This window comes from Triturus cristatus, chromosome 7, assembly GCF_964204655.1.
Source record: "Triturus cristatus chromosome 7, aTriCri1.1, whole genome shotgun sequence".
Taxonomy (NCBI): Eukaryota; Metazoa; Chordata; class Amphibia; order Caudata; family Salamandridae; genus Triturus; species Triturus cristatus.
The window spans coordinates 1,429,586,553-1,429,874,910 of NC_140590.1; the positions used below are offsets into that span (position 1 = coordinate 1,429,586,553).

Here is a 288,358-nt window from a genome sequence, read left to right on the forward strand (position 1 = left end):
ATCTCTGAGTTTTGGTTTATGGAGTAATGGACAGCGCCAGGACACCTGTTGGTAATCGTGCGCTATATAAATTACGATAACATAACATAACCTGATGCTTAGAACGTGCCATAGGAGCAGCTGTCCCTGTGCTTTTCCCAGCTGTGTAAGAGGCTGACAGTTGCATCCACAGTGCTCAACAGGCTTCCTGGGTCACACTATCTGACCCACACCCGCAACTGAGGCTTTGAGTGTCAGTTACACATCCTCTCTTTGGTTTCTCTCCTACCCCTGCCTACATTACTATAAGCTGTCATATTGCTATAATGACGAGTCCTGTTTTTTCAGCTTGCATTCTGGTACCTATATTTCTACACCTATAATGTGATACCTATCAATATCAGAACGCAAAAGTAAAAATATAGGCTGTATAAGCTAGTCACTTGAACCCTCCAACTCAGCTGTTGTGACTCAATAATTACTATAATTTATTAGCAGGCAGCTGAGATCATCTGCGCTGAGGCCTCTTACAGTCTATTTGGTACAGTCGGGCCCCACACTGCCCTTCTATTTCTGGTGCTTTGCAGCAGTTTTATGATCTTCTTAGAATTTCTCATTGTTTAGATGGGTGTAATTTCTGATATTTAAATATTTGCCTTGTCTTAATTGCTTGATTTTGCTCACGAGAAAGTGTCACTCATAGTCATCGAATGTGAATCATAATTACACTGAAATTATGAAAATGTCACACATAAGCAATCTGAAACCTTAGCAGCTATGCGTTGGCACCTTTCAAATTCCCAAAGTGTTGGAAACAAGCATTTGCAACGGAATAGGTCTCACACTTTTTTAGTTAGATATATTGGCGTGGTAATGAAAATGTTTGTTACTTATGAACATGTTCGTTTTTGGCACTTTTAAGTACCCTTAAGTAATGTCTCATGGCTGCTGGATTGTCAGTGAACCATATATTTGTTTAGGCTTTGGTAGAAGTGAGCATCCGGTACTTGAGGGTTAATAGATAGCGGGGTGGAGAAGGTGTGAGTCCTGTTGCAGTTTGTGAATGTGACTTTAAAAGTGCAGCCCACTTGGGCCCCCGGCGCTAAGCAAGCACCGCATTCCTAGTGTCCGAATAAACACACAGCGCACAGGGGTAAGAGAGATGAAAAGGGGGAGGGTGGTATAGTGGCCTCGGAGCATAATTGTAAGGGCTAGAAGAAAGGGGGGGATGAGCTGACACAGAGAGAGAGAGGAAGAGACATGCAAGGGGAGCCTGAACATTTATAGTGATAATTAGAACGTGCAGAAGACTATGTGGCAGAAGAGAACCTTTAAAAGCAGTGATCTTGGAAGGGTGGTGGGGGCGGGCATGCAGTGTTGTGGGACAGGCGAGGGTGTAGTGGATACTGCACAGGGAGATTAAGTGACGGGACTGGAAACAAAGCTTCATTTAATTTTATTTAAACCAAATTAAAAAGAGACTGAGAGATTAGGTAGTAGTGTACCCAAAACTGGGAACGGACCGCACATCAATGGAACATGCAAACAGTAAGATAAAGGCAAAAAGTCAAAGTTCAAAAATGTCAATGGGTGCTGTTAGCCGTAAGCACTTACTACCAAGAAGTGCAATAAGCAGCGTGCAAGCACGTATGCCAAGAATTATCAAAGAGATTTGGCTTATACAGCACTCCCAATAGTGGTAGACGCAGTTGATTGTACTGTAAATCTAACACGAATCAGTAGCAGGAATATAGTGTCAAACAAATTTCATCAATTGAGAGAATTATTTCACATAATGTTCACACAAATACGGCGGGATTGAAATGATGATTCAACCAGATTCCAATATGTTCGATGAGGTTTAATATTCTCCAATGCATGTGGTGTACGAGGAAATTGCCAACACGTGTTTCGTCTGTACACAAATGAGTACAAAGACTTTTTCAAGGCTGTATGATGAAGACATGCAAAGAAAGGGAGACAAATTTCTATGAGCCAAGTTTAAATTAAATACAATTTCTAAAAGAGAGCTATACAGTCCATATTACACAATCCATATATAAAAAATAAACCATATATTAAAAAAACCTAAAGACAAATATATAGTATTTCAGGAAGCAATAATTAGTGGAAGTAAAAGATATCAAGTGTCGTAGAGAAATATACAATGAGAATAAAGAAGAAGGAGATCACCGAAAATGTGTAAATATGTAGAAAGAATAGGTTAAAAAGAAAAGCTTGAAAAAAACTAGAAAAGTACCAGAACCTAAACCTGTTGTAGTAATAGAAGGATGAAAGTGAAAGCGAACATGAACGACGCAAAGCTGTAAAAAATATAGAATAGAGTTGAATTAAAAAAATATTATTATAAATGTGGATAATGAAGAATGTATAAGGAAAGGTAGAACCAAGAACGTGAATATGAGAGGAAATTAATGAGGTAAAATAAAAAAGCGAGAGTCCCGAAGACCAATGTTTAATACTAATATCATGTGATAGGGTAGAGAAAGTTGAGAAGCAGAGCGTGCATTATTAATGTATATATGTAAAATTCGAAAATAAAATTATCTGATCAAAAAGAAGAAACTAGTCCAAAGTGATACCTCAATCTAGAAGGGCAGAGTCTAATTTCAGCTCACCCAAAAATGTGTATATCCAAGGATCACACTGACCACATGGGCTAATGATCCATACGCTGAACGTGTGGTCCAATATTCAGGGGCTGGGAAGCATAGAACGTCCCAGTTATGGCACAAGGAGATATACTAAAGCGAATCAAAAATAGTATGAATGTATGTAAAACGTAATATTAATAATAGAAGGATCGATAAACAAAGGAGTAAATAGTGACTTACACCCAGAAATGAGAGTAAAGTCCGGACAGTAATCGTAATATGTTCCCGAAGGGATTAGTATTATAATCCGGTACCATGTAAAAAATGGCTGAGTACATCAAAGTGTAGAACTGGACGAGTTTCTAGAATAGAATATGATAAAGCATACTATGTATAAATATGTAATCACGGTCAAGGACTGAGCATATGTATAGTCATTCATATTTGCATGAAAAAGAAGAGAGGTAGCAACTCACTACACATAGTAAATATTGGAATCAATTGTTAAAATGTACAAACGAGGATAGAAGAGTAATCCAATATTATATAGGCAATAGCTCGAAATATCCAAGTGTAAAGCTATAGGAGTTGTCAAAATTCTACGAAAAATAAAGCATGGGGAACAGAGTATTACGCATGTATACCAATGGAGGAGTGAGCATGTATTGAGTAACAAGATTAAATAAAATAGAATGACTACTCACCCCCCACGATGAATTACGAGATCAAAATATGTGCTGCAGTCATGGGGTAGTCACAATATAAGTAGCGGAATCTACAAGAAAGTGTAAAGTATAAGTATGAGGTATGATGGACAGGCAAAAAATGGTCAGAACCCTGTAAGAAAAACAGTCAGTGAGCAGGAGGACGGGATTGCGAAAATATGGAAACTTACCAGAACTCCTGAAAGTGGCCAAAAGAACAGTTGACAGCGCCTGATAACGCTGTGATGCAGAAAGTGTGCGAGGACGCCAAGTTGTTATATACGGAAGTCAGCAAGTACTTGCCGCCAAAGCGTACTTACGTGATGTGAGAAAAATAATGGAAATAGGACTACGCACAAGTATGGGCGCCATTTTGAAGTGTGTTATAGGATATAAAAGCATGAAGGTCTATGCTAAATAGTAAAGTAATAGTTTGAGTCCACTTGTTAACGTTATAATATAGAGCTGTATATGAATAATACAGCCAGGGAGATGTAATATAGGACGAGGGAGCTAACGATGGTCATTAAAAAATAAATAAAGAAAAATAAAGAAAGATAGCGACAAAGCCGGGGACTGGCAGACGACAATAATATACCGACTGAGCAACAGAGTGATAGCATAGATAGGACATGTGAGTATAATAAATGAAAGAACGAAGAATCATGTACTGAGATACATAAATTGTAAAATAGTAAGAGAAGATAAGATACAGATGTGTCAAGAGTGGTTGTAAAAGAGACCCAATCGTGCTGTATGGTAACTTGATCCATATCAAAAATAGAAATGGGTAAACATCAAACTGTCCGTAATAGATACAGGCATGTAATAAGACATTATGTACATTCAGTATTAGCAAAGGTCTGATGTAATATAAGTAATATGAGCATCATACTCTTCATTTTTCCAACAGTGTACGAGGTAGTAATAATTTGTGTCAGAGCAAGATCATAATGACATGAGCATTTCAAGTGCATTATTGTACAGTGTGGGTTGGAACATGTTATAGACATAGCGTCATCACAAAAATAGAACAGATTCAGTTAATGGAACAGATGAACAGAAGACAGCATTATATGTAATGTAGATCATTGATCCTTAAGAAATACATGTAAATCGCGATCAATATTAAGCCCCAGATCAACACATCTTAATTTAATTAGCCATTTTGACTCTAATTTCCTGAGAGCCAACGTGTTGTTGCCACCCCTTGGGTCTAAGGTGAGTTTATCTATGCCGTGAAATTTAATGTGTAATATTTCAGACATGCTGTGTTCGGTGTTATAATGCACAGCTAATGGGTAATTGATGTTGTTGTTCCTTATTGCCCTGATGTGTTCTTGGATCCGGTCTTTCAGAGGGCGTATTGTGCTTCCCACATAAATACGGTTGCACTGACATGTAATACAGTAAATTACATACTTGGTGTTACAATTAATGAAATGGTTGATTTTGTGGACTTGACATGTATTGTAACAAACTGGATATCTTATTGATTGTAAATTGACAAACATTGCACATGCCGCATTTGTAGAAACCCTTAGGTTTACTAGGTAGCCACACGCTAGTAGATTCGCTGGTAGTGTATGTCCCTTGTGGTTTGTTCAAAATACTGCACAGCGTCCTACCTCGTTTGTATGTAAACGTGGGCTTAGTTCTGAGGTAAGGATCAAGATCATGATCCAGCCTGAGTAGATGCCAATGCTTGTTAAAGGCATGAAAGATCTCTTTGCTGTGTGAGTTATACTGAGTAATGACTGGAATGTGCTGTCTAGCAGTACGTTTCTTGTTATTAGGTCTAAGTAGTTCAGTGCGTTTGGCTCTATTGATTCTGGTGTGAGCTTTCTTAAGAACGTCATTCTTGTAGCCTCTGTTTGTAAAGCGTGTTATGAGATTGTTAATCTCAGATTTAAACACCTCTTCGGTAATGCAGTTTCTTCTCAGACGAGTCATTTCTCCATATGGAATGGCTCTGATTTGCGAGGAAGGGTGTGCACTAGTGGCATGTAAGACAGAGTTACATGCCGTGCTTTTGCGAAAGAGTTTGGATTCCACAGTACCTTTGTCTGAGAATAGTGTCAGATCGAGAAAGTCGATTTGTTTTTTGCTGTAACTATGTGTAAAGCTCAAGTTGTAGTTATTGGCATTGAGATAACATATAAATTGATCAAGTAGTGAGATATCCCCGCCCCATATGAGAAGGATATCATCAATAAAACGACCCCAGTATATGATGTGATTAGTCAGGTCAGATGGGCAAGATCTCCAAATGTGTTCTTGTTCATAAAAGCCCATGTATATATTGGCAAATGAGGGAGAAATTGTATTTAATTTAAACTTGGCTCATAGAAATTTTTCTCCCTTTCTTTGCATGTCTTCATCATACAGCCTTGAAAAAGTCTTTGTACTCATTTGTGTACAGACGAAACACGTGTTGGCAATTTCCTCGTACACCACATGCATTGGAGAATATTAAACCTCATCGAACATATTGGAATCTGGTTGAATCATCATTTCAATCCCGCCGTATTTGTGTGAACATTATGTGAAATAATTCTCTCAATTGATGAAATTTGTTTGACACTATATTCCTGCTACTGATTCGTGTTACATTTACAGTACAATCAACTGCGTCTACCACTATTGGGAGTGCTGTATAAGCCAAATTAAAAAGAGCTTCTACCTCAGAGGAGTGGTGTGTGCGCGAATTATAACAAAGCTAATTCCTATACGTGTAAAAGTTTTTAATAAATTATTTTACATCAACAATTAAGTATTAACATCACGGTTGTTGCAGTGACTATTCGAAATGTAACCATTTCCTCCTTGACACCAGTAAATCCCAAAAAGAATGAGCGTGGAGCTGGCCCGGCACATACTTCCAGTACAAATAGACATTCCATGCTGTCTATGGCAGCCTGCAAGCGCATCTGGCGATTGACGCGTTTTGGGTTGTGTGGCAACTTCTTTCTGAAGCAGCAATGTCCCGCAAATGCAGCACAAAGCAAAATTAAATCTGCAAATATATTTTAAAAAATAACATTAAAAAAGAGAGTGAAAGATGACAAAAGATCACTTTGGAGATACTTTTAATAAGTATAAAGATATCCCGTTTTCTAGAGCCATACAAGTATACAGTAATATCTATTTCAAAGGTACGCATCCGTTTCTAAAGAAAGAATACATAATACATTTTTCTGTGATACAATGTGCGAGTCGTGAGTTAGCATGCGCTCATCTCTTTTCGCCAAGATGGCGGCGACATTTAACCGGTAAACCCTGTGGTCTTTATTTTGTTTCTATTGTAGTCTTAACACTTACGACATAATGGAAAGGCTATGTGGCCCTCAGTTGTTTCAGTAAAGTGAGCTTTCCACATTAACTAAAAACAAGAAAAAAAGAAGAGGAAAAATAAAATAATAAATAAAAGTAGGGAGAAGATCAATCGATAAGTATATTAGGAAGCAAGTAAATAATACTCATAAATGGCCACGAATGCTCAACAGATTACCCAACCCCCACCGTTTCTAAGCAAGCCAGGTATCCCTCCAATCAACTGGATTGAATGGTTTAGACTTTTTGAGAATCACCTTGTAGCTATAGATGCTGATAATTATCCTCCCGCACGCAAATTTGCTTTGGTCTTCGGTTGTCTGGGTCAAGCGGCACAAAGAATCTTCGATAGTATTGTCCCAATACCATCTCCACAGTCTGGGGATAATCGATGGAACGTCTACGTAGAGGCCGTTGCTCGACTTAAAAAACAATTTGACGAAGAGCCTAACATTAAGGTAGAACGTCACAACTTTTACACTCGGAAGCAGAAAGAAGAGGAAAAGGTGGAGGAATACATTTCCGCTCACAGGGTACTGGCTACTACCTGCGGTTTTGGCCCATTAACTGACAATTATATTAGGGACCAATTTGTGTTTAATTGCGCATCCCGTAAGATTAGAGAAAGAATTTTGAGTTGTAAAAACCCTCCATTATCGGAGGTTATTGAACTGGCTCTAAGCATCGAGCGATCAACTATTACAAGTAAAGTCATGCAAGCCGATACCAAAACTGGAATCAGCTCTATTAACTCTAATGAGTCGGAACAGGAGAATACATTAGCATCAGTCAATATTAAGACTAAAAGTTCAAAGTTCGTACAAAAGAAGCAAAATGTATTCTGTTATAGGTGTGGATCCAGAAACCACATTGGTAACTTTCCTGGGTGCCCAGCGGTTAACAAGCGTTGTGTGATTTGCAAAACAATTGGTCATTTCCAAGGGGTTTGCAGGAATATTAGGAAACCGATTAATATTCAATGTATTGAAACTGAAGTCGATGCGTGTACAAATTCTTTGAACAATGTTATTGTAACATTAGATTGTGGAAGTTATTGTATCAAGGGTCCTTTATGTGTTGCTTCAATTGATAACATTTTTTTACAGGTTATGGCCGATTCGGGGTCACCAATAACCATTTTAAGGGACACAGCATTTTATGAATTTTGGAAGGATAAAGAGTTACTTAAGTCTGACGTATATCCCAAAGCATTCGGGGAGAAAGACATAGATATGTTAGGATACTTTTCCGGAAGTGTACAATGCCTTGGGAGAGAGACAATAACTAAAATTTACGTGGCAGAAAAAGACAAAGACATAATTGGTTGGAAGGATTTAGCCCGCATGGGGTTATACTTAGTTCCGGGGGATGAGAACCCGATTAAGCTGGGGAAATTACCCATTTGCAACATCGATTCAATAGAAACAGAAGGAGTCAAGGATAGGTTGCATGATCTCTTGAATGAATTTAGACCCGATTTTAGCGAAATGGTTGGAAAAGTTAGAGGGGTGGAGCATCACATTGAACTGATACCGGAAGCACACCCAATTGCGCATAAGGTTCGTACGGTTCCCATGAGCGTTCAAGAGAACCTTAAACTCACCTTGAAGACTTTATGTGAACAAAGGATTATAATTCCTACGGATTCTTCGCAGTGGGTGGCCCCCATCGTGGTCACGCGGAAAAAATCCGGCGAGATCAGACTTTGTGCTGACTTGCGCACACTCAACAGAACATAGTTGTAGATTGCCACCCACTGCCACGAATCCATGACCTACTAGCAAACCTAGGGGGGGCGAAATGGTTCTCTTTGATTGACCTTAGGTCAGCGTACCACCAAGTTCCATTATCAAAGGAATCTCAAGATTTAACTACATTTGTGACTCCGTTTGGGGCGTATAAGTTCCTCCGCCTTCCATTTGGGTTAGCATCAGCAGGGAGCGTGTTCCAAAAATTAATGGATACTCTTTTTTTTATTTATTTTTTTATTTTAAAACAAAAAGTTGCAATACAGAATAAAATTTCACTTCCAGGCCAAAAGGAACCCCCCACCCCACGACTGGGAACCATGACAATATGTATTTGCAAGCAGTGAAATCAATGATCATATCAAATTAACCGAAAATCAATAGGGAACAAATAAATACATGAGAAGTAGCAATGTGGCAAATGGAAACTCAAGACCAAAAGGGAAAAAACAGAGCCAGACAAATGGAGGAGGGAGCGGGAGCAGGCAAAGGAGGGAGGGGCAAGAGACGGGCAAAAGAAAGAGCAGAAGGCAAAGACACAGATCCAGATAACCCGGCGTGGCTACGCCTCCTGTGAATTCAAATTACTGAGCCAGTTGGTGAGTGGTGCCCGAATCTCCAGACCCCTTTTTTTCCCGACCCTGCCTTGTCTAGCATATATAGCCATTTCAAGTTTATATGTAGAAAGCAATCTAGCCTGCCATTGAGCATAGGAGGGAGGGTTCAGGTCCTTCCAATAAGAGGCAATACAAATTCGGAGAATAGTCATAGCCAGAAACAGAAAGGCACCACCGGATTTTATATTGAGCATACTATTTAATCCTAACATTACGGTAGCAGGCAGCAGTTGTATATCTTGAAGAAGCACTCTACTAATAAATAATTGTACACTTTCGAATAGTGGGGCCAATTTTGAACATGTAGCAAACATATGTATAGAGTCGGCACTATACTCATCACATCTCTGGCAGGGTGTTCCACTACCAGTACCCCATTTGGCCACCCGGCTTGGTGTAATATATAAGAAGAAGCCAGTTTTAAAGAACTGAGCTTGCAACTTAGATGACAGTAGGTGTGTTTGAGCAAGACTTAGGGCGAAGCAAAAGGTGTTCGCAGGTACATTCAGTTTCTGCTGCCACTTTTCATCAATTTTGCTAATATCGTCGGGCCTACGCTCATTTAACATTTGATAAATGGTTCCAATCCGAGGTGTGCTGGGCTCCAGAATTTTATCTATAAGGTCCAGCTTAGCGAAACCAGCTGGGCCGCCAGTTTTATTAGCTAAATATATGGTAATTGCGTTATATTGAAATAGCTGGTTATTGTCTAAGTTATACCGTATTTTCAAGGTATTAAAAGGGAAAATGCCTTCTGAGGTAATCAGGTCCCCCAATTTATAGAGGCCCGCTGGGTACCACTGTGGAAGGTATGAGTTTTGAAAAATAAGTGGTAAATTACTGTTATTGCAAGTAGGAGTATAATAGTTTAATTTGGACAGTCCAAATAGTTTGCGTATTTTAGAGAATACGTTATAGGCATTCATAAGGGTCTTAAATCTGACCAGTTTAAAATAGCCATAATCCAATTGGCGCCAGAGACATCCTCTTACTCTTTCCCCTAGGGAGACGGAAGGCCAGTAGGGTTCACTATAGGGGAGTCTTGTAATAGCTCGGGACTATAATGCAGGATGGTGGCCCAGTAATAGAGTTTTAAGTTGGGGAGGGCCCACCCTCCTCTCTCTCTAGGTAATGAAAGAAGTTTGAGGGCTCTTCTTGGCTGTGCATATGCCCAAATAAACTGGGAAAATATTCGGTCAAAAGTCTGAAAGATTGTGTTGTTAAATTCAAGCGGAATAGTCCGAAAAAAATATAGAAGTTTAGGGAAAAAGGTCATCATTAAAACGTTGCACCTCCCCACTATTGTTAAATGCATATTATCAATTCTTTTGAGGGCTTTTTTCATGTCAACAGCAAGGGGAGTCAGATTTTCTTGAACGATTAGATCCAATTTCGCGGATATATTGACCCCAAGATATTTAGCCTTTTCTGTTACTCTGTCGTCCTGCCAAGTTATATAATCATTTAACACAATCTGAGTTTTAGTTTTATTGATGGCATAACCGGATATTTTCCCAAATTCCTGGGCCTCCTGCTCAAAAGCCCTGATGGCTCTTTCGGGTTCTGGGGTTACTAAAGCTAGATCGTCAGCATAAGCCATGATCTTCGTGTTAATTCCAAACCTGCTCATCGCTACTACTTCAGGATTACATTCAATTTTTTTAATCAATATATAAAGCAAATAGTAGCGGTGAGCAGGGACATCCTTGCCTCGTTCCACGGGTTATTCCTATCTGTCTTGTCAAATGTCCATTAATCACGATTCTAGCGGTCGGGTCCTGATATAACGCCTGTAGTGCCTGCAGAAACCTAGGACCGAAACCAATCCGCCTCATAACCTCCCACAAATATTGCCAGGAGACCCGATCAAATGCTTTTTCGGCATCTAAGAGTATTAATGAGATCGGGTCTCCTGCCACCTTGGCAGCGTCAAATAGGGTAATAGTCCGGCGGACGTGTTCGGTGGTGCCCTTTTTAGGTATAAATCAGTGTTGCCAATTTGAAACCAAAGAATCAATTTTTGAGGACAGTCTGGATGCGAGAATTTTAGAAAAAATCTTGGAGTCAGTATTAATGAGAGTTATTGGTCTGTATGAGGACATTTCCAGTGCGGGTTTACCTTTTTTGAGAAATATCACTATTTTTGCAGAGGACCAAGAGTGCGGTGGAGGTGAGCCGTTAAAGATAGAAGAAATTACATTAGTAAATAGGTCTTTTATTTGTAGCGAAAATATTTTATAAAATTCCACTGGAATATTGTCATCTCCCGTGGCCTTACCATCGGGAAGACTAGCCAAGGCAATTGCAATTTCCTCCCAGACAGGGGAGATTTCCATTTGACTGCTACTCTCTCTATCAAGTTCAGCCACCGAGATAGCATCTAAGTAGATATTAATCATGGATTCTCTAAATTTACTGAGCTTGGTGATTTCTTCGGTGTATAATTTTTCATAGAATGCTCTGAAAGACTCCTGTATTTTTACGGGATCATTAGTTATCCCTTCAGAGACAGTTTGAATAAAAGAGATTAAATTAGCGGTAACCTGTTGCGTGGTGGAAATGGCCAATTGATGTCCAATAAGTTCGCTGCATTCATAGAGCCTTTCACGGGCCGAGGCCCATTTTGCAGCAGTTCTTTCTGCTAGTATAGACCCTATTTCTGCTTTGGCGACTGCCACATTGGTCTGTGCTTCCTCAATTCTAAAGCCCAGCTGGACGGCCCTTATTAATTTTCTTTCAGCTTCGATCATTTGGTTAAGTAGGGAATCGGCCTGCATTTTTTCCCTTTTATTCTTTCTGATGGAAAATCTGAGCGTCTCTCCCCTTATACCTGCCTTTAGTGTGTCCCAGACAACCATTACCGGAGCAGATCCGAAATTAACCTCTAAAAATTCCTGTATCCATTTTTTCATATATTCTCGGTATTCGTTATCATATAGGCGGGATTTTTCAAAAGTCCAATTAGAGCTTGACCTGCTATTTACCAGTCCCGCTATGTTGATAATAAGAGGGTTATGATCTGATAAAAGGCGAGGAGCGGTATCAATAGCACAGTCATACGCCAGGGATGCAGAAACTAAAAAATAATCCAGCCGAGCAAATGACAAATGGGGAGCAGAAAAGAAGGTATACCCATCCTGGTTAGGTTTCATCTTGGCCCACACATCTTTCAGGCCATGAGTCTGGATCAAATTTAATACGGCCTGAAAAACCTTAGGTTTTCTCCCCCTATAGACCCAGGACTCATCCGAAAGCCAGGTGCTAGGGAGATTTAAATTCAAATCACCACACAATATAATTGGTAATGGCCAATGTGCCAGTTCCTCGTTCACCACATGAATTACCCCGGGTCATCGAAGTTGCTTCCATAGACAGAACAAATTGTAAAACCGGCATTATTCGACGGAGAAGAAATAAAACAACCTGCAATCACCCACCGCCCTAGTAAGTCAGATTTGACCTGATTAACAACTAGGGGCAATCTTTTTGATACCAAAATCCCGACTCCTTTAACCCTGGCCCCTTGAGTGGTCGCTCCAATAACCTTATAACCCAAAGTATTCAACAAGGATTTCTGGGCCCCCTCAATATGTGTCTCTTGTAAGCAAACCAAGTCTGCCCCCATTGTTCGAGAATTTGAGCAGTTTTATGCCTTTTTGAGGGGTCATTTAAACCGCAAATATTGAGCGAAACAATTCTAAGTTTATTTAACAAGTTAATTGTTAGTGAAAAAGGTTTAAATGCCTAATCACGGTAGCTACATCAGTAAGCATCATCAACATAATCCTACCAACATCTTTCCACATCCCGACATAAAAGTAGCCTCTTGCCGCCCGACCGACCACCCCCTCCCCCTCAACCTTCCCAGCCCCCCATCCCTGCACCCGCCATACAAACCCCCTAAGGTCTCCACCCCTCGTCATTCCGGAGTGTTTTCCTATGATCGTTCCACCTATTGCCAGCAAAGAAAAAATATAACCAGTCCAGCAACACCACTGCCACTACTTGCAAAATAGTCCCCCTACCCATGCCCCCACCCCAACCCAAAAAAAAGCAGTCAGGAAAGGCCTGAATGATGGTTAGCATGAGTGAACTCCTATCGCCAAGCCACACCAAAAAAAGAAGAATAGTTAAGCGACAACTTCGCCCCCCCCTTTTTTTTTCCCTTTTCCTCTTCCGACTCTCTTTTTTTTTTCTTTTTCTCTCTCTCCCATCACCTTTCTTCACTCGTCCCTCCCCACGATGTTCATGCCTCTCAGCCATGTGGGATAACCAGAAAAAAACAATCAATCGGAAGCCGTGATCCCGTAATCCCCACGAAGAAAGGAGGTATAATAGTGAAACATTTTGTGTAGAACACAGAATGTCTAAATCGGTAATGCGAGGGGAAGAGAGGGTTTCCCCCCCCCCTTTCCTCCTTGGTAAGTCCCAAACAAAGATAGTTCAGATAATATACATAGGTCCAAAAAAAAAAAAAAAAAAAAAAAGTTTAGTTCATTTTCTTTCTGCCCACGATGTCCTTCAGATATTCCCCAGCTTTAATCTCAGGTAAGAAAATCTGCGTGGTGTCTTCATATATCACTTTTAGCCTGGCCGGATTCATAAGGTACACTTGAGCACCTTGCTGTTGGAAGGGTGTAATTAGTTGGCGTAATCTCCACCTGCCTTCAACGGTAGCGTGGCCAAAATCAGGTTTAGCGAAAAAAATTATTCCGCTAACTTCCTTTTGAGAGTTTGGTCTAGCTTGGTCGTATACCAGCTGCCTCAGCAAGAAATTGCCAAAAAATAACAGGAACACCCTGGGTTTATCAGTTCCGGGACGGCTACCATCTCTTCGAGATTTTAGGTAAAACGGAAAGCGATGCGCCCTCTGGATCTCTTGATCCCAGTTCCAGGCAGTCTCTGATGGAAAAGCAGCACGAAGTAGATTAACAATGTAACCTCTGGGGTCTTCACCCTCAACCCCTTCCGGGATCCCCAAAAGCCTTAGGTTGTTTCTCCGCATTCTATTTTCTTGCTCCTCCAGCTTGGACATCAGGTCAATAAGGCATGCTGCGTTAGCCGAGCCTTGTTCCTTGACGTTAATCATGTCACATGACTCTGTCCGGGCCTCAACCATAGCAACTTGGTCGCCGATATCCGTGCAGATCTTATTTAATTTCCGGATCCCTCCCTGCAGTTTTTTTGAGGCCCCTTTAGCGGCAAGGCTATCTGATCTTTCTTCGTCTCGAAATTGCTTAATAGATTCTAGAATAGAGGCCAGGAAAGGTTCGGCCAGACTACCAGTGATAGAGTGAGGGGTCTCGTCAGCTTCCCTGGGCAGTGGGTAGGAGGAGTCCCCCAGAGGAAATGATCCGTGAGACTCTGAGTAATCCCATTTCAGCTGACTGCGTGTTCTGCTCCTAGCTTTCTTTTTTTGTTGGATAGTTCTGAGGGTTGGGTCAAGATCATTACCATCTTGTTTGCTGCTCTCAGAGGAGCTGGCCAAAACATCTTCATCTTCGTTCTCAGTGTCAGAGAGTGATCCATCTGAGACAGAAAAAAAAAAGAAAGTAGCTAGGTCAGGAGTTTGCGGACCAGGGCGGCTTTTTGTCTTAGGAGTAGGGATTCTTGCCGCGCCGGTAGCTGAGTCTGGGATAAGAGCATGATTTAATGTCTCTGTGCTGGCCAGGACATCTTCTGAGACCACAAGCATAGAAGTAGGCATTAACAAATTTTCCACCAACCCCGGGCCCCTGATGTCCCTGGTATTCCTATTATTATCAGATGCTTTATCGGGAACATTGACTGGGGTGCTTTGTTGAGTTTGTGGCACAGAGTCCAAATCCAGGGCCTCCGCGGTCATCGATTTAGCATTGTTTGAGTCGATATGCCCATTAGGTATAAGAGTATGAGGAGGTTTAGGTATGGCAGGTATTGCAAGAAAATGCTTGGAGATGGAAGGTAAAATCGCTGATCCTACTACTGAGCCATCTTTAAGATTGTTAAGTCCTGCTTTTCTGGCATTCTTTTTTACATTCCCCCCATCGCGTTTACCTTTATGGAGGGGATCCCCTCTCTCAGGGGGTCTGTCTGTCTTGTCTGTCTTGTCTGATTCAGCCCCGCCTTGGGACATGGTTGCTTTCATCTTGATGATTTTTTGACCCCTCGTGGTCATGCTACTCTTCCTCCAGTAGCAATGATGTGTAAAAAACGAGGTCCCAGCCCCCGGGCTGTAATTTCTTCCAGCACGAGCCCGGTTTGTGCCGCTGTTGACGCTGTTCACCAAACGCTCGTTAAGGATGAGTTTAAAATTGCACTGCAGGTATAGGCAGACCGAAGAACCAACCCGTACCGACTTGTGAAATGAGAGCGGGATTAAGCGGCCGAGCGGTTTGTTTCCGCGTACGGCATCCAGCTCAGATGCGGACATCGACCTCGGGTTCCAGCAAAAAGTTACAGGTCAGCAGGAGGATCGCCAAACGTGAATACCGGACATCAGCGAGTCATGGTGCGGCTGGCTGGTTCACGAGAAGTTCACTCTAGCGCCATCTGCTGCAGTTCACTAACTTAGATGCCTTGATCACCATGAATACTCTTTTCGAGGGGATTGTTGGGGTCCAGGCATATTTGGACGACATCTTAATTTATGCTAAATCTCTCGAGGAACACGATGAGATCTTAAAACGGGTCCTTACCATATTGAAGTCTAGAGAGATGGCGGTGAGGGCAGACAAGTGCAAGTTCGCAGTACAGGAACTTCAATACTTAGGACATACGGTGTCCGAGAATGGAATTAAACCAAAATTCTCGGTGATCAGAGCTATAGAAGAGGCAAAAGCTCCAACCGATAAGGACGCATTGCGTTCATTCCTCGGTTTGGCAGAATACTACGCCAGGTTCGTACCTAATTATGCACAGTTCGTTGAACCTCTGCGCGAGTTATTAAAAAAAGGACATAGTTTCAATTGGAATGACGAGCTAGAGTCGGCGTTCAAGAACGTCAAGAGGCTGATCATATCCGCTCAAGCCTTATGTGCATTTAGAGATGACTGCATGTCCCTTATAACTGTAGATGCAAGTATGTCCGGGTTGGGAGCAGTTCTGAGCCAAAGAGTGGATGGACGTGAACAGACTGTGGCATTTGCTTCCAGGTCCTTGAAACAATGTGAAAAACAGTACAGCACAATTGAAAGGGAAGCACTTGCGTGTGTATGGGCCATACATAAATTCAGGATGTACATTTGGGGTCGAAGATTCGAGTTAGTATCGGATCATAAACCACTTGTGTATATTTTTAACAATATTAATACCTCAAGTATGTCCGCTAGACTCATGCGGCTAGTTTCAAAAGTCCAAGAGTTTAATTTTTCTGTGAGGCACATCCCGGGAGGGAAGAATTTCAGGGCAGATTGCTTGTCTAGATTACTTATGGATAAGGACGATGAAGAAGATGCTATGATGGATGATATCGAATGTGTTGCAGTGGTGGATGCTGTTCAGGCGTATGATTCGGTATTGTCGAAAAACGTGTGGAGAGACGCATGTAGCAAGGATACTGTGTTAGGGAAGGTGATCGAGTATTCATCTAGCGTATGGCCAGAACCAAGGTGTTTAGATGGGGAGCTTAGAATCTTCGCTCAAGTGGCAAGTGAATTGTCAGTTGAGAATGGGGTTGTCCGCCCGGGAGACAGGTTTATTTCCCCGGTCGGTTTGCGTCCTGTAATTATAAACAACGCTCATTTAGGTCATTTTGGGTCCACCGAGACAGCAATGAAAATCAATCAACATTATTGGTGGCCAGCGAAAGAGTCACAGGTTAAGTCCACTATTGACAATTGCCCTGAATGTTTAGTGTCGGACAAACATTGACGTACCTTGAAGACCCCACTACATCCCACCGAATTTCCAAATACACCATGGTAGAAAATTGGCCTGGATTTTTCAGGTCCTTACTCTATATTTAACCATGACAAAAAGTTCATTATATTGGCTGTGGATTATTTTTCTAAGTGGATGTACCACAGTTTTGTTGAGTCTCCGGATACTGAGTCTACTTTAACCTTCTTAAGGAGTATTTTTTCAATCGGAGGTGCTCCGAAGGTTATCGTGACTGACAATGGTACACATTTTGTTTCAGAGAGAATGTGTACGTTTTTGAAACAGTTTGATGTGAAGCATCTTAAGGTAGCATTGTACTCCCCAACTTCCAACGGGTTGGTAGAAAGAGGTAATAAAATTGTGAAGGAGGGGATTCAGACTGCCCTGGCAGCTGGCCTGGATGTGAACACTTTCTTGGAAGAGAAATTGTGGAGCTATAATACTAGGGGTTTCCCCTTTCACTTTATTAAGAGGTAGGGAAGCCCACACATCCTTGTTTCCATCTTGGTTAAAATAGAGATCTAGTGAAATGAAGGTTAACATTAAAGATGTTTCTAATAGAGTGTGTTCTAAGCAATTACTAATGAAGGAAAATTTTGACAAGAAACGCCATCTTATGAAAGAAGATGTATTGGTGGGAGATTGGGTTTTGATTAAAAAGCCTGTTAAGGTAAGAAAAGGGGAATCAAAGTTTTTAATGCCAGAAAGGGTATGTAAAGTGAGCAAAGGGGCTGCTTTTGTTGGAAGTAGGGGATGGTGGAACAAAAGACAACTCGTTAGGGTTTCTGAGGTGCAAGCTAAAATTTTATTAGACAGCCAGGAAAAAAGGTGTGACGAACTTCACTGGGGTCATTGGTTGAAAATGAATGGGGCCGTTGATTCTTCAAGTCCACTCACTCAGGGTACTGTACCTATTGAGGAACCTCTACGTTCTAGTGTTAATAAATCTTCTTCACAGTTCTACGGGGGCAGAAGTAGTGTCCACACTTCCAGTGGTCGCACCTCTAAAACTCCAAAAAGATTTGAAGATTTTGTTAGGTATTAAATGTGCACTATTTAAATTACGAATCACAAATGTGTTTTTTTTTAAATGGCTTTATCAAATGTACATTGTATCTCATGTTTTGCTTTCTGTAAGGTGATGTAGTGAGGTTATTTGGTATCGCTCACCATGTTAGATTGTTAGGCGCGTGATGTCTTACATGTGTTTACTTTCTGTATACTTTCGAATTGGGGCTCGGGGCATGGCGCTCTGCTGGAAGGACGTTCGAATGGCATTGATCAGTTGCCGTTCGGACGTCTGACCAGGAGGACGCTACTTGCCACGGGTGGAGTGAATCCATTCATCTAATAAACGAGTATATCTTACCGTGGACATCTTCTGCTCATCATTTCAGATACACGCTTAAATAAAGCCAGAATGATTTTCTTTCCACATAAAAGTTCAATATTATAATTATACTCATTTGAATGAAATACGAACAATATTTTCAAATATTATTATTTATATGTTGCTGGACATGTACGTTTCGAAAACAAAGTCTGCCATTCTGTTACAAACAAGGGCTTTATTTAGATTGGACCGCATCTTTCCTAAAACTGTTAGCTGTAAACAAAGATGACGGAACATCGATACAGACAGTGTCTTGCCTTTTGAGCTATTGGACGAAATAATTAAAGAAGTACCATTTCATTACAAGGCCACTGGGATTACGTGATGTTGCGGCACATCGTTTTTTTGCACAACTACTAGCGGTTGATAGAGTTGGGCGAGCCCAGTAATTCACGAGACGAGCGGAGCCAGGGGTCAAGCTTTACTCTAAGAACCCAAGTAAAAAATAAAGCATTGGCAAAGCCAGTGAAGTCGGGTGATTGCTCTAGTTGGTAGAGCTGTCACGCCCAGGGAGGTTGGGAATATGTTTTTTGCGACAGAGATGCTTTTCTGAAATGGGGTGGGTACACAAACATAGCACACGTCCCCTAAGCCACTCAAATCCTAATTTCAGAATGCAAATGTGCAAGTCCATTTAGTATTCACATCATTTTCTCTGTAGCACCAGGCGGGGCTGCAATGCCTCATTCCTTCTTACAAACAAGACTTCAATAAATCCAATCCACCTCAAAAGGAAGCCCAAACGAATATCCTACCAAAGAAAGAACAACTGACAGTGGGCATCGAAAATTGCAAAAAGGTTAAAAAAAAAACATACAATCAACGGAGCAGGAGGTACAGCGCAGGAGGCAGCACTTACACATCTGTGCCATTAAGAGGAGGTACGAGGGGAGAATATTATATTTAAATGTAAACAGCTATGGCACCAAAGCTGAACGCGGGCAAATAGTAACAGACAAGGAAAACAAGAAAAAAATAGTACTCCAAAGAACAGATAAAGAACCATAACGGAACGAGACAGTATCCCTGCTGCGGAAGAACGCAAGAGAAAAGGAGGGACAAAGAGGCAGCACCAACCACTACAAGCAAAAATTTTTAAGGAACACTAAAACAAACAAATCAAAAGCAGGGGATGCCTTTAGGCCCACAAGAGAAGTATACAAGCGGTAGTATGCTTACGCTCAACCTCAAAATATACAAGAGGGTGTGCGTTTACGCTAAAAAAAAGAGGGAACACGTTTGGTGTTACACGCCTTGTGGGGAAAAAGTTATGAAGGTTTAAGCGTAATGTACCGTAAACATTAAAAAAAAAAAAACTTGAGGTGGGGGCGGTCAACAGCATCCAAGTAAAAGCAGGAAAAAGAATGCATAATGCGTTGTTCCCGTTTTAAAATCGTCAGTTCACAAAATTCATGTCATCACCTAACTCCAGCAGACATGCCAACTGTAGGAAATGGAAGTTCAAAGGAATGGCAAGTAGACGATGATGAAGTTAAACAGGAGATACTCTTTAATACATCCTCACAAGTTCAGTACCAGCATAGAATGCCGCTAACGGCATCACATAAACTCCCCCAAACTCCCTGTCCCTTTGAAAGATGCCACCCGCAACCCCGAGCGAAGCAGTCACGAGCCGTGATGGAAGATCACGCTCGCGCTCGCGACGGCCATGCTCCGAGCACCCAACACCAACCTTCCCGATTCAGGCGAGAGACTACCGATTTCAAGGCTAGTCTCCCGCCTCCCAATTCCTGCAAGCAAAAACCCGATTCCTCTGGGTTTCAGCAGACAGGGGGGCTTGGTATTGTGTAACGTGCTAATTCTTCCAGCAATAGTCAGAGTGGCGATGCAGAAGCTCTAGAAGGGGTGAAAAACCAACAAAGCCGCATTAACAAGCGAATGGTCTTTTAAAGACCTGTGAAGTCACACAGGTTGGGGGGGGAGGTGGTATATGCACTGCCAGCAACCTGCCAGGCCAGTGAGTGCAGAACACTTGCATCACCCTCTCTCTGCCTGCCATTGCGCTCCATGCTTCTGAAAGGTAAGAAAAAAACGTGCATTTGCGTTTCAAATGTCCGATCCTGCAGCAGCACACTCCCAAGGCACATACATGACCCGATTCAAGTCCCCATTCTCCCGATTGTTTTTTAAAGAATCTCCCACTTTGCTCTTTTGAAATGTTGGCATGTATGCTCCTGTAATAAAAACAATGAGGCTTTAATTTCGACTGAGACAAGTTCTTGTCCTGAAAAAGGGAGCTGATTTGCAAATGTGCGAAGTTCCGAGGAATGAACATGGGCATCTTCCTCTTCTCCGGCCACCAAGGTAGGGTTTGTGTACTTTACTTCAAGATGGCGGCCAACACGGCGCTAACTTTATAGGCGGGTGTCGGTGTAGCTTAGTGCTCCCAGATTGACACAGCAGCCACTAACGCGCTCTGTACGTGCTCGTTTGTGTTGTGACATCAGAAGCTCGCTCTCGCAGATCCCGGGGGCGAGCGTGCGTCTGCAGGCTGGTAGGTGACGTGGGTGGGAGGAGGAAGCCGCCGCATCCGGAGGAAAGCGACGCAAGATGGCGGCGACCACGGGCTTGGGTGAGCGACATACAGAGGGGCTGCTAATGTGTAACGGGGCACGGGCTAGACGGTGGGCTCTGGTCCAGATATCAGCCCCTCTCCTGCCAGGGGCCTCCGGGTACAACTCTAGTTAGTATGAAATGTTCCCAGTTAGGCCTGCGAATCGTAGGATCCTGCACTGTCAGCGCCCTGTAGTACTCCCACCTCTTCTCCACTGCATTCGGTAACAGATTGACTAGAGGCATGTCAACATTTATTGAACTGCTTTGAGTGTGTCCACAGGGATAGGTGAGCGTTCCTGTCAATACGACTCTTAGTGGTGAGCAGGGCACGCCCTCACAGGAAATGAGCCTCGTTAAGTCGCATTTAAGGTCCCCTTCTTTCAACTGTACACGTTCCTTGTTTACGGTAGCTGGCGGCTCCGGTCCTCAAAAAGAGTGTGTGCTTCACATGTTCGTTATGTTTAGGAGTCACCGAGAATAGGACAGGTATGTCGGAGACGCATTCGAGGAAAGGTGGTGACACGGGGGTAACTTCTAAACCTTAACTCTCACTTTTGAACCAGCTGGTAAATAAGCGGATGGGACGGGGCTCTCTACGCCCAAAATATCACTGGGACATGCACTCCTAGGTAACGGTTCTAAGCGGGGCTTCTCATCACAGAAAACCTGTGACACTGGGTTACACATCTTATAGCGACACTTAATCCTCTCACAGCTATCCAGTGTCTCTCACCAGGAAGTATCAGATCCACTGCTAGAGGTGCCTTTTTTCCTTCTGCCTGTTACACTATTCACCATGCAGAAACATCTTTGATTGAATGTGGCATAAGGTTCTTCCCATCCCTCCCCCAAGTAACAGATCGCTCTAGTTGCTATCAAATATACACACACTCACTATCGGCTGGTCTCCATTGGCGGCAGGGCCTTTGAGGAAGCATCTGTCATCCGAGAACATGTCCGTCCCAGGATCACATTTAATTTAAAGGTTGAGCACACTATCCAACGAACTAGGTTCGCCATAAAAGATATGAACACATCTTGCTAGCAGCCTAAACATGGGTGCCACCAGAGCATGGTACCCACCTCTTACCAAATCAAATTTAAGAGCAAGATGCACAGACGCACAGAAAATCAAAGTCCACACCCATGAAAAACCTGCCTCGCAAGAAAACATGACACGCCCCTGCGATTTAAATGCCTCATTTTGGAATTGCTGCCTTCTTCCAAGTAACCTGTTTTTATATGGAACACAGCTCACAGAGAAGAGGTGTGGTGCAGCGGCCAGGGCGGCTGACTCCGGAACACGGGGGCTCATGGTTCGATCGCTGGCGGCAGGTTAGCCCAGTACCTTGTGATTCTGGGCAGTAGCTCGCTTAATCTTCCCGACGGACCCCAGCGCTGGGACACCTCTCCAGAGCTGGCTGTGCACTTACATATTATGGTATTTCATTTCACTTCTCTTCTTATCAGTGAATAATCCTATGCCTCATACTAAGGGGCAATCATACACCTCTTTCCAAGGTCCAGGTAAAAACTGGAGCTCGGTTTTTCCTCAAACTAATCCCACCAAGGAACACAACAGACTTAAATCCACAAAATACTTTCTTAGGGCCATGGCACTTTCTCTCCCAAATTACCTATCGCAGCAATGAATTATGCTGCACCAAGACCACCCAATGACCCTCATATTAATTACTGTTGATGGTGAGCGTGTTTCTTCTCTACATGTCGGAAAGGGGACTTGTCAAAGAGCGTAGTGCTGATCTACACTGGAAACTTTTCATTGAGGTGCACACTCCGAGTAACACCTCACAGTCACATGATGCTCCCCTTTTCCAGGAAACCTCTTAAGTCCATCGTGTGCTAGTTTGACAACATTCTTATAGAAATCTACTATTGTTCAGCAGTGGGGACCTCGCATTAAATCTCATCTAACAATAGCTTCCTTAATTGGGAACTTGGTCCACCCCCAACCCCTGAAAACAGCTTTTATTGCGTGTGTGGATTATAATCTCAGAGGCAGCCATCTCCTCCAATAGAGTGGGATTCTTAATAAATTACTTTCTCTGGGAGGTGTAGCGTACTGCCTTCCTAAAAAATTCTCACCTAAGAGCTCTTGTCACCAAGTCAGTTTATCTAATGTACAGATTCTCACTCTCCCACTTGTTCAAAAATCTGGGTTTTACAAAGAATTCCAACATGCACTTGAGTCTGGTAAGAGAAAAGGACGTGTAATAGGCTCTTCCACAAAAATAGATACTTCAATTCCAGGATACCTTCCCTAGTGATGGTGTGCTCTACTGATCTTCATAACATACGTACATTGTATATTACATTTAAAGTTTTTGCCCCGATTTTAAAGTTTTGTGCACAAATGGATACTAATGCATGCAAATTGTTTGCTCCTGTTCTAAAGGTGTTTCCCTATAAATTATTCTTTTCTTCCCCCCCCATATTCACACTTCAATTTCCAGGTCTTTGTCAAGAATTTATAGATTACCATCTCACAATAGAACTTTGTTTTGTAGAAATCTGCCTTGTCGAGGTTTTCTTGCTTTCATGACTTTGAATAAGCAATGGTGTATGGTTATTTTAATTTTGTCTTATGCAGAGGTCCCCCTCAGTCCATGTTCAACTTTTTTTTCCCTCCAGTTGAACTTATTACATAAATTGTTTGCAGGATTTACAAAATCAATGGTGCTCCCTCCAGCCTTCCCCGTATAGAGCTTGTTACATTCTTTGGTATTGTTGGCATAATTGGGATATATATAATTGAATGAACTTAAAATGGCATGTTGGGTTTTATCGGCCACAGATATAGAAGCTGTTGATCTAGAAAAGTGCTTTCTTAGCGGGGTTTAACTATCACCCACAGTTCCCTTTTGCCTGTGCGCCTGAAAATAATTTTGTGTCGACTCCGATATACACTGGTCGTATTGCTTACGATTTGAAGAAGGGTTAAAATTAGTTGTGCTTGAGGAAAAACTCAAGGATTTCAAAGGTATTGGAGGGTAGTCTACAAAAACAACTTGTATTAAATTCTTCAGATAGTAATGTGTTTTTGAGATATTAAACAAAAGGGCAACCGCAGAAGATGGGGGCACAAGAAAAAAATTGAAGGCCAGCAGAGGGGATACAACTGGTGATCCAGTGACTTGAAAGCTACCAGTCCGCATGGAAGGGGATGTGGCATACCATAGGATTGTCAGGGTTGATAAGTAGCGCTATATATGTTTATCTACCTATATGTCTTGATAAATTAATTGAACAGGGAAGGTCACTTTCAGAACAAGAGTATAGAGAAAGGCTTGAGGTGGACTAGGAGTTGATACAATTAGTGCTGTAAATGCAAGGAGGCAAGTAAGTATTGACTCTCGATCTTAAATAGATCTATGAACAATATGTAAACAAAGACAAGATTGGACTTCACAAAGTCAGTACTTATATACAGTAATAAGACCAAGCAATATTCCATTGTGTTTGGTAACGGAGATTCAATCGTCTCGGCCAGACATACCATACATATATATGTACTGATATTGTGTAGTCCAGTTTTCTTTGTTTGAATATTTGTTTACATGCTTTTTAGGTCTCGCCTGAGCCAGCGCTTTAGCGCTGCTCTGGCGAGAGCTATAGAAAGCAGGATTTGGAAGTGCAAACTTGTGCTTTTCAGGCCGCCAACTACAGTGCATGTGCGCCGGGTGCACGCACCATTTGTCAGCCTGCTGATCACTTTCGCGTCCGCTTTGATGTTCTCAGTGAGCCGCGCGGCCACTGAGAACATCAAAGCGGACTGCGAAAGTGATCACCATATGCCAGCCTTCCCTGGCAGCTCTAAGGGTATTTTTTAGAGCATGCCACTCGCATGTCAGGCTTTGCTCCCCCTTTCGCGCCAGGACAGAAACAAGCAATATGACAATTATACATAAATGAACCATTAATGTTGTCTTGTATAAACCTGCAATTAGACGTTTTGCCAAATAAACCTGCAATTAGACATTTTTACAAAATAAATTAATGGGTTGTTTGCTAATTATGGTGCGACACGCTCGAAGCCACTTCTCCCCCTCCCTTACAGCGAAGCTACACAGAGCCATCCGGATTCATTAATGAGATTCAAGAAAACTAATAGATTTAGTTCATTTGCCTTGCAGCACTTCATACAGTGCTCGTGGGCACACAATTAACTTTATTTACTATTTCTTTGTCTTGGTGCACTTCATACACTGTTCGTCTTTTCTCGGACATGGGGGGAGGAAAGCATTAGTAAGTGCCACACACACCTTTATTAAGGAGGAGTTGTAGAAATTCTATTCACTACCTATACATTTAACGTCGGCAGGCACTGAAAGCGCAGGCTGTATTTCTTTTTAGACATCAGTTGAATTACATGATGTCATCCAAGCCACCACTTTGCTCAGATGGCCTGCTCTAAGGGTATTTTTTAGAGCACGCCACTCGCATGTCAGGCTTTGCTCCCCCTTTCTCACCCGCTCCTCCACCTCCCTTACTGCACGGGAGACTTCCGTGACAGAACAGACAACAGGCGCCACTGAGCTTGAAACCAGAAAGAGCCATCCATCTTGGTTAATGGGGGCATTCGCAAGTGTTACAAATACAGTAAACACGGGCGCCAGGACAGAAACAATACCAGACATCCTTACGAATTCAAGTTGCAACAAGCCTTGGCATAGCCAATAGGTCTCGCTTTTGGGACCTTATAAGTATTTAGTTATGCAGCAGAATATCCTTGGTGCAACAACATCAACTGTTGCATGGCTAAACACTTATAAGGTCCCAAAAGCGAGACCTATTGGCTATGCCAATGCTTGTTTCACATGATACACTGCAGGAGCACTCCCACGTTGCACTTACGAAGAAACTTATATGAATGCTGACCTATTTATTAAATTATGTATGTTTTTAACTTTTTATTGAACACTGCTTAAATATACCAAATGTTGGTAATCAGACCTGTGTGTCTTTTGTTATTTTGTTTGGTGTTTTTTGTCATTCAATGCTTTAATATATATTAGAATCATACAGTGTATATGCGGTTACTAAGAAACTGTCTAAGATTATACCCATCGGATTCCGGCAGAACCAATTGTCTTTTTACATTGCTGACACATCTCTGTACTGAGTTCATAGTCAGATCATTAAATATCTTCCACCATACCCCTAACCCACGCTAACAAAATCTCTCACCATTTCATTGCTTTTTATCTAACCTTTATTCTTGAAAGCTGCTGCTGTCATTCCAGTACTAAAATAAAATTGTCAGATTTATGAATCTGCAACTTTGTATACCTCTCGCATATTCCCTAACTCTTCCGGAGGCTGATCCTTTAAATGATCTATGAATTCACTCCACCTGAACTTTCCCCATACCGTTTCACCTTTACATTCACTTAATGCACCTCTTTGAGCCGAGTGACCCATTTAGCCAAATACGCAATTTATGCCAGACACAATCGTTGCCCCTCCATATTCATCTTCTAGTTATTGGTGACACTTTCTGTATAGTAGATAGTTATCTACTTTTGACAACAATGTCAAGCTTGCCATCACTGGTGTTGCCTTATCCTGGTTTTATTTTTACCCTGCAGGCTATTCCTTCTTGTCATTCTGGTGCTTCTTTAGCTTTGTGTTCTCTTCACTATCAGTGGCTGTCCCTCATTTTTCTGTATATCCCCTTCTTCTTTTGCACAACCTTTCTCGGCAGCATAATTTTAGATGAGCCCTTTTTAGGTCTCGCGCCTAGTGTTGCAGTGCGCAGCACTGCTCGTGCAGCGAGAGACCTCTTGTAGGGGGTTTAAAAACGGACCTAGGAATCGCGCGCACTCGTGCTTGTGCTTTTCCTTTTGGCCCACGCTATTGGCCTTTGTGTGCGTCTTTTTATAAAAGACAGCACGCAATTGGCCAAAGGCGGGTGCATTGCTCTGCCCATGGCCTATTGGTGTATATTACGCGCACCGCTGCCTTGTGGTTTCAATTATCGTGCACAAACACGGGCGCAATAATTGAAACCACATGGCTCGCTGTGGGGCGCGCATGCACCACTCGCGGGCTCACCGCCTGCTCCCCCTCTCGTTCTTTAAGGTATGGATTACCGACGACTGTAAAAGCGCACATTGTGTTCAGTTAATAAGTTTAGCCCGGAGATTATCACCTTGCTCCAAATAGCTAGCATTTAGCAGTCAAACACCAACACAACAGCGCCTCTTGGGCCCTTGCAGATTTTGCCGCACCTTTGTTTTAATACCAGAAAGCACACGATATGACACACCTAAATCAATGATGCAACAGCAGACCGTAGAAACACAGGAAAACAAGTCACCAAATTTACACTGACCGAAGGTTCTCCAAGATCACAATTTTCAAGTCAAACCATACATTCAGCGTCTTTTATATATAGCTACAAACGGCGCCAAATTCCTCTAACCTGTGAGAATTACAAGGCTGCGGTGATTTACTGCGTGAAGGTTTTCAAAGAACACACTGCAACACGTTCCATCCGTAAATGGGTCCTAATGCTCGCATTCCGGGCTTCAGTCGGGTAGTCAACCTGTAAAATTATCGTGGAACGAGCGAGGAAGTAATTTTTGAAACGATGCTTGTATTAGTCACCGGTAAAAACAAAATACAAGGAAAAGCATCCCCAATCCAAGGACAGTGGTGGTGGTAGAAGAAATGTCCTACCCTCTTCTGTACATACGCTAATTCATTTAAATCTAAATACAAAACCTTATTGTACCCGTCGTTAAAGCACGGCTGCAGTTTGCATCTAATTTCCCCAATAAATGCCCTCTCGAGGCTAATACAATTACTCCCGATATTGCTGTTTTTTTTTTTTTTTGCAGCAGAACGAGTTAAAAAAGTACTTTTGAACATAATTGTCAATTTCTCTAGGACATAGCTGCCAAGTTATCAACATGCCCATGTGTGAGGTTTCCATGTTTTCAGTGTGCCTGAGTTTGACATTTTAAGTAGGGAACAAGCATTTGCAATGCAATAGGTCTCGCATTTACGCAAGTTTGAGCTATTGACATTGCAAATAATGCCTTTTTATTTTTGTTTTTAAAACCAAAATAAAAGGCATTGTCATTTACAGTGCCAATAGCTCAAACTCGCATAAATGCGAGACCTATTGCATTGGAAATGCTTGTTTTCTGTTGATACTTACTTTTCTCTTGTAGATACTTACTTTTCTCTGTTAGATTCACACTAAGTTTGCATGACCAACTTTCTTATGGCATTTTTAAACTGGCTAGAGACTGGCTACTTCCCCAGTCCAAGACTGAGATTATCCATGTCCCACCCGCCCCAAACCATACTTGGAAAGAATTTCCTCTCTTTTTGCACCCAGCTGTTCTCCCTCACCCACTCACAAATTTGGGCTGATTGCCACATCTTCCTGCTACTACCCACTGAACATCAGGGAAGTACCCATGTCTCATTCATCTCCTGCAAATATCCGGTAGGTCGATGCTCCAGTCCTTACTTGACTGCTATTGTAGAAACCTACTTTATTTTCCCTCTATCAACGATCATCTCCATCCGTTTGAAAAAGCCATACATTTTCTTTACCCATACCTTATTCAGTTTCACAATATCTCACCCCCCTACCCCCAAATACCATGCAAGCAGGCTTAAGAATAATTTATACTTGTATACATAGCACAAAACAAAGTGGACCTGAGTACTTTACAGTGGGGAAAACAATACCTTTCAGTATAATTCAAACAACTGATGAACAAAAATTGTCAGACCTAAAAAAATTTAAGAACACTTATACCAAATCCACAAGAAAAGGATCGGGACTTGTTTTGTAAGATCTTGTAAAAAAAAAAAAAAACATTTGCAGAGCGAGAGATTTCCCAATAACCCCTCCACAAAAGTAGTGGATGGAAGTGCCTTTCCTAATTTTAGGAGCCTGCGGCTGCTAATAACCTCAACAAACGTTTATAATCACCACAGATTATTAATTTGGTTGCCATGTATGAGGGAGTACCAGCATGCACAGCCTGATAAGATAACTGTACATGAGCAGGTGAATGCAACCAATAAAGTCCCTTTAAAAAAAACCCCAAAAAAACAGTTGTGCCCTCAGAACATGATCTCCGGTGTAGTCCCTATTCCTGAAAGCTCCCTGTTACTCTTGCTAATCTTAAATTCATGTCCCTCTTGCAATCACTAACATTCACTGATGTCTAAAAGACAACCTCGAAACCCAAGGAAGTTAACCAGCACAGAATCCTGGTTCAAAAACTTGTTTCATTAGTGTGTGCACAAAATTATACATATCTCTGCAGCATGAAACAGCTCCTGATTTGAAAAAAACAAGCAGTACTAGCATGTTCCTCCTCGCTTTTTCCTAACTAAAAGAAACACTGTGGATGCAAGCAACCAACCAACTGCTACCCAGTGATTTTACGTACAATGCATGACCAAGATCATGGATAGTGAAGTTACTTAGAGTTGATATAAGCTTGAGTCCTAGAGGCATATGGATGTGTGGTAAATGAAGATGCAGGATAGCCAGTAATAAGGTGAAACAGGATAAGGTTTATTCTCAAAGTAGGAGTCTCGGGTTACAGGTAAAGATGGTAGTAAGAAAACCCCATCGGGAGCAGCATCCTTGCTGCTCAGCCCACGCATTCAGCTGACACACTCTCAAACCATGCACACCCCAATATTCTAATGACATCACAGTCACTCTGGCTGAACAGCAGATGACATAACACTAAGGGGAGTAAATATGGCATAGAAATGAAGACCCCACAGGATGCTAATTATATCCACATGTAGCTTGAGGCAGAATTTTAAAACCAGTTCAGAATAAATGTACAAGTCTGTTGTCCCTCTCGTCGTCCTTCACAATGTTTTTGAAATTGCCTGCGCTGGCACGAGAGTGACTTAAAGCTTTTCTAAAGGAGAAATGCTGTCTTTAAAAGAATTTTGGAAAACCCCATGCTTAAGCTCCACAGCATAGACATGCATCATAAAGTCGTGCACAACTCTTTGTCTTTTAACCTTGCATGCAGAATGAAGGAATTTGCTTCTCCGTTCACTCTTTCTTTAACTGTACCATTTAATTCTTTGTCTCCTGTACCTGGACGTGTTGTTTTATTTGGTTTTTAATTCCATTTGGTCCTAAAGAACGTAACTCCCTCTGCTACATATGCTGTATACAATGAGCTTCAAGTGGCACATCTGAAGCAATAAGTAGTTCTCTGTGGCTTATCAATACAAAACCTTTGCACTCTGTCTAAGGAGCTGACATCTTATTGTTTTTTGTTGTTGACTCCCTTGTAATTGGTCCAGAGTTGCTGAAAAACCTTCTGTTATCCAAGAAATGCTTGGGTACCAAATGAGACACCGTAATTGATTGATTATAGACATTGAGGGCGCAGCAACACCCGAGGGCTTCCTGACCAAAGGAAACGAGCACTAAATTATTGTAGTTTTAAAAAGCTGAATTTTTAGATATTTACAGAATTGTAAGTGATTTTTTGTTTTTTGCCGAAGGCAGGGCCTGCCAAATATTGGAGAGACAAAAAGGCAGGCTAGCTCTAGCATGGAGGATTTCAGGGGTCTTTCGTGTAATGAGCTGAGAAAACTGCTCTGAAGAAATTCAGATCTGTGATGTGCCATATGGCACACATAGTTAAATGCAGTTAGCTTACATGCTGACGGCTGTTGATACGTTTTTGGATGCAGAGAGACTGAATTGCAGCACCTCAGGCTTAAACTGACTCATCTTGCCATAACCATGAGTAATTCGTAATTTTCTCTGAATATTGTTGGGCATGCATGCATACACCTTTTTGGGACAGTCACCAAGTCCAGAAGATTGAATATTCTTTCTATGTGTTTGGATCCAAAAATTCACAAGGGTCATTTTTATTAATTTCTCTCTGTAAAGTCCATTTACTGTTTTAAATGAATTCTTAAGTTACTTACAAATTGTCACATTGACGCTTGCCCAGCTTAAGAGTCCCACCTTCTAGTTAATCAAATACTTTTTCTGCCTCCCACGATTGGCAATTAAATCTTGCTGGTAATGAATTGGGGAGCATTTGTTCCCCTTCAAATAGCCGCTTTAAGCATTTAATCATTGTGGGTTTATGTACCCTTATCCAGCTGGATGGTAAATGAAATTTTCCTAGCAAGAGTAACGGAAAGTTTCAATTCTATTAAAGACAATGGGGCGAGGATTAGGCTGTATCTTTCCTTACTTTTAATAATCAGCAGCCTTTTATATTAATTATTTTTTTCAAAACGTAAACTACATTTCCATGAGTCCTTGTGAAAATTAGACAAAAACAGTTCATCCAATTAGGGCGCTGCAGCTCTATGTAATGGTCCCTGCAAACTCGCTATCCCCCCCAGCATGTCCTTCCGAAACCTATTCTTGTTTGTTGGTCTCCATTCCTATTAGGGTAGGAAATGCATACTGTCTGTCATCCAGTTCAAAATCTATTTCCGAGCAACAGAGACTCGTTAACATATAATACATATATCGTCGCACTGAATCAACAGAATATGATTTTATTTTGCTGTCAAATTACACAACGATCATAGATAACATTTCACAACTTTCCAGGTGGGTACGTTACATATCGTATATATATCATGGGTGGGCTAATCCTAGCCTCTGTGTCCTTAATAGAATTGATATTTTCCGTTAGGATAGCTAGGACATTTTTCATACTATGTCAGGACCTGGAGGCAAGGATTAGACTAGTTTAAAGCTGTAGAGAGGAAACTGATTTGAAATAAAACTTTTTAAAAGTCGAATCATAGGACCAGTCAGCAATGTTAAGGATATCCTCCAGTCTAGCTCCCAAAGAGAAAGCTTTAGAGACCATGGCCCCAAAACGGAATGTATCAATACCTACTTCCTACATTACCCATCTGACCCAGCTGGCAATCATAGTGGAAGAAACTGCCTTATGAGGTTTAGTGAAAGCGGTCAACAATTGTCTTTCTCCGTGAGGACAAATGTCCTCTGTTAGTTTCACATGCTTTGTTTCTGCGAACAACACCTAATTTAGACACCTTTTGAGAATGTTGGATACAATACAATCCTAGAATTACACTTTGTTCGAGTGATATGAAAATTTACCCTTTCTGTGGTGAATACTCTACCTGTAATGTGTAAACATCAAACTTCTGAGACTCTATGACAGAAGATTAGGCACAACATTCTCGCTAGCTTTGCTGAATGCTTCTTCCTAGACAAGTATTTATTAGAAGGCCAAGATTTAAGGAGTGTAAGGACCTTGTTCACGTCCCATAAAACAGACTATCTGGGTTCAGGGTGTAGTGTCAATCTACCCCTCAAAAGTTACCATACTAATGGATATTCCCCAACTGGGTGACCATCCACCGGCCAATCGCCTGTTGAGATTGCCGACCGAACGGTATTTGACCGATAAGCTAGACCGTTATAGGCCAGGCTCGTCAGAAAATTCACTACATGGACAATATCTGCCCCCAAGGGATTCACCTGCTATTGGAGACACCAACCCATCCATTTAGACCAGGCTGATCGGTATCTCCTGTTCGTGCTGTCCACCCAGGCTCCGCTGAGTAGAGAGGAAGCTTCTTGTGAAATGCCTGGGACTTTCCACTGTTCCCAGTAATCTTCCAAGCCATGAGACGAAGAGAGCCGGTTAGCACCAGAGGATGTGGATTGTCCTTTGGATCTCAAAGGAGATCCTGAAATAGGGGTAGAGGGATTGGAAAGTTCCAAGAAAGTTCCATCATCGCTGGGAACCAAACTTGCGACCACCAGAGTTGGATATTCACCATCAGATTTGCCTGTTACCTGTGCGGCTAACCTCATTATCATCGTGAATTGAGGAAAGGCGTACATCTTTTTCTTGCTGCAGTCTTTGAGGAATGCGTCCATGGCTACTGTATTGGGGTCTGGTCTTCAACTGCAATATCTGTCCAGTTAGAAGTCCAAACGGGATGTAAAGAGGTCTATGGAAAACAGGCCCAACCTCTCCTGAATTTGTCGGAACATCCGAGGTTGCAGTCTTCAGAGACTGATATCCCTCCACTGACGGGAATGCCATTCTGCCACCTGGTTGGAGCGGCCTAGGAGGTGTTCTGCCGACACACAGATGTGATTGGCTAGGCAGTAATCCCATAGTATGTTGGCTAGGTCCGACCATGTCTTAGACCTCGTCCACCCCATATGGTTGACGTAACGGACCACTGTCACATTTTCCATCTTCAGGAGAAGTGACCCTGGGACCTTGTCTTTGGTCCAACATTTGAGAGCGAATGAGCCTGCCATCAACTTCAAACAGTTTCTATGCAGGTATTGTTCTGTGGAGGACCATCTTCCTCCTGTACTAAAAACCCCTCAACGAGCTCCCCATCCTGAGCTGCTGGCATCTGACTCTGTTACCAGATCGGGTTGGGAGCTGAAGATCGCTTGACCATTCCATGCCTCCATGTGGGAAACCCACCTCTGCATCTCCTCCCTTGGACATTGTTCTCCTGAGTTTGAGTATGATCTTCATCCATTTTCGGACAGGAAGACGAGACAGCCTTGACCAAATCTATATGGAAACCCTGACTCTGCAGTGATTAAGATGGGAATAGTGCTGGCTTTGCTGTATTGATCACAAAGCCCAGAGACTCCAGCAGATCGATGGTCATTTGTTAAGGCGCATCTGACATTGGTTCATAATCAAGATGTCGTTAAGGTAAACGATCAAACTCACTCATCAGGCCCGTAGGTTCTCGACTACCTATCTCTTCAGTTTGGTGAAACACCAAGGCACGGACGATAGACCAAAAGGAAGGGAAGTGAACTCGAATGCCTGAGATTTCCATCGAAATTGCAACAAAAACAAGCATTGGCATAGCCAATAGGTCTCGCTTTTGGGACCTTATAAGTGTTTAGCCATGCAACAGTTGATGTTGTTGCACCAAGGATATTGTGCTGCATAACTGAATACTTGAAAGGTCCCAAAAGTGAGACCTATTGGCTATGTCAATGCTTGTTTATTTTTTTTTGCTGTAACGCTGGGGTGCACTAGGTATGGCAGGGGCCTGCAGCTAGGGAGGTAGTGCTTATAATAACCCCGCCGCTTGGTGGCAGAACCACTCGGGGTTTATCACCTCACACAATTTGGATGTTTTGAGGAAGGCAGTAGTACACATTGCTATATTGTAATGTCTAGCACTTTTGAAAAAAAGTGGTGCAAACACACCTTGCAAAATGTGTTCTGTTTCTGTGCTAGCATATAAGCCTATAGAATTTGGACCACAAACATTTGCACTAGGGGAAGAACACAGCAAACCGAGTTGACCTATTACTGTATCGAAACGATAAAAAACAGGAAATACATTTTCTATATGTGTGTTGGGCCCAGGTTTGAGGCAAAATCAGCGTGCTCCTTTTCTGAGCAAACAAATATTCCATTCCCAGTGTAAAAATCGCTCACATGCAAAAGATGCATAAAATATTGTACAATGATTTCACAATCCATTACCTAAATTTCTGTTCCGATGCAGAAACAATGATGTAATATCGACGGAGCACACTGACCAGGAATTAAAACTTTCTGGTACATACTGCAGAAACAGCGGGCCCTGGATTAACATTAATGACAACCATTTGTGCAATATTTCAAAAGTGGCCATAGTGTCCAGAGAATAGCTGCACGCAATATTGTCTGTCGTTCATTACCGTAAAAATGGCTTTGGGAGCAAAAAGGTGCTAGAGAAGCCGGAAACACACACCGTGTATTTGTAAAGCGCACGTTCACCGCGCCGGGTATCTTGGCGCTGAATGACAGATGTTTATTCTAGAAATGAACGGAGTTGCGTACTACAGTGACTCGTCCTAGTAATTTACAGAAATGTTTGTAATGCTACAGAAGGAAAAAAATGCAATAAACTAATTACCTGATATTTAATCCTTTATGAAGCAATTCATTATGTTCTGTATACGGTCGTTAGCAGGGCACAAGTTATATTTAATAAAAACCAAGCGTCTATGTAGTTATTGGGGAACCCGAGTTAGGGACTGTTACGGCCCTTGGTTAATTTACTGGACACGGAGAAAAGCAAATTAGGAAAGGGGCTTACAAGATGCGGAAATGGTGGGTTGCTGCAGTGAAGTCCTGTAGTGGGGAGAACCTGCATAAAGGCGCTACAGTTGGCTCGTGGCCCCGCAGTGTGGAGGTGAGGCTCTGCGGTGTTATGGGTTGAGGGTTCCTGCATCTGGAAGGTGGAGAAGAGGGCTCGGGCAGCTGAGAGGTCGATGAGCGAGTGTTCCTGCAGCCGAGAGATCGATAAGAGGGTACTTGTACATGGGAGATGGAGACGGTCCGCCTGCGCATGGGAGGTGGAGAAGTTTTCTTCTCACGAGCGAGAAGAGGGCTCGTACACTTAAGAGGTCGAGGAGAGGGTTCCTGCAGCTGAGAGGTCGAGAAAAGGGTCCCTGCCCCTGGGAGGTGGAGGAGAGGGTCCCTGCCCCTGGGAGGTGGAGGAGAGGTTCCCTGCCCCTGGGAGGTGGAGGAGAGGTTCCCTGCCCCTGGGAGGTGGAGGAGAGGTTCCCTGCCCCTGGGAGGTGGAGGAGAGGTTCCCTGCCCCTGGGAGGTGGAGGAGAGGTTCCCTGCCCCTGGGAGGTGGAGGAGAGGTTCCCTGCCCCTGGGAGGTGGAGGAGAGGTTCCCTGCCCCTGGGAGGTGGAGGAGAGGTTCCCTGCCCCTGGGAGGTGGAGGAGACGGTCCCCGCCCCTGGGAGGTGGAGGAGACGGTCCCCGCCCTTGGGAGGTGGAGGAGACGGTCCCCGCCCTTGGGAGGTGGAGGAGACGGTCCCTGCGGCCGGGTGGTGGAGGAGACGGTCCCTGCGGCCGGGTGGTGGAGGAGACGGTCCCTGCGGCCGGGTGGTGGAGGAGACGGTCCCTGCGGCCGGGTGGTGGAGGAGACGGTCCCTGCGGCGGAGGAGACGGTCCCTGCGGCCGGGTGGTGGAGGAGACGGTCCCTGCGGCCGGGTGGTGGAGGAGACGGTCCCTGCGGCCGGGTGGTGGAGGAGACGGTCCCTGCGGCCGGGAGACGGTCCCTGCGGCCGGGAGACGGTCCCTGCGGCCGGGAGACGGTCCCTGCGGCCGGGAGACGGTCCCTGCGGCCGGGAGGCGGAGGAGACGGTCCCTGCGGCCGGGAGGCGGAGGAGACGGTCCCTGCGGCCGGGAGGCGGAGGAGACGGTCCCTGCGGCCGGGAGGCGGAGGAGACGGTCCCTGCGGCCGGGAGGCGGAGGAGAGGGCCCCTGCGCCTGGGAGGAGGAGGAGAGGGTCGCTGCGCCTGGGAGGTCTATGAGAGGGTCCCTGCCCCTGGGAGGTCTATGAGAGGGTTCCTGCAGCTGAGAGGGCGAGGGCTTTTGTAGCTGAGAGGTGAGGAGGCGGGTCCCTGCGCCTGGGAGGTGGAGGGGAGGGCTCCTGCAGCTGAGCGGTTCCTGCAGCTGAGCGTTTCCTGCAGTGCGCACAGGAGTCCTGCAGAAGTGTGTTCCTGCGATGCGCACAGGAGTCCTGCGGAAGTGGATCCCTGCAGTGCGACGCTGAGTCCTGCAGAGAACGGGGTTCTTTTAGTGGGACTGGGATGGGGCGAGGCTACTCCACCACAAGTCTGTGAGCCCTGTAAAATCTCTCCCGTCCCAGGTGTGCCACGAGATGCTCTCTCCGTGCAGGCACGTGACCAGGAGTACTGCCAGTGGTCAGACGCCCCATACGCACTAGTAAGTGGGCGCCAAATTGAAGGCAGGGCGCTCAAACGCACGCCGTTTACTCACGAATGCGGGTGTTGCTCTGGACAGAGCTCCTTCAGTCTCAACGTGGCACGAGATTCGCCATGCATGACCAGTACAGATCTGTGCGCGTTATATACTGAGACCTGTAGGGCTCTGCCCGGGAGCTTTTTTGACAATGGGGCTCCGGGATGTGAGAAAACATGATAAAACGTTGCATGCTAACTAAATGTTTAGCAACAATATTAAACAATACATACACTGGGGTAGGAGAACCTAAACAAGCATTGGCCGCGCGGTCGTGAAAGCGAAAGTAATCGCGATCAAAGCGAAAGTGATCACGAGGACGGGACGTGCTGTGTGGTAAGCACCCAAGTGCTGCGCGCGTGCACGCTCGCATGAACGCAAGCGTTAGACCAGCGAGGTCTGGTAGCACTCTGGAAATCCGTATGGTAAATGTCTCTCCGGGTTGCGCATGCGCTGGCTCAGGCGAGACCTAAAAACGCCTGTGAGGTGGAAAGATGGTGACTGTCAAGTAGGCGTCCTTCAGGTCCTAACGGACCATCCAATCTGATGCTTGCAGGAGGTCCAAGAGAAGATTGATACCTTCCATCTTGAAGTGTCGATAAAAGATCCACTCTTTGAATTCTCTTAAATTGGTGCCCGGACGGTGTCCACTGTCCCTCATCTTCTCCACTAGGTAAAGATTACTGGATACCCATTGGGGTGTAAAGTACTCTGGGCGAGAGCCCCTTTCTCTAAAAGACATTTCCTGCTCAACTAGCCTCTTTCTCCTAATAGAAAACTAGGGGTTTGAGTTTGTGAGATTGGGTTGGAGCGCCATAAAATTCTATTTGAAAACCTTTTACTGTTTGGAGAACACTCATATCTGTGGAAAGCCTCCCAGCTTGTTAAGAAATGTGCCAGACTGCCCCCAATTTGGAATCCTTCCATACTGTGTACTGTCACCTTGCGAGTTGTTGTAGATGCTGTTGCCCCTGGAAACGCCTCTGGCCCTTTGGCATGGATAGGGCCTCGTCTGGTAGAAATGTCCACACTTCGCAAAGTCTAGCCATTGGCTTTCACGAGGCCACCTCTGGAGGCTTGGTCGAAGGAGAGGACGGTCGAGTTCCCCCTACCTCGACTGGTTCCAGCAAAAATACGTGGAGTGAATATACATTTGATAGATATTTGTGTCTTATCTAAAGAGTTGTGTTACCAAATTTGCCCAGTTCCCTAATGAGAGTCCCAAATAGATTGCCTTGGGCCATCGTGCCAGCCTCCGATGTGGAGAGTTCCCCCAACTTAGGATCAATTTTGATCAACTGTGACCTGCGTCATTCAGTTGAAATTGCACAATTTTTGTTTCCAATGAATATGGTGGCTCGCTGAGCCCAGCCAGAGAGTACGTCTGGGAACACCAGGGAACCGGATGACTTAGCATCCTTCTCCATGTCTGCAATCTTTGCCAAAGGCCCCACCACATCCAGGTGCTTCTCCTGGCAAGAAACCCACGACTTGTTTGTTTTTCTTGGGATCCCAGACAAATTTAGCAAGAAAGTGGGCTATTTTAACGTCTATTTCGATTGTGAGGCCTACTTCCCCTCCAAAGATGCCCTGGGACATTGTCTTTCGACAATTCCCCACCTCTTTATCTATGGGCTGCCTTAGCCTGACTGCCATGTAGGCAGCCACATTGGGCGCTGGGCACCATTCCGCAGATGCAAAAGATCCTCTTGTTACAAAAGGTTAGCCTCAAGGGCCCTTGTTGTGTCCAGAGTGGAGTCATTATCGATAAGGGGATTGTTGGATGGGTGTCATGGTCTGTTATGAACCCTGTCCCCATCCGAAGTATTGATGGAGTCGTCCACAGGGTCAGTCTGAGTAGGGTTAACGAGGGCGTCCCCTGAAGTGCTATGTATTTAGGGGTCCTGTAAGGGCTGGGTGTCCATAAACTCCCCTTTTAGGTGTGCAAAGGAAACCAGATTGACCCCTGGGTCGTCTGCACGTTTGCGTTTGTCAGAGTCAGGTGTAACTGCCTGCCCTCCAAGTAAGTAGGCTAGATTCTCTGCAGTGTCTTCCGACTCATCAAGGGGTCCCTGGCATTGCACCTGTAGTGACGTCATTTTCTTCTCCAAAGGGGCACCACCTGTCAGACAGCTTTAAATCGGTTGCGTAACACACGCCCTGCAGTGCGGGGGCAGGCCCCTGAGCTGCAGAGGGGCCCACCTCAATACCGCACTCTGGCCTGAGAGCTCCAGATTAAATCTAAAGCGGGTGCTCCTCAATGTACCTTGCGGAGGGGGGGGCCCTCAAGTTTCGTGCTTTACATATCGAGACATCCATAACTTGACAAAAGTGATTGTCAATTGGGAGGTAGGTAACATCCTCCTCTTCCATCCAAACAGTTAATGGGGCGTAATTTTAAGGGGCCACTGAGATTGTCGACACATTACCTTGCAAAAAAGTAAGTTAAGAACGCGAAAGGCACCGATCTGTATGCTGCTGGAGCTGCGAAGAAAGAGGGGGAGATAGAGGCTGCGGGGATCATTTTATGGAGCTGCATTGCCCTGTTTGGATGATCTGCTTTGGTCTAATTTTCCTAAGGACTCATGGGAAGTGTAGTTTGTTTTGAAAAACATCATTAATGTAAAAGGTTGCAGGTTATTAAAAGTGAAGAAAGATGCAGCCTAAACCTATCCTCCGGGTGTTGATAGAGAATTGTGTATCCTCTGCATAACTTTTGACTGCAAACCAAGGGATTGCATCTATGCGACTAAGGGGCGACCATCGATATTTATGTTGGCCTCAGTCATTGACTTCTGAGTTACCCCACAGTTAATCTATTGCGCCTTCGAAGAGAACGGTTTGAGGGATAGAGCTACTTTATACCTGGATGGAGGAAGGAAATCAGTGTAAGGTCCTGCCTTCTTTCCTGCTTCACACAGGCTTTGAGGAATAATTGGATGAGAGACCATGTGGAAAGCAACAGAAATCTAAAAGCCTCACAGTAGCTGATATTTCCTTATCTAGTTTTTCTTCCATATTGGCAAATACTGCAGACTGCTCTCTTCAGATGCCCGAAACCTACTACAGGAAGATAAAAAAAAGTCTAGAGGGACACGTGTTGGCTGTATGGAGATGTACTAATGAAGATACCAACATCTGTTATATATGAACATATTATGTGGATTATTGGCTGTAAAAAGAATCTGAATTGACATTGATCCTGAACTGATGCTTTTGGATTAAAAGTGGACTAAAACAATATTTTGTTGCAATCTTGACATTTCATTTCTCTTTGAGTGCTCGGATAGGAATTTTGCTGCTCTGTGCTCTCTTCTTTAAAGAGACTATTGGGTTGAATTGGTAACCGACTCACCTCTCCTGGTAGCATCAACGTTACTATTACTATTTAATTTATCCCGAGACTTAATGCAGAGCCCCCTGTGTTTTCTTTTATTCCTGGTTACCACATCTATTCTATCACAGAAACATGCCCGGCTTGCCTAACCTCTGTCATTTAACCATCTACATTAAGTGTATAGCTTTGCTATTGAATTGTAAAACACTATTTTCACTGCTGCTTGACATAGACTAGAAAAGTAAAGAACGGACCCAATGACGGCAAAGTCTTTTAACGGCTATAAATTCAGCACACAGAAGCCAGTGCTCTTCAGAGTACTTGTAAACTTATGACGAATTCAGAACTGGACAGTTTCCAACAAGTAATGTGAAGTTCAATCAGAATCCAAGCAAACCGTTTCCACCACAGAACCCTACAAAAAGTCAGTCTGGCTCTTCAGGAATGGAAGCAGTTTTGTGAAACAACTTTAATCATGCAACCCGTATTGCTGATGAATTTCTATTTCTCTGAAATGGTGCATATCCATCGCTGAGAACGGGTATGGTTTCAACCTTCCATCAGACCCTCCTTTATTTCCTAGACCTTTGTAAAATCCTTCTTAATTTCTTGTAAAGTTTGAACATTGTACCTTTTTGTGGCAATTGAGCTACTTTCAAAGAAGAAAAGAGCCTTTCCAGTTTATGCCAAGATTGTTTTTGAGGTTCACAAGACGTGGTACAATTAATAGCTATTTTCTGTATCCCAATCTGATCACTTGTGGAGTCTTTCCATGTGGTTAGTTACTTTGGTTCGTAATATGATGGCTATGCTGCTCTGTCTCTGAATTACTGAAATGAAATGAAATGAAAATGTGATTTGTAGAGCGCTGCAGCTGCCCTGAGGCGTCCAGGCGCTAGAAACAGAGAAAGCCCTCATAAGGTTACTTTGTTAAGCATTAAACAGGTGAGTTTTTAACTGTTTGCGGAAGCTGGTCAGGTTAGAGTTGTTTCTCAGCTGCAGAGGGAGGGTGTTCCAAAGTTTGGAAACATTGTACGAAAAGGAGCGTCCTCCTGCTCTGGCTTTACAGATTCTGGGAATCTTGGCTAGAAATGCCGTTGAGGAGCGGAGGGTCTTGTTGGGCCTGTAGGGAGAAATCAGGGAACAGTTTATGTCTGGGCCCGTTTCCCAGAATGTCTGGTGGGCAATGCGGAGTGCTTTGAATTTTATTCTGTCCTTGACAGGTAACCAGTGTAAGGTCTTTAGGCCGGTTTTTATTGAGGTCCTCCGAGGGATTCCCAGCAGCGCCCTGGCAGCACAGTTCTGGGTGCGTTGAAGCTTTTGTACGGTGTAGTCTGGTGCTCCCAGGTAGAGGGCGTTGTTAAAATCCAGACGAGATTGGATGAGGCCCTGTATGATTATTTGTTTGGCCTCGAAACGGAGGAGGGGAAGGACTTTTTTGATCACCCTAAGGAGGCCAAAACAAGTGGCTGATATCTTGGTGGCCTGTGTATTGAGGCTCAGAGATTTGTCGAGCCAAACGCCTAGGCTTTTGATGTTGTCTCTGGGGGGTGGGGCCACTCCCATGCTTGGTGGCCAGATCAGCTCTATGGTGGCAGGGGAGGCCGGGCCCAGGAGCATGAGCTCAGTTTTATCATCATTGAGCTTTAGGCATGAGCTCATCATCCAGCTCTTTACGTCTTCCAGGCAGGCCGCTAGGTCTGGTGGTGACTGGAGGTCGCTCTTCTGTGCAAGGGAAACCACCAGCTGGGTGTCGTCCGCATAGGAGATGATATTGACACCATGCGGACGAACAATCCCAGCCAGTGGTCTCATGTATGCATTTAAGAGCGTAGGGCTTAGAGAGGAGCCCTGCGGGACTCCGCATCCCAGAGGACGACTGGATGAGCGGGATGTGCCGTTGAAGACCTGAAAGGTTCTGCCTGATAAAAAAGATTCAAACCATGTCAGGGCATCTCCGGTCACTCCCAAGTCGGCAAGGCGGGTCAGCAGGATTTTGTGGTGTACCGTATCAAATGCGGCACTTAGATCGAGGAGGATCACTGCCACTGACCCTCCTCGATCCAGGATCCGTCTTGCCTCCTCAGTTACCGCCAGTAGGGCGGTCTCTGTCCCATGTTTGGCTCGAAAGCCCGTTTGGGAAGAGTCGAGGAGGTGGTTTTCCTCGAAAAACGTTGTCAAGATGGTATTGACGTGTTTCTCCAAGATTTTTGACGCCCATGGGAGTAGCGAGATCGGGCGATAGTTACTGGGGTTGGCCGGGTCAAGGGAAGGTTTTTTTCAGTAGAGCGCGCACCATAGCGTGCTTCCATGTCGTGGGAACTGTCCTGCTTACTATGGAGGAGTTCAGTAGATCCAAAAGAATGGGAAAGATAGTTTTGCTGGCCAAGCTCCATGAGCCTGGAGGAGCAGGGTCGCATGGGGCCATCATGTTTGAGGCTAGTAAAGTCTTTTTCCAGTACCTTCCTCGGTTTCCAGATCTATTAGTCCAGCAGCTAGGACCGAGTCTTCAGTTCTCTCTAATTTTGGTGATCCTGAGGTCATTGCTTCTAAAAAATGGTTTATATGCATAATGAGAATAAAACTGGGCCATCATGTTTGAGGCTAGTAAAGATTGAACCATGAGGTAATATGATTACAGGAGTTGCCTTTGTTTTGGGGCATTTGAGGGAACCTTTATTATCTTATACACTTCTTTAAATGATGCTCTCTCCTTCCTGTCCGGGTGGATTGTGGTCCCATTCAGTAGTCATTGTAGCCTGCGTATGACGTCGCCTGAAGTATTTTCTTTGAAGTTCTTGGTGGTGCAAATTTAACTCTTATTATAAAGCTTCCTTCTATTAACGCTGTACTTTACTGGGGCTTGCATTTTATCTTGACCTTGCTCCTGATGTACCCATTAAACCTTTGGCCTTATATGGTTTAAATCTTTTTATTAAAAGTTTAGCAAATCCAACAATAGCTTCCACCTACATCCACAGGCCGGTAAGGAGGTCAATATGATGATAGTCGCTTGTGGATGAAGTGAGGCAAGGTAGGAGGAGAAAAGTAAGATTAGAGAGGAGACTGAGTAACTAATGGTGGCCTTTATTCCCGTGAGGGAGACCTGCTCTCTCATGGGAGTTGTTATCTCATGGGAATACATTATTTTGTTGTGTGGCGTGAGATATCTCGGGCAGGTACGTTCTGAGAATTCCGCTGATAAAACTTGGGGAGCTACTATAGATTTTTTATCAAATCGGGGGAGTTTAGGCATGAGGCTTACCATGATTTTCTCCATGCCGACCTCCTCTCATAATTTATGTAACCATTCCACCCTGGTTGGGACTCCATCTGTTCCCCACTTAGAAAGTAACCCCAGCTTGGCGGCGCCCAGTGCCAGAGTGATAGCTCTCCCCCCGCACAACCCATCTGTGAGATAGGTGACATTGCTATCAGGCAATATTGAGTCCCAGAAGGATTGTATTTTTGGACAGTGCCATAACATGTGTAATAGTGCCTACTTGTCCACAGCGACGACCGCTGGCCTCATATGACCTAATTTGCCATGCTAAATCATCAAGAATACAGCTTTAGCTGAGGAAACTTGTATTGACTTTTACAGTGACAAAATGGACCTGATTTGGCAGTTCGAGCTGAATTGTTCCGATGAGGAACCGGGTCAAGACTGAATTGCATATGGCTGGCTCTAAACTGAGGTGGCATGGTGAGCAGAGGGAATGATGGATTCAACCCAGATCTGTTGACTGGGGATAAATGTTTGATTTGTTCTGCATTCTGTCCATCAATTTTGTGTCTCTTACTATGAACCTTTTTACCATTTGTCTACACTCCCACGTTAAGATTTACATTTACTTTAAGAAATTTTGGTTCTGGTTTTCATCATAGTCCCTATGCTTTTCAACTAAAGTAACAATACACGGTCAAGATAACTTGAGCTTTGAGACTGTAGGAAGAGCGTATAGTGCTGTTTACACTCAGTTTGTGACATAGCTGTAATATTTCACCAGTTGATAGAATGGCTAGAGCAGCAGTTTCTGTTCTCTCAAAACGTTACTCTGAAGGTGCTGTGGCTTCTGACAGTCGTGCTTATTAAACCAGACCACAGATCCACCTAGGAGTCCTTTCATAAGCACATCCCAATGATTGCCAATATTGTCAGTCTTTGTGTTAGGTTAATAAAAACCAATATACAGGTAATGGAAAATAAAAACACATGATAAAATATCTTAAACTTTAGTATATTATATGTACGGCATTAATGTGGGCCACTCCTCTTGCTTTCTGCATGCATCCTTCTTTGCTGCATCTGTGCTGTCTGGTTAAAGCTTGGTTTGACTTACTTGGATTCCTGACCCATGATGTTAGTTTTAAGAGCTGTGAAATCAGACTACCACTTGGATAGAAGGAAACAAATAAACTGGACGATGGGGTGAGTTTTAAGGCCGAGCAGCAGCACGCGTGTGCCGCTCGCTCTGCGAGGCATACAGTAGTCGAGTATGCTGTGTAAGCCTCTCCCACTCTCTGCCCATACTTTTCATTGGCTGGTGTCATTGTCCTTTGTAAATGCTGGCTTCCGGTTCATCATGAGGCTTGTTAGTCCTGCCTTGTCTCCTCTTTTTTAAAATTTTTTTTTAGGACCCATAACGACTGGACCTTTTACTTGGATCGTTACAGGGCCTGCTTTATCTAGGGGATGAGCACTATTTTTGGTATTGCCACTGATGGGGACAATTGCAAAAAAAACTATTGATGGACAGAATGCAGAACAATGTCAGACATTTACCCCAGTACAGAGATCTGGGCCTAAATCCATCGTTTTTTTGCTCACCATGCCATTCCAGTTTGAACCCACCCATATGCAAATCAGTCTTGACCCTGTGCCTCAAGGGAACAGTCCAGCCTGTACTGCCAAGCCAGGTCTTCCCTGGACTGGAAACAAGCATCCTAGGACCGGTTTCGGGGTTTCACCCTTCTTCAGCCAGGATAGCTTGATTCCAGTGGCATGGAGAGCACAGGGTCAAGACTGATTTGCATATGGCCAGGTCTAAACTGGGGTGGCATGGTGAGCAAAAGAATTATGGATTTAACCCAGATCTCTTGACTGGGGGTGATTGTTTTGATTTGTTCTGCATTCCGTCCATCAATTGTGTGTCTTTTACTGATGGGGACAATGGCGGCTGTTTTTTGGGGAATTTGCGTAATGATCGTGGCACCCGCTTTAGGGACTATGCGATTATTTTCAATTTTCTGGGACACCGCGCTCTGTCAAATATATATTTTTTACACTTTCATATTTAGGGCGGTGCCCGCTTCAGGGACACCGCACTCAGTGCTAAAGTTTAAAAAAAAAAAAAAGAAGGAAACAGAGTGCGTTGTCCTTAAAGCAGCGTCGCGCTCAGTTTTAAAGTTAAACATTTGCAATGCAATAAATGCTTGTTACTATGGTAATTTAGGTACTCGTAGCCCTTGCTGTCCTTTATTCACAATTCTGAGCCACAGCTTTACATGTTGAAAAAGAAAATTGGAACCGAGCATGGCTGTAAGGTTGTGGAGCTCATGCTAGTGGGCAGCAAATTGCACATGCAGAGCGCAACGTTTTCTATTCTAGTAAGTGTGGTTAATGTTCTGCTTTTTACATACAACCTATCCAATTTGTGATTGGATATTTTTACCTGTTTTGCTGCCTTTGCAAAAAACATTGTTTTGTGTTGTGGAAACATTGTTACAAATGATGATTGCTCTGTAACCTTTTTGGCGGTGAAAATATTCAACTTTTGCACATCTATCTTCTTGCTATCAGCTAGTTAACTGTTCCTTTGGAGATATGTAAAAATGATAGAGAAATGTCACAAAGTAAATCCGCTCTATTTTGCGTTATTTTGAATGTAATTGCTTGCATTTTAAGAAAGCAGAAAATATTATGTTGTTTTGATAGGCACTGGTGTGCCTCGCCCTAAAGTATGACGAAATGCATGTCAAATTTCACCCTAATGTCACCACAAAAGCATAGGACGTGGATCTCCGCACAGTTGACAGAAGGAATCCATCTAACCGAGCTTCCCGAGTAAATCAAAGCTTTAGAAGTAACCTTGAAAATTATATTTGGGATATAGTATTGGAGAGGCTACATCCTTCTAATTCCTTTACTTTCTTTTTTTGTGTGATATTTTTAAGGTGTTATGTCATATCTAAAGTTTCATAGTGAAACAAAACATATATGTAACCAGATTGAGGCACAACAATTCCAAGAGCAGTTTTTTAGGTCTCGCCTAGCGATGCAGCGCATGCGTAGCTCACCTTGGCGAGATCTATTGTCGTTTTGTCTGCCGAAGGGGGATAGATGATGGGCACGCATACAGAGGACAGATGTGCACGCGTACAGCAGTGGCTCGCGGCGTTATCACAGCTCCTGCTTGCTCCCTCCCTGTCTCTGAGGCCCGTTCTGCTTTCATTACATGCCGCTGCCTTTATCCTTCTCTGTCTCCATCAAGCCCCTATATTTGCTTCCTCCAGATAGACTGTTGCCGCGGTCTCCACAGCCGAGCTTTGACTCGCCGTCTTGCAAGAGATTTTAGTGAACTTGATCCGGCGCCTCTGCAGCATGTATAACCGGTGACATCGTTGCGGAAGAACGGATCCAGCCCCGGTCCGGTCACTGGATTCGCCAGTGCTAAACCAATGTGTATATTCCTTCTGTATGTTCGTGGTATGTGTGCAACGTGAGCAGAGCCAAAGGGTAGATCAATGCTGTAAGCGTCGGAGGTAAAGCCACAGCCAACTTTGACTGATATTGTCTGCATTGTTACTGCACCAGTGTCAGTTTTTAGTTCGGGAATTTTGACAATCACCCTTGAAACTAACCCACAGACTTAACTACGTGTAATTCCAATGTGGTGAGTGTGCACTATAACAAAACAACACAGATTCCAAAGGAAAGGCTGCGCCTTCGAAAAACAACAGTTAATGTTTTGTGATAAAGTACAAATGTGAAATGGGTATACTGCCAAATAATCACTCGAACTTGCGTTGCCACGCTTTCGAATGCACTGATTGCTTTGGCTGCATTTAAAAAAACAAAAACTGTGTATTTAGGAAATCGTTTGAATTTGCGTGGGTGTTCACGTGCTTGCTTCGGAGTCTGCGCTGTTAAAATAAAACATCTGGCACGCGTCAGCTCTTTACGACCCTGTTTATATGCTCAGTTTTGCAGCTAGTGTTTTTGGAAAATCAACCATTGGCCGACACAGAGCTTTAAATTATATCATACGCCACTGACAAGAGGTGAAACAAGCATTTGCAATGCAATAGGTCTCGCATTTACGCGAGTTTAAGCTTTTGCCATTGTAAATGACAATGCCTTTTATTTGTTTTAAAAACCCAAATAAAAGGCATAGCCATTTAGAATGCCACTAGGTCAAACTCGTGTAACTGTAAGACCTATTGCATTGCAAATGCTTGTTTTTAAAATGTTGTCCATGCCTGTCCATCAACCCATGCGTATAAAATACCATGCTGGTCTAGTAGTTTCTACCTACTTCTTTCTTTGCACTTGCTGCAATCCCACGACCTCGGATTTGACATATTACATTCTTCTTGCTACTTATATCTACATATATAGATCCCTGCTTTGAGGCTATCCAACAAATCCCAAATATGTTTCATTATACAATTTTATCTTTGTCTTCTACATATCATATTTGTCAAATGCGTAGGACTACATTTGCTTTAACATCTATGCAGTGCTGTGTATTGTAACTGTCACCGGTATAAATCTGATTGTAACGGTCTGTGGTGGTTGTTGGTTTTCTCTAGTCATAACATTCATTTAGAAAACCAGCTGTGGCAAAGCCAATAGTCCTTCCTTTGTCAACTATGGACTGTGCCAGTGGCTTTTAGCCACACAGCAAATCATCCATAATATTGTACCACATGGTTAAATGTTGGGGAAGAAAAAAAACGTTTGGTACAGCAGTCCTTTTTTCGTTTTTAATTACCGATCCAAGTTGCATCGATAACTACCAAGAAAATAACATTCACAAAAGCATTATTTTTTTTAAAAGTGGGCTTGAGGAGTAGAAACAACACTGGGAAAGTGGGCGTGAACTTCTAACAACACAGTAAGGGTGGGTTGAAAAGCCAAAACAACACAGAAGTGGACATGAAATCAATATGGAGGTGGGAGCTAAAGGAACACAGGAGGATGAGGGAAAGCGGCCTGGAGGGTACAGGTGGGAGCAAACAGATGAGTGCAAAAGGCAGAGGGCGGGTAGAGGAAGTTGGACAACTGCAAGGGGGAGAGACCTACAGAGACAGCTTGAAAATACAAAAACTATAACTGAGTGTCATAGTACTTGAGCAGTGGAAGCAGCAATCCCAATCAGTGAAATATATTTTAAAGAGGCAATGCTTCATGGGAGGGACAAACAAATGATTGACATGTTGGGACGTGGATAAGAAGCAGGCAAAAGAGTGACTAGGGAAGCCAACCAATGGTAAGCAATGGAAGAAGGGGTCAAAGCTCCTCTGTTCTTTGAAAGCCTCAGTATGCCTCCCAACAGACTGCGCATTGGATGGTAATCATATATAGGAAAAAAACAAAGATGATTGTCATGAACAGACGGTGATAAATACAGAAATTGAGACTTGGTCACAGCGGCAGGAAAATATCATTGTAGAACTGAAATGGCGTGTGTCTTTTACTTTAGGTGCTAATTAGGTTTTGGAAGCGTTTGTTATGATTACCTTTTATATGATCCTTCTAGTGTTTCTTTTGGATCTGAGTGAATTCCATACAGTCTTTATCAGTCCAACCTTTGAAGTAGAGCACCTAAAAAAACAAGCATCTGCAATGCAATAGGTCTCGCGTTTACGCGAGTTTGAGCTATTGACATTGCAAATGACAATGCCTTTTATTTATCTTTTAAAAACAAAAATAAAAGGCATTGCCATTTGCAATGTTAATAGCTCAAACTCTTGTAAATGCGAGACCTATTGCGTTTTTAATGCTTTAGTCTCGACTCATTACACGGACTCCAGGCGCAGCGTGGAGGGGGGTTTGTTTTCTTTTCTGTATGTGGTCCCGCCACTCAGAAGAATTAGGCAGAGGGCCTGGAACTCCTGAACCCCCAGCCCCCCTCCCGGTTCCTAGTAAGAAGGAAGGGGGGTGGCAGAGATCAGCTGGGAGGGTAGCCCCTGATAGGGTGACTCAGACGCGTTCCGAAATATTCTGACTAATTTTAAAGTTCATGCACTGTGACAAACCAGGGACCTCTCGTTTAATCAGTCTGGGACGTGTATAAGAACACACAGGGCCGAGAGAGCAAGAGAGGTGCGGGTCGGTGGGGGGGGGGGGGGGGGGGTTGGATTTCGCAGTATATGCTGTATCCTCCTGGGCTGAGGCAGAGACACTCCGTGATTATAAGTAACAGAGCAGATATATGCCTCCACCTGAAGCACTCCTAGAAGCAGAGCAAGAGTGCAAGTCGCGGGAAACGCAGAAGCACATGAAAAGTCTGGGAAAACTAAGGAGAAACGGGCAGACTCGAAGAGTTGCATTAAGACAGGAAGAGCAGAAAATCTGAAACAAGGAGGAAGGAACTGACAAAAGAAACCAGGGACGTAGAAGACAAAAAGAAAAGAACAATTGGCAATACTGAAGAAAAGTCAAGCAATAAATATTTAGAAATAGACAAAAACGAGACAAGGGCTAAAAAAAGAGAAGTACAATACAAGTGTAGGAAAAAGCAGAAAATTAGACCGAAAACGAAAGTGAGACGGACAGGGAGAGGAGAGGCATGTCCTAACGTCTAGTCGCCCCCTCCGTTTTATTGTTCAGAAATTCAGATAACATCCTAATCTTTTTAAAAATAAAGGCACGGAAACCTGCTGCATAGCCAATAGGTCTCGCTTTTGGGACCTTATAAGTATTTAGTTATGCAGCACAATATCCTTGGTGCAACAACATCAACTGTTGCATGGCTAAACACTTACAAGGTCCCAAAGGCGAGACCTATTGGCTATGCCAATGCTTGTTTTAAATGTAATTGAAACAAAAGCCAACGTAGTGTTAGGAAATAGAAGGGGGCTGTAAGAATACGCGTAGCAATGGTGAAAGGGTGTGCCTAATTGTGGCTTGAAAGCGCATATTGAGTGAGTGGCAAATCGATGGCGCGGTTGATAAGAAGGACTCTACCTGGAACTGTATGAAGGTGGCAAAAAGTCATTAGACGGAATGTTTCACTTGTGTGGGAACGAACAAAGCAAGAGGCAAATCGATGGCGCCATTGATAAGAAGGTGCTTTCCTGCCATGTAAAGAAGTTGTAAAAATCGCGCAGCATGTGGCGAAAGTACAGGGCGTCTTGCTTTCGGTGGTGAATTGGAGGGAGACAAGCTGGTGGACACATACTATGTAAAGACTTGCAAAAGGGACAGCTAACAAGTGTGTAACGCAGAGCTACAGACAACAGCGGAATTGCTACAAAAAATTAATGTTGCAAGAAATTAATCCAATTTCCTAAATCTAAAGCGCATTGCTATAGTTTTCCCTTAAAAGGTTCGAAAATTTTTCCCATGTATGTTGTATGTTAGGCAAGTAACGTCAACCACTTTAAGTGCAGGTACAAATGACTGCATCAAACATCTCTAGAAAGAGCCTACCTTTTGTTTATGTATTTTAAAAGTTACACAGATGTTGTACAGTGTTGCACGAAAGCAAGCAACAGTAATCGCGCTTTGAGGAATATAAAATAAAAATAATGTTTATGCGCCCGTAAGTGTACCCTAATTTTCGGTAAGCCCCCGCCAGTTAGTAACCCAGGTAGTGTAGACCCACAAACTGCACCGAAATATCGTAAACAATAACTATATATGTAAGAATACCCGTACTTGGTTTGACAGGCAAGAACTATGTAAGCCAATGTTGGGTAGATTGACAGAAGAGTTCCTCTTGTTTAAGCAAGCTAGATGTTTGGAGCCCTATCTAGATGTGATTCAGGTCCCATGGAATAGGACTCTGTACATTCAGTTTAGGTTCGGCACGCTCCCTGTTAACTCCTATATGCCAAAGTGGCATATAGCCGAGAATATGACAGAGCACTGTCCGTGCTGCGCAGCGTCGGTGGAGTGCATTGCCCACGTCCTCTTCGCTTGCCCTGCATATGCTACAGCTAGGAGCAAGTGGTTAAAACCAATATGCAGCGACATGGGCACTCGCGACTACCGGTCCGCTCTGCGCATTCTAAAATCTGATCCTAGTATCCTATTTTCATGCGGAGTGGCTACGTTTTTAGGCCGAGCCTGGCTAATTAGAATCAGAGCTACACGAGGTGTGACCCCAATGTAGACAGTTACGACTTCTCATAGGTGTATAAACCTTATACTATACTGGTCTGCCACTTAACTCTCAAAATATTAACTTTTATATAGATAGCACTAGCACCTTAAATATTCTTATACACTGCTTACTATGATTGATTTCTCCCTTATATGTACAAAGTATCCTAGAATGAAATCTTTTTATGAAATTTGATTAAAGCTTTTAACTAAAATATGCTGCTATTAATTTTATCTCATGAGACTTTTAAACAACCCTCTGTACTACATTTATCGTACAGATTTTTTTAATTGCATAGATGCTGTTCGATGCTTTTGATACATGCTGTTGAATAAAGCTATTTGAAAGTGAAACTTAATCTTACAATTCATAACCGTTAGTTACTTGCACTGTTTTATGCCTCTGCAATTTTTGTGTAGCATATTACTTTTCTATAGTACATACTTTCACCTGAGTTGCCCTCATGAATACATAACCAGTCACGATTGAGCGCTCTGTAGCTGATGAAGGCAGTGCAATGGTAACATATTTCAGTTGTGATTATGATTCTGTGCAGGATTCTGTGTGTGAAGGAGGTATATTGTTGTCAAAACACATACCACATACATCCACTCTACTTCAAACATAAATACGTAAAAGACATTGTCATTTACAATGCCAGTAGCTCTAATTCTCGCAAATGAGAGACCTATTGCATTACAAATGCTTGTGTTGTGGAGCATTTGTTTTTGAGGAGTAGCAGGTAGTCTGGAAATTAGAAGGTATTACTAATCTTCTCCCAAGTTTTCTGCTGGTGTTCGAAGACCTTTGTTTTAAGAGAGCACCAACAATCATTGGTGTTTTGATCTTCAGGGCTAACAGCCAAGAAAAGGGCATCGGTATAAAATGTGAAGGGTAGTGCAGTCAAATAGTGCTCAAAAGACTTTGATAGGAAGGCTGTTGAATGATCGGATGTGGTGATGGATGGCTTTGGTGCATCTTTTGTGGTATTTTCGAAGAGTCAAAGTAACAGTAGTAAGTTGCAGTTGGTACAGTCAGGAGGATGGGTTGGAAGCCTGCTAAGAGGATGAGCTTGAGGTTGCTGTAGATAATCTGTGTGGTAGTTGAAGTGTCAGGTAGATCAAAGCAAAGCGATCCAGGAACAAGTTGCCCATAACCTTTGTTCTTTTGATTTGTGATTAGGTTGGGGACCACAAAATGTATTGTGTGTGGTGACGATAGAGAGGGAACAGCCAAGATGTTTTCATGTTTGTGTGATTATTGAGGCAGAAGATGTGGTGGTATGTGTCCTGGAGACTGGGGTGAGGAAAGTCGTTCAAAGCTTTGTGAATGTAGGTTGAGAAGTAGATAATGGTTGAACCAAGTTTGTTTCTGAGAGTCCTTTTGGATTTGTGAGAGCATTGCGAGTGGATATTGTACTATCATCTAATGATATTGTGGAATCGAAGAGATTATGTGGTGGTTAGGGCTCTCTGATGAACCGAATATCTACCTTCAGTAAAGGAGATCTGAAAAGTGGGCAGGGTGTTTGTGTGTTTGTGCCCAGTGTGCCTATATGAGTGTGAATGAGTATTAAGGGATGAAAGGGTTTTAGGGAGGACAGGAAGTGTTGGATGCTGTGTTTGACATGTATGATTTGGTTGAATGTATTTGGTTGGGATGAGTTACGTAGTGACTAGTACAAGAGGGTGCAGGAGGTAGAATGAGTAAATTTAGTTGCCACAATGCAGGCAAGTGAATTATATAATTGTATTGAGCAGATTCATTGTAGAAAGCAAAATTGAGTAGACTTTGGTTAAGGAACACAGTTGTAGAGTTGTTGCCCTTTCACTCAGTAAGAGTTTCTTTGTGGGATGATTAAAGTGTTTTGGGTGGTCCACAGACTAGAGACTTAAACTATAGGAGCATCACACGTTTTGACGTCATAGTGATTATTAGTGAAGCAAATTGCTCTGACAGACTTTTTCTGAAAAGTGTCTAGATGCATGACTTTAGTTTGCAGCAATAGACACAGGCTTTTGAAATGCAATTCATTCATATCCAAAAGGCTTTAAGCTATGGCAGATGAGGGCCTGGTAATGCTAGTTTAAGGTAATAGTGCATGCACAGTGGGGAACTTGCTGGTGAAGTTTAAGAAGAAAGGAATCCTCTGTCCCCAGAGGTCTCAATTACTAATGTGAACCCAGCAGCGGAGTAGGGAAGGGGAGGACTTCAGAGCGTTTAGAAATCTTTTTGGGAAAGTAGTGCACAATCCGTATTCACTTTCTCCCACAAAGTAGACAACCCATCAAGACAAATGCTACTTACTCTAAGCTCCAAAATTGGAAAACACCTTTTAAAGTAGTGCTTAAAACCTACAAAAGGGATGCCAGTGACAACTGGTTCGTTGAAGATAGTCTAATGAAGGTTAATTGTTTGCGTATTTTGGGTCCTCGGCGGTTCATCCATATGAGCGGAGGAGTGTCGCTTCCTCCACCCTGCTGCACAGAAAGCGTGAAAAATAAAATACTAATAAAATGTTTTTATTACCATTTTATTTTTTACTTTCTGCCAGCAAACTGAGTGTGTGGGCAAAGCTAGTGCATCACTGCTGCTGATTGGCAGCAGTGAGGATTGGCCACTTCACTTTGAAGTGCGCATGTTGGTTTGCCCAGCTAACTTGCTACAGCCAAGCAAATGTGCAATTCAAACCTCTCCTACCCAGCTCTCTTAGACAGTTGGGTTGCAGAGCAGGCGCAGGCCTCCAGTGCCTTTCAGAGCGTAGAGCCAGCCCGCTCCAGCCAATCCAGATACTTCACTCTTGCGGTTTAACAGCATGAGAGCAGCATCTTGATTGGATAGGGGAGTTGGCTGTGGGACCTCGCACTCAGACTGGAGTCAGGATCAGCGAGTATATGCTGCAGAACATAGAGGATGACATCGGGGACTTGCACTGTAAGGTAAGTGAAACTTGTTTTTTTTGTAAATTGTTTTATGCTCGCCTCTGATTTAAAAAGTCACCAACTGCCACTGTTTTGGGTTGTTGTTTGATTTGTTTTTGCAGACTACAAATTACTCTTGGCTAGAGTAGTCTGTAGGAGATATACCCGTGTGCATGGGTGTATTGAGCACAGGACCTAGCTGCAGACCTGTCCCTGCACGGTGCACGGAAATGGACATGCTACTTTCAGATTTTAAAAAATATTAAAATAAATCCACTGAAACAAAAACGCAAATGTTAGTGACGTTCTAGTCAGGAATTGTAATCATGTAATTTACATGGTTTTTTTAACTTTAGAAATTTATTGCAGAAAACAAAGGGACGTTATAGTTGGGTGAAAATGTCAGTTTAAATATACCATTTAATACAAACCCCACTAAAATTCACCAGTTATAGTTACTTCTCATAAATTTAACTTGCTCCCTAAAATAACTAGCTCTGGCTCCGCCAGGTATATTGGGGATAAAGTACCCACCATACATTAGAAGGGTATTGCAAGTCCCAGAGGAGTTACATAACCATATAGAGGAACAAGGCGGAAGGCAGAGTTCCTTTATAAGGTCGTAGAAAACAGAGAAGTGCAATATCCTTATTAATGCCAGGGTGTACTTAATTCCACAGAATACATGGTCAATCATAAAGAATAAAAATAAAACCTCTAGTGCAAAACTAACTCCGTGGTATCCTAGAATGCTAAGCCCTTTTTTGGCTATAGGGGGGTAGTTCGTGCTTAGGCCTCCATAACCTTATTTCCACAAAATGTATCCATGCCTAATTTGCGTCCTCTTTTTTCAACATCTGGGGATTCCAAAGAGACCCAGGGTTTGTGGATTCCCCTGAAGGTACTATGTAAATGGCCAAAATATAGCACAACTTGGGGGAATTGGGGGGGAAAATTATAAAGTGCTCCACAAAAAAGCTTGTTTTTCCCCAAAAAATGGTATCAACAAAAGGTTTGCTCTGCTAAGGTCAGTTTCCCTGGCTATAAGGAACATGCACAACTGAATCAAAAAGCATTTTTTCAAGGCATATGCGCTGCAGATCACACACTAAGCATAGATCGCCATCTGGTGTTGGGCCCGGATGTTTGCACTTGTTTTTGTCTTGGAAAAGTCTTTGGAAGTCACGAGATAAGTGACCCCTCCTTTGGATGATAGTGCGCATGGGCATCTGCTCCATCTTCAGATTGTTTTTTTCCGCCATCGGGCTCTGATGTGTTTCTCGCACTCCAGTTCGGAACCGTCACCGATTCCACTCTTGACGCGCAATCCTTCACCCATCTCCGGTAGTTTTCGATCGCCAACCCTAGTTGTTGCGCATCTCTTCAACATCGAAGTCCTCGATTCCGGTTTTTGACTAAGGCCTTTGGGCCTACCTGGGCCTTGGTATCTGGCTCATGGAAAGGACGCCATTCAAGAAATGTCCTCAATGTGGGTCGAAATTTCCCCACACCGATCTGCATGAGGTGTGCAACCTCTGCTTGTCTCCGGCGCACGAGGCCAGAGACTGTGTGGCTTGTGCCTCTTTCCGCTCGAAGATGACCATTCGAGATCGTCGAGCCAGGAGAACAATGGGTCACTCGTCGGCACCCATCCCCGATGACATCTTCCAGGAGGGCGTCTATGTACCAGAACAGCTAAGGTGTATATACAAATGGTATAGAGGGATAGATCATATTTACTTTCTGCACAAGCGTTTATTAATTACCTCGGCAAAAAATCAATTTCTTTTGGCAAGATTAAATGATTATAATACAGGCACAAGTATCTATCGGTGAACATCCAAACACATAGTGTACCACAATACAGTCAATACATCGAATACAAAACGATTTCTATTTACACTACAGCACATATATAAAAACTCATATGCAAGGTAATTCAGTCAAGAAAATCCTTTCCCCTATTGGCTTATTCCATCAAACATGTGTGCACTTAACATTGCCTAGTGCTACAACAGAGGGTAGTCCTATCAGAAATACACGGATATAAGTATTTCATCTAAATTTGTAATGCCAATACAACTTATGTATTTATTCCACAATACAGTAGACTCCTCCTTTGTCAAAGTGTCGACGCGTTCGCGTTTCAGCCTCCACTTTCTTTATGGCTTCCTCAGGACGGGGATATAATCTACAAAAATAATAACGCTAAAGTGAACTTTAAAAACCTATGTTTTACTTTTTATCTATTTGCGCTGTGTTCTATCCCTTATTTGCCCAGACAGTGCTGTTAGAAGAGGAGAATCCGCAAAGATGCGTGAACATGACCTCCAAGCCATTTGTAAAAACGTAAATGAAATTGAGATGTTAAACATAAATCATAAAAAAATATATAGTAAATGTAAAATCCTACTAATACGCTTGATCAGTTTCAATATAATTACTCAAACGCGCACTTATAATAAAGACATGGTTCCAGACGCCACAGAACCCAACCAGTGGATGTGGAAAGCACACAGGGTCCTGCACCCCTTATGTACACCAACACCGAATATAGTAAAAGGCATCACCGTGGAAACCGAAGATAAACAAGTCCTAGCCCGTATCAGGGCGAAAATACCTGTGAGTTCTAATGAAGCAACCTGGTCTCGTAATTTGCAAGGTCGGCTTATAATCCAGTCCCACTCGTCAGTTAGGAACTCCTACATACGGGGGGAAAGAACTATGAAACATCCCCTGTGCATCAGAAAGGACACTATGTCATGGCTACTAAAGTTAGGCACCAAACCTCAAAACTTGTGTCTTCTCGGGAGTCCTGGGTTTCTTCGACTCCTTCAAGAAATTTTCAATAGCTAGAACCAACAAGAAGAAACAAACCACCTGTCATAAAAATGTCCGGATATTCTATGAGTCTAAAAACTATACTACGTATCTCAGACTAGGGGGCACTAACAATCCAAACTTACGTTTGTTATTAGTCCTTTTCACCGACACTGTGCTCCTTCAACGTCCGTCATCTCAACGAGCTGGCGTTACTGATTCCTAACGGACCGTCATTAAATACGTAAACACGTGGTTACGTGGGACGTCTCTAGTTGACCAAACACAAATGAAGGACTATTTTTCGAGTAACCGTACAACTCAAGTCCTATTGAACAGGAGAACGAAACTCTGTCTATGTCCATTCTTGCCGTGGCGGAGTAGCCCTACTCTATCCACTAGCAAATGAGGGCGTCAATTCCAACTCTGCAAAATCGGAACCATGAACAACAAAACATAATCATGTAAAAACAAATTAAATAAATGGCAACACATCCGAACCTATTCTCAACTCCTCCACATACGTCTAGAGCTATGACACTGGGTGAAATGATCACAAACCCGTGTATATGGTGAATTCTTCTCGACACAGTAGCACCCTCAATAATAAATTATAAGAGGGGGCTAGAGCTATTTTCTTAAAATAATTGACATGTCTCATCAGCCAATGGGACCGTGGACCCACTTGGGGGTCGAGACAACAACCCACATAATTCTCTCCGCAATCAATAGATTTATAATTTATTATTGAGGGTGCTACTGTGTCGAGAAGAATTCACCATATACACGGGTTTGTGATCATTTCACCCAGTGTCATAGCTCTAGACGTATGTGGAGGAGTTGAGAATAGGTTCGGATGTGTTGCCATTTATTTAATTTGTTTTTACATATTATGTTTTGTTGTTCATGGTTCCGATTTTGCAGAGTTGGAATTGACGCCCTCATTTGCTAGTGGATAGAGTAGGGCTACTCCGCCACGGCAAGAATGGACTTAGACAGAGTTTCGTTCTCCTGTTCAATAAGGACTTGAGTTGTACGGTTACTCGAAAAATAGTCCTTCATTTGTGTTTGGTCAACTAGAGACGTCCCACGTAACCACGTGTTTACGCATTTAATGACGGTCCGTTAGGAATCAGTAACGCCAGCTCGTTGAGATGACGGACGTTGAAGGAGCACAGTGTCGGTGAAAAGGACTAATAACAAACGTAAGTTTGGATTGTTAGTGCCCCCTAGTCTGAGATACGTAGTATAGTTTTTAGACTCATAGAATATCCGGACATTTTTATGACAGGTGGTTTGTTTCTTCTTGTTGGTTCTAGCTATTGAAAATTTCTTGAAGGAGTCGAAGAAACCCAGGACTCCCGAGAAGACACAAGTTTTGAGGTTTGGTGCCTAACTTTAGTAGCCATGACATAGTGTCCTTTCTGATGCACAGGGGATGTTTCATAGTTCTTTCCCCCCGTATGTAGGAGTTCCTAACTGACGAGTGGGACTGGATTATAAGCCGACCTTGCAAATTACGAGACCAGGTTGCTTCATTAGAACTCACAGGTATTTTCGCCCTGATACGGGCTAGGACTTGTTTATCTTCGGTTTCCACGGTGATGCCTTTTACTATATTCGGTGTTGGTGTACATAAGGGGTGCAGGACCCTGTGTGCTTTCCACATCCACTGGTTGGGTTCTGTGGCGTCTGGAACCATGTCTTTATTATAAGTGCGCGTTTGAGTAATTATATTGAAACTGATCAAGCGTATTAGTAGGATTTTACATTTACTATATATTTTTTTATGATTTATGTTTTATATCTCAATTTCATTTACGTTTTTACAAATGGCTTGGAGGTCATGTTCACGCATCTTTGCGGATTCTCCTCTTCTAACAGCACTGTCTGGGCAAATAAGGGATAGAACACAGCGCAAATAGATAAAAAGTAAAACATAGGTTTTTAAAGTTCACTTTAGCGTTATTATTTTTGTAGATTATATCCCCGTCCTGAGGAAGCCATAAAGAAAGTGGAGGCTGAAACGCGAACGCGTCGACACTTTGACAAAGGAGGAGTCTACTGTATTGTGGAATAAATACATAAGTTGTATTGGCATTACAAATTTAGATGAAATACTTATATCCGTGTATTGCTGATAGGACTACCCTCTGTTGTAGCACTAGGCAATGTTAAGTGCACACATGCTTGATGGAATAAGCCAATAGGGGAAAGGATTTTCTTGACTGAATTACCTTGCATATGAGTTTTTATATATGTGCTGTAGTGTAAATCGAAATCGTTTTGTATTCGATGTATTGACTGTATTGTGGTACACTGTGTTTGGATGTTCACCGATAGATACTTGTGCCTGTATTATAATCATTTAATCTTGCCAAAAGAAATTGATTTTTTGCCGAGGTAATTAATAAACGCTTGTGCAGAAAGTAAATATGATCTATCCCTCTATACCATTTGTATATACACCTTAGATGTTCCCTTGCCCAGGTATAGGAGGGTCATTTGGGCATACCCCTAATTATTTTGACTGTATGTACCAGAACAGCAGCGCATCGAAGAAGGTCTCGTCCCCGCCTCCGAAGCCGATGACTCTGACCTCGAGGACATCACTCCTGGGCAGCGGGTCGTAAGAGACGTCGACCCCCCCCTCCCCCCCCCCCCCCCTCTCCCTACACCATCGAAAAAGGCTTCGATCACACCTTCACTTTCGGGCCCAGGTGCACACCGATAGACTGCTTCTCATGCCCCGCCCTCGGGCCCGGCAAAGAAGCCTACTAAGCCTTCAGGCGACTCTGGCTTGAGTCAGTCTACCATAGGTATAGAGCAGACACCGGCACCGAAAAAGAGACTGCCCTCCTCCTCTGTGCCGATCGCTGCCTCCACATCCAAGCACTCTGCACCGAAATCTACAGGCACCACCCCATCAACTCTGAAAAAACACTCAGAGCCGAGCAAAAAGCCGATCCTTAAAGCTTCGGATTCGCACCCTTCGGAGCCGAAAAAAGCATTGGATCTGAAAAAACACACGGTTCCACAAGCGCGGCCATAGAGACTGTAAAACATCACGTTCCAAGCCAAAGGAGCATAAAACCGTTCCAGAGTCGGTGGCGCGCAAGTCTTCCGAACCGAAACGGTCCGCGCCGAAAGACCAGCCTCCATCAGTGAGCTATTTAAACCAGACCCTCAACAGAAAACTCTTCTTAAAGACCCTAAAACTGGTCAGCTGACTTTAAGTACAAAGAAGAGACCATTGGATACGCCTTTACCGGCTCCACCACCTAAAAAAAGGGACACTGCCACATCTCCCCTCAGGGTCCCTTCTCCACCTCCTTCTCCACCAGTGGATGATGATGACACCTCTGATGACACAGAAGGGGGTGCGGATGATGAGCCACTAGGGGTTCCACCATATTCCCCTGGGACGATTATAGTACGCCAGATGTCCCTAATGTTCCACAAGATGACATCTACTCCTCCAGGCCTTCCCCTCCGGAGGACACAATGGGTTTTCATCAGCTTCTGCACAGAGCTGCCCAATACCACGGGGTTGACTTGCATACTGACCCTGTGGAAGAGGATTTCCTTATGGACACCTTTGATAACCCACAAAGGTCAACCACTATTCTGCTCATATTAAAGGGAGTTACCAAGCATGCACCTGAGGTATTTAAAGATCCTGTCAGGGCTAGGGTTATTAACCCCAGGATCAAGAAGAAATACAAGGCAGCCCCAGCAGACCCAGCGTACATTAAGGGCCCCGTACCACTAGACTCCCTTGTAGTCGCCAATGCTAGAAAGAGGGCCAACTCTGAGACATTGGGGGACGCACCACCCCCTACTAAGAGTCCAAACTCTTTGACGCCTCTGGCAAAAGAACCGCTTCACAGGCAGCTAACATATGGCGTATCGCCAATACGCCAACACTGTTAGCCAGGTACGATAGGGCACATTACGACCAGCTTGAAACCCTATTGCAACACCTCCCGGACAAATACAAGGATAAAGCCAATCACCTTATACAAGAGGGGAAACTCCTCACCAACACATCCATTCGTTGCGCGCTGGACGTGGCAGATACCGCCTCCAGAGCTGTCAACACAAGTGTTCTCCTGCGTAGACCTGCCTGGCTACGCATTTCAGGTTTCAAACCCGAAGTACAAAGTTCCATCTTACACCAACCATTCGGTCAGGAACACTTATTCGGCCCTAATGTTGATTCATCCCTTGAAAAGATGAAGAAGAACACGGACACAGCTAAATCAATGGAAGCCTTGCAATCTCAAGCTCCCAGACGTTCCTTTCGTCGTCCCTTTTACAAGGGCACCTCCAGAGGCTACTCCTCTGACAACCTCTCCACCTCTTATAAGACTCCCACCCAGTCTACATTCACCAGAGGTTACCAGAGAGGAGGCTACAGAGGCAACAATAACAAAGGTAGAGGCAAGACCAACAACACCCACTCTGCCTCCACCCCTACCCAATGACTTCCCACCGGCCCATTCCACTCCAGTAGGTGGAAGATTACAACAGTTCCTGCCTGTTTGGACCAACATCACCACAGACAGGTGGGTGAGACAAATCATTCAATCAGGCAACTGTCTAGAACTCGCCTCTACCCCCCCCCCCCCAAACATACCACCCAAACAGCGCCCAATGTCGTTAGAACATTTATCACTGCTCAAGCAGGAAGTCATCTCCCTCCTACAAAAAAGTGCAATAGAACCAGTTCCCCTGCACCAACAAAACACAGGAGTTTACTCTTTATTTTCTCATATAAAAAAAGGACGACTCTCTGAGACCTATTCTGGACCTCAGATCCCTAAACCTCTACATAGTCGGACCATTTTCACATGGTCACACTTCAGCAGGTCCTTCCTCTTCTTTCACAAGGCGACTTCCTTGCCACTCTAGATCTCAAAGACGCCTACTTCCATATTCCCATTCACACATCTCAGGTTCGTAGTGGACGGTCAACACTACCAATTCAAAGTACTCCCTTTCGGAGTCGCCACAGCACCCCGTGTATTCACAAAGTGCCTAGCGGTAGTGGCAGCTCATCTAAGACAGCACATTTACGTCTTCCCATATCTAGACAACTGGCTCATAAAAGCCAGCTCATACAATCAGTGTGTACAACACACTCTTGCCACTATTCAACTACTCCACGACTTGGGGTTTACAGTAAACCACGCAAAGTCTCATCTAAAACCGTCCCACATACAACAGTACCTAGGTGCCACAATAGACACCTCAAAAGTGCTCGCCTATCCCAGTCAAGCCAGGATAGCAAGCATGCAAGCCCTCATAACCAAATTTCAGTCTCAACACTCTCTTCCAGCTCGAGTGTTCATGCAGCTCATAGGGATGATGGCCTCTTGCATAGTCATAATGCCTCACGCAAGACTCCAGATGCGTCCTCTCCAAGAGTGCCTAGCACAACAATGGAAACCGGCTCAAGGTCAGTTAACAGATCTGGTGTTGGTAGACGGTCGCACTCACCGCTCTCTGCAGTGTTGGAACACCAAAAACCTTTTCAAAGGTCGCCCGTTCCTAGAGCCAGTGCCACAGATTGTCCTGACAGCGGACACATCGCTCTCCGGCTGGGGAGCTCATCTTTTACATCACACCATGCAGGGCAGGTGGACTCCTCAACAGAAATTTCTCCACATCAACCACCTGGAGTTACTAGCCATATTCCTAGCCCTAAAGTAATTCCAAAAGCAAATATCAGGCAAGACTGTCCTAGTCCGCACGGACAACATGACAGCCATGTACTACATACAGAAACAAGGCGGGACACATTCTCTACAGCTCTCACCTAGCACAAAGCATATGGAGATGGGCTGTACCACAGAACATTTTTCTCCTAAGCCAACATGTCCCGGGAGTCCAAAACAACATAGCTGAACTGTTAAGCTGTCAAACGCAACAGATTCACGAGTGGGAACTTCATCCGCAAGTTCTTAAACCATATTTTTCAAACATGGGGCCAACCACATATAGACCTCTTCGCACACACAAACGCCAAATGCCCAAGCTTCGCTGCCAGATTCCCATACACATTGTCCAAAGGCAATGCGATATGGATGAATTGGTCAGGCAGATTTGCGTACGCTTTTCCATCTCTCCCACTCATTCCATTGGAGGTGCGAAGCTACAGCAACACTCACTGACTCATTCTAGTTGCTCCAACTTGGGCCAGGCAACCGTGGTACACCACGTTACTGGAAATCTCTGTGGTTCCTCACCAAAAACTGCACCTCCCCACTCCTTAACCCAGAACCGTGGAGAGATCAGACCCCCAGACCCAGCTCAGCTAAACCATGCAATCTGGCTCCTGAGGTCTTAGAATTTGGTTACCTTAACCTTCCCCCTGACTGTATGAACGTTAAGTAGGCTAGACGTCCCACCACTTGAGCCTGCTATGCAGCCAAGTGGAAAAGATTTGTTATATATTGTCATAACACCATCAATCACCTAGATGTGTCTATCCAACACATCATAGGATACCTACTACATCTCCAAAGATGTAACTTGGCTTGTACATCTATTAGGTTGCACCTCGCTGCCATAGCGACCTATTTACAAAATAGGCAACACTTATCACTTTTCAGAGTACCTGCCATCAAAGCATTTATGGAAGGCCTCAAAAGAATAATTCCTCCCAGAGTACCACCCTCACATGTGTGGAATTTAAACATAGTTCTCACAAGACTAATGGGTCCTCCACTTGAACCTCTACATAAATGTGAGCTACAGTTTTTAACATGGAAGGTTGCTTTTTTAGTGGCCATCATTTCTCTGAGAAGAGTTAGTGAGCTCCAAGCACTAACCATTCAGGAACCTTTCATACAAATACATCCTAATAAGGTTGTTCTGCGAACTAATCCTAAATTCCGCCCTAAGGTTATTTCTCCCTTCCACCTCAATCAGTCTGTAGAGTTGCCAGTGTTCTTCTCACAACCACAAACAGTCGTAGAAAGAGCTCTTGACACTCTGGATGTCAAAAGAGCACTGCTTTATTACAGAACAAGACCTTTTCGCAAGACAAAACCACTTTTTGTATCCTCCTCACCACCCCATAAAGGCAACCCCATATCAAAATCTGGGATAGCAAGGTGGATTGTCAAATGCACACAGATTTGCTATCACAAAGCAAAACTAACATTGTCAGTTCCCCCTAAAGCCCACTGTACCCTAAAGATGGGGGCTTCAATGGCATTTTTAGGGAACATTCCCTTACATGACATCTGTAAAGCAGCTACATGGTCTACACCGCACACATTCACAAAGCACTATTGTGTAGATGTGCAAACAAAACAGCAAGCTAGTGTGGGACAGGCTGTACTCCAAACATTATTTCAAACTACTGCAACAGATACTGGTGGTCGCCGCTAAGGAGTACTGCTATACAATCTATGCTTAGTGTGTGATCTGCAGCTCGTATGCCTCGAACGGAAAATGCTACTTATCAGTATGCAACTGTTCTTGGCATGTAGAGTTGCAGATCCACATACTGGTAAGTAGCATTTTCCTTTCGTTTTTTTTAACCACAGTTTTGACATTTTTTGAAGCTGTAGCTCATTTTTGTACTTCCAACCTAATTCAAGTTTTTGCTGGAAACCAGGGTGAAACCCGTGGGTGATCCGGAAAAGCGATTACATTTCTGAAAAGTATACAATTCTAAATTCAGAGGCTCCAGGGGGGTGGCGATTCTCGTTCATCGTAGAGTACAGTTTACGTTCATTGCACATAGGGCAGATCCTGGAAGCCGATTTCTCTTCGTCACAGGCATGATCTGTGGCGAACAGATTACTATTGGTAGCATTTATGCCCCCCCACTGGGAGCCACTTTTATTGAAAAGTTACTGGGGATCTGGAGCTCCCTTCCGACTGGTTTGACCCTGATGGATGGAGACTGGAATGATACAATGGGGCCGCTGGACCGCCAGCGTATCGGTGACACCCCTCAACCATCGGGTCCGACTAAACTGTATACCCACACATCGACAATGGACTGGGCTGACACATGGCACGAATTCCACCCTACTGAGCGCGATTACACATGCTTATTGACAGTCCATGCGTCCCAGTCCCGCCTGGATTATTTTTTTGTCCCCCGGGTCTTCCTTCATAGATTCTCTCAGATACAGTATCGACCCCCGTGGTCTGTCCGACCACTCCCCGGTCACAATGCAATTCCAAACGTGCTCCCGCAGGCCTCCATTCCGCTGGAGAATGTCCTCATGTCACCTCCGCAGTCCGGCCTATCACAATATGCTCAATACAGCGATTACTACTTATTTAGCAGACAACAGCCCCTCAGCTCCCTCGAGTACTACCCTCTGGGAGGCGCTCAAGCCAACCGTCCGAGGCTACGAAATTAGCTATCGCACACATGAGAAACATACATGCCGCGAACAGCTCGACGCCCTAGAAATGCGCCAGGCGACCTTAGTTTCCCAACTCAGTACCAATCCCTGCCCCATCATTCGCCGCAATTTAGTCCTCGCACAACAAGAATTGCGTCACTATCTATTAAGCGAGGCCAAAGATCTGGGAGGCATCGCAACATCGGATACATCAGTGGGGGGATAAGTCCAGTAAAATGCCACACAGATTTTGCCAGGCGAACGGTGCCCCGGCCGTCGCCCACTTTTTGTGGCTCGGACGGGTCCTTGCACACACCGCTGGCGGGGGTAGCCGAAGAATTTGCAAAGCACTTTACATCACTATATGCCCGGAAGGAGCAGATCTCTGCTGAACTTATGGCGGAGTTCCTCGTGGACATTCTGCCTAGTAGGCTCCCGGACTCCGTCCGGGAGTGTTTGGAGACCCCAATTACTCTGGAGGAATTGACTGGCACCCTCAGCGCGATCCAGCCGCGCCCTGGGTCCCAGCGGTTTCCCCTTGGAATTTCTTCGATCCCATATGCCTCTCTTGGGGCCACATCTGTTGGCGACCATTACGGACGCATCGGTCATGGCAAGGCTTCCGAGGGACTGGCGTCACGCGGAGATCGTGCTTTTGCTCAAACCTGGCTGGCCACCCGAAGACCTGTCTTGCTATCGTCCCATCTCCCTAATAAATTTCGAACCTAAATTGTTAGGAAAAGTCTTGGCCGACCGCCTTCGGGGGTGTATTACCGATCTGATCCACCCCGACCAGTCGGGCTTCATGCCACAGAGGGCCACTAGACTTCATATCAGAAGAGTTCATAACGCTATTGCTGCGGCCCCTGCCTTAGGCCGTTATGCTGCCCTATTGCTAGCTGATATCGATAAAGCATTCGATTAGCTGAGCTGGGTCTACCTTTTTCAGCTGCTCGAAGCAATCAACTTTGGACCCCGGTTCCTGTTGTATGTACACCTGTTGTATATGGACTTGACGGCATTGGTTCGAATTGCGGGACACTGCTCCCGCCCCTTTCCGATCCAGAGGGGTACACGCCAGGGTTGCCCACTGTCTCCATTGCTGTTCGCCCTGGCGGTCGAGCCTTTGGCGGCTTGGGTCAGGAGTGACTCTGTGCTCGGGGGATTCGATTGGTGCCGCTCACGATTAGATCGCATTGCATTATATGCCGATGACGTTCTCTTTTTTATGACGGACCCGTGGTATTCTGGACCCTGTATACTAGAGATTCTCAGGGTGTTTGGCGGCACCACCGGCCCACACGCCAATCCAGCGAAATCTATCCTTTTCCCTGTATATGGACACCAGGGCCATGAATCGTGGACCGCACAATTATCCCGGGCCCCAGATGGTTTCAAATATAAAGGGATTTTTATTTCCTTGTGCCCCAAGATTTCATGGACACATATCACCCCACTGTTGACCAGCGTTTAAAAACGAAACCACAATATGGTCTGCTCTTCCACTATCCCTCTATGGGCGCTCAGCCATTTTAAAAAAGGTTTCTTTGCCTCGGATCCTGTATCTCCTCCAAAATTTCCCCTATCCTATCCCTCGCACGTGATTTGCCCAGGTAAACGCAATACAAAACAATTTTCTCTGGGGGCGGGGGAGCTGTTCACGTGGCGCTCCGCATCTGCGCACATTCTACGTATGGGGGGGGGGGGGAATCGCGGCTGCTGACATTTACTCATATTATGGCACATCCTTGTAATCAATGAACTATGGTATAATTCTCCCACCGATCCGACCTATGCTATTGAACATGACGCAATGGAACAAGTCCCCTTGCTTAATTTGTTATACAGCTACGCAAGGCTAGATCATTTACCACCTGCTAGTAGACAAGCTATCCAGTTATGGAGGGCCAATACCAGACAAATGGGATGGAAAGGGCGACTTACTCGACAGACCCCCCCCCCTGTGGCATGGTACGTACCTCAGAACTGCTAACACATTGAGAGGGTTCTGGGGATGAGACATGGTGGGGATTTCTACCCTGGGTGATGTTATGAAGGGCACTACCTTAAAATCACTCCAGCAACTACAGACGGATTTCGGCCTCCACAAGTCGCAATTTTATAAATTTTTACAGCTCCGACACGCACTCTCTCCCCAGATCCGACATTTAGAGACTCCCTGAGTTCCAACCCCTAGAGGGTCGCCTGTTGATGGGGGACCTTGGACTGCACAAAATCAGGCAAATATACCAAACAGTGACGACACAAACTCCCACCACTCTGGACAGCACCCGACTAGCCTGGAAGGCAGACATTCCCGAATTGACTGACGACCATTGGGCGGAAGCGATCGCAAGTCCGCGGGGCGCGGCCGTCTCCACACGATACAGGCTCATCCAATTCAAATACTAACATAGAGTGTATTACAAAAGGGTGCCACTGTGGCGAATGGGGGTCATTCAGTCCCCTGAGTGTCTGCTGTGTGGTAGAGGAAGGATCTTTGTTCCATACGGTGTGGACTTGCACGGCTCTACAGCCCTTTTGAAACAGAGTTAGGTCCTGTCTTAATGAGGTGCTGGGGTGGGTACTCCCACTGGACCCATGGCTGTTTTTGTTACATTCCACCGACGACATTGGGGGGAATAGATACAAACAACATCTACTGTTCCTCGCCCTTACTATAGCCAAACTGGACATAGCACAGGAATGGAAGGCATCATCTCCCCTGACTATTGGTAAATGGAAGTCCGAATTGGATAGGTGTATGGGAGCCGAGATTTCTGTAGTTGAGGCTAGGGGTTGCCCACGGAAACATCGAAAGGTATGGACGCGATGGGCAGCTTACCGTGGAATCGACCTACCCTGGTTTCTCCCTCTCTCCAAGCTCTCCCTCTAGATTATATTATTTTCCGGTGAGTCTCTTGGAGATAGCGTGATATCCCTCTGACCTGGGCGTGGCGCTGGCCTACTCCAACCGGCGGGACCTGTTGTTCTGGTTACTCTGTTGGATAGTTTATTCACTATGAGCGAAAGCGACCCGCGCTTTTTGAGTCTGCACACCCTTGATCTTCGGCAAGCGAGTCGTGATGGGCACCTCGCTGCTCCCGATTCTGTTGGGAGAATTTGGCTTTGTCCCACTTCTTAGGAGCCCAAAATTGCCTTCAATATTTTCTTGCATTCCTTGTGGACCTCTAATTGTTTAGCATGGTTGCAGCTGCTTGTAGCTAGGATCCTCTGGCGGCCGGTGTGGCCGTTTCAGTTTTCTCCCAATGTAGGTCTGAGAATGCTTTCCTTGGGCCCCTTATGGCTGCTGCTGATTTCACTGCCCTAGGAGCTACATTGTATTGGGTGTGAGCTGGATGTCGACTATCAGTATTCTTGTTTCCCAGAGTTTGGGAATTGCTCACCACCACTCATCCCACTGGCATCTCTTGGAGCTCTACGCCGCGTGGCGTAGCGATTGTAGCCCCCAGGCTCTGCCCTTTTGGGCCACGCTGCTTCACTTTACTTCAGCGCTTGAATTCACCTTCTCTGTCGCCTAGGGGGGTGGGTGCAGGGGTGCTCGAGGAGGGGGCCTCGCGTCGCATCTGGTGAGCCACTCTCCCCTTTGCGCTCGGCCTGTTTCCTGTGCCCCCTCACTCCCTCGCCCTGTTTTCTTGGGCGCCACGCCCGGTCGTTGACCTAATTCCCGGTCGGGGACAAAGTACTTGTTGTTTTATAGTGTCCGTTGCGGTTTCCGAACTCTCCTTCCACGTCCTGCACTGCTGATTCCCCTCATCCCCACCGTCCGCTCTGGGGGACTTCCTGCCAAATTCGCCTTACTTTGTACACTGCGTAATCTGGGGATGGGCTGTGGAGGAGGACGAGGCTTAGTTTTCCACAAGTCGCTCTCTTCACGCCTCTCGGTTTCTCTTTTCCACCGCCTTTCTGAGGCTGATGCTCTGCCGTCACTCTTTATGCCAGCCCCCGGCTCCACTGGTTGGAAAGGCTGATGTCCAGGATTGGCTACACAATCTCTCTGCTCTCAGGATTCACGGTTTGTGGTCTCTGCATTAACTCCCGGTTGCGCTGCTGGCTCTGGTTCCCCATTATTGGAGTAGTTGATCGAATTTTTAGGGGAGTTTTGGTGGATTCTTTTTCGTAGCCGCGCTAGGCTGCCACCATCTTCTTTGCCGCTTAGCCATGCCCCTAGAAAGTAACTGTTAAAATAAAAAAAAAATACCAAAAAAAGGCACGAAAAACGGGCAGTATACCAGAACAACTGCCAGACTCTTCGGGTTGTGGGAGTATAAAGGGTTTGCAGGTTATTCAAGACCAGAGATACCCAGAGCCAACAACTGAACCACACCTTACAATGGTTTTCCACTGTGTACTGGTTATAGAATATTCCATATGGTAAAATATAAAGTGTCAAAAATGGGTATCAAAGAAACCCCTCTGGTACTGAAATGAACACTAAATACAGAGATTATGAGCAGTGGGTGTTTGTACAACTCTGAATTTGTAGGTAGCCATACTACCATGTGATTCAGAAGGTGTTTATCAAAATGTCTTCTTTCTTACACCGTGCCTTACATTTGGAAGGCACAAATGCAGAGAAATATAATTGGTAATAAAAAAAATCTGCTACTCTGTATTCCCACACCTCCTGATAAAAATGGTATCTCTAGTGTGTGGGGAGGCCTAGTGCCTGCGACAGGAAAGGGCCCTTAACACAACAGGGGCACATCACATTTTTTCCCACTGAAAACTAGCCATTTTTTTTCATCAATGTGCATTGCTGTGAGTTTTGGACTGTAGCTCAGCAGGTACCCAGGGAAACTAGCAAGCCTGTCCATTTCTGAAAACTAAACACCTATGGAAATCCAGGTTGGGGTGACTTGGCTCCCACCAGAGTTTCCTAACCAGAAGCCCTTGCAAACCTCAACGTTTGACTAAAAACACAAATTTTCCTCGCATTTCTGTGTGGAAAACTTCTGTAATCTGTGGGGTGCCACAAATTTTCTACCACCCAGAAAAATATCATTTGCCTCAAGCATTTATTATTCACCTTTTAAGAGTTGACTTCTTAAGAAGGCACAGAATTGAAAAATGTACAGACATTTTTAGTTATATTTAACAATGTGAATAAGTTTGTGTGTGTATTCCATACCCACTCCTTAGTTGTAAATTAGGCAGCTCAGGAGTAGACTTTTTTTCCCCCTACTTTTTATTCAAGCAGGGTGCAACAAAATGAGCACAGTACGTTTCACTGGGTTCTTATTCACATATACAATGTTTCCTGAGCGACCGGTTATAAATTGTCTTGTCACCATTGTTGTATATTTGAATTTGAAAAGTTCCCTACGTTTCGGACTATTTCAATCCAGTCTAAGTCACGTTTTTAAAAAAAACATGGAACTGTGCTGCAGTATTTTGATTATCGATTATTTGTGTGGTCAAAAAGTGTTGGAGAGTTAGTGTACGACGATATCTAGGATTGCTTTTGCGGTGTATACATTTCATCAGTGATGATTGCAATTACATTTAATCTCTGGTTCACCAACTTTACGATTTGTGTGGAAGATTCCGTTTTATGCACCTGTTTTATTGCCATAATGCAAATTAACTTATTGGGTCATTGTCCTTTATGTTCCCTAAATAAGAGTCGACTTTTTTAATCTGTTTCAATCCTACTTTTATTATTTTATTTTTATTTAGTTTTCCAGATTTCCAACACATCTCAAATCAATTAAATCATCTTCTACCAGCAACCCCCCTCCCCCACCCCGGATCCAGAAAGGAAAAAAAAAAGGCATTAATTAGAGAGGGCAAATAGTCTTTACAAACTTGAAACATAATCATACAGTACAAACACCAAATTCTGCATTATCTGTACATAGGCCACAGAGAAGGGAAAAAAGGAAAACAAAGAGAGAAAAAAAACAAAAAAGAAGAGAGAAGAAATTTAATTGTCTTGTCTAAAGGAGGAATAAGAAAGAAAAATAGAAAAATAGCAGGAGAGAGCAGGGGGAAGAGGGGAGAGAGGTAGTGAAAAAATCAAAAAGGGAGAACAATCCATTACAGGTTAAATATTCTGGGTATCGAACCATCTAGTCAGAGGGCCCCATACCGTCAAGCCTTTTTTTCTTGCCCTTCTTCCCTTCTTAGCATAGATTGCTCTCTCAAGCCTATAAGTAGAAAACAATCTGGCTTGCCATTGGCCAAAAGATGGGGGGTTCAGATCTTTCCAGTACATAGCAATACAAATTCGTAGGATGGTCATTGCAACAAACAGTAGTGCACCCCCTTCTTTGAGATCAAGTTGGTTATGCAACCCTAACATAATAGTAGCTGGCCCAAGCTGAATATCCAAAAAGCGGACTCTACTTAGAAACAATTGTACATCCTTCAATAGCATCTCTAGTTGTGGGCATGTAGCGAACATGTGGACAGAGTCTACACTATATTCTGAGCAGCGAGGGCAGGTAGTTCCGGGGCCGGTTGTCCATTTGGCAACTCTGCTAGGGGTTATGTACATAAAATATTCCGTCTTATAGAATTGTGCTTGCAATTTAGGAGATAACAGATATGTTTGTGCTAAGCCCAAGGCGGTACTGAAGACATTAGGTGGAGTATTTAGTTTCGCCTGCCATTTAGCATCTATTTTACTTAAATCATCTGGTCGTAATTTGTTCATTATACAGTAGACCACTCCTATTCTTTGTAGGTTAGAGCCAAGCAATTTATCTATAAGACCAATCGCTACAAACCCTGCAGATCCTCCAGTTTTATTGGCTAAATAATTCATGATGGCATTATACTGAAATATCTGGTTGTTATTCAGATTATAGCTAATTTTCAGGTCTTCAAATGATCGAACACTGCTAGCGCCATAAAAGTCTCCTAATTTACAAATGCCTGCCAGATACCATTGTCGCAAATATGTATTTTTAAATATGAGTGGCAGATTTTCATTATTTCTAATGGGAGTATAAAAATTAAGTTTGGCTATTCCGAATATTTTACGAATATTACTAAAGACCTGGTAAGCATTAATCATCGTCTTAAATCTAACTCGCTTATAATAGTTGAATTCCAAATGTCGCCACAGACACCCCCTTACGCTATCCCCTAGAAGTAAAAAATAAGGGGAGGGCAGGCCAGACGGACTAAAAGTGTAGTTCTCAGACATCAATTCGCTACAATATTGTAGGGAAGCAGCCCAATAATAAAGTTTTAAATTGGGGAGAGCCCAGCCTCCCCTCGGTAAAGTAAGAAAACTATAGGCCCTTCTTGGCTGTGTATATGACCAAATAAACTGAGTAAAGATTTGTTGAAAAACTAAGAGTAAACAACTATTAAATGCCAGCGGGATTGTACGAAAAAAATAAAGCAATTTAGGGAAATACGTCATTTTTAGGATATTACATCTTCCCACGATAGATGGTTAGATGTAGGTTATCTATTTTCCTAAGTGATTTCCTCATATTGATTGCCAATGGTGTCAGATTTTCTATAACCAGGGTATCTAAATCAGAGACAATATTAACTCCTAAGTATTTTGCTTTATCAGTAATTCGGTTATCTTCCCAGGTTACTTTTTTATTAACGACAATCTGCGTTTTTGTTCTATTTAAAGCATAGCCAGAGATCATTCCTAATTCCTGAGTTTCTTGCTCTAAAGCCCTGATGGCCAGTTCTGGTTCAGGGGTTACTATGGCTATATCATCGGCGTAAGCCATGACCTTTGTATCTACGCCGAACCTAACCACGGGCGGAATCGAGGGATTGGCTTTGATTCTTCTTATCAGAGGGTCTATATAGAGAGCAAAGAGTAGGGGAGAGCAAGGGCACCCCTGCCTTGTTCCTCTTGTTATCTTGATTTGTTCTGTCAACTGACCATTAATTAATATTTTATCTGTGGTGTTCTGGTACAGTGCTTGCAAGGCTTGAATCATTCTAACTCTAAAGCCGGACCGCCGCATGATAACCCAGAGAAATTGCCAGGAGACCCGATTGAACGCCTTCTCTGCATCTAAGAGAATAAGCGTGATCGGGTCTCCTGTTACCTCTGCGGCATCAAATAACGTAATAGTCCGTCGGACATGCTCGGTGGTACCCTTTTTTTGGAATAAATCAACACTGCCACCTAGATACTAATGATTCAATATTTAAAGATATTCTAGTGGCAGTAACTTTAGAAAATATTTTAGAATCAGAATTAATTAATGTTATGGGCCTATATGATGACAACTCCAAGGGTGATTTATCTTTCTTAGGGAATATCACAATTTTAGCTGAGGACCAGGAATTCGGCGGAGGAGTCCCCTCAAAAATAGAGCCAACTACTTTCGTGAAAAGATCTTTTATTTGTTCTAAGAAGACTTAATAAAATTCGACTGGAAGGTTGTCTGTCCCTGAAGCTTTACCATCAGGGAGGCTAGCCAATGCAGCTGCAATCTCCTCCCAACCTGGAGGGATTTCCAGTGCGTCGTGTGTATCGGCGTTCAATTTGATTATTGGCGATCTCTCTAGATCTTTTTTAATATTATCTAAATCTTCGCTTGTTCCACTGATCTCCTCTGAATATAGCTTTTCATAAAAATTCCTAAAATCCTCCTTGATTTTTTTCGGATCAGAGGTTAACCCTTCAGTATCTGTATCCGTATTAATTGAAGTGATGGTGTTTGCAATTGTCTGTTGCCTGGTAGAAATGGCGAGTTGATGACCGATGCGTTCGCTCAGCTCATAGCATTTCTCTCTAGATACTGCCCATTTAGTAGCAATTTTTTCTGCTAATGCCACCCCCATTTCTGATTTCGGAACCGCGACCCTTATCTGTGCTTCATCAATTCCTGATCCAGCCTGGACCGCCTGTATTAGGTTTTTTTTCCGCTTCTATCATCTGTCTTTGTAGTGAATCCATTTGTATTTTTTCCTTTTTTATTCTTCCTGATTGAGAAGCGGAGTGTCTTCCCCCCCCCCCCTAATACCAGCTTTAAGAGTGTCCCAGACCACCATTACTGATGCAGACCCGATATTTATCCTCAAGAATTCCCGTATCCATTCAGCCATGTATTCCCGATAATTATTATCATATAACAAGGCATTTTCAAATGTCCAATTCGAGCCTAATCCCTGGCTCCCCCATCCCTCTAAGTTTAAAATAAGTGGGTTATGATCCGACAATAATCGGGGGGCGATATCGATTGAGCAAGCACATGTAAGAGCTGGGGAAACAAAAAAATAATCCAGTCTGGCTAATGACCGGTGTGGAGCGGAAAAAAAAGTATAACCATTCTGATCTGGCTTAGAGTGAGCCCAGACGTCCTTTAAGCCATGAGTGCTTAATAAATTGCGCAAAGCTCAAGAGACTTTGGGCTTTCTTCCTTCATAGCTCCAGGAATTATCTAAGTCCCAAATACTGGGTAGATTTATATTAAAGTCACCGCACAGAATTATCGGTGGTGGCCAGAGTGCTAGCTCTTGATTAATGTAATTTATCACACCAGGGTCATCTAAGTTACTCGCATAAACAGAACAAATCGTAAATATAAGGCTCGAAGATAAAGAGCACCTCGCTAGAACCCATCTTCCTAATGGATTAGATTTAACCTGATTCACAGCTAGTGTTTTACAAGCAAAAATCCCGACTCCCTTTACTCGGGCTCCTTGTGTAGTTGCCCCGATTAATTTGAAACCTAAAGAATCCAACAAGAAAGAAATAAACAAAGATAAGCATACAATTTATGTTCTCCATCTCCCCCCTCAACAACCCCCTTTTCACCACTTCCCTTCCCTCCAACCTTCAGTAAGAAAAAAAGAAGAAAGAGAAGGCCAATAAGACCCCCCCTGTTGCTTTAAAGCTTAGGTTTTAAGAAATTCATCCCCAAGTTCTAAGTTTAAAATTTCATTTTCGTTTTCTCCCCGCTATTTCCTTTAGGTATTTGCCAGCTTTAATCTCGGATAAGAAAATCCGGGTCGAGCCTCAATCCTACTTCTTGATGCCACTTATGTGCTTGTTTTGGAAGTGTAGTCCATTAGTAGGCACTGGAAAGAGGCTGGCACCTCGCAGGTGATTGTGCATTGCTGGGATGCAAGTGGCTCACCAAGATTGTTAATGATCGGACATTTTTTATAATTTCCATTATTACTGGTACATTATGTCTGTCATGTGAGAGCTTTTGCTAAACTTTGTTTCAGAAAGTGAATATTAAAGTTATCAGTATTTTACTTTCAATTCTGCTGCAGGTGTAAAGGTTCCTCGCAATTTTCGACTGTTGGAAGAACTTGAGGAAGGCCAGAAAGGCGTTGGAGATGGAACAGTTAGCTGGGGCCTTGAAGACGATGAAGATATGACGCTCACAAGATGGACAGGAATGATTATAGGACCTCCAAGAGTAAGTTTTATAATATTCACTGCATTGTCATTGAAATAAACATTGTACATCAGAACATATTATAGGTTTAAATATTTAATGTGAAATCAAATGGCGCTCTGCTAATATTACTAAAAATAGCATTGAGAATTGTTTTAAATTCATTGTGTATAAAATCTCTTGTCCCTATTTGGGATAATCTGCGTATCTGATGATAAATGCTTTAGTGCAAGTTCTGGTGCTTCTAAGTGTGCATGCCCTTAGGCGCTGAGATTGTAAAGTACACCTTTCTGGGAAAAGCTACTAGAGTGTGTTCCAAACTTGTGTTCACTTCTGACTTTTGCCATTTCTATAGTTGGAAAAAATAGATAATTATTTTAAAACTCCAATAACCCCAGATACTGAGTTAAACATCCTGCCATGGCACCTGTACAAGTTATTTATTGTTCACCCTCATTTTCTTTTCAGGAGCACACCTGCATTGTCCCTTTGGTTCTGACTCTGGGGTTTTACCTTCAGGCTGTTAGTTTGGCACTTAGCATTTTCATTTGTGACTCCATAGGCACCGTTGAGGCTATTCCTCTGGAATTTTCTTTATATATATATATTTTTTTTATGTACCATAAAATATTCATGTTTTTTGTTGTTCAGCTGTTTACACTTACCTCCCTTGGAGTGCAAGTGTTTGTTGCTCTTGGGTCTCATATGCCCTAATTCTGTTCTTGGAGGAGTGTGAACCTGTGTCCTGCTCTGTGACCAGCTAACCTGTCCTGCATCTTAAAGCAGATGCTAAACCGCTGCTCAGAGAAAAATGTTAGCTAAATGAGACTCATAATAGGCTTATATGGTGTAAACAAAGGAAACGGGTAGCTAGGGCCTTTCTCATTTAAAATTCTGTGGCAGAAGCATAGGACTTTGAAAGTCACTCTGTCCTGTACAGGGACGCTTTGTAGTTCTACAAGAGCCGCCCCTAAAAGGTGAGAATATCTGGATGTTAAGTAACATACGGGCTGTGGTATTCTGTACTCTCTGCAACCTTCTGATTCTGCCTTTTGCAGCTCCAAGATATAAAGCATTGCAGTAATCCAAGCAGGAAACCATCACCGCCTGGATGATGTTTTTTTGCTGCCTGTGGTAGCAAATCTAGGATTTTACAGTCTTCAACATGCCATAGCAAGTGCCGGCCAAGGCTGAGATTTGTTCATCAAAATACAGTGTAGTATCAAACCAAACTCCTAGGTTTTTTTTATCTTCGGTTTAGGGACCGGGTCAGCCCTAATTCGGGAGGCCACCAAGCATGGGACCAGATAGAAGGTTGTTTGCCTACAACCAAAATGTAGTTTTTTTCTGCATTTAATTGCAAACAACTACATTTTATCCAGTTGGCCAGATCTACTAGACATGCTCTTTCCTATTGTAAATGGCATCACAAGCAGTGGATCACCCAGTACTTCCTGAGTTTTGTACCATGTACAAGCAAACAAACTGTACTGTATCTTCCAATTTTCCCTCAGACTATTGACAGTGACCCAGTGCCCGCCAATCAATCGGTCAAAAAGGTGGCTTGTAAATGATGACCACTCACCTGTAAGTCTCAAGGCGCTGGGTGAGAGGGTGGGGGGCTGCTGGTCTGTCGAGGGCGATGTGGTTCAGTCGTAGAGCCAGGTCTTGAGATCCTACCTGAATTTAGACCGTGACTGTGATTGCCTGAGGTGGAGCGGTAGGGTGTTCCAGGTCTTTGCTTGGAGGTAGGAGAAGAATCTTCCATTTGTGGTCTTGCGAATATGTGGGACGGTAGCCAGGACCAGTTGAGCGGAGGTCTCTGGTGGGTGCGTGGAATGCGAGGCGGTGGTTGAGGTATGCAGGTCCTGCGTCATGTAGGGCTTTGTAGGCATGTGTGAGGAGCTTGAAATTGATTCTTTAGTTGACTGGAAGCCTGTGGAGGTTTCTCAGGTAACTGGTGATGTTGCTGCAGCAGGGGATAATGAGGATGAGTCTGGCAGAGGCGTTCTGAATGTTCTACATTTTCTTGAGGAGTTTGATTGATGCCGACGTAGAGTGTGTTGCCTTAGTCGATTCTGCTGCAGAGTGCTTGGGTGACTGTCTTTTTGGACTCGGTGAGGATCCACCTAAAGATCTTACGGAGCAGGCGTAGCGTGTGTAGGCTGGATGATGAGAATGTGTTGATCTGTCGGCTCATGGTGAGGAAGGAGTCTAGGATAGTTTTGTGTGTGTCTGTATGTTCCAAGTGCTGTGGGCCACCAGGAGTCGTCCCAGGCAGTGGGGATGGAGCCCATGATGATAACTTCGGTCTTCTCTGAATTGAGCTTGAGGCTGCTGTTCTTCATCCCATTGTGAAAGTGGTTCTTGGCGACTCTGGGTTAGTTGGTGAGGGAGAAAATCAGCTGGGTGTCATCGGTGTAGGAGACTATGTTGAGTCCGTGGTTCCTGAGGATCGATGCAAACCGGGCCATGTAGATGTTTGGAAAGAGTGGGGTTCTGGAAGGAGCCCTGAGCTACTGCGCAGCTGATCTCTGTGGGTTCTGAGAGGAATAAAGGTAGCCTGACTCTGTTCTGCCAATGAGGAAGAAGCGGATCCATTTCAAGGCTTTGTCATGGATGCTGGTGTTGAGGAGTCATGTGCAATGGGTGTGGTGAGAGACGGTATAAAAGGCAGCCTAGAGGTAAATAAGTATTTTTCACAAATCCCAAAATCCATGCTGCCACTCAGACAAGCAAAAGATGCCACATGTAGTGTGGAGTTCGCGGAAAGTATGCGCAGACGGTTTCATAGTGCGGATGAATCGTCTTTCCTAAGGTCCGTTGGTTAAGAGCTGGTGATTCAGCGGTCTTGCTATGGCCATGTTTGCCTCTTGTTTATCAAAAGAGGAGACAATTAAGGGGGGGCTTTTTTGAGGGGCAGCATAAGTGCCCTCTATAACCAGATCAAAATGGAGTATGCAGTTCCTGAAGTGACTAGAGAGAAGTGCAATTAGCGGTCTACCTGGAAGGAGGATGGGGAATTCCTCCTTTTGGATTTGGGGCCCTCACACACCCAGCCAGCTTGGTGTCATGCTTCATCATTTTGCATGCTCCTCGTCAGGTCGGCGCTGCAATACCTGACGGACATCCTCAGTGGGGGCTCTTTGGTGGAGATCTTTTAATACTTGCCGTTAAGGTGAGTGCATGTAAGGGGCCAAAGAGTGTAGACGTGTAGTGAAATGGTGTATAAAAAAGTTAGTTAAAACGAGGAGAGGAAGGATCCGTGCAACTAATTTAATAATCCTGTCTCCCACCCTGGTTAAAAGGGGAGTATTGGCAACTGTCTTCAGTAATGTTGTAGGCAGCTGCTCAAAGTCTCATGCGGTCAACATGTTTCTTGCCTTGTATGTCCCCTAGGGGATCAGGCGGCAATTCTTCAGGACCTATAAATAAAAAGTTGTGATCTACACTATATGACTAATAATGAGGTGTAGTAACCTAAATATTACCAGTCTTGTGGCACCAGTGGCGTCCCATGTCCGTGGGTGCAGTAGACCATCTAAGAGAGAGCACAAATGTATAAAAACAATAGTCACTTTTCTGACTAACTCTAGTCGGATTGTCACATCGCCAATTATCTGAATGGTATCCAAAAGTTTCTAGCACAGCACTGTGGTACTAATTACATATGGAGAAATACAGAGTGGAAGTGGCGTATAGTAGTAAAGCTTGTGGCACATTAAAATAAAGAGAAAAACAAAGGCGTAGGTAGTGGCAGACCAGCAGCAAAGTACTAAAAAGTGTGGCCACTCATCTATATGAAGTATAAGACTGGCCCCATCGGGATTACGGCATCAAGTGGACACGTTCATCCTACAAGTGTCCTGTAAGGTGTGGCCATCATGGAGGGTAATGTAAAAAAGGTTCAGCAAGTTAAAAGGGCGATATCTACGGAAGGCAGGCTGGGACGTGGTGGACCCAGCCTTTGGTGATAGCGTTAGCGAGGTAGTACATCACTGAACGGAGGTTCATGCCTTAGACCGCCCGAGGGTGGAGTCCGCCTGAGTGAAGTGCTCACAGGGTGATGCACAGACGCGGACCAGGAAGCGATAGGTCCAGAAGGGTCCAGCGCGCCCTCAAGGTCCTGCCGTCCGGCGTCTTACATGCCAGCGAAAAGCAGAGGCCTCCGCCCATGGCAAACGCGAGGCACATTATCAGTTCCCTAAAATGTAAGGAACTTTCACGTTAGACAGCACGATGTTAACTGCCAATGTATCCTGGAACGTTGGTGGATCTTACCTTGTTACCTCCTGTGGGGAAGAAAGGTAGAGTTACTTACAGTAACTCGCGCCCACTCTTCGGGAAACCTGATCCTGTATGCCGGTTCCAGGAAGGTGGCTTACCAGCCCAGGACCTGCTGCTGATATACCCGGAAGTGGTGCGCAGTGTCAAGCAACCACGTCGTAATGTGCGAGCTAAAGCGCTACCCACCCAGTATCAATGCGAGTCAGAATGGAACCATGTTGGGGTCAGAGGAAGCTACTAGAAACGGGCGCCATCTTAGAGTGGAGTGACACGTAGTGCGTGTGCACGCTGGTTCATGGCATCGTGAGGGACCACGATGATGGAAGTCTAGATAAAAATAAAAATAATTGGAAATTAATTAGAAGTCATAAAACAGCCATCGCTCACGGGTTTCTACTTTGAAGGATGAGTCGCTATGGTTTAAAGTGTAGGTACATAAGAACAGTGCGGTATGCAGACCCTCTATGCTGGCATGTGTCAGCCAGCCAACCAGGGTAGGCATGTCCAGTGATTGAGAGGTAACTGATACTGGTAGGGCTGAACCCTAGGAGGTCCAGTGTTGTTGATGTAGTAGGTATAGTGTTGTTGATGTAGTAGGTATCAGTGGGGTTAGACCTGAGAGATGTTGTGAGGTTGAGGAGCTTGTCCGTTATCTCCCAAGTTGGTGGTTATTCAAGGTGCTCCAGGGGATCTCCTTGTTTAGCCCATTTAGGTCAGAGTTCAAACGGTGGACCCAGCGTTGTTCAATTTGGAATAGCGCTGCAGGAGTGATAGATGCGTGTGCTTCCAGGATCAACCATTTGAGTGATTCACAGGTGTGCTGGCATGTTAAAAAATGGGTGTAAAGGCGTGTTGTGGTCTTGTGGCACCTAATGTTGCTCTTGTGTTCCGTTATACGACTCTTGACTGGTCTAGTAGTCCTACCAACGTAGGTGAGATTACATGGGCAGGATAGAAGGTAGATGCAATTTGCCGTGTTGCAGTTAGTATGCTTCCGCATCTGCCATGTGAATTTATTAGCAAAGTTTATCTCCTTAATGTGTTTAGTCTGGGGACACACTGAGCAAGATCCGCATGGATAATGGCCAGTAACTGGAGGTAAACCCCATACGCATCTTTGATTGGGTCCGTTCTTGGATATTGGTCTGGTGTGTATTAGTAGATCCTTCAGATTGCCTGTTCTTTTAAATGCAAACCTGGGGGTTGGTAATGATAGATCCCCTGTATTCAGAATGCCCCAATGTCTGCGAATAATCTTTCTAATCTGGTTTGACGCGGGGGTGTACGAGGTTACGCATGTGATTGCCTCAGTGGGTGTTTTTACAGTTTTGCAGCGTGAATCTTTCTGGATTCACTATGCTGTGCATTATTCCGCGATCTTGTGGTTGGGTCCGGATTCGTAGTCGTTTTTTTTTTTTTTTTTTTTTTTTTTTTTTTGTAGCCCAGGTGGGCGGCGACGACCCACCATTTGGTGCACCTCTCGTGACGTCGTCGTGCTTCCTGCGGAAGTCCCACCTTTGGGGCGCCATCTTCAGATTCTTTTTTCTGCCGTTGGGTCTGGATCGTCATCGGGAAGCTCCAGAATTACAATCGAAGGAAGAAGAAAGAAAAGCGAGTTTCGTCGATAACTACTACGAAGATATCACAGGAAAGGAAGAGATTACATCAGGAGCGCGAAGAAAGGAAGTTTTGCGCCTTTTTCTTCGACGCCCTTGGAGAATGCGCACTCAGAGGCCCTGAGCGCAATGGACAAGACGCCATTCAAGTTCTGCCCTAACTGCCACCACAAGTTCGCGCAGAAGGACTAGCATCGGGTCTGCAACCTCTGCCTACCGGTCGACCACCAGAGTAAGGACTGCAACGCCTGCTCAGCCTTCGCGCCGAAGACGCTCCGGGTGAGAGATCGGCAGAGAAGAGCCAACGCCAGCATGGATGGCAAGGGTAAGGCCCCGTCGCTCTACGATCTGGGCCTCTCCACGGACGATGAGGACAACGTCGCCGAGGGACCCGAAAACTTCACGGTCGTAGAGACCGACAAGAAAAATGAAGAAAAGGTAAGAGAATCGTCGAGCTCAAAACAGAAAATATCTCAAACCCGAGGGTGACTCGAGAAAATCAGAGTCAAAGTCCACGAAGGGAGCCCCGGCGCCGAAAACTTCGACGACCAAGGGGGGAACCATGGACAAGAGGCCGAGCGGATCCTTCGAAAAGGACTCCCTGGTGCCGAAAGACGCCGAAAGGCAAGGATCGTCGAAGACCACCCATGAAACTCGACGCAGAAAGAACGGTCGACGTAAGTTCCGTCGAAAAGGCCCGCGGTCGACGCCGAAAGCATCTCCGAGATGGAGAAAAAGAAGAGGCGGCTCGAGGCCGAAATTGAGAACATCCTTCAAAGGAAGAAGGAGTTCGACGCCAAGATGTTGGAATTCAAGATTCCAACGGCTCCACTGATGAACGTCGTCGAGGACGAATTCGACACCGAGGGGCTGACGAGAGATCTCGAAGAGGAAGACGAGACCTATTATGAAGGCGAAGCCGAGGAAGAAGACCAGCAGTCGTTCTACAGCTCGGCGCCATCTACCAGCCACGACATCGAATGGCAGGATCTCGACACCGAAAACCCGGAGGAGCCCGTGGACACGTACCCTTCGACGCCTTCGCCACCCGACGACATCTGGGTGTACAATATGGTGGTCAGGAGCGCAGCGACAGCCTTCGGCGTCAAACTCGACGAAGAGAGGCCGAAAGCCGATTTCCTCCTCGAGACCCTGCTCCCCATCCAGACGAGGAGCCCATTCCTCCCCATGCTACAAAGTGTGATAAATCAGGGGAGAGAAGCCTTTAAGGAACCAGCGACCTGCCGTTCGATCACGCCCAGGACGGAGAAGAAGTATAAGCACTCTTCTCTGGACCCCCCTTACATCGAGGGTAGCATCACCGCCGACTCCATCATAGCTTCCACGGCCAGGAGAAGGGCCAACACACCAGCAACTTCGGGGCCACCACCTGATAAAGAAAGCAGGAGGATAGACCTCACAGGAAGAAAGGTCGAGAGGAACGCCGCAATGCACTGGCGCATGGCGAATTCCAATGCACTTCTCAATAGGCACCAGTACCAGCACTGGGACGAGATGGGGGAGCTAGTAAAGCACCTCCCCGAAGAATACCGCCAGAGAGCCTCGCACCTGGTGGACGAAGGTAAAAACATCGCCAACTCTTGTATAAAGACGGCGTTGGACGGGGCAGAGACTTCGGCAAGACTAATGGCCATAGGGGTCACCGAGAGAAGACCTGCATGGCTAAGAATCTCGGGATTCAAACCGGAGGTGCAGAACAACATCCTTAGCACCCCCTTCAACGGAGAGACACTGTTCGGAGCAACAGTAGACGAGAAACTCACCCAGCTGAAAAAAGAAAACGAAACGGCGAGGTGCATGGGGGCCCTACAGCTGAGGGGAATGAGGCGAGGCAATCCCTCGAGGAGACCCTACGGTCGGGGAGGAAGCCAGCAGGGGGCGTCGCACCAGACGTTCCAGCAGGGTCAGTAGGGTGATAGTCACGGACAACAAGGTCAACAGAAGCAAAACTGGCAGTACCAACCTCGGGGCCAGTCCTTTCGCGGGAGAGGGAACGGACGTGGCCAGAGGAGGAGAGGGGGTGACCAGCCCTCATCAAAGTGACTCAGCACGCAAGAGGACGCCTACCCTCGACATGCCCCCAAGGGTGAGGCGCAGTACAGTAACATCAGGGGGGAGAGAAGAATCAAAAGCCTACGAGCATACAACACCAGTAGGTGGAAGACTGAGGTTCTACCTTCAGGAGTGGCGGCGTATAACCACAGACAAGTGGATACAGAACGTCATGCAGTACGGATACTGCGTAGATTTGGAGAAAAGACCTCCAAACAGAAGACCAAAGGGAAGGCAGAGATCGGCTCAAGAACTGGCCCTACTCAGAGAAGAAACACTGAAACTTCTAGAAAAAAGAGCCATAGAGGAAGTGCCGTTCAGAGAACGCAACAAAGGGGTCTACTCAAACTACTTCATGGTCCCTAAAGTAGACGGAAACCTCAGACCCATCCTGGACCTGCGTTACCTAAACAAGTTCATCAGAACGCAGAAGTTCAAAATGACTTCGCTGCTGGAGGTACTGCCCCAAATAAGAGACGGGGACTTCATGGTCACCGTGGACCTCAAGGATGCCTACCTGCACATCCCAATAAACAGAAGACACAAGGGCCTTCTAAGGTTCAACATCGACCAGGAACACTACCAGTTCACAACCCTGGCCTTCGGATTAAAATCGGTGCCAAGGGTTTTTACAAAATGCCTGTCGGCGGTCGCGGCCCACCTACGAAGGCAGGGGATCCATGTCTACCCCTACTTAGACGACTGGCTGGTCAAGGCAAACTCACGCGAGAGGCACGCAAAACGCGTAACAGACACTCTGACGAACCTGGGGTTCTCGATTCACTGGGGGAAGTCATCGCTGGAACCGGAGCAGGTGAAGATTTTCCTGGGAGCAAAAATCAACTCCCTGAACAGCACAGTGGTGCCCAGCGACAGGAGGACAGATGCCCTACTGAAGGAGACGCAGCTCTACCAGAAGGGGTGAGCTCTGACAGTGAGGTCAGTGAGCAAGAGGATGGGGATGATGGCGTCGTGTATCCAGCTGGTGCCGAATGTACGCCTGCACATGAGACCATTCCAAGAATGGCTACAACAGCAATGGTCACAAGCAAACGGAAGTTGGGAGGATCTAGTGGTTGTTACGCACGCAGTGCAGGAGGAGATGACTTGGTGGAACAGAGACAACATGACAGCAGGGAGAAGCCTGACACCACCAAACCCAACAATGACCATTACCACGGACGCATCGAAAAAGGGATGGGGAGCGCACATGGACAACCTCAGAGTGAGGAGTCTGTGGGCTCCAGCAGATGCGGTTCGCCATATCAATTACCTCGAGTTGAAAACTATCCTGCTAGCCCTGAAGGCATTCCAGAGGCACCTGTACAACCAGAGGGTGTTGGTTCAAACAGACAACACCACGGCAATGTTCTACATCAACAAGCAGGGGGGACACAGTCGTTCCCTCTCTCCTCTCTGGCACAGGAGATTTGGAGATGGTCCATACCTCTCAGGATAGATCTACTGGCAATTCACCTACCGGGGAAGGACAATGTGGAGGCAGACTGGCTAAGCAGGCAGACCTCTGCATCGCACGAGTGGGAGCTCAATGGCCAGGAAACGGAGAAGCTTTTCCGGAGATGGGGAACTCCCACAATAGACCTATTTGCAACACGCCAAAATGCAAAATGCCAAAGCTTCGCGTCCAGGCAACCAGATCAGCAATCCCAGGGAAATGCCCTATGGATAAGCTGGTCGAGGACATTTGCCTACGCCTTTCCACCGATACCCCTGTTGCACAGAGTGCTCGACAAGTGCAGAACCAGCAACATGACTCTGATCCTAGTGGCTCCGCAGTGGGCAAGGCAGACATGGTTCTCACAAATTCAAGAAATGGCACAAGGCAATCCATACAGGTTCGAGAGGAGAAGGGACCTGCTCTCCATGCAAAACGGAGAGGTCCTGCATCCAGAGCCAGAGACCCTCAACCTGGCGGCATGGCTCCTGAAGACCTAGAGTTCGCGCACCTTAGATTGCCTCCTAGCACTATGCGGGTGCTACGGGAGGCAAGGAAACCAACTACACGAAAATGCTACAGCGCAAAATGGCAGAGATTTACTGTGTGGTGCAGGAAGAAGGGCCTGCAAAACAGAATGACAAGAGACTCAACAGTACTGAGGTACCTCACACACCTTCTAAAGAGTAACCTCTGCTCGAGCTCCCTAAGGGTACACCTAGCGGCGATCGTTGCCTACACCAGAGGTGAGAAGGGTGGAAGTTTCTTCACTTCGCAGGTGGTGAAGAGATTAATGGAAGGAGCCAAAAGAATGGCCCCTCCGAAAAGGTTGCCGCCGCCGGCATGGAATCTAAACGTGGTTCTGACGGAGCTCATGAAGGCACCGTTTGAACCCATTCACAAGGACACACTGCAAATGTTGACGATGAAAACGGCCTTTCTAGTGGCCATAACCTCACTACGCAGGGTGAGCGAGCTTCAAGCACTAACACTACAGGAACCCTACATTCAGATTCACAAGGACAGGGTAGTCCTGAGGACAGACCCACACTTCATGCCCAAGGTGGTGTCGGCGTTCCACATGAAACAGAGTATTCAGATACCAAGTTTCTTCCAAAACCCGACTTCAAACGCAGAAAAGGCTCTGCATACCCTCGACGCTAGAAGAGCGGTGATGCACTACATTGAAAGAACCAAGGAACTCAGGAAATCAAAGCAGCTGTTTGTGTCCTTTGCTACTAGCTTCATGGGTAGACCAGTGACTAAGGGCACCATCGCTAGATGGATTGCCCTCACTATTCAATTCTGCCACAAACAGGCTGGACAGGAGCTAGCGGAGGGGCCTCAGGCTCACTCCACAAGGAAGAAGGGGGCCACCGTTGCCTTCCTGGCGAACACGCCCATCCAGGACATATGTCTGGCGGCAACTTGGGCATCTGTGCACACGTTCACGAAACACTACTGCGTGGACTTTCAGATGAACAAGGAAGCACAGGTTGGACAGAAGGTGCTTCAACACATTTTCAACGACCAACGCTCATCTACCGCCCAGCCACCACAAAATTAGGGAAAAACCGCTACAAAGTCTATGCACAGCATAGTGAATCCAGAAAGATTCACGCTGCAAAACGAATAGTTTCTTACCGGTCGGTGTAGTTTTGCAGCTTGAAGATCTTTCTGGATTCACTAGCGAACCCACCCACCTCCGCCAGGAAGATGAGGCTGGAGGAAGAGGGGGTGAAGTGGATAACATCAGGAGAAATAATAACGTACAGAAAATAAACAGAAGGACTATTCAATCGCCTAGGGTTTAAAATAAAAAAATAAAAAAGGGGGGGAAAAAGAACCCGAAGATGGCGCCCCAAAGGTGGGACTAACGCAGGAAGCACGACGACGTCACGAGAGGTGCATCAAATGGTGGGTCGTCGCCGCCCACCTGGGCTACAAAAAAAAAAAAAAAAAAGAAAGACTACGAATCCAGACCCAACCACAAGATCGCGGAATAATGCACAGCATAGTGAATCCAGAAAGATCTTCAAGCTGCAAAACTACACCGACAGGTAAGAAACTATTCGTTACAAGACATTAAATATAATTGGATCCAGTAAAGGGTTTGATTGCCCTAATGTATCACTACTTGAGTGTTTTTCAAGTGCCTTTGTTACAAAAATACTAAAAGCGCCGACCTCGTGTATGTCAAATGACACGAGTTTTGTAGACCCACGAACGCAGTAGTTTCATGTGTATTTTTTTGTGTATTTTGTAAATAGTATTTCCATTTCATTGTATGTATTTTTTATTTTTGCTGGTATTTTCATTGCTTTTTGGAATACATTGGAAAGATTGAATATATGACGTCATTTTATATTTTCGACACTTTATTGTATAGGAATGTCTACAAATGCAGTTCTTAGAAATGAAACCCTTTGCCTGCATGGGTGTGAGTAGTTGACAGTGTTTGTTCTGGGCGGGGGAAGGGCCCTCTGAGCAGTCTAGGAGTCTTGTCATCCATCCAGGGTCGCCCGGGCCCTCTTCCAGGCGCTAATCCTCTGACTGGGGCCCCGTGATGCTTCCAGGGACCGCTTGGACCCGCTCTGCCGCCACCGAGCCTAGAATGGGTGGGGGCAGGTTTTTTAAAATCCCTTTTTGAAGCTCCTACTCTGGTATTTCCAGTGCGCAGCGGTCAGTCACAGGCCGGCACATGGCATCGCCAGAAGACGTTTCTGTGGTTGCGGAGTTTGGGCTGAGCCGAAGAGCATGTCCTGTAAGTAGCCTGGCGTGCGTCCAATAGGGTGGTTCGTGTTCCACAGTGACCCATATTTAATTTGCAGAGTAAAGCACAGTGCGGCAATAGCATTATACAAGTTTATACAAGTAATTTACCCAGGGTCACAAATGCTTGTCAGCCTGGGCGGCCAGGATTAAAATGCAGAGCCTCAGAATCGACAGTCCATAAATTAGCAGCTGAACTTTGTTCTACCATCCCTTTTTGTTTCATTTTGGGTTCAGTACACGTTCTTATGGGGATTACTGGTTACCATGAGTAATGTGTTTAATTCAGTGTAATTGTACAGATGTGTGGATTTAACTTTTGACGTGGGTTGGACCACATTTGTTCATAAATGTTGCACGCCATAACGTTTCATGTGTAGCCTGGTGTGCTGATAGTGGTTGCTCCTCACCTCGTCTCAGACCACGTGTTGTCATTCAAGCATTGCAGTTTTCGCCCCAGGGCTGTGGCCGGAAGGTAGGGGCTCTGGTGGACCATACTGGTCCGGATGCTAGGGGCTGCCCTTATCGGTTGCAGAGTTATCGGTATTAAAACAGTTTGTGGAGTGGGGCACTGTTGGTGTTTGTTTTTAACCAGAAAAAATAATGTTAATTAACCCCAATGCTATGTTTTTTTTTTGTCAGTTTGCAAAAAATGTATCTGTAATTTCTCCAAATGGTTGCACTTGGACAATTCCTTGGGAAGGAGGCCTGGGGGATACGTTCTGCTGCTCAGTGGCGTAAAGGTGGAGGGAAACTAGACTGGGAGAGAGATTTTCACGGCAAGTTGGAAGATTTTAGGTTAACGACATGCACTTCATCCACCACCAAGACTTGTCTGTCAAAAACTTTACACCACACTCCTGCCGTTTTAAACGCTGTAAATAACCAACCCGGTGTTACTATCGCCCAGTTTAAGGCTCTGCATTTACCACCCTTAGAAGGATGGAAGCCTTAGTTGTCCTCGCTGGGTTTTGGATTTATGATCTGCAGATCACCACATTACAGAAGCAAGCATTCAAGTGACTGAGCCCTCCTGCTAACACCACCGGCCATGTCACAGTTCTCAGGGTACAGAGTGCCCCTGCCAGGGCCCTCTCTGAGTTTACCTACCCCAGGCTCTGGAAATTCCCCCCAGAGCTGCAGTGTAGGCATTTCAATCTGAAACCCGGATTCGTCTAAAAAATACATAGGGACCCATCTGCAACGCAGTGTTTTCATGGAAAATAGACGCTGCAACTTTTTGACGCAAGTTGAGAAATGTGTGTGTTGGAACCCCAGAAGGGGAGGTCACGTAACTTGTGGAGCAGGGTTTATTTGTGGTGTGAGGTCTCACAGGAGAAAGATGCTCGCGGGCTGCAGCAGGTTTTAGTAGAAGCAAGCCGAATATTTCAACATTTTCTATCCATATTGAGTACATGGACACGCTGCTCTTTTGCTACCTGTATTGTGGGGAATGGGCACGTCCAGAGCAATGCAGTGCCAGTTTTGTATACCCGGACAGGCTTGCAGTGTGCGCCTTCTGTGCTGGAGATGGAACGGTTCTGCCAACTGTCTTCTTGTGCGCTGGGCGATGGCGCCTGCAGTGGGGACATTGTCCGTGCCACGTTTGCAGATGCAGGGGTGTAGCTTGGTCAGTATTATAAAGGGGGAGGCTGAGACTTCCTCACAAGTGATATAGCGTACCCAATTTAAAAGCACAGTGGATGGCCTGGGACATTGTTTGCTGCACGTGCTTAGAAGTGCTGGAGAGAGTAGTGTCATGGCGCACGGAGACTGCGCAGGCGCGGAGAGCTGGTGTGATGTGCTCCAGGGTGCAGGAGTCATCGCTCCTACTATAAACCAGCCCGGGAGTGATGCGCGGCGCGTGTGCCCGCCGCTGCAGGCAAAACCAGCGCGACCAGCGCTGACCACATCTGTTTCCAATTAACGCGAACGCGATAATTGGAAACAGATGGCATTCATGCTCGCTCCTGAGCACCCTAGGCCAGGGAACAAAGAAGGTGGGACAATCGCTTTCCTGGACCAATTGCATGCTGTCTTTCTTAGACACATTCAAAGGCCAATTGCGGGTGATTAAAAAAAAAAAAAAGCACACGCGCGTGTTTAGGATATAAAATCCCTTACTAAAGCCTAGCTGTGCAGCGCATGCGCGCTGCCTCAGGCGAGACCTAAACATGGATGCCTGTTATTGGTCGAGAGGTCAATTTTTCCTGTGAGACTTGATGCTCTCGCAGGAGCGAGTGTTCTGATTGGCTGGCTGTTGAAATGTTAGAAATGAAATGGCTGCCGTTACTGTTTACAGTGAAAAATTGAAGGTGTTGTGGGAATGAAGTAAGCTATATAAGGGGGCAGCAGAAAAGCATGCTGTTCCCCTAGATTTAAAGAGGAGGTGTCTACGGTCTAAGCACTGTGAAGAAAATAAATGTGTTTTGTCTTTAACTAATTTTTACGATCTCCTGGGACTCCTGCAGGATCTTGAATACTAAAAAGAAGTAGATGAGTTCTCAATATGCTATATTAGCAGGAATGCACATTGTGTTCTTTGTTTTTGAGAGGAAGTGTGTAAGAGAATGTTACTGTGATAATTAGGTTAAATCTTTTTTTATTTAAATGTTACAATCTTGCGGGATTGTGAAAAGTAGGAAGAAGTAGGTGGTGATTGAGTACACTCTGATATGCACACTTGTTACTGTACGAAGGTGTCTTACTGGATATGGTGTTTATTCGACTACTATTTATGCTCATTGTTTTAGGAGAGTTGAGTAGAGTTAAGGCTCAACCAAACAGCCTACTATACACACCCATCCTCTGAGAGAGAATTCTGAAAGGAAAGCCCAGTCCCTCCACACCCTACTACGCACACCTATCATTATATAGAGAGGTCTCAGCAGCGAGTCCAGCTCCTCCACACACCCTACTATGCACACAGTCCCCTGAGAGAGCGGTCTAAAAGGAGAGGGTAGTCCCTCTCCACACCCTGCTACCCACTCCTGTCATTGCGAGAGTAAGGACGCCTCAAAGATTCCTGGTGACATGTCTTGATATCCAAGTTAGAAAAACTAAGCAAATAAATAATTTCTATTGAATATTTATCTGTTTAATGCACACACGTTTTACAAAGATTTTGTAAACTGAACCAGATCTTGTAAAAAAAAAAAATGCATTCTTTACCGAAAATGTTAATACACATACATTATACAGTCATTCTAATGTGTATAGTCACAAAAATACCTAATTAACTTTTTTCTTTCATCCCTAGAAATTTCACACAAAAAAAGGTTGAAGTAATGTTAGTTGAGTGTAATATCGGTTTTCTTTTTGAGAAATAACCTTAGCAATTCTCTGACAAAAACAAATGTTAAAGTAACGTTATTGTTATGTGAATTTATCAGTGTGAACATAAACGTTCTGAACTACACAAAGAAAAGAAAAACACAGACATTCACCAGTTATAGTTAGCAGTGCTAACTATAAACCGGGCCACTGGAATTATGCAGCAGTGCAAGACCAAAGTATCCAGCAGGGGTGGCTAAATTAAGCGGCAAAAACGTGTAAATTATGCTGCCGTTTGTGGCAAAAGGCAATTTATGCAGCAGATTATGCGTCTAAAGATTTATTATTTGACACCTTTTGTAGCTTTATTCTTTACCTTCTATTGCCTGTTAACACTTTACAAGCGATAGACAAATAATGCAATAATTTAGACGTAAATGCTTGAGACTGACATTTGATATATAAAATAGATACAGTACACAACGTTATTTATCAATGCTTGTTGTCTGAAATTAAAACATGGGAACACTAATTGTTTAATTCAGTCCTCTGAAAGCCCTCCCAGTCTCTGAGTAAATTGGTTTGTGTACACTAAAGCTGCGATCTGTTTTAGCTGAGTTGGTTACTGTTTACACATATGAGGGCAAGAGCTGCCAACTTAGGTTTTAAGTATATAAAGAAGAGTGAAAGGCTCTAGCGGAACGGAGCAAAAGGAAAATAAATTACCTTCTCAGCTACACAATGGTTTTCATGCACAAAGGAAAAGACCAAAGTCCAAGTTTCGTTGTTTTTATTTATGAATTACTTTTTAACAGAATCCGCATGTCTCTAGGTGTTTTATTTACACAGTAACATTGTATTAACACCCAACAGATCAAGCATCTGACTGCATTGTCGTTTACACAAAGTTGCATGAAATATGAATTAAATTTTTTTGCTAGTGGATAAAAAATACTGACATGTCTCTCAAATCCGCAAGAGACCCTGAATGGGGTTTTATGTTAACTCCATGTGTAGAGCAGAAGGGCTATTTTTCTAAAGGTATACAGACGAAACTATTTTCCTCGTCTGTTGTTTTTTCTGGCCTGGTCCAAACTGAAAAACTCTCTTTAATTTATCCCTAGCTAAGAGCTACCACATTGTGTTTAGCTGTCTTCTGTATGTGAGCACATGCTAAGATCTTACACCTGAAAATGCAAATATAGAAAAGCGTGTACGACTTCTAGAAAACTTCTTATTGTACAAAGTCTTTCCTTCGGTAACTGTACAAATAATATGGTCCGGTTTTTCCGTTTTACATACTCTGTAGCATTTGCCAGCATTTTTCTTTAAGCAGATAACAAAGAAGCTGTGGGTGGAGTAATCATTCCAGCTTCTCTGGTTTTTAGGTCTCGACCTTGCTGTCGCGTAAGCGATCGCAAAGCGAGACTATAGAGAGCGGGTTTGAAAAGTGCTCCCAAAAAGCGGATTGCATGGCTAGCACGCGCACAATCACGCGCATCGTGCCGCCATGCAATCCGCCTTTTGGGAGCACTTCAAAGGGTCCGCTCCCCCGCCCCCAAGCGCGCGTGCGCGCGCGCCATGCTCCGCTGGGCTTGTCTTTTTTTGAAAAACTTTAATTGCGAGTCGCGCGTGCGGCCAATGCTTGTTAGTCACAGAGAGTTGAGCAGACATCGAGATTGTAAACTAGGTTCCAAATTCCAAAATCGGCAGCGCCTCGTCCTCTCTTTCAGCTAAAAGTGCTTCTTCAAATCCCCCTGCAGCTTTCCGACAACAAGCAACTAGGTTCCAAATTCCAAAATCGGCAGCGCCTCGTCCTCTCTTTCAGCTAAAAGTGCTTCCTCAAATCCCCCTGCAGCTTTCCGACGCCAAGCTTGGAAGAAAAAAAAACAGTACGACTTGTGGCTTCGATCGGCAGCCACCTGAGTAAAATTGGGATGGGTGTGATGTGATCACATTTTTTGACGTTTGATACAGTTCTCGTGGCAGAGTGAAACGCTCAGGTAGCCATCGAATGCATCCGCAATTATCCTTTAGCAGACGAGGGGGCGGATATCCCCAATCGCTTGAGAAATTAATTCCCTTCATTTTTGCAACAGACTAGTGACAGCGCCCGTCAACCGCCTCGCTGCAGGAGTACAGCGCGACTCTTCAAACTACAGATCGCCTGGAGAAATAGCAGCCTCCGTACAAATGGCGGCAGTCGATCTGCTTTCATCTGCAATCCGCTTCCACCTCCGCATGGCTACCCGCAGGGGCCAATCAGGGCTGCTGCAGGCATCGCCGCATGGGGGAGCCCAGAGTGGCCGCAGGGGGAGCGATGGATAACCAGCATTTGCAATGCAATAGGTCTTGCATTTACGCGAGTTTGAGCTATTGACATTGCAAATGAAAATGCCTTTTATTTTTGTTTTTTGTACATAAATAAAAGGCATTGTCATTTACAATGCCAATAGCTTAAACTCGTGTAAATGCGAGACCTATTGCATTGCAAATGCTTGTTACAGCAAGCCAAGGGGTGAAACAAAAGGGTCTCTTGACAGATTTAGGAGGATTGATTATAAACATGCCTTGCAAGATGTGAGGTGGGGCACGCACTTGAATGCTCAATGGCCCATTATGCGGCCTGAAAAGGTGATAATGCAATTCCTGCTGAAAAATCTGAATAATGCAAAAAGGACCACGGCCGCAGAATCTCATAATTCCAGTGACCCAGACTATAACTTGCGCCCTGCCATGCACTGCTTATCATCTCACTCATGACATGTTTTATGACATCATTATGACATTGACTTTGCTGATGACTTCACTGATGGTGTCATCCAAGCTTTTTTTCCGCATATTGCTGTATAAATTGCTATGACTTTACACGTAGCATAGTTCACTTAACCCCTTCGCTGCTGCGGACATTCCGCTGCAGCGCTGGGGGGGGCAGGGGGGCAGCGCGGTGGGCCTGTGCTCATGACGGAGCCGCTCCGTCATGAGCCACAGTTGAGCTGTGCTCATGACGGAACGGTTCCGTCATGACTCCGCCCATTTGCGTTGTCGCCCCGCACAGGCGGGGAAACAGCGCCGCGCAGGCGGAGCGGCCGCCGACAGGATTGTCATGACGGAACCGTTCCGTCATGAGCACACGCCAACCGTGGCTCATGACGGAACGGTTCCGTCATGAGCAGGGAAGGGGTTAATCAACCACAGATATATGGGAAACTCATTGAGCATGGTGTTAAATCTGTATACAACTGTTAAGAGAGCCAAAATTGTGAATGCCAATTCCAAAACGAATGCCCTACTATGAACCCTTGATGCACACTGAACCTAGATTAAGAAATTAAGTTGCTATCAATAGAGAACTGAGTACTGTGAACAGTGCTTACTCTATAAAGAGTTTACTTTATGCCACACTGTAAACACTGAAACTTTCATACAACATGCACCATGGACTATTAAAAAATATCCACTAAGAACAGAGCTCAATCTATGCAACAGCTGTCAAAAAAGACACTTCGCTAGACAAAACCAAGATATGAAGGTGCTAAACATTCTACTACCTGCAGCGTTCAGTCAGTTGAGAACACTTTACAGATAGCCCATCTTATGAAGCAAAACAAGCACACGTACATAGGTTAGTACCTGGTGCACACAGTCTTTGATGTTCTGTAAAACTTGTCATGCTGAGACAGTTCTCATCAATATTTCAAGGCTGCCTACAGTACTTAGTATGTAGTACGCAGAATATTTGTCCTGCTGGAAGCTTTTTCTGCTGTACCAAAGTACATATGTGAAACTTAATGAGCACAAATCTACTGTCATCTGTGAAAAAAAAATATTCTTGAATGCAAAGATTTGACATGTTCAGTACCTCTACACAGCTATGGTTCGTTAAGAAGACAAGTGTTTTCTAAATACTTAACACCCATTAGCTGAACCTAAACTGTACACAATTAAGTGGCAAAGTAATATGGTAGTTATCCGCCGCAATCTAAACTATAAAACAAACTAACACACTCATTGGATAATGTCATGAACAATGTCATAGAACATGTCATGAGTGATGTCATGTAAGGTCCTAAGCAGTGCATGGCGGGGGCGCAAGTTTTAGTTAACGCTGCTAACTATATATGGTAAATTTCAGTTTAAAAAAATAAATAAATACATTTTTTAGCTAAAAACATTAATGTTCACCCTGACAAATTCACGTAACTTTAACATGACTTTAGCCTTTTTTTTCTGTGAATTAATATTTATTATATAGATCAGCCCTCTTCATCCATTGGCCATCCGTTTGAACAGCACTTTTCATATGTTGGGCTGTTTTAATTTACGGTCTCCTCATCACAGCATGGGGGAGTGAGTCAGCTCACTTTAGCCATCGACTCTGGTCACTGAGAGTGACTGGTACTCTTGCACATGTGCACATCCATCTAGAAAGTAGTGCACTTCAGTGCTAGGATTGGTAGGAAAAGGTATGCTTTTTTTTTTCTTTAATCGGTCATTCTTGTATTTTACTTTTTTTCAAACGGATAAACCCCACGTTTAGACACTTGTACATTTTTACTTTTTTTTTAAAATATACTTTTAACTGGTAGTATCTGTTACATATGCGTGCAGAAAAACTGACCATGCCTGCCAGGGCAAGACCTGTAGGCTTGGCCAATGCTTGTTTATATTCGATCTCCTTCGCCCCCTGTGCAACACTTATTCTATTTCTATGTTTCTATTCCCCAATTTATGTACTTAGTTTACGGACCTAGGATGGATGAAATCTGAGGCTGTCTTGCTCAGTTAAATTCGACCTGCAGATCATTGCAGAGGACTGGGGCAAATGTCAACTTGCTAATCCAGTTGCTTCCCATCTTGCCTTGATTAAATAAGCTGCTAAAATGCATAGATGTCTTGTGTCTTTTCAGCAAAGGATCTGGAAACCTCTTCCATTGGAATCTGGTACAAGTGAACATATGTCTGATTGTGTCTGAACCGTAGCGCAGATTAACATTTTGTTTAAGCCTGGAATACTTGTGCAGTATGACAAATAAGTTCAGCTAGCCTTTTCCAGTCCTAAGCTTTCCATAAAACCAGTGTGATAACTGAGAATATTTGTGTTGCCTTTCTAATCCTTGAATGGTTTTAACAATGTTTTCCGATGCTTCACAGTGCCACTCTTGTTAACTTCAACACTTAGCTCCTTGTGTATAGTGAGATCCTAATGTATTCTGGCTTGTGAGGCGAAAGACTGCACGATATTAGTCTTTACATTTACTTCCCTCACATTTAAATAATTAATTGATATTTCTCAGTTCTTCTCTTAGAGCTTTGAAGTTGATTTTCTTTCATTGCAAAAAAGTTAGATTGGGAATACTTGCAATCCTGTCTGATGAAACCCTATTTAAAAAAAGAGCTTTTTATTGGAGCAGACATTGCTCTTGTCTAGAGGTTTGAAAAATGCATCAAGTGGAACTTGTAGTTCAGAATGTAATTCCTTTACCCATTGTGTGAGGATTTCTGAAAAGGGAAGCTTTATAATTTTATCTGACATTTGTTTGTGAGCCAGGGTTTTAGCTGGCAGTAAATGTACCTTATAGAGCGTCGATTGATGTGTGACTAATCAGTAGTCATATGAGACTTCTTGTTAACTATTTTCTTGGTTTACGAACTTGATTAGTACTGATTATGTGAATATTGTAGTCCCAGTTTAATATTTACCAAAGTTCATGGACTTTTCCTGTCTCAATTCCTCTATACATGAGATTTAATATTTCTTGAAAAGATGCCTTTATTTTTATATACGATTTTTATATACGATTTATTTTTGACGTTTGTCAAGTTATGTCCTAATACCAAAGATTTACACTTCGTTTGTTCTGCTTTTGTCTGGGAAACACGTTTAGACTTTTGTTCTGAAGTATTTTATTCTAATTTCCATGTTTATCATTCCCTTTCTCATAGGCATTCCATTCCCTACCAAATATGCTTGGCACACACCCATAATAGTACTTTTGAGTCAACTGAACAAAGGGAATCCATTTTGGGATAAAACAGCTGTATGTAGCTTATTATTTCAATTTGTATTGAAACAATCTTTCCATGAAAGGTATCTCCGGTTTCATATTCAAATTTTTACCCTGAAAACATCTGCCCTATTGGTTTGTCGTGAGACCATGAATGATGATCTACCTCTGGATAGTTGTACTTTATTCTGAGCATCTCTCTACGCAATATTCCATAACTATGAAGAAAATAAGTTGCATACCTAGAACAACTGCCATAGGTTGTATGCAGCCTCGCAATCCCTATGCTCAACCGTCTATATAAAGTCCTGCACCTTATGCCATGGGATTGAAAGGGCTTCTTTTGCTGAGATTTAAGTTGTTACTATCCTTTATCAGGAAAACGTGATAGTGAGCATTTTATAGAAAAGTAACCTTTAGCATGTTTTGGATTTTTTTCAATTGCTACTTGTCTGAAAATGAAGTACTATATGTTTGTGTTTTACAAAATATTTACATAAACTGTAAATTACCTCAGAGGCCTGTGTTCATGGATTGGGATTCTGTTTGCAATTTGACAGCAATAAATATTGCTTGTTGACATATTCATTTCAGGTTCCATCATTTCCTTTCAGACAATTTATGAAAACAGAATATACAGCCTTAAAGTAGAATGTGGGCCGAAATATCCAGAATTACCTCCTTTTGCAAGATTTGTAACAAAAATAAATATGAGTGGCGTAAATAGTTCCAACGGAGTGGTAAGTTGTATTTTACTTGAATAAAATTCCCAGATTTGAGTTTCATAAAAAAAAGTTATTTCATAAATCAGTGGTGTATTTTTTTGGTTGCCAAATAAACTATGTAAATTAGTCCCTTTTGAAATAATTTATACATTTTGTTATACATGAATGTCCAACCTGACAGGTATCTGCCCTTCTTGATCTACCTTAGACAAGTCTACAAGGATATTTTTTAAACTAAAACTATTTGTAAATTTAAGGTAAGTGATCCCTCAAGCCAAAGGTGAAATTAAAGTATTTGTACTCTTGACTTGAGTAGTGAATTAGCAACAAGTATGCTGGCCAGTCATAGGAGGAGCACTACTTTATGTGAATTAATTGAATTACTTCATCAGTTTTTCTTTGTTTGTCTTGTTTTTCTGAAAAATGTTGCCCAACTTTTATTATACATTGGTTGCAAATCAGGAGTGTAGCTTAATTCCATTTGTGTTCACTGTTTAGTGGGTCACAAAGTGCTTCAAAGTAAACAGTTCTCTTGAGGTTCAATAGATTTCCAACGTGCATGCCTTTCAATATTATTTGGAATGCATCAAAATTATTGTAGTAATAACCAACCCTGAAAAAATTGAAGCTGTGTTCTTGAAAGACTTCTTAAAACAGGGTTCTGCATCGAAGATTTTGCCGCAGGAGAACTTAATATTGTATTAAAAAATTCCAGAATACTTGTTAAAACCAAATTGATTATTACATTCAAATGAAGCATCAGTGCTTGATTTTAGTAGATTTTTCAAGTCATATGTATTGAACTAAAACTGAAGTGATAGTCCAACCCAACTTCTAGGTACACTATCTTTTCGATCCTTACTTCTCCCATCAATAAGGTATTGTATTTCTTAGTTCATCATAAGTAAGGTAAAAATGGAAAACAATATCTAATTCTGTGATATTTTGCACTTTGTTCTTTTGCTTAATGTATGCATCATCACTAAGGTACTTCACTTGTATGAAATGTATGGTGCCTAAATGTCAGTCCTTTCAAAATGATGCTCATCTGGTGAGGTGCTGCTTACAAACTGCACAAAGCCCAACTAATATGATGAATATGCTTCTCTTCCTTAAACATTCCTTTTTTCCAGTGATGTGCTTAATTGTCAATCTTTTGTTCTCATGTATTACCTCATTCATGGATCCCCTTGCATCTAGCAGCAGGACCAAGACTGCTCCCTAATGGTAGATGTGGTCTAGTGTCTGAGCTGTCGACATTCCAACTTAGGTTTGAATCCTGGCCTCAGCTCATGATTGCATATTGTGATTCTGGGCAGATTTCTTAATCCTAAAATGCTGGTTTAGGAAATACACTCGTAAATATATTGTAAACTAATTATAGAATTTCAAGATTAGAAATCCTATTATCATGTTCTCAATCTTATATTGTTTTTTAGTAACATTGCGTGTATTTAATTGTAAAGCGCACGGTGACCCAAGGGTGTCTTTGTGCTGAATAACAGATGTTTATGGTTACCCAACTCAATGGTGCTCATTTTATCGACCTCCGAAGGATGAAAGGCTGAGTGGACCTACCGGGATTTCAACCTTTGACCACAGATCCCTACAGCGGATGCAGTCATCCACTAAGCCACCAGACACAATACCCCCTATAATTCACAGCAGTCTAATGCTCCCCATTGTATGCTTCATTAATATTATACGTTAGTATTTCATTAAAGCACTTATATAAAGCATCATGCCCCTGATAATGCAGGAAAGAACTCTGATTACATTGGGTTCCTAGCCACTAATGCACGGTTTAAAATTAAATTAGTTGTGGTTTGGCCTATATGGGTGGTATTGGGTGAGGAGAGAGAGATTTGGAATGCGCACTGGGATCCAGATGTGGCAGAATAATTACATATAAGCATGAAGGGTTGTAGACAGTTTGGGAATAGACTTTTTTTATAGTCTATCATTTGCAGGGGCTACCAGTTATTATAACTATATAATATCCACTAAGGGGGGCAAATGACATACCCCTGAAAGCAAAGCAAATCATCCAGTGAAGTATTTAGCTTTTAAGTCCTCTAGTAGAAACAGTGAGCTAATTGTCGGGGGCGCTTATGAAGTGGTGAGGACAAGTAAATGGAATCTCTTCAGGAGCAACAATATCACAACCCTTGGGAGCACTATTACACAACCACTGAGTAAGTTAAGTCCCCCACAAAATTCCAAACCTTGGAAGTGCCCAGTAAGTAAATGTACTGTTTGGAGACTCAATGACAGTATTTCAGTTCATTGAAGCGCAGCTAGTATAACAGAGTATATATATTTATTTATTTATTCGGTTTTTATGTGGTGCTGAATTATTCCAAAGGAATTGGAGCACTTGACAAGAGAACAGGAAGTAAGTACTGGTTAGCAAACGTCATAAACAACCTATTAGCACCAGGAAAGCAAGGAACTAACCGTTCATACCAGTTGGTGCTTTACAGCATAACTAGTTTTACTCCTGGATCCGTAGATGACATCGGATCGAAATTGGCACAGATCTGCGAGCAGTCACCACAGTATAGGGCTCTGGGTTCATGCAATAGCTGCAGACATTCTGTCCAAAAATGTAGTTACCACCATTGGAGGTAACTTGGCATCAATCAGTGAACCTATGTGTGGTAAGTTCAGGAAGATTAGAGAGGTGGCATGTAGAGAAAAGAAAGATTAAAGACTGTAAATGGAGAGGGCCTCCGTCCCAAACGGGCAAGATAACGCGGTAAGGCAGCTTTATCCCCACCCCCTTCATCTGTTGCTGCACATGATTCCCTGAATCCCTGTCGTTCATCAGTATGAAGGTTGGGAGAGCTTTGGGAGTGTTCTTGATGTGTTGCCCAGCAAGGTCGAATCAGAACTACAAAGGGCCAACTGTTTGAGAGTCAAGAGGGCTCTAGGGAGTGGCTTTGAGCTTGGAAAGGATAAAAGGACAACTAAACGATGGCAGTACCAAGACACCCAGACCAGGATGTGAGAAACTGTGCACAAAACCCAGGCAACAAACCCTTTCATAGTCCCTGATTGAGTCAATTTTTAATTTAGTCAGTTTTTCATGAGTGTGATTCGCTTACCTCATTCTTATTCATTTGGCTTTCAGTAAAGGCATGCCCACCTTGACCACTCACTCACTCACTCACTCACTCACTCACTCACTCACTCACTCACTCACTCACTCACTCACTCACTCACTCACTCACTCACTCACATATACATATATATATATATATATATATATATATATATATATATATATATATATATATATATATATATATATATATACACACACATCCTACCTTTGGTAGTGTTCTTCCTCCCCAACTTCTTTTTCTACCAAAGGCCTGCATGCAGAAATCTGCTGCTATCGCACTTGACTCTTCCTTTTCAAAGGCCTTCAACTCTGCCTATTATTTTCTCTTTCTAAGTTGGACAAACTGTACCACAAGTTATAGACAGTTTGCTTTGTGCCACTAGCCTATTGCAAAACCTGACACAATGAGTGTTTTAAGTAGGGTAACTAGTTTTCAACACAAGCTTTGTTTCTTTGTGCTGCTTTATAGTGTAGGTTGAAATATCATTCCGTGCTTCATCCCATTTCCTAGGAAATATTGAATTTAATTTGTCAAGGATGACTCGGACAGGTATAGTTGGATCTTGCGTTATTGAACTGCTCTTATTCCAGGGTGGAACCTTTGCATTCACTCCAAGGACTCTCCTCCTGGTTGAAGTTTATTTATATAGGCCTTATACAGTCACCTTCTTACCCCATCCCCAGAACGCTGACAACTTTTGGTTACACTAATCTTTTGTTGTCCATACTTCAGATATTGTACCAGTTCCAATCTTATCTGTTCAGTTCATTAAAAGTGAGTTCTTGCCGATTACTTGCTATCCCAAAAGAAACATTGTCAGACTCTCACTATTGCATTGAATTGTATTTGGCCTCTTGGATCTTTGACCTTAACCATCAATTGCAATGTAGATCTGAAAGAAACACGTTAGTTAGATTCCTCACCTTAGAATATCCCCAGGCGTCAGACTGGATCCGGAAGATTTTTCGTCAGCAATACCCCTTGCGCGTCGCTAGGCGTCGTCTGCGGCTCCGCGTCCGTCGTCGGCGTCGTGCGCCGGAATGACGTCGTCGGAGTACTTAGACGCCGCCCTCGCGCGCTGACGTCAGTTCTTCTTTTTTCCGCGCCAGTAAGCGCAGATCCGGGAGAGCTACCCCTTTTAGTCAATTTTTGACTAACTTTTTTGATCCTTTTTGATCTTGTCTCGACTCCGGTGCCGGTAGGTTGCCTGGTTTTAAGGCCTGTACGGACTGCAACCGCTTGATGTCGGTTACGGACCATCACCGCCGGTGCCTTTACTGCTTGGGCCTCGACCACGACGCGGAGTCGTGCTCGGACTGCAAGGCCCTGACCTCGAAGGCTAGACTGGAGCGGTCCCGTAAGCTTCTCGAGATTCGCCACTCGGCTCCGCGCGCCTCTCGATCCCGGTCCAAGAGGAGGTCCAAGGATCGGTCGCGGAGCCGCAGCCGACATCACCATCGGTCGTCGGGATCCAAGTCTTCGGGTAAGTCGAAGCATTCCAAGAAGTCCAAGAGGCGACACCGCTCTTCGGACTCCCCTCGCGCGACTCGGCCGAGGGTCAGGGTGGTTCCACCCCCGTGGCTCCGGCGGAGCCGCAGGCGCCACGCAAGTCCCCATACCCTCCGGTCCCTGGGACTGACGCGACGCCGGCGGAAGTCAGTGCCTTCCTCTCGGCCATGAGGAGTCTGGCTCCGCCGTCGAGACCCGCTGGCGCGCCTTCGGGCCCCGCGGACCCGACTGGGCTGCCTTGCCTGCCGGTGGCTCCGGCCCCGGCGCCGTTGACGGCTCCGGCCTCGACGCCGCAAGCGCCCGAGGGACCCGTTCCCGAGTCCCCGCCAACGCCGGTCGACCTCGTAACGCTCGACGTCGAGCCCCAGTTCAGCCCCACTCCGGGCCCGGCGTCGATGGACGCCGCGTTCGGCGCCGCTGGAGACACATTATGTCTATCGCTCCGCTCCTTCCTCCTGTATACCAGGAATCGGATGATGGGGACAACTGGGAGGGATCTGAGGATCCTATGGCCGTTCAGGCTCAATTGTCACAGGACTGGGCAGATGAGCTGGGGGAGGCCAGTGGCCTGGATACCTCTCCAGACACTGGATTCGTCTCTCCTCCGACTGTGGCTTCGGAGGAGGGCGCTGCTTTCTCTGTGGTGCTGCGCAAGGCGGCCGCAGCCCTTGGGCTCGAGCTGCCTGCCGTGGCTGTGAGGACTAACGTCCTTACTGAGGTGCTTCAGTCTGCAGCAAGCTCCACTGAGCCTCTGCTGCAATTCAATGAGGCCCTCATTGACGTTCTGCAGGGCACCTGGTCCAAGCCCTCCACAGTTCCTCCTGTGGATAGGAACGTCACCAGGCGCCACCGCCCTGCTCCGGGCGACCCCAGTTTTCTGTCCCAACACCCTACCCCTGAGAGCCTGGTTATCCAGGCCTCTACCTCCCAATCCTCCTTCCCGACCGCCCCGCCGGACCGGGATTCCAAGAGACTGGAACAGTTTGGCAAGAAGCTGTTCTCCTCCCTTAGTTTGGGCCTGCGGTCCTTGAACACCGCCTGTCTCTTGGACCGTTATTCCCACTCTCTGTGGGATGCGGTGGAGGACGTGCTGCCCCTGTGTCCGGAGGAGGTCCGGACACGACTTACCCAGGCTCTGGCCGATGGGAGGGATGCAGCGCGACATGCTATCCGATGTGGGCTTGGGCTTGGGCTTGACACTACGGACTCGCTGGGTAGGGCCATTTCTACCACAGTGGCGCTTCGCCGTCACGCCTGGCTGCGGTCCACGTCATTTTCGGGCGATGTCCAGAGCACTCTCATGGACATGCCCTTTGATGGCACTCGCCTCTTTGGCGAGAAAGCGGACAGTGCGCTGAATCGCTTTAAGGACTCCCGGGCTACGGCCAAGTCCTTGGGCCTCTCAGCCCCGCGGTCGCAAACTTCCGCCTTTCGCCCCTTTCGTGGCCAAGGAAGGGGTGCCTCCTCACGTGCGCCTAGCCACCAGCCGCAGAACCAACCTGCGCGCGGTCGCGGACGTGGTTTCCGCCGAGGCGGTTCTGGAGGACGACGAGGTCAGCCCACATCCACCCCGGCAGCATCCGCCTCAAAGCCTTCCTAGTCCGAGCTTTCAGGCCCATTCCACGCCAGTGGGCGGCAGAGTTCGCCATCACCTGCTCCACTGGCGGTCCATCACATCGGACAGGTGGGTGCTGCAAATCGTCCGAAGGGGCTACTCCCTCCCCTTCGAGACGACCCCTCCAGCCATGCCACCGCAGCACCACCGTATCTCGGGGGATCATTTGAATCTTCTCCACGAGGAAGTTTCGGCCCTCTTGGCCAAGGGGGCCGTCGAGCGCGTTCCGAGCCCAGAAGTAGGTCGTGGTTGTTATTCCCACTACTTTCTGGTTCCCAAGAAGGGCAAAGGGGGCCTACGCCCTATCTTGGACCTCCGGAACGTCAATGCCTTCCTCCGGAAGGAAAGGTTCAAGATGTTAACTTTGGCTCAGGTTCTAGCTGCCCTAGACCCCGGAAACTGGATGGTAGCGTTGGACTTGCAGGACGCATATTTCCACATCCCCGTCCTGCCGGCCCACCGGCGTTACCTGCGGTTCACGGTGGGCCAAGAGCACTTTCAGTTTACCGTGCTCCCCTTCGGCCTCACCAGTGCCCCTCGGGTGTTCACGAAAGTGATGGCGGTGGTCGCAGCTCATCTGCGCAGATCAGGGGTTCCAGTCTTCCCCTATCTCGATGACTGGTTGTTGAAGGCGGGCTCGCCCCAGACAGTCGTCTCCCACCTCCAGACTACGGCGGATCTCCTGCATTTGCTGGGATTTTCCATCAACGTGCCGAAGTCACATCTGAGTCCCTCTCAGAAGCTCCTCTTCATCGGAGCGGTTCTCGATTCGGTGCAGTTCCGGGTCCATCCACCGGAACAGCGGGTCCGGGATATACAGGCCCTGATTCCCATCTTTCGGCCTCTATCCTGGGTTTCGGTCAGGCTAGTGTTGCGGCTTCTGGGGCTGATGGCCTCCTGCATCCTACTAGTGCATCACGCCAGGCGGCGCATGCGGGCTCTGCAGTGGGACCTGAAGTTTCAGTGGGCCCAGCATCACGGCAACCTGTCCGACCATGTCTTGATCTCGGAGGGCACTGCACAGCAGTTGCAGTGGTGGCTCACGGACCGCGATTGGGTCAAGGGCAAGAGCCTCTCCCTTCCCCAACCGGAGCATGTCGTAGTGACGGATGCGTCCCTCCTGGGATGGGGTGGCCATATGGGAGAGGCGGAGATCAGAGGCCTCTGGTCTCCGGCGGAGTCTCGTCTCCACATCAACCTGTTGGAGTTGAGAGCGATCCGACTTGCACTGAAAGCCTTCCTTCCCTCTGTCAGGGGAAGTGTCGTGCAGGTGTTCACGGACAACACCACCGCCATGTGGTATTGCAACAAACAGGGCGGGGTGGGGTCGTGGACCCTTTGTCAGGAGGCTCTGCGCCTCTGGACATGGCTGGAACACCAGGGCGTCACCCTAGTGGTTCAACATCTGGCGGGCTCTCTGAACGCCAGAGCAGACGAACTCAGCCGCTGGTGCATGATGGATCACGAATAGCGTCTGAACTCCGAAGTGGCGCAAGGTCTCTTTCAGCAGTGGGGAGAGCCTTGGTTAGATCTATTCGCCACCGAAGAGAACGCGCAATGTCAGCAGTTCTGCGCGTTGGAATTTCCAAGGCGGCACTCGCTCGGCGACGCTTTTCGTCACGAGTGGAGTTGCTGTCTGTTGTACGCCTTTCCGCCTATACCACTTCTGCCCAGAGTGCTGAAGAAGATCAGGCACGACCGGGCCCAAGTCATCTTGGTGGCTCCGGATTGGGCACGAAGGTACTGGTATCCCGAGCTACTCGGTATGTTGACCGATCCTCCGATACGTCTGCCCCTTCGGGAGGATCTTCTGTCGCAGCAGCAGGGGACGGTCCTCCACCCGAACCTGTCCAGCCTCCACCTCCATGCGTGGAGATTGAGCGGCGGCAGTTGATGCCATTTGACTTGCCTCCTGAAGTCTGTGATATCATTCTGGCAGCCAGGCGTCCCTCCACAAAGACGGTATACGCTTGCCGGTGGAACAAATTTGTGGCATGGTGCACAGCAAAGGCTGTGGATCCCCTTTCCGCCCCTCTTTCTGAGGTTCTCCTCTTTCTTCTTTCTTTGGCCCAGCAGGGCTCTGCCCTGGGCACCCTGAAAGGTTATCTTGCTGCCATTTCTGCCTTCTTGCGGCTTCCAGATCAGCCTTCTCTTTTCAAGTCCCCTGTAGTTACACTCTTTCTAAAAGGCATTACTCACACGTTCCCTCCTGTCCCTTTTGTAATGCCTCAGTGGGACTTGAATCTTGTTCTCACATTTCTAATGTGTGCTCCCTTTGAGCCTCTTCATAATTGTCCTCTTCGTCTGCTGACGCTTAAGACTGCTTTTCTGGTAGCCATCACCTCGGCTAGACGGGTGAGTGAGCTCCAGGCTTTATCTTCAAAGCCTCCTTTTCTCTCTGTTCATCCGGACAAGGTTGTCCTTCGGCCTCGTCCCTCCTTTCTTCCGAAAGTGGTGACTCCATTTCATCTTGGGCAGTCTGTCACCTTGCCCATCTTCTTTCCGCCTCCGCATCCTTCCAAAGAGGAAGAGAGGCTCCACCGTCTGGACCCAAAACGTGCGCTCTCCTTTTATTTGGACCGCACAAAGCAGTTCCGGGTGGACGACCAACTTTTCGTTGGATACGTGGGTGCTAAGAAGGGGAAAGCTGTGCACAAACGGACCATCTCTCGGTGGGTCGTTTTGTGCATCAAAATTTGTTACTCCTTGGCAAAAAAGGACCCTCCTGTTGGGCTGCGCGCCCATTCTACTCGGGCCACAGCGGCTACTACTGCTTTGGGACGGGGAGTCCCTTTGCAGGACATCTGTCAGGCGGCGACGTGGGCTTCGCTACACACGTTTGCCAGGCATTATTGCCTTGACAGCCAAGTCCGGAGGGATGGCTTCTTTGGCCGTTCTGTCCTCCAGGACTTTCTGGTGTGATCTTGGTTCGCAGACCCACCACCGGGGATGGTATTGCTTGGGTATCTATTCTAAGGTGAGGAATCTAACTAACGTGTTTCTTTCAGATGAACAAGTTACTTACCTTCGGTAACGATGTATCTGTAAGAAACATTAGTTAGTTAGATTCCTCACCGACCCACCCATCCTCCCCGTTCTGCGAACTGACATCTAGGGTTAAGGTTATCCTTTTCAGGCCCCTAGATTTTATTTTTGGCACCAGTGTCGGTCTTTGCATGGCTCTGCGTTCCTGGCGCGGAAAGCTATGTACAAGAACTGACGTCAGCGCGCGAGGGCGGCGTCTAAGTACTCCGACGTCATTCCGGCGCACGACGCCGACGACTGACGCGGAGCCGCAGACGACGCCTAGCAACGCGCAAGGGGTATTGCTGACGAAAAATCTTCCGGATCCAGTCTTGACGCCTGGGGATATTCTAAGGTGAGGAATCTAACTAATGTTTCTTACAGATACATCGTTACCGAAGGTAAGTAACTAACTTGTTCTTCAGCTTATATTGCTATTTGAGTGACATTGCTTAAGCTTTTGGCACAGTTACTGGGTCCTTCATTGGATACATTGCAGTTGGGCAATGCTCCCTATACAAGGGGTCTAGAATCACTCTGCACAATAGCACGACTGCGACAGGTTCTACTCTAGCAAGAGTGATTTCTTTTCAGGTCTCCTCTTGCTCTCTGATGTTTGAGTATCCTTCCCCTTTATAGAAAAGGCCTCCTGCTCTGCATATCATGACCCTCTCCACAACAAAGAACAATGTACCAGCTTCCGAAAGCCTCCTGTACTAGTGTCAAATTAGCTGCTGCCATGAAATACAGGAAGAAGTAGCTTTTCTGCTCCTGGGCTCGTGGTTGGTCGCTCCTATTCTGGACCTATTGCTGCAGACTGGTATAGGTAGCATACCCTAGGATCCACCCTCACATCTATCTCCAGGCAAATGGAGTTTCCGGAGCTGGCAACTAGTGCATTTACTGGCACACCAGGGCCAGGAGTATGTTAGTGCTCACATGCGCCTGGTTGGCCATCTAAATCTAAAACTTAAATGCAGGAATCTGATTTTATGATCCCTTTGTCAAGATGAGGAGGTGCTATGGAGAGCACTTGAAATCACTGTTTGCTAGATGACAGATCCATGTAGAACAGGAAGTGGTTTTCTCATCATATTGTCCTCCTTCTGGTGTTACATTATATCCTGACAGCATTGCCCATTTTAAAGTTTTGGTCAAGCCTTTCCTGGGCCAGTTGGTTCCACAAGACCTTGTGTAGTCAAATCCAGCTGATCCCTTGAAACCTGAAGGCAAACAGTCAACTCTTCACTAATGTTATACCATTGCAAAAATACAGTTTGTCATTTTTAATCAGGACTCCAATATAAGTTCAGAGAACATCGGTAGCATGGATACTGCTGCAACCTTCAGCTAAAATTGTTACGGTTCTTTCAAAGGTGCTTTAAGTGATGTCCATTGGTGGCATATCACCACCAACTGAAAACGAAAGCATTTATGCCTGGCTCGCTGTATTAATCCTCCTGTTTATGCACTTCACCTCCCATAATAACCTTTGATCTGTTTTGAGCCGCATGTGCTGCAACATGCTCAGGAAATCTGGAAGACTAATTCTACGCCAGTTGCGCCCAGCTCTATGGGAGACAAATGGAGGGCTCCTAATGATTTCTGTTTACTAGAGTATGGAAGCTCTTTTGCTCAATCAGCTGTTTTGTTGGGTGCCTCCCTGAAGACAGAAGTGTTTTTCTTTCAAATGGGTGTTCCCTAGGTCCTAGAAACCAGATTGTACGGTCTCACTGTGATGATCTGGGCAGGCTAGTTCTAATTTGATCAGCTTTGCACCTATGAAACCCATTTGTTTGTCTCTCTGCTACCAGATATGTTTCGGAGATTCAAATGATTTTCCTCAACTTCAGCAGTGTCAGCCGCACAGAACTGCTGATATTCTGAGATTTCACTGAAACAGCTTCTAGGGTTATCTATAGCGTTCTCTGCATGAGGCACCTTACATAGTCCATGTTTATGATGACTGTCCTGTCTTTCCTGAAGTTCAGTGTCCAGTTTCATGGGAAAAAGCTTTCAGTTAGTGACTTGGCCATACACTGGTACAAGCCAATGGCAGCCCATTTGCAGGGTTCTACATGCTGTAATATGGCTAGACCACAATGCAACCTGATTTTCTGGTGGAGAGGCCCATCTAGACGTTCGGTGGGGCTCCTGGAGTCTTATGTTGGCATCTCTTCCAGCGTTCTTCCATTGTCCGAGAAGATGAACATCAGAAGGAAGGAAACTCAAGTCTGGAGCTCTGCTCTCTACTGCTAAACTTCTCATCCTTCATCTTGAAGAGGTATAGGCCACACCATTTTGGAGCTAGTCTTTTACCCTGCCGTCATATAACCTGTATTCCGAAAGCACATGTTCAACGTAGGGATATCTTGGTTTTGGATTACCAATGGTTGTTGCACTTGATCATCACAGATCATCATTAATCAAAGTTTATACTGGATGCCTTGGTGCTCTCAGTTGTATGTAATGCCTGTTCTCTACTGTTCCCTCTGACCGGTGCAACTGTTTCTTATTCAGCACCTTTGAACCTCCGGAGGACGCTTAAAGGTGTTTCTTATTTGGAAGTATGGAACTTGCCACTCTTAGACCATGGGGAATGTGTTTTGCAGGAAAAGCTCTTTGTGGATTTACATGTAATTTGTACTTCTTCCTGTAAATCAAGTATCTATAAGGGAATATTGGTGATTTTGATGTAGGGTTCAATGCTGTGGTTGTCCAACAAGTGGTGGTTGTCGCTCAGTCCTTGCTGCACAGTATTTGTATATTGTGGTTCTTTAAAAAATACATTTCAGTTTTTGCCCATTTTAATAATTCCCCCCACCAGGTGGAGACTATAGGGGCTAGGGAGAATCTCCACTTCATAGCAGTCAGTCTTTTGGCCAACTCTTAGATTTGTTGGGCCTCTGCCAGCAACCCGAGTAAACAAGTCCCTGAGCACAAGTTGTCTGTCCGTGTACAGAGAAATTGTGTCTCCTTCGGCCAATATTGTCCATGGTTGGGGGCATTCTTATACCATAAGAAAGCCCTGTTCTGTAGAACTACTTCCGGGACAGATATCTGGTATTCCCGGATAAATCTGGATGTTGTTTGTCCAACTGCCATGAAACCGAATAGTCTTGATAAGTGCTGTGGGCTTGGTATAATTAAGACTAATCCCATTGATCACAAAATTCCTTGAGCCTTAGTTCGCCACCCAATGTACCAAACCTACTCTTAGCAACTGAGATCACAACGATCTTCCTCTGTTCAGCTGTTGCCTAAGATACTACATTCCATAGATGTTAAGAGAAGTATTTCTACTTAAGACAAACCAGTTCTCATATGGCATACTGTCAGTAAGGACTTGTAAAAGCCTAGGGCCCAAAATAGTCCCCATTGGCTTCCATTTGAGATTAAACACTGAAAAGGGGCAATATTATGCTTCCTCTAGTGGGTCTAGGTGGCGTGTGTGCATCACCACTATTGTACCCTTTCTTGTTGTGACCGAAAGGATACCCTTTCCTGGCCGCTAAGTACATTTAGGTTGTCGCCATGTCAAATGTTTTAAAAGTGCTATAAAATTCAGATGGTAGACTGTTGCAGGTTGCGTTTTGCCACTCGCCATTTGTGCTATGAAATTTATAATTTCCGATGGAGTGATGTTGGCATCTAAAGATGTGCTGTATGTTTTATTTTCGGTAGCTAGTTTTGGTTGACACTAGCCGGGTTTTGAATACAAGATGGAATAGTAATTAAAAATGGATGAAATTTATTTCAGACTGCTAGTGCACCATAGTTCTGTCCACAATTGTTAATGCAACAATCTTGGATTGCTGAGTGTATTTTTGGTGCAGTTGTGCGAGATGGTGGTCTGTCTTAACTCCATCACATTGCTTGGTAGTTTACTCATTTGTCAAATAACCTCGGCCTCCAGTGTCATACTGCTTACTGTATGGATTTGTAAATGGGACAAGCAGATTTCAAGTGTTGTATCTTCTCTGTTTACCAGCAATCACACCCTGAACATCTTTACATTATGTTTTGATGCACACACCCCTTATGAAAATCTTAAAGCTCTCCCACTGTGTTGTCGATTTCCCTGTGTTTGAAATATTGTGTGATGGACCACCTTACCGAGCCCCATTGTTCCTCTATATTCTTTATCAATGAGAGCGGTGACATGTAAATACCTAATTTCAAAACACATATTCAAGAAATTATGATAGATCATTTTGCCCAAGTATTCAGTGTTCGAGACAAGAGCACTTCAGTTGGAAAAATGGAGGAGCATGTGTAACTTTGTGTACAAGTTATAGATTAATATCAGTATTCCCTATCCTTGGAGTGTGCAGCCCGCCAAACGTCAGTCAAGGTCTAACCCTTCATTTAGCTTCAGAATCTCTCCGGAGTCCTTCCTGTCGAGGCCAGATGGATTCTGTGCCTATGTACATTAAAATACAATTAAAACCACCTCCCCATTGTATTGGGAATTGTAGGAAATTGGCTGGACAAGCTAAGCAGTGATCCAGAAACTTGATTTGCAAGAAGTTTCGTACATGCATGCAAGTAGAATAATTTATGGATTTCTATCTGAGTACCCTTGGTCTACTGAATAGCCTTCCCCTCATCTTTATTTATCTTTTGAACTGTTAAGGAAACCCCAGGTCTCACCCATATAAGTGTGCTCTTACTGCAAAAGTATTTTTTTGTATATAATAACTGACCTCCACCTCTTATATTGTCCATCTCTTCCTTAGACAAATCGTTTTCTCGTAGGACAAAACCTACTCTATGCCTTTTTAAGTACACATCACTTGTATGCCTCTTGATGGTTTCTCTGTCCCCTAACATTCCATAAGTACATTTTATAACTAAGTGGCCTCATCATGAAGTACACTATGGGTATATTTCATCTAACATCTACCCCGAGGAGCCATTGGCTAATTTAACTCTGGTGCACCCTTATCCACCTTCCTGTTACCTGTGTAGAGACATCTGTTATAGTACTGGATGAATTGTGGACATTTTTACTTGAACCACTGTAAACCTTTTTAAACAACCCCCCTCTCTATGGACCAGGTTAAAAAAGAATCTTCCACAAACTAAGCATTAACTGATAGAGCAAATGGGGAGCGTGCAATAAGTTTTTACAAATACAGCCTCCAACCAGCCACCCTCATAGTTTTTATTTTGCATCATGCTTTGTTTGGTCTGGGATTCTGTGAACCTGTTTGCATTTGGAAATGCCACTCACTGCAGTTTGTATGCTAAACCAGTGTTCCAGGAACCATTTAATGTAGGAACCATCAGCTTGATCTGGCAATCCAGTTATCCTCATGTTGTTCCATCGTGAGTAGCCTTTAGCATCTTCCACTCTCTTTGTTGAATTTCCCCTTTTCACATAGGTCCGTAACTTGAGTATGCATTTCCTTGACCTAGGGTGTAGTGTTGCCAGTTCTTTTTCTGGTTGTCACTTTCCATTAGTTGCTTATAATCCTCGCCTCTCATTTGTGAAAGATTTATGGTGACTGGGGCTGTTGTAGCTTATATATCCTTGATTACAATTAGGCTGCAATTAAACTAGCTTGCTGGTACTGCAGATACACCATTAGTAACCTTCATTTCAGGTTTGTTAGAGCTTTGCATGTGTGTTATGTTTATCGCATTCCATTATTGGGCTTGTGCCTTGGCTTGTTTTGGTTTGCCCTTTACTGTTCACCTGCTGCTATATCCTACACCTGGTCACCAATCCTGTAAACTTTCTGATGTTTTCTAATGGCAACCTTTATTCACAGGGTTCCAGGGAAACACATAGATACGTCTAGATCTTGGACTGACCACATTTCACCTGCACTTTCAAAGTGTGGTTTATGGGGTCTTGGTGCAGTTCATAGGTACCCATAGTTGTCAGGAAAAGCCGTTCCACAGCACACAAGTTGTTTAGAGCTCCTTTGTGCTACTTTGCCAGCGTAACAAACTCTGTGCAGGTGAGTGCTTGACCCAGTGGTTACTGTGATGCCCTTCCTGTTTGTCTATAAACTAGTTAAGAAGGGGCGGAGTGCTTCTTACCTGAGTTTTAGTCACCCAACCCATCTTAAGCCTTGGTATCTGTGTTTCTTTGCAGAGTATCCTTCTGTGAGGGCCTTCCCTTCAGTGTGTTGAGAATGCTGGTACCTCGCTGGGTCTCTAACAGCACGATTAAGCAGCAAGCAAATTTGGGGCTTTCTGACAGTTACTTCTAACTGTACATTCCTCAACTTGTAAATCTTCCCAGGTTGCCAGACTGAGTCCAGAAATCCTCTAAATGTAGCTCCATTGGCTGCAGACCCCACTCCAAACATGACACGAACCGCCTGTTTTCTGATGTCAGTCCCTTTTTTGCGTCCTTCAGCATGGATCTGAAGCCCAGCTCCTATCAATTTTGGTTCTTACCTGTTCTGAACTTTTTAATTTCTTGACAGTGTGCAGGCAAATCACCCCTAAGAGGATAAGTTTCAAATCCTGCATGGCAGAAGCAAATGTCTGTTACAGATCCTCGTTAATTCTGTCTGTGATTTCTCTTTTTTTTTTATCAAACATTGTTCCAAATCTTGTGACAAATGCTTCCTAAGGCACCTGAAAGCCACTAGGTAGTAGGAAGACAAACCCTACTTCACCAAGCACTAAGTCCGTTTGATTCCGATCCAAACCATGAGGACAGTTTTAAGTCCGATGTCATAGTTATGTAATTGAAGGCATAGTTGAGAGGCAAGACAAAGAAAACCATAGGAAAACGGAGCAAAGCTCCTTGATATCCCATCACTCCTGAACTTTGGGGAGATCTCAGATGTTCCTGACACCAGACCTCAACTTTACCACCTTATTTAGACCTTGTGCATTCAAAGACGCCATTCTGCAGATATTCATAATTATTCCAGCTCTCTGGCGTGGCTTCTGACCACTGGTAGGCTCATCCCCCTGCACAGACTAGTTGAAGACCGTTTGCTCCACCTCCAGTGCTGGGGTGTTTATCAACCGATGTACTAGAAAGTCTCACCCGTTGTTTTTCATTAGTTCTGTCTCTGACTCCCATGGCGCTAGATTTCTGTTTGACTCCGACACCTAATTCAGATCCTTTTTGTGAGAAAGTGCCGTCTTTCTTGCATGGTATGCCCCCACTTTTTGCTGAATTGCCCAGGGCCTATGTTCCTAACCTAAAACCCAAATTGGCAAACCCTGGCCACATGTCAGCCCTTGGTAAATGGTACCCTAGGTACCCAGGGCCTTGTGACCAGGAAAGGCCTCTAAGGGCTGCAGCACTTATTGTGCCACCCTTAAAGGCCCTGTACCCTAACACAAACACACTGCCCTTGCAGGCTGAGTGTCTGGGTACAAGACAAAACGTCGACATGGCTTACATCCCTGTGTGCCATGCCCACAACCTCCACTGCCCTGGCATACATTAGCCACCCCTCTAGCTGGGTGCCCTATGCCAGTGGTGTGGGCACAGGAGCATGATCCCTGTGCCCCTTCAGTACCCAGGTCCATTCCTGGGCACTGTAAGTGCAGTGCTGCCATTTAATAGTATATGGTGCTGAGAGCTCATCAAATACGACCTCCACAGCACCATAATGGCAACGCTGAAGACTGAGAAGTTTAGTATCAAACTTCTCAGCACATTAAAACCGCACTGTTGCCAGTGTGGGATTTAATGTACAAAGCACTACAGAGGGCAACTTGTAGATGCCCCCTGAAACCTAACCTACAATCCACGTCTTGTCTGAGATGCTGCCTAGGCTGCCACACAGCAGACCTGTTGCTGGACCCCTGGGTGGAGAGCCCCAGCTCTCCTGGGCCTGCAACAATGCACATCCTGGGCGAGGTGCTAGGCCTCCTCCTCCAGGATGGGCAGGGGGAAGCTTCAAAGGCATGCCGCCTTTGTGATCTTCTCCAGGCCACTTGCTGTACTCAGCAACTGGCCCCCCACCGGTTCTGACCCCCACTCTGGCGGGAAGACTGACCGGAAACCCCAAGTAAGGACAGGGGATGTGCCAGCCTCTGCCAACCCCACCCCTCAGGTGGGGGAGGCGAGGTGAAGCACATCTCCGGGCTCTCGCCATCTTGAAGATGGACTAGGCTACTGCCCCCCGCCCCCCCCCCCCCCCCCCACAGGAGAGTGGCAGGATAGGGGGTGTACCCACTCCAGGGCAGGGACCCATCGGTCCCTGCCCTTTACCTACCTGTAACGCCCCTAAATCTAGTATTTAGAGGCACCCTGAACCTTCCTTTTCTAGATTCCGAAAAGGCGAACAAGAGCAAGAAGAAAGAAGACCTGCTGTGCAGCTGCTAAGAAGAGGAAGACACCAACTGCCTTGGCCCCAGCCCTACCGGCCTGTCGACCCTCGAACCTGCTCCTGCTAAATCCCAGCACCTCTTGTGGCCAGCAACCTCACAAACCCCGGAGGACCTGGCTACCTTGTGACTCTAAGCATCTGGGACTCCCATGAGCAGTGGCTCTGTTCAAAGCAAGTTTCTAACCCCTGGCATCAGCCCGGAACTGCGAACCCTGCACACTCTGCACCCGCCAAGCCTGGCCTGTGCCAGAGTGAACAAAGACCCCGAGGACGTCCCCGCCCCCCCTCCCCCCCTCCCGGTGACTGTGACCCCGAATCCGGCACCCAAGGACTCACCTCGACGCTCCTGACGACGCCTGCAGCCTCAGAACCAGGTACCCCCCCCCCAACCGTGATCAACAGAGGGTAAGATTTCCCGACATCAAAAGGCACCCCAGCGCCCTGCGGCCCCCTGTGCCCAACTCCTGGGTACCTACCTATCCTCCAGCTACCCAACTTAGCTCTCAAAGTGGTTGTGCACCTGAAGAATCTTAGTCCCCGAGCTTGCAGCCTTTGTCCATCCTGGTGCTTTCCCATTGAAATCCATTGAGCGGCCGAAGGCTCAAAAGCACCCTGCACCCAGCCGCCCGAGTGGCCCTGGCAGTGTAACTTCTACTCCTACCTACTTCCCCATTTGCCATGAGCAAGTGACCAGGAGCCCAGCTCCCACAGCCGCTTGGCCTGCTAGTCAGCAGCCACCAACTAAGGCCCCCCTGCCTCCCATAGGATAACATTGGGCCTACTCACTCTGCACCCGGCTGACCCTGTGCCACTGAGGGTGTAACAGCTGTACTTACCTGACCCTGGAAGACCCCTGAGTCTGTGCTCAGAACCTTAACTCTGCCAGTCGAGTACTTAACCAAAAGCCGATAACCCAATTTTCTTCCATAGGGTAACATTGACTGGTTTCTTCTGAAATTTCTTCTAAGTGTGGAGTTTCTAAATCTTAAAATATTCACCTAAAATCAACCGAGTAACGAAAACGGAAATACTCGTCTGCTTTTAGGAGAGATCCCAGCGCTGGATCTTGGTGCCCAGCACTGACCCTGAAAAGTACTCGCAACCGTACTTACCACTAACCCAATTTTCTTCCATAGGAAATCATTGACTGTTTTTCTGTGCTATTTCTTCTAAGTGTCGATTTTTGCAAACTACAAATATTCTTTAAAAATTGTACCAAGTGTGAAAACGTAATTACTTACCTGTTTTAGATAGATGCCCCAGTGCTGAGCCTAGGAGCCCAGCACTGGATTACAAAAGTAATGAGAACATACTTTACCCGTAACTTGAATTTTCTCCCATAGGAAACCATTGTCTGCTTTTCTATGAAATTTCTTCTGTCAACTTTTAAAATAGCAAAATATTGTTTAAAAATCACAGCAGTAACTAATTTACTCACTTGTTTCCAAGAACTGTCCCAGGACTGAATCTAGGATCCAGTCCTGGAGTTAGAAAAGTAATCCTGAAAGTAATCTATTGCAAATAACTTAAAACTCTCATTGAGCTCAATCTATTATTGTGGTTGAAATTGTGTTGCCTATTGCAACAACCTGCAACTATTACCTACAAAAGGCAATTGCATATTAGAAAAGTATTTAACTAAAGCCTCTCATTCTGAGAAAGTTCTTTTTAATACCAATTGTTGGTTCTAAAATAAAACAACCATATATTTTTTATATAAACCATTGGCCTAGAGTTCAGTTATTGAGTGTGTGAGACCATTTGCTGACTGTGTGCAACAAATGCTTTACACTGTCCTCTGATACTGCCTTACTGCTCGACCAAGCTACCACTTTAGAGAGTAAGTTTATATCTAACTTTAACCTCTGCTAAACCTCTGGGGGCTCTGGACTCTGTACACACTGTACCTATTTGGGAACAGTAAATACAGAGCCACTTTCTCACACTTTTTCAGCAATGATTTGGCCTATGTCACACTATACAGTCACTGAGGTGCCACTAGTTATAGAGGGGACTCCCACCCCCCACCCCCCCCCCCTCCAATCTCCTTTTCCTTGGCAGCCATAGTTGAGGAGGCTTGATATATTTTTGTGAGCCAGTGATGCAACATACTCATCATAAGGTGTTGGATAACCTGCTTCCCATCATTACACTTATGTTGGCTTGTATTTCGATTGGCAGAATAGCAGTGGCTTGCATACCTCTCTACAACCTGTATTTGATTCCTCTTTGGCGCCTCCGACCAAAGACTGCCTCTTTTGCTTTTGAGGTTAAGAGTTTAGCAACACAAAAAGATGGACAGAATGCTGAACATTGTCAAACATTCACCCGCCAGTCACAGATCTGGGTTAAATCCATTGTTTTTTTGCTCACCATACCACCCCAGTTTGGACCCAGCCATATGCTAATCAGTCTTGACCCTGCTCCCCATTAGCATAGCCTATCCCGAACTGCCAGGACCTCTCTGGACTGGAAAACAAGGATCCTGCGACTGGTTTTGGGTTATCGCCCCACATCAGCCATGCTAGCTTGAAGCAATTGGCATAGTGAGCACAGGACCCACATCTTGGCATACCATTCCCACTTAAGGCAACTATAGCAACACCAAAGGATGATGGGGCAACTATAGCAACACAAAAGGATAATGGAAGGAATGCTGAACATTGTCAAAAATCCCCCCTCCAACCCAGTCACAGATCTGGTTTAAATCCATTGTCTTTGCTCACCATGCCACCCAATTTTGGGCACAGTCATATGCAAATCAGTTTTGACCCTGCTCCCCATGGGAACAGTCCAGCCCGAACTGTCAGACCAGGTCCTCCCTGGACTGGAAATCATTCTGGGACTGCTTTCGGGGTTAAGGGGGCACCAGTAGTGCTAAAACTGCCCTCCCTACTGAGGAGACCAAGGCAAATCTTCTTACAGAGTTTTAAAACTGGACCTTTTACTTAAACTCCTGTTGCCATTTAACAAGACTCTGGTTGATAATGTTTTTATCTGCCTGGTGAAAATAATTTCTTTGCTCCTGTGATAAGTTTTTGACACACCATCCCACTCCTGAGAGCCCTGTTTCACAGACCTCTACTTGCAAGGTGAATCTTACCACCGTCCTGCAGTTCTTCCTTGCAGGGAATCCAAGAGAATTGAAGCAACTTCTTTGGGCAGTCTGGCATTGTGTTCTTTTAACAAAGTCTGCCTGTTTGGTTGTTAGTCATGCCCTCTAGAACTTGGCATGTAATGTTTTTCCTCCACTGTCTGCCAACCTACAAAATGGCTGTGTATAAACAGCTCAAAATTGCCAAGACATGACTGAGCAGGTTTTACTGCCTGACCGGGAGCCTAAACACTGTTGCTTCTGTTGTGGGATACAGTCTCCTTTTACATGTGCTCATCTGGATTTTGTCTAGGTGTACAGACACCATTGATGGGTATGTCCTTTGATTTGGCATGAGTATTTGGTGACTAGCCCGATGTGGCTCATTTCAGAAACAGCAGACCTACAACCCACTTTTTCACCTGCCAAATTCACCAGCAGTACAGTAGTTTCCAAGGTAACTGTGGGAGCTTAACTATTAGTCATTGTGGGCTATCTAAGCCCATCAAGCACTTCCACATACATTGTCTGGAGTTGGAGGCAAGGCAGTGCCAGGGATTGAGGATAGGATCACCAAACCTCTCAAGCCAGTGTCTCCAAACCTCTTTAGTTTCTCCTCAAACAAGCAGCTAAGTGGATGGATAAGGCATTAACCTATCCACCGTAACTTGATCACATGGGACATAAGTGTCCTTCACATTTTCAAAGTTGGTTATGTTCTTACTTTTCTGAACACTCCTGCTCACATCCCCACTGTCTTCACCCAGATGTCTGCTGACCACACCAATATTCTTTTAAGAGGTTTTGATGTCTGCCAAGGGGCTGTCAAGCAGGTACCCTAGGTGGGACAATGAATGTGGCATTACTAGTGTTACTAATTCGTCCTCAAAAATGATGCTGTCTTGAGACTGATATTTTACCTCAATTTTGAACTCATTTCTTAAGAAGTTCAACATGGTGGCTCTGGCACATTCTGCTGGCCTTCTACAGCTAGGTTTGAATGGTATCTCTTGGTGTTACAGTCCCAGCGGAAGTGTCTCTACTTTGTGGTGGGATCAAGCCACGCCAGGTCACTCTACTGCCTTTCAGCTTTACATCAGCTTGTCTAAGCCATCTTTGCAGGTTGGGGAAAAGTATATTGCAATACCTCTACGGTGGTGGGCAAAGTTTACACGTTTACGACGATAAACGCTATAACAAAAGTCTTTATAAAGCAGGAATGTACAACAGTGGCCATTTCTAAGTGTTTACAAAACAGGCCTTTTCAACTCTGGTATGTATTTTTTTTAATTACATCTTTTTATGTCTGCTAAAAGGGAGTGTTTAAGGGATTAGGTGTTAAGTGGTCAGAGATGGGTAAAGGGACGAATGGGATTTTAGGATTACGGGGTGATTTATGGTAAAGGACCGTAAGGGTTCTTTAGTGTTCTGGGGTGTGTAGAGAAATGTTTTTAGGGTTCAAGTAAATTGAGTTTTTGAGGTTTTAGGAGCAGGTAGAAGTAAAGGGAGTTAAGGGATTTTCTCTCAGTCTTTAAGCGTAGAATTAGCACAGTGCCATCTACGCCAAGATAGAAAGGGACAAAGTCTTCCACCATTTCTACAGCAGAGTCTTTAAGCATAAGATAAGCACAGTGCTATCCATGCTGAGCTGTTAAAATTACTTGTGCCTTTCTATCTCGGCGTGGATGGCACTGTGCTAATCCTACGCTTAAAGACTTCGATAGAAAAGCAGACATTTGAGGTTAGCAAATTTAGAGTGTCGCTGGTGTTGAGTGCGCTATACTGGTGCTGCTTTCCACCTAAAATTGAGAACAACCCAGAGTTCTCTGCTTCTGTTTTTTGCATAATGTATGTGTCACTCTATGCCTGAAAGAGTTTCTCCAAGTGCGAGATTTGGGACCGTTAACTAATCTACAAGACCTGGAAAGGGAAAGAGGAGGAACAACGAGAGGTAATGAAGGTGCCATGACAACAGAACAGAACGAAGAAATTTTTGGTACAGAATCTACAAATTTCAGGCCAACTTCCAGATATATGCCAATGACAAACAGAGACTCAATTGATGTATATAATGACCTGGTGATTAACTAATTGAAATGCCTATATGAAAATGTCAATAAACACAGCAAATGTAATTCACAGCAACAAAAAGATTACTATGCTTTACTGAACAAATTATCTAATGATGGTAAATGTATAGTGAGGAACTCTGACAAGGGAGGTAACGTCGTTCTTTGGTCACGGGAAAAATATCTTCAAGAAGTGTATACCCAATTGAACAACGAAGAATGCTATACTCGTGTGACTAAAGAAAACATGTTAGAGTCCCATGTAAAATACAATACTGACTACAAGAGTGGCTAATGAAAGGTCTAATCAGCCAAGATGAGTACAAATATCTCAAAATAGATGCACCTATAATACCAGTATTATATTTAATACCAAAGGTGCATAAAGATGCAGAGAACCCACCAGGGCGCCCAATAATATCAGCCATAGGTAGCGCCTTTGAGCATACTTCCAAGTTTGTGGATTCATTTTTAAATACATTTATAAAAACACTGCCATCATATGTGCAGGATACGGGGATTTTTTAAAAAGAATTTTCAACTTCCCCTGGGAAGATGATTTGTTGTTAATAACTATTGGTGTCAACGCTGTATACTAGTATTGTCCATACTGATGGTGTGAATGCAGTAAAACTCTTTCTGGGCGCTAGATCTTTGAAGTTGTGGCACCATACTTTGATGTTGGCAAGAATGGTGGAAACGTGCCTTAAGAACAATTTTTTCATTTTCAATAATGAATAATTTCATCAAAAGTGCGGTACTGCTATGGGCACCTGCTTCGCCCCCAGCTATTCTAATTTGCATATGGGCTGGTGGGAGGAGCAGGTGATCCAAACGTAGTATCATGAAATATGGGAAAAGAATATGGTTCATTGGTATAGGTTTATCAATGACCTATTTGTCATTTGGAGGGGCACTCAAATGGAAGCACAAAACATTTTGGATTCTATTGAGAACAACAATTTGAATGTCCATTTCACCAGCACAATTAGTTTGTACTGTGTCAACTTCCTAGACCTAACAGTATATGTAACTAATGATCATCTAGAGACAAAATTGTACAGAAAGCCCACTGCGGGCAATACCCTGTTGCACGCAACAAGTTTTCATCTCCTAGTTTGGGAAGAAGCATCCCCTATGGGGATGCCCTTAGGGTAAAAAGGAACTGTAGCGAGCAGATTAAGGCCCAAAAAGAAATCAAAACTCCGAAAGCTAGATTCCGCAAAAGGGGTTATCCCAATGACTGGGTGGATTCTGCAGTAGCGAAAGCAGAAAAACAGGGTAGGGAGCAAGTGCTTTTCAAACAAAAGGAAGGAAAGAAAAAACTAAAGAATGACCAGCAATCCCACTTCAGACTAATGACAATATACAGTATGCAACAAGCCAACATTAGGGGAATATTAAGTAAATATTGGTACTTAATTCGCAATGACCCAATTCTAGGCAAATCTGCACCACGCAACCCTGCAATTACATTCAGAAGAGCTCCTAATATGGGACAAAGCCTAGTGAGTAACACACTGAGAGATGTGAAAGCTACGGGTGGCACAACATGGCTAAAAAGGAAACAAGGGTTTTTGAAATGCTTTAAATGTAAAGCCTGTCAATTTGGTAAAAATATGGAATCATATACGACCTCCTTAAATCCCAAAGTGAAGAAAATCAAAGGGAGATATACGTGTAAGACTGATCATGTAGTTTATATACTGCAATGCCCATGTAAGTTGATGTATGTGGGAAGCACGACTCTAGAGGTACATAAACGAGTGCTACAACACATACGTGCCATTAAAAATGGTGACAAATCTTATCCAGTAGCACGGCACTTTGGTGAGAAACATACCCAAGATGCGAAAGGCCTCACATACTATGTGATTGACTCAGTACCCCTGAGAGAGAGAGAGAGAGAGAGAGAGGTGAATCGTAAAAAAAAATTAAGAAAGTTAGAATCCAAATACATAATTGAATTGAATACGAAGAGCCCAAGTGAACTGAACTTGGGGGAAGACCTGCACACACATTTATGAGAAACATTAAGGGCTAAGCGGTATTCCTCTCCCTAATAGTATTCAGAAACCGTAACAAAAGTTTTTAACCACTAAATGTTTTTTTTTTTAAATTCACTTGATTTAATGTATATAGACACTTGGTACTTTAGACGCAACATCGACTCGTTAGAAATACTAATGTATAGGTAATGAACTACTAGAGCTAGGTACACAACATATATATCCAAGAAAATGTTTGTTGGTTTTGCCCACTTGGGCCAAACAGTGCTAACTTTAAAGTTAAGCGCGTGCGAAAAGTAACGCTAGATTTATATTGTAAACGTAATTTTTTACTATAGCGTGAATGCCCACTGGGGCTCGTACAACAAATAATGCATTGTGCAATACTTAATCAATGTGTGGACGCAATTGTTTGTATTAAAATAATGTTTGCTTACAAACGCACGTTAAATTTATACAGGAATTGAAATTTGTTCTCATAGCGTCAGTGCCCACTGGGGCTCATAAAACACACCATGCTAAGAAATGTGCCGTAATGAACTAATGCGGAAATACCAAGTTTATAGATATGTACACTAATTCACTGTTGTAATATATTGCACTAGGTGAATAGGCAATATGAAGCTTGAATATTTAAATAAGCTGAAGAGAATTTATCATAATTTATTGTGGATTAACCCGATGAATTTTTTCCATAAAAACTACAAATCTGTTGTTTATAACAATGTACTTCTACCACTCGAAGGGTAATGCATTTGTAAAACTACGAGTCTTTTGTTTGTGTCTATGCACATGTACTTTGAAAGTGGTCCCGGAAATATACGCATGCTGGCAATACTGCCTCGTGATTGGTGAACAAAGCTGGGATCAGCCGAAACGCGTCCGATGGCGGCTTGACCGAATAAACAAGTATAATCGCACATGGCGTCTCCTTTCTTAAGGATTTTCGCAATTGAATGGATTTTCGCTGCAGAGATCCCACTCGACGCACCCTTCGGTTAGGTGACAGCGTGCAAGTGCAGAAAACAATTGAAGGATATATATATATATATATATATATATATATATATATATATATATATATATATATATATATATATATATATATATATACTGCTTTCCGCGTTTTTCCTCGAGAATCTCTCCTCGAACAACGGACACAGACCATCAAGTTAGTGCAATTATTTCTTTATTCTCGCAAGGTCGCCATTTCGTTTCGGCTCGTCCGAGCCTTGTTCATATGACATGATAGATAGATCATATATATATATATATATATATATATATATATATATATATATATATATATATTCAGTGCGATAGGTGCACTATTTGAAAATACCTCAAGATTTATTGACATATTTCTCTTCCCTTATGTAAAAGGTTCGATTAACTTTGTGGTGAAATCATGAAATAAAGAAATTCTGCAAATCATCTTGCGGAGTGCTGTCGTGGTCCGTACCTGTACTGTGGATACCCCTCTTGGTAGTAGGGGTAACAGGATTGTTTTGTTGTATTTGATTGCGTCTGGATATTGGCTGATTCCGGACTGTGACCCTCTCTTCTAAGCGGCGTGGCTGTTCGGCCAACACTGAAGCGTTTCACGAATTGACTCGGAAGGAGTATTTTGGCCACGCCCCCCCGTTGCCTCTGGTTCGCCTTTGTTAGATCTCCAAGCTGCCGGTGTTGTGGTCTACGAATTTGTACAAACCGAAGGGCTCTCAAATTCGGAGTCGCCGTTCAGTAAGGAGCAACATTAATGGACTTGGGCTGTCTATGGTTTGAGAGATTTTGAGCCTCCACTTTCAGCATTGTTTTGTTATCCTTGCTATTTCCTTTGCATTCAGTTATTCATCGCAACCACTCTGTCTACCATTGACGCGCTGCGTGACCGGGAGGCTGCAGCGGAGGTGCTGTTTTTAAATTTGCCTGCTGCAAATGTGGACCCAACAGGCAAATTTGGCAATGTTGCTAATAAAGATGTCAAAAACTCGTTGAGAACACTAGAAAAACAGCAAAGAAATGAATTGACTAAGTAGTGGGAAAAAGAGTCTTGAGAAATATCGGTATGCCGGGAGAGTGCCTCGTGGGTTGCGGGTTTTAATAGCACCAACTTTTGAGAATCCCAACCCTGTTATGTTGAGTGAGTGGGCTACCAATAACCTCCAGGCCTCCATGAATATGGTGAACATTCTTACCAAATATGCTGAAATCGATAGGACATCCTCCTAAAGGAGATTGAGCCAACCATCACTACCCTAGACCAATGTGAGCAAAAAGATTGGGTGATTAAGGGCCGAGCAGACATTGAATTGAGACTTAAAAAACACGAGGATACTATCAAAACTCGCAAAATTTTTACGTTTGCCCGGGATCGGGATGACTACGCATCGGACAGGATTTTTACCTTTGCCTATCAGTTCGATAATGTTAAGAGACGTGGATTAACAAACAATGCGCCTATTGTTCAACCTTCTACCTATGCCAATTTGGGTGCTGTGAATGATGAGTCCGATCTAAACTCTAACTTCTAACAGTGATTCAGGTGACAGTAGAGCTGGTACCTCTGTAGTAATATCTAGGGTAGAAACTGGAGGAATTGCATTTTTTTAACAATGGACATCGTCCGACATTACGCCCCCGAGATCCTCAGAATCGATCAGAGATAGTGGGAGTAAACGCCAGAGGGAGCGGCGCAGGCAGCATGCCAGGCGCTTTCCACAGTGGGACCAGAGCAAAGAATTGGAGACGATAATGGAGGAACAAGACAACACCATAATCAACCTCTCTGGCATGGTACTCACCAAAGCTGAACAACAATTGTTGACGCTTGGATTGACCTTTTGCCCAGAATCGAATTTTTCCTATAAACAGACACAAATTGACATATTCAAATGCATTCGTAAATTAAAATTAAAAACATTTTTCCAACTCAAATTTCAACCTAAAATCACAGAATCTGGAGCTGGTACAAGTGACATTGACAATTTACAAGTTAAGGATCTTACTACTATCCAAGTGTTGCAAACGCTTGCTCATAATGAACTTGATTCTATTGGTGAATATGATCTAGCGGATGATATTCATACGGGTGCGGCTGCATCCAGTCCATTTCGTCTTCCTTCTATCCCCTCATGCCCAAAGACTCCATTGATGTCTTAAGCGACATGGTTATTGATAATTTGAAAGATTTGAATAGATCTGTCAATTCCAAAACCCGTCATCGTAATTACCGTTCTAAATGCTATTGGACCCTAATGAAAAGGCCACAAAACAACGAGGTAATAGCTAGCAGTGCTGATAAGGGTGGCAATATTGTTCTATGGCCGAGGACAGAATATCTGTCTGAAGCTCAACGCCACCTATCTGACTCGAACTGTTACTGCAAAGTCCCACGTCAACAATTGAAAGCAGTCAAGAAACTCTTATTTGAACATCTTTATCAATGGAGAAGACTAGGCCTTTTGTCTAAAAATGAGTTTCTTTTTTTTATCACCTCACTACTCCCATTTTGTACTTTATTCCGAAAGTGCATAAGGGCATATCTCCTGTGCCGGGTAGACCTATTATTTCAGCAAGGAACTATGTCTTGGAGGCTCTGTCCGAATACCTGGATTTTTTCTTACAAGAGCATATGATGAGTCTACCCTCCTTCATTCAGGATACAGGAGACTTCCTGAGAAAAATTAAGGGAGTTGTGTGGCAGTCCAGTTATTTGTTAATATCCATGGACATAGCCTTGTGGTATACTAGTATTCATCATGCTGATGGACTTGTGGCTGTTAAGTATTTTTTAAATGATCGAGCACTATGTTTACATGACCATAATTGCATGCTTCTTAGTATGATTGAATTGTGTTAAAACAACAATTTGTTCCTCTTCAACAAAGTTTTATATCATCAATTGAGGGGAGTGGCTATGGGGGCGTGCTTCTCTCCCAGCTATGCCTGTTTGTCGGTTGGCTGGTGGGAGGAGCACGTCCTCAGGGCACAGCACAAAGTAATTTGGGACACCCATTTGAGATACTATTGTAGATACATCGACTATGTCTTTTTAGTATGGGATGGTTCCCAGGAACAAGCTATGCAATTTGTGACATCCATTAATGACAACAGGCTAAATCTTAGCTTTGCAGCGTCCATTAGTGATCATAGGGTTGGTTGGATTCCTAGATGTGGAAGTGTTTGTTAGGAACAATTGCATACAAACTAAATTACATAGAAAGAGTACGGCAGGGAACTCAACCCTCCACGCCACCAGTCAGCATCCTCAACATCTGATTCGTAGCATACCATACAGTGAATTCCTTCACATTAGGCGTATTTGCAGTCTCGAATTAGATTTGGTTGATTGTCAACTTGATGCCTTTAATCGTTTTCTCAGGCGTGGCTACAAACATAATGATCTGAAAGTGGCTTTGGACAAGGCTAACAGTCAGACTCCTGACTCATGTTTGGCACCTAAGAAAACTTTGACTCCAAACTCAGTTATTCAACCTACCATTGATGAAAATAATGTAGATAATCCACCGATTAGACTTTTTTTGCTGTATGTCTAAATGCAATATTTTTATTCATCTAATTTTATCTGAATTTTACTGTTATCCAGCTTTGCTGTTTGCAGTGTTCTCCCTATCAGCTTTTGCTAGTTATTTAACAATTAATTCCAGTCATCTACATTTCTGCTTTGGCTTTTTTATCTAGCACTTGCACTTTGAGTACAACTGTTAGGTTTTAGGCGTCCTCATCCAGCCTCTTTTACAATTTGTGTACACTTTTAGGTTCAGGATTAGTTTTTGGCACTTGCACATTTTGCACACAGTTTGAATGTACTTTGCACAAATTGGTTATTTGTACTTATAAGAGTACACAGCTAACATAGTTATATGATCATCACTTTTTTGACATTTGGCCCATTTTACATTTTAGATACTATATTTCTGTGAGCAGGGGATTATTTTTTTTAATTGGACCCATCTGTTCAAGGTGCACTTGCACTTTACCTGTTCAATTATATTTTGCACAGTGTAATCCATTGATATTTGTTGTATATGGATATTTTATCTTCTACATGTAGGTTTTATATATGTTATGCTTTTTGAGCATTTATATTCCAAGTGGTTTTTATGGGCAAAATTGTTTTAATTAGTTCTATTGGTGTTTTACATAACAGAATTCATATGTATGAATTTTATGTACTGCTATTTACATTGTACTCTATATATTTACATTTATTTGGACCAATGGCCATTGTTTGTGAAATGTCTTTCTCACTGTAGTCTGTTTTTTATGTTCCCATTATCACCTGACCAATTACATGTTTTTTGATTGGTCACACATAGTATTTTTAGAGTGATTCGTCAAAAGCGCGTCATGTGAGCAACATCGCTGTTAGCGATCGAAACGCGTCTGGGCGGACACTGGTCCGATTAACTTTGTGGTGACATGATGAAATTATAAAGAAATTCCGCAAATCATCTTGCGGAGTGCTGTCGTGGTCCATACCTGTACCGTGGATACCCCTCTCGGTAGTAGGGGTAACAGGAATGTTTTGTTATATATATATTCACGGAAAAAACCATAGGTTTCAGGCACGTTATAGTTAGGAATTAGCATTTAAAAAACCTTAGAAATTCACTGAAGAAACCGTAGGTTTCAGGGGCGTTATAGTTAGCTGGACTTTTCACTCGTACAAAACCATTGAAATTCCCCTGTTATAGTTAGTTCAGCTAACTATAACTCGCGCTTCCGCAATGCACTGCTGATGACGTCACATATTACATCACTCATGACATCACTGATGACATCTCAAATGACATCACTGATAACATCATCCAGTGAATGTGTTTTTCTTAAAATTACATATGTTTTATATATGTATATCTCAAGGTCGATGGAAGAATAAATGGGTATATAAGTGTCTAAATGGATGATGTGTTTTTGAAAAATTGATTGTATAACTGACTAAGTGTATCTTAGTGAATACATGGCTTAGTGAGTAATCTTTAAATATGTAAATATCTGTCTCACTTTGTGTATAAGTGGCTGCATGGGTTGGTGAGTAGCTACATGAGTGTCTATATAGGTTATTAGTTGGTTTTTTGAGTATCCGTATGAGTGTCTGAGTGTCTGTATGGTTCGGTGGGGGTATTACGTAGTGCATAGGTGCATGAATGAGTGACTCACTATATGTGTTGAAGACAGCATGTGTACAGGACTGTATGGGTGGATGAGTGTGTGCATGGGTGTGTTAGTGAGTGAATGACTGTGTCAATAGTGTCTTTATGAGTAACTACATATGTTTTAAACTAGTATATGTGACTGATGGTGTGTATATGCGAGAGTGAGAGATTGAAAGAGTTCCTGTATGAATAAGTATGTGTTTCTATAAGTGATTGTTTAAAAGACTAAGTATGTGTAAGTTTCTGTAGAAGTAAGTGTGGTGGTTTGTGTATAACTGTATATGCAAGTAAATAGATGTTTGATTCTTTATTAGCATGAGTGACTGTGTGTGAGTAACTCTATGGATGAGTGGCGTTGTGTAACAGGATGTATAGGTGTATGAGTACATATGATGAGTGAGTACATGTAGGAGTGACTGTATAGGACTGTTGGTGAATGAGTGGATGTGTATCTGGATCTTAGAATTACTGAATAGGTTGTTGTAACTGGTATTGGTATGTCCATTGTTTTGAACATTTTAGTTTCTATTTTTGAATATGTGTATCAAAGGTTATATTAGGGGGAGAGGAGGTCTGCCACTATCACAAGGATGATGTCATCAGTGATGTCATGAGTGATGTCATTTGAGATGTCATGAGTAATGTCATTGACCATGTCATGAGTGATATAATATATGACGTAATCAGCAGTGCATTGCGGGTGGGCAAGTTATAGTTGGCAGAACTAACTATAACAGGGAAATTTCATTGGTTTTTGACAGTGAAAAGTCCAGCTAACTATAACGCCCCTGAAACCTATGGTTTCTTCGGTGAATTTCTAAGGTTTTTTAAATGCTAATTCCTAACTATAACGTGCCTGAAACCTATGTTTTTTTCCAGTGAATTTCAAAGGTTTTTTTAATGCTAATTTCAAACTATGCCTACAGAGATAGGACATGTGAAGAAAGAAGAATAAACGCACAGAAAGAAAAAAAAGAAATGCAGAAAGAAGCAACAGAAGTCCTCAAAGACTAAGAAAAGTGCAGGAAGAAGGATAACGTGCAGAAAGAACAAACAGAAGAGCAGAAATAAACCTTGTTGCAAAATCATCCTGTACCCTCAACTTTTTCAGACGGATACTGGTGGTAACTGAGTGACTAACCAGTCCTAGAGCCAGTGCTATGTTAAAAGACACTTAGAATACAGTGAAAACACCTACATACACTAGGGAACACTATGCGTTGGGGTCCCCCTGTAATTAGCATGACCTCCTCTGTAAGCCCCTAGTATATAATAGGGCAGGGTATTAAAACTACCTCTTAAAACACGTCACAGGGCGTGTTTGCACACGTCACCTCAGGCCCCGTCCCCTCCCTTCCCCACTGTGTAAATGCGCCCTGTGGCCGTTTTAAGTTTGGAGAATAAGTCCCCTTGAATCCTGAGGTTCCCTAGGGGCAAAATAGCCCACTAGGTACGTCCAGTAAGCGCCATTGCAGAGAGGTGTAAAAAGGGGCACGGCCTGCACCACCTCTGCAACGCAGAGCAGTGGCGCTTTCTGGAAGCACCTGGTGGGCTAGTTGGTCCCCAGGGTCCCTCAGGATTGAAAGGGAATTATTTCCCCAACTTAAAACACGCCACAGGGCGTGTTTGCACACGTCACCTCATGCCCTGTCCCCTCCCTTCACCACTGTGTAAACGTGCCCTGTGGCCGTTCTAAGTTGAGAGATTAAGTCCCCTTGAATCCTTAGGGTCAAACTAGCCCACTAGGTACCTCCAGTAAGCGCCACAGAGCTGCGTTGCATAGAGGTGTAAAAAGGGGCGTGGCCTCAGAACACCTGTCTGCAACGCAGCTCCCTGGCGCATACTGGAGATACCGGTTTGGCTATTTGGCCCTCAGTATTGAAGGGAAATTAATTCCCCAACTTACAACTGGCCAGGGGGCGTGTTTGCAGAGTGCTGCAAGGAGGGGGCGTGGCCTCCGGCACGATGCCGGTCTCTATTTAATTTTTTTAAGAAGGAGGGCTGTGTGGCCCCCCTTTTTCTAATTTATTGGCCCTGGGGACCGCATCCCCCAGAGCCTGCACCCTAATTCCTTTTTTGTTGAAAAAAATTAATTTGGAAGGGGGCTGCGTGGCCCCCCTCCCAAGGCCTTAATCGGCCCCGGGGACCCCAACCCCCGGGGCCGGGCTTTGTTTTTTATTATTTTAAAAAAATAAATATCTATAGAAACACCTAGGGCATGCTGGACTAACCGTATGTCTCTATCACCATGACGATTTGCGTGATCTTCATTAAAAGGCGACTATGCATACAATGAATCCACGTGGAATGTATTTACACCGCTAGTGAAGCTCTGACGTGTCTGACGCCCTACCGTGCCTAATCCCGGTGCCCCCGCCGGTGGGTACTCCAAGTAGACACCCTTGTCGTTTATTTATACAAACATGGGTAGCTATTGACGGGCACATTTAATACACACGCACACCAAGCCATTCAAAGGGGATTCGACAAAAATCGACCAAACTATGCAAGAAACCCCCCTCACGGTTAATAAAACACACATCCACTGCCGGATGTGTAATAATTTTTATTTTACTCTCTGGAAAGGAGACAAACCTCACTTGAGAGTCACAGCGTGCTCTTGGCTGAGCCCAATGCTGTGTTACACTATGACTCACTATGCTATGACACTCTCTAGCCCATGTGCACTGTAACACCACCCCGTGAATGTCATGCCACACTTGCCTTCGCACGGGTTATATTGCCCCATCTAACGTGCCTTCCTCGATGCCTATGTTATAACGCACAGCGCTATGCCATACATAATACAATCTGGGATCCATATCTTTGTCACAGTGCATATGCAACGTTACACTCCCCAGCACATATTTTATATTACAACTTTGGAGACTAGTTAGGTTACACAACACTGCCCTGTGCATATTACACCAAGGATATTGCATAGCAAGCGCTAGTGCCTGTGCTATCTCGTGCTCTCCAATGAGTCTGTCATTGCGCACAAAGTATTGCATATTATATTTCAAGCCCTGGTTCATCTTATATCACACTTTTTGGTGCATAGTTTATACCATATACTATATCTAGTTTTCATTTTCAATCGTGCTCTCAGGACTATGTTATATATAACACTGCGTCCACCTAACCTTTTCACAGGCATTACATTTTGTGATGGGGGGTGGAGGTTCAGGGGGTGTTTCTGCCAAGTGAGCCCGGAGTCAGTCACAAACGTCCTCTTCTTCCTGAATAAAAGTGAGTTTATGCTGCATACTTGTTCATATTTTAAGTAGTTCGCACAGACACATATTTTAAAAACAATAAAGTTCCTAATACCCACCTTCTCTGAACAGTTAGCTTGCTGCCCCATCCTCCACCTCCCTATCCTCTGTTGTCTGAATCCATGGACTAGCCTCCTCCCTCCTGCCATGCATGGTCTGATGTGCTGTCACTGCCCTCCATTTAGCATGATGTACCAGTCCACTCCTCCTGCCCTCCATTGCCCAATTATATGGCCCATCATTGACCTCCTGCTTAGCCTCTGTGCTTAGCTTGCTGCCCCTATTCTCCTTCCCCCTGCCCTCCGATGTCTTTGTGCATGCCCCTGCTCCATCCTTTTTGCCCACCATGTTCCATGGACCTGCCACTCCTATCTAATCTGAGTCTTCTGTTGAGCTGCCACTCCCCTCCCACCTGCCTAGCATTGTCAGATGACTGTAACCTGTCCCTGCCACCTCCACCCTGCCTGTCCACATGCCATGCCCCTATCCCCTTCCTCCTGTCCTCCATGGTCCATTTTACTGCCACACTCTTCTGCCCTCCCTGGTCTGTTGTGCTGCAACTGCTCCTCCTGCCTGCCCCGCGCAGTCTGTTGTGAGGCCCCTTCCCCTGAACTCTCTTGTCTGTGCCCAGGTCCTGACCCTCCCTTCTATCCTCCATGGTCCTTTGTGCATGCCCCTGCTTGCCCATCATAGCCATTGTGCTGCCACTAGCCCTCCCGCTTGCCATGCATGGTCTCCTGTGCTGCCATGGCCCCTCCCACCTTCCCTGTGTGGTCGGCTAGCTGCCCCTGACCCCCTCCCACCTTCCCTCCATGATCTGTGTATGCCATCATAGTCTCACTGTTGCTCTCCATGGTGTGTCTTGTTTCTAGTGCCCATCCTGCCTGACCTCCATGGTCATCTTGCTGCTCCTGCCCTGCCCCCAGCCCTCTGTTTCCATGTGCAGACCCCTATTCCCTCCCTCCTGGCTTGTCTGTTCCATTGTAATGCCCCTGATCCGTCCCTCCTGCCCTTTATGGTCTGTTATGCTGCAGCTTTCTCTCCTGTCTGTCGATTATGGTCAGCTAGCTACCATTGCCTCTTTCCCCTTTGTTCTCTGTTGTCCATGTGCATGGTCCTGTCCCCTCCCTATTGCTTTCTATGGATTGTTGTGCTGCACTCCCGCCCCGCATGCCCTGTGTGGTGTATTGTGCTGCTGCAAACCCTGATGCCTGCCCTGTAGGGTCAGTTTGGTGCACCTCTCCACTGTTAGCCGAGTCCATGTCTTTACCCCAATTCATCCTGCCTGCCATGATCCAATGTACCATACTTGCGAACATTTTGAACTTGGTAAGAGGGAGATTTTGGAAAAAAACTGGGGTATTGATTTTCCCCTTTGAGTTACATTGAAAAAGAGGAGACTGTAGACAGGAGACAGATCAAATAAAGCCCATTTGAGCTTAAAAACATTGGACGTTTCCTGGCTGAAACGGGTCTGTTGGCATGTATGGTTGTACTACCACTGCCTTCTGCCCACAATGGTCTATTATATTGCCACAGCCTCTCTTGCCAGTCCTGTATTGTTGGTTTGTTGCACCTGCCCCCCTTTCCACTGCCCTCCATAGTCTGTTGTGCTGCCACTGCCCTTCCTACCTGCCCAGTGTGGTCAAATTGTTGCCTCTGCACTCTCCTACCTGCCTTCAATTTTCAGAGTCCGTGCCCCTGGCCTCTGCCTCTCAACAGTATCCCAATGAACAACTAGATTGCTAACATTCTATATTTATTACAAAAGTGTGGAACGCCTGACGTCATCTTGAAGTAATCAAAACTGTAATACCTAGTGCATTTCCTTTAGAAATTACATATATGAGAGGGTCTTATTTGCATCAAAATTATGGTTAGTGCTCTAAAAAACTAAAATGAGGACATATTTTCTGAGTTTTCAAATAGCGACACAGAACTTTTAAATTATTTGTAATCTTTGTTTTTGTATCCAGTTGACCACTTGATCAAATGTTGCACTTAGGGGAGAGGATGTGGTGTTAACTTCCAGAGCTGCAGACTTTGCAACTGGGGAACCAGGTTGGAGTTTCTGCTTCAGCTTATCATTCTGTGATGCTGGTCAAATCAGTTAATCTCCCCATGTCTACAACCAAAATGAATTTGATCTTGTGTTATGTAACCAATGCTCATGTAAAGCATTCCAATACCTGACAAGTCTGCACTATATAAAACTGGAAATACACAAAAAATATGTGTTGTGCACACTTCTGTCATTGGGCTACATCTGGGTGATATTTGTGCTGCATTTGGGCTCTTTTGTCTCTGGTGGCCATCTTGGGAGATGTATTTGTTATAAAGTTTCCTAATTTCCTCATTTACTGCAGTCTCCTCAGTAGGAAATGCTTTCAGTTTTTCCATCAAGAAGGTATTCAGATGTGTCACACATTTGCCATAAATTCAGAATGTTAGCACTCTAGTTGCTCATTAGATCACTGTAGTAAAGCTACTGCTCAGCAGGGAAGTCTGCTGCTGGTATTGAAAGTGCATGTTTCAGTCTGCATGTCAGAATTTTTTGATGAAATAGAGGATTTGAGAAGTCAAAATGTGCCCTAATTTTTCTTTCTGCAGCACTAATCATAATTTCTATGGCAAAATGAACCCCCTCATTTTGTTCATTTGTAAATTAAATGCTTTAAGAGTTTCAACTTCATTCCAATCAAGATGGCTTCAAGTGTGCAATACGTTTGTAATAAGTAGGACTGTTAGCGCTCTAGTTGTTCTTTAGAACACTCTGGGAAGCTGCAGTAGAACACAAAGGAATCAACTGACAGCCTCTGCCCTTGTTGGATGTACATGTTTTACTGAGAATGTCAGACTTCATTCTCACATGACTGAGAAAGATAATGTGAATTTACAGAAAATATGCTCTGTTTAGCTTATTTCCAAACCTCTGTGGGAAAAGCATGAGAAAATTGTTTTCTCTCAAACATGATTCATGATATCACAGCAGAAGGCTTTTTCACATGGTAAAATCACCTTAGAACACACCACAATTCCTAAAATGAGTATGGTACCATCAACAAATGATTTATAATGTAACTAAAGTCTTAAAACCTTCTATTAACTGCAATGCTTTTTAATGAGGTGCTATCATGTATATTGGTCCCAAGATGGCTGCCAACACTTCTTGGATGAAGTACTGACAGCCAATCAGATCTCACGAAGAGATGTGTGGTTAGGCTCCGCCCAGATATATCTATCTTTTTAACTCCAATTTTCTCTGGAACTACTGAACGGATTTACACCTTTTAAGCAAAAGGCACGAGTCTGAACTGAGGACTACCTCTTTGCCAAATTTGGTGTAATTCCGTTCAGCAGTTCGGGCTGTAGCTGCGTCAACAGGTCCTATGGGAAAATGCATGGGGAAAATGCGTTTTGGGACCTACCTTTTTTCTCGACCCCCGCCGGATAGGAGCGGACCGGAGCTGGCCAAAAGTTTGGAAAATTTTGCGAAGATTCGTCAATCGGCGCCAACGTTATTCCAAATAGAATGTTGCGTATTTCCTATGGAAAATAGGTCCTAACTATAACTACCTACTGGCAACTGCCAGTAGGTAATATATATATATTCACTGAAAAAACCATAGGTTTCAGGGGTGTTATAGTTAGCTGGACATTTCCCTCGTACAAAACCCTAGAAATTCCCCTGTTATAGTTAGTTCAGCTAACTAGAACTCGCGCCCCCGCAATGCACTGCTGATGACGTCACATATTACATCACTCATGACCTGGTCAGTGACATCACTCGTGACATCACTGATGACGTCATCCAGTGACTGTGTGTTTCTGTAAAGTTTAAATATATTTTATGTATTTATAGTGAAAGGCCGGTGGAAGAATGAGTGGGTGTACAAGTGTGTGAATGGATGATTTTCTAGGTGCGTAACTGACTCTATAAGTGAGTCATTAAATGGATCTTACTGCGGACTAGTGACTAAACTGTGTGAATGTCTGTATGTTAGTCCCACAAGAAACCCTCCTTGACAACAATATACTTAGATCACTTCACACTAGTAGGATGAGAATAGGACAACAGAGATGTAATCAAAAAGAGAGAGAGGGAAAACATTTTTGAAAATAGATACATTTATTAAAATTACATTACTAGTCACAAATATCAAACAATGCACATTGTCATATAGCTAATTATGAGGCGATGACAGTGTCCACATTTCAAAAAACACTCATCAAATATTGTTTAAAAATTACTTTTGTCTTTTTTTTAAAAAACATTCACAAATGCAATAAAAATAATCACATAAAACATGGGATTGGGAACAAAAGAAAAGGACAAATTAGTCCTATTAACACAAGGAAATCACCAAATCAAGAGTTTATCGGTTGCGACCTAAATCAATGTCATTTCAAATATCTAAGTCACACAAACAATAATCATAGATTTTATGTATTTTCCTTCTTAGAGAGCATCGACTCGTTTCGGTGGGCACTGAATCTCAGCCAACACCTTCATCAGGAAATATTTATTTGGGTCCCAATAACAATTACAGATTTTTATGATACACTGTATCCTTATATGGTCCGACAAATTCCTTTTTACTCTTTCCTTCCTCTTATTTAATTTTTTAATTGATATTGCATCAGGCCAGGAGAAATTCCGTCACGTGGATTTAATGGAAGACCTAAGTTTGCAGCAACTCCGGGTTTGAATAAACCTCAGGACGCTAATTTCTTTATTTTAATAAAATCCTTCTTGATATTTCCATCACAAAAGGCAAGGAACCTTGGATAAAAACCCATTTCTTCGTCTGGTATATAAAATTGTAGAGGCGTCCCAAACCTGGGATCGGTGTACCTGAAGCGCTCTGTATCGTCTAATAAGAAACCGTTTCTTCGTTCGGTATATAGACGTGTAAAGGCGTCCCAAACCTGGGATCGGAACACTCAGAGCGCTCTGTGTCGTCTAATATAGTCCGCACGGTGACACCTTCTCAGTCAATGGACTCAGACGATACAGAGCGCTTCAGGTACACCGATCCCAGGTTTGGGACGCCTCTACAATTTTAAATACCCGACGAAGAAACGGGTTTTTATCCAAGGTTCCTTGCCTTTTGTGATGGAAATATCAAGAAGGATTTTATTAAAATAAAGAAAATAGCGTCCTGAGGTTTATTCAAACCCGGAGTTGCTGCAAACTTGGGTATTCCATTAAATCCACGTGACGGAATCTCTCCTGGCCTGATGCAATATCAATTAAAAAATTAAATAAGAGGAAGGAAAGAGTAAAAAGGAATTGTTGTCGGACCATATAAGGATACAGTGTATCATATAAAAATCTGTAATTGTTATTGGGACCCAAATAAATATTTCCTGATGAAGGTGTTGGCTGAGATTCAGTGCCCACCGAAACGCGTCGATGCTCTCTAAGAAGGAAATTACACAAAATCTATGATTGTTTGTGTGACATAGATATTTGAAATGACATTGATTTAGGTCGCAACCGATAAACTCTTGATTTGGTGATTTCCTTGTGTTAATAGGACTAATTTGTCCTTTTCTTTTGTTCCCAATCCCATGTTTTATGTGATTATTTTTATTGCATTTGTGAATGTTTTTTTTAAAAAAGACCAAAGTAATTTTTAAACAATATTTGAGTGCTTTTTGAAATGTGGACACTGTCATCGCCTCATTTGCTATATGACAATGTGCATTGTTTGATATTTGTTCCTAGTAACGTAATTTTAATAAATTTATATATTTTCAAAAAAAAATTCCCTCTCTTTTTGATTACATCTCTGTTGTCCTATTCTCATCCTACTAGTGTGAAGTGATCTAAGTATATTGTTGTCAAGGAGGGTTTCTGGTGTGACTAAGGTCGTTTTGGTGCCCCTCTCCTTTGGCATAGGGGTCCCTCTCTTTTATTCAAATGAATGTCTGTATGTGTCTGTGTGTAGGTGTATAAGTGGCTGCATGGTTTTGTAAATAGCTATGAGTGTCTATATGGGTTATTGATTGGTTGTCTGAGTATCTGTATGGGTTCCTGAGTGTTTGTGTGGGTAGGGTGTGTGTGTCTATGCATAGATGTGTGAGTGGGTTATTCTATGGGTGCATGGTTTTAAGAGTGCATCTGTGATCAACTGTATGGTTGGGTGAGTGTATGTATGGGTGTGTTGGGGATTGAATGTATATCCCAGTGGTACATGTGTGACTAACTACATATGTGAAAGGCAGTATATATGCGTGTAAGAGTATATAAGTGGGTATATGTGAGTGTGTGTAATTGTGAGAGTGGCTGTATGGAGGAGTGTGTGCTTGTATCAATGATTGTATAAGAGCGTAAGAATGTGGTACTATTTTTATAAGTAAGTGAACTTGAGTGTGTTTAACTGTATAGGTGAGTAGATTGGACTGTTTAATTACTTGCACGACTGACTAGGTGTGTCAGTACCTCAATGGATGATTGGCGGTCTGTGAGTGTCTATATAGGTGTGTAAATGCATATGATAGTCTTGCACGGAGTGACTGCAAGTATGAGTGACTGTACAGGTGAGTGAGTGGAGGTGTATGTAGTCCTAAGAGTTAATGAGTGGGTATGTAGCTATTGGTATTGAAGTGTCTATGGTTTTGAGAATAGACGTCTGAAATTTTGAGTTGGTATATCAAAGGTTAAATTAGGGTGTGAGAAGATGCAGTAATTTATCACATGGATGATGTCATCAGTGATGTCATGAGTGATGTCACTGACCATGTCATGAGTGATTTAATATGTGACGTCATCAGCAGTGCATTGCGGGGGCGCGAGTTATAGTTAGCTCAACTAACTATAACAGGGGAATTTCTAGGGTTTTGTACGAGGGAAATGTCCAGCTAACTATGACACCCCTGAAACCTATGTTTTTTTCAGTGAATTTCCAAGGTTTTTTAAATGCCAATTCCCAACTATAACGCCCCTGAAACCTTTGGTTTTTTCAGTGAATTTCAAAGGTTTTTTAAATGCCAATTTCTAACTAGAACGTGCATGAAACCTATGGATTTTTCAGTGAATTTCAAAGGTTTTTAAAATGCTAATTCCTATCTATAACTTATCTCTGAATAGATCATGTTTAATGATTTTCATTGGATTCGTATATTTTTCAAATTCAGTGTGTCAATTTCATTATTTAAGTTTTTTTTAAAATACTTTATCACCATTTTTTAAACTTATTTTTTCAATTAATTCTTTTAAAAATTAAAAAATATTATTTGAACTTAATGGGTTTTTCAAACATATTTTTTTAACTACATGTTCAAAACTTTATTTTATATATATTTTTTCAATGTTTTTGGATCCGCGCACCCTAAGTGCACCGTTCTCGATCCATACGCGATAGCATCCGCGCATGGTGAGCGTTGGGTACGTGTTTAGTGCGCGATTGCAATGCGAACGGTACGTGACTCCCAGCCTATACGCGACCTGTTCGATGTATGTAACGCAACGTTTACGCGCTTCCGCTATGCGTCATCTACGTCTATGAAGCGGTAGGTGCGCGGATTTTTAGACTAAGTTTACACTTAGCTCTAACTTTTTTCAACCAAAAATGGCTTCAGGGCAGCAGGCATCACCTGCATCACCTCATACTTCTGAGGATGAATTTTTAGCGGAGGCACCACCCAAAGAACGTTTTTCTTCAGTGGTGTGGAAATTTTTTACTTTTCCCGAGGGGCAGAATAAGACCAATGCCACCTTGGTCACGTGCAAGATTTGCAAAAGAGTCCTATCGCGAGGGGATCCTAACAAGAAATACTCGTGCGGCACGGCAAGTATGATGAAGCACATGAGGACCCTTCATCCAAACAATCTTGCACGAGAAGACTGCCGACAGATGAGAAACACTCCTGCGCCATCCACTTCTTTGCAGCCGAGCACCTCAAGAGTGCATCCATCAGCCCAAACCTTGGACATCCGTCCTCAGTTTCAATTTTTAAAAGTGCTCTGCACTAAGTGCAATGCGACTTTGTGCTATGATGAGCAGTCGATCGATCTGATCTGCCGCCGGCAAGAAAGTCACATTTGCTAGTTTTTTTTTTTTTTTTTTATTGTTCCTTGAAGTTCATTGTTTGGTTTCTCCTGTTTTGTTTTTTTGCAGAAAAATGAAAAACTATTTAAAAATTGTTCAGTAAACTCAAAAAATTATGAAAGAAGAAAAAAAAAAGTTCTTGTAAGAACTAACTTTCCTGGTTTAAAAAAGAGCAAAATTTCTTTTAGTGTTATTTTAGATGAATGTATGTGTAGTATGTAATTGAATGAATGCATTAGTAGCGTATAGTGAATGTATAAGTGCAGAACTATGAGGAAGTGCTGCAGCATCACACAGTAACCTCTTTAACTGCAGTGTGCTGTAGTACTTCCGAAGCACAGGGATGCAACATATGTACATAAATATGTTGCAAAACTATGCTTCTGTCTGCACGGCTACTTAAACTGCAGCCATGTGGTGACAAAGGCACCCTTGCACCATAGTGCAAGGATATCTGTGTCATGTGCTGTTTGCTTTTCTACAGGAAGACACACCTTCCTGCACAAAAACAATGAGAAAATGCATTTTTCTCCTTCAATGTATGCTGAACATTTCAGCATGCATTGAAGATATAAAAATGTGGAGAAATTAAAACAATTCTCCTTGTTGTGCTTTCCTACACCAATTTTAGAATGGTACACCATTCACACACATATCGAGATTTATGATTTCTGATAAATCTAGACATGTGTCTTATTCTATGAGTATTAAGTGCAATCGTGCACAACAACACTTATAGAACACCCTTTCAACACAGTGGTCTGCATGATGAGGTTGTATTTACATGGAGTATAAAAAGTGCACAGAGTGCCTTTTCCTCTCTTTGTAAATATGAAAGAGTATCTTACACAAGAACTATGTTACAAAAAGTGACATATTTCCAGTTTTAAAATTCCTTGCGAATGATAAAAGGTAAGCACAGAGTTTTGTCTGCAAATATGTTCAAAGAAGAATTGAAATAATTGCGGTCCTTAAATAGCTAAAATAGGAAATATTATGAACCCCTCAAATCTCTTTTTTAGCAGGTCACATGATATCGGATTATGGTCAGATTTCAAAACTACAAAGGTATAAACAGTGTTTTTAGAAACATGTTTCAACTTTGTAGCTTCTTGCAGACCTCCTCATTCTGCATATTGAGACTTAGTTAAACTTACTTTCACAGTAATAGGAATGAAAAATGGTACACATTTCTTTCACATTTTCATTCCAATCTCAATTCATAAAAATTGCTTATTTTAAAATTTGGATCTGTGAAAGAAAAGGAAAAAAAAATTATAACATGTAGTAATACATTTTTTACAACACAGCATAATTTCCACAAAGTAATTTTTTTGCCTTTTTTGCTGTTCTCAGAATATATTAAATTTCACTAAAAATAGTTATTTCAATCGTACTCATCACTTAACAGCGGGCAAAAAAAAAACAATCTCAAAGATTGTTTAAAAAAAAAACATGCTATTCTCAAAAAAAAAAACAAGATACAAATCACAGATACATAAAATGCATACAGCTAACAAAATTTTATAAGTTTAACCTACAAAAACTGTAAATGTTGTCACCTTAAAATATTCACCGAATCTAAGGATGCATTTTTGGAGGATGCACCACGCCCACAACGTCACTACAGTGCAAGTGTTAAGGGAACTGCACACAATCTACATATTTCAGGACTGCACTTTTGTGTCAAAGCCTGACTCATTTAATCAAAGCATAAGCAAAAACTGCCTTCTAATGCTACTAAAACTTGACAACAAGACAGGTTTTAAAACAGTTATCTGTCAGCAAATACACGATGTTACCAAATGCTTCTCACAGTGGTTCCCGAATGCAACATACTCACTGTGATTCTAGACAAACACTATCCCTTGCACTATACCAAAACACATTTCTTCATCTAGAAGAAGTACTACATTTTAGTATAGATACATAATATAACTCATTTCACAAATTCATAAACAAAGACTGGTTTCTAATTCTACCAAAATATAAAAACAGCACAGTTATCTGTCTACAAACGCATCAAAAACACAAATGCTTATCACAGAATGGTTTCTACATGCACACAGTCAATAAAATTGTAGAGAAAAAAAGTACTCCCTACACTCTAGCAGGAGAAATACATTAGTCTGATTAAAATGAAAATAGTCTACATACATCCCACCTTTCAAGTTGTTTTGTAGATTAAAAAGTATATCGGTCACTCACCATATTTTCTTTTACAGAATCTCTGCACTATGCCCCTCTCAGCAAAAACAAAGAATGGAAAAGTTTCCCTTTCATTTTCCACACGTAAACATCAAATCACAATCCTTCACACACAAACTCAAAAGCAAACACACGTTTCTATTGGTTAAACATTTCAACCCTTTCCAACTGAAATACATTTCAACCCTTCCCCCAATCTGCCTTGTACCTGTTACTATAGATACAGCTCATGGAACACTGCACTGAGCACACAGGTCACAAGTTCAGCACACAATGTTGCTAAACAAGACAGGAAGTGTGCTTGACTTTTCAACATATCAGCTTATCATATATAATGTTCCTTACAATCTGTTTTTGTCAACCAATAAGAATCATACATTTAAAAAACAGAAATATACACCCTACCTTTCAGTGTAGAAAGTAGTCATACAACCAATGATTTCTTGTCTTTTTTAAAAAGAAAATTCCGTGGATCCGTGTACCCAACGCGAGAGAATCCGTGCACCCAACGCGATAGTATGCGCGCACCGTGCGCGCATTCCACCGTTTAAAAAAAAAAAATGGGACCCCAGGGGGTCCTTCTAGGACTCCCTAAGCACCTCTAGAGGGTCAAAGTATTTCCACTCTTCCCCCTTTATATGCTTTACACACTTATTCCCCTTGCTTCTTCAGCCTGTCTTCTACCGAGGCAGAAAATGGCCGCCAACAGTTCCTGGTTTCGAATGTAGAGATACTCGACAGCCAATTAGCATTCAGCGCGCGATCGGGTGGGTGCGTGCTCGGTTCGGGTAGGGTGGGCTTACGGTGCGGGTAGGGTCCGCTTACGGTGCGGGTAGGGTCCGCGGATCCTCCCCGGCCATAGATATTTATGTACTTTTTAATTCTAATTTTCTCAGGAACTACTAAACGGATTCACACCATTTATGCAAAAGGCACGAGTCTGAACTGAGGACTACCTCTTTGCCAAATTTGGTGTCATTCCGTTCAGCGGTTCGGGCTGTAGCTGCGACAACAGATCCTATGGGAAATTGCATGGGGAAAACGCGTTTTGGGACCCCCTTTTTTCTCAGACCCCGCTTGACAAATCACCACGAAACTTTCAGGGTAGGAGCGGAGCGGAGCTGGCCAAAAGTTTGGAAAATTTCGCGAGGATTCGTCAATCGGCGCCAGACTTATTATTATTATAGTTAGTTATCTGAACTAACTATAATGGGGGAATTTCATTGGTTTTTTACGAGTGAAATATCCACCTAACTATAACATGTGTGAAACCTATTGTTTTTTAAGTGTGTATATATATATATATCATTGCCGTTTCTTCCTGCTTCATGCCGCCAGTGATCAAGAGCTTAGGAAAGCTCGAAACGCATATTGCTTCAGGGAATGCGAGCAGTCCTGTGAATGCGCTGCCATTTGCGTGATGGTGTGCTTTTCCCCGATGTGTGTGGCAATCTCAAGTGGGCACCTTTGTTTTTGAATTCATAGCGGCTAGCCTGGCCACGAGATTGCCCCGACGCTTAGTGGATCCTGAGCACCCGTAACCACGAGTGCTTTGAGCGCAGAGGGGTGCCTCACACGCTTGGAGACTTGGCATTGAGGGATCATTACTGTTGCTGCCCAACGGAATATATTTGTTTTGAGGTGGGAAACGGCATCCACTTGGTTAATGAACTAAGTCATGATGGCAGTATATGGGACTACTATAACCAGCATGCCATTGTACACGCCCACTGGGGCGGGGACTTTATTTTGAATAAAATCAGCTGTTCTTACATTGCCGTTTCTTCCTGCTTCACGCCGCCAGTGATCAAGAGCTTAGGAAAGCTCGAAACGTGTATGGCTTCAGGGAATGCGAGCAGTCCTGTGAATGCGCTGCCACTTGCGTGATGGTGTGCTTTTCCCCGATGTGTGTGGCAATCTCAAGTGGGCACCTTTGTTTTTGAATTCATAGCGGCTAGCCTGGCCGCGAGATTGCCCCGACGCTTAGCGGAGAGAGACTTGGAAAGATGCTGAGCCTTTAAGCGGCGCTGCAGAGAAGGAAATGAAAAACCGGCAACTCCTCCTCTGAGGCCCATTGGGGCTTATTTATTTTGACAAAAAACATTGTATATCACACTGAACCCACTGTGGGATAATATGCTGCTCAAGAAAACACTACAGGTACCAGCATGCTTTAAACAAAACTCACCTTAGAGCCCACTAGGATGTATAAAGCATGCAGGCAATTGCGCCAATGAGCATTTCAGTGGATGGCAAATTTCTTCCTATGATTAAGGAGCTGTAAAGCCCCGAAACAGGTCAGAACTTGATTTCAATTTAAAACGCTGGTTTCCGTGTAATGAAGGATTTTCGAATCACTCTATTGCCGGCACGTCCTTGCCTGAGGGCGACTTTGTTGGAGATATATCCAAACTCTTCAACGGGTGCCTCTATTGTGAGATGTGGACTCACACAAATACTTTTCAACAATTAGCTCCCCAGGGAACCAGTCGGAGCACTCACGGACTGTTATCTTGACTTTATTACTCTGAAGACTTGTTTCGGCAGTCAGCCTTATTCATGTCCGTTCCTTTAACAAGAAAATTCAAAAATCACACTATTAGATACCAGTTAATTGATTTCACATGATGATATTTCATAAGCAGAGGACTCTCAGCTCTCCCATTGAGTGGCTTGTTGGTTTTCTGCCATTAGAGCATGTACCTTTCAACATAGTAGTGCCCACATCTTTCTTTGCACCTTAGTAGGCATGTTGGCTCTCAATTTGTGAAGCCACTATATGTATCAACCGTATCAAATAGTTCATTATTATCCTCTGGTAAGTGCAACACTTTCAAAGTATCAGTTTAAAAATGTCATCCTTGTTGTAGGGTGCTTTAGGTGTTGGGTTTTAAATCCAACACCTTCCCTACTGTTGCACAGACTGGAGTTGGAATAGTAAAATATACTGTTCCAAACTCCAGCGCCCCCTAGAGCAGTTTGTTGTAGTGAATTGCGTTGTAATGGTATGCGTGGTAACAACACGGTCGTTGTACTGACCACCTTGTAAAGGCATGTGTTGTAAACGCATGCGAAGTAACGTCATATATTCAGCCAGCTGTAAGGTACCTGGTACCTGCTATGAGAGAGGGCGTACATGGCAGCTGCACAAGATAATAAGGTGGGGAATAGGATCTTTTCAACTGCCGCTTTGTGATAAAAAGTTACGCTGTCGGCGTGCTCCCTGTGAGGAAGGTTAACCAGCGCAGTAGACTTCGTAACAGTGTTCAGACGTTTTTTCAAATGCTGCATGTGCTTTTAAACTTCTGCTTGTAATGACATGCGTGGTAAATGTGTGCTTGCTAGTTTGCGAGGTGAACTTTTTGATGTGACTAAATAAAAACGTGTACTAATGGTATGCATTGTAATATTTGAGTAGCAAAAACATGCGTGGTAAAACAATGCATTGCAATGGCATCAGGGGGAATTCGATTTGCTTGATGGACCTACAAGACTCCTACTTCTAAATCCCAGTTGTAAGAATCATTGAAACATTGCAGGATTTGAAAACCACAGTCCTACACAAAGCTCTGTTTTTGCTAAGAAATCAACCCGGCGCACTTTTAAAAAATGCATGATGGAGATAGCTGCACATCTCAGAAAGAAGAAGATTGGTCTATGCATCTGGCTATTTCAATCTCCATCTTTCTGAAAAGATATGATAACCGGGCCGTCAAACTTTGAAACTCTCCTACGCTACCCCCTTTTCCAGTAAAAGTATTACACTACTTAGGAGTTGCATGGAATGCACAAAGGAATTATTGTTTATTACATATGGAAGCAGTCTATGTATCCAACGTAAATATCAACTTCATACGGCTTTGTTCTCTGCCGCTAACTAAATGCTTAACTGCGTTGTTACTTTGCTTCTGGCATTTTCATTCCACCAAATGCTCACCATAGTACGAGACCAGTTTAGCAATGCTTCAACCCTCAGTGGCAGTGGAAAGTACACTAAGTGAAAAGGCCAAACCCAGGGGCAAAAATCACAACCATAAGATGGCTTGCGTGGTCAGTTTTTACCCTTCCCTGTTTTGTAAAATAGCCCACTCACTCATGTAGAGACTTTTGCCATTGGCCCAATATCTTTTGATTTAAAGGGCATAAATGGGAGTACTTTTTTGTGTGAAAACCAGGGATCTAAATCTTGCAGTGCTAGCCATTGTCTTGTGGCTAGGAAAGCCTCAGCGGGAACCACACGTGTCTAGCGCACTCTTCTCTGCTTTCCCCCTTTTCTGTTTACCTTTATCTTCATTAGGGAACCTTTTGTGTGTCCATTAGCAATACTCTGGGGGAAAATACTGATGAGTGCCCACCAAAAGGGGTCAGTCAGCAAGGTAGACGGGCAATCCAGTGCACCTTCCGTCTTTCCCCTTCGGCAGATCAAGCACTCCTTTTTTTGCTTCTATGACACACTTTCGTGTCACAGCGGGAGAAGGATAAAGCTCTGATTCACCATATCCCCATTCTGATTCTGTCTGTGCTCCCCCCCACACCTGAAGTGAACCTTCCAAAGATACTCTGCTGACCCTCAGAGCAAGCTGGTGCTCTCTTGTAAGTATCTGACACTCCAATTAGTGATCCTTTTCTGTTGCAGCCCGTTGTGCTCTGTGCACCCCTGACCAGCAAAGGAACATTCAGTACACAATACAGATTTCCAAATAGTCACTGGAGATGTGGGCCTTGCCGGAATTCCAAAGTAAATGTTTGCGCTAGAGTCTTGGAAGCTGTGCCCCCAATTTTGTTTTGAAACATTTTGTGGTTTGTTTTGTCATAGAAAAAAGTTTAAGCAACTGCAGTTTTCATATGCATGCCTTGATTTGTGGTTTATTTTAAAACACAATCTGCAATATTATTTAAAATATCTTGCTTGCTTTTTAAATTTGTTATAGAGCCCAAACTTTACAAAAAGTTATTGAATTAAATATATATATATTTATATTAGGTTTGAATATTTTTTTTTTCTTCTATAGGTGGATTCAAGAGCCATATCTGTTCTAGCAAAATGGCAGAATACATATAGCATCAAAGTTGTCTTACAAGAGCTCCGGCGTCTTATGATGTCTAAAGAAAACATGAAACTTCCTCAGCCACCCGAAGGACAATGTTACAGCAATTAAAAAAAAAAGAAAAGAAAGAAAAAAGCCCCACTTTCAGTTTTAAGCTGTTTTTCATTTTCCACAGTAGTACATTTTATAGGTACATCTTGTAGACCTCAGAGTATTGGAAAGGAGTTCCCATTCGACGGCAATTTATCTTGAGATACTGTAAACAATCTTGATTTTACATCTGAAATATAGGTTGTCCTATTACATAACTTTGCCATGTGTAATCACTGTCTGCATAGTTGAACTTCTGGTGTCAAGAAAAATCTATTTAAAATATTACTGTTGGGAACATTGTGGCACATAAAGCTCAACTGTGAAAACATAATGACAAACAATTTGCTGCAGTTTTTACATTCTTTTTCAATGGAGTTGAAGCTCAGGGCTATTTATTAGTCTACACACGTTTTCACTTCCAGTTTTACAGTAGACTATGTAGACTACTAAAGGGGATGTATTCTACCCTTAGTCATCCCTCCCTCTGTGCTGTCTCTAGTAAAGGCTGGATGTGCTTGTGGACTCTTAGTTTTTAATATTATGACTTTTTCTTCCACACAACCTTCAACCAAGGTGGAGATTGTATTTGTTCTTCATTATCCCGCCTCGCACAAGAAATTCAGGGTTGTCCCACTCTACCCAAAAGCTTACATTTTTTAATCATTTTTTCTCTTCACCAACCTGTGGAGACACATGCTGTGATTTCTCTTCCCATCCATTGTTAGTGTACATGTTTTAGAGTAATATTCTCACTTCACCTTTCATCTTTACTTCTTGAATAAAGTTGCCATTTTCTCAATGTCATTGTGCATCTACTTGAGGAAATGACCCCTTCCAATTCATAAATCAATGGCTTCTAACAGAGGTGGCCCTTGGTAAGAGCTGGATTTTGACACATTAAAACATTTCTCTTGCCCTAATCTGCTGATCCCTATACTTTTCAACAATTTGTTTAGCAAAGAACCAAATTCATGTGTTGTCGACATTCTAAATAAAGCACTCCAGAACAGCGAGGCGATTAATTCGCAATGTAATTTTTGACAGGAAAGGTTGTTTTCAATAAATTGCACTCTAACTTTGCCCTCTATAATTGTTTGTTTTCGTGGTAGAGACGTACTTTGTCTCCTAACAGTTTCCCATTTTCATTACAGAGCCGGCATTTAAGCTGCTGAATTTAGTTACAAAAATGTACATTGAAGGAGGTTGAAGGCTACAATCTAACTCTTTATTAGATCTGCTGTTTTGGACCATTGTATACTGAAATGTGGATGCTAAACTGAAGTGCATCCTACATTTTTTTTTGTTTGGGAAAAGTCAGTGTTTGTGTAAAGCCACTTCTTTTAAACCAGCAGTAGTCATATCAGTGGACATTTAGTATATTCCGTTTCACTTTTTTAGAAACACTCAAAATAGTTGGAAGGATGAAATATCCATTGTAATTAAACAGAACAGTATTCCATAAGCAGCCTTTTTATTGTATCAGACCATTGCCTGATTTTAATATAATAAAAAGTGTGCATTAATATTATAGGGGAGTTGATTTATTCATGTACATACTTTTGTTTAATCTTTTCATTGTAATTGCCAATGGAATTAGATTATATATATGTTCTTTTTTTTTCTGCAAGTATTGTAAAGGTCATAGCAACATATATAGAACCCCAGAAAATGGGGGGAGGGGGGGGGGATTGGAGCTTTAAAAATAAACTAACATGGGTATTTGAAAGTAAAGAAATAATAACTTGCTTGTAATCTGTAGTCTTTTTTGTAGATACTATTTCCACTTTAAATGAAATATATTTCTTTACATGCTCAAGATTTATTATAGGTTGGTTTACATTTATTTGCATCCTAATTTTATAGGGGTTAATTGTCTTAATGAAGGCAGCATGTGAAGCAGTTATGATGAAGAAGCCATAATACAAGCATACGCCAAGTAGCAGAAATATGCAACCAATTATTTGAAAGCACACAGGGGTGCTAATGAATAGCAAGGCATTCCATGTTTTGGAGCCATCTATGAAAGTTATTTCCTTCCCGCCAACAGCACCCTATGACTTCTCCAGCATTACCTCTTTTCGCCATTATCTTTTACTTTGATATTGTGTACCATTACCTCATTAAAAGGGTAATATTGAATCATTAAATATACTTCAATTGTAATAAAATGTAGAATAATAAATTTGATAAGTAATCATTGAAATACTTAATAATTGCTAGTGACGAGTTTAGAGTTAGGATTGCTCTTAGGGGTGTGGGAAAGCAGCCATGTGGAGAACAAAATAATTAACAAACTGCTTGTGAAGTCTTCCAAACACAGCTGAATGTGCTGCAGTGCCATGGTATGGGCAGACTTGTGTTATACTAGTGTAAACATACCAATATGTTAAGTAATCAATTGAGAAGATGAGTCCTTGTTTTTGAAAGTTAAATGTAAGAAATTGTATGTAATTACATTTCAATTATTTCAGTTAAATCTTAAACCGTGATTGTTAGGAATAGAATTTGAATTTAAAGACCCATATTTAAAAATCCATTTTAATTTTTTTAAATAATATAAAGCATAACGTGATGGATACTTCTACCTGTAGATTCTCCATCTTTGAATATCCTATGTGCCACTCTGCATCCAGAAACTTTTCACACTTCTCTGACTTGGCGCTGGCTCAGTGTCAGTGCCGTAAATGGCATCACAGTGACTTTACCAAAACCAAATGGCACCTAATTCAGCGTCCTGGTGTCATATTTTTTTTTCTCTTTTTAATGCCTTTTAGTAGTGCTTAGGGTCATGTCCCCACCGAAGAAGTCTGGTTCTGCTGCAGGTGTAATAGGCAGATGTGAATTACAAACCCTCACAATAACTGTGGTGTATTGCTTTGAGGAACAACTTCTTTTTGTTTGACCTAGCTGCTCTTGAACACCAAACAGCAAGAGGCCAAGCTCTTCTTGGCCCACACCAGGGATGACTGTATGGATCGTAGGCAGGCAGACAAGGCCAAGAACCAGAATGAGGCCCAGTTCACCATCTCATTCATCCCCATCTTTCAAGTGTTTGACACAAACGAGGAAACGTCATAAGAAAAAGCACTATTTTCGCTCCAGAGGTCAAAATACAAGGGTAAGTCACTTCTTCGGCCCTCATCCCTGGCCTTTCCTCTCTGGATCCAAGATACTGGCGCCCCTCGCTTCCGCCTTCAGTGTAGAGGGTGTTGCAGGCATACCCGAATTCCTGGCCTAAAGTATACATTAGCCTTCTTCCTCTAAGCTATGTTGACATGTCCAGGAGAGCTGCAACCCTTCTGAAGTGCAGGTCTGCCACATGGGACTACTTAAAGCCTTGTTTAAAGTTTAGCCTGTGGCGCTGTATGGGTCCCTCTAGAATCCATCTGTCTTTGGCCCGCTGCAAGGCTATTTTGTCAGAGCTGCCCACAACATTGATCCTAATGACATTCCTTGCTTCATCAAGGATCCTGCTACCTATAGATCCTCCACCTGAACCTCTTCAGGAACAATTCATAAACTGTCGGAAGAATGAGGTCAAGAAGAAAAGCTCGGAGCCTTCTAGAAGAGAAGTACAAGGTGGAAGAATCTAGTGACAAAGGCAATATTGGTACACAAGACACAATATCTTTGGGTCAGGCAAGTGCCAACGCCCCCAAATTGGTTAAGAAGACACAGATGAGATTGACTTCTTATTTTCTGAGGACTCCTAATTGCTGAACCTTCAGAGTGCCAATGGGTTGGATATGTTGCATGACGTTGACCTAGCCCCCCATTCCACAGCTGCTGAAATTACTTCCTTCTGTACCCTGCATAAGAAAGTAGTGGAGGTATTGTAGTGGAGGTATTGATGGCCCCTCTTCCCTCAGAATATCACCTGGACATCTTGACTGATTTCCTGCAGTAAAACACTTCCACTGTGCAGCCTTCTACAGGACGCTGTACAACAGGCCCCGGAGACCCAGGCTTCTTATCCCTCCTCTATCCCCAGAGAGCTTGGTGGATCAGCTGCCTCCACTACTAAACTGAATCTGAAATCTTTTCCTACCCCCCACCCCGAGAGAGTCAAAAAAGCTAGGTGTGTACAAGAAAGTTATGACAGCCGGCCCAGAACCATGAGCTCTTCTGCTACCCTAAAAGCATGTCAAGCTGTGCTCTACTGAGTTCTCTGCAAATGTAAGGAATACTCAGATGCACATTTGTCTTGACGGTGAGAAGGCACTTGAATGTTTCAAAGAGGCCAGAGACACTGTGTGATCTTTGGGTCTTGAATCAGCAACACAGCATTTTTGTACCTTTCAAAGTTCCAAACACTATGGTAGAGGAAAAGCCATGCGACAAAGGACAGTTAGCTGCAGAATCCATTGTCCATTACTACAGGGGTAAGCTAGGCTGTCAAGTTAAGTAGACTTTCTTTGCTGTTGCCACCTCCACCCAGCCCCATGCCCCAACTTACCAAGAAAATCAGAGTAATTCCGGTGTTAAGGGGCATGTGATGCTGGTTGTAGATGAATAGCCTCCTTTTCTGTAAGTCTAGAGAACATTTCTTCTTACCAGTAAGTACTGCAAATCATAGAAAAGGAGTACACCCTACCCTTCTAGCAGCACAATGTTCCCACATCTTTCACAGTGGTGTAGAGTTTGGATTGGTAATAGGCCCGGGTGGAATTTTCAGAATTTCACTCTGGAATTACCACAAACAAAAAAAAAACTGCAAGATTCTGTGGAATTACGCAAGTGATCAGAAATAGGAATGTTGTGTTGCTCGTGCTTTGATTTTGCACCGGTTGCTCATTTCACGCTGAAAAATCAGTGCGAACAGCACCACGTGGCGTGCCAGAGGGCACATCTTCTCCAATTTATTTTGCTGACCCTTGAGTAAATTTTCTACTCTAGCAGCAGCTTTCTGACCGTGAATGGTCGCGACTGCCCTCGTTGGAGAAATCTTACTGGGTGTCCTCCTAGCGACTAAAAATCACGCTATGGGATGCCAAATCTCTCTTCTGCTCGCCAACTTGCAGTTAGTGAGCCTCATGCGAGAAACAATTAGCCGCGTGGCGGAGGGCAGAAGTTGGCCAAAATTCATCTAGTGGAACGGTATAGATCGTCCAACCCTGGTTAGTTAGTGTTTGAGTAATTCTGCATTATTTAAAATCAATTATATTAATGCATTTAATACTAATGTAGCATTATAGACCATTTTTCTAAGGCGTAGGGCTAGAATGTAAGTACATAGTACAGTCCATAAAGAGGAAATAATGTTGATAGTCAAATTAACGATAATTATAAACTGACGAGGCAATGCTGACCAATGTAGACTTTGACAGAGAAGAAACAAATCTACAAATGACACTTACATACAGAATCCATTGTGTGACACTACAGGGGCAAACCAGGCCTTTGGGTCCAGTAGCCTTCCTCTGCTTCTGCCACCTTCACTTCGCTCAACCAGGAAAGTCACAGTAATTCTGTAAATATAAGTTGATAGATGTGATGGTAGGAGAGAATTGCATGAAATGTTGGGCATTGTCTAGGTAATGGCAAGATAACTTTTGGTACCACTCCAATATCTTGAGGACCGCGTTAGGTAAAGTGTGTATTGCATGTCTCAATAAGTACATCTTAATTGTTTGAAGAACTATATGCGTAACATGTTACCAGGACAAAGAAATTGTAGTAAAGGAAGTTTACTTGTGGATTCCAAATAGCTCTGTATAAAAGGGCTAACATGCCCAAAATTATTTTGTGTAGTAGAAACGTTTTTGCAGCATGTGATGCTGTAAATCGTGCTCCTTACACTCAAGCAGTCCAGTGCTGGGTGCGGGAATGCAAGATGTTTTTCTTCGAAATAAAAAGTTAACCGGTCATGATTCGTTCCCTGAAACCTACAATACACCAGGACATAGTCCACCTCGGTCATTCCCCAGCCACTTCACCCCAACCTGGTTTGGACGCACTTAGTGGAGCCCTGGGACAGTCTTGCAGTGGAGATTAATCCCCACTTCACTGGAGAACAACATATGACTGCTGGAGCAGAGATCAGACTGAAAACAGAGGGATTGGGCATATGAGAATACATTTTGGGGTGCGGTGGGAGAATTGAAGGGATTGGGTATGGGTAAGCATAACAATGTTCAATTAAGTAGTAAATTCTCATTGTCAGACATGCATAGGCTCTACATCCTTTGTCCCCTAGTGATCAGATGGAATCAAATTGTCGGCTTGCCAACCATTTTGGTGTGAATATTCTTTTTGGCATTTAAGAGACTGGCAGTGGTGCATTATAGAGGGTAGCACCAAAGTTCTCCTGAGCCTTCCACTGTATCAGGTTTTGAGGCTATCAAGGAAACTCAGACGTCAAAGGAGGGTTGTGGACAGGATACGCTGTGGTCTTTTTTTTTTTGTACAAAATTAAAGGGGCATATGTTGAGTGGAGTTCTGATTTTGTTCTCAGAGGACGTTAACTTCATAGATCAATCATTTGCAGCACCTTTATTTAAAAAAAAGAAAATACATACCTCTGACGAACTATCTTGTACTCCACATGGAACGCTTTTTTAGGATCTTCCCTCTGGGGCTCGACTTCAAAAGGAAATTTGTTGCCGGTGCAAGGAGTGGCCCAGTGAGAGCCTTGCCTCAATCCTAAAACTGCCCACAAATTCCTTGGTAGTTGAAACTGTCCTCGGCACCTGAGACTTCTCGGCTTGGAAAGCTGAGCTTGGTTGGCACCGAGAGAGACTCGAGATCAACCCTGAACCTCGATGTCAAAATTCCCTGCCTTGACCTTAGTCAACTGACTAGCATACCCGCTTAAGAACCGAGTGACTTCAAAGTCTGCTTCAAATCCATTCTTGTTCCAATTCAATTAACTCCAGATCAGCAGCAATCAGATGTAAGGCAGAGAAGCATATGTATCCGTCCTATCCTAACCACACCACCTTCTCAAACAATGCCCTCAGAACAGCCTGCCCCACTAAAAAGAGGAAGCACGCCTTTTTGGAGGTCATTTGAGGAGCTTGGAGCATACCCAATCCCTAAAAGACCAAGATAACAAATTTTGCCACACCCACTGTACCCTGCCGACTCTATTGCCAGTCCATTCAAACATCAGATTAAGACCCTACATAGGTGCCTAACCATAATAAAGAACCAATCCCTGTGGATGAAGGAGATCACTTATGGCATGGGTACCGTATGGATAAACCAAATGACCTATCTTCAGAAACCAGATGATAAATGCTCCTACAAATAATCCAAAACACCACTGAACACAAATTTATAAATTCATGTGGAGGAAGACTTTCTCATAGAAATGCTTTTGAAAACAAAGCTGTGCTTTACCCACTATGTTAAAAAGTATGTTGAAGTCAGAAAACTTCAGAAATCCTATGAAAACGAGTGCAAACCCTCCGAGTTGAGAAAAAATGTAGGACTACACTCCAGGGCCCTGTATACATCAGGGGGTAAGTTCCTCCAAACTCACTGATTCTACACACGGCGAGGTGAAGGACCTTCAAACAAGGGACAGGAGAAACCCACCAAACTGATAAGAAAAATAACAAGCATTTGCAATGCAATAGGTCTCGCATTGCTGATAGTTTGAGGTATTGGTGTTGCAAATAATAATGCAACTTCGATAGCTCATACTTTCAGTAATGAGAGCCCTAGTGCATTGCGAATGGTTGTGCAGTGAGCCAGGAACCAGCATTGAATGTCTGCACTACCACAAGCTGCTCCTAGAGCTCCCAAGTGAACAAGGCACCAGCACTGCATGTAAAGGTGCAGTACCGCAACCTGCTCCTAGAGGTCCATAGTGAGCAAAGCACCAGTACTGTTTGTCTAGTTGCTGTACCGCAAGCTGCTCCTAGAGGTCTCCAGTGAACAAGGCACCAGCACTGCTTGTCTAGGTGCAGTACTGCAAGTTGCTCCTAGAGGTCCCTAGTGAGCAAGGCACAAGCACTGCATTACTCAGGGCAGTATGTAAGCTGCTCCTGGAGATCCCTAGTGAGCAAGGCACAAGCACTGCATGTCTAGGTGCAGTACCGCAAGCTTCTTCTGGAGGTCCCTAGTGAGCAAGGCACCAGCACTGCTTGTCTAGGTGTAGTACTGCAAGCTACTCCTAGAGGTCCCTAGTGAGTACCATAAACGTTTGGTCACATGTGGTACTGCACTCTGCAGAAGATATGTTAAATCCACCCTACCCATAATGCATTGCATGCAAGACAGTACCACGAGTACAATCAAATAGCTATGTCCATATATACAATTAGTAGCTTTGAAATGTGACAAAATAATTATATTAATGCCAGATTAGGTTGTACTCTTATGTGGAGCTGATGAAGGGAAATTTATAGAAGGTGTAATATAAATGTGAGGTGGTAGGTGCAGTACCGCAAGTTGCTCCTAGCGGTCCCTAGTGAGCAAGGCACCAGCACTGCTAGTCTAGGTGCAGTACTGCAAGCTGCTCCTAGAGGTCCTTAGTGAGCAAGGCACCAGCACTGCATGTCTAGTTGTTGTGCTGCAATCTGTACCTAGCGGTCCCTAGTGAGCAAGGCACCTGCACTGCTTGTCTAGGTGCAGTACCACAAGCTGCTTCTAGAGGTTCCTGGTGAGCATCATAAACGTTTGGTCACGTGGTACTGCACGTGCGTCCCGCACGGCCAAGGCCATCAAGAGAATGATCTTCTACTTCATCTGGAGCTCAAAGATAGACAGGGTGAAGAGGCCGGTGGTGTTCAAGACCCACGACAAGGGAGTGCCAGATATCGCCACCATCCTGAGGGGAATCTTTGTGTGCCACTGCGTGAGAAACACCCTGAGGACCGAAGACGAGAGCCATTTAGGCTTTCTGATGGCACGATTCTTTCTGTTGCCAACGTGTAGGTGCCTCAGATGATCGGAGTTGGTGAGTGCCGTCCCATACACTAGGAGACCCCGTGGTACTACAAGGAAGTGGAGACGTTCATGAAGGGATTCGGGCTGGAGGCCACTGCCCCCACCACATGGACCCTGAAGCTTGTCTAACGCCAGATACGAGCAAAGAACATTACCAAACCGATCAGTGCCTTCCCTTCTGCCACAGCAGACCACATATGGGGAAATGTTGCATCCAAGAGCCTGACCAACCAGCACAAAGACATCGCATGGATGGCCATCCACGGAGGATTTTCTGTGAGAGCTTTCATGTATGCAAGAGAACTCAACCGATACAAGTCCTTCTTGAGAGGGTGCACTGCGGAGGAGACGACATACCATCTCTTCTGGGAGTACACGTACACACACAGGACCTGCTGAAGGCCCTAAGCACGGAGCTTAGGTCCTGGATACCTACGCCCTGCATCACTGCATACTCTGTGATGTATGGTTTATTCCCAGGGACACATGCACTGAGTGACCTCCAGAACTGCTGAAGGCTCCTGTGCTGTTTTAAAGATGTTCATCTATTTTCCAGAAACCGCCTGGTAGTAGGGAAGGAGTCATCATCCACCCTGGGGTGCCGTAAGATCAACATCCTCCTGTTCAACTACGCAGCACTGGACGGATCAGATTAAGTCAACTATGACAAATCCTGAGGACTCAAAGGGGTCACCTTGTACCCTCACACGGGGGGAGCCCTGGAAGGCTCAGGTAACGAAGAAAACGATGACAGCTAAGGACCCAAGGGGTCCCCCTGCCCTTACGGGGGGGGGGGGGGGGCAGAGGGTTCACTAACCTGTTTTTGTCCTTTTTTCCCCATGCCCAGGAATCAGTCGGTGTCAGGGGAGAGGAGAAGGCTGATGAAGACAGGTGGAGTAAAGGTAGTTATTTACTGTATGTATTTGACTAACGTGACCTTTCTCCTTCCGTCAAGTTTGTTACCAACAACTTACAATTAAAGTAGGGCTTTGTGGAAGGTGACGGTTGACATATCTGAACCAGAAACGAGGCCCGACAAGGATTTAGGAAAAAAAATGCAAACTGCTCTTAGAGGTCCTTAGTGGACATCATAAACATTTGGTCACATAGGGTACTGCACACTGCAGAAGATATGGTGAATCCACCCTACCCATAATGTTTGGCATGAAAGATAGCACATTAATTCATTCAAATAGCTATGCCCATATATACAATTAGTAGCTTTGAAAAGTGACAAAATAATTATATTCATTCTGAATTGGGTTGTACTCTATGTGGAGTTGATGAAGGGAAATTTATAGAAGGTCTCATGTAAATGTGAGATGGGATGGTGAGTAAAGTAACCACTGCCAACCTAGTTTAGGACCAAGTGAGTGTCCTTTCTGAAGGCCTTTAAGAAAACAGTGCCTTGAGGCTGTAATAAAAACCTAGGGCGTAACAACACATGTAACGGCGTGTCCTCAAGGGAGGTTACAAGGAGAGACGGTACTAAGGAGGGACTACAAAGCCTAATGACAAGCCACCATTTAAAAAGGACAGGGACAGGAGCCAATTAAAAAGATGGGCAGGAAAGTTGGCAGAGCTTTAGGCACACATCCTGAATACAGCATGTCTCGAAGAAACCGTGCAAGCGCTGCCTAGGCGAGACCTAAAAAAGGATTTATCCTATAGGCAAAATTGCTGTGGGGCCAGAACACAATGCTGTATCGCTAACACTGGTTGCCATCAAGGTATGATAACTATTCAGAGTATATGAAACAATAAGTAAAGCACATCCTTGAGGCATAAACAAATCTCGGAAAGGAGCTATGCAGGAAGGAAAGACCATTTCTAGTCCTAATCCCCCTGCGCATCTGACACTGTCTCCGGGGGGATCAATACATCCATCCTGCCTAGATGCCACGCCTGAGAGGGGTTTGAGGTTTCTAGCCAGTGGTCCTACAACTCGCTCTAAATGCGCATTTTGATGGTGAAAACTTGTTAGACCTTGCGGTTATCACCATGGCCAGACAAATCAAGGACACAGCTAAAGCCATTGAAGACCGGTAAAAAATCGGAAAAGCAGGAGTATTCGAAAACACTAGCTGCTAGTGGGCTGAAGTCTCCAGCAACCTCTCAATCACCACTTTCACAGCAGCAGTGCACAGTTCAGTTAAGTCAGTAACCCAAGCAGGAATACAGGGGAGGGTTGCTTACAGCTACTGCAGCAAGACATGAGGGGCCCAAGGAAAAGTATCTTCTGCCTCAAAACAGTGAGCGTTGACTGTTTACCCTGACTACGCAGCACTTATCTGTGGTAAACAATGAGCATACCTCTTGGAATGGAAAAAAATAAGCTCAATAATTGTTACTCTATATTGTCAATCATGAGTATGCTTTAAAGTTTCATGATTTTCGACCAAACACTCACGATGCGGCTACTGTACCAGTTGGCAGCACCAGCCTGCTTATAGAGGAGGTGTGAGTGTTGCTCCTATACTGAGCAACCAATGCTCTTCTAAAACCTCAGTGGGATTTACTCACTTTGTCTTATCAGAAAAAAGTTGAAATGCTACAGCCATATCTAGACCTACGGCTACTCGCTATCTTCTCAGAGCACTTCAAGATCACCACTCTGCAAGATGTCATTCAGCTGCTCTGTGCTGGGGTACTTCATGTTAGCTGTCAATGTAAAGGATGGCTGATTTCCATCCACCCTGCACGCCGCCTGTGTCTCAGGTTGTGATAAATGGTGAATGATACAAGTTCTTAGTACTTCCTTTGAAGCCAGCACAGACCCTCCATGTTTTTACATGTTTTCACTGGCTGCAGCAGACCTTCGATGCAACTCAATTCATGCCTTCCATTTTCTGGAAGACTGGGTGATGAAGTGAAAGAACCAACAGCAATGCCTTACTCACACTCAACAAGCCGTGACCCTGCTACATGCCTTAGGTTTTGCAGGTAATGCTAAAAAGTCTTGATTCCTCCAACAAATGCAACCCTTCTTGGGGTTGCTATTCCGCACATCATCAGGCATGGCCTATGCCTTCATGAGTGACATTTCAAAGGCTGCTTCCCCCGTACCAGACATCAAGTTCTCCAACTATGAGGGCAGTCGCCAAAGCTGTTCGGAATGACAGCATGTAAGATGAGTGTCCAAAATGCTTACTTGTATATGCGCCCACTTGAGGAATGTCTTGCAAGGCAACGAGCAACTGGGTAGTGGAAAGATCTAGTTGTGGTGGAAGCTGCAGTTCAACACAAACAACAGCGGTGCAGCAACAAGAACTTGTTAATGGGCAGCTCTTTCCTCGAATCCCAGCTGCAAATCACCATCACCAGATGCACCCCTTTACAGATTAGGGAGCCCATTTAAACCATCTAACATTGCAAGGGCCAATAGTCTCAAACATGGCACAGCAATCTCCTGGAACTAATGTCGGTGCTTTTAGTAATTAAGGCATTTAACAAGCTATTTTGCATATTAATACTTATTTGAACAGACATTACCGCAATGTGTTACGTTTAAATATAAAAAGGCGCGCACACTGCTCAGCTCGCCTGACAAGTACAGCATTGGGCTGTTTGTCACACAGTTCTTCTTCATGGGGAAATGCCTCCCTGGTGACGACGACTCTTCAACAAACAAACTGATGGAAAATCAGTCAATCAAATACTTGTGCACCCCATGTGCTAGAGTCTGCCTCCGGCTCTGTAGCCAAGGAGTGGAAGTGACGAACGCCGAGCCTACAACATTAAACACCAACCTTTTGAGATAATACAATTTTTTTTCTAGCAATAGCATCAATAATTTTCAATTCTATTAAAGACGCGGACGTGAGGATTGTGCTTCTCTTTCTTAACTTCAGGAACACAGCAGCTAATCAAAACTTTAAACTACATAACCCATGAGCCCTCTCAGCTCCTACTCCACCAATCACAGGGATCATCCCTGACTATATATGTCCATAGAATCTTAGCCCTTCCTCTTTGAAAAACAATTTAAGTTCTTAAAACCTGGAACAATCAGGAACAGAAACCGAACAGCAACAGGACCGCTCCGTGGGCCAGTTCCAACACGCCAAGATGAACCTCCTTTGCAACAAACTGATACAGCGCATGTTGCACATCCGGCTGTTTCAAGTCACCTGGACATCTGTGCCTGAAAAGAAACCAGAGCCATAAAATCCAACCTCCATGAGTTCATCACGAAACACTGGAGTGGAAACACAATCTCAACAGCAGAATGTCCCGTTATAACAGTCCAGATGCATATGAAATCAAAGTACAGCATCATACTGCACAGTTAACCACAAGGTAACAGAACGTCAATATAAAACATCCTAGGGTGGAAAAATATTGTTCTCCATGTCCTTAATGGAATAGAAAATTCTTGACGCGATAGCTAGAAATGTTTTAATTTCAGGACTGTAAAATTCGGATTATGCTAGTTTAAGGTTGATCCACTACATTAGATGGAACAACTACAGCTGGTTTGTAATACAATATTTTTAAAGCAGAATCAGAAGACCAATCTGACGCAGTAATAATGTCTCCAAAACGAGAACCAGTGGAAAAAGCTATAGAGGCCACTGCACCAAATGAGCCCTGAAAAGGGAGACATCAGTACTAGCTTCGGACAGCAACCACGTAACCCAACGGGCCATGGTGGCCGAAGAGACTGGGCAGAGAAGTTTCTGCAAAGAAATCAACAATTGTTCCATAAAATCATTCCGTAATTCATGTGTACAGTCTTCATAACACTTTAGACTCTTAACACACAACGTCTGGTGAGGTGGAAAAGCAAAGTAACTAACACATCTAGAATCCATTTTGGAATGCCTCGAAATAGTAAAAGACACCCCATAAAGAGTACATACCTACCTGCCAAATCCAAGGCTCTCACATCTGAGACTCATTGACAGGAAATGAGACATAAAAGGAAGAGTGAGTTTTGCCGACAGCTATTTGTGCGAAAGACCATCATTTGTAGGCAAACACTTTGTCCACATCAGACACCGTGGAATATTTCGGTTGAGAGGGACAAACCATCCTGGTACCTCAACAGCTTGCAAATCAGCAGATGTTCACCTACTGGTTTACCAATCAGATGAAGATGACCTGCCGAAATAGCTGAATGGAAATTGTTTACAGTCCTATAAACCAGACCATGACTAGCAATATCTGAAAGGGAATTCACAGTCGTATGGATTCTGTATCCCACGGGATCTCACTACACCAACAAACCCATCTATGGCAGGCCGCCTCATAGCATTTGTGCATAGAGGGAGCCCAAGATTGTGACCGGAAGAACAACGTATTCTGCGAAACTCCTGGCACTTGCCAGCATTGCCTAAAAGTCTCCAAGCCATGAGGGACAATTGCCCCTGAGTCACCAGAGGATGTGGAAAGTCCATCGGATCCGAGAGAATATCTGGAATCGAGGGTAGGCGCACTGGAGGTGCATAAGACCGACACATGGCCACTGGAATTAGTGACTGTGCTTTCCAACAAGGGGTTATCAGGACCAATTCTGCTGCTTGTCAACTCACCTGTGAAGGTACCATCTGAATTATGGCAAACTGGGGAAATGCATATAGCAGATCATGACTGGAGAAGGGCATCTGAATTGACTGCGTGCGGGTCTGTTCTCCAACTATAAAAGAGAAGTTGTGCATTCAGGCGGGAGGCAAACCGATCGATCGTACAAGAACCCCAGCACAGATTCAGAAGTCGAAAAATCCTGGGGTTGCTGAAGTCGCAGCGGAACCAAGAATTCCAATTTGCTACCACATTGGACCTGCCCAAAATATATTCCGCCATCACAGATATGTGATGCTGGAGGCAGCAATGACAAAAGTCGGTGGTAACCTACACTAGTAGGCGAGATTTCATCCCACCCAACCGATTGATTTATCAGACAGGTGATACGTTGTCCATTCTCAACAGAATGCAACAACTTGCCTTGCGCAGATATACTGTACGAACCACAAAGGAACCCACCATATGATCTAGACAGTTAATATGAAGAAAAAGTTCCTCCCGGGACCATTCACCCCCCCCCCCCGTCCTCCCCCCCCCCCCCCCCCCCCCAACTGAGCCACAACCCCACCGACTGACATCGGATTCTATTATCACTTCTAGAATTTAAGCAAAAGTTTCTTTTGCCATTCCCTGCGTCCATATGCTCAAACTTCCAGAACATCTCCACCCTGGCTTCCTCTGGCAGATCAAACTGTTCTGAGTATGTCTCATCTCTGTGAAAATGCAATATCTCCAAATGCAGAATGGCCCAATTATGAAGGACCCCATAAAAATCGTCTGAATGGAGGAAGCCAAAAGTCCTACTAGGTGAGCCAAAATCTTCAATGATATAGTCGGAGAGGCAAGCGCTCTCCTTAACTCCTCCTCAATGGAAATCCGCTTCTTGAGTGGTAGGAAAAGCTGAGCCAGGATGGCATCCATCTGAAACTCCATTGTCTGAGATGGAATCATGATATACTTTTTTTGAGTTGAAGACGGCCCCCAGATCCTGAAGGAGTGTAGTCCACAATAGATGACGAAGGACCAAGTCCTCGCACTGTGCCATGACCAGTATGTCTTCACCCTCTCCCTCCGTTCTCTGAGGTATTGTACCACTGGATGAAGAAGCTTGGTGAGACACCAAGGGGGCTGAGGAAAGTCCGAATGGCATGGTGGTAAATTAAAATAATTGATGGCGCCACTGAAACTGGAGAAACCTGCAATGTGGTTAAAAAATAGGAGCTGCTAGATAAGCATCTTTGCGCTCGAAACAAATCACCAGTCTCCTTCTTGCAAAAGATCTCACAGCAGGTGTATGCCTTCCATCTTGAAATGGCGATGTATGAGCCACAATTTAAATTCCTAAGATTCATTACTAATCGAAAACCCCGATCCTTCTTCGGTACCAAAAAGATTGTGCTGACAAAACTATGTAGGTGTGAAATCATTTCTGTTACTGCCCCTTTTCTCAATAGAGGAAACACCTTGTGTATGAAATTTCTCTCTGGGACAAAGGAGAGGATTGGACAGTTTCCCTTGATGAGGGAAAGACTAAAACTCAAGGTGGAAACCCTGAACAGTATGCAATACCCACGGATCTTTAGTAAGTACCTTCTAAATGTGTAGGAATAACTTTATCCTCCCCCCCCCCCCCTAGCCCCCCCCCCCACCATAATTTCCGAAGATGGAAAAACCTTTACCTGAATAGGTGGCATCAGTGGTGTTCTTTCCTCTCTTGTAACCTCTGCGTTGGTCACGTCCACAAACGCCTCTATTGCGGGTGGTGTAGAAATTGGAACATAAAGTGCCACCTAGTCCTCTAGTTGCATATCCGCTGAAGCCTGGTAGAACCTGAAGCCTGGTGCCTGACCTCGGAAGCTTCTGGCCCTGACGGAAAGGTCACTGTTGAAAACGTTTTTCACAGACAGCAGGGCGGAAAAGATGGCCATGCATTTGCCCAGATCCTTTACAAACTTGTCCCTAAAAAGTAGTCCATTGGCCAGGGTGCCCGCTTCAGTAGAGGCCAAGTCTGCCAGCTGCCTATCTTTTGCTAGATAATGTGCAGTTAGCGTTGCCCACCTAACAGAATGCTCTTTGCACCCATTCCAGGATTTCATTAGGGTCTAGTTGACATTTTTAGCTTGGACAGCCAAATCTAATATTTTGGTGAGGGGCTCGGAAATATCCAACATGTTGGCTTGGCATCTGCACCAGGCTCTGTCTAGCCCTTTCTTGGGATCCTTTGCAAACTTCTTTAAAAATGTAGGCATATTGTGGTCAGGTTCCTGAGTATCAGCCACCTTACCAGAGAGAGAGGGACGGGGATATTCTTCCCTTAAAGTATTTCGTGCTCAAAACCTTAGCGTAAATTATCCTGCAAATAGTGTGCCATCTCTATGCAAGGCACCCATTCAGTGGAAGGGAGATGTACCATAGGTCTAGGGTCAAAAAGGAGATTCTTGTTGGCCGGAACCTCTGGTGTAACATGATGCGCCTTGCTCGGGGGTGTTGATCCTCTCGGTCAGCTTCTCAATCAGAGGAAGGAGGGGATGAAGCTGAGGACACATCTGCCTCCTCGGGTGGAAATCGTGGAGGTTCCCAGTTTACTTTTTTGGACTGGAACTCCCATAGCCGTGGTCCCGGAAGACTGAAGACGTCCAGCTGTGTAGGAACTTTTACAGGCAGTATCCTGGGCAAAGCCCAGCTAACTCAAGGTCAAACCCTGCGAATAAGAATCCCCTAAGGGACCCACCAACTCGTTTCTGCCATAGTGTGTCAAAGGTTGAGTTAAGGGTTGCAAAGCGTTAAAGCACAGTTCAATGAGTCCTACACATGTGAATCCAGTGCTTTCACCAACTGCTCTTCCATGTGGTGCTCATAGGGTACCTCTTCATAGTCCATATAATCCTCAACCTAATCATCGTAATATGCCATCCTGAGATACTGGAGGGACAGAAGAGGTTCCAGGAGGAGAGCAGGCCCAAACGAGTGAAAGAAGTCCTGTGGAGATGCTCAAAGGGAAAGGGCAAATGGTGCCCAGGCAGGCAAAGTCTTTTACTAATGAAATATGCAGTGGCGGTAGCCACCCAAAACTCTGCTAGTGCAGGGTTCTGATCCCTGGCGGGTATTCAGAAGGGACAGGGAGGCACCGGTCAACATGCACGCTGTGCGAGGAGCCGATCGGAAGATCATTGTTCCAATCGGCTTCATGGGTATGCGCAAGGCCGATAGAAAACAAGAGGGTGCACCGCACGTTGCGCGATTGTTCCCGCTCTCACTCCACGATCTGGATATGTGACCAGAAGACGATGCCGTCATGAGCACGAGCGCTCAGTTACTAATGAGCAGAATAGCAAATGCCGCGCACACTACAGCGCCATGAATAGGACATGGTAGACAATTGTAAAGCGCAGTAAATGAATAAAGGGAAAAGAAACAGCTCAGCTGCTGCAGCAGCAAAGAAAGAGGAAGGACTAAGGTTTTATGAACAGTCAGCATGATCCCTGTGAGTGGTGGAGAGAAGGAGCTCTGGGGGCTCATGGTTTACGTAGTTTCAAGTTTTGATTGGCTGCTGTGTTTCTAAAGTAAAGAGAAGCATAATCTGAAGCCTCTGGTCCTGACACAGAATTGCTCCAATGTTCTCCTAAGATGCAGATCTTCCCCCACCATCCTTCTTACAAGAAGCCTAACTCTGTGGCATGATTCGGCTTTGTTAAACGAGCCCAGCAAAAACTGAGGTCAGTGATTGTGAGCCGAGAAATGAGAAGCCATAGCCTGACACCCGGAGAGTGGGGATGTAAATGAAACAGGCCTGGAACTGCAGGAGATTTTGCCAGTTCAAACCGTACCTCGCAGGATAAGGCGCAATAGAGGCGAAGAGGCAACTGGTGCTATTGCAGCAACAGATGATAGAGGAGCTGCCATGACATCCTTAAACTAGTAAATTGATGCTAAAATGGCAAAGGAAGGTACAGTGGGAGAGGTGTGCAGAAGAAAAAGAAAAATAGCTTTTTGGCAAAGTTAAATATGTAATTAACTCGAAGTGAAATTAGGTTGAAAAAAAAGATACTCAGAAGCCCCCCTTCACTGAGAAAATGGTGTACCTGAAACTGTGATAACTCCGGAGCTGCTAGTTGAACGTTGTTGTACCTTTGCCAAAGTGTCCTCAAGGGGCCCTCACTACTTGTCGGCACATGCAACGCATGAAGAATGTCTCCTAAGCACACTCAGGGGGTCGAAATGCTGAGACAACAAGGCCAGAAGACCACCCAGGGCATGAACTACTTCTATCCACATGAACTATCCAGAAAATCCAAAGAAACCACTCCAATTCTTGATACAGGGATGGAGGGCAGGGTCAGCTGAGCAATCCTTAACTTTCATATGTAAGAGAACCAGTTCCCCCAGCCATTAACAAGAATGTTTCATTGGGACCCCCTGTAGGCTTGTGCTCTTCTATCAATCCTATTACTCAGAATGCTTCTACCCCAGTTATACACTCCAATAATGGCATCAGTCCGAAACAAACCGAGGAAGCCTTCTACTGCTCCACAATTAGCAGGCACCAAAAATCTAGAGTCATTCTCAATATTCCATCAGAAGGTACCCAAATAAGACATTTGTCTTTTGTGTTGATGCTTTATCCGGGCACCTGTCCCCCTGCTCCTGCAGAATTTGCACAAAAGTATCAATTGCCTTCAGATATCTCTGTAGAGATGACCACACAACCGGAAGCAGAGACTTTGTTGTTGCCAGCTGCTCAGCAAAACAGGCCTTAGTCTTCTTGTGCTGCCACCAGTCTGGAAAGAATATATGTCGTTACTACGCATTTCGTTGCAACGCATGCCTTTTCCATGAATGCGTTACAACGGAATGATTTTTCTACACATAGCCTTTACCTCGATTTTTTCTTTACTACGCTTTTTTCACCTTTTTTTCACGTCTTCGTCGACACTAAAAAAGGACTGACGCATTTTTTCGGATGAGTTAGAAGACGTTCCGTGAAGACTTTGCTTGCGTGATAAAGACGGACGTGGAAGCAATACGCGTTGTGAAGACGGTTACGAGGTAAGTGTACCGTTGTAAACGTAACGCGTAGAAAAGCCTTCGTGGTAAAGGCTGTTTCCCGTCTGGAAAATGTGACCCTTTCGATGCCGCTGGTCAAAAAAAATCTTGATAGAGGTTAGAGCTATGAAGCAGCAACAAATGGAAACTGCAAGTGAGGTTAAAGAACGCCTCTCCAAGACTGTATCTCAGATGTCCACTATTGCAGATAGATTGGAAGAGAGGGATAAGAGCCTTTCCAACCGTGAGCACAAGGTTATCAACAAGGAACAGTTGAAAGGGACATTCTAGCCTGACGTGACCATCAAGAACAATTGAAAAACCACTTCAGGTGCTTGAAGCTGAGAATTGCGGGGGTCCTGGAGTCAGAAAAGAACGATACTGGGTCTATTGTGTTTCTAGAGCCATTGATTAAAACTCATGTTTTGCCGGAACTCTCCCATGACTTGTTGATTGTACGGGCACATCTTATTCCAGCACACATTCCATCTTTAGCTAAATATCCCCAGACAATTTTAGTTAATTTCGTAGATTGCAGAATTAGGGAACTGGTCCTTCCCAGAACTATACAACGAAGGGAATTCTCTGTGCAGAATGATTTTACATTTAGGATTTACTCGGACACAAATATTGTAAGTGCACGCAGGTGTAGGGGGTTTAGGAATATGATTCCACAACTATTCACTGTGAGAGTACAAACCTTTATCATCCAAACATCTAGACGTAAAGTGCTATATACAGGTCGCTTCCAGGTTCCTTCTCAATTGTCAGAGGCTCACTCATTTCTACAAGATCTTAAAGAGGCAGTATGTACGGTCTATCTCTGTGACATTGAAAATGTTTGCTAGCGCGATTAGGTCTCTAAAACTGCTCATAGTTGGTTAGCTGTATTCGAAATAGGAGAGAGGATGTTGCATTAAGTATAGATATCTGATTCAGGATGGATTGATTTTGGAGCTTAAATAACCCTGCAATTTCTGATAGGCGTTGGAGAATGAAAGGGAAAGAAACGTCATGGATCAGTTGGACTTGGGTCACGCACGGGGGTCGGAACCCTAGACACTTGTAATGGTGCCAGTAACCGATTTAGATAGTGGGGTGGGGCAGGTGAAGTTAATGATGGGTGCCTAGGCAGGGCACCGGACATACCCTGGGGGAAAGAGTGAGTCTCTGGGTGTGTAATAAATGGAAAATGGTACAAAGGGAAAAAGAAGTTGCTATCTATGCTGTGTTGAGTCCACATCAGACTGGTGATATCTGCATGTGGCACTTTACTAAGTTAGCACTTTGACACACATGTTCACTTTTACAAATGACACAGCACTTTACAAGAATTGGATCTTAACGGTTGTTATTAATTATAGGCAAAGTTTTAATTGAGCAGATTTAGGGAAAAGGCAGGATGATTGGGGGATAGTCCTTCCATTTCTGGAGATGGTCTCCTTGAATATTCAAGATAAGTAAAGTGAAAATCGAATCCCTAAATGCCATTAGATTAAATAATAGGAAAAAAGCTAGAGCCATTGAAGATTGGTTTACAATATATAATCCTTTGGTGATTTGTCTCCAAAACATGCATGCCCCAGTCGCTAAACTTAATAAATTGCAAACGTCGGAAGACTGGGCAATTTTAAAGTGTTTTTTTATCCTCAGAAGTTGCACATAGGAGTGTTGTTATTTTTATTGCAAACCATCTGTGGCCCCAAATTCATAACTTGGCAGGATGATCAAAGCAAGCACTGGTGCAGGGTCAGTTGTACTATTGCCTGCACACCAATCACTCGGTTTAGCTACTATGCTCTAGTAGAGGATTACCTCTAGCCTTTAATTCATCACTTATAATCTCTTATTGAAATTCCAGGCGAAGTAATAGTAGGACGGGATTTCAATCTTTTATAAAGCCTGATAATAGACTCCCACCATCCCGCATCAGGAGCAAGTCGGGCCTCAGAGATTTAAAAAATGTAGTGCAATACAAGATTTCATGCTTATTGATCCATGGAGAGACCACTTTCCTAGCAAAAAAGACTGTGATTGTTTTTTTCTGCCAGATTTAAATCAGCCACATGCATCAGTTTCTTTTTAATGTCTAAATTTATCAAATTCTATTCTTTGTTCTTTTAGGCCCGGGCGGAATTTTTAGTCCGCTTGCGGGATTTATACAGTTTGCCAACTCTCCGTTACTTGACAAATTCTCCCAATTGCCACGTGGCGCAATTTTTTTTCCCATTCGAGCAAAGTGGTGCGAACGGGAACATCACAAGGCTTTAGAATGGAATCTGGCGAGCTCAAGCTTTGACATCCCCTAGCACATTTTACGGTTGCTAGGAGGACTTGATGCAAGATTTTCTCATGCGGGCTGTCATGGTCTGAGGGCTGCTTCCTGACTAATTTTCTACTCGAGTGGCAGCAAAATCAACTTGAAAATAGCATGGTGTTGTTTGCGCGGATTTGTCGGTGCAGTATGCGCTACCAGTGCTAAATCACAGCGCGAGCAGTGCAACGTGCATTTTCTGCTCATTGGCAGAACTCCACGCATTCTTGCAAAGTTTATATGCAACGATTTTCCACAAGTTCTGCCCAGGCCTAGTTTCTTCATAATAGTTTGTCCAATCATGCAGCTTTAGTATTCTCAATATAGGAGTTTCATAGATCTAGTATACCGAGGGGATGGCTTTTTAACAAAACATATCTGTAATATCTAGGGTGGGTAGAGGAGATGCAAGAAGAAATGTCAAAGGTTTTCAAGATAAATCAAAACTCTGCATACTGTGTTATTACCCGGGCCACTTTTATGCCTACATTTCAATCAATTTTAATTTTGAAAGACATCACTCTAAACAAGAGTAGAAAGGCTCAGTTTTTTTAAGAAAATTAGAGTGTTGCATAACTTCTGGCTTCTATACAACACCAAGGAATATAGAGTTTGATTTTGAAATGCTAAAAGGTCACTCTGGAAATTCTATTATGCTAGGTATTTCTCAAGGCATTCTGCATGATCCCAGAAAGCTTATGAAGAGAGTAATTTTAGTGGGCAGCCTATTGAATGGCAGGTGTTGGAAAAACCAGCCAAGAATGCCATTAATGCTCTGATATGCTCCAGTACCGCTGATGGACTAAAATGTAATTATGCTAAAACTGAACTGATTCCTGCTTCTCGCCCACTCTCAGGTCTCATCCCAGATCCTTTCACTTTCCTCCCTAGGCTTTTCAGCCCATGAATTACAACAGATGCCTAGGATCCCACTGGTATTTGTCTCAAGGAGACAAAGTAAGGCCATGGTTGTCTACAGGCACTGCCTACATGCACTTATTCAAGGTGTCGCATCTAATCTGCACTGTGATTTGAGTAGCTAAAATTAAGATAATATTAAAAACTGCACAAGGGTCTATCACATTATCAAAGACGCTTTTTCATATACTGTTGCAAAGTCAGCCTGTGCCCTGGGCACCCTCAACTTTTTTTCTGACTGATAGTGGTGGTAACTGACTCTATTTGGGCTCTGTCTAACCAGGCCCAGGACTATGCTGCAATCACCTACATACACTAGGGTACACTATGGGATAGGCTACCCCTATGATTGGCATGAAATCCCCTATAAGGCCCTAGTACATAATAGGGCAAGGGGATTAAAGCTACCTTTAAGACCCTAGCATATAATAGGGCATGGCAGTTTAAAGGCCAACAGCTTTTTTGCCCTTGCACATATGCACTGCTGAAGCCTGAGGTCAGTTTAAAAGAAGCCCTGTGTTGCAGGACTGCTTTTAAAATGCCAAGTATGCCCAAACACAACTTTGGTGTTTACGGCAGTTAATAATTAATAAACTACAATGTTTTGGCATATTAGGTAACCCCAGTGTATCTCCTAGGTTTCCCAGGGGTGGGGCTCCGGTATTTATAAGGCGGACCCTTATAAAATGAGTTTCATATGTCCTGGATTTAGTGAAATTTCGCTCCTAGCATTGTGGTAAAGTGCTTCCCAAAATCAACTTTTGTGCTACGAGCGCTGTGAGGTGAGAATCTACAATATTTGTACATATTCAGAACCCCTAAATCCTTCCCTAGGTGTTCCAGGGGTGCGGGTCCTGTAGATATAAGCAGGGCACTTATAAAACATGTTTTATAGGCCCTGGTGTTGGAGAAATTGCCCAGTTCATTTTTTCCATTGCAGATCCCCAGCCTCCTAGGTTAACATGGCAAGAAGTTATTCTTTAATATCTGAAGATGGGGAAGTAATACAAATATCTTTCAAGGACTTAGTAGAATGGTATTAATAAATCCAACAATATGTTAATGTTGAATTTATCCTAAAATGTACAGATAAGATGTTATAAGACTTTCTTGTGTGTAAGCCAAAATTCAGCCCTCTAGTGATGTGACCTGATTGACCAGAGTTAAGTGGATTAGACAGACTGCTTTGATACGGTGATAAGCAGCCCAGGGGATCAGGGAGCCTTACTGGGGTCTGCTACATAGGAATGCTATGGTAGGGGATGGGGTCATAAAACATCCTCTTCAAAGAGAGGGAGGGACAGACAGTGCAAGTCAGGTCCAGTTACAGCCCTACCCTCAACCCAGCCAGGTGGCAGACTTAAGCCAGGAATTTCAATTGCAAAGGGGAAAGGGCCTATGTAGATTAGCCATCCTGTAGGCTGGTTTAACTAGTTCTTGCTCCTCTGCTGAAAATTCTAACATATTGAATATTGGAGAAATAGTACTTTCTGGGAGACCATTGTGCTGCACTTTGGAGGAAGCGGTCATGCTCTGGGGTGTTGCCTTGCACCTCATTGGACCAGAGTGCCCTTCTGCTTGACCCCCGAGAACACTGAATAATTAACTGAGAGGGGTAGCGTCTCTTAGCTATTCTGCTTGAAACTGAGAAAAGGATTGCCAAGCTGGATACTTGATTTGTACCATCAGGCCTTTCACTCTGAAAAGACTGCGCCTGCTGCATTGTTTGGAACTACAGCACTTTGGATGTACTTTGCTTCAAGTGGAATAAAGAGGGACACTAAGCTGGAAACTTGATTTGCACCATCTGGTCCTGCATTCTGACAGACTGCGCCTGCTGCATTAACTGGAACCACAGCCCTTTGGTTGTACCTTGTTTCAAGATGAATAAAGAGTGGGCTCCCTGCAAGCTACAGGTTAACAGAGCTTGCATGCATCAACTCCACAGAGAGAGCCCTGCCTGCAGTGTATCCAGTGGACTTTTAAGGGTGTTGTCCAGATGCATTGTGGGAATTGTGGTCCCAACCTTTCAAGGACCGTCTTGTAGATTGCAGAACCTTGAATTGTGTTTTGAACAATTTGGGCCCGCAAGAGGAACTTCTGAAAGAAGTTCCTCACTGAATCCGTCCTGCTGGAGGAGGCTGCAGGGCGACTGGTGAGAAATGCTCAAGAAAAGTTTGAAGGTAATATCTTGACAGGGGCCTCCCACTTAGTGTATCTGACCAGGGCTCCATCGCGGGCACCCTCAAACTTTGAATTTGTCCCGGTCAGAGGCGACCAAATGTTCAGAAGTGGCACTATTGGTTTCTAAGGACTAGAAAGTGTTTAATATTTAAAAAATCATATCCCGGGTTCCCTACAGTGGATTTTTTCATTTTGGTGTCATTTTAAAAATAAAATTATGTCCTTCTTTTATAAATTAGTGTTGGATTTTTATTGTGTGTTGTGTCTTAACTATTTACAGAATTGGTGTTTTTAAATACTTACATGCCTGTCTCTGAAGTTAAGCCTGTCTGCTCGCAGCCAAGCTACCAAGGGTTGGGCATGGAAATATTTGTCTGAGACCTATTCTGAGCCCTAGATTGGGTTAGTGCCCTTATTGCCAGTGGCAGATGCATATTTGCCACTACTAATAATCCACTTTACAACATATACCATCCTTAAACTGTTATTCAAGTGCTTTGAATCACAAATACGAGTCTTCTTGAGCTCAGTGGTACTGATGTTATGGTCGGTGATAGGATGAAATGCTTCACACTCTTTAGGTTACTCACATGCTTGACAACTGGTGCATTAACACGCGGATTTATCTCCGTAATTCACAGATTTGCCGCACTGAGAGCATACATGTGTGCACTGTAGGGATACATTTCAATTCTCAGCCTGGTGGGTGGTCTTCGAGAGTCGGCTTGCCTACATCTCACACCCACAAGGTCTACTTTCTTGAGTCCTCCCTTGCCTTCTACTCACCCTATCACTAGAGGGTCATCCAGGGGGCTTCATTTTTAGGTCTCGGCTAGACAGTGCTTGCACTGTCTCGAACAGACATGTTGTTTATCTCAGCGGCTCCCCACGGGTCCAGCGCTGGCAGGAAAACGCCGATGGAATAAGGAGACCAAGCGCGGAGCATGAACCCCTTCAGCCGGTTCCCATGACTGCTCCTCCGGGCCATAGCCTTTCCACGCAACCAGGTACCACAGCTTCCCCCTGTGCCATTTGGACGCCCGTATGCCCGACACTTCATACTCCACCTCCGACTCCACGCATACCGGCCTAGGTGTCCCAGACGGCTTGGAGGGTGCTGGTTTGAGCAATGATACATGAAAGACAGGGTGTATCCGCAATGACTGGGGCAAGCACACCTTCACGGGACCCATACACTTGGTAATTCGATAGGGGCCCATGTACTTGGGATGGAACACACTGTTCTTTCGAAACCTCATGTTTCTTGTGGATATCCAGACGTAGTCTCCAGTGCGGTACAGTGGCCCGGGCCTTCTCTTCCTGTCTGCCGCAGCCTTGTATCTTCTCTTGGCCTCTATTAGGACAGCCCTTGAGCGCATCAACGTGTCTTTTATGTGTGCCACCCTGTCCGCTGTGGCGGGAATCCTGTCCTCTCTGAACGGATGTAGAAATGGCAAGAACCTGGGATGTTGGCCATAGTTGCTATAGAACGGAGATGACTGTGTGGAGCTGTGAGTGGCGTTGTTATAGGCGATCTCTGCAACCCATAGCAAGTCGACCCATTCTTCCCTGCCCTGGTCCACAAAACATCGCAGATACTGTTTGAGCGTTTGGTTCAGGCGCTCGGTTTGGCCGTCCGTTTGAGGGTGGTAGCTGGTGGACAGGGCGGTCTTAACATGCAGCGCAGTGCACCAAGTCTTCCAGAATTGCGCAGTAAACTGCGACCCCCGGTCCGACACGATCACCCCAGGTAATCCATGCAGTCGTACCACATTCTTTAGGAGTAGTGACGCCAATTCCCCGGCCGTAGGGACTCTCTTGCAGGGGATGAAGTGCCCCATTTTCGTCAAGTAATCCACCACCACCAGTATTGCCGCCATCCCCTGGTCTACCGGTAGGCCCACCACGAAGTCCAGTGATATGCTATCCCATGGTCTATCCGGGGTCGGAAGTGGATGTAAGAGCCCTTGGGTTCGGCCATGGTCGGCCTTCATGGTAGCACACGTAGGACACTCCTGTCTCCACCTCCTGACATCCACTCTCATGGTTGGCCACCAGAAATGCCGTCCCATGCTAGCCACCGTTTTTTCAAAGCCCAAATGACCTGCGCATGGAGAGTCATGGCACCAGATGAATGCTTGTTTCCTTAGCCTAGGCGTGGGTATCACTAGGCACCTGCCCTTCAGGGGTATCCCGTCCTTCAGCTGCCATTCTCTGTGACTGAGGAGCCACCTCCGCCATGCGAATGACCTGATCCCTCTCTTTATTCCCCTCAGGAAAGTATCCGGTTGGATAACCCCCAATACCATCCTCGGGGAAATGATGGAATGCTCGGTCGCAGGCAATGGTTCCTTAACTGCAGATTGACGGGACAGGGCGTCCGCCTTCCGGTTTTCCGTCCCCGGCCGATATGTGATGCGGAAGTTGAACCCCGCAAAGAAGATCATCCACCGCAGCTGTCTGGGAGAAAGGTGTCTTGTGGCCGTCATGAACTGTAGGTTCCGATGGTCCGTGTACACCGATACCACATGTCTTGCCCCCATCAACCAATGCCTCCATTCGGTGAAGGCGTCCTTGATTGCGAGAAGCTCCTTCTCCGCAATATGGTAGTTGCGTTCGGCGTCGTTGAGTTTGCGGGACATGTACGCAACGGGATGAAGCACCCCTGTGTCGTGGTTGCGTTGGGACAAGATAGCCCCCAGCGCCACATCCGATGCGTTCGCTTCCACCACGTAGGGGAGATCCGGATCGGGGTGAGCCAACACCGGCGCCTTACCAAAGGCGATTTTCAGGGCCTCAAAGGCTTTGTTCGCTTCAGGGGACCAGACAAACTCCTTGGACTTCCTCAGTAGCTGTGTGATTGGGGCCACCAATCCTGAAAATCCATCTATAAACCGCCTGTAAAAGTTGGCGAAGCCAATGAAACTTTGGACGTCCTTCACGCTTTGGGGCACCGGCCATTCTTTCACCGCCTTGATCTTTCGTTCTGCCATCTCCTGTCCCTCTGGACTCAGCATCACTCCGAGGAATTCCACGGATGTGACGTGGAAGTCACACTTGCTGAGTTTACAAAACAGCATGTTTTCCCTCAGCTTTTGGAGCACAGCTTTGACGTGGTGTACGTGCTCCTCCACACTGGACGAATAGATGAGGATGTCGTCGATATATACGACCACGTAGATATCCAACTCCTCTCTGAATACCTCATTCAAAAAGTACTGAAAGGCTGCCGGGGCGTTGCACAGACCGAACGGCATGACGAGGTACTCAAAAAGGCCGAACCTGGTCTTAAAGGCGGTCTTCCACTCGTCTCCGTCCCTCATGCGCACCAGATGGTATGCCCCTTTCAAATCCAACTTGGTGTAGATACAAGCTTTCTTGACCTGTTCCAGAAGTACACTGATGAGAGGCAAGGGGTACCGATTCTTTACGGTTATCGCATTCAATGCCCTAAAGTCCACACAGGCTCTCAGCTCCCCATTAGCCTTCGGGATGAAGAAGAGTGGCGAGGCGGCCGGAGACTTGGACGGGCGGATGAATCCTAGCTTGAGGAGTTTATCCAGGTACCCCCGGAGATGCACGTTTTCAGGCTCCGTCAGGGCATACAGCCTGCCGCTGGGAACGCTGGCCCCTGGCACCAGGTCGATCTGGCAGTCAAACTGTCTATGTGGTGGTAGCACTTCCGCCTTCACCTCATCAACTACATCCTCAAAACTGTGATAAGCCTGGGGGAGAGCCACATCTTTTTCTGCCGCTGTAGCCACCGTCTGACTCCCGCTCTCATCTGCGTCAAGGGATTCCGTTCTTATTCCACAATGCAGGATGCAATACGGTGACGTCAGTTCGATGCGATGTGGCCAATCCACAGAGGGGTTGTGTTTCTGTAGCCACGGCAATCCCAATATGACGCCATATTGGGGCGCTCGGATGATGTTAAAATCGATTTGTTCCAAATGGTTCCTCCCACATCTCATCGGAAGGACCCCCGTGTGCTGCCCGATGGGCCCCGTCACCAATCGCCTTCCGTCTACAGCATAGACGTCTTCGGGTACAGCTTTGGGAAGAAGCACTAGCCCTAGCCTGCATGCCTCGTTGTGGTCCATAAACATGCCAGTGGCCCCTGAATCCACCATGGCCACAACGGGTATCGACTGGTCATGCACTCCCACGTGCACCGTGAGAAACAGGTGTTGTTGTCCCTTAGTGACCGAGTTGGAAAGTGAAGGGATGGATGAGTGACTCCGAGATGCCCCTTCTTTGGTCTGGGAGTCCTCTAGTTTTCCGCCGGTACGTCCACCACGGCTGTTACCGACCGGTTGGCCCGATAACGTGACGTCTTCGGTTTGGCAGGGCATTCACGTACGTAGTGGCCTTTTTTGCCACAATATAGGCACAATCCTTGTTTACGGCGTGACTCTTTCTCCGTGGCTGTGAGGCTCGCTCGTATTGCGCCGATGTCCATGGGTTCTCCCTTGGATGCGGTGGAAGTTTCTGGACTTCCCACTGTCACATAGGATGGAAGGGATTTTCCTTTTCTCCCATGATCCCCCTTTCTTTCACTTAGCCTATGTTCCAGCCGTAATACCAGGTTGATAAGGCCCTCACATGTCTTGGGTTGTGGGTCAGTATGAGCCACGGCGTCCTTGAGCTCATCGCACAGCCCGTGATGGAAGAGCGCCGTCTGTTTAGCAACAGGCCACTTGGTTTCCGCAACCAGCCTTCGGAACGCGTTGAGATACTGCACCAGGTCGTTGGATCCCTGTCTCAACTCAAGCATTTCACGGTCCGATGTGTACGAGTCAGCCCTTCTGTCGAAGACCTTCAGGAATTCCTCGCGAAAAGCACCCCAATCACATAAGATGGGGTCGTCCCTGCTCACCAGAGGTACGGCCCATTGTGCCGCGTTTCCAGCCAAATAGGATATAAGGAAAGCCACACGAGCCTGACTCGTGGGGAACGCCCTTGGTTTGCACGATAAATGTAGCGCCACTTGTGTGAGGAATACCTGCACTGTGTTAGGATCCCCACTGTACCTCTCTGGTGTTGCCAAGGGGACGGCTACCGGCATTTCCACTACTACCGCAGGGGTCTGGTTCGTGAGGGAGGTGCTGGGCGTGAGCGGGTCCAATTGGATAGCATCCAGTCTGGCTTTTACATCGGCTGTTTCTTGCCTGGAGGCAGCCAATTCAATTTGCACGGTCACTAAAGCAGCCAGCACATCATCAAGTGTTGCCATGTCTGTTATCGACCGGGAGACAGTTAGTGTTATTAAGGTCGGATATTTTGTAACACCCTGAACGTCTCAGGATCGTTTAACAGACACGATAATGAGAACGCAACCACTTGTGAAGGTTTAGTTATTTTAATGAAGGCAAAAATAATACAAGGAATAAACAAAGGTTATAGTCACTGGAATCCTCCACACGTTACCAGCCCACAGCACGGATGGTCCTAACCGTCCTCTGCATATACGCCGATCCCGGCGTATGCCAACAGAGGGCAGAAATGAAATGGCCGACAATGCCAATCGGTAGGCTGTGAGGGGCACGAAGAGTGTTGGGGAGAATCGAGGAGTCAGGGAAACACCCAGCCGGGGTCTCTACCTGAAGGGAGCAGCCGCTCAACCTCTTCCTCAGACTGCACCGGGACGCGGAGTCACCTCCTGGTGATGCGTCACCGATACCCCAATCACAAGCAAAGAAGACTGAACCGAGAGCAGCCGCTCGATCGATCCTGTGGACTTCCGAGTCTGTAACGCGGCAAACACCTCCTGGTGTGCGTTACAGCTGGCAGTCCCTGTATCTCTGGTCGGGCTGGGAGTTACGACTCCAACCAGCAAAAGCGCCACTGCGCTTTGACTCAGCCGAGTCAAAAAGCGAAGCTCAATGGTTATCCGGTAGAGCTTCCGGGTCCTTCACAGGTGACGATGGGGCAAGACACGGCCCAGGGAGTAACGACTCGACCTACCTCCGTTCTTGCCTTACTGGAGCACCACTCCGGAACACTGCTCTTCACTAAGCAGGTACGTCGGAGTAAACACAATATCCGACAGCGTTGTACCTCCCGGTTCCTCCCTTTATAGGGCGTGTTTTCCTTGAGTTATGTAACAGCTCTCCTGTTTACATAAGGGCGTGTTTGCCTTGAGTTATGTAACAGCTCTCCTGTTTACATAAGGGCGTGTTTGCCTTGAGTTATGTAACAGCTCTCCTGTTTACATAAGGGCGTGTTTGCCTTGAGTTATGTAACAGCTCTCCTGTTTACATAAGGGCGTGTTTTCCTTGAGTTATGTAACAGCTCTCCTGTTTACATAACCTCTCAACCGCTAAGCATCCTGGGAGATGTAGTCCGTTTTCGCTGGTTACCGTTTTCCTCCCCTCGCATGACAGGAATTCTTGACAGTTTACAATCTATAGCCTTCAGTCCACCCATAGTACGTATTGCTCGCAAACGATTCACGCCACAGTTAAATTTCTAGTTGTGTTTCAGCTAGCCTGATTGATTTTTGGCCAATGCTACTTGCTCCCATTAGATAAACAACTGGAGGCCATCGGAGCTGATAGATTTAGACCCTATCTCCCGCAGCGCGCCTTACGGTCTGCCAATTTAGGCTTTATCTGTACTTCCAGATTTAAATTTTCAAGATGGGGTGGTCGCTCTTTTAGCACGTGTGCAGCAAGACTTTGGAATCACCTGCCTGTGGAGATGCGACTGCAACCCAACTATGCCCTGTTCAGAAAAATGTTGAAGCATCGTTTATTTCAGGTTCAGTAATTATCCCGGTTCTCCTGCCAATCTCGCACACCACAGCGCCAAGACACCTTCTGGTATTCGAGCGCTTTACAAGCTTCTTTTATACTTTTACTTATCGGCGCTGCATTTCAGAGACTGTTTTATTTCAACTGGCTTTCAACTCTGAGGCCCGCTGAGAAATATTTTTTCCATTTTTTTTTTAATATAGCGTGAACATGACCTGAAGGTATTGAAACACTTTACGCGAGCACTAGTTACTTTACACAAGGACACATTAATTTTTAGCAGGTACAGGGAAATTAACTGATGTGTCCAGAATCACAGGATGTTGAGTCAATGCAGAGACTCGAGCCTGGTTCCCCAGCTCCAAGATCGGCAACTCTGGACGTTACGCCACACCCTCTCACTCCTAAAATATTGCTTCATTGTGCATGGAGGGTGTAGTCCTAAAATCAAAGGCACCAACCATCTTTCCACATAACGAGCAGGCTCGGAGTTGTGCAATACATATAAATACCTAGAGAAACTTGGACTGCAGCTTGTCTTTACAGATTACTTAACGCGCTTTGCACAAAACAGAAAGTAAACAAAAATAAAGGGACAAGCCCAGAAAACAAGGATTAATCACGGCGTCCCTGTTTATATTGTGTACTCTTGGGTTACATTGTTATAAGAGATTAACAAAGCCAAAAACTCGCACATCGATGAGACCTATTGGCTTTGCCAGTGCTTGTTTCTGTTAGTCCTTCATGCACTTTCCTGCCAAGATAGAGTTGCTCAAAGGACCAATCTTAATCCCTTTTATATTTCAGCTTCCTTTCTTGATGTTGGGTGGTGTTGTTCCCTTTGGGGGGGGCAGTGCTGGGGCATGCATTCCACACTAGAAAGTAGGCTTGAACTTGTGTGTTGCCTTTCACCTGGCGGAATACCCCCAACACAGGTCAACTTCACTGTCATTCATTTTATTTTTCCAAACAGAAAGATAGGTGTGGACTCCTGCTCCCTCTATGAGCCACCACTTTAAATACTGTCATACATTTTGTTTTCTTTCAGGGAAGACTCAGAATTGAATCTAGGTAGAACGGTGTTGTGCTGTAAGGTGACCGCACCATGCAGCCTTAAATTCCTGCCCTGATCCAGGAAGACGAGTGCATGAGGTGCATCAGAGAAAGACATCTGAGACTGAAGCCATGCACACTTTTGGGTCAAGAACACAGAACGTCAGTCTTGGATTACGGAAAAACCTTCTTGTATCTGAGCTCGGCACCAATACCAGGGCATTGCGGAAACACCAAAAAGTTAATATTTCTTCAGTATCAATTTTTTCCTATCTTTCACTTCAAGACTTTCTTTAAGAGTTAGTTAGTACAAAGAAAAGCCTTGGACGTGCAGTACTTAAAATAGTGTCTGCCTTCCTGTTGTGAGTGGAGCTTACTTTGGGACAGACAGATCAGCCTTCTGCGGTATCAACCCATAATAACAACTCGCAGGGGCTTATGCTGGCTCGGGCTTACAGTACTGCATATCACAGGTGGGATTACGCCATGTCCATGAATGTTGCAACCGTGTACATTTTCAAGAACAGAAGAGTGAAATGCTTAACCCTCACCGGAGCTTGGATGTGTGCACCGTGGTTAACTATATAGATTATAACAGTGACACCAACCACCTGAGTCTCACAATGAGATTTCTGATTCTATACTTCAAAGTGCAGATTCCTCACCTTTAGAACATCCACAGACCCCACAATGCATCTGGAGATTGCGTCATATCTTCTTGATGACTTTGTGCCACTCCGGAACTGAGGGAGCGGAGCTGCATGGAAAAGTGCCACCTCTGTGCACTGTCAATTTCTTTCTTTCCCACCCTCTGACATGGATCCCGAGCTCCACTCCCAACTTTTTCAATCTTCTGACGATCTTGAAATATTTGAACAGTGTGCTAGGGAATTATGTCTCTATCAAAATCAACAGGCTTCAAGCCGTGCTCACCCTGCAAGAAGCATATGTCGGTCATACACGCTCGCTAATAAGGACAAAACGAGCACTTTCAGGACCAATGGAAGTTTTGGAATAAGGATATTGATGTCGCGAGATATGAAGTTTGAACTCTAAGATAAATTCTACTGACTTGACATTAGGATACACTTGATAAGTGTGTACGATATTATGAGCAATCTGGATTTTGTTTTGGTGACGACTATGAAGCTTGTATAGCCCTGATGAAGTCATTTTGTTTGATGAACCTATGACGAAACATGTTGGATACGAATTGTTATCATTGAAGAATTGTGACTGAAGCACATTCTGAGAACTGTGGAAGTGAATTGCAACTTTCTGTGACGATGGAAGAATAAAAAAATAACAAATCTACATGGACACTTATTTGTACTCGCGTTTTAATGTTGTGTTGCTCAGGGACTGTATAGACTTATTCTGGATGTGGACTTTGTCCACCCCACATTTAAGGGTATAGGTGGCTACCCTTTCCACTTGGAGCACCATATGATTGTTTCAATAATTACCACAAATGTTTCTTCGTGCAGATGTCGGTCATGGACCCACACGAGATCTGACTCTAAGTTATGCAACAAGTGTGCTCTCATGCACATATAATAATCCAAGACCGGGAGTTGAACTATGTTGCAAAATTTAAGAAGAGTGTGCAGTCGAAGCATAGGCCCCACTCCAAGCAGCAGGCCTCTTCTGATTCCAGTCACAAGGTTGTTCCTAAGAGAGGTCTACTTCACTCTCTAAGTCTTGTGGTAAGGCAAAATAATAGTCCAAGCACAGGAATAAGAAGATTAAGAGAGACTCATCCCCATCCTCGCACTTGAAAATCCCATGAGAAGGTGGGAAAGCATTGAGACGAAAATTGCACCTCTTCGAAGTACTCCAAATCTGAACCAATTCCGCAGTTGGTCCCGGCGCACCCAGAGTTTTGCAGACCATCTTTGACTCTGTAGCAGATAGTGACCTTCTAGGAGGCCACCCTGCAGGCCTGAGCCTGCCCCAGTACAGACTTCCACGCTAACAATATTTTCACACTGGATCACACACATTGACTCTGCTAGTGCCTGTAAAAGACCTGGTACCTTTCTCTGACCTCGAGCTGACAACAGCCAGATCTAGACTGTTTTGCTGTGAAATTACTATAGCGCAACTGGTTATCATACAGCCTGACTCTATTTCGACATCTCTGCCTCGACACCACTACCAGCAAAAAAAACATTACCTTTTTGGTGCTGATTCTGACAGTATGACATGTATGGGCCTTCTGGACACTGATGATGGTGGGGATGGGGGATGGATTTGCCCTCCCTCATAACAATCATGATGCCCTGTGTTTAGCCCTGCCAAATGCCAGTGGGCTAGATATATCCCTTGAAAGTGATTTTGATTCACCACCTAGACAATTAACAGGCGAAAGTGCCAAGTTTGCAGAGGTAGTTTGTAGGGCAGATGAGACACTATAACTGTAGTCTCCCACCATTAGGTGAAAGCAAACATTCTGAGATTCTCCAAATAGAGGCCTCTTCACCTGAGAAATTACTGTCATTTAATGAAGCACTTTTTTGATTCTCTTATGACTAAATAGTCCAAACTATGTATTTTCACCAGTCACTTGACCAATAGCTCAGTGACATAGACCTGTTCCCGATGACTCGGACTTCCTTACTAAGCACTCTGCACCAGACAGCCTGATTGTGCAGGCCTCCTCAAGTAAAGACTATCTAAATTCTATTCTGACCAATTGGATAGGGAATACAAAAGATTTGGTGCTTTTGGGAAAAGATTGTTTTCATTGGCTAACCGGACCACAGATGGCTATTTTATCTATTCCTAGGGTGAGGTATCTGTAGATAGACAAAACAATCGGATGTACAAGCTAACTACCTTCGGTGATGCTCTTTCTGGTGGATACTCTGTCTACCTGCATATTCTACACTGCCCACTTGCCGCCCCGATTTGTGAAGTGGCTTCTTTTACATCTAACAAAGTCCCAAGTTAGAGATCACACTGTCACCAAAAATCAGTTCAATGCTCCACTTCTGAAGTGGCAGGATGAGAGTCTGCACTGTCACTTCCAGGACAGTGCTCAATCATCTCAAAGCCACGCAACATCGCCTACCAGTGTGTGGGAGCACTGTGGTACCCGGGGATATTCTAAAGGTGACGAGTCTGTGGTTAGATGGAGTGTGCACCAGAAAGTTAGTGAAAAGTATCAGGGACCCCCTGTCCAATATATGTAGCAGTTCCTAGGGCAGGGCACAACATCAATGGAATATATATCCCTAGGCAATATATTTAGTACGTTTATAAATCGTTAGATATTCATGTCGGTCAAGTACATCTTAGATATAGTAAACTGAGTGTAAACCATAAAGTGGCTAAAAATTACAAAAAGATTTTTCATAAAAACAGTTATTTATTAGACAATTAAAATAGAACTTGATCTATAGTTCCTTATCTTATACATACAAATTATACATCGATCAGCAATCTTTCTCTCTCTTGTGTATATAATTATATGTACATCGACATATTTGTACAGTTTAAGAAACAATAATGACAGTTATTTAAAATACAGTATTTCTCTATAAAAAATCAGTAAATCTTTGCAAAACAATCACATATATGAATGAAAAGAGAAATCATGTTTCTTTGTGGCAAACAATATAGGACCAGAAAGACCATTACCAAAGATAAGCAACTTGTTCAACTGATGCTTGGGGTGACTCCTGCACACCTGCCACAATGAACCTTACAGCCAGCTCCACTGACCTGGAGTGAAGGGAGTTCACCTTACAAGGCTCTGTAGGAAGGGCCCAGTGTTGTATGTCATGCAGATCATCAGGGGGAAAGAGGGACAAAAGTTGTTTCCCATTCAACCTCCCGTAGGAAACACATCTCACTATTACACCAAAATCGATGGCCCTGACTGTTCCATTTTGTGACGAGGAATTCTCTGTTGCTGTTGTCATTAAATGTGTAGTCACCATGTCCTAGGAAAAAAGTGAAAGTGCCTGCCAACCAAGTCAGTCAGGGGAACATCCCCTGGCCTCAAAACAAAGCCATTCAACTAAATAAAAATTCACGTATTTCATAAGGAATCTTTGGATTTCGGGCCAGGTGTGTTGAAACATCCGCAAACTGGGAAGCAGCGGGCAGGACCTTGAAACGAACAATTCGACTGACCGTCTGACTGTGCTCAATGGGGCATTACTACCTGGTGTAGGGGGGGGGGGGTGCAAGTACATGCTTAAGACAAGGTCCTGCAGCCAACCCCCACAGGGCATGGATGTAAATAATCCATGCATTGCAGGCTTCCGTGGTGCAGGGGTTTCAGTTTACAAATCTGGCAATGGTTGATAGAACAGGAACTAGTACTGTAATATTATTGTGTGGAGGGCAGGCATACGGGCAGATGAGGTAGAGTCGAAACATTTTGTGGTAGTACTGCTGCTCCCAGAAGACAAAACAATGAAAATCCAAGCAAAGATCCTAGTTCCTAATAATCTCTGTGCTTAGCCTGCACCTTTCCAAACCTTCAGCATTTTAACTTTCTTTCTTGTTCTAAAAAAGTTACCATGTTATTTGAACACCTTTTCAAAGAGTCATTTTACACAATAATTTACTAAACTGAGTCAGTCGTCAATGACCGATTGATTTCATCCTTCGTCCCAAAGGCTGTACAATCCTAGACGGCTATTTTGCTATTGTGCCACAAGGTGGCAGAACATGACCACAGTATTCTTCACGATATATTTTGAGTAGTTTGGTCGCGAATAACATACTTTTCAACTGTCTCGTTTATCCAATGGGGGCAGTAGAAATTCTTCAGTTATTCGCCGCCGCTCCAGCTTCCTATATGCAGACAGGTGACCTAGCCCGTATAGGGGTCCGGCTGAGTCTGGGCGCTACAGGTTCGCATAACGAGGATAGGTTCATTGTAGATGTACTACGCAGAGCATTTCACGTAAAGCGCTGTATTAGTTCGACGGGCTACAACCTCTGGGCATACTTATTGCTGCTTTTTGCATACAAGAGCAAATTGCTCCTGATGTAACACTAAACACTGGACACTTATTTTTTTTATTTGTATTTATAGCCTATTTTTACAGTGGGAATTCAAAACCTTTCAGAAACTAGATCTGTGTACAACATTGTGTATTCTATGAGTTATCTTTTTCTAAAATCAGATGCAAACTGGTGTCAAGAAATAGTGCTGGAGAAATTAAAATGTAAATTGAAAATAACAAATCTGCTGCCATGAAGTAAGGCATTGCCTTTGCTGCCTTATTGTGGGTGTGTTTTAATGGAAATATTTCTGTTTCCCTTTCCCGCATTGGGGTAAGCTTCTGAGGGATTCGGAATTTCTCCAAAGCTTTCATGCATTCTTTCAAAGAGTCAGCTATGATGTTTCGGCTGTACCTTATTGTTTCGCTCTATAAATCCCCACGGAGCCTTTGTTAAATGACGGCAACTTAAATGGTTAATATAATATTACCACTTCTAGGGCAGGGTCCCCTAATTGCAAGATGCTCATAATAGCTTGTGTTCTATATTCTTCTCCATGCTGCACTTCTGCCGTTTCTAAGCGCTATAAACAGACCCATCATAGAAGATTGGGCTCAATTTATCCAGATACAAGCAATAGAAAGATAGAAATAGTCATTAGACAATTGTAGTGTACCATTACCCAAAGAGCTGATCACAGAACATTATTAATCAACAGCTTTTGGTATCAAATCCTAAAAACAGCATAATGTGGGATTGGGCTGGCGACCCCAAACCTTCAGTTACTCCCCAAGCCTTCAGAGGAGCCCATTTAGCCCAAAGCCAACTAATATCATTGGGATATGGGAGACTCTGGGGCCCCTCTTCACATTTTCCAAGGGGCCCCATCATTTTATGCCACTGGATTGAGATAATGTGAATCAACAGTTTGCGCAAACAGTAGAATGAAGGCTGTTAATGGCAATAATAGCTTGTTTTTATGCTTAATACTGTAGCGTGCTATGTATAGCGAGTACACGTATTATTATTATTCATTTTAAAGGTACTCCCTTTATCCACCTCTGATAAAGCGTGCTGGCCCTGCATAATTCAAATCGTGACTTGCAGGTCGCACTACAATTGTGTGTATCCAGCCTCGACAGTAGAGCTGCGATCTAAATTGTGAGCTCCTTTTCATTCCGTGAAAATTACATGACCTCCCCAAATTGCACACCAGCATTAAACGAATTGTAAATAAACCGTTTTGTACTAATTATTTTCTTCAGTGCTGGGTCTACAAATCAACTGGTCTATGGACCCTTAATCAATGTGCTAGAATACAATTACACCCTTTGTCAGCTGTAAGGCACACACATGCTAAACATGTAGCAAAGCTTTCATGAATGCAGGCAATATTTTCCATTTTTTTCCTTCCATTATTTCCCTTTATAAATGCCACAGCACAACCGTCAATCTCCCGGTACATAGCAAGCATTAATAAGATGGGTCATCAGGTTTCACACCTATACAAACTACTACGCCCGAAATCTTCCAAACTCAATGACAAGACTGTTACCTACTGGGAAAAACAAACCAAAGACACACTCGGACAAAAACTGGCCACACTATGGGTCTCTGCCTCACGCAATAAAATCTCCCCAGTGCTATCACAAACAAAATTTTGGCTACTCCATAAGGCTTTTTGGAACCCTGCATGCTTATTCTCATTAGGGCTAAGGGAAGATGCACTATGCTGGAACTGTAACAAGGAAAAGGGGGACCTAGCACACCTGATCTACCAATGCCCAACACTAAAAACATTCTGGGAGACAATCTTTGGTTTTATAAATAGGGTACTGGGCTGTAAGCTGACAAATGATTTTTCCTCCCTCGCCACCGCCTCTTGACCGCAGACCTAAGATGAGATCACGATAAAGACCTTTTAGACCTACTGACCGCGGCAGTGAAAATGGTTCTAGCAAATTGAAGCGACACAAGCAAGAGCTCATACAAAGGCTGGTTCAACTGGATCACGCACCTTAGAGGGGCGGACAACATTGCACTACAGAACTCACCCTGGAGACCAGCACACAGAGGAATGTGGAAATCACTTGACACGTACCTAGATTTTTACGAACCCCCATGAAAACAACTCACCCTGGAGATCTACCCCATGTTCCCCCCTTTATGTGCGGTAAGGTAAAGGCATCTGAGCGCAACTGTTATGGCCCCTCGGGTCAGTAGGTGTTCCAACAGGTATCCCTATCTCTCCACAAGCAAGCTAGCCACATGTCAAAAGACTTATAACCACAGAGCCTGTCTTCTTGCTCTTTCCTCACCCCTTTCTCTCCTGCCTTTCTTTTCTTTCCCCCTTTTTTTTCTTGTTCTTAGCAAACTACGTCATGTGGGGTTAGCTAAATATATGTGTCAAAGCACCTCAAAACGCGACTGTAAAAACGTGATTGGCTGACCCTGTAACAGAAATGCAAATGTCTTTGCTTATAAAATTAATAAAATACTTTGAAAGTAAAAAAAAAAATGCCTTTTTGAAAATACTGATTGTGTCTTCACTCGCTGGACATTCAGCAGTGGAGACTTTGGTCTAATAGTTTTTATGCATTTCAGAATTCTTTTTTCCTTTGTAGGGACCTATAACAAACAACTCACTTTAGCATTTTGTAAATAAAGCAAACATATAACTCAATACAAATTAATGCAATTAATCATATACATTCCTGTGCTACAAAGCATGGCTTTAGTGACTAACCTATGAAAGCTTTCAAAGATGTTTGAAACAATGTCAAAACTCCTTTACCATTCAAATAGGCCAACGCCCTCCCTCACACTTAATCTTAAATATAGTAATTCTAAATTAATATCCTGTTTAAGATGTTTAAACTTTGTTTAATGTCCTTAGTAGTTTGAACAACCTAATACATAACACTTTAATTCAAATCTTTCATTTAGTATGTGTGGTGTTAATGTATCTAGAGGTTTTTTCTTTTGTATAGTACATTTCTTCTATCACTGATCTTGTCTGATTCATCAATTATATCACAAATTTGGAAATTAATTTGATACAGGATATGTCTCATTTCTAGGAATTCAGTCTCTTTTCAACGGACTTTGTGTAGCTTTTATCCAATCTAGCTTTTTTTTAAAGATCTGTGATTTTGTTGAAGTTCTATTTCCGATCCTAGTAGAAGAAGAAAAATTGAATTGATAAATCATTTGGTACCCTACCAACTGTTTCATACGTTCATCCTCTTGAGAACTATATTCATCTTCAAAACATAAATACATTTTTGTATGAAGGTACTAAGCACAATCCCTTAGATGGGCCTGATAATTGAGCATTATAATTTTCTTTCAATTTTTGATTGGTTTTACTGTAATGTACACTCCATCAATTTTATTACAAAGTCAGAATTAGTGCCTTGTAATCCAACATTTAAAATGCCCATTTTCGGATTCTTCGCCTTTAGCATTAGTCATACATATTGATAATTAAACAACACAAGTGTGTAAAAAATTGGCATTGTGTCACTGAGTTTGTGATTGATTGATGTGGAACTTGTATAGCGCATCTATCGCCCTACGGGCATCTTGGCACTTTTGACTAAGGACTACATCGAAAAGGTGACAGAAGGAGGTCAAGAGAGAGACCTATCTTAATTAGACTTTAGGATATAGCCAGGTCTTAAGTCCCTTACGAAATTCAAGTAGGGAGGTACACTGTCGCAGGTTCGTAGGGAGCTTGTTCCACAGGCCAGATGCTACAGTGCTAAAGGATCTTCCGCCTACCCTAGTGCGCTTGAATCTCGGAATTGTCAAAAGATCGGCTGTAGATGAGCGGAGATGCCTGCTAGGTAAGTAGCGGGCAAACTTATCCTGTAGAGGGGCTGGGCCCAGTCCATGTATTGCTCTAAAGGTAAGGCATAAGGACTTAAAAACGATCCTTTCCCCCACGGGAAGCCAATGTAGGTCCCTTAATGCTCTGGCCGACGAGGAACAGCGTCGCCTGCCTAACACTAGCTTGGCAGCAGCTGACTGAATCCTCAACAATCCTTGGAGGATATACTGTGGAGCTCCCAGGAAAAGGGAGTTACAGTAATCAAGTCTGCTTAATACCGTGCTGCGCACCACAGTAGCTCGCGACTCCCTAGGGAGCAAGGGGAGTATGCTCCCTACTTGTAATTTTCTTTGAAACTCACTGGTATCCTGAGTGTAGGAAGAGAGTACAAAAATTTGCCGTAAAAAAGATAATCTGCACATTCATCAATAGGTTGCTTGTTCATTATATTATAGGCTGTATCTGTGGATTCCAAAAACTTTATTGTACTTCAGGCAGTAAGTATACCGAATGAGTGACAGCAGTTTGTTTGAAATATGTCTCCTTTTTTCTGTAATCCAGATCATGTGTTTTGCATGGTCTTAAATTCGAGCCTGTGTTGACCCGACCAAGCTCTTCTGCATCACTTCTGGGCTTCATCAAGCCTCTTCTGGTCAAGGGCACCATCCAGACTCCATTGGTGCCCCTGTTCCCTCTACACCCCAGCTACCTGCTCAGCACGACCGGTTGCTAGGCAACCAGCCGGCCGCCATTTCCTCAGCCTACGACGCTAGCGCATAGCCGGCCTCGCCCCATACTACTAAATGCTGGCCGCTGCACGGCATTAGTGAGCATGTGTCGCCCCAGACCCACTCTCTTTCATCACTTCTGGTGTTCATCGAGCCTCTTCTGGTCAAGAGACTCCTTCGAGACTCTATAGGCACCACTGTTCTCTCGCTGCCCCTTTACCTGCCCAGCGCGATCGTTTGCTAGGCAGTTGGCCACCATTTACTCAGCCTACGATGCTAGTGTATCACAGGCCTCGCCTCCCCAGATTCTCCCTCTGCCCCGCCATCCCCAGACTACTTAATTCCGACTGCTACGTGGCATTAGTGAGCCTGTGTCGCCCCTGACCCGCTCTCCTCCATGAATTCTGGGCATCATCGAGCCTCTTCTCTTCCCCACCCATGCTCCTGATGCTCTGTTCATGCGATTCTTTGTACTCGTTTTTTGTGTCGCTCTTTCTTGCCTGTGTGTGTTTCTACCTTTGCCCCATGTTGTTCTCCCACATTTAATACTCCCCCTACCATCTGTGTTTTTTTGCTCGTCCTCCTCCATTCCTCACCCTGCTCCCTGTATTGCTTCACCTCTCCGCCTCATGTACTTCCCCCACTCACTTACTCAACCTGCTCTTTCATTGAAACAATAAATAAAACACGCTTGGTTGCTAACTTTTTTTAAATGTACCAATCCAACTGAAATCAGTAGATAAAAAAGGCGCCCACATAATTTTGCACACTATGGGCTGAGCTTGGCTGCTAACTTGTTTTAAAATTTACCAATCCATCTCAAATCAGTAGATAAATAAAAAAGGCGCCCATGTAAATTTGCAGACCATGGGATAGGGTATACTATAGTTGGTCCAACGGGTTTGGGGCTCTATTCGTCCTGTTGGTGTGGGCGGATTCGAGCAGTTGCAAGCTTCTAAATATTGGTTTCCCTGGATCCAAGGACAGACTCTCTGTGGAAAACAGTGATATTCAAGGAGTACCCAACTACTCAACGGCAACTCAGATTAAGTCTGTTAACCATCTCCCAAATCAAATATGATTGATTAATCTCTGCTTGAATGGATCACATCTCTATTGGAAACTACAAAAATAAATGACCAGGATCATAATTAGGGCTCCCGGTTTAATAGTATTTATTTTTGTGACATTTCCGTCTGTATTTATTCATATTTCTCTTTTTGCTAATTTTATCTGTATTTATCCATATTTATTTTGGGTTTTGTGGAAAAATGAAGCTGAATTTTGGAACTTTCCACAGTTATTTAACCGGTAAATATGCACTCATGCTTGAATGCCTACCAGGTTTCAATGCTGTAAACACCTGCAGAAGATAAATTAATGCACTTTTAGGAAAATATGCAAACTTCAGTATCAACCTGTGCATATCTACTGCTGTTAAAGCCTCTTTACTTAAATTCCTTTCTTTTTTAGCCCCCTTACCTATCAATCCACACAGCTATTGGCCTGGCAGTCATGGCAGACAGTATATAGAATTACTCAAAAAGTAACCAAATTTCCGTTTTTATCCACATTTATAAATTTATAAATACAGACAAGAAAATAAGGGGCTCATTTATGAGCCCCTGCGTCACTTTTGCGCCACCGGTGCGTCACTTTTTGTGACGCACCAGTGGCGCCATGATGCGCCATATTTACAAAGTGACGCATCTACCTAGATGCGTCACTTTGCAAACCCCTGCGCTACATTATACCTGCGTCAGGTATAATGTATGCAGGGTGGGCATTCCCACGTAAGTAAGCATCGTAGAAGTGACGCAGTGAAATCTACGAGATTTCACTGCGCCACTTCTAGGGTGCAAATGCGTCAATATCTTACGCCTGCCTCACAGCAGGCGTAAGACTGACGCAGGCCCTATCACATGGGGCTTGCATGAAAGGACACATTGCTGGAGTTGCGTCACTTTTGTGACACACTCCAGCAATGCGTCACTTTTGCGCCTACAGATACGTCAGAAATACTGACGTATCTGTGACTCCTTGCGACATGATGCGTCATACTGTAAATATGACGCATCACTGGAGTCGCAGGGAGGGCGCAGTGAAAAGTGACGCATCACTGTTTTCACGCAGTGATGCGTCACTTTTCATAAATGAGGCCCTAAATGTTTTCTGTCTGTATTTATCTGTAAAAAACGGAAAATAGGTAGCCTTAATCATAATCTGTGCAAACAGGACTATGCTGAAACATCATTGTCTCCCTTTAGATAAAAAAACGTAATTGATAATGGCTCAAGACACATTATCTGACATTTATAAATAACAATAAAACTTTAAGCCCTTACATCTGTTTAAGATCTTCCAATCGATTTCGCTTGAAAATCCCAAAATTTGAGATTGGTTCACTCATTGGAAGAAGTATTAAGGTGTTCGAAAAAAATTGTATCAGGCATTGTAACAACCCAAAATGTACAGGCAAAGTTGATAATAAAATGACCTATAGTTGCCGGAGTTAAGCCCTGTGGGGCCTGCATGCAATTTACTTAGGTCACATGACCTGTGAAAAAAGAACCTGACAAATTCCAATGAAAGCCAGATGTGTTGGATTAGAAACAGGACCCAGCAGGGGTCCTTGGTGCAACAACAGTTAACCCATTCTCGATCACTGCTATATCAACTCGCGTCCGGATTATTAATGTTTACTTTTGTGCTGGAACACTAATGGCTGCCTGGATCAACGACTCCACTTGAACCAAGCTAGGGATAAGAAAACATAAGTGTCAATGTTATTTTTTATAAAAAGTTTTGCCCAATAGTCTAAAGTGAGCCTCTGACTCATGGTTTTTCAGAACACCGGAAGTGTAGGTATGGTTTAAGTGTCATTAATCCTTTTTTTAATTAAACGTGCAGATCTTGACCTCGCCTGCATCTGATTGACATGATTCCCCTACATAACGACAGCAGGAAGCGCAGAGTTAATAGTAGAAGTTCAGTTTGGGATTTCTAAGTCCCAAGTGTTACTGTTATTCACTGTTAAATGCACTCATTTTATTCACTCCAGGAGAATAAAAAGTGGAGGTGGCCTTGCTGGGGCCTTTGCTCCACATCTGCAGATCACACCTGACTTGTCCTTGTGTCTTGCTATCCGGCCTGGTAATCAAAAACTGCACTGCGTCTCAAGTTTTCCATGAGTACAAATTGGGTGGCAAAATGATTGATCCCGGTGCTAATTCCTCTACAAAACTAGGCCTGGGCGGTAAATTCCGTTCCGTTCGCGGAATTTGGGTAATTTCGCGTTCCGCGGAGAACGCGAAATTGCCCAAAAATCTGCGTTCCGCAACTTCGCGAAATTTTTTGCTTGTTCGCGTTCTCAATATGCGTGTTCGCGAGATATTTCACCCCGAGCACGCAAGCAGCGATCGCGAACAGAAAAAAAGTATCGCGAACAAGCAATTCCGCGTGTTCGCGGAATTTCTGCATGTTCGCGGAGATTTTTTACCGTTTCGCGGAGATTTGCGTAACGCGATTCCGCAAATTCCGCCCACCCCTATACAAAACCCTCTGATTCTGAGTTGAAATGGGGAGGAACTATGGAGAGAGGGTTTTCTCGGTTAAATTCCGCACAGTTTTTTTTTATTCCGGCCTGTTGAACGCAACCATCAGTGGCTTGTTTTGAGCAGGTGCTAGGTGGAATGGAGCGGGGCGTATGCTGGCTGTAGGTGGGGAGGAGGTTTCAGGGAGGGAGGGGAAGTGGAGCCTCATCCTCTAGAGGGGGTGGGGGTGTTGCGTCGGACAGGGATCCGGACTGCGCATCTGCCCACACCCCGTGGTCCCACACTCGCCAATCTCTGGTGTGGGCACAGCAGTGGTCTTCTGATCAGGCAGAGCAGTATCCCACCTGATGGCACCCCTTCTCTGACCAGTAAACAGGCCTTAAGAGCAGGACGGCTAATTCTTAAGGGTTTTTGCGAGCCTGGTTTGATTTTAGGTGTAGATTTGTAAATTGTCTTTTCTGATTCCACACAGTGATGAGCTTCGTTCCTTCCTCCCCACTTTAGCTACAGATGGGCCTGATTCTTACATTTATAAACAAATCCTGTGCACACGTAACAATTAGGTAATATGATCACAGAAAGAACAACAGGGTTCAACAAAATATGAAGAAGGTGTTGTTTTAATTCAATGATGAGTTCATCAAGACAAAGGGCAGGAATATCTGGCTGCCGCACTTCGGCAGCCAGATATTCCTGCTCACATCGCCGTCACCAGGCCCTTTGTTTCCTGGTCGCACTGACCTCCGGGATACCGCTCTTTTCTTGAACTCAATATTTGTACCGTTGACTATCCAGATGACACTTCTCATCTTGCCCTGAAGAGTCACAGTTTTTCTACTGTTGACGAAACGCGTGTCGGCTGGCGCCCTTTGTCTTGATGAACTCATCTTTGAATTAAAACAACACATTCTTCATATTTTGTTGAACTTTGTTGTTCTTTCTGTGATCATATTACCTAATTGTTACGTGTGCACAGGATTTGTTTATAATTGTTCTAGCATGGGCTCTCGCCCACACCTTATACAGGGGTTCTGGGTCTTCCCCTGACCTGTTTGCACCGTTAAGCATTTGTTCTTTGTTCTTCTCATTTCTTACCTGTCCGTTTACCTGCCTGAGCGCCATCCATCCTGTTTTTCAAAACCCTCCCCAGCAAAAATCTGATTCTTACATTTGGTGCACCAGATTTCGCATCGGGTGCAGATTTGGGAAGTCAAAGAAGGATAAGTGAGATTTTATTAGGCCTGGGTGCAGTTCTGCTACACAGAACTTCGCGAAGTGGTGAAAAAATTCAGCCGCTCTTCGCGGAGTTCTGTAAGCGGCAGAGTGCAGTAAGAAGCACTGCTCACACTGATTTTAGCGCCAGATGTTTGTTCCGAGCTCAATAATCTGCTCGGACAGAACCATTCTGAGCCCAAAAGGGTGCTGCTCCTTTCTGCCGCTCGCGTAGATGTTCTACTCAAGTGTCGGCTTCCTCAATGAAAGCGGCGGCTTTCTCAACGCAAGTTGTAGCAACCTGCTGTGACCTCCTGCGTTGAGAAATCTCTATAGGAGGTGGTCTGCAGTACAATTTTACTCGCTCACGCTCGACAACTTAATGTTGGCAAGCCATGCAAGAGGAAAAACTCTGCTCCGTGCAGCTATGCAGAGTTTTTCGGAACTCCGCGCTCTACGCGGAGCGCCGAGGGGGCAAAACTCTGCAAGTGGAGCATAATTTTACGCCCAGGCCTAGATCTTACCCTTGTAAATGGGATTTGTTTAAAGAGAAAGGAACTAGGAGAGTCTGGTGATGGAGGGGTGGTTCGCAGAAGTTTTTGTTCCAACAAAGGATTTGGAGTAATTTAGTAATTCAGTGTTACTCAAGAAATGCAGAATTACTCATTAACTCCGCTGTTAAACTAAATCAGCGCTGTAATGGTTTTAAACAGGGTTAGAAGAGGGAGCCGTCCCTTTAGGTTTGAAAAACCACTGAAGATTAAAGGTTAACTTGCAGTGATTTTTAAACCTAGAGGGACTGCTCCCTCTTCTAGTCCTGTATAATACCACTGCAGTGCATACCCCTTTGTGCCCTTACATAAGTATGCAAGGGCGCTGAGGGGTATGCACTGAAGTGGATATCCCATGGAGCCCTTACATAAGCATGCAAGGGCGCTGAGGGGTATGCACTGACATGGATACCCCTCTGCGCCCTTACATAAGTAGGCAGGCAAGGGCGCTGAAGGGTATGCACAGGAGTGGATACCTCTCAGAGCCCTTACATAAGTATGCAAGGGTGTTGAAGGGTATGCACTGAAGTGGATACCCCTCGGCGCCCACCCCTCTGAGCCCTTACATAAGTATTCAAGGGCACTGAGGGGTATGCACTGGAGTGAATGCCCCTCGGTGCCCTTACATAAGTATGCAAGGGCATTGAGGGGTATGCACTCAAGTGGATATCCCATGGAGCCCTTACATAAGCATGCAAGGGCGCCGAGGGGTATGCACTGACGTGGATACCCCTCGGCACCCTTACATAAGTATGCAAGGGCGCTGAAGTGTATGCACTGGAGTGGACACCCCTCTGAGCCCTTACATAAGTATGCAAGGGTGTTGAGGGTATGCACTGAAGTTAATACCCATCCGCGCCCTTATATAAGAATGCAAGGGCGCTGAAGGGTATGCGCTGGAGTTGATGCCATTACATAAGTACGCAAGGGCGCTGAAGGGTATGCACTGGAGTGGATACTCCTCTGAGCCCTTACATAAGTATGCAAGGGTGTTGAAGGGTATGCACTGAAGTGGATACCCCTTGGCACCCATCCCTCTGAGCCCTTACATAAGTATGCAAAGGCACTGAAGGGTATGCACTGAATTGGATACCCCTCTGAGCCCTTACATAAGTATGCAATGGTGCTGAGGGGTATGCACTGGAGTGGATGCCCCTCGTCGCCCTTACATAAGTATGCAAGGATGCTGAAGGGAATGCACTGGAGTGGATATCCCTCTGAGCTCTTACATAAGTATGCAAGGGCACTGAAGGGTATGCACTGGAGTGGATACCCCTCTGAGCCCTTACATAAGTATGCAAGGGTGCTGAGGGGTATGCACTGGAGTGGATGCCCCTTGGCACCCTTACATAAGTATGCAATGGCGCTGAGGGGTATGCACTGGAGTGGATATCCCTTGGAGCCCTTACATAAGCATGCAAGGGTGCTGAGGATATGCACTGTCGTTCATACCCATCCTCACCCTTTCATAAGTATGCAAGGGTGCTGAAAGGTATGCACTGGAGTGGATGCCCCTCTGAGCCATTACATAAGTATGCAAGGGCGCTGAGGGGTATGCACTGGAGTGGATGCCCTTCGGCGCCCTTACATAAGTATGCAAGAAAGCTGAGGGGTATGCACTGGAGTGGATACCTCTCAGAGCCCTTACATAAGTATGCAAGGGTGCTGAGGGGTATGCACTGGAGTGGATGCCCCTAGTCGCCCTTACATAAGTATGCGAGGGTGCTGAGGGGTATGCACTGGAGTGGATACCCCTCCGCGCCCTTACATAAGTCTGCAATAGCTCTGAAGGGTATGCACTGGAGAGGATACCCATTTAGCCCTTACATAAGTATGCAAGGGCGCTGAAGGGTATGCACTGGAGTGGATGCCCCTTGGCGCCCTTACATAAGCATGCAAGGGTTCTGAGGGTATGCACTGTAGTTCATACCCATCGGCGCCCTTACATAAGTATGCAAGGGCGCTGAGGGGTATGCACTGAAGTGAATGCCCCTCGGCACCCTTACATAATTATGCAAGGGCACTGAGGGGTATGCACTGGAGTGGATATCCCATGGAGCCCTTACAAAGGCTTGCAAGGGTGCTGAAGGTATGCACTGAAGTTCATACCCATCGGCGCCCTTACATAAGAATGCAAGGGTGCTGAAGAGTATGCACTGGAGTGGATGCCCCTCTGAGCCATTACATAAGTATGCAAGTGCACTGAGGGGTATGCACTGGAGTGGATGCCCCTCGGTGCCCTTACATAAGTATGCAAGGGTGCTGAGGGGTATGCACTGGAGTAGATACCCCTCGGCGCCCTCACATAAGTATGCAAATGCGCTGAGTGGTATGCACTGGAATGGATACCCCTCAGCACCCTTACACAAGTATGTAAGGGCACTGAGTGGTATGCTCTGGAGTGGATACCCCTCGGTACCCTTACATAAGTATGTAAAGGCGCACTTGAGTGCATACCTCTCAGTACCCTTACATACTTATGTAAGGGCTCCGAGGGGTATGCACTGCACATTGGAGAGCCCACTCTGCCCCTTTGCGGAATGAAATTCTGCCCACCCCACATGAGTTAGAATTGAGACAACAGCCTTGGTATTCGGCACGCTGACATTTAAGCACTGCTGCGGGCTTCTGAGCAAAGCTTCAGGCCCCAGCACTTAATCTTTTACAAACTAAGCCTTGAGGAAAACCGATTGGATAGATGTGTCAGGACCATTGAACTCTATGCGCATATAAGAGCACATTGGTCTACATACGTGTGGAAGAGATGTACGAATGACATTCATGCCTTGACATGTGGGTTACATGCTATGAGGGTTATCATTTCTGTTGATTAATAACTTGAGTATATGTTTTATTAAACATTTGGTAATGTTTTTTTTATTAATAAAAAAGCAACATTCACTGGCATCATGTCGTACACCCGCCTTCCAAAACAGTAATGCATTGTCCATCATACCTTGCGGGAACCATGTATTGGGTACCAATAACGTAATTTCTGGGTTTTGCTGAGGTTTACACACTGCTTGCCTACTTTCGTTGTGTGATCAGGGAACCAGAAGACAGGTGCCTCCATCTTTCTCTGGTTTCTTTTTTTTTTTCTCTTCATCTTTCTCCTTCCGCTTGCGTTCCCGTTCTACATCTCAGCATTTTTTTTCTATCTTCCTCATAAGCCTTTTCTCTATGTATACTTCTTATACACTTTTTTTTCTCGCTATTTTCTCTCTCTCTCTCTTTTTTTTTTCCTGTCCCTGACAAGACGCGTGTCCTTGCCGCATTTAGTCATAGGGTATGGAGCGAGCCCCTCTGAGTAACCGTGATTGTGGCTGGGCGGGCGCCTGGGCTGCAAAAGATTCTCTACGCACGTGCCCGGCGCTCTGCCGAGCCCTCCTCTCAGATGATCTGCTCCTGCATTATACAGCAAGTCGTTGTCTCAGTCCGTGCCAGCAGTGTCACCCTTCTGTGCTTCTTGCTGCAGTCTTTCTTCTCTGCTGAAGCTTTTTCCTTTTTCCCCTTTATGGGACTGCAGGCAGAGATGACGGTTTAGAAACTTTATAAACCAGTGTTTTATTTAAAAAAAAAAAAAATCTGTGTCATTGATTTAGGATGGCCACACCCATTTACACGGCCCTGTTTTTGATACACTCCCTGGATTAGACATTACACTCATGCAGAGGTCACATGATTTTGTTTTTCAGACGTTAATTTGTAAACAGATTTTGATAAAATTAAAAAAGATGTTTTACTTAATTAGGAGTGGAGGTTGGTCAGGAAGATTGGTGTGTGTTGGGGGGGGGGGGGGAGGGATGAGATTCATATTTCCCAGCAATTGTCCTGGTTAAAATATATTATGCGAGAGGCAGGGCAGGAGGGGGGCTTCAAACTCAATATTTTGAAAAATAACCATTTTAAAGTGCTTTTGTCTGCACGTGCATGTCAAAATCCAAAGCAAAATCCAGCAAATAACTCACCATACCTAACTTAAAGCACCAGTTCCCAACTTTTACAGAATACATTTATTAGGGGGGTGTAACACCCCACACTCCCCTTCCGAAGCTACGGCCCTGTACTTAATAAGCAAACCAAGTTCTCTTTAAGTTGATTCATTGACTGAATTATTCATTTACAATGTTTACTGAACAGCCAATTTTCTCTATAGAATATCATTGAATCCCCAGGATGACGTAGAAATGTTATTTTAGTTATGATTCGTCATCCTGAGATCCATCTGAAATTGATTTGAATGACTGATCACCATGCGCACGTTTTCAAATCCTTCCCCCGTGCAGCGCCGCAGTTAGATCATTCCCAGATTTTTGCCTGCCCCGAGGAAAGAGCGACTGATGAGAATAAAGACATTATGTATACATAACTAACTTTCACACGTCGAAGACTGGAGTGTCAACCAAGGCAGAAATTGAAAGATCGGGATCCTGGTGAAGAAATTGGCCCAACCTCATCAGTCCCGTCCCCGGAGAAGGCGCTCAAATCCCCGGCCTAGGAGCTTATCCAATATGTTGTCTAAGGATAGCAGCCAGATGTTTCTCAGCTGTTTGACCCACTTCCAGCAGAGACCAAATGAGCGCATGTTCAACTTGCAAGCACTAGTATAAACATTTCGAAGCCTAGCCTTGAGCGAGCCCTTAAAGACTTCCCACGATCTTCGGAGTGATGCTGGCTCCCTTGGAGAACATCGTTGCTTCACATACCAAGGGTGAATATCCTGCGTGGGTCAGGAGCGGCCGGTCACCTGCTAATGCAGCGCCCGCACCCGACCCCCCCAACTCCAGAATAAGTGGCGCCAGAGCCGTGTGGTCTCTGCAATTTGATTATTTGAGTTAACGGATAATTAAGCCCAGAAGGCTCCATAGCCCACATGGAGTTATACTTCCCAGCATATTAACAACAATACTCATTTTTTATATATATTGCTTCTTCTAAAGTGGAAAAATATATTTTAGCACTTTTGCTGGAGACCATATGGAGTTTTCATTGTCCTTTTTTTCACTCTCATCTTCTGTTTTTCCCTCTTGTGCCTTTAATAGTATTTTTCTGGTGATTTGGCAGCTCTTTTACTGCATCCTGATATTTAGCTACGTTTTACGTAAGGCTTATCTATGCAGGTTCAGTGATCGAATTTAACTCTCTTTGTGTGGGATGAATAACTCTTTGAAATTGATCTCCTCCTTTCGCAGTGATTACTCAAGCAAAAGTAACTGAAAATAATAGACCAGATCACCCAATCTAAACATATCCTACAGTAGCTTACAACCTATGGCCTGGCTGTACTGTCCTCCTAGTCCCTGTGCCCAAAAAACATGACAGGGCATATTAAAAAGGAACAGGGAAAATTAACGCTAAGGGCGCTTAGCGTTAATTTTTTTAACGCTCGCTATCGCTGGATAATATTGCCTGGTTATCGCGTTATTAACAAAGCTAACCGCCTAGGCGATAAAAAATCCAGCGATAGCGGCATTTTGGGAGGTTATCGCTGGTAATGCAGCGATAAAACTACAAGGATAGGGATATCCTTGTTGATAGCCCATGGTGGACTTAGCCATGTAATCCACCTCCCTTTGGATTACATGGCTAAGTATGAAAATTAGCAGACGTAAAAAAGCAGTGTTAACCGTGGTTAGCGCTGCTTTTTTTTTGTCTCTAACAGGGTTAGCGTGAAGCTTGATAATAGGAGAAATTACGTTTAGTAACATTTCTCCTATTATTTTGCTCTGGAACGTCCACTTTGCATCTCATTAGAGATGCAAAGGGAAGCGTAGTGAAAAAGGGTGCTAACATGCGATTTTGCATGTTAGCACCCTGTTGTTGATAGGGCGATATTTTTATCACCGCTTCTTTGGCTTTTAAAGCCAAAAAAGCAGAGATAAAGCCCTTGTTAATATGCCCCGACATTTCTCACTGCTTCTTGCAAACTATTAGCGGGGGTTCACCTCTCAGGCTATGATTTGATCTCCTATGTTAACTTGCTATGGCTAGCCACCATTGCAAGAGCCTGGGCTAAGCAGGTATAATGCTAAGTAGGTTAGGTTTGAATTATGCCTGTTTCAAACCTTTACGTCAACCCAGCAGTAAGAGACAGTCCACCTTCTATTTATTTGCATGCAAGTACTTGCTCACAGGTATGAGGTAGGATTTACTCAGGTGCTTTCACCTGTGGCAGCACAACAGCTATCAGAGCAGGAGCTTGTGTTGTAGCCAAACTGAGAACGTTATGTGGCAAGTTGCGTCATCGTCACACAGACTGATACATGTGTGTGTGTGAGGAGGTGAGTAGTGGGCAGCCATATTCTCATTTCTCATATTGCGTTGCGCATATTATGTTGACATAGAGCCCTGTGTTTGTTAAGGAATACATTTTGTGACATGGGATCATGAGCTTAATAATACGTATCCTAGACACTTACTTGTTTACCGGGGTGTATACGTAGTTACTGACACTGTCATGTGAGAAGGATTGGGTGATGGGTGAATCGTCCGCTTCACTTGTTCCCACATGTTGCTGCGGTCACCTTCCTCTGGGTTCATCTGAATTTTCTAAGGATTTGTTTCACACCATTTCAAGATGGCTGTCTTTTTAACATCATAAGAATGTTTGCCTGGTTTCAGGGTGTATTAACACCTGTAATAGATTTTCTTCATCGTTTTCTTTCATTTTTTGTTTTATTTAGTTGGTCTTTCTCAAATAAATCCTTGGCAATACTTGGACATGAGAACATGCTTGCTTCCCTTTGCTTGCCTTCCTTCCGTCAGTTTGGGCAACCTGAGTGTTTTCATGTCTCCCCTTATTGCAGCTTATATCTCAGTGAAAGAAATGGGCTCTTTAATAGCCACTTTCTAAGTAAGACACATTTTCGCAGTCTTTCTTAGCTTTTTTGTCATTGTCGAATAGGTGAAAGCATAATGCTCGACCAATAAGCATTTTTGAGTGATCAGCACATCCTTTGTTTGCGTAGAATTTTGACAAGTCATGTTGAATGTGTACAATTCTTGGAATCCTTATTTTTCCACACAGTTCTGCTTAATGTATTAACTACTCCTGCTACGCTGCCATGCACAAATGTCTTCAGGCACACAATAGTTGTTGTCCCTTGCTTCCATTGCAACGCCAAACAGGTTGTCAAATCTCCAATTTCAAGTACATTTATGTGGCCCCATAACCATCTTGGTTCACAACAAATTGGTGTATATTGTCTGTTACAGTGGACCTCTGCTCATTGCGTGCTGTTGTATCGGAAGAATGGCCTGTTGGGACTGGCGCTAGATAGGGTTGTCCACTCTTGCTTTGACCATGGAGCCTTCGGCATGTCTTTTTAGGAGTAAATATATGGATGGTAGCTTCAGCATGGGTAACTTGACAAGCAATATTTCCCTGTATACAGATAATGTACTGCTAAACATGACATTTCTGACAGTTGTATTTTCACCAATGCAAGAGAGGGGACAAGATTTATGTTTGTTGTCAGGATTTTCAATAAAGTGAAGTAAATTCTTGATTTATCTTTGATGTTGTGTGACCACGAATCGTTTTCTGCTCAGGACTTCCAGGAAAGGCTTCAAGGAACCAGGATTATGCGTGCACAGTGAGCTTTGCACATTGGAAGAGGAGTTGTGCCTAACATGAATGATCTCCGGCAACTTTTTCTTGTAGGCGATGCTGATCGTCATATCTAGTGCTATCTATACTCCAATACATACCTCGATGAGCAATCTTTTTGGGGAGATGGGGCATACAGATTTGTTCTTTTGACAAAGCTGCCTTATGAGATGATGGCCAGCTCTGGTGGCGTAGTGGACTAATACATTCACTTTAGGAGCATGTGTTTGACCTCATGGTTACAGGTTCAAAGCCTAGTGGGTCCACTCCGCCTTTCATCCTTCTGAGGTCGATAAAATGAGTACCATTGATTTGGGTAACAATAAACATCTGTTATTCAGCGCCAACATGCCCTTCTGCGTGAAAGTGCGCTTTACAAATAGATGCAAACTTAAGGGTTTCCTTGTAGTCCAACTTCAATTTGTAGTTCAAAGACTGCAGCAAGACCAGATCACAATAATTATTTAATCTGTGATACAACCAAACGTTTTTTTTCCAGTCCTTTGCTGAGTACAGTGTTACAGGGTAATCACATCCCGTAAGGCCCATTATAAAAATAGGGGCAAGGGTCTTCAGAACATATGGGTGATACATACTGGCTGTACCTTTCCTAGATTACCTCAAGGGGACAATTGTATTTTTCTGTCTGTTTCATATCCGAGGTTGAGATTCTAGGTCTGTAGAATCATAGTGTCTATTTCAGGACAGTTTGTGATGAGCAAATTCCTAGATTGTGGGAATTCTGTAAATTAATGTTGACTAATGACATTTTGTACTTGTATAGCGCACTGCTGCCCCAGCGACGGGGCGTCCTGGCGCTTGTACTCATACCGCTGTGGAACCCTTCCTGGCTTTCCCTGTGAAATGTCCACTCCTGGGCACCCCCAAGGTGAAGCCAGGCATCCCCAGCGCTGTTGGGGCCGTTGTGGAGATTAAGCAAGCTATTTCCCAGAGTTGCAGAGTGGGACCCATGATTAGAGTAGGCACGAGGCGAGAAATGTCAGGTCTGAGGAAATTGAGCCCAAGACCCGCGGAGGCGGGAATTGAACCCTGGTCCCGGGCCAGATCTCTGCATCAGGGTCTGCCGCTCTAACCATTGAGCCACACTTCTCCACAAAATAAAAGCCTATTTACACACAAGACTGTGTCATACAAGTCTATACATTATAAGTATCTGAAGGACATACGTTACTATGATAGTAGTGCACTTGGTCAATCTTGTCAAGGCACTAGTATGTGCCAGGCGGTTTACTCCACATGTGATAGGACTATGTAACACTAAGACCCCTTTGGAGGAGGTGGAGTGATTTCTGGCTGATTTTTTTTTAACTGAATATGGAGGCATTAGCATAACTATGTCTACTAGGACTTTTGTAATGGAAGCCAAACAGGAGTGCCTCCCAAAAATTCTTCTGCAAAAGGAACATGTGATGGGCGGAATGCTGAACAATGATAACATTCGTCCCCAGTCACAAGGATCTGGGTTTAATCCGTCGTGTTTTTTGCTCATCACACCACCCCAGTTTGGACCCAGCCGTAAGCAAATCAATCTTTACCCTGTTCCTTATTGGAACAGTCCCGCCTGAACCCCCAAGCCAGGTCCTCCCTGGACTGGAAATAAGCATCCTGGGACCAGTTTCGGGGCATCGCCCCTCATCAGCCAGGGTAGCTCGAATCCAGCTTGAACATCTGTTTGGCTATTGGCTAAACCCAAAGTTGATATGAGATGATCAATCAACTCGCCGATGATACCTGAATGTCTCCGAGATGTCAGGAAATGGACCAGTGTTGGAAGTGACCTGAGACTGATAGTGGCAATGCCGGGGGCTCTGTCGGTACGGTGAGAAATTAATTCCTGGACACTCTTGAAGTGGGATCTGGTGGGACTCTGAAGCAAAAGTAGCAGGTGTGACATCTGCCCTTATGAGCAACCACAACGGTGTAAGTGATATCTGTACTGTCTGGGGCGTTAGCGTCAGCGCCGCCTCGTCGGTACAGGGAGGTGTGGCCTTACGGCACGTCCAGCAAGTGCCAGTTGGGGAAGCCCGACTGCACGTGAGAGCCACAATAGTTTCCCATTGTGAGGGAAAGGGAGGTTGTGAAATCAATAAAGTCACCTTTTGCTTGAAGTAAATGCAGTCCTTACACATTCCGTGCTCATAGGTGCTTGGTCAGCAGTTTCGGCTCATTGACTTTGGTTGGTGGAGGTCAATGGTATCTTTTACTTTGTTGATGCAGTACAGATTTGTGCTGTTCTGATTTTTTTTTTTCTCTTTCTTGAGCTATTGTCATACTATGACTGATAAAACAGATACAAAAGAAAAACAGCACTAATTCTTTTCAGTATAAGCCAATACAGACCGGAAGCTCCCCAGAAGAAGAACTTTCAGTGAAAGACTTATTTGAGTTAAATAAAATTGAAAAAGTTACCAGATGGCTTCACCTCATTGGGCAGTCACCATACTCTACTTTTCTTTTTATCTACAAGCCCTTGCAATTTTTAACGTTTGTCCAGTTGGATCAATTGAGGTGAAACAAAACTACAGCTCCCAGGATGCAACGTGTTTTCGAATGAGACTCCAGCGCTGCTGTATGGTGTCAGTGAAGACTTGAAGTCATGAGCTAAAATGAATTGATCCAGAGGTTACTTTCGGCTTACAACAACGTGTGCCAATGTGGACGGAAGTGACGTCATGTAAGCTGAGCCGTCTCAAAATGAGCACGACCATTTGGGACGCTGGCTCGGGTGCTACCGTGCCCGGCTGGTGCTGCTACTTGTACCACACACACAGATGGGGAAACAATTGCAGATTAAGTTGTCTTGCTCAGGAAGGAAAATCAACAATTCGAGGCTTATATTTTTCACTTGTTCGGCAAAACCTGAACCCGCTTCCCTATCCCTATTCTTAGCCTCCCAGACTGTGCCAGGGAAGCGGCGTTTTGATCTTTGAAACGTGTTTCCTTTATGTAGGCGTCTTTTCAATTAGCCTTTCTTTCTATTAAGTGGTCTCGGCTCCATTATTTCTGTCTTTGGCGGAGGGTGTCATTTTGCACGTTGCCATGAGGCCTGGTATTATTTACACAGGCCGGGCCTGCTGCACAGATTGAATCCATCAGTTTGATAGCCTTCTGACATTTTTACATGGGGTGAACATTTCCTGCTGAACTATAAATACCCCAGAAAACCAGCTTTCCAGTGGTGGTTGTGCCTGGCGCTGCAGAACCCACAGTTCCTGCTTAAAACTCGAGCCTTTAATGCCTGCGTCAGGTGGCAATAATAGATGTCTGTGCAGTCTTGACATTTTAAGAAACTTACCACAAGTAATCCACAGGGGAAAAAAGCACATATTACTAATGTACCAACTATTTAACTTTAACTCTAATCTTGAGTTCCAGAGTAGTGAGCTACTCGCCAAAAAGCGCTTCAACTTGTCGTTGGGCTAGTAAATGCCATTTAAATGTAATTTACAATTTTCAACACATATGTGTTGTGTCTGGCGGGATAGTGGACACAATGTAGGCATCTACCTTTGACCCCAGGATACCAGGTTAGGATCCTGGTGGGCCAACTCAAGTCATTCATCCATCTGAGGTCGATAACATGAGTAACATTGTCTGCCCCAGTGACGTTTTAAGGCATGGGCAAAGTGAGCTCTGGCTCAGGGTCCCAGTTTATCTATCAGGGGGCCCCCTGATAGAGCCAGCTCTGTTCTGTAGAGAGTCTTGCCCTGATAACTAAGGGGCATATCTACAACGCGGCGATAGAAAATGATCGTCGCTTATGCAGCCGTTTTCGGCCGAAAAGCGGCGATAATTTTATCGCCTAATTAGCAAGGTCACGCTAACGCGTGAAACCTTGCATTAGCGCACAAATTCCTAACGCACAGCTTTGCATCTCTAATGAGATGCAAAGTGGGCGTTTCTGACCTGACATGACAAGTGAAATGTCACTAAGTGACATTTCTTCTATCATCAAGCCCCACGCTATGAAGCATAGCGGCAATAAAAGTAGCGATAACACCTGTTATCGCTACTTTCCTTACGCCTGCTTCAGGACTGACTTAGCCATGATATCCTATTGACGGTGGATATTAAGGCTAAGTTTGTGAGGCTCTATCAACAAGCTAACACCACATTTCATTAGATTATCGCTGGGTTTCCAGCGATAATCTCACATTAGGCAGTTAGCGCTAGGATTTGTATCGCTTTTGAGATAAGCGTTGCTAATAGCACGCTATCTCAGCGATAAAAATCCACGTTAGCCGGCGATAATTATCCTAGCGCTAAGTGCGCTTAGGCTATAGGACCAATTGTTAGGGACCTCGAGATAGCAAGGATGTGAAGTAGAGTTCTTATACAAGTCTACCAATCATCTACACTGTGGAACCTACGCATGCCAGAAAATGTTCTACTGGTTGGTCGTCATTTCCCCGGGGGAAACAGGGGTCAGGGAAGAGAAGCGCACACTGGATTCTGCTCAGCTATCAAGGTCTCAGTGGATAGGACTGTCTTCAGACGACTTCACAGATTTACGCAGGCTTTTGTCACCTGACCTCCGAATGCCAGGTGTTACCCCGTGGTTGCAAATGGACCCAGGACGGTAGTGTAGGGTTCTATATAGATAATCAAATATTTTATGAAACTAGGATGTAAACTATGATAAAGATACAAAAACCGATAACTTTGCATGTATTGTTATGCTCATCCGTTACTCCACAGAAAGGATGGTTGACGTCCTCGGTCATACCAGAGATCCAGCCCCTGGTCCACAAGGATGGAGGAATTGCAATGTTTCCAGCACTGTGAACAGCTAGGCAGGAAGAAACAGGGATCCCTGGCAGATAGGCTGTGCCTGCAAAGGAAATGGGAACCATTGGAAGGAACAAAACAACAAAGTGCACAGAATGCCAAACTGTGAGAGAAACTTTGATGTCAGCAGGAACCATACAATCATAGAAAGTTGCACTGTGACGATTTCTTCCCTTTGCCTCTACTTAAACTGCCCCAGAAGTGTTTTACTCTCTTAATGGTCTGTTGTGTTTTCTTCACACATCAAGGCCTCTGTTTAGCTGTGCCCACAAAGCTTGTCCATGCCTACTGTTCCCCAGCCCCCATAGCCTGGTCTTCCAGACACCTGTCTCTTTCAGGATCTGAATGATCATATTCTACAACTTTGTCTTACTCCATTCTTGATTTGCCTGCATCTCCTTGTTTGAGCATTTTTTGTTTTGTTTTATAAAACGCGACTCGAAGGTATCAGCGCATTTTACATGAACACCAGTTGCGTTACAGACAGACACATTCATTTTGTTAGGCACAGGGAGATTAAGTGTTTGCCCAGAATCACAGGATGTTGAGCGTCCCTGCCGAGACTCGAAACTAATTCCCCAGCTTTGAGCTTGGCCGCTCTAGCTGTTAGGCCACATCATCTCCCCTTTGTCCTGGCACCCCTTCCATGGGTATGGGCAGGTCCCAAGGATAGCTCTGGTAGGACCAAGAAGATGGCTCTGATTAGGCTGAGTGAATGGCAGTCGTAGGGTTCAGTAGGTTGGAATGGACAGGCACAGTGCGTAGGCTTATTAAAGACCAAAAGATCACTTGTCTCGGCCTCAGTGAATGACTTCAGTAAAGCTCAGTGGATAGCGGTTGCCTGTGCTTAGCTGCAGTAGGGCCCACTAGGTGGCTATGGTAGGCCTCAATGTATTACCATGATAGTGACCCTGTGTATGGTGGGGGTAGAGCACAGTGAGGGGGGATAGCCAGGCAGGGATCGGGGGTCTGTTAGGGACCTGAGAATGGCTCATGTAGGATTCAGGAAATGGCCCTGGTAGGAATGGGCCAATGGTATTTATGGGCATCAGCAGATTGCCTTGGTAGAACCCATGGATGAGTTTGGTAGGGCCTCGCAGATGGGCAGCAGGTACAGCTCGCTGGATGGGATTTGTAAGGGCAATTGTATGGTCCAACCCAATGGGTTGTTCTGGCAGGACTCAGTGAGAGGACCTCATGGGCATGTGGCACTGATAGGGTCCTGCAGATGGGTTAAACCAGAGCTCTGCTGATCTCTCTATTAATGCCCAGCACAGGCCCATTTTAGGGCAGAGAAGATGGCCGTGGTCGCCCCCTGCGGCTGGCCATAGTTAGGCCTAGATGATGTCATCCTTAGGACACATTGAATGGACCTGACCAGGCCCCCCACAAGGTCCTGTAGGCCTCATTGGATGGCTAAAATTGGTCCCAGTGTATGACCTTCATAGGATCCTAGAAGAGCCCAGCAGATGGTCTGGTGCAGTGACAAAGATGATCTTGGTAGAAAGTAGTAGACGCTGTAACATTCCACGTATATTCTAAAGTTCAGTATTTCTATATGTAATTATAAACATGCAATTGTTTAAGTTCTTGAAGTTTAATGCCATAGTTTCCATGAGTTGCCATGTGCGTCACCGTACATCTTGAGACCTACATGAAGTAATGTTAGGATGGCTTTCCATTCATAGTTAGGAGGTTAGAGGTAAAATGCATCTCATCAGGGAGAGAACTGAAGTTCGTGTTTGTAGCACTGGTGATTGCTTGGTCACCTGCCTAAGATGTGTCAGAGTGATGCATTAAAAAGGAGTAATAAGAGTAAAGCTGGGGACCGCATAGAGTCTGTGTGTCAAGAGTAGGTAGGGAAATGGCCACAAATGGATAGACCTGACAAGCTGAATAGGCCATAATATTTATATTATTACATATTTATTATATATTATTTCTTACTTTATGTGTAATAACTTGAGAGCTATAGCGATTACAAAAGGGGCAAAGAGACATCCACACTGCAGCCTTCAAGTGAAATTAAGCAACTCACATGCGTCATTTTTGAGATCCTCCTAAAAAAGGGTTTTAACCCCTGATTCAAAAGAGTTCCTGCTGCTGAAGATAAGTGATCTGGGCTGGGCACTTCATACAAAAAAAACTATTTACACAGGGTGCTGTCTGGTTTATGCATGATCATAGGGTTTTGGGGGGGATTTTGTGCTTAGGACATCAGCCTAAAATGTTTTGGGATCCTTTACATTGAGGACTCTCAGATAGACTTAATGTACCCTACGTATTGCATCCCTCAACGATTTGAACTCTATGGGGGCATATTATCAAGGACGGCATTAAAATTATCGCCGGTTTAGCGGCAGAAAACTGACACTAAAGCGGCGATAATGGGCTTGATAATATGCCCTGGAGAATTCCAATAGAAGCCCATGTTGACACGAGAACATGGGCTTCTATTGGAATTTTCCAGGGCATATTATCAAGCCCATTATCGCCGCTTTAGCGGCAGTTTTCCGCTAAACCGGCGATAATTTTTAACGCCGTCCTTGATAATATGCCCCTTGGATACTTTTGCAGATGGTAAACAGTTCTTTTCTGACATAAAAGATGCATTGTGTAATATAGGCAGTGCCACTAGAATACTGTTCCCACTGTGATAGCTGCATTTTTACATATTTACCACACTTGCCACATCATAATCCTCTGAATAATTCGAAGATTTCCACACAAAAATAGTTTATAGCTCACACTGATCAAACGTGACCTAAAACGGGCTGCCGGCGGTGTAGCACAGCGACAGACCGTTTCCACGCTTAGCAGGTAACTTTGTCAGTAGCTGGCTGTGTATGCCTGTCTCTGGTATCCATAGAAATAAATATGGTGAAGCCTTAGAAGAATGTGGAACCACTCAAGGTCGATCTGAACAACTGTGCGGCAAGAAACAACTGGGAAGATTGCCTGGGACCCAGTCAAGGTCGGTCACTAAACCCAGACCTGGACAAAAAAACACCCGCAAGTGACCTGAAAATGTTCCCTGGAAGTTAATAGTTTCAAGCTTTTATTGAAATAGTCAATAATAATAAATTAATATAATTACTGATTATGTATTGGATCATATGCAATCTAAGTCATTGCATTTAACTAACCTAGATTAACCTATTGTCACATGAAAATTAGGGGCATATTATCAAGAAAACTATTGCCACTTTTTCGGCACATATCGCCGAAAAAGCAGCGATTTTGTCTTCGCACTATCTAAAAGAACACGCTAATATGCTTTAGCGCTTGTTTTCTCGAGATAGCAGCTTTTCTTTTCCTGCTTTGCATGTCAGCGATATTTACCGCTAATGACATGCAATGTAGGCGTCTCATCATCAATACTACCTGAAAACCAAACATCTCACTATTTACAATCCTGCCCCGGACACGCGAAGCGAAATGAAAAGCCATGCTAACCGCGGTTATCGCAGAAATCTAACACCTGTTTGAAAGGTGACTTAACCACCTTTTGCATGGGAGGTGGATTGTCTGGTTAGGTGCACACTTGCATATTAGCAAGCATTTCATTAGCGCTGAGAAATCATTGCATGATTTCTCACGCTATTGCTGCTTATCGCCGTGTATCGCTGGTTTTGACATCACCTCTGAGCAAGGCATTGCTAATACGCTGCTAACACGGCGATGTCAACCAGCGATAGATGGCGATACAGGAAAACAACGCTAAGCGCGATTTGCGATTATTATCGCATTCCGTTGCTAATATGCCCCTTGGTTTGGTATTTCTTATAGTTAATAAGCTAGGATTGTCTCTGCTATGCTACCTGCACACTTTCCCACATGGCAGCTCATTTTTTTGTCTTGGCTACCTGGAAGTGGGCACCCTAGGCAGGAATTTGTTTGCTAATTATAAGTTGGTGAGATGAGTCCTTTTTACACAATTCTCTTTTAGGAAGCGAACGCTCCTATTGCGAAACAACGTTGACAGTTCTTTCCACATCTTCACTGGAAATATGCCTTCTGCCTGTCTGGTTGAAATTCTGTTTTTTTGTTGACGGGCATTGGACTTACATTGTGACCTTAACAGGATACGAGGTAGCCACAGCCCACTCAGAATAGTTAAAGAACCCTAGACAACGAGGTGGGAGGGAGGTAAATGGGTAGGATAAGTCCTGAAAGTGAATGCAGACCTGGTAGGACATCTGCTGGGGTGACCTCTACCCTGGAAGGGCTTGTTCTCAGAAGTGATATTTTTCACCTGGACATTATTAATTAGAGGTTATCTGTTCGGTAATCCCACGTAAGGACTTTCCATGCTGACTATATGATGGATCACCTTTAAATTAACTAATTGGCCATGATTATGACTGGAGTTAAATTCCGATCCCAGCTCAAACAGGAATTTGCCAACAGACGAAATTCCGATTTGCGCTATAATTATCACACCTTTGCTGTTTTCCAATGACAGAATTTGCCAGGTAAAATCTGGTGAATTTTGTGGAAGATAAAAAACAGTAAAAGGGTAAAACATGCACATATTGATGCAATCAATACAGAATCTGAATGTTATACCTCGTGTCCAGCGCAAAAAAGTCATAATAGTAGGTATTTACTGCATACGACACAGGGTGTCAGTATTTACTGTGTGGGTTAAATAACCCACCCCACTACTCTAATAATCAGGAAAATGTTGTTTAGTGAACCCCTGCTATATCTGCCTTCTAAGAAATATTGGTATTGTGTGTTTGTCTTTACAGAGGGCGCTTAATTAGCCTGGGATGTCACTGCTCTCCAGTTGAGACTACGGATCATAACATTAATGGATGAGGGAAAGGCTTCTTTGTCTGAATCAATTACAACAGAGGTTCCTATCTTTAGGAGGGAGCATAACACCAACAGACTCCTAATTTTACATATTGGGATGAGTACAATTCCCACGCCAAAAGTAAAGAAAAACAATGTGAAACCTATTTGATATTGGAGATTTATATGTTCCTCAGATAAACTGTGATTAAAAAAGAACCCACCAACTTTCCACGATGTGGAAAATCCACGCACTTCTACTGGAGAACCACTTTATTGAAACTTACGAGAGTCTTTGTCTTGGACTACTGCCACCTCATCCGTACAGTCCTACAAAAACCACGAACACAAAAATCACGCTGAAAGAATGTACCAGAATCAAAAACACAAACATGTCTTCCCTGTTCTGTTTGTCCACTGGCTTCCACTGAGGATAGGAAACAACTTCAAGAAAGTATGCACCATGCACAAGGCCTTCTGTGGAAAATGACACTTTTATGTGCAAGTTGTGGCCTTGCACTTTTGTCCCACAGGAATCTTGTAGCCAAGAAGGCCGGCCACCTTTGCCAAGCAGTCCCTAAAAAATCTGTTGACCTATCTGTTAATAAACGCCCTTGTCCCACCAGTGACTAAACTGTATTGTCCCATCCCTACACAAGATCAGGCCACGCCCACACCAAAAGGTCCTCTCCAAGACCCAGTTTGGCCTATTCATAAACAGGCATTTATTGGTATGAGAGATAACACTGCAGGAGTACTACTTCACACACTCATAAACAGCATTTGTGATCTGGCTCCAATATCTCCAACGTAGCTTCAAGAAATATTATCAGAACTGTCTTATGTCTCTGGAATTCTTTAACTCAACTGAATTCACTTCCTAATGTTATGACTTTGCTTTAAAGTTATAGGTTCTATTGACTTAAATAAAACTGCCCATTTCCCTTTCCTTCAATTGGCTGCATGCATATCTGGTAATCTTTCAAAATTCTCAACAATTCTCCCCCTTGTCTAAAACCTTAGCCTTAGTGGCCCCACAAGGTGGCCCCAAAGGTAGCTTCTACATGCGGAACAAAGGAGGATAAGGGCTGGACATCACATGAACTCCGCTGAAGGTAACGGGCTAAGCAAATCACCGGTAAGAGAGCCCGGATCCAACATAAGCAGCATTGATGCGAAGCACATGGGTGCCTTCTGCTCCCTGCTTCTAGTAAGAGTTTGTTACATGTCTCTAAGTCGTATATCTTGACCACTGACTTCGCTAACTAACAGCTCCAGACTCTTCAATAAGAATCCTGTAGCCTAAGAGTGTTATGACCTGCTGTCCTCCCGCTGCTTGCTGTACACCGAGCAATGCAAGTACCTACTGTCACTGCTGGGTCATGTATGGGACGGCCCCATAGATCAACTGAATAAATGCATAGGGATAAAGAAGGCTCTGGGTGCAAACTCAAGCTTTGTGCAAAAAAGTGTGTCAGTGGTGCCATTATGTAAATTGTGGGTGGTGAAATCAGGCCATTGCACATCCCCTCTGTGTATGACAGTTTGAGCATGCACTATGCACTTACAGCACTAGCTTAGAGCAGCACAGGATATACCCCCCAACATTGAATATGGGTCCCTAACTAGATACCTTAACCATAAAGCCTGCAGAGACCAAAGGAGCCAATTTGGACCCTACCATATGATGAAGCGGGAGAGGATTTATTTATTTATTTAATGTGATTTTATATAGCGCGAACATTACCCGAAGGTGTCAGGGCGCTTTACAAAAGAATCAGTTGCGTTTCATAATGATTTTGGATTACATGAGTTACATAAGAGATACAAACAGAAAAAAAAATTGCAAAATGTACAAGGTGTAAAGTCACTCAAGGAAGAGATATACAGAGGAAAAAATTGCACATGTACAAGTTGTAAAGTCACTCAAGGAAGAGATACAAACAAGATAAACTCTAAAATCACATAGGAATGGTGGTAAGTACAAAGATCTACTACTTATACTAGTGGTTAGAGTTCTATATATACAAATAGTAAATTCACACAGGATTATATTTTAACAGCAATTGGGCTTGGACAATTATATAATACATATTTACACATATATATATATATATATATATATATATATATATATATATATATATATATATATATATATATATATATTAAAGCAGTCCAGCAAAAAAGAGAAAAACAATCGAGGGTCATCAGGAGGAGTCGGGAGGGAAGAAGGAACAGGACAAAGGTCGGACAAAATGGCGGGTCCGGGTCGTGGGTATAGACAGAGACCATCTCCAAAAATGGCGGGATGCAAAAGAGTCCACAAAGTCAAGAATCTGGAAGAAGAACCCAGAGAGCAGGATTCCATTAAATACAGTCAGAGGGGGAAGTAGCATAGGAAAGGATTCCCTGGCAGTGGATGGTCTGGAATCGTCTCATTCAGAGGAGTGTTTTGCATGTAGTGGGACGGAGCGTGGCTGCTGCCAAAGTCTACGTACCTACCAGTCGCGGGCTCGGTCCCAGGGGACACCGCAAGTCAGGCCCGCGGGCCCCTCCCCCTCCAGCCGCATGCATGCCTCACAAGCGGTGCAGGCAGGGCCGGACTGGGAACCAAAACCGACCCTGGCAAAGTGCTCGGCCGGCCCCCCGGGGCTTGGGGGTGCCACCGAGCTCTTTGCCAGGGACGGTTTTCGGTCGATTTTGTTACAGGGCCGATTTTGCAGCTATGCTGCAAAAACAACCCTGTAACAAAAACGGCCCCCTGGGGCCCAAAACCGGCCCCCACCCGTGCGGCACACCGGGGGATTGCCCGGTGCCACTACGGCCAGTCCGGGCCTGGGTGCAGGTACACTAAATCCACAATGCAGGGTTTTTCTCTGCAGTAGGGCCAGCCGGCAACGTTTCGAGATGCGGGCGGGCAGGGGGGCGCTCTCTGAAGGTGAAACGGAGGTCGGTGGCATTGCGGAGCCCATTCTTACATCCGGGCACGGACTCACAGCTCCATCTTGGCATGTTCACTGGCGGGGACGTCTCGGCTCATTTCTCGGCGCTGGATGGACGAAGAAGGGCGATGTTTAGACTCCGGTGATCCTCCTGTATTCCGGTTACGGAATTATTGGATTGGGTGGGAATTAAAGCGCGGTGGAGCGCCGCTCTGGAAGTTGAAGTGAGGGTTTGCTACGGAGCTACAGCTCCGAGCGGCCATCATGGTCGCTACTCGCTAGCTCCTCCTGAGGATGTGGCCTTGGCCAGAGCTGCAGACCTTGGAGCTGAGGAACCAGGTTCGAGACGCGATCGGCATCAACTAAGCATCCTGTAATTCTGGGCAAATCACTTAATCTCCCCGTGCCTACCAAAAATGAATGTGTCCTTGAGTAGCGTAACTGGTGTTCATGTAAAGCGCTTCAATGCCTTCGGGTGGAGATCGCGCTATATAAATCTGGGAAAAAAAGCAACATGGGTGAACCATGGTCACCAGGTCTACAATCACTGTCCCGACTATTGTCAGGACCGTGACAAGTTTGTGGGGGTCAAGTGTGTGTCATCATTGCTGGGCTCCATAAACTTTATGACGTGCAGTATTTGGTCATGCGGACCTTTCGTGTGGGATAGACTGGCTGGCGCTGCTCGTGGACTCTCTACTGTTTTGTTTTCCCCTCTGTATGCCGTCCATTTTCTTTGTGGAGACGGGAATGTGCAGCAGTGCGGAACCGCAGCCTATAAGAAGAGCCCCCTGCACGTGGTACACCAGGCGAGCTTGCAGCCTGCACGTGCCCCCACAGACTTTCGGTATTGCCACCCCCAAGCCGTCGAAATTCAGACTGTCCGTCGTATAAATAAATATAACTAAAACCAAGGAGTCACTGCTAAAATGATCGAGTGAGAGTTGTTAGTGACGTTCTCAGACGCAAGGGCCATTTATGCATAGATAGAATTATGTCTGTCTTTTTTTAAATATAAGACTCTTGAAAGTAACATTATAAAAGTTTCTTTCCTCATAAAACAAGGGAAAAGCGATGCTCGCATTTATCTACAGTATGGGTGCAGTGCAAATGTTTTTGAATGTTCGTCTCATCGTGTGAGCTCCAGCCTTCCGAGAGTTAACATTCCAGCGGCAAAATAAAGGCTGACAGAGCGCCAACGTGCCCGAGACTGGGAGCCAGTAAAAGAAACACCAGACTTTACTCACACGAAGACATTTGCAGCAAAAGTATTTTAAATGCTCGGTCTGGCTTTACAATCTACATCCATAGTATGGGATCTACAGTTATGTAGAAAACATGCTAAATTAAATTACTCTCCCAGCCGACTGCTGGCTTAGTAGGGTCTTTCTTGAGAACGTATCTATGTTTTTTTGGTGGGGGAGATGGGGGGGGGGGGGGTTATAAAAGGCTGATAAACACTTGTTTGGAAATTGCATTTTGTGCTAGGATAAGTTCTCAAACGCCCGCTAGTTCTTTAACACCCTCCTTCGTCCCTCCCCCCCCCCCCCCCCCCATTTTTTTTCACAGAGCCCCTCGGTGTTTAATGCCTGGGTCCGTGGACTGTCTCTAATTGATTAGAGTCACGCGGTCACTTTGCGGGCCCAACAAGCCCAAATGTAATCCTGTCCCCCTATGCAGCCCCCCAGGGTGCGCCAGAGCACAAGCAGTGTCTGTGCGCCTCCCCCCAGGGAGGGCCTCGGCCTCATCGATTATCCCGATCTGTCAAACGGCTCTGTCAATAACCCTTCTAATCATGGCGGCTTCTGCGGAAGGTGTTTTTACACCTCACGCGCTCTGCGTGTGACCTCTTTGGTGATGCTCCTCTACGCATGTAGTACACCGAGGCCACTCTGATGTGCCTTCTCTGGACATTCAATACAGGCTTCTCTGGTCAGGCATCCACAGCTATTAAATGCAGGCACACCCGATAGGCTTCTTGTTACAATGAATGCAGGCATCTGTGATGAGACTTCTCATGACGTAAAATGGCGGCCTCTGAGATGAAGCTTCTCAGTGCAATAAACCACAGGCCGCTGTGAGGAAGCGTCACACTGCATCAAATACAGGCTGCTGGGACGAGGCTTCTCATGGCATTAAATGCAGGGACCTCTGACGAGGCTTCCCTTAACAATAAGTGCGTCCATATGTGAAGACGTTTCTCATGAAATTAAATGCAGACATCTGTGGTGAGCCTTCTCTGTACATTAAATGCAGGCTTCTCCGATGAGGCTTCTTCTCTGTGCATAAAATACAAGACTGTGAGGATGCTTTTTATAAATCGAATGCAGATCTCTTTGGTGAGCCTTCTCTGTTTTTTAAATACAGGACTCTGTGATCACCCACCTCTGCATTTTATGCAGGCTTCTGTGATGAGGCTTCTGCACAAATTAACTGCAGGTGTCTGTGATGTGGCTTCCCTGTTCTTTAAATAAAGGACTCTACGGTGGTGCTCATCCACAAAATAAATGCAGACTTCTGTCAAGAGGCTTCTGAGTGCATAAAATGCAAGCCTGTGTGATGAAGTTTCTGGAGACACTGAATGCTGTCCTATGCGATGAGGTATTTCTCTATTCAGTAAATGCAAACATCTGTGATGACGCTTCTTACACATTGAATGCAGGCCTCCCTGATGAGCCTTCTGTATGCACAGGCCTCTGTCGTAAGTCATCGAGGTATATAAGAACAGCTAAAGGAACTCTTAGGTTTGCAAGAAATTTAGGGCCATCGCTGGAATGAGTATGAATTGGGGGATAGTCAGGTGAGTGTATTCTCAGATTAGTTTGATATATGTAAACAGTTACTGAAAGGTACATATATATATATATATATATATTCACAGAAAAAAACATAGGTTTCAGGGGTGTTATAGTTAGCTGCCCATTTCACTCATACAAAACCATAGAAATTCCTCCGTTATAGTTAGTTCTGCTCACTATAACTCACGCGCCCGCAATGCACTGCTGATGATGTCACATATTGCATCTTTCATGACATGGTCAGTGACATCACTGATGATATCAATGATGACATCTCAAATGACATCACTGATGACATCACTGATGACATCATCCACTGAATGTGGTTTAGTTTGAAATTTAAATATGTATTATATATATACCAATCTGTATTGAAAATTGAGTGGCTATATAACTGTCTAGATGGAAAATTTAGTAGCTGTCTGACTGTCTTTTTAAGTGAGTAATTAAAAGTGTCTCACTTAATACATGGATTAGTAACTAAACTATGTGAATGTGTGCAGCACTGTCTCTGTTGTTGTATAACATGCTGCATCAGTTGGTCACTAACTACATGAGTGTGTATATTAGTTATTGATTAGTTGGGTGAGTATTTGTATGGGACACTGAGTTTGTGTGTGGTTGGATGGGGTGTGTGTAACTCTATGCATAGATGTGTGAATGGTTGATTGACTAGGTGTATGGGTTTAAGAGTACATGTGGAAACAGTTGTTTGGGTGACTGAGTGTATTTATTTGTGTGTTGGTGAGCGAATATATGTTTTAGTTGTACATCTTCAACAAAGTAAATAAATAAAAGGCATTGTATGTGTAAGAGTCAGTGATTGTGAGAGTAACTATATGAATGAGTGCATAACTGTAATGGTGCTTTTTTAACATATTAATGATGAGTTACTATGTGTTTGAATAAATGAGGTGTTGTTGGATAATTGTGTATGTGAGTAAATTTAAGTGCGATATATTTTTTTCATGAGTGAGTAGGATGACTGCATAACCGACTAAGATGACTGCTGATGTGTCAATGTCTATATATGTGTATAAGTGCATTTGATAGTGTTCTATCTATTAATTAATGACTGCATGTATAGATGATTCTGTTGTTGAATGGGTAGTTGTGTGTGTAGACTTAGGAATCAGTGAGTGGGTATGTAGTAACTGGTGTGTTAATGGTTTCAAATATGGTACTCTGTATTTTACAGTGAGTGATGAAAGGTTATACTAGTGTATGATGAGGTGTATCAGATTGTCAAGTGGATGATATTTGTATATTTATTTGTATATTTGTGGGGTATTTATAGAGCGCGACGTTCGCTCCGGAGGGAGCATCTTGGCGCTAGGGAACCTAAGTGAGCCAGTGCAAGAGGATTAGATGGAAGCTTTGGAGTGATCGTCCGGGAGATTAAAGATCCAGGTCTTTAGCAGTTTTCGAAACGGTTTTTCCTGGGTTTGTTGTCTGAGGGATTTGGGTAGTTTGTTCCAGGCTTTGGTTGCAAGGAAGCTGAGGGTCTTCTCGCCCTTCGTTTTCAGATTGTATTTGGGGAGAAGAATGAGGTTGTCGTTGGTTGAGCGAAGGTGACGGCTGGGCAGGTAGTGGGGGAAGCGTTTGGTGAGGTATTTAGGGCCAGTTTTGTTGTAGGCACGGAAGGCTATAATCAGGATCTTGAAGAGAATCCTTTTGTGAAGGGGGAGCCAGTGAAGTGAGCGAAGTGCTGCAGAAATAGAGGATCTGCGGGGAAGGCCCAGGACAAGACGGGCGGCTGTGTGTAGTACGCTCTGCAGTTTTTGGATGGTTTTCTTTTTAGCTCCTGCGAGCAAGCCGTTGCAGTAGTCCAGTCGCGAGATAATGAGTGCTACTGTCACCGTCTTTCTGGCATCGATGGGAAGAAAGTCAAAAAACTTTCTCATGGATCTGATCATTCCAAAGCATTTGCCTGCGACGGTTCTGGCATGCTGATCGAAGGAGAGGTCGGAGTCAAAGGTAACGCCGAGGTTCCTGGCTGACGAAACTGTCTGGGGGGGGGCAACAGAATTGTCAGGCCACCAAAGTGATGGACAAAAGGAGATGTTAGTACCGATCGGAAGGATTTCCGTTTTGCTCGAATTGCATTTCAGGTGGTTATTGTCCATCCAACGAAATACTTCAGTCAGGCAGTGTTTTAGGTTGAGTTCAGCTTTGGTGGATAGTTTGTCTAATGGCACAATGAGCTGTGTGTCATCGGCATAGGAGGTAACAGGTATGCCGAAAGATTCTATTAGATTAAGGAGGGGAATGAGGTAAACGTTGAAAAGGAGAGGGCTCAGGATGGAGCCCTGCGGGACACCTGAGGAGACAGGTTTGTCTTTGGAGTGAAATGGGCCCAAAGAAACGGCTTGGGAACGGTCGGAGAGGAAAGAGGAGATCCAGGAAAGGGCAGAGTCAGAGATGCCGATGTCCCTGAGTCTGCTGATAAGGATAGTGTGGGAGACAGTGTCAAACGCCGCCGTTAGATCGAGAAGGATGAGGATGGAGTTTTTTCTCTGATCATGCAGGGTTTTTATAGTGTCAGACAGTTCAATGAGGGCGGTTTCTGTCGAGTGCTTGGGGCGGAATCCAGATTGTTGAGGATGGAGAAGGATGATGTCATCAGTGATGTCATTTGAGATGTCATCAGTGATGTCATCAGTGAAGTCACTGACCATGTCATGAATGATGCAATATGTGACATCATCAGCAGTGCATTGCGGGCGCGTGACTTATAGTTAGCAGAACTAACTATAACGGAGGAATTTCTATGGTTTTGTATGAGTGAAATGGGCAGCTAACTATAACACCCCTGAAACCTATGTTTTTTTTTTGTGAATTTCTAAGGTTTTTTAAATGCTAATTTCTAACTATAACGTCTCTGAAACCTATGTTTTTTTTCAGTGAATTTCAAAGGTTTTTTAAATGCTAACTTTTAAGTGTGATAGTAGTTATATCTATTTTTTTGTACTGATTTTCTACAGTTTTTTAACTGTTTATTTATAAATATTTTATTCATTAAATAACATTATATATTTTTCTGAAAATTGCAAAAAAAAATGTTTTTTAATTAAAACTGAAATATTGATGAATTTTCTTGTTTTAATTATTAATTTTAATATATTTATATTATTTTCTTTAAAAAAAAAAAAAAAAATCGGAGTCGCGCACTCAAAGTGTACACATCACGGTGGGTGCGCGCATTCTAGCCACCATTTTAGAAAAGTCATGAAGGATCCGCGTATGGTGTGCGACGGCTGCGTGTTTTTCAGTTACATCATATACATTTAATATCATGTGATATGCGCGATTGGTATGCGACCAGTCTGCGACTCCTGCGCCTGCGCATTTGCGACACATGCGCATTACGGTATGAGATGTTTGCGCGGTTGCGGGTCCCGCGTGACATCATATACGTGCTGGGGCGCACTGGGTGCGCGACTCCCGCAAAAAAATTTATGTTCCAAAAAGATATGTATGTGTCTTTAATATACATATTAAGGCAAGAGATTATGTAAGATATTCATCAAAATAATAAATTTGTACTTATAATAAACTTATATTATTTTTAAATATATTTTCGCAAAGTCGGGTGCGTGCATCGTGAGTGCAGAAACCCAGGTCAGCAGAGCTGCTGTAGAGCCAGAGAATCAGGTCAGCAGAGCTGCTCTAGAGCCTAAGAACTAGGTCAGCAGAGCTGCTCGAGAGCCAGAGAACCAGGTCAGCAGAGCTGCTGTAGAGCCAGAGAAACCTGGTCAGCAGAGTTGCTTTAGAGGGAGAGAACCAGGTCAGCAGAGCTGCTTTAGAGTCTGAGAACCAGGCCAGCAGAGCTGCTTTAGAGCCAGAGAACCAGGTTAGCAGAGCTGCTTTAGAGCCAGAGAACCAGGTTAGCAGAGCTGCTTTAGAGCCAGAGAACCAGGTCAGCAGAGCTACTCTAGAGCCAGAGAACCAAATCAGCAGAGCTGCTTAAGAGCCATAGAACCAGGTCAGCTGAGCTGCTTTAGAGCCAGAGAACCAGGTCAGTAGAGCTGCTCTAGAGCCTAAGAACCAGGTCAACAGAGCTGCTCTAGAGCCAGAGAACCAGGTCTGCAGAGCTGCCGCAGAGCCAGAGAAACCAGGTCAGTAGAGCTGCTTTAGAGGGAAAGAACCAGGTCAGCAGAGTTGCTCTAGAGCCAGAGAACCATGTCAGCAGAACTGCTTCAGAGCCATAGAACTGGGTCAGCGGAGCTGCTTTAGAGCCAGAGAACCAGGTCAGCAGAGCTGTTGTAGAGCCAGAGAACTAGATCAGCAGAGCTGCTCTGTAGCATAATAACTAGGTCAGCAGAGCTGCTCTAGAGCCACAGAACCAGGTCAGCAGACCTGCTGTAGAGCCAGAGAAACCAGGTCAGCAGAGTTGCTTTAGAGAGAGAGAACCAGGTCAGCAGAGCTGCTTTAGGGCCAGAGAACCAGGTCAGAAGAGCTGCTCTAGTTGACACTGACTGACTGACACTGATTGACTGACACTGACTGATTGACACTGACTGACACTGACTGACACTGACTGACTGACTGACACTGATTGACACTTACTGACACTGATTGACTGACACTGAGTGACTGACACTACTGACAATGATTGACTGACACTGACTGACTGACTGACACTGATTGACACTTACTGACACTGATTGACTGACACTGATTGACTGACACTGACTGACTGACACTGACTGACTGACACTGATTGACTGACACTACTGACAATGATTGACTGACACTGACTGACTGACTGACACTGACTGGCTGACACTGACTGACACTGACTGACTACTCTCTACTACTCTACTACTGACTCTCTACTACTCTCTCTCTACTACTCACTCTCTACTACTCACTCTACTACTCTCTACTACTCACTCTGTACTACTCACTCTCTACTACTCACTCTCTACTACTCTCCACTACTCACTCTCCACTACTCATTCTCTACTACTCGCTCTTAACTACTCTCTACTACTCACTCTACTACTCACTCTATACTACTCTACTACTCTCTCTACTTCTCATTCTCTACTACTCTCTCTCTACTACTCACTCTCTACTACTCTCTACTACTCACTCTCTACTACACACTCTCTACTACTTGCTCTCTGCTACTCGCTCTCTACTACTCTCTAGTACTCACTCTACTACTCACTCTCTACTACTCTCTACTACTCACTCTCTACTACTCACTCTCAACTACTCACTCTCTACTACTCACTCTCTACTACTCTACTACTCTCTACTACTCTCTCTCTACTACTCTCTACTACTCACTCTGCTGCTCACTCTCGACTACTCTCTACTACTCTCACTCTGCTACTCACTCTCTACTACTCTCTACTACTCACTCTCTACTACTCACTCTCTACTACTCTCTACTACTCACTCTCTACTACTCTCTACTACTCTCTACTACTCACAATCTACTACTCTCTACTATTCACTCTCTAATATTTACTCTCTACTACTCTCTACTACTCACTCTCTACTACTCACTCTCTACTACTCTCTACTACTCACTCTCTACTACTCTCTACTGCTCTCTACTACTCACTCTACTACTCACAATCTACTACTCTCTACTAGTCACTCTCTAATACTCACTCTCTACTACTCACTCTACCTATACACCTCTACCTCTCTACCTCTCTGTACATTCACACATATGCACATATATATATGCATATATATGCATATGCTTTTATATATATTTATGTGTATATATATATATATATATATACATATATAAACATATAAATATAATCTGCATATCTATATAAATATAAATGCATGCAAACATATACATATACATATATGCATACATATGCATGGTATGTACATGAAAGTTTGAAAAACTCTAATACAAGCAAAGCTAAAAAGCCACCTAATTACAAACAGAATTGCTTTAACTTAAACGAGGGCGAGACCTATTGCATTTTCAATGCTTGTTTACTTTGATTCCATCAAGAAGGCATTCAGATGTGTCACACATTTTCCATAAATTCTGAATGGTAGCACTCTAGTTGCTCATTAGATCACTGTAGTAAAGCTACTGCTCACCAGGGAAGTCTGCTGCTGGTATTCAAAGTGCATGTTCATGTCAGAATTTTTTAATGAAATGGAAGAGGATTTGAGAAGTCAAAATGTGCCCTAATCTTTCTTTCTGCAGCACTAATCATAATTTCTATGGCAAAATGAGCCCCCTCATTTTGTTCCTTTGCAAATTAAATGTTTTAAGTGTTACCAGTTTATTCCAATCAAGATGGCTTCAGGTGTGCCATACTTTTGTTATAAGTAAGACTGTTAGCGCTCTAGTTGTTCTTTAAAACACTCTGGGACATTCTGTCATTGGGCTATAATTGGGCTACATCTTGGTGATATTTGTGCTACATTTGGGCTCTTTTGTCGCTGGTGGCCATCTTGGTAGACTTATTTGTTTTGAAGATTCCTAATTTCCTCATTTACAACAGTCTCCTCAGTAAGAAATACTTTCAGGTTTTTTACTTTCATTCCATCAAGAAGGCATTCAGATGTGTCACACATTTGCCATAAATTCAGAATGTTAGCACTCTAGTTGCTTATTAGATCACTGTAGTAAAGCTACTGCTCACCAGGGAAGTCTGCTGCTGGTATTGAACGTGCATGTTTCAGTCTGCATGTCAGAATTTTTTATTGAAATAGAAGAGGATTTGAGAAGTCACTCAAAATGTGCCCTAATTTTCTTTTTTCCGCACTAATCATTTCTATGGCAAAATGAACCTCCTCATTGTGTTCCTTTTAAATTAAACTACTCACTCACTACTACTCACTCGCTACTACTTTCTACTACTCACTCTCTACTACTCTCTCTCTACTACTCTCTACTACTTTCTACTACTCCTCTCTACTACTCACTCTCTACTACTCACTCTCTACTACTCTCTACTACTCACTCTACTGCTCTCTACTACTCTCTACCACTCACTCTCTACTACTCTACTACTCACTCTCTACTACTCTCTACTACTCTCTCTACTACTCCCTCTCTACTACTCACTCTACTACTCACTCTCTACTACTCACTCTCTACAACTCTACTACTCTCTACTACTCTCTACTACTCACTCTCTACTACTCACTCTCAACTACTCACACTCTACTACTCTCTCCACTACTCACTCTCTACTACTCTCTACTACTCACTCTACTACTCTCTACCACTCACTCTCTACTACTCTACTACTCACTCTCTACTACTCTCTACTACTCTCGCTCTACTACTCACTCTCTACTACTCACTCTACCACTCTCTACTACTCTCTCTACTACTCACTCTCTACTACTCTCTACTACTCTCTCTACTACACACTCTCTACTACGCACTCTCTACTACTTGCTCTCTACTACTCACTCTACTACTCACTCTACTGCTCACTCTCTACTACTCTCTACTACTCACTCTCTACTACTCCACTACTCTCTACTAATCACTCTCTACTACTCACTCTGTCCTACTCTCTACTACTCTCTCTCTACTACTCTCTACTACTCACTCTCTACTACTCTCGCTCTACTACTCACTCTACTACTCTCTCTCTCTACTACTCTCTCTCTACTCCTCTCTACTACTCTCTACTACTCTCTACTACTCACTCTCTTCTACTCTCTACTACTCATTCTCTACTACTCTCTCTCTACTACTCTCTACTACTCACTCTACTACTCATTCTCTACTACTCTCTCTCTGCTACTCAGTCTCCACTACTCACTCTACTACTCTCTACTACTCACTCTCTAATACTCACTCTCTACTACTCTCTACTACTCACCCTCTACTACTCACTCTGTACCACTCTCTACTACTCACTCTACTACTCTCTCTCTACTACTCTCTACTACTCTCTCTCTACTACTCTCTACTACTCACTCTCTACTACTCTCTCTCTCTACTACTCTCTACTACTCACTCTACTACTCATTCTCTACTACTCTCTCTCTGCTACTCAGTCTCCACTACTCACTCTCTACTACTCTCTACTACTCACTCTTTACTACTCCCTACTACTCACTCTACTACTCACTCTCTACTACTCACTCTCAACTACTCACTCTCTACTACTCTCTACTACTCACTCTACTACTCTCTACTACTCTCTACCACTCACTCTCTACTACTCTACTACTCACTCTCTACTACTCACTCGACCACTCTCTACTACTCTCTCTCTACTACTCTCTCTCTACTACTCTACTACTCACTCTCTACTACTCTCTCTCTACTACTCACTCTACTACTCATTCTCTACTACTCTCTCTCTGCTACTCAGTCTCCACTACTCACTCTCTACTACTCACTCTTTACTACTCCCTACTACTCACTCTACTACTCACTCTCTACTACTCACTCTCAACTACTCACTCTCTACTACTCTCTACTACTCACTCTACTACTCTCTACTACTCTCTACCACTCACTCTCTACTACTCTACTACTCACTCTCTACTACTCGTTCGACCACTCTCTACCACTCGCTCTCTACTACTCTCTATTACTCACTCTACTACTCACTCTCTACTACTCTACTACTCTCTACTACTCTCTCTACTACTCACTCTATACTACTCTCTACTACTCACTCTCTACTACTCACTCTCTACTACTCTACTACTCTCTACTACTCTCTCTACTACTCACTCTATACTACTAACTCTCTACTACTCTCTACTACTCTCTCTACTACACACTCTCTACTACTTGCTCTCTACTACTCACTCTACTACTCACTCTACTTCTCACTTTCTACTACTCCCTACTACTCACTCTACTACTCACTCTGTACTACTTTCTACTACTCACTCTCTACTACTCCACTACTCCCTACTAATCACTCTCTACTACTCACTCTGTACTACTCTCTACTACTCACTCTCTACTACTCACTCTCTACTACTCTCTCTCTAATACTCTCTACAACTCTACTACTCACTCTCTACTACTCTCTACTACTCACTCTCTACTACTCTCTCTCTACTACTCTCTACTACTCTCTACTACTCACTCTACTACTCATTCTCTACTACTCTCTCTCTGCTACTCAGTCTCCACTACTCAGTCTCTACTACTCTCTACTACTCACTCTCTAATACTCACTCTCTACTACTCTCTACTACTCACTTTCTACTACTCTCTACTACTTACTCTACTACTCAATCTTTACTACTCTCTACTACTCTCTACTTCTCACTCTATACTACTCACTATACTACTCTCTCCTACTCACTCTCTGCTACTCTCTCTACTACTCTCTCTCTACCCTCTACTCTCTATTACTCATCCTCTACTCTCTACCTCTCTACCTCTCTCTACCTCTCTCTCTACTTCTCTCTACCTCTCTACCTCTACCTCTCTACCTCTACGTCTCTACCTCTACACCTCTACCTCTCTACCTCTCTCTACCTCTCTCTACACGCACACATATGCACATATATGCATATGCATTTATATATATGTATGTGTATATATATATACATACATATATAAACATATATATAATCTGCATATCTATATAAATACAAATATAAATGCATGCATACATATACATATATGCATGTTATGTACATGAAATTTTGAAAAACACTAATAAAAGCAAAACTTAAAAGCCACCTAATTACAAACAGAATTGCTTTAACTTAAACAAGGGCGAGACCTATTGCATTTTCAATGCTTGTTTACTTTGGTTCCATCAAGAAGGCATTCAGATGTGACACATTTGCCATAAATTCTGAATGGTAGCACTCTAGTTCCTCATTAGATCACTGTAGTAAAGCTACTACTCACCGGGGAAGTCTGCTACTTGTATTCAAAGTGCATGTTTCAGTCTGCATGTCAGAACTTTTTAATGAAATAGAAGAGGATTTGAGAAGTCAAAATGTGCCCTAATTTTTACTTCTGCAGAACTAATCATAATTTCTATGGCAAAATGAACCCCCTCATTTTGTCGCTTTGCAAATTAAATGTTTTAAGTGTTACCAGTTTATTCCAATCAAGATGGCTTCAGGTGTGCCATACTTTTGTCATAAGTAAGACTGTTAGCGCTCTAGTTGTTCTTTAAAACACTCTGGGATTTCTGTCATTGGGCTATACTTGGGCTACATCTCGGTGATATTTGTGCTACATTTGGGCTCTTTTGTCTCTGGTTGCCATCTTGGGAGACTTGTTATGAAGTTTCCTAATTTCCTCATTTACTACAGTCTCCTCAGTAGGCATACTGTCAGTTTTTTTACTTTGATTCAATAAAGAAGGCATTCAGATGTGTCACACATTTGCCATAAATTCAGAATGTTAGCACTCTAGTTGCTCATTAGATCACTGTAGTAAAGCTACTGCTCACCAGGGAAGTCTGCTGCTGGTATTCAGTCTGCATGTCAGAATTCTTTAATGAAATAGAAGAGGATTTGAGAAGTCTCTCAAAATGTGCCTTAATTTTTCTTTCTGCAGCACCAATCATACTTTCTATGGCAAAATGAACCCCCTCATTTTGTTCCTTTTTAAATTAAATGTTTTAAGAGTTACCACTTTATTCCAATCAAGATGGCTTCAGGTGTGCAATACGTTTGTCATAAGTAGGACTGTTAGCGCTCTAGTTGTTCTTTAGAACACTCTGGGAAGCTGCAGTAGAACACAAAGGAATCAACTGAGAGTCTCTGCCCTTGTTGGATGTACATGTTTTACTGAGAATGTCAGACTTCATTCTCACATGACTGAGAAAGATGATGTGAATTTACAGAAAATATGCTCTCAGTTTAGCTTATAGATCACCTTCCAAACCTCTGTGGGAAAAGCATGTGAAAATAGTTCTCTCAAACATGATTCATGATATAATAAGAATAATAATCTGGCATTTGTAAAGCGCGCAGCTACCTACCAACTGAGGTGTCCCGGCGCTGTACTTATACCGCAGAGGAACCCATCCTGGCTTTCTCTGTGAAGTGTCCACTCCTGGGCACCCCCAAGGTGCAGCCAGGCATCCCCTGCGCTGTTGGGGCCGTTGTGGAGATTAAGCAAGCTATTGCCCAGAGTTGCAGAGTGGGACCCATGATTAGAATAGGCACTGAGGCGAGAAATCTCAGGTCCGAGGAAATTAAGCCCAAGACCTGCTGAGGACGGAAATTGAACCCTGGTCCCGGGCCGGAACTCTGCATCAGGGTCAGCCGCTCTAACCATTGAGCCACACTTCTATCACAGCAGAAGGCTTTTTCACATGGTAAAATCACCTTAGAACACACCACAATTCCTAAAATGAGTATGGTACCATCAACAAATGATTTATAATGTAACTAAAGTCTTAAAACCTTCTATTAACTGCACTGCTTTTTAATGAGGTGCTATCATGTATGTTGGTCCCAAGATGGCTGCCAACACTTCTTGGATGAAGTACTGACAGCCAATCAGATCTCACGATGAGATGTGTGGTTAGGCTCCGCCCAGATATATCTATCTTTTTAACTCAAATTTTCTCAGGAACTACTGAATGGATTTACACCATTTAAGCAAAAGGCACGAGTCTGAACTGAGGACTACCTCTTTGCCAAATTTGGTGTAATTCCGTTTAGCAGTTCGGGCTGTAGCTGCGTCAACAGGTCCTATGGGAAAATGCATGAGGAAAGCGCATTTTGTGACCCCCCTTTTTTCTCGGCCCCCTCTTGACGAATCACCGTGAAATTTTCAGGATAGGGCTGGCCAAAAGTTTGGAAAATTTCGCGAAGATTCGTCAATCGGCGCCAACGTTATTCCAAATAGACTGTTGCCGATTTCCTGTGGAAAATAGGTCCTAACTATAACTACCTACTGGCGACTGCCAGTAGGTAATATATATATATTACCTACTGGCGGTCGCCAGTAGGTAGTTATAGTTAGGACCTTGTTTCTATTCAAAAAGCATTTTTTCTTTTCCCAATAACTTTGGCGCCGGTTGACGAATCTTCGTGAAATTTTTAAAACGTTAGTCCCGCTCTGGTCAGCTCCTAGCTTGAAAGTTTCGGGGTGATTCGCCAAGTGGGGGCTGAGAAAAAAGGGGAGTCCCAAACACGTTTTCTCCATGTTATTTCCCATAGGAATATTTTGACTACAGCCCGAACTGCTAAATGGAATTACACCAAATTTGGCAAAAAAGTAGCCCTTGGATTAGAAAGAGACCTTTATTTTAAATGGTGTAAATCCGTTAAGTAGTTCCTGAGAAATTCAAAAAATAAAGGTCAAAAAATCAATTTCCTATAGGAAACTTTAGACACAGTTACAGCTGAAACTGCTGAACGGAATTACACCAAATTTGGCAAAAAGGTAGTGCTTGGTTCATAAAGCGACCTTTTTTTTAAATGGTGTATATCTGTTCAGTAGTTTTTGAGATATTAAAGGAAAAAATCTTTATATATCTGGGCGGGACCTAACTACACAAACACAAGCTTGGCTCTAATTGGCTGCCAACACTTCAATCCAGGAAGTGTTGGCAGCCATCTTGGTGCAATGCTTTTTAGGTCTCGCCTAGCGGCACAGCGCATTCGGTGCCCACTACACAAACACAACTGCACTGCCCTAAACCCTAAAACACTACCCCAGCACAAGCCCCTACACTGCCCGAACACCACTGCACTGCCCTAAACCCTGAACCATCACCCCCAGCACGACCCCCTACACTGCACGAACACCACTGCACTGCCCTAACACCTGAAACACTACCCCCAGCATGACTCTCTACACTGCCGAACACCACTGCACTGCCCTAAACCCTGAACCATCACCCCCAGCACGACCCCCTACACTGCACGAACACCACCGCACTGCCCTAAAACCTGAAACACTACCCCCAGCATGACTCTCTACACTGCCTGAACACCACTGCACTGCCCTAAACCCTGAACCACCACCCCCAGCACGACCCCCTACACTGCAAAAACACCACTGCACTGCCCTAAAACCTGAAACACTACCCCCAGCACGACTCCCTACACTGCCCGAACACCACTGCACTGCCCTAAACCCTGAAACACCACCCCCAGCACGACCCCCTACACTGCCCGAACACCACTGCACTGCCCTAAACCCTGAAACACTATCCCCAGCAAGACCCCCTACACTGCCCGAACACTCCTGCACCGCCCTAACCCCTGAAACATCACCTCCAGCAAGACGCCCTACACTACCTGAACACCACTGCCCTAAACCCTAAAACACGACCCCAGCGAGACCCCCTACACTGCCCGAACACACTGCACTGCCCTAAACCCTGAAACACCACCCCCAGCACGACCCCAACACTGCCCGAACACCACTGCTCTGCCGAAAGCCCTGAAACACCAGCACAACCCCCTACAGTGCCTGAAGACCACTGCTTTGCCCTAAACCCTAAAACACCAGCCCCAGCACAACCTCCTACACAGCACAAACACCACTGCACTGCCCTAAACCCTGAAACACTAGCCAGCACGAGTCCCTACACTGCCTGAAAACCACTGCACTGCCCTAAACCCTGAAACACCAGTCCCGGCATGACCCCCTAAACTGCTCAAACACCACTGCACTGCCCTAAGCCCTGAAACACCAGCCCCAGCACGACCCCCTACACTGCCCAAACACAACTACACTGTCCTAAACCCTAAAGTACCAGGCCCAGCACGACCTCCTAAACTGCCCGAACACCACTGAACTGCCCTAAACCCTGAAACACCAGCCCCGCATGACCCCCTACACTTCCCGAACACTCCTGCACTGCCCTAACTCCTGAACCATCACCTCCAGCAAGACACCCTACACTGCCCAAACACCACTGCCCTAAAGCCTGAAACACCACCCCCAGCAAGACCCCCTAAACTGCCAGAACACCACTGCACTGCCCTAAACCCTGAAACACCACCCCCAGCACGACCCCCTACACTGCCCGAACACCACTGCTCTGCCCAAAACCCTGAAACACCAGCACAACCCCCTACACTGCCCGAACACCACTGCTCTGCCCTAAACCCTAAAACACCAACCCCAGCACGACCCCCTACACTGCCCGAACACCACTGCACTGCCCTAAACCCTGAAACAGCAGCCAGCACGACCCCCTACACTGCCAGAAAACCACTGCACTGCCCTAAACACTGAAACACCAGCCCAGCACGACCCCCTACACTGCCCGAACACCACTGCACTGCCCTAAACCCTGAAACACTACCCCAGCACAGCCCCCTACACTGCCCGAACAACACTGCACTGCCCTAAACCCTGAAACACCACCCCCAGCAAGACCCCCTACACTGCCCGAACACCACTGCCCAAAATCCTGAATCACCACCCCCTGCAAGACCCCTTACACTTCCCAAGCACCACGGTACCACTGGCCAAAACCCTGAAACAACACCCCCAGCAAGACCCCCTACAGTGCCCGAACACCACTGCCCTACACCCTGAAACACCACCCTCAGCAAGACACCCTACACTGCCAGAACACCACTACACTGCCCTAAACCCTGAAACACCACCCCTGTACGATCCCCTACACTGCCCAAACACCACTGCACTGCCCTAAACCCTGAAACACCACCCCCAGCACGAACCCCTACACTGCCCGAACACCACTGCACTGCCCTAAACCCTGAAACACCACCCCCAGCACGACCCCTAACACTGCCTGAACACCACTGCACTGCCCTAATCCCTAAAACACCACCCACAGCATGACCCCCTACACTGCCCGAACACCACTGCACTGCCCTTAAACCCTAAAACACCACCCCAGCATGACCCTCTTCACTGCCCGAACACCACTGCACTACCCTAAACCCTAAAACACCACCCCCAGCACGACCCCCTACACTGCCCGAACACCACTGCACTACCCTAAACCCTAAAACACCACCCCCAGCACGACCCCCTACACTGCCCGAACACCACTGCACTACCCTAAACCATAAAACACCAGCCCCAGCACGACCCCCTACACTGCCCGAACACCACTGCACTGCCCTAAACCGTAGAACACCAGCCCCAGCACGACCCCCTTCACTGCCCGAAAACCACTGCACTGCCCTAAACCCTGAATCACCACACCCAGCACAACCCCCTACACTGCCCAAACACCACTGCACTGCCCTAAACCCTGAAACACCACCCCCCTGCATGACACCCTACGCTGCCCGAACACCACTGCACTGCCCTAAACCCTGAAACACCACCCCCAGGAAGGCCCCCTACACTGCCCGAACACCACTGCCCTAAACCCTGAAACACCACCCCCAGCAAGACCCCCTACACTGCCCGAACACCACAGCCCTATGCTCTGAAACACCACCCCCAGCAAGACCCCCTACACTGCCCGAACACCACTGCCCTAAACCCTGAAACACCACCCCCAGCAAGACCCCCTACACTGCCCGGACACCACTGCCCTAAACCCTGGAACACCGCCCCCAGAAAGACCCCCTACAGTGCCCGAACACGACTGCACTGCCCTAAACCCTGAAACACCACCCCCAGCAAGACCCCATACACTGCCCGAACACCGCTGCCCTAAACCCTGAAACACCACCCCCAGCAAGACCCCCTTCACTGCCTGAACACCATTGCCCTAAACCCTGAAACACCACCCCCAGCAAGACCCCCTACTCTGCCCAAAAAACACTGCACTGCCCTAAACTCTGAAACACCACCCCCTGCACGGCCCCCTACACTGCCCGAACACCACTGCACTGCCCTAAACCCTGAAACACCACCCCCTGCGCGACCCCCTGCCCGAACACAACTGCACTGCCCTAAACCCTGAAACACCACCCCTTCTCGACCCCCTACACTGCCCGAAAACCACTGCTCTGCCCAAACCCTGAAACACCACCCCCAGCACATCCCCCTACACTGTCTGAACACCACTGCACTGCCCTAAACCCTGAAATACCCCCCCCCCGCATGACCCCCACACTGCCCAAACACCACTGCTCTGCCCTAAACCCTGAAACACCACCCCCAGTATGTTCCCCTACACTGCCCGAACACCACTGCTCTGCCCTAAACACTGAAACACCAGCACCAGCACCACCCCGTATACTGCCCGAACACCACTGCTCTGCCCTAAACCCTGGAACACCACCCCCAGCACAACCCCCTACACCGCCCGAACACCACTGCTCTGCCCTAAACCCAAAAATACCACCTCCAGCATGACCCCCTACACTGCCCAAACACCACTGCACTGCCCTAAACCCTGAAACACCAGCCTCAGCACGACCCCTACACTGCCCGAAAACCACTACTGCCCTAAACCCTGAAACACCAGCCCCAGCACGACCCCCTACACTGCCTGAACACCACTGCACTGCTCTAAACCCTGAAACACCAGCCCCAGCACGACCCCCTATACTGCCTGAACACCACTGCACTGCCCTAAACCCTGAAACACCAGTCCCAGCACGACCCCCTATACTGCCCGAACACCACTGCACTGCTCTAAACCCTGAAACATCACCCCCAGCAAGACCCCCTACACTGCCCAAACACCACTGCCCTAAACCCTAAAACACCACCCCAGCAAGACTCCCTACACTGCCCGAACACCACTGCACTGCTCTAAACCCTGAAACATCACCCCCAGCAAGACCCCCTACACTGCCCAAACACCACTGCCCTAAACCCTAAAACACCACCCCCAACAAGACTCCCTACACTGCCCGAACACCACTGCACTAAACCCTGAAATACCACCCCCGCACGACCCCCTACACTGCCCGAACACCACTGCTCTGCCCTAAACCCTGAAACACCACCCCCAGTACGTCCCTCTACACTGCCCGAACACCACTGCTCTGCCCTAAACCCTGAAAGACCAGCACCAGCACCACCCCCTATACTGCCCGAGCACCACTGCTCTGCCCTAAACCCTGAAACACCAGCCCCAGCACGACCCCCTACACTGCCCGAATGCCACTGCACTGCCCTTAACCCTGAAACACCACCCCCAGCATGACCCCCTACACTGCCCGAACACCACTGCACTGCCCTAATCCCTGAAACACCAGCCCCAGCATGACCCCCTACACTGCCCGAACACCACTGCACTGCCCTAAACCCTGAAACACCAGCCCCGGCACGACCCTCTACACTGCGTGAACATCACTGCACTGCCCTAAACCCTGAAACCCCACACCCAGCACAACCCCCTACACTGCCCGAACACCACTGCACTGCCCTAAAACCTGAAACACTACCCCAGCACGACCCCCTACACCGCCCGAACACCACTGCTCTGCCCTAAACCCAAAAATACCACCCCCAGCATGACCCCCTACACTGCCCGAACACCACTACTGCCCTAAACCCTGAAACACCAGCCCCAGCACGACCCCCTACACTGCCCGAACACCACTGCTCTGCTCTAAACCCTGAAACACCACGCCCTGCACGACCCCTACACTCCCCGAATACCACTGCACTGCCCCAAGCCCTGAAGCACCACCCCCTGCACGACCCCCTACACTGCCCGAACACCACTGCACTGCCCTAAACCCTGAAACACCACCCCTAGCACGACCCCCTACACTGCCCGAACACCACTGCGCTGCCCTAAACCCTGAAACAGCATCCCCAGCACGACCACCTACAATGCCCGAACACCACTTCACTGCCCTAAACCCTGAAACACCACCCCAGATGACCCCCTACACTGCCTGAACACCACTTCACTGCCCTAAACCCTGAAACACCACCACCGCACGACCCCCTTCACTGCCCGAACACCACTGCACTGCCCTAAACCCTGAAACACCACCCCCAGCACAATCCCTTACACTGCCCGAACACCACTGCACTGCCCTAAACCCTGAAACACCCCCCCAGCAGGACCCCCTACACTGCCCGACCACCACTGCACTGCGCCTAAACCATGAAACACCACCCCCTGCACGACTCCCTACACTGCCCGACCACCACTGCACTGCCCTAAACCCTAAAACACCACCCCCTGCACAAACTCCTACACTGCCCGAACACCACTGCACTGCCCTAACCATGAAACACCAACCTCAGTACGACCCCCTACACTGCCTGAACACCACTACACTGCCCGAAACCCTAAAACACCACCCCCAAAACGCCCCCCTACACTGCCCGAACACCACTACTGCCCTAAACCCTGAAACACCAGCCCCAGCACGACCCCCTACACTGCCCGAACACCACTGCACTGCTCTAAACCCTGAAACACCAGCCCCAGCACGACCCCCTATACTGCCCGAACACCACTGCACTGCCCTAAACCCTGAAACATCACCCCCAGCAAGACCCCCTACACTGCCCAAGCACCACTGCCCTAAACCCTAAAACACCACCCCCAGCAAGACTCCCTATACTGCCCGAACACCACTGCACTGCCCTAAACCCTGAAACACCACCCCCAGCAAGACCCCCTACACTGCCCGAACACCACTGCCCTAAACCCTGAAACACCACCCCCAGCAAGACCCCCAACACTGCCCGAACACCACTGCACTGACCTAAATCATGAAACACCACCCCCTGCACGACCCCCTACACTGCCCGAACACCACTGCACTGCCCTACACCCTGAAACCCCACGCCCTGCACGACCCCCTCCACTGCCCGAACACCACTGCACTGCCCTAAACCCTGAAACACCACGCCCTGCACGACCCCCTACACTGCCTGAATACCACTGCACTGCCCCAAGCCCTGAAACACCACCCCCTGTACAACCCCTACACTGCCCGAACACCACTGCACTGCCCTAAACCCTGAAACACCACCCCTAGCACGACCCCCTACACTGCCCGAACGCCACTGCGCTGCCCTAAACCCTGAAACAGCATCCCCAGCACGACCCCCTACAATGCCCGAACACCACTTCACTGCCCTAAACCCTGAAACACCACCCCAGATGACCCCCTACACTGCCCGAACACCACTGCACTGCCCTAAACCCTGAAACACCACCCCCAGCACAACCCCTTACACTGCCCGAACACCACTGCACTGCCCTAAACCCTGAAACACCCCCCCAGCAGGACTCCCTACACTGCCTGACCACCACTGCACTGCGCCTAAACCATGAAACACCACCCCCTGCACGACTCCCTACACTGCCCGACCACCACTGCACTGCCCTAAACCCTAAAGCACCACCCCCTGCACGAACTCCTACACTGCCCGAACACCACTGCACTGCCCTAACCATGAAACACCACCCTCAGTACGACCCCCTACACTGCCTGAACACCACTACACTGCCCGAAACCCTAAAACACCACCCCCAAAAGGCCCCCCTACACTGCCCGAACACCACTGCACTGCCCTAAAACACCACCCCCAGCACGACCCCTACACTGCCCGCATGTCACTGCACTGCCCTAAACCCTGAAACACCACCCCCAGCACAACCCCCTACACTGCCCAAACACCACTGCTCTGCCCAAAACCCTGAAACACCAGCACAACCCCCTACACTGCCCGAACACCACTGCTCTGCCCTAAACCCTGAAACACCAGCCAGCACGACCCCCTACACTGCCCGGAAACCACTGCACTGCCCTAAACCCTGAAGCACCAGTCCCAACATGACCCCCCTACACTGCCCAAACACCACTGCACTGCCCTAAACCCTGAAACACCAGCCCCAGCATGACCCCCTACACTGCCCGAACACCACTGCACTGTCCTAAACCCTAAAACACTACCCCAGCACGACCCCCTACACTGCCCGAACACCGCTGCACTGCCCTAAACCCTAAAACACCAGCCCCAGCATGACCCCCTACACTGCCCGAACACCACTGCACTGTCCTAAACCCTAAAACACTACCCCAGCACGACCCCCTACACTGCCCGAACACCACTGCACTGCCCTAAACCCTAAAACACCACCCACAGCACGACCCCCTACACTGTCCGAACACCACTGCACTTCCTAAACCCTAAAACACCACCCCCAGCACGACCCCCTACACTACCCAAACACCACTGCACTGCCCTAAACCCTGAAACACCACCCCTAGCACGACCCTAAACCCTATATCTACCCCCAGCACAACCCCCTACACTACCCAAACACCACTGCACTACCCTAAACCCTAAATCTACCCCAGCATGACCCCCTACACTACCCAAACACCACTGCACTACCCTAAACCCTGAAACACCACCCCTAGCACGACCCTAAACCCTAAATCTACCCCCAGCACAACCCCCTACACTACCCAAACACCACTGCACTACCCTAAACCCTAAATATACCCCAGCACGACCCCCTACACTACCCAAACACCACTGCACTACCCTAAATCTACCCTCAGCACGACCCCCACACTACCCAAACACCACTGCACTACCCGAAACCCTAAAACACTACCCCCAGCATGACCCCCTACACTACCCAAACACCACTGCACTACCCTAATCCCTAAAACACTACCCCCAGCACGACCTCTACACTACACAAACACCACTGCACTGCCCTATAGTATAAAACACTACCCCCAGCACGACCCCCTACACTACACAAACACCACTGCACTACCGTAAACCCTAAAAAACTACCCTCAGCACGACCCCCTACACTTCTCTAAACCTTAGAAAAGTAACCACTTTCCCATGCCCAATCCCCCTTACCTCTCACTCCTCGTGGTTCCTCTCTCCTCATGGTTCCTGCTTCATGTCGTCTCTGAGGGGCGGTGCATGTCTTTGTGAGGAAACGGAACAGCCTCTGTTTCCTTACAATGACGTGGATCGTCTAATTTTTTTTAGAACTCATGGTCATTTACCATACATACCTTTACAACAAAATTTGTTGTAAAGGCATGCGTGGTAAATGACCATGCGTTCTAAAAAAATGCGTAGTAATGACTTTGCGATGTACAACGCATGCGTGGTAATGCATGCATTGTAATGGTATCGCGAAGTAAAACATTTGTTGTAACGGCTGTTTACCGATCGAAGTTGGCCCCTGTTCTTCAGTGAATCGTTTATTTGATAAATTAGGAGGAAGGAATTTGTTTTTTTTACCGAAAAGTGCATTCCCAGCTGTTGTATTATGAAAGTATCCGCGTGGCCTGGTTTCACTTCTGGTGAGAGAGTAAAAGAGTCTGTTTGGATCTAAAGGGGTTCTGCTGTTGGACGGGGCCGGCGCAACACGTCATCAGAAAACACAGCTAATGGAAAGCGTTGTCCCCGAAGTGTGGAGCAGTGCCATGAGAGGTCAACGAGTGTGCGTCCCACCGCAGTACCGCGTGACCCATGTGCAGCCTCCAGTGTACGGAAGGCAGAAGTGGCATCCATCGCAGGTCCTCTTGAAGACCATTGTAGCACTAATTCTACATTTTGGAACTAGGGCATTTTAACCTTGTTGTTCCTGCCAGATACAAAGAGAAGATCCTGTGTTATTCAGTGCCCTCGTTACCGTTTCTGTGGGTAGTGGTGCTTGTCACTTTGCTGCCCCGCCGGTACACACGACTGGGCTCCCCACCTCGTGTGTTATCTGCAGGGCCTCTGCCCTCAAATCACTGGTTTCGGTTTCTGGAGTGGTAACATGAACAGTTGCTCCCAAAGGCCTAGCCTGAACACTTAGGTGAATATCCCCTGTGCCAGCATTCTGCGGAAATTCTTTCCTAGCTCTCCCACTTCGTCGACGATGTCATAATAGGACGGCTCTGCTCGTGACACCGTATGACGTCATAGGAGCCATAAGAGGACCTCGTCGGCGTGCTGACGTTGGTTCCACCCATTTTTTCCGTGCCACCGAGGTAAACAGGTGGGCCGACACATTTTCACATGTATACATAGTATACTAAATATATATATATTACCTACTGGCAGTGCCAGTAGGTAGTTATAGTTAGGACCTAGTTACCATAGGAAAATCATAACATTCCTTTCCCAATAACTTTGGCGCCGGATGACGAATCTTCGCGAAATTTTCAAAACTGGTGAGGCGCTCCGGTCAGCTCCTATCCTGAAAGTTTGGGGGTGATTTGTTAAGCAGGGGCCGAGAAAAAAGGGGGGCCCCAAAACGCGTTTTCTCCATGTTTTTTCCCATAGGAATTTTTGGAACAGGCTACAGCCCGAACTGCTGAACGGAATTACACCAAATTTTGCAAAAAGGTAGCACTTGGTTCAGAAAGCGACCTTTTTTTTAAGTGGTGTAAATCCGTTCAGTAGTTCCTGAGAAATAAAAAAAAATAGATGTCAAATAATCAATTTCCCATAGGAATCTTTAGACACAGTTATAGCAAAAACTGCTAAACGGAATTACACCAAATTTGGCAAAAAGGTGCGGTTTGGCTCAGAAAGCGACCTTTTAAAAAAATGGTGTAAATCCGTTCAGTAGTTTTTGAGAAATTAAGAAATAAATATAGTGATATTTATGGCCGTGGTGCATCCACGCACCCTCCCGATCACGAGCTTCATGCTAATTGACTGTCAACACTCCAAACCAGGAAGTGTTGGCAGCCATCTTGTGCTTCGGTAGAACCGAGGCACAAGAAAACAGAAAAAGAAACGTGAAAAACAGGAAAAGGGGGCAGGGTAGAAACACCCTGACCCCCTAGGCCTGCTCAGGGGGTCCCGCAACGACCTCCAGGGCCAAAAAAGCATTTTTTTAAAAAACAAATCGGCGAGATTCGCGCACCCGCCGCAAATTTTGCTTCGTTTAATTAAGCCCCCAGGTGGGCCAGGTCCCTGGGGCAGAAAAAAAATGTGAGGGGGGCCCAATCCCCCCACATTGCCCTGGGGACTGCCATCCCCTGGGGCTTTGCACAAAGATTTGCGGTGAGCACACTGCCCCCCTGCAGCCCCAGGGACCGCCACCCCCAGGGCTTTGATCTTTTACGTGGGGGGCATCCAAGCACCCCCAAGCCCCGAAGACCACCACCCCCGGGGCTTTTATTAATAAATTTGTGGGGGGACACATGGGCCCCCGCTGCCCCGGGGACCACCACCCTGGGGCTCTTATTTTTAAATTATTCCTGTGTGGGGGGGCTCGAGCCCCCCCACACGCCCCGGCGCCCGCCACCTCCCCAGGCTCTAATTTTTAAAATTTTGCAACGCAGCTCCCTGGCACATCCTGGAGGTACCTGGTGGGCTAGTTGGCCCCAGGGACACTCAGGATTGAAGAGGAATTAATTCCCCAACTTAAAACGCGCCACAGGGCATGTTTGCACACATGTCACCTCATGCCCCGCCCCCTTCCTTCACCACTGTGCAAACACGCCCCCTGGCGAGTTGTAATTTGGGGAATTAAATCCCCTTGAATACTGGGGGTCCCTGAGGGCCAACTAGCCCACCAGTTACCTCCAGTATGCGCAAGGGAGCTGCGTTGCAGAGAGGTGTTCAGAGGTCACGCCCCTTTTTACACCTCTCTGCAACGCAGCTCTGTGGCGCTTACTGGAGGTAACTGGTGGGCTAGTTGGACCCCAGGGACCCTTAGGATTCGAGGGGACTTAATCCCCCAACTTAAAACGTGCCATGGGGCGTGTTTACACAGTGGTGAAGGGAGGGGGCGGAGCCTGAGGTGACGTGCGCAAACACATCCTGTGGTGCGTTTTCAGTTGGGGAATTAATTCCCCTTCAATCCTGAGTGCCCCTGGGGGCCAACTACCCCACCAGGTACCTCCAGTAAGCGCCACATACCTGCGTTGCAGAGTGGTGGTCCAGGCAAAGCCCCTTTTTACACCTCTCTGCAACGCAGCTCTGTGGTGCTTTCTGGAGGTACCTGGTGGGCTAGTTGGACCCCAGGGACCCTCAGGATTCGAGGGGACTTAATCCCCCAACTTAAAACGTGCCATAGGGCGTGTTTACACAGTGGTGAAGGGAGGGGGCGGGGCCTGAGGTGACATGTGCAACCACGCCCTGTGGCGCGTTTAAAGTTGGGGAATTAATTCCCCTTCAATTCTGAGGGCCTCTGGGGCCAACTAGCTCACCAGGTGCTTCCAGTAAGCGCCTCTGCACTGCGTTGCAGAGAGGTGCTCCGGGCCATGCCCCTTTTTACACCTCTCTGCAACGCAGCTCTGTGGCGCTTACTGGAGGTACCTGGTGGGCTAGTTGGACCCCAGGGACCCTCAGGATTCAAGGGCACTTAATCCCCCAACTTAAATCGCGCTACGGGGCGCGTCTGCACAGTGGTGAAGGGAGGGGGTGGGGCCTGAGGTGACATGTGTGCAAACACACCCTGTGGTGCGTTCTAAGTTGGGGAGAAAATTCCCCTTCAATCCTCGGGGCCCCTGGGGGCCAAATAGCCCACCAGGTACCTCCAGTAAGCGCCACAGACCTGCATTGCAGAGAGGTGGTCCAGGCAAAGCCCCTTTTTACACCTCTCTGCAACACAGCTCTGTGGTGCTTACTGGAGGTACCTGATGGGCTAGTTGGACCCCAGGGACCCTCAGGGTTGGAGAGGATTTAATTCCCCAACTTAAAACGTGCCATGGGGTGTGTTTACACAGTGGTGAAGGGAGGGGGCGGGCCCTGAGGTGACGTGTGCAAACACGCCCTGTGGCGCGTTTATGGTGGGGGAATTAATTCCCCTTCAATCCTGAGTGCCCCTGGGGGCCAACTACCCCACCAGGTAGCTCCAGTAAGCGCCACAGACCTGCATTGCAGAGAGGTGGTCCAGGCAAAGCCCCTTTTTACACCTCTTTGAAACGTAGCTATGTGGTGCTTACTGGAGGTACCTGGTGAGCTAGTTGGACCCCGGGGACCCCCAGGATTCGAGGGGACTTAATCCCCCAACTTAAAACGTGCCATGGGGTGTGTTTACACTGTGGTGAACGGAGGGGGTGGGCCTGAGGTGACATGTGCAAACACGCCCTGTGGCGCGTTTAAAGTTGGGGAATTAATTCCCCTTCAATTCTGAGGGCCTCTGGGGGCCAACTAGCTCACCAGGTGCTTCCAGTAAGCGCCACTGCGCTGCGTTGCAGAGAGGTGCTCCGGGCCATGCCCCTTTTTACACCTCTCTGCAACGCAGCTCTGTGGCGCTTACTGGCGGTACCTGGTTGGCTAGTTGGACCCCATGGCCCGTGTGGATTCAAGGGGACTTAATCTCCCAGCTTAAAATGACCACAGGGCGTGTTTGCACACATGTCACCTCAGGCCCCCCTCCCTTCACTACTGTGCAAACGCGCCCCGTAGTGCGTTTTGATAGGTAGTTTTAATCCCCCTGCCCTATTATGTACTTACAGAGGAGGTCATGCTAATCACAGGGGTACCCAAATGCATAGTGTTCCCTAGTGTATGTAGGTGTTTTAATTGTATTCTAAGTGTGTTTTAGCATAGCACTGGCTCTAGGCCTGGTTAGTCAGAGTCAGTTACCACCAGTACCCGTCTGAAAAAGTTGTAGACACAGGATAATTTTGTAACAAGGCCTCTTTCTGCTCCTCTGTTGGTTCTTTCTGCACATGTCCTACTTCTTCCTGCACTTTTCTTTGTCTTTCTGGACTTCTGTTGCTTCTTTCTGCATTTCTTTTGCTTCTTTCTCTGCTTTTTCTCTTCTTTCTTCACATGTCCTACCTCTGTAGGTATAGTTAGAAACTAGAATTTGAAAAACCTTTGAAATTCACTGAAAAAAACATAGGTTTCAGGCATGTTATAGTTAGAAATTAGCATTTAAAAAACCTTTGAAATTCACTGAGAAAACCATAGATTTCAGGCACGTTATAGTTACAAATTAGCATTTAAAAAACCTTAGAAATTCACTGAAAAAACCATAGGTTTCATGGGTGTTATAGTTAGTTGGACATTTCACTCTTACAAAACCATAGAAAGTCCTCCGTTATAGTTAGTTCTGCTAACTATAACTCACGCCCCCGCAATGCACTGCTGATTACGTCACATATTACATCACTCATGACATGGTCAGTGACATCACTGATGACATCACTGATGACATCTCAAATGACATCACTGATGACATCACTGATGACATCATCCATGTGATAAATTGATGCATCTTCTCACACCCTAATATAACCTTTGATACACCCACTCTAAATTACAGACTGCCATTCTTAAAACCATTGACACTCCAACAGCAATAACTACATAAACTCTCACTGATTCTTAGGTTTACATACACATCCACTCACTCACCCGTACAGTCACTCATACTTATGGTCACTCAGTACAGGACTATCATATGCACTCATACACCTATATAAACACTCACACACCACCACTCATCCATAGATGTACTCACACACCTAGTCAGTCATGCAAATAATTAATCACACTGCCATTTACTCACCTATACAGTTATACACACACCAGCTCAATCACCCATACAAATACTAGTACATTCTTATGCTCTTATACAATCACTGATACAAGCACACAGTCTTCCATACATCCACTCTCAGAATCACACACTCTCTCTTATAGTCATTTATATACTCCAACACACATATATACTGCCTTTCACATATGTAGTTACTCACACATGTACCACTGAGATATACATTCACTAACACACCCATACACACACTCACCCAACCATACAGTCCATCACAGATGAACTCTTGAAACCATGCACCCAGTGAATCACCCACTCACACATCTATGCACACACACCCCACCCATATAAACACTCAGGCACCCATACAGATACTCAGACAACCAATCAATAACACATATAGACACTCATGTAGCTATTCACAAACCCATATAGCTGGTTACCTACCAACAGACAGATGGATACAGACAGTCACACAGTTTAGTCACTAACACATGCATTCAGTAAGATAGGTTTAATCACTCACTTATAGAGTCAGTCACGCACCTACTAAATCATCCATTCAGACACTTATACACCCACTCATTCTTTAATATGCCTTTCCCTATATATATTAAACATATTTCAACTTTACAGAAACACACAGTCACTGGATGATGTCATCAGTGATGTCATCAGTGATGTCATTTGACATGTCATCAGTGATGTCACTGACCATGTCATGAGTGATGTAATATGTGACGTAATCAGCAGTGCATTGCGGGGGCACAAGTTATAGTTAGCTGAACTAACTATAACAGCCGAATTTCTCTGGTTTTATACGAGTGAAATGTCCAACTAACTATAACTTCCCTGAAACCTATGGTTTTTCAGTGAATTTCTAAGGTTTTTTAAATGCTAATTTCTAACTATAACTGTTGTGTGTCAACTTAGATACCGTATATAGGTTTCCCGATTTATGTCCTTCTATAGGCACAATTCGCATTGCCCATATTTAGGCAAAGAAATCCTACCCTTATTTAGACATTATCCATGCTAACCAAATACAGGCATGGCCACCTACATCCGTTCATATACATCACAATGAGTTCTTGGAAAACCAGACTCTTAAGCCTTTAGGACTTCCCCTTGCTTGGATATTGATTTCTCCAAGAACTCATTTATTATGCATGAACATCTATTCCTTAGGGGTTCATTCATGACGTTCCTGTGTCTGACTTTTACGTCAATACTGGCATTCCTAAACACCTTCAAGGTATAAATATACCTTCACTTACCATGGCAAACCACGGTTCGGCTATCTACTTGCACGACAAGGCAAGTTCGGAAGGAAGTCAAGTCCTCGTCTGATGCACTGACCAGACGCTGTCATCCTCCTCGCAGAGAATACAGCTCCAGTGTTTCTGACATCCCTTGCGGGGTGTTAGAGAATGAGACTCGGAAAGAGATTCCAACCTCACTCATTCTAAGGTATGGAGTGGACTAGAACCTAGAGGGACTTTTGGCAAATCTTGGCAACTATAGCTAAACTAGACTATAGACAAACAGCACCTACATCTTACCTCGTACTACACTTAGGTTAGGTACACTGGGGTAGAACTAGCTAGAAGCATCAGATGAGTATTAACATTTTAGCCTGTGTTATTTATGTATGTATTTTTATGAATATCTGTCATAGCTATAAACCATGCTATTGCAGTAATATTTTATCTTACTGCTAACGCTGTACGTATTATACTTCGCATTCTGTCTTACAATTGTAGCAGTTCATATATCTTGCACAAGAAATAAGACTGTTCAATAAACCCTTTTTATTGAAACGCCCGTCTATCTATTTCTGTGTAACTCTGTAGAAACGAAGCATGCACGATTGACTGAGTGAAACTGTTATCTATTGTTTCCACGGTTCTGAGATTGTTCCGATTCTAAGGGAAACAAAGTTGTCATGTTTATGCGGCTGTCAGAAACTAATTCCTTCTTGTTTATTCGATAAGTTTCTAGTGACCTCTGAGTTAGCTGGCACACACAAGTAATTAAGTTTAATGTACTCGATAGAGACATACTGACCTCAGTCCTATGTCAAAACTATACGGTATATTATTCCAATGCGCAGGGCCTATCAGGAATATAGGAACTACACTACATAACGTCCCTGAAACCTATGGATTTTTTAGTGAATATATATATATATGTATATAAATATTAACTGCTACTCAGATGAGCATGAGATATCTCCATGGATATTCAGAAGAACATTATTTAAAACAGGAGAGAAAATGATTCTCAAACTTAATAATGTACTCGTATTTTTCAATAAATATAAATAAATGCATGCCCTATTTTAAACTAGACGTTCAGAGTTTGATACTCATTTGAGTATCAAATAATAAACCCAGGTTCCTGAGGTCCCTTGATTAATGTGTTTCGCGTCCTCTGTGTTGCTTCCCCCAACCCACACTCTTCATGTTGCTGTCCCAATCTACTTAAAAGATCACAGGAATGGCTTTGGGCTACTTAAGAAAAAAATATTGATCCAAGTCGGATTGGTAATTCAAATGAAAAAAAAAACACCTGCATCATTCTGTAGATGCAGGCATGCATGGTGTAGGTACCTACAAAATACCGCAGCTCGGACTTTCCAGGGGAAACATGGCGTCCGCTAGCTGAGCGGTTGAGCACGTCCCTGCTCTGCGTTCCTCCTTAACCTACCCAGCGAGAAACATATGCTGATTTCACCGGGTTGAGTGAAGATTTCTGCAGAATAAACGTCTTTTACCTACGTTGAGAGGTTCTCCGGATGAGTCCCGGTCTCTCCTGCCCTTTGTTTTTGCCGCGCTGGGACAGAGCCGCCCTGGAGCTGCGACGCGGTCGCAGAGCGGCGGCTCGCGGTCTCCTCCGGGAGAATACAGGCAGTGTCAGCACAAGGGGGATCGGAGCTTACCTCCTGCAGTGCGGCGTTAAGGAATCTAAAGACGGTAAGGTTGCTGTCTCTGCCACATCCAAAGAGGACAATAGCGAGGACCAAGGGCATGATTCTGTGGCCGGTAAGAAACATCTTAATCCCTAATTAGAGAGATCTAGTTCATCTTCCTCTACTCGGGCGAAGAAAGCCGGTCGGGCCGGTCGGGCCGAAATTAACACTAAAAGGACACAGCAAAGTATATGTACAGCAGGGGGCAAAAGGAAGGAAAAGAGTGAGGTGAGATCCCGAGAGAAGTCGTTGGACTGGGTTTCCTCGGATTTAGAAGAGGAGGCAGGGGGTCAGGAGATCTCCCTCGTTATACCAGAACCAGGCAAGAGAAGGGGGGAGCAAACCGTTCTGTCCCGGGTGGAGCAGATATCTCAGAAATCCTATAACATTTCTGTGAAGGGGAGGAGGGCAATAGAGTCAAGCAAGGAGAGCTCTGCTAAGGCCACTACTAGATCCACTACCGTAAAAGTAACCCCTTCTCTCCTCTCTTTCTTTAGGGTTCAGCCCCAGATATTAAATATTATAAGCCAAGAGGCTCCCCTCGAGTTGTGCTGTACTCCCACCTTGGGGGGCGACCCAAGAGCTCTCCCCCTCTCACCATTCAGGACGGAGAATCCTGATACCTTTGCTAGTTCTGATAGGGGGGCACCCAGTACACCTGATATCTTCATTCTATCTACCATGTCTACCTCTGTTGCTTCGGCCACTTCTAATGCCTCAGAAGCTAACAATTCCATAGTCTCTACACTGTCTCAGGCTATACCTCCTATGATAGCATCTAAAGCCCCAAACAGCACGATTTCTATCCCTGTGGACTTTGCACCCACTACTGTTTCTTCGGAAGCGGCGCAAGATCAGGATCCGATCCAGGCTGTAACTCTGACTGACTCGGAGAAGGGAGGAGGGGCAGGAGTGGAGACTCACTCAATACAGGCCCTCTTTTTGTCAGTAAAAAACGACATTAAACAAGGGTTTGCGGTCTCTTCTGAGAACCAGGCTGAGATAAGAGCTGCATGTGATGCCTTAGAAAAGAAAGTAGATTTCCTGAATGTGAGGACTGATAATCTGGAGGGCTCTGTTGAGCATCTTAAGGCTAATCTAGGGGTTGCTGAGGATAAAATTCAGGCCTTACGTAGAGACGGAGATGCCCTGAGGGAGAGAGTGGAGTCACTTGAAAACAACTCACGACGAAATAACTTACGTCTCCTAAAGATCCCGGAGGGGAAGGAGGGGAGTGATTTAAAGGCGTATGTCGTGGCTATGCTTAAAGACTCTCTCGATCTGGAAGAGTCACCGGAGTTCCTTGGAAATGATATCCAGAGGATTCATAGGGATCCATTTCGATTGAATCCCGGGAGAATGAAACCAAGGAAAATCCTTATAAACGTCCTCACTTATGCGCTAAAGGAGAAGATTCTGAACCTGGCGCTTAAGGCGAAGTCTTTAAGGAGACCGGATTTTTCGTATATGAGGTGCGCTCGGACTTATCTAAAGTAACTCTGGAGCGCCAATGGGAATTGGGTCAGAGGATGGATAAGTTCAGGGCAGTGGGTGCCACAGTTCAGATGAGATTCCCCGCCTTCCTCAAGATCATGCATAACAACAAAATGTTTAACATTAGATCTCCATATGAGGCTGATGAGCTATTAGAGTCCTTAAGTAGAAGCGAGAAAGATTGAACGGATCCATCTCAGGAAACCCAATTTGGTATGCCCCCCCTCCCCCCTCACTTCCAGGAAGCTGAAAGGTAGAGAAGAGTACGAGATGCTTAGGTACAAGCTAGTTTAAATGACTAGAATTGATGAGAAAAAGTGTAGGGAAAAGAAAGATGAGAAAGGGGGAGAGAGGGGAAAGAGGTATATATAAAAGAGAAGGGATAAAAAAGAAAAAAAAAAAGAGACAAAAGGAGGAGAAGGAGAAGGAAAAAAAAATATATGAAATTTGAAAACAAAAATAAAAATATATAGTTAATTTAGTAATTTACTAACTTCTAATGGGGTTCTTAATCAACTCTCTCAACCGATGCTTGCACACCACTTAGTTTCGTTTGTTTCTTTTTTTTCTTTTTCTCCTTGATGTATTGGTCACCTTTGTTTATAGTGTTGCAGATCTTAACCCTTTAGTAGTAGGTTAGGGGGGGAATCAGTAGAAGCAATGTGACGTAAATATGGCCTTACACCAGGTCATAGCAATAAGGGTGGGGTTTCCCATGGGAGGGGGGAGAAGGTTTGGGAAGGGTAAAAGCATAAAAAGTCCTCATTTTTCGTTGCCCCAGTATCATTCTTTCGGGTTTAACTCTCTTTTGCAGGTTACGCAGAACTTTTTTGCTGTCTTTGTAACCTTATTGCGCTGTTGGGCCGATGGGATGGCATTAAAGGTTGAAATAAGAATCTTAGTATGGCATTAATCCACTTTCTGTCCTGGAATGTGAATGGGTTGTGTACAAGGAATAGAAGGGCTAGAATTTTACAATATTTAAAAGATTCACCTGCGCAAGTCATTGCAATCCAGGAATCACATCTGCTAAAAGCAGAGACCTCTGAAATTTTAACTAAACAGAGATGGATCGACGTCTTTGCCTGTACTGATCAGACGGCCAATATTAGAGGGGTGATGGTTCTCTTTACAAAACAAGCAAAGGCTCAGGTACTAGAATGTAGGGAGGATGTCAGTGGAAGATGGCTCATATTAAAAACATTACTCTCCGATTCGCTTTTTACTTTAGTAGTCTATTATGGACCGAATCAAGATGATCCTTCCTTTTTAGATACAGTTAGTACTCACTTGCTTGATTTTCCTGATCCCATCATTTGGATGGGAGACTTTAATATTGTGTTACATCCTGGATTAGATAAATCGCCTAAGTCACGAGCCGGGGTTCCATCTAAATCACGCTCTACCCTATTAAGTATTATGAAACAGATCGGCCTTTCAGATGTCTGGAGAGAGCGTGCAGGAGACCAACCTGGGGTGTCGTTTATCAATCTGAAATACCATCATAAATCCAGAATTGATTATGCCCTGTTCAGCTATGTGTTAAGGGATATGATTAAATCTATTGAATATCTTCCATCCCATCTGTCAGATCACTCTGCATTAGCTTTCTCTTTAACACTTCCGCAGCAGCACCAACCTAGATCGTGGTCTTTTGACCGCACTATATTACTAGTGGAGGACGAGATAAAATTTCTTAAACTTGAGACAACTCAGTTCCTCAACCTAAATCTGAACTCAGCGAAAATATCGACGGTGTGGGATACTTTGAAAGCCTATTGGAGAGGCTGCATCACTAATCGTGCCTCCTTTAGGAAAAAGAATTTCAGTAATGCTGTTAGGGGGTTAGAAGAGGATATCGCTAGAGTCCAATTAAAATTAAATATAATACCAGGAAGTAACTCTAAGGTGGATCTGAAAGAATTAGATTCCCTAAAAAAACAATTGGAGAGTGTTCTCCAAGACAGAATCTCACGCAAATGGGAAGCGAGCAAAATTTCCCATTTTGAATTCGGGGAAAGTGCTGGTAAATTGCTCGCGTGGAAAGTAAAATCTGATCAGGTCCGGAACCATATCAAGCAGATAGTGGTGGATGGAGAAAGTTTACCTCTTTCTTCTAATCTAGAAATCGGGGCGGCTTTTTGAGACTTTTTTCAGAAGATATATACTAACGACACCACTGAGGATCCCGTGAGAAGATGTAACTGGCTGGATAAGATTAAACTACCAAGCCTCACGAGGAAACAGCATGATGCTTTGGATAACGAAATCACTGAAGATGAAATTAGATTGGTAATCAATAACTCCAAAAAAGGTAAGGCGACAGGGCCTGATGGCCTTCCAGCAGAGTTATATCGCCTTCTTATAGATCCTATAATCCCTGTTCTATCTAGACTTTTTAATAGTATATTGGTGGATGGAGATGAACCTCCGGGGTCTTGGAGCGAAGCGACAGTCGTTGTAATTTTAAAACCAGGAAAATCTCCTACGGAATGTGGTTCTTATCGCCCCATATCACTCCTCAATTTTGATTATAAAATCTTTACCGCCATCCTCTCAAAAAGGTTAGGAGGCGTAGTGGATAAGGTTATCCATCCAGACCAGAAGGGCTTTATCCAAGGGAGACAACTAACAGACCTCACTTACGACCTAATAGGTGCTATTGACATCGCGTCTTCCTTTTCCCTCCCCTTGGCAGTATTAACACTAGACGCAACAATGGCCTTTGATCGGGTTTACTGGCCATATCTCTTGGAGGTGATGAGAAAGTTTAACTTGGGAGCCGGCTTCTGCCGGGCAATTGAATTATTGTATAAGGCTCCGATTGCCAGATTACTTGTCAACGGGGGTCTGACAGATCCCTTTTCCATCACCAGGGGAACGCGACAGGGCTGCCCCATTTCCCCTCTCCTGTTTAATTTATATATAGAACCCTTTGCACAGGTTTTAAGAGAAGAACATAACATCATCCCTTTTAAACTAGGAGAGTGGGAAAGGAGAGTGGCACTGTATGCAGATGACATACTAATCTTCACAGCAGATCTTGACAGTGCCTTTAATACGACCATCACACGCGCAGAAGAGTTTGGCTTGATCTCGGGATACGAGATTAACCCAAGTAAAACTGAGATCATGGTATGGAATATGGAACCCACGTATCATCACATCGTCACTAACATGAGATACCTAGGAATTAGAATAACTCAGGAAGTGGAAAAGATCCCTGAATGTAACCTTAAATTTTTTTTTAAAGAATGCCAAATTCAGTTGAACTCATGGGTGCATCTCCCTTTATCAATTTTGGGTAGGATTAACTTGATTAAAATGTCTATCCTCCCCAAGATCTTGTTTCTTCGGTACTATCCCTCTGGCCTTTGATATGAAACAATTGGTAAAATGTCAAGGAGATTTAAATTCATTTATCTGGAAGAATAAAACTACTAGGATAGCATGGAAGAAGCTTAGGCGGAAGAGGGAGAAGGGAGGTCTGGATATGCCCGATTTGCAATATTACGCATGGGCATTCCACTTGTCTCATTCTCGTATGCTGTTGAAGACACCCACTAGCACTACAGAAGGACACCTGTTCCAGGCTATGCTGAGGGGCTCAGATTTGTCAGAAGATGGCTTTATGTTTAAATTCGGAGACCATAAATACTTCAAAAAAGTTAAATTAAAAATCCTTCGGTCATTAGCTAGTAGCTGGTTAGCAATAAGAAGGAGAATAGGGCTGGGTTACTTTTCAGGAAAGGCACCAATATGGGATTCCCCCGGCACTCCTGCATGCCTCCGTGACAGCTTGAGCATGCCCTTAAGAGATGCAGGGTTTCTGACGTGGGGGGATCTACTGGATGGTGCTGACCTCCCTCCTTGGGATGTGCTCTATGAGATGGTTGGGCCCGGACTCTCAAAATTTAAGTATATATAATTGAGAAGCTGGGCACAATCACAGGCTAAGAGTACCGCGCCTTTAGGAAGGGAGAGTAATCTAGAGGAGCAACTGGTTTCAAAGCCTAGAGTAAGAAGGGAGGTCTCTTTTTGGTACTGGGCAATAGTAGAGGAAGTAGATGGCAAGTTTAAACTAGCAGATGTTCTATGGGGGCAGCAGATGAGCATGCAATGTGAATCGATTTGGAGGGACTCATTCAATACACTGTTTAGAACTGTTAAACCTGCTTGGCTTAGGCGTAATCACATCTTTACAGCCCATAGAGCTTATCTTTCTCCTCTTAGGCTATCAAAATTCCAGCCCGATAAAGCATGCAATAAATGTGGCCTCCACGCAGCATCGGACATACATACGTTTAAAGATTTATTTGCTTTGGCAATGCTTGTTTTTCCTCTCACCTTTAGCCATGCTGCACAGTATCCTATTGGCTTTGTCAGTGTTTGTTAGGTCTGGCATTACCCCAAGATGTTTTGATTTGACTAAAAACATATGTGTAATGTATTTACGAATAGGGGCTTTCCACCAACCCTCTTCATCCATTGGTCAGTTACTATGTCATTCACATATTTCTTCTAACCACTATAGCATGGAGCAGTTGGTTGTCAACATCAGCCTAACTTCACTGTGAGTAACAGTATTTTGCACTTTCACAAGGATCAAATGCACAGTCAAAGTAGTTCTCTTTAGTGCCAGGGATTACTAAGTCATTGTGTGCTTTTTGAGAACCTAAAAATGTTTTTTGCTTTGAGCCAATATTTTCTTTTCATCAACGGGCCACCTTGATCTCTGATCCCCTGGTAGCCCCTCTCCTATGTTGGCAATTCGGTGAAGCTTAGATCCCAGCCAGCAGCCTCTCCTCTAGTTCTGCCTCGTATTCTTCCCCAAATGGTGCTCTGTACCTACCCCCCACTGTCCTCAGGTGGAGGGAGGGCCGCTCTGTGTTCCTGCTGTGCTTCCATGGCGTGAGCTCTCTCCCAACCTCTCTCTTTCTCCTTAATTCACGCCTTAGTTTCGAGCTATGTGAGGATCTAGGTCTAAACTTGCCTTCAAACTCGCTACCTGTCGTTTCTTCAGCTACCTGAGCAAACCCTGTGGCTCCCACCTCATCGTCTGATCCCGGAGGACTGGGACCCCTTTCCTCACCATCGCCAGTTGTATCAGTATCTAGAACCACTATGAATCTCCCTGTTACTCGAGTGTGTTCACCTGACCGGGTGGAAATGCGTGTTCTTCGTGCAGTGGGTGTTCGATGGGCTGAACACGTCAGACAGGGTGTCTAACTTTGGGGAGCTCTAGCACTGGACTGGGATAGTGTTTGGACTGCCTGGGCCTGCTGGCCTGTTAGACTCTTGCACCTAGACCTAGCAGTTCATTGTTTCTGTAGGGGTCCCTTCACGCCCTCAACTGGTGGGTTGGTGTATCCTAATGCAGGGATAGGCGTATCGGGGAGAGCACCTCCATACCTGCATATGGCGTGGGAGTTGCGGACACCTTGCTTATTGCCTGTGAAATATGATTGTCAGTCTGGGCCTCCATGAAGATAGCCCATAGCTCTAATAGAGCTTGTCTCCTGTCCTCCTTCTTCCCTCCACATTTTGGTCTGTATGTGTGTCCTCATGTGTTCGATTATGTTGGTGTCAAATGATCCTTCCTTTGGCCAGGGAAAGGCATGTACCTTAGTTTGTGCGTGACATTTGTGGCAATACTTGTTAAGTGTTTTAGCCTCTGTGGGGTACCTGATTTACAAGTGTTTTAGTGGCGACTCCATCTTAAGCTGGGTACTTTTTTAAGGGACAAATGCACCCTAGGTTTTCTGTTTTTTAGGTAATCTTTAAGCTCTACCCTGGTTGTGGGGAAATATTATACACAGGGATTGCTGGGTCTAACTACTTACTATGAACTCAATTGAATTTACAGATGCATCAATACAGACATTCCACAAACACAAATAGCAATGCATATGAAGGGTCACAACCTAGAAGAAAGTGCAATTGTTAAAACGTCATGAAATTTGGCAGTAAATAGTAGATTTTACTTTGATATGAAATAATGATTGTGAGAACTAGCAATGCCTTCATATAGCACATTGAGACATCGTTGAAAAAACACAAGACTCAAGACAAAATACAGTTGCATTAATTTACCAGCACCACAGCATCTAATAACCACAATCATACGTTGTATCAATTTCAATATCACAAATAGAAAAAACTTGACAGAGAAAAAATTATGACTTTGTCTAAAATACTTTAGCCCGTTTCTAACACATGCCATTCTGTGACCAAGGAAAGCCCTGTGTGGTACACGGGACTAATTGAACTCAATAGTCTGTCAATATCAACTCCAGGACAAAGAAAACTACAATTTTGCGGGTAGAAAAGGAATAACTTGAAGAACCTCAGGCCCCTCTTGACCAAACACAAGCTACACCTGATCTCCCAGATCCAAATCTTTCCCTAACATCCGAATTGCACCCTGTATCACACCCAGGGGCATAGCGTACCATATGTATCATGCCCAGCGGTCCAAGAAAACAACACTTCTAACTTCTTTCAAATACCAAATACCAACAGTTTTTAAGAGACCAGTAATATTGAGAAATCCCTTTCAGACTAAAAAATAAGATTGAGGTGACAGCTCTATATCACACCCAGGGCCCATGCATACCATCTGTTTCACGCCCAGAGGTCCATGTGGTGAGGTCTCAACCCTGTATCACACACAGGGGACAAGTGACTCATCTGTATCACACCCATCGTTCCAAGCAATAACCAATTTCACACATTCTAATGTACTGACTGTGAAAAAGTGTGACCTCTGTGGGAACGCATCTAAGGCCACCTTGTGACTACTCAGTTCGGACGCATAAAATAGGTAATATGCCAGATTTATGTCAGTGGCAGGCTACTCAGGTTACATTTTCTTCTTCTTCCTAGTTTGTCATACACCAAATGCTGGGGACTAAGGATCAGATGTGGTCTCTGACGGCGGCTTCAGGATGGACCTCCGTCCCGTGGATTTAGTGGAACTTCCAATCAAGAGTGGTGTCTGCTCACCTTCCTTGCTGCGCCTATGTGAATCTATCCGTGCGTGGTCCATTTTCTTCTGCTGCAGTCGGGTCAGAGGTACCAATCTCTCCTATCTGACTTGCCAAAATGTTGCTCAAATATGAATTTACCTTGAAAAAACAAAAGACAAGAGGCGTTTGGCAAAACAGGAACTGTTGGTTTAATTAAACCCTTCGGCTGGGAGCACAGTTACAGAAGCAGGTTTGAGGACTGTCTCAAACTACAATCAATCTGAGCAAGGTTTCATACAAATACTTCTGGTGATCCTTGTTTGGTAAATGAATGTAGGCCTTGTCTGTGCAGTCGTAAATAAGGCCCCTGATAACAAATGGAGGTGGACCTCGACCTTGTGTGGACACAATGTGGGCAAGTCGGTAACGTGTCCAGATGTCCGGAATTAGGGGTGATTGATCACTGCGTGTACTGTGTGTGCTGTGTCCTGATTGGCTATGTGTTCCTAACATTATGTGGGCTCTGACTATATGATGTTTTGGATTGCACGCACCCCTCCGGCCTTGTGTACTTTATTGGGGCCAATCTACCTAGACCATTGTCGTGTTGCTGCGCTTATGTGGGGGATGGACCTGAGTTCCCTGTTTGCACATTTGTCTGCCGGTTACGTGCCGCCTATCAATCAGTTAACTCGGGACTAGGCTGCAGAGCCTGCCTGACCACGTATTCCTGTGTCGGGGTTGATTGAAAGTTCATGACAAGCAAATTTGATAATAATGATGTGATGTCACTCGTATATGTGAGTGTATCATTATAAGCATTGGCCTCGATTTTATTAGTATCAACAATGTTATCTAATCAACCCCACCATGAAAAATATAGAGGAGACCAATTCTGCTAAAACAAAGTGATGAGGTTTAGCTGTGAGGACATCTAAATTTGTCTTCAGAGTATCCTTGAGAGTTGTACAATACCAGTTTCCTAAACATTTGATTTGGTGGAAAGACAGTATAATCCTGCCTCAATAAAGGTTTGTTTGATACTGTGTTTATTGGGTGGCATTACTACTAGATATGTCTACATTTAATTTGTAGCCAGGGACAACCAAATAAAGTTTGAGTTCATAATAAAACCAGGGAGAGAACATTCTGGATGAGACATAAAAATAAGAAATTCATCTGCATAGGCAGTTAATTTTAAGTGAATATTCTAGATTTTGAACCCTCATAATTCTCCTTATGATTTATCATGTGGCTGGGGTCCCGCTTATATCTGAACTCCTTTACTTGCCCCACTGTCTCCAAACTCAGCCTGGCGGCTCCTGTATGTAGATTTGGGTTTTGTGCATCCTATGAGACATGGCAGGTGGCCGCCACTATGTCATGTGTGCATGTCTCACTTAGCACCTGCACTTTCAATTACACTGCAACCTAGCAGAGGGCTACACTGGCTATTGACTGCCAGAGTGGCGCACAGACACCCTATACTGTGAAAGCCTCAACATCAGCAGCATGATGTCCTGCACATACCAATACCTCAGTGCCATCCTGTCTGCCTCCATTTATTTATTTATGCGATTTGTAAAGCGCGCAAATACCCGTGGGTGTCTCGGCACTAGGGACAGCGAGCATGAACCAGACAGCAGGGGAACTTATTGATTAAACAACCAGGTTTTTGTCAATTTTTCTAAAAGCAAGTAAAGACTGGCTGGCTCTGATATCACTTGGGAGGGAGTTCCAAAGTTTTGCTGTGGCAACGATGAAGCGCTTGTCACCCCAGGATGCTGTTTTAGTACGTGGGACCTTTAGCAAATTTGCTGTGGAAGAGCGTAAGGCCCGGTTAGGAATGTAAGCATCTAGGGCTTCGTTAAGAAATAATGGTCCAGAGTTACATGAGGCTTTGTAAGCAATACAAAGAGCTTTAAACTTTATATGATTCTTCACAGGGAGCCAGTGATACTGTTAAAGTATATGTGAAATAGGTTTATATTTGGGAGTTCCTGATAACATTCTGGCTGCTGAGTTTTGAATTACTTGAAGTTTGTGGATGACCTTACTCAGAGCATTAATGAGGAGACCATTACAAAAGTCAACGGTGGACATGACTAGGGTGCTTACTAATGTATTTCCAGCTTTGAGGGGTAAAAAAGGTAGAAGCTTTTTTATCATCCGCAATTTATGAAATGATGATGAAACCACGGAATTGGCGTGGGGAATGAAGGACAGCCTATCGTCAAATATGACGCCCACATTTCTGACCTTGGTGACTGGCAGTGGCAGGGGACCCAAAGAGGATGGCCACCAGGAAGAGGACCAGTTGGGTGACAGTTTGCCAAATGTCATAACCTCTGTTTTCTCAGAGTTAAGCTTAAGGCAGTTGTTGGCCATCCAGCTACTGATGGCCAACATGCCTTTCTGGAAGTTAGCTGCTACTTTATCACCATCATTATGTACAGCAAGCACCAGTTGAGTGTCATTGGCATAAGATGTAAGGCCCATCCTGTGTGCTTTGATGATTTTAGCTAGGTTCGACACAAAGTTATTAAAAAGTGTCAGACTCAGTGATGATCCTTGCGGAACACCACATGGTGCCCTGTCAAATTGCAATAAAGAGGGAGAGGGATCAGTAATACCAAGGTTTGGGGGCTGGTCATCCGTTTTGGGTTGAGAAGAAAGTTTGTGTAAATATCATTACCTTTTCAAAAAAATTATTAGCAAGAGAGTCACATAAGGCCTGTGAAGGGACTGAGTTGCAGTTCGATGTCTGTCCTGATAGTTTGGCTACTACCTGATAGAGATGTTTATTGGAGTCTTGCGTGGATTCTATCTGTCCAATGTAATATTTGCTTTTTTCCTGTAAAATCAGCAATTTATATTTGGTGAGTGCGTCTTTGTATTGAGTTGTTTCGTGATTATTGTAGTTTTTTCACCAGTGTCTCTCAAGATTTCTACACAGTTGCTTCTGTACTCTAAGGACTTCTGAGAACCATGGGGCGGAGGGGGTGCGGCGATTTTTTTAGATGGTTTTTTTTGGTACCAGAAGATTGAATGCCTTGTGCAGCCAGTTTGAATAATTTGATGAAGCAAAGTTAGGGTCTGGGGAGGCTTCAGGTTGAGTTGAGAGCAGATGTAATTTAGGAAGCTGAGGATCTATGCTCTTCCATGAGTAACCGTACTTGCCATGCCCCAGCAAAAACGTCCGTTCTCAAGAAGAGAAAATTGAGAAGTTCTGGTACTCAGTACCGGCGAGTACTGGCGTATTTAAAGCACTGGTCATAACTCCTGTCTGCAAGTATACCTGTTTTGGTAAGATTGTGGCAAAGAAGGCATGCAGATCGGGTATATTCTCACCTCGTAAGGAATGAGACAAGGAAGGTGAATGAGGTGGCAATATCTAAATTATTTACCGGTAATCTTTATTACTCTGATTCTACATTTGTAATCCCAGTACTTCTATCCTGCAACTTGTTCCAGAATTTTTATGTGAGTTTAGATAAAATATAGGAGGAGTTGTGGAAGTTTGCTCCCTTTACATGGATTAGATGGGCAGGTCATTTTAGGGACGAGGCTGCATGTGCTAGCATTCTTGCAATACACTATTGTTTACAAAAAGGGCTTTGTGCCTGCCTCTTGCTTACCATTTGTTGGTTTCAGTGTTGCTCTTCTTCGCTGCCTCCTAATTGGCCAGCGCAGGTCAAACGTCACTTCCGTTCCTTGCTGGGGAGCACGGACCAAGCACAGATTGGTTCAGTTTTAATCAGTGCCCGTCCACTGCTCCCAACATGCTTGAGGTACTATATTTCCCCCCCACTCCGCCAGCCTACTTCTCCCTCTACTGCACTCTTTTTCCTGTTTTATTTTATTATAGCACTGCCTCTTGGTTAGTCACATTGAGTAGTCTTTGCGAAACCTATGTTGTCATGACTTTTTTCTTAGCACTATAGTACTGGCATTTTCTGAGACAATATCTTGACCTGCAGGGGCAGACTGTACAGGGATTACATTAATTAACCTTGCGCTAGAACAGTAGAGTTTTTCCTTTCTGAAAAATGCCCCTGCCTTCCCCGCCAGAGGAAGATCACCAGAGAGCTAGCAGGCTGGCTTGCGTAGATGATAAGTCAAAGTTGGGTTTAGGAGGATCCCTGGTCCTCTGCCGCTCTTACTGCTTCTGCTCCCTAAAGCTCCATGTCAGACTTGGAGCTGCTTTTTACCATCTCCTTTCTTTATTAAATGAACTGAGTCCGCCGCTGGATGTGTCTCCCTTTCTTAGCACTTAGTGGTAGATTTCAGGGGGCTTCCAAAAGAAGATGGCCTGTTAGAATCCACTAGGGCTGGTGCAGAGTCAGTCTTATGCACCACTCTGCAATGCATGAATATCATTAGAGATATCGAACTACTTAATACTATAAGCCAGCCTGCCCATGTTTTAGCTACATCACAACTTTAATACTTGGAGCGGCCATTCTTCATTTTCTTGTGAACTGAGTCGCCGGCTGGATGTATGTTGTTATACAAGGAATGGTCTTGAAGCCGAGGTGTAGATTCTGCAAGACGGTTTATTATCTTGGTTGCAAGTAAGACGCCCGATTACTTGCCTGCAGCCTGTTACTGCCTATCACTGGTCACGCCATCTGGTCTGCTTTCCCGCTGCAGCCGCAGCGTTCGCGGGGATAATTACAGAACCACAAGCCCCAGGGGGCTCTACGACATTGCGGCAGGAGCTGCGCAACACCTCTGCGCCTCCCGGTGCATAAATCATTGCCAGGGCTCCCGCGGCGCGGGCCGTGTCTGGGCCAAGGGCGGGCCTATCTGAGCCCATCGGAGACTGGAGTAGGCACGGCTGGGCCCCCCCTCTAAACCTGACTACACTATAAGGTTAGTGCTGCTTACACTACATTTTGCGCCTTATCAACCCCGGTGTACACAGTTTACTGCCCAGGCTCTAATATAAGCCTTAAAGATGAGCAAGCGAGAAGGGAAGAGGATAGGTGCACTTCAAGGCAGCAGTGTGGCAGGGACCTTAGATCAATTTATTGTGAGAGCGACCTCTGTCTTGGAAAAAGAGATAGCGATTACAGAGCGCCGCTTATCTCTTGAACCGCTACCGTCCAAAAGATCTTCCCTGGGCACCATGGGCATAGCCCGTATCCCTGACCATTCTACCACAAATGCTATTATGGCCATCATATTTGATAAGGCGAGTGGCCCTATATCCACCTCAACTAAGCCTTCGGAGGAACCTGCAAAATCACCTGTTGCTGTAAACGAGACTGTTACCAGTGTGCCTCAACGAACCTCTGCTAGGTCGGTGTCCATAATTAAAAATAAAATCAAACAAGCTATACCTGATCCCACGGTAAAGAGGAAGAGGGGAGGGGGCCCACAGAGACCAAAAACTGCAAAAACCCCAAGGATTAATCAAAATGGAGGTTGTGCCATATCGGACGAACCCAACGCTACAGAAACTGCAGCACCTAGTGATGCGGACTTGAACTTTGATTCTTTAGGTGGTCCTTGCCTTAAAGCCAATGAGGAAATGTGGAGAAGACTCGAAAATCTATTGACTACACTATTAACTCCCATCACCTACAGATTGAGCCGCATTGAGGAACGCCTAAATAATTTTGAATCTCAGGCCAAGACTGATTTTTATGTCCTTGAGGGCCTTCTTGTCCACTCTTAACCAACTGCAGCATCTATATCTAGTAAACTGGGTAACACCATCCCAGCCCTGGCCACAGCTAATCTTAAGCCCTCCAGTTTACAAATAATGATCCCAATTGCTCCTAGGACGTTTATCGATGTAGCCGCCGTTTCACACAAAAGACCAGTTCCACCGATTGGGAACCATACTGACACAGGGAATATGTCCAGCGAATTTGCCCAATCTTTCATGAGCACTCCGGGGGAAGATAGTGCGGTAGCAGCGTCTGCAATAAATAACGCGCCAAAGGTTAATACCCCCAAAAACTGTGCCTCAGTAAGACAAGCTAGTTCATCACAAGGACTACACGGACGTGGAGGTCTGGAATATAATGCACTCCTAACTGACTCTCGGCCCTTACACCTTCCTCCAGCAGCAGCTCCTCTGGTGGTTGTTCTGGGGAATGTCCCAGCTTTGCGGGAAGGACAGATTGAAACCACTGAACAACTACTACTTAAAGCCCGGCACTGGTTTAATACTCAATTGAAGGGTGTTGGGTTCTGGGAGGAGGGCATTATTAATTACATGATTATGGCTAGACGTTCATCGTGGATTGGTCCCTCCAGGAAGGAAGGGAATGGTGATTGTGTAGTTGTAAATTTCAACAATGAACATGTAACCAGATTTGTGTTGGACAATTTGGGCAGTAATCATGGGAGACACTCGTAGAAAATATCTGTTTTACCATTAGGGTTCTTTTATAAACCCCACTTCATCACTGACATGAGTTGTCCAAGGGTGGTGAGACAACCCTGGGTACCTCTTAGATCAGTACAAAGATCAACCGAGGTCCCACTGTCCAATAGATTTGCCCCATTATCTGATCTAGATTTATGTGATTGACTACAACCACCCATCCCTATACTGGCAGAGAATCCTGATAGTCGACGAATTTCTTCACTGGCTCCCAAAGTAGGAATGGAACAAACGGTGGCCAAGCAACACGCGAGCAGATGGAGAGATGGAGAGATTCCATCACCTCCTGTAAACCATGAGGGTTCATTCCCCTCCTCAATCTCCTTGCTATCATGGAACATTGCTGGCCTATCCTCCAAAATTATATGTCATCTGATTGGTCAAACTACATTGAGGAGTATGACTTTATTGCCTTTCAGGAGACATGGTCCGTGAATATGATTTATCGCCCTGGCTATCTGGCTTTTGGTAAAGCGGCAATTGTAACACCCAAAAAGAGACCTAGTGGGTGGTTGATTACCTGGGTCAGGCAACAGTCATCCTTTCAAATAGAAGTGCTTCCAATCGATAGCCCAGATATTCTTGCCATCAAGGTTCATTCAGAGTGTAAGCCAGACTTTATATTACTTAATGTGTACGTGAGAAGGATTGCGGGTGGGAAAGCATCACCAACTATCTCCCACCTGGACTCAATCATAAATGATTTAGAAGGTCTAATCGTATTGGTGATAGCAGGTGATTTAAACTGCACGTTTGAGCCTCTCGGTCTCGATGACCATAGCCTTAGTATGGAGGAGGACTCGAACTGGGGGATACCATCTTTATCGCTGCCTCCAATTAACAAATGGACTGAGGCGGCCTTACAACTAAAAAGTTTATCGCTCTGGAGGGGTCTCAGGGCAGTTAATGGGAGATCGCCCTCAGATATGGAAGGTGCCAATACTTTTAGTAACGGGACAAGAAGCAGTAGAATAGATTATTTTCTCATTAGTTTAGAGCTGTGGCCAAGACTTGTGGTCATGATGGTTCAGCATAGACCGGAGAGTGATCACGATCCCTTATTATTACCCTTAGCAAGGACGGGATTGGATCCCTCTAGGGCTTGCTCGGAAATAGCAACAGGAGAAGTAATCATGCCACAAGATTGTCGACAGCTGAAATTGGCAGTGGTATCAGAAGATGAAAGTACCCTAAACCAGATTCAGCTAACCATTTAAGAAACACTAATATCTCTTTCCTCCCTACATACCCATGCTGACTACCTCTCCGGCCTCATGAAGGTACATGAGGACCTTTTTGCAAAATTGAAGACCTTTTTTACTAAAAATAGGAGAGCATCTAGACATATAATAAAAAAATCTGCCAAATGGTATGATGATGCATGTGGGTCGGCATTTAGGCATCTCTCACAAGCAATCAAGATGGGAGTCTCACAAGAGGTCAAAAAAGCAAGGGTAAACTGCAAAAAAGCCCAATATAGGGCTAAGAAGAATTTTGACGAAAGAAGATGGAAGGAATTAACTAATGCTAGCAATGGGAAGAATTGGACTACATTTTGGCAATTAGTCACATGAGGCAGCGGAGAAATAGGGCCCATACCAGTTAATAATGTGCCACCTGAACTCTGGGTTTCGTACTATCAGGCCCAATTTGCCTCCTCGCCAAGCACCTTAACTGAATACCCTGAGTTTATCCCTGAAGTTGTTTTAACATTTGCCACAGGGGGGATAGAAAGAGTCCTGGATGTTGTCCCAGCAGGAAGGACCCCAGGCCCGGACTGTTTCCCGGCTGACATATACAAACAAGACAGGAAGAACTGGATTAAATATATCCACATCATCATAAGTGCCTTGGCCAGAGGTGCTCCAATACTTGAAACTTGGTGGGGGGCCGAAATTATCCCAATATATAAAAAAGGGGATCGCGCAAGTCCAAGCAACTATAGGCCGATAAGCCTAATTGATACCCTACAAAAAATCGTGGCTAGACTTGTGCTAGGTAGAGTTAACGAATGGGTAATTGATCAGGACGTATTATCTACCTATCAAGCGGGTTTCCAACCACACGTCAGCACCATTGACCAAGTCTTTAGATTTATGATGATCTACTGGAGCACTGTGATCCTAGCAGGGAGGACCCTATATGCTGCATTTGTTGATTTAAAATCAGCATTTGATCTAGTGCCTCGTCATAAGCTGTGGGATTCCCTAAAGGAGGCTGGGATGCCACCAGAGCTCTTACGCTTTATCATCAAATTGCTTGAGGCAAATTATGCCCAGGTAAGGTGGGGACAACAGGGCGAACTAACAGATCGGTTCCCAGTTAATAGGGGAGTGCGGTAAGGGTGGGTTCTTGCCCCTACTTTATTCTCCCTGTTTATAAATAAGGTTATCCTATATTACATCAATTTTCCAACTGATGCCCCAACTTTTGCCGGATCAAGGGTCCCACTCTTAATGTTTGCAGATGATACTTTTAATTTTGTCTAAAACACGATTTGGTCTGCAACGTGCCCTTGATAGATTTACTGATTTCTTGTAATCAACGTTGACAAGACCAAGTTCATGGTGTTGCATAAACACAAAACAATAAAAGGCAGAGTAGAAATGAATAATGCACCTTTGGAACAAACTGATACCTTTACATACCTGGGAGTAACCATGAGTAGGAGAATGAACTGGAAATCCCAGTTAGATCTGCTGGTCCTTAGGCACAATCAGCTAGCAGGAGCCCTACTGAAAGAATTTCGACTTTCATATACTAAACCGGTGGGGCCAGCACTACCAATGTATAATGGGAAAATCAGAGCATCTATAATTTACGGTGCGGAGCTATGGGGATTTGAAAATCTATCGCCCCTAGTCCTTGCACAAAACAAGTTTCTGAAATCATTAACCGCCCTGCCCCAATCAACTCCTATCAAGCTCCTTCTGCTAGGCTTAGGTTGTATTTAATTTGACGAGGCTGCGGGTTTTAGACCCCTTGCCTATTGAAGGAGGCTATGGATGACACCAGAGTTAGCATCTTATGCCAATGCAGTAATGCACATTAGAAAAGCAGACTCGTCTTCAAAAATTAAATGGTTGCAAAAGATCAAGGGCACTCTGTTTGACATGGGGCTCGGCCATCTGTGGGAAGACCCAATAGGGAATTAATTTCCTAATAAAAATGAGTATAAAGCACTTTACTGGGACATGATCAGTAAGAAGACAATGTCAATGGTGAGTAGTAGCTCCCTAACAGGTATCTTCATGGAGCATAAGCTTGTAATGAGAACAGAAGCTTATTGGAACTTTATCACGAGAACAGGTGATAGGAAATTATATCACCAATTTAGAGTGGGCACCCTCCCGTTAAGATCTTTTACGGCAAAGTGGAACAATGCCTTAGACATCAACTGTCCCACATGCCCATCCATGGTAGAGTCGATAGCTCATGTACTGTTTGTGTGTCCAGCATATAATGGTCCGCGACATAGGTGGTTTAAGCCGATGTGCGCTAATCTTGGCACCAGATCATGTAAGACAGCTTTGCGCATTTTGGTAACAAACACTCGAAAAGACATAGTCATTGCCATGGCGAAATTTCTTAGCTGGACCTGGGCACAGCGAAGAATAAATTTGGAGCCTGTTTCAGTAACCCTACCTAATGCTTAATCATGTATATATGGCTATGTGGACTGCCCTCATGATAGAATCTTAAGTAAAATGTCTTCTATATGGACTTTCTTTCCAATTATACATTTTTACGGTTTGGATATTAATTGTTAAGTAATTGTTAGGAATTTTTTTGATAATGATAAAATTAAATTTCATACTGAATCGTTTCATTTTAGGGCACAAAAAGGAAAATATACCTTTTATCTTTTATAATTGATATCTTCTCAGGGAACGAAATTGGTGTGTTTTTCTCTTTCATTTATTTTAAATGTCCCTGTGATATTTTACGACACTTTTATGTTTGTACTGTGTCTTTTTTTTTTTTTTAACATCATATTTTATTGATTTTATTAAACGAACAACCAGCACAGTTATCCAGAGATTATGGTGCAAGTACATCCCCCAGGGTACACATTGTGCTGATTTACCGCCCCCAACCCCTAGTCTGCAAACATCAGACTCCCACACCCACCCCACCCACCCCGTGTCAACACGTAGTCCCATCCGTTTCCGGGATGGCATCATTACTATTATCCTAATATGTTTGTACACAGTCACCCCACACCTTGTATTTATCTCTCCTGTCTCAACAGGCGTTCTATGGGATCCCCTGAATCGTCTGGAGTAAGTTGTGGCAGGTCCACACCCCTGTATATGGCCCATATTCCCCATATCTTCACATGGTTCCGGGGGCAGCCACGTGCCACAAAGACCGCAATCTCCGCCATCATACATTGGTCCATGGCTTTCTTCCACTTGCCTAGGCGGGGCGGGGAGGTCCCCTTCCAGCTCTGCGCTATGTCCCGCTTCGCTAACACGAGCCCCAGAAACAGTAAGTGTCGTTTATATCTGTTCCCCCCGATGTCCTCGGTGCTATGTAGGAGTGTGAGTCTTGGCTCGAGTGGGAGCTCTCAGGCCAGAACGTTCCCCAAACACCCAAGGACCTTGCGCCAATAGGGTTGTATCGTTGTACTGTGTCTTTTATGATTGAAAATTATCGAATAAAGACTAACTGAACTGAGTAATACGTTCAAACAGCAAGCTTCAATGATGAGCTATTGTAAAGAGCCCCACCAGGAGCAGCCTGCCTGCTTCTCAGCCCATAGTGCAACTGACACTCACAGGCACCCAACGTTCCAGTGCATCACCGTGCACCAACATTGCACACACCACACTCATACCGGCTGAGCAGCAGGTATAACAATGTACCTAGTGTTTTTGAGGAATAATGTGTCCTCAGCAACCTGATTTTATCCTGGTGATATAACTAATCTGGTGCCCAGTAGGACTGGAGCAGAGTCAGTCCTATTTACAAATCTTTAATGGGCACATGCCTTTTCAGTAGTCTACAAATGGTCCCACGCGGTCCCTGTTCCTCAGTTAACCTTTTGCATGATGTCCTAGTACACACACACACTCTATACATCTGGCACAACACAATCATGACACCTGAGTATTCATTTTTGGGGTATTTTGCAATGTATAGGATGCCTGCTCTTGATCATCTCTTGCCAAAGTAGCAAGACCTGATGGTCTATTTACCTTTCCATCTGGCTCATTGGTCCAGCTTGTAAATATTGTGTTGATACTACTGTAAATGTGCTGATTGGGCTTGTTCTGCATCAGGTGCTTTTGACTGTTGGTACACCTATGTCCCAAGAGCCTCTTAAATCATGTGTCATGTCTTGCAGTGGTTGTATAAACAAAATATTTTTCCTGCATATCTCAGTTAAACAACTACTTTAAAAGTTCTGAAGGGAAGACATTTTGGAGGCTGATATTAGCCAAGGTGTCTGGGTCACCTCTTCATGTGGTGTTTCGTTTCTGGACTGTATGGATGAATAATGTTTTCCCTATATATAAACGGAATAGTGGAACACCTCAGTAGCTCCCCCACTGATGCTCCCATATTGGCAGGAGCTCGAGTGCCTGTTCTCATGTTCGCGGACGACACCTTAATTGTCTCGCGAACCCCGAGCGGCCTACAGAAAGCCATTAACGCATTTGGGGAGTTCTGCTGTCAGCGAGGCCTTGAGATCAACATCCCAAAGACAAAGTTTATGTCATTGAATCAGGCCAAATCCTTCACGGGTAAAATCTTGCTCAACGGTACACCTCTTGAGCAGGTTGATTCCTTTGTTTATCTTGGACTTATGCTACAAACGAATGTGGGATGGAACCGACATTTGGACATGGCCTTGTTAAAATGTCACCAGCTTGCAGGTGCCCTATCCCTTAAACATAGGTCCTCTTTAACTAGGCCAATTACTCCTGCCCTTGAGGTGTATAATATGAAGGTTGTTAATTCAGCTCTCTATGGTTCTGAACTTTGGGGCTTTACCAATCTGAATAGTTTGGCACGAGCAGAGAATACTTTTTTGCGTAAATTGGTATGTGTGCCCCAAAGTACTCCAACTGCTCCGCTCTTGATGGACTTGGGCAGAAAGAACATATCTGACCTAGCCAGATTGCGTCCATTGCTGTACTGGAGACGCATCTGGACGACTCCAGAATTAATGCATTATGCCAGGTGTCTTAAGGATGTGATCCAGGCTGATCAATTCCATAAAATCCAGTGGTTAAAGGAAATCAGGTCTCTTTTGCTAAAGCTAGACCTGAATATTTTATGGAATAAGCCGGACGTATCAGCTTTCCCAACAAAGAAAGATATAAAAGGAAACTACTGGGAGATGGTCCAGACAGAATTTTATAGAATTAATTCGACATCGAATTTAACTGGTAGGTTTCTGGATCATAAAACACGCCCAAAATGTGAATCATACTGGGACATTATTGAGAGGCCGCAAGACCGGAAATTATACTTTCAATTTAGAGTAGGCACCCTTCCAGTTAAGGCATTCACAAGTAATTGGTCCCAAACCAAGGATGCCGGATGTCATAACTGCTCAGATATGCCCGAATCCGTAGCACATCTGCTTTTTGTATGTCCTCTCTATGCTGCCCCCCGCCGTAGGTGGCTAAGACCCATTTGTCTCAGATTGGCAACTCGAAAGTATAAAGAAGCATTAAGGATATTGAGTTGCGATTGTTCACCTTATATAGCGGTGGCAGTGGCAAAGTTTTTAGGTTGGTCCTGGATAATACGTAGTCGAACACTCACCAAACCTGCTGCTAGCTAGTATTTTCCATGAGCTAAGACACTTTTTATACCCAGTGACTCTTTTAGCTGATATTATTGTTTTAATTACATTTTCGACAGTAACTAATTGGATTTAATGATTTAATGGTTTTTTAAAGTCTGTATATAGTCTATGATATTTATTGTGTTGTATTTTATGTACTATTGTGCTTTTAAGACATACTGTCGAATAAAGCTTTTTGAAATTGAATTGGATGAATAATAATATATCTTGGAAGGGATTTTCAAAATGTATATTTTGCCTACATCGATAGTGTATCTCCTTCCACTTTTCTAAAATCGGGACAGTTTAATGCTGAAGGGCTTTACGAATGAACTGCCAAACCTTTGTCTTTAGACGAAGTTGGTCTGCAGTTGTAGTGTGCATGCTATGTTATTTTGTTTTTGTCGGGAAGTGTTGCAGGTGATTTGTTTGCTCTCTGCAAGAGAATGAAGCAGTCCCCATCTCTCCATCACTGTATCTTTGTCTTTCAATGTTCCCGCCCTCTGCCTTATTGCACTTGTCACTATCAAAACTTTTTTTTTACCACTAGCTCGGACACCAAGCTTCCCTCCTGGAACCTTTTCTGAATTTCCTCAGCTCAGCTTTTAGCACCGGGACACCATCTGAGTAGTTGCACGTGATATATAAATCACACCCACACTCATTCGTTCATTCAGTCAATAATTCATTCAGCCCTGTTCTGTGGTGCAGATCATGTGTATCTGACACTATGTTCCACCTTATAGGAAATAAACATTTACTTTTTGCTTCTCTTCTTTTTTCTGATCTCTCCCACAGTAAAAACACACATCTAGAAACTCAGGCAAAATATTTCTGCAATCCATTACATTTACTAACCTTGGGAAACTACTTGTTTGAGCTGGCTAGGTGGTTCAGTGAGTTAATGTTCCCGCCACACATTTGATCCGATCTGCAGGTCATGAACACTCACCACACCAGCTCACCCTTCCGAGTTTGGTAAATTGTGGGTAATCAGATCTGGTTAGAGTAACGCATGTTCTGCCCAAAAACTTATAGGTCGATTAGTGCAAAACAAATTACAATCATGGGTAGAAGAAAATGATATTTTAACCCCGTATCAAGCTGGTTTTCGACCCTGTACTAGTTCTGTTGATCAGGTCTTCTATTTTCTAGCACTTTATTGGAGGAACGTGAAATTGACCAATGGGACTCTTTATGCGGTCTTTATAGACCTAAAGTCAGCTTTTGATTTGGTGCCCCGCTCTAAATTATGGAGGGTTCTTGCTGATGCAGGGATGGCGCCGGAACTGCTAACGTTACTAGTCCGTTTGCATGAAAACAATCATGTAAGAATCAGATGGGGGGCTCAGGGTGAGGTGACGGATCAATTTCCTGTCGAGCGTGGTGTTCGTCAGGGGTGTGTTTTGGCACCCACACTGTTTTCCCTGTACATCAACGGCATTGTAGACCATCTTAGCCGCTCCCCTACCGATGCTCCAGTATTAGCAGGGGCTCGCGTGCCTGTTCTCATGTTTGCGGACGACACGTTGATAGTTTCGCGGACACCGAGCGGGCTTCAAAAGGCACTAAATATGTTTGGAGATTTTTGTAAATCACGTGGTCTTGAAATCAATACCTCCAAAACCAAGTTTATGTCCCTAAACCAGCGGAAAAGATTTAGAGGTGTAATTAATTTTAATAATACCCCATTGGAACAGGTCGAGGCATTCACGTACTTAGGAATATCCCTCCAGAGTAACATGTGTTGGAAAAACCACATTGATATGGTCGCCCTAAAATTCCACCAGTTGGCGGGGGCAGTAGCCTCCAAACATAAACTTTCCCTAACTAAGCCCATTACTCCTGTCCTAGAAATTTATAATATGAAAGTCATAAGTGCTTCATTGTACGGTTCAGAACTGTGGGGCTTTGCTAACTTGAATCAATTAAGTTTGGCAGAAAATAAGTTCTTACGCTCCCTAGTTGGAGTTCCTCAAAGTACCCCAACAATACCGCTCATATATGACCTAGGCAGGAAAAAAATAGAGTATATAGCACGGCTACGTCCTCTCCTTTTTTGGCGACGGATTATGACTACTCCTGAACTTACCCATTATGCCATCGCCATGAAAGATATTATTGCGGCCGATCGCTTTCACTCTATCCTATGGCTAAAGGAAATTAGGGGCTTGCTACCTAAATTAGAATTAGGCAACCTATGGGACGAATCAAGTGGCTTAAGCTTTCCATCTAAGCAAATCCTCAAAAAAATGTAGTGGGATATGACCTGGACGTCTGTCCTCAGTTCTGGCCAAAATGCTAAGCTAGCAGGTCGTTTCCTTGACATTAAATCTATACCCTTCTGTGAGGCCTATTGGGACATCATAGAAAGGGCCTTTGACAGGAAACTGTATTTTCAGTTTAGAATTGGGACCCTGCCTGTAAAAGCATTTACCCATAGATGGTCATCTACCCTGGATAACAAATGCCATCATTGTAAAGATCTGATCGAGGATATAGGCCACCTGTTGTTTGTATGTCCTTTGTACACCAAACCTCGCCACAAATGGCTAAAACCAGTGTGCCTAAATTTGGGGACACGTAGGTACAAAGTGGCTCTAAGAATATTTGAATCTGATTGTTCCCCTCCCATGGCTATTGCTGTGGCAAAATTCCTAGGGTGGGCTTGGATTATTCGTTTACGCACCTTAAAATCTTTAGAAAGATGAATGAATGTATGAATTCCTGACATCCAAGAATGTATGATCAATTTTAAAACCTAGTTTTCCTTTTTTAGAATTGTTTTTAACCATTGTTGCTGAAGCCTTTTTTTTAACTTTCTTAATTCGCCAGCATCATGATTTAATGAGTTTTTAAGGGAAAATATGCATATTGTATTTTATTGTAGTATTTATGGTATATGTTAGGATGTTACATGCTTTTATGACATGCTGTCGAATAAAGCTTTGAAAATTGATTGTATCTTTGTCTTTCAATGTTCCCGCCCTCTGCCTTATTGCACTTGTCACTATCAAAACTTTTTTTTTACCACTAGCTCGGACACCAAGCTTCCCTCCTGGAACCTTTTCTGAATTTCCTCAGCTCAGCTTTTAGCACAGGGACACCATCTGAGTAGTTGCACGTGATATATAAATCACACCCACACTCATTCGTTCATTCAGTCAATAATTCATTCAGCCCTGTTCTCTGGTGCAGATCATGTGTATCTGACACTATGTTCCACCTTATAGGAAATAAACATTTACTTTTTGCTTCTCTTCTTTTTTCTGATCTCTCCCACAGTAAAAACACACATCTAGAAACTCAGGCAAAATATTTCTGCAATCCATTACATTTACTAACCTTGGGAAACTACTTGTTTGAGCTGGCTAGGTGGTTCAGTGAGTTAATGTTCCCTCCACACATTTGATCCGATCTGCAGGTCATGAACACTCACCACACCAGCTCACCCTTCCGAGGTTGGTAAATTGTGGGTAATCAGATCTGGTTAGAGTAACACATGTTATCTACATCATTTACAAAAGACACACATGTAGCATGGAGCGCTATGTAAAAATGCTGTTACTATTCACACACATGATTCCCCAAAAATCCCAAAGGATGTTTTCAGACACTGCTTCCTCCCTTTATGTGTTGGCAGTGAAACAGAAATATTTCACCTTGATCGGTGATGTCGTTGGGGATCTCACATAGTCCTGAAGAATACGGTCCTGTTTTAGGTCTGGTGGCACAGATTTAAGAAGCAGCACTGGAAGGACGGCCTAGGGACTCTCCGATGTTGAGCTTCCCCTCTACAAGCTTTTCATGGGCAGAAGGTGTACGCTTCCACTGAAAGAGTGCTTGTATTGCACTTTAGCCTAGTGTGAAGCTGGTACTCCATACAGTAACCCTGCGGTGTTTATTGAACAACCCATTGATCAAGCTCGGTTTGTTTGTTATGAGATGTTATAAAAAGGCGGTAGGCTTGAACTTATTTACTGTTCAACATGTGTTAAGGCAATAGACTTAAGAGAGGATTATTTTTTTATATTGTGTTTACACTGTGCACAATATCTTTCCAATATAGTTGCCTGCTACCATTTTTTAATGTTTTACTTTTTAGGGTTCGGGCCTGCGTAAGCATGCGCTAGCGCGTGTGAGACACTATTGTTTACAAAAAGGCCTTGGATCCCGCCCGTTGCTTACCATTTGTTGGCTTCAGTGTCACTATTCTTTGCAGCCTGCTGATTGGCCAACGCAGGGCAAATGTCACTTCCGTTCCTTGCTGTGGAGACTTGCAGAACGTATGGAATAATTCTGAACTCTGAGTACCCTAATACTGTGACAACCGATTTCTGAAAGGTGTTTGTGATTTATTCATGAAAACATAACAAAAAAATTACTGACAAAGGCAACTGATCTCTGATAGTCGAGATCTATTGGCTTTGCCAAGTGTGCCACTTCACTATACTCCACTCCACTTTACGCCACTTCACTCCACTCTACAACACTCCATGCCACTCTACTCCATGCGACTCTGTGCCATTCCACTAGATACCACTCTACTCTACACCAGCCCATTCCACTCTACATCACTCTATGCCACTCTGCATCACTCTAGTCTATGCCACTATAATCTATGCCACTCTACTCTACGCTACTCCAGTCTATGCCACTCCATGCCACGCTACTCTACGCCACTCTTTGCCACTCCATTCTACACCACTCAATTCTACAACTCTCTACTTCACTCTTCTCTATGCCAGTCCACTCTCCTCTACGTCACTCTCCTGTATGCCACTGGGTCTGGAGCATGGGGGGGAGCCCTTCATGTACTTTGCAGGGGGCCCCCCTCAAGTTTTGTTATGTCAGTGGACAAACCTTCAAGCTGGCTATCATTTGCGTGTCAGCCTACACAATCCCTGTATCTACCTGGGCTTTATGCAGCCCGTGTGTAAATAAAACGCACACTCAGGTGCCCAGCGCTTAGCACACTTTCTCATTTTTAGGAGCCGAGCCGAAGTCTAAGGAAAAATGATGGGCGAGGAATCCATCCATCCATCCATCCATCCATCCATCCATCCATCCATCCAGCCTGCCTGCCTGCCTGCCTGCCTGTCTGTCTATCTACATACACACACCACACACTCGCACACACATCCACACTAACACACGCGCACACACACCCTAGCACACACACGTGCGCGCACACACGTACACACAGACTGTTCTTTTGCCGTTGTAGTAGCCTCGCCAATTTTATCTGTGGCCCTTTAGTGTGCCCCATGTCCCCCACAAAAAATAATCTTGTGGAGGCCACTGTAACCTTCATTGAAATATGGTTTCAAACATCGCTGCGGTGACTCCGGTGCAGATAACCAGCATTTCATTGCTTTGACTGACTCTGGTCCAACACTTCAAGACAAGAAGCGTCTTTGTCTCAGAAAGGGTCGCAGGACTTGTGTCTCTCCCCTGCCTCTCTTGTGATTTATCCAAACAGAATGCGCGACTGCAGACAGAGACATAACACCAACGCCAGTGACTTCACAAATACAACCGTGAAAATGGGGCTGCTGGGAGCCTTTTGAAGGCTAATGAATAACATACTGGGAATTCTTGTATGGGTGTCAGTCATCTGGGGAACCGAGCCTGGCTTTTAATTAGAAAACAGATAAGGGGACACCGCATATTGCTTGGTTATCTGACTCATGTGCTGTGAGGTTGTTGACCCCAGACAGGCAGGGGGCCTGGAGAGGAGGTGGGAGCCTGCTGTGGATGAGGCAGTGTGTCTGGGATCTGACCAGGACATTTAGCATGGTGTGAATGCCCTTGAAGGCGCTGTGGAATCTAACAGTGGTGTGGTTGTGGTTGCATATACTAATTCGTGCATCCCAGCGCATGTTTCTCTTGGTATGAGGTGTGATCAATAGTTTGTGGCTCACTTGTTCAGGTAGGTCGCATTTTTTTTCCTCTTGCATTGTTTATCATGTTGCTTGCAAAACTTGCGTTTTTAAGCCTTTCACGGAATCAATTGACGCTCGTCTGGATGCTGGGCGTAATTTACAAACCTGTGCTTTCTGCTACTACGATGTTTTGTCGTGAGATCTGTTCTTGGGTGGTGGCGCTTTCTTGTTGTAGGGAGCAGTGTTTGGGTGGGTCGTAGATTTTTTTGGTGAGAAAATAATGTAAGATGCTTTAAGATGTGGGAGTGGGAGTTTTGTAAACTTTAGCAGCATAGTATGCCTGGTGAGTGGAGTGTGCTTAGTATGGAAGGCATCAGGTATACCATCGACAGTATGTGGTGGCTTATGGTATTTTATTTTGCAGAGTTTTATATAGCGCGAACTTGACCCGAATCCAATCAGGTATCAGAGCGCTTTACACAGCACCAGTTACGTTACATTAGGACACACATTCATTCTTTGTTAGGTACGGGAGTGTAAGTGATTTGCCCAGAATCACAGGATGTTCAGCGTCATTACCGAGACTCAAACCCAGTTCCCCCAGGTCCGAGGTCAAGCGCCCTAGCCGTTAGGCCAACTCCTCTCCTCCTGTATGTGGTGCCACGGGCTCATTGGGAAATGAGAGTGAGTGTTGTTGTGCAGTCGAAGTGCATTTCTGTTACACATCTTCATGTCAGCCGCAGCCGGTGCAGGTAAGGGCGGTGGGGCCGGGCTGGAGGGGGGTTTTGACAGACGACCAGAAGGGAAAATTAAATAAATAATTAATTGTCCCTCGTCGTCGTCTGTTGAAATCCCTCCCCACCCAGCCCCACCGCTCTTACCCGCACAAGCCGCTTCTGCTTCAGGGGGAGCAGCTTGTCAGATGTATGACAGTGGGTTTGGGTCAGGACTTTACGTACCCACAGGGGTGGTATGGATTTGTATCCACTCTAGCCTGCCCAGGCACCATAAATTGACTAACCCAGTTGTAGTCTCCTGCTGGACACCTTCTAGTGTCCCATCGTGGACTAGTTTACCAGCCACTGCTCTGGGGGCTGGCCTTCACACAAACACCCCACACCTATCCAACACAGGTGTCACAAGTGACGTGGGCCTGATAATAAAAGGGCCTCAGTGCACATGCTCAAGGCCAGTTCAGAACAGTAACTATGTGTGCCCATATCATCATTCACAAAGTGTGTAGGCTAGAGCCCAAGACTTTACACCGGGTAGCTGACATTAGACAGGAAGAACGGAAGAACTAGGAATAAAGCATAAAGACCAGCGAGAGGTATACTAGGGTCACGGAAGGGTGATGGAGTGCCACAAGAGTTGCACTGCTAACACCAATGGCACCAAATACTCAAGGATACTCTCTCACCTCTAAAGTAGAAATATCACCCTGTAAAGAGGTCCGCCCAGCCCAAAAACACAAATTGGTAACTGTATCTATATAAGCATGGGGTTACAGCACCATTAAATGATGGAAGTTAAATACATGTCTCAGAAGCTAATAGAAGCAATCACATTGCTTTAGAGTTAAGCAGAAGCAGACCCTGGTAACTGTGCACCTATATACTGACCCCGACACAGTCCCATGATTTGGTAAGTCTTAGCCTCTGGATGCCAGCTTTACGTAACTCTACTGCACTCATTGACAGTGCCCCTTAAAATACCCATTATTTTCATGCCCCAGAATTACTGTTGATGTGGGTCTCAGTAATTCCTGGGCCAGGGAAATTACTGGCATTACACTTTTTGGGGTAGAACATGTAGACATTAGTGATTCATAGCCATTCGCATGTTTGCCCTAGAGTTTCAGGCCACGGCTGAAATCTCCTTGTGAAGAATGAAAATTATAATTCCGTTCAGTTCCTGGTACTGGGTCCATTGGAGTTTACGGGCCAATTTTAATTGAGGCCAATGTAGGCTGACCACATTTTTAGAGCCAAAAACTGGGACATTTCACAAAAACAGAAGAAGGACTACAATTTTACTTCAAGCAAACGCACAGAACGACAGTGCTCCTCAGCAGAGAATTGCAGAACAAGCAGTAAGAACATAAATAAAAAACATTTTTTAAACCAAGTAGCTTGCCTGTTAATTAAATGTTTTCTTTTAAACAACAGCGAACTATTCCTGCTTTGTAAAACATAAAAAAGAACCTCCCGCTTGCAGTTGACCAACTCTAAAAACAGGGACATGATCTACATTTCGTGAAATCTAAAGGTGAGAAACCGGGACTGTCCTGGCAAATCCAGGTCACCTGGTCACCCTGGGCCAATGAGGTGTCAACTACCCAAACGTATATTCCATTGTGGACTCGAGTGTCTTAGGAAGCGAATGGCCAGCTTTCCTAAAGTCCTCCGGAAGGCTAACGGCGTTGCAGGTGCCATCCAGGGATGTCTTCCTGGCAAGACCAGATGTGCAGCACAGGAACCCTTAAGCCAGAGAACCTATCATTATAGAGATGACATAAAAGATAGGGGCGATGGCATGGAAAGAGGTCCTCTGATGCCTCAGAGATGGTTATTTTCTACGCCAGGGTTTCTCCCCGGTGTGACATTGGATCCTCTCACCAACGAGTGGTCTTCTGCAACGAAGGTTAAGCTCTGATGGGCACAATACAGGAGATCGTGAGGGAAGGTTCCTGAGCATCCAACTCTGATACTAGATGACAAGCATGAGATGAGGTCATCCGTACCCACTCCATTTTCCAAAAACAAATCTTTATAATACCACTTGAGTGACAAGACGTTCTCAGTGGCAAACCCGGTTATATGTTAGTGTGATTCACCTTGTCTTCGACACCAAGCCACGTTAACTCTCATGCAGACCCACCTGTTCCTCCTGCTGAAATTATTCTTTTCACAAAACTATTATAGTGCTTGGCAAGGACTGTGAGGATTACATCTGATCAAGTGGCGCTTTTTTGTGAAAAAATCCTGGTTGTGCCCTTCACGGTCTCGAATTGTGATGGTGTAATGACGCGTGGATGGCCATGTGTGAGAGTGTGAGTGTATCTGTTATGAGGGGCGTTGGTATCTGGAGTGTGGTGTGTATTGTGAGGAGGTTGAATAGTGTGAAGTTGGTACTTTGTGGGGACTGGAACAGAGACGGTGGTAATCAGTGTGCATAACGTGTGCATACCATTGGTAACGTTCTGTCAGTATTGCTACACGAGTAAAGAGAGCCTGTTTTGCATGGTATTGATGTGGGGTGTGGTTGTGGTTGGTCATTGGTAGGGAAATGATGTGGTATGAAGGGCAGGTTATAGAGGAGTTTTTACTACGGTTTAGAACTTTGACTATGACATTATGTGGGGTATTCATTTGTGACTCTAAAAGTCTCATGGACAGTTTGTTTTAAGTTGACTTGGAAGCCCTGTTTCCATTTTTGGTGTGTAATTTGTTTGTTGTAATGTAAGATGAGCTTTTATACAGAGAGTGCAGACTTTCCTGTATTACATGATTATAATAATACAGTGCACAATAGGAATAATATTAGATGGACTTCATAGAATTTGTTACCATTCCATAAGCTGATCCACATCTTACCGGTGCGCATCAGCACAACAAGAAAAACACCAAGCGCTTTCGGCTTACCTGATCATAATGTTGTTCCTGCCAGGTATGGATTGCCTTAAAACATTAACAGGGGGCTGCATTACATACAGTGCCCTTGCGACACCCGAGCATGTCTTCCAGTGTCTGTACCCCTGGGGCACTGTAGTATTACAGAAGGTGCCGCAGACGCTTGTGCAGCCTCTTCAGTAGTATAGATAGTGCTGGTGCTATCTTGAGGAGTCCCCTCATTTGAATGGGGGCGTTGCTTAATGCAAAAAAGGGAAACACTTTGGGTCCAATTACAAGTTTGGCGATGCGGCGGTGGGACCGCCCTGACGCCGCACCACCAAACCCGCGTGAGAACTGCCCGCCGTATTATAACTTTTTTTTGTCACTGGTGGGCGATTCCTTTGGCATTCCCACGGCGGTGCCTATAAAGTAGGCACTGCAATGGGAACGCCAAATGAAGTTCCAGCACTCCATGGACTGTGAAGTCCATGCCGTGCTGGAACTGGGGGTGCATGCACACAGGGGCATACATGTTGGGCCCCCCTGTGTGCATCCACATGAATTGAGGCACAAGGGGGCCCTGTAGGGTCCCCTTTCTTTCCTCACGGCCACTGTTTACATGGAGGAAAGACCTCCATGAAATCAGTGGCGGTGAGGAAAGTCAAAATAAGCTTGGTGGGATCCCAGCGGTCGGGGTTGTGTAATACTGCAAATGCTGGCTTGAGACATTCCTTTAAAACAAGACTCAGTTGTCTCATACCAATCTTAAAGTGCAGCCGGGTAAGTAATCTCCTATGTACACACACGCTACATCTCCGAATGGAAAGGCAAATTAAAAATCAAAATACATCACTTTAGAGAACGTGTATTTTAACCGGTGTGCCAAGATTTTACTGAAAAAACTGAAGGAAATGTGTGTAATATGACACGTTGGGCTATTTTTCTTTTTTGCACTTTATTTAACACATGGTAATGATAATACAACTACTTTCCTGAAGTATTTTATTTGCACAATTTTACTATTTAATTTAAAATCCTGCTCATTTGTATCTTTAGCAACACATTATACCTATGTTTTAAATTATCTAGCCAAATCAATAGATAGAAAACCACAACAAAGTATGATCGCATCATACAGTTCAGATTCTAGCATGCTTGAAATTGTATTATCCCCTATGCTTTCGCAAAATTAAAGATTAGTCCGCGCTCTAGATGCAGAACCACAGATGGCTTGGACTCAGAAATGACAAAGACCTTGCTCCAAGTAAATGTACTGACATTGTCAGTTGAGTTAGAGACTGATGAGAACCATGTTGATGCAGCATTCAGGAGTATAGGGCTAGCCTTTCCATTAAAAGCCTTAACCAAGGGAGATGGCTACTGAGGCCAAATAACCGGCAACCATCTATTCTCACCTCACCGTTTACAATAGAGAGTAAGGGCGAAATAGTGTCAACTTCTGCAAAGTCCATCTAATGCTATAATAGGAACCGATCACGACAGATGCAGTATTTTGTGTGCTCGGACAAATGCTGCTAACACGCTGGAGGGATGTATTAACATGCCTTCTATTCCAATTTTCGATTTGGAAAATGGGGCACAACTTGTTGAATTCTGTACTTACTGCACCATGGACCAGATAGACTAAGCCTTTTTAGGTCTCGCCTGACCCAGCACATGCGCTGGTCTGGCGAGACTTATTGAGAAGGCTCCAAAAAGTGCTACCAGGCCAGCCCAGCCTGGAGCTACAGTGCATGTGCGCGGGTGCGTGCGCCGTGCTTTACCGCGATTACTTTCACTTTCGCGGCCGCATGGCCGCTTTGATGTTTGATCGCGATCACTTTCGGGCCACACGGCCGCTAGGCATAGCCGATAGGTCTCGCTTTTGGGACCTTATAAGTATTTAGTTATGCAACTGTTGCATGGCTAAATACTTATAAGATCCCAAAGGCGAGACCTATTGGCTATGCCAATGCTTGTTGCTGTTGCAAACGGCCCGATTTGAAAAATTAGTGCTGTTTGTGATCTCAAAAATGCCTTTCTAGAAATCCAAACATAAATTTGTGATTCCATAACATGTTACCGAATCGCAATTTGTGTTAGCAAACTAATACCGATTTGGTATTTGAAAGGGGTTCCCTTCCAAATACTGATTGGAATGGTATGTATTAATATTTTGCAACCAAATTCCGGTTGCAAAACATTGAAAATGTACCAACTACAAGCCTGTAGTGGCAACCCATTCGCAAATGGGCAGGTGTCACTTGTGAATTAAAAAAAAAGTTTGTATAAGAGAAGGCAGTGGTCCACCAGACCACTGCATCTTCCTAAACGAACAAACAAAAAAGGAAATAAAGTTTTCTTCTTAAATGCAGTCCAGTTTCCTTTAACAGAAATGGGCTGTATTTACAAACAAAAAAAGATCGCTTTACTAAAAAACAATTACAGACATGGTGGTCTGCTGATCCAAGCAGGCCACCATCCCTGTGATGGTGGCGATTCCATTAACAACCTACTCCATAAATATTCATGAGGTAGGTCAATTTGAGACCCACTTGGAATCGCTAATTTAAAAATAAAAGTTTCATGCCTTAAGAATAGAGATTTCCTAATTGCGATTAAGAGAAAATCGCAGTTTGGAAATCAATATTCGCAATGTTAGTACATCTGGATCCAAATTCCTTATGTGTTGGTATTTCCCTGGAATATTGTCCTTGTCAGTTTTGGCAGGCTTGACCTGCATAAATGTACCTGGGTGCTTTATGCAGGAATAGGTTGTGCTAAAGAATGCAAAACTAGACTCCTATAATAGGTGTTACCACGTATGTGAACATTTAATAGCCTATTTGTGATAGGTTGAAAGTATGCACTGGTTTACAGTCTTATTAACTAACAAACTTGTGTTGTTCTTGTTGTTCTAGGAAAGAAACACTAAAATTCATGACTACTGTTTGAAGTTTGCCTGGTATATATAAAGTGGGCACCTTGCACCAATCCAAACGACCCTTATGATATATGAGGTCAAAGATAACCTTTAGGAAGCTATCGTAGTGGTACCTGTGGAGAGCAGCCTTCAGGCTTAATCTTGAAGGAATGTAAAGCAGCTTGTTTTATCAGAAGTTCACCTCCTATATTGACTAAATGAAAGGAGAACCACACAGTAGTTATATAAAAATATGTATTTATCAATATAACACTCTCTAGTATCCTCTACATGAGGATAGAACACAAAGCACACAATACGAGATCAATAGAGCAGTTGTAAGTAGCACAATACACAGTGGGCTCCAGGGGTATACCAAACCATATACTAAAATAGTGGTATAACAATCACGACGTGAGTCAAGACACAGTCTAGAGCACGTAGAATCGCTGGGACTCCAAGGAACCACCCAAGGTGAGTAGATCCCCTTGGAGGACAGGTGCAGTGTGCTAACACGATCGCAGGCTTTGTACAATTCAATGGGAAAGTCGCGGTTACAGTTTTAAAGTTTAAGGACCCTTCTAGGAGGACTTCAAGAAAACCCTTTGGAACCTAAGAGGTTGGAGAGCCACCCCACCCGTGGATACCATGGTACCCGAGTTACTTATCCCAGAGGAGCTGGGTGCATAGGTCTGGAGTGACGTCGGAAACCGCCATCGTTCTCAATGGATGGCCGTGAAGAAGTACTGCTGCCATTAAGGTGAAAAGGGTCCGGAGGAATACAAGCCTGGATTCTGGAAGGAAGGAACCTGAAAGCAGAGGGGATAGAGTCTGGGTCACTTCAGAGTGACCAGGGGCTCGGAAGACGAATACCCACCGATGTCGGGTGCTTCCGGTGCGAAGAAGGGGTGCTTGACTCTTCAGCCACGAGGACCAGGAGATGTCGAGGATGACCAGGAGCTGGAGGTGGGCTGTCCAACAAAGGATGTCAAGTGCTAAGGGGTCGGTGTCATGCTGGAGCACCAACAAGCCTTGGCAAAAAGCACCCCACGCAGGAAAGTCAAGCAGGTTACGGTGTGGACCAGCAAGGTCCAGGAGACTTACCAAGCAATGGGGAGTCAGGGCACATCTGGAACAACCAGGAAGGCAAAACAGAAATCAATATGACTCTCAGAGGGACCCACAAGCCAAAGGACCAGGAGTCGCGAGGGGGCCTTGAGCAAGATTGCAAAGTACCAGCCCACGGACACTCAGTGCAAGGAGGCCGGAGATCTTTGGTGCAAATATTGCTCAGGGTCAGGATTACACAGAGTCCAATGCACATGCTTGGGAATTGCCAACAAGGATATGCAACTGCAAATGGACGGGGTGCACAGGGGTTCAGGTTACGCAGTCCCCACGAGGGATACTGGCCCCAAACTTGCTTACAGGGCAGATCAATGTCAGGGACCTTAAAAAACCTACCTCCTGTGTTGTTGAAGTCTTTGGAGTCCACAGGAGCTCAGGAGCAGCAGACCGGTCAGTTGCGTTACGGTGCCTGCAGTTGCAGGGGAGTGACTCCTTCACTCCAAGGGAGATTCTTCATTTGTCCTTAGTGCACCACAGATCCTGCACGGAGCCTGTATGGGGTAATGGCACAGACAAAGCTTTGTACAGAGAGGGACACGGAGTCAGGCCCAGTCGAAGTCCAGAGGAGTCCAGAGTGTCCAGATGGTCGCAGGTCAGTGGTTTCTTCTTGTAGAATCTTATCCATGTAAAATCTAAAATCTTACAGCCAGGTAAGCCCTTTTGTACCCACGGGAGAGGATTGGACAGATTCGGGGGACCCTCCTAGGGGAGGGTCAGGACAGAGGGGTGGTTACACCCATGTTCTTTGTCCAGTTTCGCACCAGAGCAGGAGCCAAAGGCTCCGAGAACTGGTTTGAGCTGGACTATGCACAGGGACACCAAATGTGCCCCCAGTGCAGACTTTCAGGCACTCTCAGAGCGCACCCACCCAGCCCCAATACACTAAATCCTGTCTGGGAGGTGGTCACACCTCCCTGTGACAGGATGCCTATTGTGCTGCCTTCCTCTGCTCGAGATTGGCTCAGCAGCAGGAGGGCAGAAATGTGTCTCTGGTCGGCAGCATCCATTTTGTGCTGTCCGGGTCGAGAAGGCTGGCACCGGATAGACCAGTGACCCCACGAAGCTTGCTTTTAAAAGGTGCAATCCTACCTCCCACACCGGTTACCGGTGTGGAGGTATGATTCCAAGATGTTTGATACCAAACACAATATGTTTCTATGTAGCTGTTTTTTAGATAGCCTTTACCATGAGGTTATAATGCACCTCTACCTATATGCCTGGCTGAGTCACAGACAACCCGGGAGAATGGTCTCCGAACGCTGCAGAGGGGCTCTGCTCATGCAGGGGCACCCTCTCACACAAAACTCAGCAACCTGCCTTCAGAATTGATTAGGCCTGCTAAAGGGTTGACTTATAAGTTTTAAGTGTAGTGACCAATAGATATAGTGAACCTATATCTAAGTAAGTGGTGCAAGCACCAGCTTACACAGGTTGCAGTAGCTGACCTGTGGTTCCATTTTGCATGGCCTCTCATGGGTGGCATAATACATGCTTCAGCCCATGGGAGGCCTCTGGGGTACCTATGCCCTGGGTACATGTGTACCATATACTAGGGACTTATAAGGGTAGCCCATTATCCAATCTGGAGTGTACCAAAGTACATGCATAACAATTTTAGGGAGAAAGCAGATAGACTGGGGTCCTGATTAGGAGGATCTCCATCAGAGTAGTCAAAAACCAGCAAAACACCAGGCAAAAAGTAGGAGTAACCATGCAGTCAGATCCTACCTTCCTACAACTACGTTTGGCTCCCAGCAGTATAAAGAACAGAGAGAGAACAACCTACCAGTAACAAAACTGTGCTGACTATGGAGACGTGACATCAGTGTCGCTTTCTTGTGTTTTTTTCTTCATTTTTAGGTCTCGGCTCGAAGGCTGCGCTTGCGCAGTCTCGATCCGAGATTTAATGACTTGGAGAAGAGGGGCTTGAACCCACCCCTCTTCTCCCCTGTTCTCCATTGGCTGGCCTCTTGAATGCTGGCCAACCATTGGAGAAGAGGTCCGTCACTCTGAACAGGCCCCGTCCTTTTCGGATTCGGGGGCGTGTTTTTTTCAAGAAGTCTAATTATCTCCTCCAGCCAATGGCAAGAGGAGAGTAAAGGAAACCGCCACTGCGTTTCTCCGCGGCATTTCTGCTTCGCCTCGGAGAAAGGCAGTGGTGTGATTGTTCGAGTGTGTTCTAAAAGCACAGCACAAGTTTTTGGGGGTAATTTTAAACCAGCACATCCGCCATGTTCTGGTTTTCGAAAAGCGGCTGCACAGTGTGAGGCAGGAGCCCAGTGGGGTGGTCGCAGCAAAGTTCATGTATGCCCTCGCTCCTTACCCGAGCGCTGCTCCAGTGGCGACTTCGTCCCACTCGCGGCTGCTCGTCCCCGTTGCTTCTGTGTGGGTGCCCCGGTACCTCTGTGTTCACAGCTCGCCGTAATGAGGCCTCTGATGTGCGTCCGACAGGAGTGACGCCGACCGCACAACTCTGCACACCAGGGGGGCCGCAGCTCTCTGGCCCGACGACTCCGAACAATGTCCGGGTCCACGACAATGTTCCTTGGTTCCCTGGATCATGGGCAGGGCCCAGGGATTTTCACCACTGCCTGTCACTACTGGTGAGAATCGGCCCAGTGAAGCGCGTGGGCATCTGCCGATAGCGGAGTAGCTCGCCTCCGGTCGGAGCCCCAGGTCTCACGGGCTCCGCGTTCACTCGATCGGCGCGCAGCCCTCATGCTTTTCCACTGATCAGCAGCTTCGGTGTGGACGGGAAATTCCCCTAGGGAGCCTCCTGCTTCAGAATGAATGGCTTGCTACGTGCAGGCACTGTCCTATCAGGAAATATGCCATGGGCTCAAAGCGGAGCTTAGTTCTGTGTGACAGGTATCACATTTACTCTGCGTGTGCCCTGCTCGGTACTGGTTTGAGCTGGGAATCCAGAAAAAGCCCGTGATCGTCTTGTCCGTGCAAAGCTGTCAGTTTAAAACATTCAATTAATAAGTTTCCCTTCCGTTAGTTCACTGCTCAATTATAAATACCCAATTAAATCATCCAGATAATTATCTCTTTACGTCCCTTCATCGGACACGTATGGTTAGCACAATGCACTGCTTTTAAAGCTTTAAAGTGTGTGTTTTTAAGATACAGAAAACAACCCCTCAAACTTGCTTCAACCCTTTTAGTGCACTGCTCAAACTTACTCTGCCATTCATTACCTTGTTTAAATGTATCAGTGGTGCAGACCCCCGATTCAGAAATTAAAGTGTTTTAAGAGGACGTATGTATAGAAACATTAGAGTCATTATCACGTTGGTAAGTGATGCAGAAGAGATTTAAGGAAGCAGGTGTGTATGCATCTCCTCGTCTGCAACACTAAACGTCATGTTACATCAGGGCTCTTGTTCCCAAGTGTGATAATCTCCTCTTTTCGGGTTTCAGTAAAGTATCTCCTCTCTTACTACCTAAACCCGTCCACGTCTTTTTCATTATTTTTTCCTTCACTCTCCCTTCATTTCCCTCATTCTGTCTGGGGCCAATCCATAGCAAACAAGGCTAAAACGGACAAAGAGACCATGGACAACCCCGGTGAATGAAGGAAAGTGGAGCAGCCGTTTCTTTAAATGTTTTAAAAACAAAAACATAAACAAAAATAAAGTCATGAGCAATGCCAATAGCTCTAACTTTACCAATGCTGAGACCATTGCATTGTAAATGCTTGTTTTAACTGCTGTTGTGGCTTCTCAGGTCCAATCTCAATGTACTTAGGAACAAGTGATAATATTAATTATGGTTATGTGCATTATAGAGGTGTTCTTCAATCTATGGCGTACAAAGGGATATCCAAAGAGATGGGGCCCTGACAAAAGAATGACATTGTTATTTTCAGAAGTTTCTCTGAAAATCAATAGCATTTTGCCAATGAACTTATCTAAATGTATTTTATGGTGAAACTATAAACATCAGAGCGGTGTGTGAAATGTTCAATATGTTCATTTGAGAAATCCGCAGGTAAAAAAAAACATAATATGGTAAGTTGGATAAGACACGGTACAGAGCAGGTAGAAAGATAACATACCTGGCAGGTTTTCTTCAAGGAATTGTAGTCCTGTTTTATAATGGAATGAAGAAGACCACATGTCCCAGAATTAAAATTGAAACCACAAACTAGAACCGCGCATCACACATGGACCTGGGAAACTTGGCAGGGCTAATATAAGAGGGCAAAATGCATGGACATCATGAGAGGAAGTGAGTGGCATTCCAGGTGGAACCCTTGGATTACCCTGTTGTGCCCTGGCCACTGTCCTTGTTTCCCCTGGTCTCCAGGGTCATGAAAGTAACTCAGAAACAATGTTCCTACAACAGCACACAAATCAATGAGATGCTGTAACTGTGGAATATTGAGACACCATCTACAGCTAACCAATAGATAACTATATCAATATCAACAAATATTCAGTAAGTACTGAGCCTGTCTCTCACACTTTCCACCACAGTTATGCTTATGCTCTTGTGTAATCCTTCAAGCCTGCCACCACTTTGATGATCTGAATCCAGTGTTACTTATCTCCCCATAGGAGAACTAGCAAATCAGAACACCGTTTTTGGACTATTAAGATGTTCGGCCCTCGGATCTCTTTTAAAATAAATCATTCTGTTGCAATGTTTTCCACTATATAAATTTGTTGTGATAAATTGGAGGTGCTACTAAATTTAGTTTTTTAATCGGCACTCCTTTTACGGAAGTCCCACTGCAATGTTTTTTCCTGTCAATGAAGAGCATTTTGTGAGAAAAGTTTATATTTTGCGATATTGCGTTACAAGGATGGTGATGGGGGATTTGGCATGGACAACTCTGAAGACCTCTGCAAACAGAACAGAAGACAGGTAGAGGACAGATAAACAGACAGAAAAGACTAAGGGCCTTATTTACAGTATTTTGAGGCACGGCAGTGCAGTAAGCCTTCCTGCTGCGCTGCCGTGTGTCAAAATGAAAGGGCAGGAATGCACCGTATCTAAAAGATACAGTGCATTCCCCTGCACCGGCTCACAAACAGCAGCCGTGCTCCAGCTCAGACACCCTTGCGTCATTTTACAAGGGTACCTGTGCTGAGGGGATGATTGTTTCTGTGCAATAAGAGACACCTTCCTGCACAAAAACGATCATTAAAGGCATTTTCCTCTTACTATGCTTGCTGCAGCATGCAGCACGCATTAAGAATGAAGAAGTGAAGAGAAATAAAAGTATTTCTCCTTGTTACGCCTCCTTACCCCTCCGTTGGTGAGGCGTAAGATTCTTACACATTCCCAGGTTTAGAAAATGCTGTAAATCCATGGATGTTCAGTGGGAACACCCACAGCAACACCCATGGAACGCCCCTTTCACACAGAGTTACGCGTGAAAGGGAAACATATATGCAAGGCCATGAAAAGTCATGCAAGGTGACTTTATGTGGCCTTGTAAATATGGGCAGGCACACTGTGCCACCCTTGCGTCAACAAAAGTGATGCACCGGTGACGCAATGGGGTGTAAACTAAGACCCTAAGGACCTTATGTAGAGTTTGACCGATGGAATTCTCTGTCACAAATAGAGCTAACATCCCTTGGCTGTATTACTAGTTGTTTTTCCCCAGAGTTTTATATAGTGTGAACTTGACCCTAAAGTAGCAGAGCACTTTACATGAGCACCAGTTGCATTACAGTCAGGCACAGGGAGATAAAGTGATTTGCCCAGAATCACAGGATGCTGAAGGCCCCCGCTGAGACTCAAAACCCAGTTCCCAGCTTCGAGGTGGACTCCTCTAGACGTTAGGCTACATCCTCTCGCC

At 44.6% G+C, this 288,358-nt stretch overlaps 1 protein-coding gene across 2 annotated transcripts; it reads left to right on the forward strand.

Moving 5' to 3' along the window:
• Positions 1-20,652: 20,652 nt before the first annotated feature.
• Positions 20,653-149,140, forward strand: UBE2V1 (ubiquitin conjugating enzyme E2 V1). 2 transcript variants are annotated; one of them, XM_085619154.1, is made up of 4 exons: positions 20,653-20,842; positions 75,649-75,797; positions 97,876-98,001; positions 147,484-149,140. In XM_085619154.1, the coding sequence occupies exons 1-4, from the start codon at positions 20,821-20,823 to the stop codon at positions 147,628-147,630; spliced, it is 444 nt and encodes a 147-aa protein (XP_085475280.1). In that variant the 5' UTR covers positions 20,653-20,820; the 3' UTR covers positions 147,631-149,140. The 2 variants fall into 2 exon arrangements, with proteins under 2 accessions (XP_085475280.1, XP_085475279.1); XM_085619153.1 differs by lacking the exon at positions 20,653-20,842 and adding an exon at positions 43,567-43,669.
• Positions 149,141-288,358: the final 139,218 nt, after the last annotated feature.

Bases quoted from the DNA above. Each gene is read 5' to 3' on its own strand.
- UBE2V1 (XM_085619153.1), top strand. From the start codon at position 43,612: ATGAGGAACCGGGTCAAGACTGAATTGCATATGGCTGGCTCTAAACTG. The intron at 43,670-75,648 runs GTGAGCAGAGGG...ATTCTGCTGCAG, and splicing joins CTCTAAACTGAGGTGGCATG to GTGTAAAGGTTCCTCGCAAT. The intron at 75,798-97,875 runs GTAAGTTTTATA...ATTTCCTTTCAG, and splicing joins TGATTATAGGACCTCCAAGA to ACAATTTATGAAAACAGAAT.